Source organism: Ascaphus truei, chromosome 6 (genome assembly GCF_040206685.1).
Source record: "Ascaphus truei isolate aAscTru1 chromosome 6, aAscTru1.hap1, whole genome shotgun sequence".
Taxonomy (NCBI): Eukaryota; Metazoa; Chordata; class Amphibia; order Anura; family Ascaphidae; genus Ascaphus; species Ascaphus truei.
The window spans coordinates 106,175,389-106,387,888 of record NC_134488.1 but is presented as its reverse complement, the minus strand read 5'-3'; the positions used below and the strand labels follow the sequence as shown (position 1 = coordinate 106,387,888).

General features: G+C 45.2%; 7 protein-coding genes and 2 long non-coding RNA genes across 26 annotated transcripts in view; 6 read left to right on the top strand and 3 right to left on the bottom strand.

Moving 5' to 3' along the window:
• Positions 1-3,955: 3,955 nt before the first annotated feature.
• LOC142497590 (ferritin heavy chain A-like) lies at positions 3,956-42,907 on the top strand. 5 transcript variants are annotated; one of them, XM_075605607.1, is made up of 6 exons: positions 3,956-4,135; positions 33,226-33,333; positions 36,508-36,630; positions 38,769-38,915; positions 41,062-41,187; positions 42,550-42,907. In XM_075605607.1, the coding sequence occupies exons 3-6, from the start codon at positions 36,529-36,531 to the stop codon at positions 42,703-42,705; spliced, it is 531 nt and encodes a 176-aa protein (XP_075461722.1). In that variant the 5' UTR covers positions 3,956-4,135; positions 33,226-33,333; positions 36,508-36,528; the 3' UTR covers positions 42,706-42,907. The 5 variants fall into 5 exon arrangements, with proteins under 5 accessions (XP_075461722.1, XP_075461721.1, XP_075461718.1 ...); XM_075605606.1 differs by lacking the exon at positions 33,226-33,333; XM_075605603.1 differs by lacking the exons at positions 3,956-4,135; positions 33,226-33,333 and adding an exon at positions 20,394-20,492.
• Positions 20,701-28,573, bottom strand: LOC142497591 (ferritin, lower subunit-like). Of its 2 annotated transcripts, none has more exons than XM_075605609.1 (4): positions 28,390-28,568; positions 24,459-24,605; positions 21,678-21,803; positions 20,701-21,016 (listed from the first exon to the last, which is right to left on the bottom strand). In XM_075605609.1, exons 1-4 carry the CDS (start codon positions 28,489-28,491, stop codon positions 20,870-20,872), a joined length of 522 nt encoding a protein of 173 aa, XP_075461724.1. In that variant the 5' UTR covers positions 28,492-28,568; the 3' UTR covers positions 20,701-20,869. The 2 variants fall into 2 exon arrangements, with proteins under 2 accessions (XP_075461724.1, XP_075461725.1); XM_075605610.1 differs by lacking the exon at positions 20,701-21,016 and adding an exon at positions 21,017-21,102 and having other exon boundaries at positions 28,390-28,573.
• A 17,889-nt stretch (positions 42,908-60,796) lies between the features above and the next one.
• Positions 60,797-65,304, top strand: LOC142497589 (uncharacterized). Of its 2 annotated transcripts, none has more exons than XR_012802286.1 (3): positions 60,797-62,603; positions 63,227-63,317; positions 63,960-65,304. It is a non-coding gene; the product is annotated as an uncharacterized LOC142497589 (long non-coding RNA). The 2 variants fall into 2 exon arrangements; XR_012802287.1 differs by having other exon boundaries at positions 63,186-63,317.
• Positions 65,305-78,437: 13,133 nt separating this feature from the next.
• On the top strand, positions 78,438-84,579 carry PPP1R15A (protein phosphatase 1 regulatory subunit 15A). Of its 2 annotated transcripts, none has more exons than XM_075605596.1 (3): positions 78,438-78,724; positions 81,014-82,333; positions 83,937-84,579. In XM_075605596.1, exons 2-3 carry the CDS (start codon positions 81,032-81,034, stop codon positions 84,147-84,149), a joined length of 1,515 nt encoding a protein of 504 aa, XP_075461711.1. In that variant the 5' UTR covers positions 78,438-78,724; positions 81,014-81,031; the 3' UTR covers positions 84,150-84,579. The 2 variants fall into 2 exon arrangements, with proteins under 2 accessions (XP_075461711.1, XP_075461712.1); XM_075605597.1 differs by lacking the exon at positions 78,438-78,724 and adding an exon at positions 78,761-78,784.
• A 1,245-nt stretch (positions 84,580-85,824) lies between these two features.
• LOC142497588 (nucleobindin-1-like) lies at positions 85,825-135,920 on the bottom strand. 4 transcript variants are annotated; one of them, XM_075605598.1, is made up of 13 exons: positions 135,889-135,920; positions 112,504-112,612; positions 111,613-111,720; positions 108,099-108,231; positions 107,490-107,593; positions 105,985-106,170; positions 105,584-105,674; positions 103,489-103,547; positions 103,072-103,164; positions 102,692-102,781; positions 101,300-101,470; positions 96,593-96,704; positions 85,825-87,834 (listed from the first exon to the last, which is right to left on the bottom strand). In XM_075605598.1, exons 1-13 carry the CDS (start codon positions 135,903-135,905, stop codon positions 87,689-87,691), a joined length of 1,419 nt encoding a protein of 472 aa, XP_075461713.1. In that variant the 5' UTR covers positions 135,906-135,920; the 3' UTR covers positions 85,825-87,688. The 4 variants fall into 4 exon arrangements, with proteins under 4 accessions (XP_075461713.1, XP_075461715.1, XP_075461716.1 ...); XM_075605600.1 differs by lacking the exon at positions 135,889-135,920 and adding an exon at positions 114,891-115,021; XM_075605601.1 differs by lacking the exon at positions 135,889-135,920 and adding an exon at positions 114,882-115,010.
• LOC142497586 (tubby protein homolog) lies at positions 115,041-173,087 on the top strand. 5 transcript variants are annotated; one of them, XM_075605591.1, is made up of 15 exons: positions 117,166-117,470; positions 124,126-124,164; positions 129,258-129,309; positions 133,456-133,609; positions 135,048-135,182; positions 135,934-136,110; positions 137,611-137,736; positions 149,407-149,571; positions 150,671-150,798; positions 153,213-153,389; positions 159,603-159,715; positions 159,999-160,113; positions 162,856-162,954; positions 164,033-164,204; positions 172,776-173,087. In XM_075605591.1, the coding sequence occupies exons 1-15, from the start codon at positions 117,424-117,426 to the stop codon at positions 172,907-172,909; spliced, it is 1,833 nt and encodes a 610-aa protein (XP_075461706.1). In that variant the 5' UTR covers positions 117,166-117,423; the 3' UTR covers positions 172,910-173,087. The 5 variants fall into 5 exon arrangements, with proteins under 5 accessions (XP_075461709.1, XP_075461706.1, XP_075461708.1 ...); XM_075605593.1 differs by having other exon boundaries at positions 117,167-117,470; positions 136,000-136,110; XM_075605594.1 differs by lacking the exons at positions 117,166-117,470; positions 124,126-124,164 and adding an exon at positions 115,041-115,114.
• A 21,182-nt stretch (positions 173,088-194,269) lies between these two features.
• LOC142497583 (trans-1,2-dihydrobenzene-1,2-diol dehydrogenase-like) lies at positions 194,270-201,979 on the top strand. 3 transcript variants are annotated; one of them, XM_075605586.1, is made up of 7 exons: positions 194,270-194,452; positions 197,263-197,374; positions 198,903-199,066; positions 199,504-199,756; positions 200,682-200,806; positions 201,550-201,700; positions 201,785-201,979. In XM_075605586.1, exons 1-7 carry the CDS (start codon positions 194,363-194,365, stop codon positions 201,892-201,894), a joined length of 1,005 nt encoding a protein of 334 aa, XP_075461701.1. In that variant the 5' UTR covers positions 194,270-194,362; the 3' UTR covers positions 201,895-201,979. The 3 variants fall into 3 exon arrangements, with proteins under 3 accessions (XP_075461701.1, XP_075461703.1, XP_075461702.1); XM_075605587.1 differs by lacking the exon at positions 194,270-194,452 and adding an exon at positions 195,115-195,369; XM_075605588.1 differs by lacking the exon at positions 197,263-197,374 and having other exon boundaries at positions 194,273-194,452.
• On the bottom strand, positions 200,908-205,776 carry LOC142497585 (uncharacterized). The gene is made up of 4 exons (XR_012802285.1): positions 205,686-205,776; positions 203,250-203,341; positions 202,926-203,158; positions 200,908-201,396 (listed from the first exon to the last, which is right to left on the bottom strand). It is a non-coding gene; the product is annotated as an uncharacterized LOC142497585 (long non-coding RNA).
• LOC142497584 (trans-1,2-dihydrobenzene-1,2-diol dehydrogenase-like) overlaps positions 202,965-212,500 on the top strand; it is a 17,923-nt gene continuing 8,387 nt past the window's right edge. For both annotated transcript variants that reach the window (XR_012802284.1, XM_075605589.1), the window contains exons 1-5: positions 202,965-203,136; positions 204,086-204,197; positions 208,127-208,290; positions 211,319-211,571; positions 212,246-212,370. Coding sequence is in view for 1 of the 2 variants with exons in the window: in XM_075605589.1 (XP_075461704.1) it covers positions 203,047-203,136; positions 204,086-204,197; positions 208,127-208,290; positions 211,319-211,571; positions 212,246-212,370 (744 nt within the window). In the remaining variant the exon portion in view is untranslated. The remainder of the gene's footprint in view (positions 203,137-204,085; positions 204,198-208,126; positions 208,291-211,318; positions 211,572-212,245; positions 212,371-212,500) is intronic.

Below are 212,500 nucleotides of genomic sequence, written 5' to 3'. Positions count from 1 at the left end.
GCGTATTATATAATAACTAGCTTTTGTGCCCGGCTTCGCCCGGGGAATGTAATATTGAATACATGTCCCCGCCCCCACCCCCCCTGCTCCTGGCACATCTCCCCGCCCCCCCCTCCCCACCCCCGCTGCTGGATGTAGTGTGGGGTGAGATTTGTCTCTGTCTGTGTGTGTCTGTATATGTGTGTGTGGCTGTGTGTCTGTGTGTGTGTGTGTGTGTATCCCCCCCGCTGCCGGAACATGTCCCCGCGCTGCCGGCACATCTCCCCACCCCATCCCCCCGTTGGTACATCTCCCCGCCCCATCCCCCCCGTTGGTACATCTCCCCTCGCAGGCGGCACATTTTCCCGCCCCTCCCAGCAGGCGCTAGCTGGCATATCTCCCCCTCTCCCCCCCTGCTGGAACATCTCCCCCGCACATCTGACAACACACAGAGACACAGCTCCGATCCAGGCAAGGACACGCCCCCTCCCTTAGTAGCCACGCCCCGACCCCTGCTCCTGCTCTAACAGATTTGCTGGACAGTTGAGGGAAACTTAGAATGTCCATAATTTGGGATGTGAGTCACATTGGAAGCTCAAAATAGTTGTGTTGACCTACAAATCCGCAGCAGAATGTACAGTAAAGTTTTGTGGTGCTACATCGTGCCGTTTCTAAGATTTTGATGCTTTGGACATACAAACAAACAGACAGAATCCAACTCAGAATTATAGTATAGATATAGCTGCAAGCAGCTTCTGTGTGGTGATAATCTGCCTACCTATGTCCTGTGCTTTAATACACATTTGTTTCTGAATTGAGAATTGTATGCCTTCATTTTGGGGAAACCACATTCTCACTCACTGTCCTGTCAGGTGCACTCAGATCCCAATTTCTCTCCTTTATCAGTTCAAGGTTGAAAACCCACAATAACCAGAAAATGTTTCAACACCCCGTAAAGACGACTCACACTAAATGCATTTAGGGGAATCATTTATCTCCTGGATGTTAAAATGTTCTAAAGCTAAATTAAAACAGGACTGGACCAAATTTAAAAGAGAAAAATTCTATTGCTCACAGTAACGTACAATATTAGTTGCAAACTGCAACATTGTTGTCACATCTTTGCATTGTTGCTCACGGTCAACGGAGGATAATCCTCGGTTTGGGATCCAGAGTAGTAACGAAGATAGTTTGGGAAAATATGTATTTAACACGATATGCTCCATGTATATTTGCGCCAGTTGCAAAAAACCATAAGAAACACGGTACGGTATATGAGTTTCTTACATGTGCCGCTGATATCCTGAGCACAAACCTGTTGGATTTAAATGACGCAATGAGACAGAAACACTGCAAACCTTCAGATATCTCAGTATAACATGGTGTTGAGTATTTCCTCCACTCACTGTTAAATCACTTAACGGGGGCACAACTAGCACGAAAAATATCTATTTATATTATATATGTTTTATTTTTTTAGTCCCAACCAGGTAAAGTCTGCAGCGCTTTACAAAAAGGAGTCTCCGCCCCAAAGAGCTTACAATCTAATCAGCATGTGGGTAAAGAGTAGGGATAAATGTGAGTGCATTGGTTAGAGCAAGGGTGCGCAAACTGGGGGGCACCAGATTTTCCAGGGGGGTGCGGCGGTTGCAGAGGCCCGCGCTCTTCCCCAAGGCATTTAAATTAAAAGCCGGGGGAACGCTTGAGGCCTCTGTAACTTCACTTACCTTGTCTCCGGGGCCACGTACGGATTTTCAACCGGGGCTTGGTTCGACGGGCACCCCCCAGGGGGTTCTGCAGCAGCAAGGGGAGTGGGGGGAAGAAAGCTGGGACAATTGTCCCAGGCCGGGAGGCGCAGCATCACCCCACGCACCAGGGACCCGCAGGCTCCCTAGCTCAGCAGCTGCCCGGACACTGCTATCCTTCCTCTCCCTCCTCCTGTAAGCGCCAGAAGTCACGTTCAACTTCCGTCCGACTGGAGGAGGGAGCTGTGGATCAGCGCAGCACCGCAGGCTTGCTCGCCCCAAGGTAAGATAGGGGGGCTGTATGTAAGAGAGGGGGGGGAGTGTAAGGGGGGAAGAGAGGAAGGAGAGTGTAAGGGGAGAAGGCAGAGAGGGGGAGGAAGTATAAGGGGGGAAGAGAGAGCATAAGTGGGGAAGAGAGATGGAGGGTACGGGGGAGGAGAGTGTAAGAGGGGGTAAAGAGTGAGTTTAAGTGGGGGACAGGAAGTATAAGGCCGCGAGTATAGTGCCCGCGACAGATGACGTCACCCGTCGCCACCCGCGAAAATTGAATTTCGCGCTTACTATAAGCGTTTGCGATGGACGACAATGCATTTGTTTTGGAGCGACGTTGTGTCACCGTCGCAAGGCACTATAAGTGCAGCCTAAGGGAGAACAGAGAGAGGGGGGAGTATAAGAGGGTTGGGGTTCCTCAGAATTTCTCAATCTAAGGCTGCATCCCCGCTGGCGCTGACCGCGCTCATGCTTGAGAGCGGTGACGTCACCAACTCTCTAAGCATGAGCGCCGGGTGTCCTGCCTATTTCGCAAGCGCGCGCAGGGGGCATTGCGGGCAAGTTGAACGCGCTTGAAAGCTAATTTGTTTTTGTTTTACTCAAGCGCCAAGATTGAGTGAGCGTGCGTGCCAGTGCGCCGCGTGAGCAGGGACTTTACACATATAGATTTATATAAGTAAAAGCGGCAAGCACCGCACACTCAGCACGCTCAACGCCAGCGGGGACGCAGCCTAATGCTAGGGCTCCTTAACAACAACAACTACAACAACAACAAAAAAGTTGAAAACCACTGAGTGAGAGTGTGTATAATGAATAAAGTAATGATTTTGGGTGCAACATGAAACTGACACTTTTAGCATGAATTTAACATAATACTGTACCAGTTTGTGACCCATGATCCATTTCCCAAACGGAGCACACGAGAAATTACACACAGAATAGGGAACCTATAAAACATATTGTCATCAAACATTTTAATGAGATACTTGTTCAGCAGCATACGGGTGGCAGGGGGGGGGGGGGAACATGACTCAACAACAAATTCAGACATGACAAGTGAATGGAAATAAAAGCCCCATGTGCACAGCCAGCATGACTTGGCATTATTGGGGAAAACAATGCAGCTGGGGGAGGAGTGATGCAGACAGCACACCGGAAGCAGCCTCGGGGACTGGAGGAGGAGGTAGAGGATTGGCAGAAAAGTCCAGCCAGGGCCAGATCTGATGCAAGGTGAAGGGCCGCCATGTACATAGGGTGATATTGTTGGTTCCAGATAGAAAGATGTGTTTTTAAAAAAAAATCTTTTTTTTTTTTAGTGTTTTGAGTTTAGGGTGCAGTAACACTTAAGTTGCACAAATGACAGAGGTACATGTTTAATAGGTTTAATTAAACATAGTTTAATAGGTTCAGATAAGGTGAGTGAGACTTTTAAATAATAAATAAATATTATTATTTTACAATACTCTTTGCATGTCTGCAACTGTGGGGATCATTTCTTTTTTATTATTCCTTTGCAACATGGGCTCTGATTAGGGTGAGGCAACAATCAATCAAACAATGCTAAGGTCATTTGACTTATTCATGTATCATCACCAATTAAGTAGTGCAGACCCTAGAACAGGAGTGGCCAAATCTACTCCTCGAGGGCCACCAACAGGTCAGGTTTTAAGGATATCTCTGCTTCAGCACAGGTAAAGCCACTGATTGAGCCACCTGTGCAGGGATATCCTTAAAACCTGACCTGTTGGTGGCCCTTGAGGACTGGCGTTGGCAGCCTCTGCCCTAGAACATTTAGCAATTGAAAATAGGTGCACTGTAGTTGCTCTCTGTCTTCAAAACAAGTCAATGCTATGGGAGCTGTATACTTAGAGGGAGTTTAAGGTTCATACTCCAAAAGGGCATGTTTTGTAGTAAATAGGAAAACGCACTGCGTATATATATCTATCCCTGTGCCTAAGGGAAACCGCGGGCGACTAGGCGTGCTGCTGATACCTGTACGCTCACAGGAGGCCTGAGCCTCCGCTTCTGGGAGCGTGAGGTGAACTCCTAGTGCAGCGCCTCCACCTATGAGGGATCCCAGCGTTGGTGGGATGACTCGTCATAGGAACCAATACAGTCGGTAATAAGCAGTATCACACCAGGTAATGTATAACTTGTATTTACTGACACACATGTAACAATACTATAAGGCTTAAATGCAATACAACCACCATGTCAGAGGTGGCGGGCAAAATAAAGTTTTTTTTATTGCTGCGGCAGTGTAATTTTGGGGAATACGCTAAAAAAACACCCCTTTTCCTTTAGTACATCCCCCATATAGTTCAATTAGCCTTATCCCTGGCAAACCAGGCAGAAACCCCTTTAGAACAAGCTTTATAATGCGCACATGGTCATCTAGGAAGTTGCCCTGATTTTCAAGGACTTGTGCCCGATTTTCACTTTTTTAAATAGTCCCCTAAGAGGCCATTACACATATGCAGATTAGTATACACTCATAGCTTTCTCCCAACATGTTTTAATTTATTGGTATATATACACACACACACACACACACTGCTTGATAACCTGTACCATTTTCTCCTGCGCCCCCTGCTCGCGTCCCCCTCCTTACCCTGTCTTCGGCATCAAATTCACACCACGGGGTCACATGAACCCGCGGCGCCTTTTGATGCCGCGTTGACGAAGACAGGGTAAGGGACGTTGCAGAGGCCACACGCGATCCCCCGGCATTTAATTTAAATGCCTTGGGGAAGAGCGCGGGGCCTCTGCAACCACCGCGCCCCCCATTTTGCGCACCCTTGGCTTAGTGAATACTGGCGATTGTGTAGACGTGAGGTGCACAAAGGAGTTTAAACTGTTGCAGTTGGGATGTCTTGCTATAGTGTTGCTGACCCTGCCACTCATCAAAAAATGGCCAAGCAGCAAAGTTGCTTTGAATGTCAACAATGATCTCAGATCATATTATTGATGACGTGAATAAATGATGTGGGGAAAAAACACAAAATTGTACACCCAAAAAAATGCATTAGAAGCACACTTGAGTTTTTACTAAAATTTCCGCTAAACTCTAGAAACTTTCATAGGATTAAAGTGCTAAAAGAAGAAAGCAATGCGTATAAGAAACATTTACCAACAGTAAATGCCAGAAACATCATGGTCAGCTATGGGCAGCAGCTGACTATTAAGTCATAAGGCGATACTGACCCGCTGCATCACGCCATCTAGTTCTGCTTTTACATGTAGTACAGAAGTGAGCAAAAGGCGAGGGATAAGGGAGTGATCGACTAAACCATACTAATTGTGTAGAAAGTGTTAATAATAATAAATTCAATTGATAATGAAAAGTAGGTGCAACTGTGAACTGAAGTGAATCAGAAAAAGTAGGGGGTACAGTATTTCACTTAAATGCACAGAAATTTCACTTAAATGCACAGAAATTTCACTTAAATGCACACTACCTAAATTTAAAATGTAACCTTTAATATCAAGTACTTAAAACATATATTACCAAAGTGAAAATATGATAACGTTTAAAAATAAATTAAATAAAGTAACTCGTGCAACCAGGCAGTCTCTAATGTTTAAATGCTCCAGTATATCATTAAAACTGGAGAATAAGAGGCTGCTAGGGTGCACACAGCCGAAGTGAGCAAACAAGCCCAGCACTTCACTGATTAGCCTAGCGAAATAGTGAATATCGAACGCGTGTTGATGATGTCAGCCCCCTTCATGGGGCTATTTTAATACAGTACTTGTCAGCCGTTCACAAGATTAGCCAATATATAAAAATTAAGGTAGTGGCAAGGCAAGGATCCCTGGAGTAGGTCAAGACCTGATTAGGAGGTTATACTGCCAGTATAAAGTTATAACAAATGATATTAATAGCCACTACGATATTCACTATTTCACTAGGCTAATGAGTGACATCATCCTGTTGTAGCTGGGACAACGGGTGCCTGCCTTCTGGCTGTACTTAAGGGCAGGGCCGCCCTAAAGTTAGTAGTGTTTCTTTCCCTCTGAGGAAGGCAGTTCACACAACTGGGAGCCTGATATTGGGGCCTTCCCATGTGCTCTTCCCTCCGGGGAGAGCAAGTGTGGACCATGCCTGTTAGGGAGGTGGGAAGAGCTAGGACGGCTGCGGGTGCCCTTGGCCTGTAGTGACGGTCCAGGGACCCCATCTGGTGAATACTGAGAGACTGTATTGGGCAGATCCTGCCTTGTTCCTGTTGCTACTGAGTGTAGTAATAAACCTGTTCCTGTTTGCAATATACCTCCTGCCTGGTGCGTGACCTTACTGGGGGAGAGGTAATAAGTTCTACCATGGGAGATCACCTTCAGTTCCTGGAGCCTACGCCAGATGGAGGCGCTGCACTGCTAAGGCCTGGGACATAGTGCCTAAAACAGTGCGGAGACGCGCTGAGGCTCAGGGAAAGCGGTGCTTTCCCTGGCCTTACACAGCGTGCCGTCTGGGGGCGGGCCAGTGACGTCACGGAGCTGGTTCGACCTCATTTGGCGAACCACTCACGTGATCGGCCCTGTGCTCCGGCGAGTGCCAAATTTCAAAACTCCGTCAGACACACGCTTCCCCAAGCGTGCAGACGCGTGCGCGAGCCCCTGCAAATGCTGCTCTCATTGCGGCTGCAGGGGCTCAGTGCTGAACAGCAGCACGCCTCAGCAATGGGTCAGCGCATGAGCGCTGACCATGCCCGAGGCCTAAGGAGATATGTAGGGTATGAACCCCAGAAGCCTAGTCCTGTGTCCCCACTACCACCGGCGGACAACTCAGCCCTCCTGTTGCCAGCAGGTATATGCACCATACACCCTGTAATGGCCCCTATCTGCGATCGGGTGGGGGAAACACTGTTACATAAGTATATAATTTTTTGTGTAAAAATAAGTGCCATCTATATCCCCATTATTAAGCCAGTTAGATACAACTTTCCATTGAATGATGGGGATCAGCTGACTCACGTATTTAAGGGAAGTCAATGACATCACTTCCTGAAATTCTCATTCACTGCTCAGCTTTGAGGAATCATCCTGAAATACTCTTTCTTATACAGTAGATAGTTGGGCGGAGAGACTTTGGGAGGTCAGTTTATTGCACCCTGATTGACGGTTTCTGGGACATTTCACTCTGACCCTGTAAGTAATGGGAGTTCGTACTGTATTGCCCCAAATAAGGCAAATCATTTGGTTACTTAGGGGAAAGTAGCAGCCAGGATACCACTGCTGTATTAACAGAACTATTCACCAAACATTTGCCTTAATAAATGAACATGGCCCCAAATCACTTATTACGAAACCTATATGGTGTCTTCAGACAAGACACGTCTTAAAGTAAGGAATGGGAAGATAATATAGACAAACAAGGCTTGAACTGGTAACGCTTTAATTTTAAATATAGCAGACAATATGATAAAGGACGGAGGAAACTTCTCCGCAATAACATGTAACGTTATATTTAAGTAACTAATATCTGCTGGATTTCTATAGTTCTTTAGTAGAAGTCGGGTGGAATGTTTATATGGTGCAATCGCCACTTACATGATTACAGTTGGGCTTGGCCAACATGCACGCCTTAAGGTTACTTTATGTGATGTTTACCTAAGTTAATGCCTAGCGTTAAACTTAATATACCGGGGGGGGGGGGGGGGGTATCCTAGGTAATGCTGATATTGATGATGGAATGTCATTTTCATTGATGAGCATAAGCCCTTGCCCCTCAGTTTGATTCACCAGCAAGCTCTAAAACAAGGTGTGGATGCCCCATAGTGCCCATGCTTACACAGTCCTGTATTATGGTTTAGCTTCCTCGTATAAAAGTCATTAACGCTGTCAGCATTGTCGTGATCTAATATAAGCTCACCCCAACTGCAAATGTTTTTTTTTTTTTTTAATTTGATGGAAATCATGAAAAATGCTGTAATTCATTTGAATGAATACCAGTTTCTCAACATTTTGTCAGTAGCCTTCTGCGACAGTAACTTACAATGCTGCCAATGGTGCTAAATATAGTGTGTGTGTGTGTGTCAACATGTATCCTCTTGCCTACTACTATGCCATGCCAAACAGATAAGCCCTGGTACCAGTGCAGGCAGTGTTAGGGTTAATCTGGGTTCCACTGCAGTAAACAACTCCCTTGAGTGATGGGGGGTGGGCCTAAGGTATGTGTACTGCCCTATCAGGGGCTCAGACCTAATACTCTTCCCCTGGGTACAAAAGGGGTTGCAGATCCAAGAACCTGCCTAAATTTGAAAGTGTGGAGCCAGGGATCTGGCCACCTTCTTTCCCATCCCCGCAGGGGAGTGGGATACTACCCCTTATTCCACCAGGGAATAGGGGAGCAAGGGATAAACCGTTTGGGACCTCAAGCCCTGGGGGTTGAGTCCAGGGACCGGAGAGAGAAAAGAGTGTGCATGTATGCTGTGAAGAATAAAGACCCGTTGCTGCTTTTAGACTCCTGCCTGTGACTGCAGTTTATCAGGGGGAGTGAAAGAGGGTTTTCCGGCAGGAACTGCACCCAGCACTAATGGGGCCTGCGGAGAATGGAGGCGCTGCACTCGGAGAGCTCTATTTCCTGAAAGCCTATCCTGTCTTCCCCACTACCGTCGTTGGACACTCGGCAATCCTGTAAGCCTCACAGGTACAGCACAGGTTACAGTGACATCTCCCAGAGGGTGGGGGAACACGTGTGTATATATATATATATATATATATATATATATATATATATATATATACACACACACACACACACACACACACACACACACACACACACACACACACACACACACACACACACACCGCCCACGAAATAGTACCGTTTTAATAATAAATATATTAAAAATACATATGGTGTTACACTCATATGGTGTCCATAAATCAAAGCCTTCACACTTAAGAGGAAGTGTGGCACCCGCTTAGAGGGTCCTGTATAGCAGTGGTGCGCAAAAAGAGGGGGGAACGTAAGATTTTTCTGTGGGGGGGCGGGGCGCTTACAGAGGCCCCACACTCTTCCCCAAAGCATTTAAATTAAATGCCGGTCCCCTTCTGTAAGTAAGTCCCCTTCTTGTCTCCACCGGCTTCGGGCGACACGTCGCCATGGCAACGCAGCATCAAATTATGCCACATGACCCCGGGGCGTCGTGACGCCAGAAACAAGGTAAGGGGGGAGGCAGGGGGGGGGGGAGAGCAGGCAGGGGGGCTCAGAGGAAAAAGATTGCGCGCCCCTGCTGTAGAGTTCTATGGTATCCAGATTCTTCTGAAAAATACTGCAGAGATAGATTGTACAGCGGGTGATGTCACACCGGCAGACAGACACAAGGATCCGGATACCACAGGACTCGACAGGAGCCTCTGAGCGGGTGCCAGACTTCCCCTTAAGTGTGAAGACTTGTATTTATGGACACCATGTGAGTGTAAAACCAATTGTATTTTTTTTTTTATTATTAAAACTGTACTACTCTACTCTATGGGTGTTTTGTGTGGTTTCTCTTTTTCCTTCTTCACATGCACTAAAGGAGGAGCGGAAATCCTCCCACAGAGAGCAGCACACGCCTGAAACCCTGGTACTACTTTAAGCTTGGAACTATTTTGACCCTCCCCACTTTCCACCAGTACAGGTCTTTTCATGCAGCTGGTTGTGACAGATCCAATGCAGATCATTCTTCCTGTAATTATACAGGTAAATAAGAATTTTAATCAGTTTGTGTTAGGACCTGCGATATCTGGTCATGCCTTGAAGTGGCTCGCAGGCTTATAATGCTTTGGCCAAAGGGTTAAACTAAATGACCCTTTTTTCTAATATATCTATATCCATCTCAAGAATAAACAGCGCTAATAACAAAGTAAATGAAGCATATATAATAAATCAGTTGGTGCATAATTAATTAATTAAAAATAAACCTATAATTACAAGTCCAGTCCAGGAGAAATTATGTATATAATCAAGGGGGTTGGACCAAATATGATAATGATAACATGATAACACTACATCTGGCCAGCACCCGTATTTATATTCAATACCCATCTCCAACAGGAGTTAGAATATGTTTAATTCAATTTCCATCACTAGTGGTATTTGAAACTCTGACCAATTGGTCGTTTTTAATGGTTTGTTTTTATCTTGCAGTTCACACCTGGTGTCACATTATTTTTTGCTTTTGTAATATCTCTATAATTGTTCACATATATAACATCTATTAAATGTATTTCTGTCAAATTGGAGATAAGCGCGTCTATTTCTTTTTCTTTTTATACACATAAATATATGTATGTTAACCCAACTGGAACTGAATGACTGGTATACTAGTCGAGGAAAAACATGTCAGATAGTGGTATAGATAAAGTTACACAATATTGTTTACAGTATAGATAAAGTTACAGCGATACAAAGGATTTTTTTGTCTCTCTCTGGCTATCCTTCCCCCCCCCCTCTTGCTGTCATCTGTGACTCTCTGCCTCCCTGTGTCTCTCTCTTTCTGTGTCCCCCCTGGGCCTCTCTCTATACCAGGGGTGCACAAACTATTCGCGCTAAGACCCCCCCACCTGCCTGATCCCCTGGTGCTCGCGCCCCCCCCCCACACATGCTGCAGCGTGCGGAGGTCATGTGACGTCATGTCATGACCCCGCAACGGAATTTGACGCCGCGTTACCATGGCGACGGGCCATGTGACATCACATCACAGGGTCCCGTGGCGTTATTTGACGCCGCGTTGCCATGGCGATGCGTCACCACAGCCGGCTGAGTCGAGGTAAGTGGAGTGTTGCAGAGGCCTCACGCGATCCCCCGGCATTAAATGCCTTGGGGAAGAGCGCGGGGCCTCTGCAACCGCCCACGCACCCCCAGACAAATCTCCCACCGCCCTGGGGGTGCGCCCTCCAGTTTGCGCACCGCTGATCTATACCCTTCTGTGTTTCTCTCCATCATGGTGTGCATACTGTGGTGGATTTCCCATTAGGTCTGATAGGCCCGGGCATAAAGCATGTATTATACTAAGCGCAGATGCGCGGACAACGTTGCACGTGGCGCACGCATTTTGTGCCTATAGGCCAAACAATGATGCGTGTGGCTAGGAGGCGTGGCCATGACATCACAAAGGTAGGCCTCGCTGTGATTGGCTCACACTGTCACGTGGCACGGCAGCCGCTCGAAAATACACATTTCTTTGTATTTCCACCAAGCTGCTGCGCCAGCGCGGTGAATACACTGTCGTAGGAAGACAGGTATTTTTCATTACCGTGCACACGCTTGATATAATACATGCCTAAGGCTGCGTTTATAGTAAGGGCTACGGCGACGCGAACGCATGACGTCGCCGTTGTAATATCTATTCCTGCTTTATAGTGCAGGAGACGAGAGGGCGACCGGGAGGCATGGCCATCAGCAGTTCGGCCTCACTGGCTGAACCTTTCACGTGCCGCTGACATCACACGCTGATCACTGAAGTAAAAATCCTTTGACTTCCAGCGACCGCTTAATGTCAGCCGTCACCTTCGCGGCCACTATGGGCACCCGCGACGGTCTGCATGCACTTGCTACGGCGTTGCGCAATGTTGCTGTAGCTCTAATTATAAACGCTGCCTTAGGCTGATTCCATAGAGACTTGAGGCGCGCGGAGTTCCCTGGCCTTACTACGTGCGCCGTCCGGGGGCGTGTCTATGGGCAGGCCAGTGACGTCACGGACCTGGTTCGCCCTCATTGGGCGAACCGCTCACGTGACGGCCCTCCGCTCCCCTCAGCGCTGCTTAAGCGTGCGTGAGCCCCTGCTAAAGCTGATCTCATTGCGGCTGCAGGGGCTCACTGACAAGCGGGAGCGCGGCTAAGCGCTGACCATGCCCGTGGCCTTGGGCGTGTAATATAGTGCACGCACCTGCACTACCATGCGCACGCACGTCAATTATAATTGACTGTGCTAGCCAGACATTTCTATTCTAGGGACGCGTGAGCGGTGGCGCGGCAGACCAGGGAAAATACAATCAAATTGTATTTTTGCACTGCTGCCACGCCGTGAACCAATCACAGCACGGCCTAACGCTGTGACATCAGAGTCACGCCCCCTAAACGCGAGCGTCGTCGCTTGCACCCTAGCAACTAAATGTGCATGCCACGTGCACACGCAACGCCGGGCGCACGCGCAACAGCGAGGACTATAAAACAAGCCTTAGGCGGCATAATTTTGGGATCGCGTTTGCGACCAGCACTTGCTGGCTGCGCGATCGGCAAGAACAGATCACGCACGGCCGGTAACATGAAGTTACGCGTTGCCATGGCAACGGGGTGGCACCAGAAGAGGGTGGCACCCGGTAAGTGCCTAAGGGTAAACAATTGTGGTGACCTTTGGTCAATTGACCCCCTTGTGGAAATATCCGTTATCTCACGGACTAGCCGTCCACTTACCTTTTTCCATAGAGGGTGCTATATACAGGATCTTTTCAGGTTCCGCTTGGAACCTACCTTGTTAAAACGATAAGTGCCTAAGGGTGCCATTTTTTTATTAAATCCACCACTGAGTGCATAGCAAAAGTCCAACCCGCAGGGGTGAGCTCGGATTTTGCTCCCCCCGAATTTACCCATCTCCGCTATTGAGTAAATCTTCCAAATGCCCCGGTTTATCTGGGACATATCTGATTTTGTAAAGTTCTGTACAAAAGCACAGAGAGGTCAACAATAACTGTAGATGGCATAGTTTGTGAAATAACCAGAACTATATCCGTTGAAGTACTGTATCACAGATCCCATTTGTGGAGCAGCCCCTTCGTTAACATATTGCTGTCCTTAAAGTCTGTCCTGAAATGTAATATCCTTAATAGTAGGAATGGTTAACATATCTAGATATGCTTCTACTAAGTGCATACTGTGCTATAATTTCAGAATAGGTTTTTTAACTGTATACTCAAATAGGCAGGAACTGTATACTCCTAAGACCCACAAATTGGGTGTGTTGAGGTCAGAGTATCATAAACTCTGAAGATCTCAGTTTGAAGCTGATGCAATGACAAGTCTTAAGCAGCCCGTGCTCTTTCCAGTCCGACCGTTTCTGGTTTGTCCAGCCCTTGTTTCATTACTAAGCTACCACAGGGAATTTATCTGGCCTAAGGCAAAACATCGTAATGTAGTCTGTTTTCCAACCTGGACTAAGCGTGGGTTCAATATACTTATCCATACTGTGTATATTGAAAAAGATCTTAATTTTGAATAGAATAAACTTGGAAATGTTAAATATATTTACTATTGCTTTTATATTGCAGCATGTTAATTCCCAGAGGAAGCGTGGGATAAAAGCGGCAGGTGGTGATACATGCTAATAGAATAGGAGCCTAATAAACTCATACTCGGGCTTTGGAGGATAAATTATCTGTGTTATTAGGAAGCTCCTGCAGGCCTCCCAACGGCAGTGACACTTTTCGTCTTATTCTTAAGGGCAAATTTAGCATAAATCTATACAATACAAAAGCATTTCTGTGCTCTTGTTGATTAGTTAAATCCATGTACTCCTAAATAAACGCAAAGCTTTGGAGACAAAATTATTGGGGGGAAAATCCAAAAATTGACATATGAGGGGAAAAAACAGGCAGTCTGATACATTTTTTGAACCAACACACTTTAGAACCTCAGAGTTCTTCTGCGGGTAGGAAGAACCCAGTGAGGTTTAAAAGCTTTTATCTGCGGCTTTGAATGCTCTTGTATCTTGTAATTATAAACCATTGTTTAGGTAACTGTAACCATTGTCCTACAGGTAAGAAGAACCCTGAGAAGTTCAAAAGCTTGTACTGTATATAAAGCAGGGCTGCTCAATTCCAGTCCTCAAGATCCCACCCCACCCCCCAACAGGTCAGGTTTTCAGGATATCCCTGCTTCAGCACAGGTGGCTCAATCAGAAGCTCAGTCAAAGACTGAGCCTTTGATTGAACCACCATTGCTGAAGCAGAGACTGAGCCACCTGTGCTGAAGCAGGGATATCCTGAAAATCTGACATGCTTGGGGGGAGGGGGGTGTTTTTAGCACTGGATTGAGCACCTTGTTGTAAACCATTGTTGGTTCAATAAACGGTTTGGTTTCCCCTACTATTAAAGGAAATAAGCAACTAATATGGCTACAATTCGTATTTTTTTTTTTTTTTTTTTTTGACAGACAAAATTAGGTCAAATAATGTATTGATGAAAGATATTCAGAGACAAACACTTCTCACTTGCGTGTATGCACGTTATTACTGGAAATATTGTGTTGATTTCACGATTTAAAAATATTTGTGTCGTCATGCTTTGTAAATAATAATTTCATAGCTTTGAATAAATCATTGCATGAAAAAGGTTATTAAACATACATTGCAGATGCCTATATAATTCATTACATTTTTTTTGACTGCATGACTTGTTATCAGTAACTCCTCTTCTTGGTACAGATGGAGTTATTACCCAGATAGCATTGCTCCCTAGGGGTACGGGCGCTTGTGGAATACATGAGTTCCATTGTTAGCGGTGCCTGTCTTGAACGGAAATGAACCAGTTTCATGTCGCCACGCTGCTCTGTTCTCCCAAAGGAGCAATCCAAGCAATATCCTACGTGTGTTTTAAAATAAATCAGTTCTGTAGTATTAGAACAGGGGTGCGCAAACTGGGTGGCGCAAGATTATCTGCAGGGGGCGCAGGGTTTTACAGAGGCCCCGCGCGCTCCCCGAAGGCCCTTAAATTCAATGTTGGGGAAGCGGCGAAGGCCTCTGTAAACCTCACTTACCTTGGTTGAGCCAGTGTCTAGAGATGTGTCGCTATGGCAACGCAGTGTCAAATGACGCTGCGGGGTCATGTGACGTCGCATTGCTATTGCAACGTGACGTCGTGACACCGGGAACCAAGGCAAGGGGGGGGCGCGCGGAGAGGACAGCCGGCAGGGGGGGCACAGGGGAAAAAGATTGCGCTCCCCTGTAATAGATAATACATAATAATAGTTTTTGTTTTTAATGCCATTCTATAAAGCAGGTTTAGCACATCTCCCCAGCAGTGCAAGATCTTTGCAACACTTTCCTGGTGGATATTTTGTTGCCAATATACCCAGCAGTTTAATATAATAATATCCCTCTCTCTCAGCATCTGTGGCTCAGTCATTTTGACTGAAGAGTCCTAAAAGTACCATCACACTTCTATTTGTACGGTAATGTGTTTCTGCATCAGTTTTGTGGCAGATGTTGATGAATAACCCCAGTACTGTATCTGTTTCATGGATAAGTACGTCTACTTGATATGGCAACTTATATGTCCTTCGTGGCAGTGGACACACCTTTTTAAAAACCCTGTGACTGCAGGTGCAATGGGTTTAAATCGACTAACAAATCGTACGTGCAGGATTAATGACTATTAAAACTTGTGTTCAAAGGGCAGGGACTAGAGAGGGGGGAAAAAACAAGTTTGAGAGAGTTTGCCATATTATTCAGGTGCCAAACACTGATGGTGCCAGACTTGTCTTTGAGAAGCTTTATAACCTATATCACGCACGGGCTGTGTAACCCAAACCATTAACCTTTGCAATAGGCCGCACCTTCCTATGGCAGGTAATGGGTTAATATAACGAGAAGCACACAGTGAACGTGAACTTCTTGCCCCCAAAGGCATGACTTGTGTATATGCCACACAATAGACCCGTAGATGTTGCCGAAAAACCATTTTTATTGTTTGTCTTTTAATATTTACTTCTTTATTTTTAAGATCCATTTTGAAATCTGGAAAGGTTCTGGCTCACTGGTAATAATACTTCCATATCATTGTAACACTGTTTTAAATAATTTTGTGGAGCACTGTTGAAGATGAATACAATAATACAAGTGCACTGAGTCACTGCTCCCAAGAGCTTACGCTCTAATGTCCAGCGGCAGATTTGAAAATCCGCCGCCCCATGGCACTTACATGTGGCAGCCGCCTCCTTGCTGCCGCCTCCTTCTCCATTCGAATCCCAGCGTCAAATGACGCCGTGGACATCACCAATGTAATGGTGCATGGCTCCGCGTTGCCATGGCAACGAGACACAGTGTGACGTGACGTCCACAGTCTGTGACACAAAAACACAACCCCCCCCCAACAGGGGGGCAAAAATGTCTGCCCCATATACATTTGCCGCGCTCTCGGGCCTGATGGGAAGGCACTTACATGTGGTGGCCGCCTCCTTGCTGCCACCCTCCTTCTCCATTCGAATCCCAGCGTCAAATGACGGCGTCATTTGACGCTGGGATTCGAATGGAGAAGGAGGGTGGCAGCAAGGAGGCGGCCACCACATGTAAGTGCCTTCCCATCAGGCCCGAGAGCGCGGCAAATGTATATGGGGCAGACATTTTTGCCCCCCTGTTGGGGGGGGGTTGTGTTTTTGTGTCACAGACTGTACCTTTACAAATATTCACACACTACTTTTCTTTTGGTTTGTCCTTTAGAAACAATACATTCTGTTTTGAGAAGAAACCACATTTTATTTCTTTTTATTTTTGTGCGAGGCGGAAATAGCAGCTCAGGGGTAATGTCGCTGTCTGTAACCTGTGAGTACCAGTGTCAGCGCTTCCAGAGACCCAAACCGAGATTGTAAGCTCTTAGTCACTGTGCCTATAACATTATATGCACAGCACTGTGTATTCTGTCAGCGCTATGTAAGAAAAACAATGCCAACGGCGCGGCAAGCCGGTAAATATGAAAGGAGAAGAAGAGCAAGGACTCGTATGCTTGTATTTTGGGAATGAAACATTTACCTGAGGAGAGTAGGCACATAAATGGTAAAAGTAAGCAACGCTGCAGAAAGAAGTTTGTTAAAATGGAAACATCAATAGGAACTCGTTTCACGTGAATACTGCAGATTGCAGCTTTAATGCTGCACTCCCCTCCAGAAGCCAGGGCCGTCTTAACAGCATTAAAGGAATAAAAATGTCAATTATCGATAAAATAAACTTATAATTATTGGGACCTCCAACAAAATCAGTGTTTTGACATTAATCCTTGCTGTACAGCATGTTTTTTTTTTTTTAATCAATACAAACGTTTGGACACTAACATGAGCCTTGAACTTGAATCTCAACATAAAAATGGTACTTAGTTGGTAAATCATACTGACAGAGGCAGGTGATCAGAAAATTAGTGTTAAATTCTGGTCTATGCATAGATTAGCATGGGGCCCCTATGCCCAGCGTGCCCATGCGTTAAGATGGCACTGCCAGAAGCATACAGTATATAACCTTTACTCATATAATGCTAATCTCTTCTCCCTGAGCATTGACCATGGTCGCCCACTGGGCTCTTAAATTAAAAACAGGAGATCTTTTAGAGGAAATATAAAAAAAGACATGCCAAGAAATGGCGATGCTTTAAGCAGCTGTGTAGTGTTAAGAAACTACTGCCACCAGAAGGCTGAAACTAAAACCACAGAATATACAGTATATTAACCTCAACCCACATTTACCTATACAGGCATACCCCGCATTACCGTACGCAATGGGACCGGAGCATGCATGTAACACAGGCATACCCCGCATTAACGTACGCAATGGGACCGGAGCATGTATGTAACACAGGCATACCCCGCATTACCGTACGCAATGGGACCGGAGCATGTATGTAACACAGGCATACCCCGCATTACCGTACGCAATGGGACCGGAGCATGTATGTAACACAGGCATACCCCGCATTACCGTACGCAATGGGACCGGAGCATGTATGTAACACAGGCATACCCCGCATTACCGTACGCAATGGGACCGGAGCATGCATGTAACACAGGCATACCCCGCATTACCGTACGCAATGGGACCGGAGCATGTATGTAACAGGCATACCCCGCATTACCGTACGCAATGGGACCGGAGCATGCATGTAACACAGGCATATCCCGCATTACCGTACGCAATGGGACCGAAGCATGTATGTAAAGCGAAAATGTCCTTAAAGTGAAGCACTACCTTTTCCCCACTTATTGATGCATGTACTGTACTGCAATCGTCATATACGTGCATAACTGATGTAAATAACGCATTTGTAACAGGCTCTATAGTCTCCCCGCTTGCGCACAGCTTCGGTACAGGTAGAGAGCCGGTATAGCTGTTCAGGACGTGCTGACAGGCGCATGCGTGAGCTGCCGTTTTCCTATTGGGCGATATGTCCTTACTCGCGAGTGTACTTAAAGTGAGTGTCCTTAAACCGGGGTATGCCTGTTTATCCTTGTGTTCTCTTGCATACCTGAGAACCAGGGCTTCCGACAGGAGGAGGGGGGGGTGCTGGGACAAGTGTCCAACGTAAGACGGCTCTGGGCGACCCGGACAGTCAATGCTCGCGTTGGGCCCAGCTTCCATGTGTGGTCACCAGAACCGCCATGCGCAGCGGGCCTACCATCGGCAGACCTGCTGGTAACAATTTCACCGTAGCTCCCAGGTCTCTTTCTAAGGAGTTGGAGTCAGTGGTGCAGGTTGGCCGGCAGCATCCTACCTTTCAAGCTTTCTTTAAGCTTTTGACCGCTGGCAGTGGTCAATTGACTTACAATAGTTTCCCCTGGATATTTTCCATTACCAATAACGTAAAGTTGTCATGTTTTTTCTCCCGTTAATGTAATGCTCCTAACTATACCTGCCGTTACTGATAATTACATGCAAATGCTATGTAAATAAGGCATTGCCCTGGCGGCACATAGCCACAAAATTTGCGTTAAGGTTAACATGGGCACTTAACGTTGTGTTACACCTAAACGTGGCGTAAGTCACACGAGGTTTATGAAGTATGGGCTTTTAGAGCTTGGATGGGTGCAACACCATAGTTAGACCACATTTAACTAACACTGGGGAGCGCAAACTGGGGGGGGGGGTACAAGATTTTTCAGGGGGGGCACGGCAGTTGCAGAAGCCCCGCGCTCTTCCCCCAAGACATTAAAATTTTAAATGCCGGGGGATCGCGTTTGGCCCCTGCAACTATCCTTACCTTGTCTTTGGCGACACGTTGCCATGGCAACGCAGCGTCAAATGATGTCGCGGGGTCACGTTGCCGTACAACGTGACCCCGCAATGTCATTTGACGCTGGAGATGAGGTAAGGGAGGGGGGGGGGGGGCACGAACAGGGAGGGAAGCAGGCAGGTGGGGTGCAGCGGGAAAAGATTGCGCACCCCTGAACTCACCGCTATTTCCCAACCTGATTTACTTCACTTTCTCTCCACTTCAGCAAAAGCCCTATTTTAGGGTCTGGATGGAGTAAGACCAAGACTTGCACAATGCCACGTTATTGGAAGATAACAAAGTTATATTATAATAATGTGCCATTAAGCCTATGCCAATGCAATGCAGAACTGCCAGTGTTTACATAGAATGAACTTTGTGAATATGCGTTGACCTCGGGGAAAATACCACCCGGTCTCTTTCTAAGTAATGTGGAGGTAATGAGCCTGGGCTCAACGCAGCTTCGTGGACCTGCCCTAGGGCCGTGGATATAGTGGACGCGCACGTGACGCTGCGCGCGCCTCTAGGCAGAGGGATCTCTGATTCACAGCGACTGGGAGGTGTGGTGTCACGTGAGCGGTTCGCCCTCATTGGCTGAACCGCCCACGTGACCCGGCTGTCGCACAATATAAAAAAAAATTCTCGCAAAAAATCTGCAGTGCCGTTGCGCTTCATCGCGCGCGCTCTCTGGCCTGTCTCATTGAGCTGCGGCCTTTTGTTTGCGCCACACACGCGGTTGCATGCAGTATAGACGTGGCCTAAAGCAGCACACAGGTTTTCTTGTGTGAGCCAGTGCTGACAGCTTTTAAGCTATGCCCCCACTCTCATGGTAGTGATAATGACGCAGATATACTTGGCCACACCGCAGCGAATCAGTACAGCGACCTTTAAACCACAAAAAGAGGCCATTTTAAAATGTCCTCACAAAATGTTTTTTACAATCTTTCTCCCAAGTAAATCATTGCAATGAGGTATTTTGGAAAGGTGGTCAGTGGAACCCATATGTATGTGTTCTTTCCAATGGAGGGAATGAGAAATAATAACAGGATGCCTGGATATATGTAACAGTAGTTTGCATGCCTGTTCTTTTCTAAAAATACATTTTGGGGGGGTGAAATTGCACCTTAGCGCAACAAAATGTTTCTCCAAGCACAAATCCGGCTATGTATAAAGACACTGAAAAGAGCAACTTAATGCAACACACCAAAAACAAATCATTTTTGCCTGCGTCTGCACCAAATGTATGAAATTAGTTAAAACAGAAAGCCTTTTTACTTGTATATTTCTAGCACCGGGATCTGCGGTTTCTGTGATAGTTACCGGTTAAGTGTTTCAGGTCCAATCCAAGAAATTCAAAATGGCCACCCAATCCCACGAGCCAATAAACAGTCGCAATGTCTTTGGGGGGGATGATGCAGCTTCCTATTGGATAACCGACATTAACTGCTAATCAAGTCGATGGCAGAAAACACCAGATTGGACTGCGAAGTCCCAGCATCGGCACTTGGTAAATCCCGGATTGATCAATTTAGGGAAACAAAGGTTAGATGCGTCCTTTTACATATTGACCCCCAAAATGTTTTTTTTTGCTCCCTTTTCAAAAATATACATATCTATTTTTATTTGTTTTATCATTAATCATACACCTCTGAAATAACCGGATTCAATTTTGTTTTCACATGTAACCTCCTAACACATGTACTTTTTCACACCTCACAAAACCCAAATTTGAAAAACACATATGCAAAACTTTTGACTTGGTCCCACAGCAGATTTTTATTGTAAATTCAGTGTAACTTTGTGAACTATAGCTACACTTGAAGGTTCTTTACAAAACAAGGACGCCATTTTCGATCACCCCTGATTGGGTCTTCCAATACTTTGTTGAGTGGGATGAGGTAGCGACTCGCAGAAGACATTCAGCCAAGGGTGTGCTTGTTGAAGAGGTATTCTGCCATACCAGTGTGACTGGCGCCCAGTTTTTTCATGCTGGTGATGTAGTCCCCGAGCTTCTTTATGGTCTCTGTGCTCTCGGACAGAAACGGACATTCCAAGAAATTGCACATCTGCAAAGAGTTTGTGCTTATTTATATTCCACATACATTCATAACCAGCTTCTGGTATTATTGCAGTTTGTTTCCTTACTAGTGAACTGTAGTAAAAGAGATCTGATTACAAATATTCCTGTCTAACCTGAAGTGTATATTACTTTATTCTCAACTCATGTACACAATGTTGTCCTGAGCTTAGAATACTTAGCTTTTTACTTTATCAATGATTTACTTGATTGGTTTGATGTGCATTCATGAGTTCCTATTGCTGTAGATGTGTTTTTCAACAAGGGTTCCTAGTAACCCTTAGGTTCCCTGGGCATCCCTAAAGGGTTCCCTGCAATTTTCCGGTCATTTGAAAATTGTATCAAATACAGAAGAATTTACAATGCATCTGATCGCAGACGCGCTATTAGAGAGGGTTGGGGTTCCTTTACAACGCATCTGATCTCAGACACACTATTGGAGAGGGTTGGGGGTTCCTTACAATGCATCTGATTTCAGGCTCGCTATTGGAGAGGGTTGAGGTTCTGCAGAATATCACAATATAATAGTATCTTTAACCAAAATGTTTTTAAACACTGCTGCAGATGTTAAAATAAAGTATAGAATTCCCTTGACTATTGTGGGGTAACTTTTCACAACAGCAGTGTCAGTGAGGGCAAATTTTACTTACGTGGGGGTCATTCTTGTCACCGGCCACACTGTGTAGTTCTAGCAGAGCCTGGTTCACTGTCTTCTCCAGCTTCAGAGCAGTCTGCAGTGCTTCTAAGCCGCTACTCCAGTCATCTCGCTCTGGTTTCTAGAGAAGAGGAAAGCTCGGAGTTAGGATGACTGCGGTGAATGCGGGTTATGAATCAGAGCAGATGGGACGATTTCAAGCCTGAATAATGTATGTATAGCTTTATTTATATAGCGGCAATAATGTACATAGCGCTTCACAGCAGTAATACATGTGACAATCAAATAAATCAAACATAATACAAACATAATAGGAATAAGTGCTTCAGACATAAGTGACACTTAGGAAAAGGAGTCCCTGCCCCGAAGAGCACACAATCTATTTGGTAATTAGGAGGAACGTACAGAGACAGTAGGAAGGTGTTCTGGTACGTGCGTTTCCAAGGGGTCAAGGTCGATGTATTACGCTATATCATTGTCTATATACATATCTATTCAGCATGTAACTAGTTAAAATAAGGAATATAGTATTAAGTTAGAAATTATATTGGGGTAGTTAGAAACAGCTAGTAAAACAATAAAATAGACATCGGTATTAAAGATTAGGAACACAGTTACTCCTATACTTTAGTTACAGAAGAAGGGAGTTTTGTCAATCAAAGTACATTTTGCTAAATGAAACATTGTTCTAAGGACATTTCACAGACCGTGAGAAAAACAAGTAATTGCTATGTTAAGATGGTTAAAATAAGTGTATGAAGGATTGTAATTGGATGTATGGAATTCAGAATCATTTAACATCAGCCAAGCTGAAGATTCTCCGCTCTATAACCAAGTTCTATACTGTATGTACGGTTTGCCTGAGAACCTGATGTAACTGACTGAAATGATGCTGTAAAATGTGTTCTATTTGTCTCTGAATAAATTGAGAAAAGAACCGGACCGAGGACTATCTTTTTACTATATATTTCTGAAAGCGTCATATGTGTCCGTGTCTGTATGTGTCTCCCTGTGTCCCTCCCTGTGTCCCTAGCGGCAATCACATTGGACCTTGGGCCAGGCCAATGAGATTGCTCCCTTGGCCCGCCCGCCCCCGCACACCTCTCATTGGCCTGAGGCGGAGTGACGGGCCAAAGGAGAGACACGCGCGCGCACACACACACACACACACACACACCCTCTGTCCCCCCCCCCATCCCCCCCATCACGTGCGCCGCCCTGCACCGGCTCCCGGACGGAGGGGAAGCGCGGCCCTCCTGCCCCTGCCCCTGCCGCCAACTGCAGGTTCCTCCCCCCTCGCTCTCAACCGGCTCCCGGAAACACGGAGGGTAAGTGCGGCACGGCCCTCCTACCCCAGCCGCCAACGCTCCCTTACCTCCCCGGCGCTCCCTTAACTCCCCGGCGCTCCCTTAGCTCCCCGGCGCTCCCTTAACTCCCCGCCCGCTGGGGGGGCCAAGCAGCCTCCTCGGATCTCTGTGTGTGTGTGTGTGTGTGTGTGTGGACATTTTACTCCTGCCAACAATTTGTGCCTCACTTTCATGCCCTACCCCTGCCCCTGCCCTTCACCCCCCCTACCCCTGCCCTTCACTGAAGGGCAGGGGTAGCGTTTTTATCCAAAGCACAGGTATACGAGGAAAGACCTATTTATATTATAAGGATGGGCATGTCTTGAAAATCTTTACATTTGTAAATATGTAAAATAAATGTTGCAAGAATTTTCAAGCTTCTAGGACTATGGGTCACATCTTCCTTTACAATCAGTTTTGCCTTTATGCATCTCACATAAAGAGGGGGGGGGGGAAATCTTGTTAACTAGACAAAAAGCATTTCATGTTGTGTACAGATTAAGGCTGCGCACGGCGACGCAACGTCGCTCCAAAACAAATTAATTGACTGTCACAAGCGTGACGGAGCAATATCGCGTCTAAAAATTTGAAAGCCGGGTAAATGTTTTTTTTTAAGAGACAGTCCACGTGGCGACTGTCTCAAAACCAACCAAATTGCGTGGCTTGCCCCTTTTAGTGACGTCACTGGCCTTGTCGCCAGCGATGTCGCTAAAAGTAAAATTACAACTTTCGCCGGTGGCGATGGGTGATGTCATTGGCCGCTCCACCAGCACTATAAGCGTGGCCTAAGGCATATAGCATTCTTATTTTGTACCCAATGTGTACAAAAAAATAGCAAAATGCTTGGAATACTACATTGTATATACTAGAGGGAAAAAAAAGTTTATTTTACAATACATCGTCCATATAATCTGTATTTTCCCCATGTTTCATTTTGTTGCAGCTAAGGTAACTTTACATGTATGTGCATATTTATTACACTACGTTTCACCCCCCCCCCCCCCCTCCAATATATACAACAATGTTGGCACCTGAGGTTCTGCTTGTGTGAGATGCAGTGGTCTTACACAAATAGAGCCAAACGGTTTTGAAGAAATGCAATTTTAATTTAAAAAAAAAAAAGAGATTTGTCCTGAACAAAGATGGCCGCTAGACAACTTCCTGCCGATGAGCCCCATTCAGTAATGGCCACATCAGTGCTCCCAACTAGTGACCTGACCTACCAGTGATTTCTACCCATCCCTGGGACCTACCCCACAAGAACTAGCAGGATCCTTGGTGTAAGATTGTTGAGACTCTCCACTGGGACATGACCCAGCTCTGAAAATGTACCAAACAATGGCATGAAGCAAAGTGCATGGCTGCCTCAAGGTGAACTAAGAGTGGTAGGCCCCTCTGGCAGTAAAGCGGTTAAAGAGTAGGGTACGCACTTCAACGCTCTGCAGGAAGACCCGTCCTCCTCTCTCGTTCTGATACTTGATGAGTTTCTCTGCATGCTCTCTCTCCTCCTCAGATCGGTCCAGGAAAAACTTGGCGAAATTATCCAGTGCAACATCGTCGCGATCAAAATAGAAGGACTATACAAGGAGATAAATATGGTCATCCCTGCTCATTAGAAGAACGTGTGCAAATATACACCAAACAAATACATTTTTGTGACCTACAGTTACAAATTTTGCATTTTACAGATTTCCGAGTGTGATTATATAAACATATCGCACTGAGGCACAGGTGTTGGCGTTTTTAATATCCATATATTAATAATTTATATGAATAATCATTATATAGTTCATATCTATTCAAACTTTGCCCTTAAACCCCAGCTCCAAACACCATAGCTCCAAACACCATAGCTCCAAACACCATAAGAAATAGCTGCGACAGCTCCAGGAAAGATTTAGCTGCAGCTGCTGCATGGTAGCAAAGTTGCCAGGGACGTACGTGACAAACCCAACTGTACCCAACATATGAACAAAGTAATTGCTACATCTGTACAATATGTATTGTTTTTATTAAGCAGCTCTGGCAAAATATAGAATGAGCGAGAGTAACCAAACAAAAAAATGAATAAACTTAAGAGGCAATGTGAACTAATTCCAGTGACATGTTTAAATGGTCTTATGTGGGTAAATTAGGTTTTTATCCAAATTTGATACCTCTAAATATTTGTAATTTTAACAGTTAGCCTTGGGATGGGTTTGACTTCTTCTGGAGATTCCCTTTTGTGTGATGTCACTGCGTGTTCAGCAAGTGTATGTATGTATGTATGTCTGTCTTTATATAGAGCCATTAATGTACATAGCACTTCAAAGCAGTAATACACGTGACAATCATATAAATAACAAATAATACAAACAACACGTAATGGGAAGAAGCACTTCAGACATAAAAGTAACATTTAGGAAAAGGAGTCCCTGCTCCGAAGAGCTTACAATCTAATTGGTTGGTAGGAGGAACGTACAGAGACAGTAGGAGGGTGTGTTGTGGTAAGTGCGTCTGCAAAGGAACAAGCTTTATGTATGAGGTGTATAGTATCAGCCACGGAGCTACTCATATGCTTCTTTAAGCAAGTGTGTTTGAAGGTGGGTCTTAAAGGTGGATAGAGAGGGGGCTAGTCAGGTACTGAGGGGAAGGGCATTCCAGAGGTGTGGGGCAGTCAGTGAGAGGTTTAAGGCGGGAGAGGGCTTTAGATACAAAAGGGGTAGAGAGAAGACATCCTTGAGCAGAGTGCAAGAGCCGGGATGGTGCATAGCGAGAAATAAGGGCTACGGCCCCGCTCATACAGCACTCTATACGATGTGCACGCGCGCGTTTGTCACTGATGCCTGGCGGACAATGGTAGTGTTCAGTATTGAAACTACCATTGGCTGCAAAGTGCGGCGTCGCGGGAGTCTTTTCTATCTGTGATCTCCGGCTGCAGCAGCGTGACGTAAATTTCAGCAGCCAATCAATGTCCAGACGTTTACATTGATTGGCTGCTGAAATTGGCCAGACTCGGCAGTGAAATCGGAGGGATGGGGGATAGGGGACCCCCCCTCTCAGTATATGATCCCTGTGGGAACCCCCCTCTCAGTATATGATCCCTGCGGGAACCCCCCTCTCAGTATATGATCCCTGCGGGAACCCCCCTCTCAGTATATGATCCCTGCGGGACCCCTCCTCTCAGTATATGATCCCTGCGGGACCCCTCCTCTCAGTATATGATCCCTGCGGGACACACACACACACACACATTGGATTTGTGTTTTTATTTAATGTTTTCCTACGATGCATCGCAAAGCCACCCTGCGCCCGTGCCACAGCGCCCCCGCCCGCTCTCACACACTTCCTGGATGTGTCCCATCATTCCGTCTGCTGGGGATGATCACACATCGCCCAGCAGCCGGAGGCGCACACACGCAGCGTCGCGAAGCCCCCTGTGTGTACGCGGCCTAAGATGTAAGGAGCAGCAGAAGTGTTAGGCTGCGGCCAGGCAAGGAGAGAGCGCACTGGCGCTCATGTGCGATGACATCACGCGCTCCTACTCGGCCGGCCGATTTGTGGCCGGCTAGGTGCGCACACGAGGGGCGTGTCGGGGGCACGGCCAAGACGTCACAGAGCTGGTACGCCCTCATTGGGCGAACTGCTCATGTGACAAGCGAGTGGCAGATCCAAATTTGCTTGCTTGGCAAGCAGGTAAGCGCCGCGCATGCTCACGCTGGCCACACACATTGCCGCAATGTGTTTCATCGCGGCCAGCGTGAGCAAGCGCCTGCCCAGCGCCACCCTGGACAAGGCCTAAAGCTTTAAAAGTGAGGAGGAGAATAGAGCGCGAGATGCGAGATTTGATAGGAAGCCTACACGGGTACTGCTACTTTACGAGTAAGCGTCTCGCATCCTTGGCGTGTGCGGAGTATGATTATCATCGTCATTGATGCACCAAAATATAAATGACCTTCTCAAGTCAATGCCACTTTCATTTCTATTGAAATTGATCAAAAAACAAAAACAAAAAAACCAAGCAAACATTTGACAGGAAAAACAAAATATAGTTAGGTGTATTAACAGGAAAAGACAATGCACTGATAACAGCATACACGTGCTCAAACCAGTGTGCAATAACAAGAAAGATAAACCTCTGTTGATCCTATCGGTCATGGGGAAACTATTCACGCTGAATAGGAGACTGATGTCCTACGGGCATTTGCAATAAAAGTCATCAAACATCAGCAAACTTAAATAATTTAGTTGCAGCTGGGTTTGCAAATATCGTGGTGACGTTCACAAAATTTGCTGAACTGGAAAAAATGAATTAATGCTGCGAATGGTCGATTATGGTAAAGTAAATGCTAAAGTCTTTATAACGGCAAATATCAAAACAAATGAGACAAACCATTATTTACCGTCATTTTAATTTTTCATTGAATATTTGGAAACGAACTAGGACATTGTAGTGAAGTATTTTCAGAAACGCATAAGGACACTGGTCCCTGTGACTGTGCAGTGGTTTAATGCATAGATGTTATTCTATAGTGGCTAGAAGGCACACTGCCTCTATAGTGTATGCATTCAAACACTGAATACAGGTTAATACTGCTAGAATACAAAGATACAATAGAACACTGATATACAGCAGTAACGGTTCTGAAGAACGAACACTTTATTTCCGGGATCAAACAAAATGGAGCGTGATAACACAATAGTCTGTCTAGTTGTTAAATTGTGGTAAACATTGTTGGCGCTTCATAAATAAAAATATGAAAAGAGCTCTCTTTTTCTTTTCTCTGGATTGTGATGTCCGAGCCATCCTATTGAACAGCAGTATACCCTCAATCACAAGGAAAGTTCTTTGTGTTTTCTATTAATGTCTATTCACTTTACACAATACTGTCACTTTTACTAGTGGACTTTCAGTATCCTTATTTACAATACTCATTTCACCGCAGCTCACTTATAACATTGAGCGCACTTATTTTTGTCTACTGTAAATAAAAAATATACCTTCTGTAAAATGATCTTATTTTGCCTTAGACCTATTGCACCTATCCCCATTGTTTCTCATTTATTCACCTTCTATTGTAACATTGCAGCGCTTTACATACATTAATGGCGCTATATAAATACAATTATACATACAGTACAAGTAGTGAATACTTAGTACTTAGGGTAATGAACACAAGAGTAGCAGATGTATTCAGAAGAGACTAACAATGCCTTATTATTATTGTTAATAGTATTGTTGGCATTCTGTAATGCACAGTTATAAAGAGGTAACGCGTGGGACCCTTCTGTGGAAACCTGATATGCAGAACCATAGTGCAGGTCTCACAGAGATGGGGGAGAGAGGACGGGTCCTTGTGACCGTGGCACAGACAGGCTCACCAGGGACAGGTAGATGTAGGAGCTGTGAAACTTCAGGTTGATCATGCGGTTGAGCCCAGCCTCGCAGTCCTGGTGGAAGTTGTGCCTGACCTGGGACTCCATTATTATCTCGGCCCTGCAGCTCAGCTTCTCCTCTGCGATTCAATGAGAGAGGAGGGATGCCTCCCCCAACATGCAGGGCAGCAGGGATAAGAAGCCCCTCCTAGCCCCTATCTGTCCCATCCCACTCACTGTGTCTCTGATAAGACACACAGCTTAAAATCATTGTGACGTCACCTCCCCCCTTTGCTAACCTACTGAGTGTTGTAGTGACATGCAATGCACTGCAAAGCCCCTAGCCCTGAAGGGATTAAATGCAGGGTTGGGTCCCCTTTCTGGTGGTGGGTATTTCAATGCAACATGTATTATAATTATTCCTATTTTAGTTGTTGTTATCATTAACTCTTTCTCTGCCAGAGAGATGTGCAGTCTGTGCATGCGACTGCCCTGTGTTGCTGTGCAATTCTTTGCCTTCCTGGCCTGGTAGACTTATATGGAAACTCAACAGTTGAAATCACAGGAAGCTCTTTATAGAAACCTTCACACAATCTCCATAGGCTTCAATAATATGTTTCCGTTTATATACAACTCTGTTAGTTAAAAAAAAAAAAACTTTGAGGTCTTTAATAATTAATATACTTACAATCTCCCAAAAGTTATCGGTCCTTAAAGCAGCAATACAAGTTTCACTTTTGTACATTTTTAGTATTACAGGATTGAAACTGGGTCTTCGGAGATTAACTCCATTCATTCAGCTCCGGGTACCCCCTGCTTCCAGTGATACCTACCTCTGTAGGCGTGCCTGTATCTCTAGTCAGAGAAACTGTGTGCCTATCATAATGACGGCGTTTAAATATCAAGCGGGCCAATAGGAAGCTGTGACGTCATCCGGTGCGGCTTACTATTGGCATGCGTGCCCAGGACATTTAAACTGAAAAGAGATCCTGGCACCACTTAGGCCTCGGCCATGTTACTTGCTTGCTGGCGGAGGCGTGCTGAGGTGCGCTCCCGCTCAGCACTGAGCCGCAATTAGAGCGGCTTTAGTAGGGGCTCGCCTACGCTTCCGCATGCGCGCGGAAGCGTAGGTCTTAGGGAAATTTCAAATTACCCCGCTTGCCGGCGCGCAGGGCCAGTCACGTGAGCGGTTCGCCCAATGAGGGCGAACCAGCTCCGTGACGTCACTGGCCCGCCCCCGTCCCACCCCCCGACGGCACGCAGGGCATGCAACCACAAGGCCAGGGAAAGCACCCGCTTTCCCTGAGCCTCAGCGCACCAGCGAGGAGCCTGGCCGAGGCCTAACGGAGGTAAGTACAGTATCTCTGGAAGCAGGGGTCCCAGGAGCTGAAATGAATGCAGTTCAGCTCCGGAGAGTGAGACCCCCTGGTTCAATCCTGCAACAAAAAAATAAATGAAACCCATATTGCTGCTTTAATAGAACATATGTTTTAAAAAAAAAAGGTCCTATAAACAACTGAAACATTGGTTAATAAACCATCCTGAGTCTTTAATAAATAACCATTGCTGGATACATTTGTGGTACAGAGATCACTAGTCTCACTTTTGTCCTGGTTTACCCCATGTCATTCCAAATTGGTGTTGGTCAGACGAAAAGCAGTTAGGGCAGCAATAACTGTAGTCAGTATAAGAGGCTTGTTAAAATCATCCACGTTCTGTTGAATATCCAGTAAAGTACATTTTTAGATCAGTTCCCTGCTCTTTCTCTTTTTTGTTGCATCATGTAAACCTGTCCTAGTACAGTAACCTTAGCACTAAAGCTACCATACATACAATATAGAGGGCTCAACCAGGACGTGTTTCAGATCCAGCAAATCTGTATATTGGAGAAAGAGCCGGTGTTTGCTCTGAACATATATCCTGTGATAATTTAAGGTTTGCTCTGCAAAAAAAGGTTGTTAAAATCACCCCAACTATGAATGATTTAGCTGGTTTTAACAAATCTTTAAAGCTGTCTACATCTCTTCCTGGCCTATATTCATTTGCACAGAACTGGTAAAAGTCAGACATTTGGCAGCTTTACTAATTACTTTGAAAATGGGGAAAAAACAGTAACGAGTAAAATGCATGCTTAATAATTTGTGTAGCCCTTTTTCTGACACTCTAAAGAGACTACGGGTACTGCACACACCTGTGGCTCCAGGAGATCTGAGCCTCTGCTAGCTGGGAGCCCGGGGGAATACTTATTTAGCGCAGCGCCTCCACTTACCCAGGATCCCCATCGCGTAAGATTCCCCTGGGTAAGAACAATATTCACACACATATGATTGTAACTGACTTTACTAGAGCGAAATGCGACCTTCTCACTTATCATTGGCATAACACATAACACACCTTACTTAACTGACTAGTCATACGCAGCAATACAAAACACACGCCTAATAACCGGTAATGTCTTTATAATGTTAGTGGCTCAGCCACGCTCCTAGGAGTATTGTCTCTGTCCCGTCACCGCGCACCCCACACACCGTGTCCATGTACTATATAAAGAATGGTAGGCCCAGTCCTTTGGCCACTCCACTAGTGTCCCCAAAGAGTGTTCCCTAAGGCGGGATCAGCGCCTGTTGACAGGTGTTGGTGCACTTTTTTGTAAATACCTTCCGGTCACGGCGGTGACCGTTAACAGCTTCAAAAAGGGTCAGACGAATCAGCGGCCTGCCTCCTGTGTCGCAATGTCCAGCCGTCTGGTCCCAAACGACTCGCAACACCCTTGTTCCGCACGCTTGTCCCTAGCTGTTGTACAGTAAGGGGAATGTTTCTAACACTATAGGGCGTCCCTGCAGCACAGCAACCTACTGTGACTCAGGGGTTCTCCTAGGGGTCTGCGGGGAAGAGCAGTCCTATGCAGGCGGGTCACGGACCCCCTGCACTCACACTACTTCCTCCTTCACCTTCCGGATCCCCTCTCCTAGCGTGGTCTCTCCCCCACGCTTCCCTTTCCTACTCCCGTAATCCCAGCCTCCTAATTGGCTCCTGACATCAGATAGCGGTCCTAGAGCTCATGGGAGTTGTAGTCCACCAACGGAGCCTTTCCCTTATTGGTCCTTATTGGTCCGTCGTTCGCGCGCTTACATTGCGCATGCGCGACCTCTCAGTGCCCTCTATAAGGTTGCACAATAACATGGCGGCGCCCTATACTGTCGGGCCGCCGCGAAACCTGCACCACTCCCTCTGGGCACACAAATGCATCCGCATGAGGTATCTAACACACCCCTACATTTGTATCAATTATATCTTTTCTATTGTTACTGTAAAAGTCATCTGTATTATTCCGTATGACCTCTGATTGCTCACAATACCGTAACTGTTTATTTGGAGAGAATATATATATATTGACCTGACCTGAAGAAGAGAGGAGAACTCTCGAAAGCTTGTCCTATGACATAAATTGTTAGTCCAATAAAAAAGGTATCACCTAATACTGAAGAACTCATTTATTCTGCACTATATATATATATACGGAAACAATCTAATTTTCATGTGTGCTCTAGGTAACATTACAGAGACATTCATTACAGGTGTGAAGAGAAGGGGGTCATAAATCTTGTGAGGGTGATGCGCGCTCTGAGATAGATCAGTGGTAATGGGAAACGAGAAAACGTGCAATCCCTTCCATGCACAAATAGGATGACCAAACACCACATATACACACACACACACATCTGCTGACAAGCACAACTGCTCTCTTTCTAGGGAACTGACTTCAAGCATCTTTTTCATTTAGAAATCAACAAGAAATTCCACATGATTATGACATCATTAGGAATGAGGCTGGATTACTTACTGAGGGTGGATGAATAATTTACTTACCACATTTATTTATTTGAAGATTAGTTATATTGTAGTTTAGATATAAATCATTTTAATTCATTGCTTAATAAAAATAAAAAAAACATTTGTTTCTTATATAGTGCTGTATACAGAATTGGGGGCACGATTAGTCCCAGCCTGGTAGAGTTTACAGTTTAATTTGGAAGACTGAAGCACAAGGTGATTGAGGGATTTGTTCAAGGTCACGAGGAGAGCTAATACTGGGATTATGAACTAGGATTCACCTACTTCAAAGGCAGTGACGTTACCAATACACAGAACCATATGCAAAGGGCTGTATGGGACAGGGGGTGGCTGCATTATACTGGAGATGCACACTACTATTACTGGCTATATTTCACCAATACTCTGTGTGCTAGCTTTCCTGCTCTCTATATGATACATCATTGAGGAGTGTGTTGCACAATGATTCACTGATTCAAAGGCTGTGAACAATAGTTTCACTACGCTGTGAATCACCCTCTCTTCACTACCACAATATCAGCTGCACTATTATATTTACTAGATGGTAATATACTATTATCCCTAAGTGCTCTGTGGTCTATAGGTTAAAGCAGGACTCCTGAATTTTTATTATAAAATCACACATTGAGTAGGCCATATCTATATATACTCACTTGGTCACATAGGTGCCTCAGAGGGGTTTATACCCTGACTATTAGCGTCCTCTGTCTTGCAGTCTCAACTACATTTAGTTGTTTGAGACCATTCCAACGTATATTCATTGACACGGATGCGTGGTATTGTCAATTTAATTTATTTTTAATTCACCATACACGGCGTTTTGGTAACATATGTTTTATGTAAATTTATTAAAAGTTAAATTTTAAGGAATGTAGGAGTGCAGTATAGTGAATTCTTTTAGGAGACACATCCATTTTGTGTTCTCCTTCCCCCCCTTTTCTGATGCCAAGTACCACCCTAAGTTATAAACCTGTCTTGAATTTACAGCCGGAGAGTTGCTGAGACACACAGTACTGTACTGGAACCAAATGTCAAGGAAAGATAAGGAAATGTGCAAAGCCAGCCAATGTTGTCCCTGAGCAAGAAAGAAACGAGGTGATAAGTTGCAGGCACTTTACACGCCTGGGTAGAATGAGGGTTGGACTTTTGCTGTCAGCAATAACTGCAAAAGAAAGAACGTTACACACGAGTGTTTCACATTATGATTGTTGTAGTTTATTGAGGAGGGAGTTATATGGAAACTCTCCTTGCTCAGGTAAATAGTAATGAAAAAAATGAGTAATAGTTGTGTGCTTAACAAGCTTGATGCAGGGGTTAAGTGCACTTATAGCACGTTACAAGCGTCTTAAGGTGCTGACGTTTGCACCAGGCACTCGGTAATGTCCATGTTAATAATGCAATGATTACCACCAGTAATGGTTATGTACATTGGTGTAGGATTGTTACAAATATTTGTTCTTTAAGTTTTAAAAACAATTTTAAGAATGATTTGTCCTTGTGACAGTGCCCTAATTCTTTTATCTCAACAAGGAAAATATTCATGTTGCTTTATCAGTACTGTGAATGCCAACCTCCTTCTGCCAGTTTTTCAATAGTATAACATGTAGCCCTCCTTACCCGTTTCCAACGGATGCCACATCAGATTGACTATATACATAGGCAGTGCTCAGTCTCAGGCCTTTGCAGGGTGCTGGGTCAGTGGCATGGAGGCTTTAATACAGGGCCGGCTGGAACTTTTGCAGAGCTCGGTGCAGGAGCTTTTATGGAGCCTCTTACCTTGTCCAGCACGGCATCTTCTGCACAGACAACGCAGCGTCAAGACGTCGCAGCACCATGCAGCACTATGTTGTTATGTATATTATTCCGGACTTCATTCCCTGGTAGCTCTCACTCCTATGCTGGGTGGTGGGGGGGTACTTAGACTTGTTACCTGTGGTAAAGGACAGAGTGGCAGTTTCTTGCATAAAGTCAGTAATGCCCTGTGGCAGGACGGCCTGTAGCCGAGGTCAGGGAACAGTCCACACGTATGGTTTCAGGATAAATAAAAACGTTCAGTGGCTTTATTTCTCCACAGTAACATAACATGCGGGTACACTGTCCCTTTAACAAAATAAATCCTGCTCCACTTTGGGAGAAAAACTGACTAATAACACAGCAGACTTATCTAGCAGGCTGGCTGGCTAAACCAGAACCAAACCATAAGGGTACTTTAAGCAGTCAGTAAACAAATGAATAATCCTTACTTTAGTTGAAGTAGTCTTTGGTGAAATCCCTCTGGCTAAGGGCTCACGCAGCAGTGTGTCTCTCTCTCTTTCTCTCTCTATCTCTCTCTCTCTCTCTCTCTCTCTCTCTCTTTCTCTCTCTCTCTTTCTCTCTCTCTCTTTCTCTCTCTCTTTTGAACCTTATCTACCTTGCTGGCTCTCAGGTGTCAGCTAAAGAGTTCTGATTTCCTAACTTCCACCTGAGTTAACCCTTATGAGTGCTGGATGAAGCACTCAGACATATGTCTCCCAGGCGTAACTGATAGGAGTTGACTTCACTCTGTCACATGCCCCATATCAAATGGGCCTCTCCAGAATACATTTTGGGCTCCTGGATTAGTAACCCACTCCTATGTACCGCATACTTCTTCCATACCTATGTGATTGGGACTGCACTAGGTAACCTTCCGGTTGGGCTGGTCCAAGCATGCCCCAGAGTTACTAACACTGAGAACTCCTCACTAAAAGTGTGCTTCCTCCTTTTTTTCAATAGTGAGAAAAACCTTGGACCCTTACAACTGGCGCTTACTTATTGGGCACGTTACTAACTGAAAACAACAAATGGTGACAGGACACTTCTTAATACACAGGACTTTACACATCAATCTATTAACAGGACTCACAGTGAGCACCCCAGTCAGAACTCTGAAGAACCTGCTTCTAGAACATTGGGTGAAGATATATATATATATATATATATATATATATATATATATATATATATATATATACATACCCTATAGTGACATCACGGGTCACAAGACATACAAAGGAGTGGCTTCCCTTCTGCATAGTCATCTTACATGAGGAGTAACCTAAGAGCCCACACAGTAAACCCATTAAGACTGTTAACCCCTTTACTAAAATAGTAGTTACCAAATGGGGGCTACAAACATAAGCCAAAAGGTATCACCTAATGCTGAAGCACTCATTTACTCTGCACTAACGCACCTGGACTAACACGGCTATTTGTACTTAATTCAAATGTAAGCCACAAACCAAAACTCTTCTAATATCCTGGCTGTCTCACTATTTACATTGTACCCCTATGAAGCCCGTCATCTGCCATTGTGTAGACTCACTCTCACAGAATCGGTAAACATACAGTGTATAGTGTACCTGCTTCTGCTCAACACATACAGAACTAACCTTCCAGGCTTCTCCCCACAACTTTACCCTAATTTCATGTAGTAAAGTAATCTGGGCCCGGCCTTCATACAGCAGAAGCTGTTTGCTCTGCGTTTATCAGTTTATGGATGTGTCTGTCTGTGCATACATACTGTATATACACACATCAATATGTACCGGTATATGGATGTGTCCATATATGTATCTATAAGTGCATGCATGTATAAGTGTAGTAGTGAATGCATGTCTGACCCAGTGTATTTATGCATGAGTGCAAGCCCTATTTATTATAACCTTTTGTCAGCTATAGCAGTACATGGGACCCCTACAGTCCGATTCTCCCTGTGAGCCCTTGTTATCCCAGTCCCACACTGAAATGTGAATGTCATTTTAAATGTGGCTATCTAATAAAGACATTACAATTTATATACCGCCACTAACGCTTTCTATTGCATCAGTGTTACACGTTCATGTTGAAAATTACTATAATATAGTTATATTAAGAAAAAATGGGAGCTCAACAGCAATGGAAAACATACTCCCAGCCTTTTCCACTTATCTGCTAATAAAATGTGCCATTACAAGAGATGACATATTCATTGCCATGAGCATAGCATGACAATGCAGTAATTCTAGCCCGTGCTACAGCTGGTGCTGAGCTCCAGCACACAGGTGAGTCAGCAGCAAATACCACTTGTTGTGTTGATTGGTTCTGCTTCTCCTTGCAGCATGATGTGATTAGAGCCTGTTAGGTGTAGCAGAGTATAAAGGTCCTGGCAGTGAGTGAAACAGTTAGACAGAGTTCTTGCTTCAACAGTGATTGAACGGAACCTGCTCAAGCAGCTAGAATAAACTAAACTACATTGTATCTTATTTTAAGACCAACCAAGCAAATAGTAGAATGGAGTCTCAGCTGCGTCAGAACTACAGCCATGACTGTGAGGCCGCAATTAACCGAATGGTGAACCTGAAGATGTATGCATCATATACCTACCTGTCCATGGTAAGTTATGCACCCTCTGACATTGAACAGCTTGAAGGTGCAATCCATGCTACATACTCTCTTGTTGTGGTCAGAATGTAATGAAACACTTTGGGGGAGATGTATCAAAGTTAAAAAAAAAAGTGCAAATAAATGTGTTTTGATGCATTGCTCCATTTTCTGCTCGCATTTGCATTAAATGTATCGGCGTTTCTTACATTTGATGCAAATTGTTAGGCAGAGAAGATTACACCGCCTCTGACCTGGTGGATTGTTTGGACGCAAAAGCAATGTACAAAAGTGACACGGGGATGCAGAGTTTGCTACATCTCATTGTAATCTGTACACTGCACGTCCTATACCTCTTCCCACAATCCTCTAGTGTCACTCCCCAAACCGCATGGTGGTGCCAAACCTGGAGCAAAGGTACGTGGATGCAGGATGAAAATGATGCAATTTTGCTCCAAATTTGCTATGATACATCACCCCTTTGTTTATTTGGCTAACACAAGTGGTTTATTATATCAACCCAAGACTTCATGGATATTTTTATAAAGTGGGGAAGTTAAATGTAACATAACTGGTGAGATTTGCACAGCGATCCCTAATGCAAAGCCTATATTGCATTGATTCCCAACTCCAGGTAAGTACCACTAACAGGGCAGGTTTTAAGCACAATTGGCATAGGTTGCTCAATTGTTTTAACTGGGCCACCTGTGCTCAAGCAGGGATATCCTTAAAACCTGGACTGTTGGGTCTTTGAGGCCTGGAGTTGGGAAACACTGCTGTATTGTACTAATGCAAACAGCGGTATACCACGTACATAGCTTTTCACAGCAGTAATAGATGCAACAACAGACAATGACAAGTAATACAAACTGGGAATAAGGGCTTCAAACATAAGTTAACATTAGGAAAAGGAGTCCCTGTCCCGAAGAGCTTACAGTCTAAGTTTATATGTAGGGAGAACTTGGAGATAATAGGACAGTGTTAAGGTAAATATACATGCAAGTGGTGAGTACTTTGGAGCTACTCAAATGTTTCAGTAAATAGGTGAGTTTTGAGGGGCTTTGAAAGTGGCAAGAGAAGTTGGCGCTTGGCAGATCTGGAGAACGGCATTTTGAAGGTGCAGCAAGTGAGACAGGTCTAGGGCAGCAGTGCGCAAACTGCCTGCGGGGGCATGCGGTTTACAGAGGCCCCGCGCACTTCCCTAAGGCACTTAAATTAAGTGCTGGGGGAGCTGCAGGGCCTCTGTAAACCTTTTATTTACCTTGGTTCCACACGCGTCGCCATGGCAATGCAGCGTCAAATGACGCCGCAATGTCATGTGACGTCACGTTGATATGGTGATGTCATGACGCCGATGCCAGTGGGGGTGAGGGGTGGCGTGGGGGTGAGATGACTGCCGGCAGGGTGGCACAGGGAAAAAAGTTTGTGCCTCCCTGGTCTAGGGCATGGCATTGGATACAAAAGGGGTAGACGGAAGACAGGTGAGCATGGAGTCGACTGTGGCCCCTCGGCAATGTGCATGTGTTACGGGGTGTATAATAGTGCTATAGACCATAATGGAAAAAGAGGGCAATAGGACCAGGCTTGGCAGGACGTATGAGAAGCTCTGTCATTGACATGTTAAGTTCGTCAGCAGAGGACCATCCAGGATGATATTGCAGAGACATTCAGAGACTTTATTTATTTTTAATGTGGGGGGTTAAATATTATTGTATTTCTGTAGCAAATCTTGGTGTAATTTTAGACATTGGCTCCCAGCCAAAGCGTGATCACTCCCACCCACCCATTCATAACCAGAAAAGGATTTGGGAACATGTTTTAAGAAAAGTGTTTTCACTCTTTATTATGGTGTGTGGGTGTTTTATTTAAACGTAGCCACCATAAACGTATTGTGTGTGTGTGTCTTGCTTCCAGTGTCCGTTTCTAAATGCAGAACCAACAACTACGTATAAGCCAATGTAACTAAAAGGATGGAATAGCTCCCTTTGGAAAGGTTGGTGAGGTGACTCTGTGCTTGCCTCTAAAAACAGACTTGGAAATGTATTTTGACAGCGGTGTAGGATTTCTGATCGTTATCTACATTCCTAGTAATATGTATTCCGCAACAGTCATGGCATTTACCCTTCCCTTTTTCTTCCCTCCTCCTCCAGTCCTACTTCTTTGACCGTGATGACGTGGCCCTTGACCACGTGGCCAAGTTCTTTAAAGAGCAAAGCCACGAGGAGAGGGAGCACACTGAGAAGTTCCTGAAATATCAGAACAAGCGCGGAGGACAATTCATCCTGCAGAATGTCAAGGTGAGAGAAGTGGCACAAAATCATGTAGGGAACACGGGAATAGCTTTGGGAAAAATAAAACTACAACAATGATGGCTCCCCAACTGGTGCAGATGTAAGCCAAGTGCATGCAGATGCTGATTAGTCATCAGGACCTTGCCCACGGAAGCAGGTCTGTGAGATTAACCTGCTCACTGTAAGATTGACCTACATACTAGGCTTCACTAGCAGAGCATGCGTTGAAAAGCGATCGTGATTTAGGATTACTAGAACTAGATTGTGGCCCATCACAGAAGCTCCATACTCTAACAGCCATTCAAAATGTTGCAGCCGTTATCGATCTTTCCTCTAGGTCTGTCTTTCTCCTCCTGTAAACCCTCCAATGGCTCCCCATTAAACTCTGCATTACTTAACATCCTCATTCTCTCATACGGGGGCTCCTTCTACATTCTTATGCACCTTCTTACATCTTGGCTCTAATCTCCTGCTATGCCTCTTCTTATCCCTTACCCTTTGTTGAAACTTGTCTCCTCTCTGTTCCACCTGTCTCTACAGAAATCACATCTGAAACCTTTCTCACTTTTGTCTCTCTTCTTGTGGAACTTCATCTCCCACCCCCGGGTTCATCAATCCACATCCCTCCCCATCTTCAAGTCACACCTAAAATCTCTTCCTATTAACGGTGTCATAAGTGCATTTATCTCCCTGTACTGCCTAGCCAATTCTGTACAGCGCTGTGTACATTGGTAGTACTATATAAATAAATGCGTGCATACATACAGGTCAGTTTTCCTCTCCCCTCATCACTTTTAGGATTTGAGCGATACAGTATGAATATGTAAACTCTTTACCACCAGCCATATTAACCAAGCCTTTCCCAGTGGAATAGGTGAATAGCCATAAGATTTATTTACAGGTTTTGGAGACTATGAATGATGTCTCCCCTAAATTCTGGGCAAATTTGAATTCAAGGTCAAAGCTACGCCCAATGCATGCAGACACTGTTCTAGGGGCGAGGCACGTTACCTAGCTGAAAAATCCCCAACACGCCTCGATAGCGGGGATGGTGTTAAGCCAGGCAAGAATTATGTGAAGCTGCCCAGCAATCAAGGGGTTAATGCACGGTTTTGGTGAGATTTACCAGGGAATGTTATAGGTCCATGACATAAGGGGCAATAACCATTTAGGAAGGCCATGCTTACTTTAAACTGACACGTAACAGTTTACAGGTGTACCACAGATTATTATTGTATTTGCCAGGGTATGCTTGACAGGGCATCATAAATTCTTGCCCCTCCCAGAACAGCAGATCCAGAGGAGACAGAGAGAACACTATTCCATATCATTGCAGATTAATGTAATGTAAGATAATTCATGTCCGGTATAACCCATAATATCAGTTATAAATCTAACAAGGGCAAAAGTACACAATGGTAATAGTATAAAATGTGAGAAGATATCAATATTGCAAATAACAGAATTAATTTGCCACTCGTGTACCACTAGTACCATCACGAGGGGGTTTCTATGCGTGTGTCAGATTCATCTGAACCGAATAACGTGGGTACCATTAATCTGGTGGTTACCTGGAGAGAGTTATGGGGCATTTTATACTTTTTTTTTTTTTTTCCCTCTTAGATTAACTTGGAATGAAATCCCCCTTTTCTAAGGACCTAGCCATAAAAAAATATTTTTTTTTAAATGTAATAAGCAGTGTCTTTGGCGAGATTGATCACATTTTCAGGTTTTTAATACATTGTTTTTCAGTTTTAATTGCATATTTTCCTAGTATAAGGGGGGGATAGAGGACTCCTGAAGTGTAAGCCCTCAATCGTAATCGTGTTGGTGGCAGGGTAATTGGAACAGTTTGAGTGCTCATTTTTGGTGGGGAAGTGAGTGAGACGGGAGAGACGGTTGTTAACCCTCTTTCACTCGCACACGGGCATATACGCGACAGATGGCATCTTAAATGTACTGCTAACGTATGCTTCGTGTTGCAGTTTAGAGCAGATGGGTGGCAATTTAATAGCCACATCTTTTGATTACATGCTGCTCTCCTCTAGTAAACCTGTAACCTATTGTGCCCCAATGTAAAAGTTCAATGTCCCATTTGGTTAATGTGCCAGATGCTGCTATTCTTTATGCTGTGTTTTTGGTTCTGTTTCAGAAACCAGAGCGGGATGAATGGGGCAGCACCCTGGAAGCCATGCAGGCAGCTCTGCATCTGCAAAGAAATGTGAACCAGGCCTTACTGGATGTGCACAGTCTGTCAACTGTGAGAAAAGACAGCCATGTGAGTAACACAAATAACATGTCCTCTGTTGTAAAATCCGGGACGGATATTTATTATCAGTAACACTGGAAGTGGTGATTGCAGTTTCCCTTACAGATGTACCTGCATTGATCTTCTTAAGTGCTAAATACATTGGTATATAAAAACATACAAGTACATCATTAGACAAAACTAGAATGTATCATTCCTGTCAATGGCCTCTAAGGTGCCTTGGTAAACTGGGCCCTGTATGCTAATCCTTTTAGACTGCCCACTGGAAACTGTAGCACAAGATACAGGCATACCCCGGTTTAAGGACACTCACTTTAAGTACACTCGCGAGTAAGTACATATCGCTCAATAGGCAAACGGCAGCTCACACATGCGCCTGTCAGCACGTCCTGAACAGCAATACTGGCTACTTACCTGTACCGAAGCCGTGCGCAAGCGGGGAGACTATAGAGCCTGTTACACATGCGTTATTTACATTAGTTATGCATGTATATGATGATTGCAGTACAGTACATACATCGATAAGTGGAAAAAAGGTAGTGCTTCACTTTAAGTACATTTTCGCTTTACATACATGAACCGGGTCCCATTGCGTACGTTAATGCGGGGTATGCCTGTACTGCAGAGGATCAAACATACCTTCCTGTATCGTTTTGTATTTAGAATGAATTTGTGGCTATCCAATCCTGGGTCTGAAGGCCTGTGTAATGGTGCCGACACACAGTTGTACCTCACAAAATGTTTCGGTACCCCTTAACTTTGCTTCTGTGGAGGCTGCCCTGTGATGGTGTCCGTGGCTCCAATGGTCTCCGATGGGCGTTCCACTGGCGCCTGTTGTATGGTCGGCTGCACTCTCTCCAGCAAGCGTCTGCTAACACAGGCAGATCGTTGAGTGGCCCTCGGTCACTCCTGAGAATGCTCTAGTAGTTCTGCAACCCCTCTTAAAGCCTCGTCTCTACTTGGTCCCTCCTCTCACGGCCTTTGTTATTGGCTGCTGCCATGTCCATCATGAGTCACATGTTTAGTGCACACTGGAGAGGAATCTGGCAGGGTCCAATGTGCGTTGCATACACCTTACCAGGGGTTACAGATACATAATATTTACTTATTCAAAAAAGGATTATTTTACGCATAGTAGCATATTCTTGCACTTTTCAGGATTTTACTGCGGGGAAAAAAATTTGTTAATCTGGTCAATGGCAGGAATTGCGTGTTAATATATAAATTCCTTCAAATATATTCATGTTGGATATTTAAACGGAACAAAGTTCATTACATTTTCCACTTCAGTCCCAACACATCACATTAACTGTTCATTTATTTCTCAAATGCATGTCATTCAAATTGGCCTAATTCTTTTCTCCCTCACAGCTCTGTGACTTCCTGGAGACCGAGTACCTGGAGGAACAGGTGAAGTCCATGAAGAAGCTTGGCGACTTCATCACCAACCTGAAGCGCCTGGGGGTGCCCCAGAATGGAATGGGCGAGTACCTGTTCGACAAGCACACCCTGGGGGAGAGCAGCTAAACTCTCCTCTGGGAGGCTACAGCCAGCCTACTGTGCACCGGACAACCTCCAGCACAACTTCTTCTCCTCAATGATTTTCTCTCACTGATCCCATCTAAAGCACCAGTATGAATTGTCTACATGGGGGAAGTTGTGTATCCATTGTGTGTTATGCCGGTGTTCTGTCTATCAATATGTTTGCAATACATATTTTGCAGCATTATCTGAGTCTTTGGGTTTTCTTTGGCAGATAAGAAAAGGTTGTACAGTTTTATTTTGTTTCATGACAGCAGGAAGTACTATTTTCTGGGCTAATATAAAATGAGAGTGCATGGTACTAAACCATTGCAGTGCCAACAGAAGGCGTGGCTGTATTATGAACTGTGTTGGCCAAAACATTTATTATGAACACAAATTAGTCTCATAGGTTCAATGCCACAAGGCATTGACTTGACAATAAATGGGTTACAGTTCTAGATTTCTGCTTTAATTAATATTAAATCAATTCAGTTCTTCCATCTCCAGCAGTAGATTGATGCACAATACCTGCCAAGGGATCCTGACCAGGCAAAGTACCCATTTCAATATTCGCAGACCATATCAGGGCCAGCCTCTGTGGGACCCAAGGTGGCAAGCTGGCAGCGGGGGAACCCTGTAGAAGTAGGTAAAGGTACTTGCCTTCAGGGCCCGGGCGAATTCCTTGACGTGCGACCCTCCTCCTGCGGAGTCATGTTGTCATAGCAACGCAGTGTCATTTGATGTCGGGTCACCATGACACCACACCTCTGCGTCGACAGGATGGGGGGGGGGGGGGGGAATCTACAACTGACACTATTAATGGTTGTAGTAGTTTTTACTAAAGTCTCCCAACTGCAAAATTAGCGCAAAAACAAAACCACAGCATACATCTCAAAGAAACAGAATCTGGTGTGTATGGGTTGGACACAGATGTTTCTCAAACTAGAGCTCATTTAGTAGGACAGCAAGTAATTAGGGTAAATAGCATAGTGTTGCCTCAGTGTGATGAGAAGCACTGTGGTTTAGACCACCGGTGAGCAAAGTGGGGGGTGCGACCACCAGGGGGGGCGAGAGACTGACTGCGGGGTTTACATAGGCCCCGCGCGTTTCCCGAAGGCACTTACATTAAGTGCCGGGGGAGCTGCAGCGCCTCTGTAAACCTGACTTCCCTTGGCTGACAACACCCTAGCTGTCCTCTTTAGTGTCCTGGTGTGCTTACTGCTTCCAAGGCTGGTGTAGGAGCAACTGTGATATGTGACAGCCCTGGAGACCCCATGTGGTTGGGAATCCCACACAAAAGGGAACTGCCACGCACACACTCCTTCAGTATATTCTTATGGCCTTGCCATTAGCTAGTGAGTGTCCCTATCTACAGTATGTAGGGACACTTCCCTGACTAAAACAACAAAGTTGTTCTTACATCATTACACAGAGTTTCACACATGCTAGACTAGGACTACTGAGACCCCCTCCTCTTTCACCTGGAGTCCTCCTGGTGGTGTTGGGGGCACTCCTGTGGTCCTCCTAGGGTCCAAGGCCCAACCCCCTATATCTTTACCTTTATACCTCCTGGTGACCTCACAGGGCACCATAGTTATAGAGGCTTGGCTAGGCTCCTCATCATATCGCTCCACCCGTTACTGGGCAAGATCATGGGTGGACTCCTAGAATAGGGGTGGGGCTTACATGGCTTTGGCTGAGTTGCAACAATACCTTAAAGGTCATTGCCTATAGTGTGGTGCACCTGCTGGCTTACAGGACTCCTGAGTCTACCGCTTGATGGTATTAAGGGGAATGGCATCAGGACTGACTTGTGAGGTAATGTTGAGTCATACTCACTCATGGTACAGCGCCTCCATCTCTTCCAGACCCCCAGCATAGCAGGGAGGAGTCTCTGAAAGAGAACCTCTATGTGCACCTTCTTCCTTAGTGACTCCACATACAGGACAGAAGCGATATCTTTCTTTGGCATCCTTTATTAACAGCAGACATGGACAGCCGCCCATCATAGTGGCTTGGTTGTCTAGCCACTCATTCTCACGTTGCCAACCCAAAGGAAGTCCCTGACCTTACACTCCCAGGCAAGGGCCCCGAAAGCAGGTCTAACTCTTCCCCTACTCCCTAATGAAGTAAGAGGTATAGTCTTCCACACCACTCCCTAGAGGGAGGGCCACAACCACTGCCAGAGCCCTGACAGGTTGCTGGGTAGACTCACCTCACTCAAATGGTGAGGCACACACACTAAATTCAGGAAGTGCTGCATATTATATAGCTTCAGTAGGCACCACCCCTGTGTCACTGTTAGTGGACACAGAGCTTGATGTCACTTCCTTCACTAAATAATACACAGCATATGAAGTGAGGGCAAACCCCATGATTACTCCTACTTTATTATTATTATTACTACTACTTGAAAACGAGAGGTAACTCTCAATGTATTACTTCCTGGTAAAATATTTAATAAATTGTATTGTATTGTATGTCTTTATTTATATAGCGCCATTAGTGTACATAGCGCTTCACAGTAGCTCCTGGCAAACCTGCCCTTTTAACAGGGATTATTGCACAGGAGGAGAAAGGCATGTAACCCCAAAATTACACAGGGCTACATACCTTTAGTAAAACAAAGGTGGGTTACACTCTCTCTCCCCCCCCCCCCAGTAGAATAAATGTCCCCAACATTCTGGAACACCATTGAATATACAGGGTAACTGTCATGAGAGAGAGGATTTGGCCCGGGATTAAAGGGGTTACACCCCATTTGACCACCCTCTACTCTCACCTGGGAAGCAAGGGGTTAACTGGACTGGGGTCCAGTAATGTGTTTTTGCCTTGCTTCAGCCATCCAACTGTTTATTCCCCTGTATAAATGTATTGTTTCTGTGCCAGTGTCTGCACCACACACACACTGGGGCTTAATGGGTTAATGAGCTACAGTTTAGGAAAATACAAATATGTGTGGTGTCTTTTCAGAAATATCTGGGCTTCAAAAGGCTTGATTGAAGTTGGGTGTGAAAAGTACAGAGGGGGTTTGGTGTATGTTAACACATATTGCTGGTAAGAGACAGCTAGGCCCATGTCTGGAGCATTGGGTGTGAAATCTAGCACCTGTGACAAATGTTCTCTACACACGAATCCCTGCTTCAAAGGATTTATTGACCAGGGGTTATGGGGGCCAGTGGTGCGGTTACCCAAGGAGATATCAGAATGAGTGACCTTATTAAATATAAGAATATTATGAGATGTCCTCGGCTGAACGTGCTAAAAGCTACATATGTGTATTCGTGGGACTGATTCGCACATAAGGATTACAGACACATGATGTCTAGCAGGTACTAAGAGACAGATATTAATATCTCTTAATTTTAATATTACACAGTAATATTTAGTCTCATTGGGAGCGTCATGCGTGCCGGAATGTATTAATATGTCTCGCGTGCCAGTAAGTATGACTGAACTGAAGTTATGAAGTTATTTAGATAGGAAAAGCAGCTTTTTAAACGTCCCTGGGTGGGAGGAGTTTTACTCTGTGGAAAACTGTCAACCTCACCACTGATTTATGAGAGGGGCTGGGTTTAGGTTGTGTTCAATGGGAAATAATTGTATAAGAACCAGGCTCAGCCTATGGCTATTGTCTTTCGTGTCTTTGTGAGTTTCAAGATTGCTGCATGAACTGCTAATCAAGATGTTCTGATTATTTCATCATTCCAACTTTAAGTAAGTGCATATTTTGTTTGTTATTTGTATATCTCGTGTGTTCACCTTTTTCAAGGAATAAATTATATTTTATCATATCTAAGCCTCGTTCAGTTCAACCCAGTTATATTTTTGGTGTGTATTATTAATAGCCTGTCACAAAGTTACCGTCACAGTAACCTTAATAACCCTTAGTCTTACTAAAGACTACTATACTGTACATTACTCTAATTCATCTTAAACATATTAATCCTCATTATATGTACATATTATACACAATATGCCTGTTAACCTCTTAAATCTTAACTAGCTATGTACATATAAGTACAGGGTACAGTACTTTAACTGAGTTCACTATCAGGCAGGATTTGTGACATTAGTATAGCTCTACACATACTGAGCATTGTTAGAAATATATTTTACACATATAAATATATAACTCAGTTCCGCCTTTACATTTAGGCATTACATCACCAAGATAACCTAACCTTCGGGGCATAAACATAGTCAGGTCCCTGACATTCTCCTAATGAGCCCCATAACTATACACAATCTGTAACCATGCGACAATACTTTGAATAATTTACTGTCTATTGTTACTGACACTTGAGCCTTACAATGTATGGTGTTGGTGCAGCATTACCTATTGAACAGTGCTATAATTGCTCATGTTCTCATCTCTACCAACCTTACCATTAATCTCTTTGGGACCTTACTAGTCATCCCTGTGACTCTTAGGTCCATTCTCCACTACTATAGGCTCAGAACCACACTTATATTATGAAACAGATAGGATAGACAGCACTCAATGCATATAAAAAGATCATGCGCAGGGTGCCCACGGAACACAGGGGGACCCCAATTCCCACCAGAGACAATAGTAAGTACAAACTAAAGTTCCAGCACTCACTGACTATGGAACAAATTACATCACCACAGCGGGCCGTTATCTAGCAGGAGATCCTTTGGATTCAATCAGCAGCCACGCTTGGGAGCAGAGGGAGTGAGAGGGAGAGACAAGAGACTGTGAACCAGACGGTTTGAACATTCATCTTTATTACATTCTCCTCCTGCCATTTCTGGATTCTAGTTTTTGCGCTTATACTCTGGTTTTGAGACATTTGTGCTGTGATTGCTGGGTGCTGCTCTGGTGGTTGGGGAGACAGGGAAGTACCTTTTGGTCCTTATAGACCCAAGGGAACGGGCCTGAGGAAGGGTTTTTTCCCAGAAACGTTGCTCCCCTGATTACCCTTCCCCCCATTACTCTTGTTACCCCCCCCCCGCCCCCACTGTCCTTGTCTATTGTCTATCACACTCCCTGTCTCTGCGTTCCTTGTCCCTCACCACCTGTGTTGTAGGGTCCATTGTTTACCCGCTGGTGCCACATCACTCCAAGTTTAGCTGTATGGTCTTGTGCTGATATTAAATGATTTACTTTTTGGCATTTACTTTGTTTAATCCTTTGTTCCATAGTCAGTGAGTGCTGGAACTTTAGTTTGTATTCACACTTATATTATGGTAACCGCTGTTGTAAAACCACAACCTGAAATATAACCAGTTAGCATATACAGGTGTGAATTATACACAGTGATGCTCCCCCTAGTGTGCACATTAAATTGCAAAACACCTTTACTTAATCCGAGTGCAAAATACTCTCTCTGTGTGTACTACTATACTCACATATCACTACTTACCGGAATTACCCCTTTGTATACTGGGGGCAGAGCTTAATCTTTTTAAACATATGCTGCCTATCTACTTATGGCACTTCTATTCTTTAGCAAATTCTTACTATACAGTACTTAATATACTCACTGGCACTGGACAGAGCAGCCACACTATATGTGGGACCGCAACATTAACCTATGAATATCTACCATATAATTAAAGAGCCCCATGTACTGCTATGCAAGGCTTCACTGTCTTGCTCACACTTTACTAGTGGTACATGGTACACATAGTATTGAGCAATCCCTACATAACAGCTAACTGATTGCTAACGTGGGCCCTCTTATCTCCCACCACTGTTCAGCTAAACTGGGGCACATACCCATAGCACATAGGATGATACCGGTGGTGATAAGAGTCAATGTCTTACGCATGATGTGGTGACACTGGCTGGCAAACAGGACTGGTTTTAGGTCGTTGGTACCAAATGCCTTTTATACCAGATAGAGGTGGCGCTCCGCGCGGAAGAAGAGTCCCTCTCCATTGCAGCATCCTCAGTGGTGTAGGCTCAGCAGTAATACCAGTGTTGGAAAGCAGACCCTCTGAACACAGAGAGCCGGATGTAAGGTGCTCAGCATCCATGGCACCTCAGCCGACGGCACCACGTATTTCCCCATCCTGTGGGATAACATGTATACAGTGGTGGATTAACCCCCTCGGGGGCGGGGCAAGACTTTAGGGGCCCTTTCCCATAGTTTGTTTAAATGTTTTTTTTAAGCCCAAAAATGTCCTAGTAAATCTATATAAAGTGTTAAAAAGAAATAGATTTAGCTTTACAAGGAGCTAAGAGCTCGTCATTCCCAAACACTTTCCATGTCTGCGCTTCATCTTTTCTCACCTACCCTGCTCCCATCACCATAAAATCCCCCTCATCCTATCACTCACCTACACAGCTCCCAACCCCCTAATATCCCCCTCATCCCACTCACCTACACTGCTCCCAACCCTCTAATATCCCCCTCATCCCATCTCTCACCTACACTGCTCCCAACCCCCTAATATCCCCCTCATCCCACTCATTTACATGGCTCCCATCCCTCTAATATCCCCCTCATCCCATCTCTCACCTACACTGCTCCCAACCCCCTAATATCCCCCTCATCCCATCTCTCACCTACACGGCGCCCATCCCTCTAATATCCCCCTCATCCCATCTCTCACCTACCCTGCTCCCAACCCCCTAATATCCCCCTCATCCCATCTCTCACCTACACTGCTCCCAACCCCCTAATATCCCCCTCATCCCACTCATCTACATGGCTCCCATCCCTCTAATATCCCCCTCATCCCATCTCTCACCTACCCTGCTCCCAACCCCCTAATATCCCCCTCATCCCATCTCTCACCTACACGGCGCCCATCCCTCCAATATCCCCCTCATCCCATCTCTCACCTACACTGCTCCCAACCCCCTAATATCCCCCTCATCCCATCTCTCACCTACACGGCGCTCATCCCTCTAATATCCCCCTCATCCCATCTCTCACCTACCCTGCTCCCAACCCCCTAATATCCCCCTCATCCCATCTCTCACCTACACGGCTCCCATCCCTCTAATATCCCCCTCATCCCACTCACCTACACTGCTCCCAACCCCTTAATATCCCCCTCATCCCATCTCTCACCTAAACTGCTCCCATCTCCCTAACACCCTCCTCATCCCATCACTCACCTACCCTGATCCCAACTCCCTAATATCCCCCTCATCCCATCACTCACCTACACTGCTCCCATCCCCCTAATACCCTCCTCATCCCATCACTCACCAACACTGCTCCCATCCCCCTCATCCCATCACAGACCTACATTGCTAACATCCCCCTCATCCCATCACTCTCACCCGAGATACTCCCTCCATTTAAAAACACATTTAATTTATAAAATGTTAAAATGTATTTTTTAACATGTTATACATGAAATGTTTTTAAATGGAGAGAATATCTAAGGGTGAGTGCTGGGATGGGTGGACGACAGGGATGTAGGTGAGAAAAGGGGAAGCGCAGACATGGAAAGAGTTTGGGAATTAAGGGATTAACCGTTTTGTTACAGGAGGGATTTGCATCAAATCTCCCTGCAATGACCTGCTGCCTCTTTGGCAGTTAAAGGGTTAAGAAAAGGTTGGAGGAGAAAAAGGGGTTACGATGTAAAGGGCAGAGGAGTTAGGGAGAAAGATGAGGAACTTGGTGGATGGAGGAGGTCAATAGAGGCAGGGAGGGGATACATTCCACAGGGTCAGTGAGTGAAGGGGTTAAGAGTGAGAGAGGAGGGGTTGTGATGTGTATTCCTGCTCAGCATCGTGCTCTCACCTCTGCTGCCTTGTGCTATTTCACAGACAAGTGAGAAGCCTCCCACCCTTCCCTGCAGTGAGAAGCCCCGACTGCAGGGCGGCGGTAGTGAGAGCAGCATGTCAGCCAGCAGCTCCGATCTCTCACAGCCAGCGGCGGATTTCAAGATCCGCTGCCCCCAGGCACATACATGTGGCGGCCGCCCCCTTGCTGCCGCCCTCCTTCTCCTTCCGGAGTTGCGATGGTAACGGGACGTCATGATGTAATTTGATGCTGCGATTCGGAAGAAGGAGGGTGGCATCCAGGAGGCTGTCGCAACATGTAATTGCCTTTCCCATCCGGCCCAAGAGTGCAGCATCTGTATATGGGGGTGGACATTTTTGGTGCCCCCAAATGTTGCCACCCGAAGCCCGGGCCCATTGGACCTAATGGGAAATCCGCCACTGCTCACAGCACTGCAAATTCCTATTTCCTGCTCTCTCCCCCACAATCTATTACAGGGGAGCGCAAACTTTTGGAGCTGCGCCCCCCGGCCTGCTCCCCCTAGGTGCTCACGCCCCCCTTACGTTTTTTACTGGCGTCTTGTGACGTCACGTCGCCGTGTCTCCATGGCAACCGGTGTCATTTGATGCCACGTTGCCATGGCGACGCGTCACACCAAGCTTCTGAATCCCGGTAATTGACCTCACGCGACCCCCCGGCATTTCATTTAAATGCCTTGGGGAAGAGCGTGGGGCCTCTGCAACCACTGCATCCCCCCGAAAAAACTCCCGCCCCCCCCCCCCCCCAGTTTGCGCACCCCTAGTCTAATGACAGACAGTTGAGAGACGTTTGCTTCTCTGCAGATTTACTTCCATTTAGTCTTTTTCCTTACAGCCTTCCTGACCTCTGCGGTCTGTTAGCCTCATACTGAGCATTAACCCCTTGTGTGCAGGAATGCAACACACCAGTTCATACTCAATCTCTGTTATTGGGATTACAGAGTCCAACATATCCCCCCTTTAACCCCAATAGGGTCACAATAATTTTCTTCTTTGGTTCTCTTCACGGGCAGACTAATGAACCCTGAAACACAGCATTTATACCCATTCACACTGTGACGGTAACTTTGTGACAGGCTATTAATAATACACACCACCAAAAATATAACTGGGTTGAACTGAACGAGGCTTAGATATGATAAAATATAATTTATTCCTTGAAAAAGGTGAACACAACAAGATAGTACAAATAACAACAAAATATGCACTTACTTAAAGTGGGAATGATGAAATAGTCAGAAATCGTGACTAGCAGTTCATACAGCAATCTTGAAAATCACAAAAGACACTAAAGACAATAGCCATAGGCTGAGCCTGGTTCTTATACAATTATTTCCCATTGAACACAACCTAAACCCAGCCCCTCTCATAAATCAGTGGTGAGGTTGACAGTTTTCCCCAGAGTAAAACTCCTCCCACCCAAGGACGTTTAAAAACTGCTTACTGGCACGCGAGACATATTAATACATTCCGGCACGCATGACACTCCCAATAAGACTAAATATTACCGTGTAATATTAAAATTAAGAGAGATATTCATATCTGTCTCTTAGTACCTGCTAGACATCATGTGTCTGTAATCCTTATGTGCGAATCAGTCCCACGAATACACATATGTAGCTTTTAGCACGTTCAGCCGAGGACATCTCATAATATTCTTATATTTAATAAGGTCACTCATTCTGATATCTCCTTGGGTAACCGCACCCCTGGCCCCCATAACCCCTTGTCAATAAATCCTTTGAAGCAGGGACTCGTGTGTAGAGAACATTTGTCACAGGTGCTAGATTTTACACCCAATGCTCCAGACATGGGCCTAGCTTTCTCTACCAGCAATATACCCTTGGTCTGCCAATTAGGTATTAACATACTGTACACTACACCCCCTCTGTACTTTTCACACCCAACTTCAATCAAGCCTTTTGAAGCCCAGATATTTCTGAAAAGACACCACACATATTTGTATTTTCCTAAACTGTAGCCCATTAACCCCTTAAGCCCCAGTGTGTGTGTGGTGCAGACACTGGCACAGAAACAATACATTTATACAGGGGAATAAACAGTTGGATGGCTGAAGCAAGGCAAAAACACATTACTGGACCCCAGTCCAGTTAACCCCTTGCTTCCCAGGTGAGAGTAGGGGGTGGCCAAATGGGTTGTAACACCTTTTATCCCGGGCCAAACCCCCTCTATCATGACACACACAACTAAGTATATGATTAGTTAATATGTTTTATTCTTGATGCTAGGTTGCGTTTGCAGTTTATACTGCACTCTGCAAAGCTTGCAGCACGTGTTTCTAAGGTCTGTATTATAGTAAGTGCGCGCATGACGTTGCGCGTGCACGTGGCGCAAGAGTTTTGTGTATATAGGCCAAACAATGACGCGCGCGACTAGGAGGCGGGGCCATGACGTCACAAGGGTAGGTTTTTTTCCCTGCCTCACTATGATTGGCTCACAGTGTCATGTGGCACGGCAGCCGCTCGAAAAAGGCACATTTCTTTGTCTTTCCACGCAGCTGCCCCGCCAGCGCTCTCTGCCGTGCGCGCGCACGTCTGCACTGGATACACTGTCATAGGGTGACTGGTATTTCTCATTGACGCACGCGCTTATTATAATACGGGCCCTATGAAGAAAAACAAAGATTTGCGCAAGAGTGAAAAAGATAACAATGATGAGTAAAAGTTTAAAGAAACATTGCTAGCGCAAAGGACATGTTTCAATGATAATAAAAAATGTACGATATCAATAGGACATAGAAAGCACAAATAAGTACCAAATATAAAATTCACTTAGTACTATAGAGAATTGAACAATAGGGTTGAAAATTAGAACAATACAAGATTACCAGCGGCTCCTTATATGCTGCAAGTGTAACCGTTAGTTGCAGAGGCAACGCTGATAGGGAAAGTACCCGCTCTCAGCTCATCGGTGTAGGCAGCTCACGTTCCAGAGATGGGTGATTGTCAGCTCACGTGAGTAAGTACTGAGATCTCATTACTTACTATTCTGGCAAAAGAATCTAATTCTTCTATTCCCATCATTCAAAATATCACTAATCCGTTTAAGTGTTATGGGGCAGTAAACTTGCAGAGATCAGATGTTAGATTGGGGATGGGAATATAAATTAGGGACTGGTTAAAGAGTTTTGGAACATATCTTTCAGGAATTACAATGCCGAGGTACCAAGGCAGTAATAATAGTGCAACATGATTTGCAGAAAATCACCCAGGTCAGTAGTCAATTGAAGGAGGATGCAAAAGTGTCCTGGTGAGAGGCAATTTTCGGATACAGCTAGACAATGAATCATGTGATGAGTGTCATGCTTCGTCCTGTTATTGTTTTACTCATCATTAATTTAAAAATCTTCTATATTGAGTTATTTAGCAAGTCGTTGCCATTGATGCTCCTTTTGGTGCTATTTTTGCATTAACCACTTAGAGAACGAGGTGCAGTAATGCATACACTGTGTTTGCAGCTCCAGTGGGAGTTTCTGAACTTTTCACTGTGATATCACGTGACCGCTGAAAACAACAGACCGGGAGAGGGTGCATTCCCTAACCGGTACTTACCGGGAGCGGGTGCATTCCCTAACCAGTACTTACCGAGAGCGGGTGCATTCCCTAACCGGTACTTACTGGGAGCGGGTGCATTCCCTAACCGGTACTTACCGGGAGAGGGTGCATTCCCTAACCGGTACTTACTGGGAGCGGGTGCATTCCCTAACCGGTACTTACTGGGAGCGGGTGCATTCCCTAACCGGTACTTACTGGGAGCAGGTGCATTCCCTAACCGGTACTTACTGGGAGCGGGTGCATTCCCTAACCGGTACTTACTGGAAGCTGCTAACTGGGAGCGGGTGCTTTCCCTATCCAGAATCAAGTGGAACCAGACGTGGAGTGAATATGAGAAGTGCCTTCACTCAGTGTCACAGTAACTTATGACAAGATATAATAAACACCAAAAATATAACTGGGTTGAACTGAACGAGGCTTAGATATGATAAAATATAATTTATTCCTTGAAAAAGGTGAACACAACAAGATAGTACAAATAACAGACAAAATATGACACTTACTTAAAGGTTAGGACAAGAAAGCAGGATACAGGATGGGCCATTTCTTCCATAATTCAGGTTCAGATGTGGACATCACGACAATGCATGAAGAACATGAACACCATTGAGTAAGGAGGTGACTCTGACTTATATACCATTTTAACACTTGACTCTTAACCCTAGGCGCCGAGTTGGCTAGAAAAATCTCTTTGAAGTAGATTTTGGCTTCCCCTGTAAGTGTGAAGTACCACACTTAAAAACACTCAGCTCCTTTGTTCCTGCCCCTAGTATAAACAATCAGGGCAGTTAACTTTTGATCACTTTTGATCACAGGGCTATGCTAAGTCTTTCAGGATGCCCTTCCTGCCCTATTAGCATAGCAGATGGGGTCTGCATTTTCAGAGCAGATCCAAAATCCCATATACACTTTAATATTTTCTCTTATTAATAAGTTCCGTTCTGGTGGGTCCAGTGGGTCGAAATCTGCCAGTTATTAAAGCCTACAGTGACCCTACATATTGGCCAAATTTCAACTCTCTGTGACCTCCAGAACCAGAGATACAGAAATGCACTTTAATACATTTTTTAAAATACAGGATTCGTCCCTTTAAAAATGAATCTCTGCTTTTCACTCTTTCCCCATTGAAATCAACGGGGTCTGCCGCCATAGCGTTGAATGGCGGGCTCCATAGCCATAGGCTTTCAATGGAGAAACGCCGCCATTGAAGCTTATGGAAAAAACACAAATCTTTACATTCGTCCACACTCCGTCTGGTTGGTCAGAGGGGGCTGGGAAGGGTCATGCATTAAAGCCGGAACCTGGGCTACATGCCACCCAAATCCCATCCCCCTGGTCATTCCAGAACCGGAGATATGGACTTACATTTTTCAGCATTTCACACTTAGTCGTTTTTACGCCACGCGGCTTTTCCCCATTGGAATCAATGGCCGGCGCCGCCATAGTCAATGCATGGCGCACGTCTCCATTAGATTCAATGGGACCTCCGCTCCGCCATTGAAGTCAATGGCGCGACCCTCCTTCTCCGCTCGACCCCTTACGGGGGTCTCTCATTCCTGGACCTGGTGGGGATCGTGTGTGGAGGTTCCTAGGAGCTAGGGGCAAAAAGAACTTTATTCCCAGGGGCCATAGAACCTATGATTCCCACGCCAATTGTCTTTGAACTTGACCGAAGTGATTAAACTCTTTTCAAAGACATTGTATCCGCTTTTGCGGTCTGCGGTTTGGATGGCTGCCAACCTGTTCCTCGAGGCCGGCGTTGAGGAATCTTCATTGAAGTCAATGAGCCCATAAACTTACAATGGGAAACCGCTGCTCCTCCTCTCGGACGCCACCTGCTGGTCGTCGCTGGAAAACAGTTCCAAAACCGCTACTTCTGCCATTAGAACGCATGGAGGCTCAATGGCGACCTATGGACGGCTGCAAAATGGAGCCTGAAAAGGCGGGAAAAGGGAACAAAGGGCTATAATCACTAAATTAACATTAACCCCTTCCCTCCCGCATCAACCCTAGTGTATGTGTGAGTGCAAGCACCAGGGTAACACAATACAGTTATACAGGGGAATAAACATTTGGATACTGAAGCAAGGTAAAAAACACATTACTGGACCTCAGTCCAGTTAACCCCTTGCTTCCCAAGTGAGAGTAGGGGGTGGCCAAATGGGGTGTAAACCCTTTAATCGCGGGCCAAACCCCCTCTATCATGACACTCAGGAGGACGGTCCCATTACCCTTCATGTGTGTGTATAACTTACATTTTGTTTTTCCAACACATGAAAACACACTCTATCCTGTCTGAGGTAATAAACAGTGTTGGTAACTTGTTCTTTACCTTCCATGATACAACTTATATGGTTTACCCAGCATTGTTCATCAATAAGCTTGTATTGTGATGATCGACATAATATAGTACTGTATGCATATATTTGCCTGAAGTGCAAAGTGACAGTCCAACAATTTCCATTTCCCAGTGTCAGAATCATGCTCAACATGAGTACGGTGCAGTGTGGGATGGAGAGTAAATCCTTTCATAGCTATCCCTATGACTACATTTTTTAATATGGTCCTTTCCTCCCCTTCCTGTGGTATAAGAGAGTATACGATTGTCACATCACACGGTCCCAATAAATGTGTCCACCAGGACACATGTTACATGGCTAATTGTGAAATAGAACATTTCGGGGGCCATTTACCCGTAACTCCTAGAAGCTGATTTTTAGACTGGTTGACAGGTCACTCTGCGCTTGTGTGCATAAAAGTGCCTGTGAAATATCTTCTCCCAATTGGTAGACATTATCCAATAGCACTTAATTATTTTCATAATTTGTGGGAGTGCACTCACTGACACCATCATATGTTGCTGCTGAAGGTTACTCATTTCCTGGGCCAGGTCTTTAGTATACTCGAAAACCTTTTGGTATGTGTGGTGCAAATTCACTCAGCTCGTTCCTCAAAACCTCACTGTAAATGGTGTTAAGAACTCCCAGCCCAGTGCCTATCCCCCCTGTGATATCACCTATAATACGTCTATGTGCCAGGTGAGCCTGTGAAAATGATTTAGTGATCGATCTATCCAATACTTTAACCTTTTGGCAGTCCGGTTTAACCTGAATTGTTCCTCCTTCTTCAAATGGATGTTTATATAATGCCTATAGAGAAAGCGGGGTCTGAACCTGCTGTTTAACCGTGTCAGATTCATTTTTGGGAACTATTACTGTATTTGCATTATCCCCTTGTTCCCAACTATAAATTTCCAGCTTTCTCGCAGGGTGCAATTACTTGCCGATAAGAGAATTTCACACCTGGGAGCTTTTTTAAATGTGTTAATTCTCCAATCGCCTGTCCAGGTTGTGACGTTTATTGGTATTGTGGTATACTGACATTTCGGAAAAACATTTGATCGTTTCTCTGCAACTGTACACTTGGTAATTACCTTATCACAAGGGAATCCTTGTATAGACGGGTTAAGGGGCAGGTATTGCCTCATATTATCACCACTTACAGGTTAACGGTACATTTCGTAAAGTTTTCCAAACCTCTTTCATCAATCACCCGTAAAACAGAATCACGTGAATTGGAACAGTTCGTCACCAAAAGAAACTGCACAATTAAATTAGTTTCAACAATTGTGTCTTTCATGTCATTACCAGAACGGTGGCGATTGTCGGTAAGGAGGTGGCTGCAATTTGCACTACTCCCATAAGTGTTCATAGGACAGTCTTTCTCCTTCATAAGAGCAAAGGGGAGTCCAATACCAAGCATGGCTCCAATTGTTAAAGTAGAAAACTCTGACATCCACGGATCCAGATCTCACGGATTATGTGATCACAAATGCCATATCAATTCTTAGCGTTTAAGCTAGGCAGGTCCATTTTGCATTCATCTACATGTACGCATCTCTCTTTGCCCCATGTTTTGAAGAGTTTGCACATCTTGGGGGGCTCTACTGTTGCTTTAAGTACCTTCAGTGGTTTTCTTGTTACTTTTAGTTTAACCCCTTGCTCACTGTGTGTCTGCAGGACTGTGTAGGGTCCCTCAGAATTTGCCTCTCCAGGGGATGTATGTGCAAAATGTTTCCCCATAACCTTATCTCCCACATTGAGAGTAGGGAGGCTTTATAGTCTGTTTCTCGGGGGGAGCCGTATTGTGAGCTGCAAACTGCAGATATTTTGATGCTTGTTCTTGGAGCGGTTTCACGAATTGATCCTTAGCAACGGCTTCTTTCATGGGAATAGAGAGTTGTGGATCTGCTGAATGTCTGAGATTGATTTCTCTACCTGTCGTAAGCGGAAATGGGGGAGTCTTGTACTTTTACTGACACTTCCCCTAATAGCCATTAGGATAACTGGAAGGTGAAACAACCTGTTTTTACCACATTCAATTACCAGCCTCGTCAATGTTTCCTTAAGGATGCGATTCATACACGCCACCATCCGTGATGACAGTGGGTGGTAAGAGATATAAAAATGCTGCTGGATTCCCAGCAGGTTACACACTTCCCCGATCATTCTCAATTACTTTAGGGAACCCCCATCTGGAGAACACTTGCTCCCAAAGAGCCTTTGCTGTGCTCTTGGCATTATCCCTTTTTGTTGGTAAAGCCTCTCTACCCATTTAAAAAGATGCCCATAATCACCGTATCCTCCTGAAGTGATAGGGAGCGGTCATAAAAAATGAATTTGAAGGTTACACCATGGTACTTCAGCCACCGGAACTTTGACCTGTGCAGGCCTGTGCAGGCCTCTGTCCCTTTGGCCTAAGGTTCCCCTGAGAACAAATTAAACATTCCTGCACAAGTTCCTGTACTGAACCCACCAAATTCTCCCACCAATATTTTTCCTTGACTGTTTTAGTAGCGGTATCCTTCCCAGCATGCTCTGTGATTTTCTTTGAATAGGTCTTTTCTAACCCTTGCAGGTGGGAGGTATTTCAGTTTCCCACCCTCTATCCTAAATAACATCCCTTCTTCTAGGTTTAATCCTGGTTAGCTGTCTCAATGTTTAAGATTATTTGGAATTTTGAGCAGCTCTGTCCTTCTCTTGTTCTGTTTGTAGTGATCCCTGTGGTGTTACATTGAGAGAGCTAACCCCATATTGCTGTTCATATGTCAGATCAAATTCATGCATAGCCCAGGCTTGTTGGCCTTCATCATCATTATCATAGGGTATCCACCTTACACCGGCGATAGCTGCAATTGTTGCTAACTCTCCTTCCTTATTGTTGTATTCAGCATTAAGATTAACACTGTCTGTTTTTTATGCGCTTTTACTTTGATCAGGGTTACCCTTAGGGGGATTTCTTTCCACAAACTGAGTCGGTTGGAGCTAGGACCCCGGCCTCAGTTTCCAGTTTAAGCCTCATACGTTCTGTAGAGATAGATGCGTCAGAGTCTGGGATGAACAACGACTCCCGCTTTTGAAGTATATGTTCCCCAGACCTGAGTAAATGCTCCTCCCCACTTCTCCAGTGTCCCAAGCACCTCGCCCAGCCCACATGTGGATAGCAGGTCCAGATTCCTTTTTGTGCTGGCTGACTAAGTGAATTACCAGCCCATTGCAAAGCACACTGGTCAGCCATGTTGGCTGCAATAAGATGGTCTTTCAGCCTGTAACCTAGGCATCCATCTTGACAGGTAGGGTCAACTGCCGGGCTTAGCCTTTAATGCGCTGGCCAGGTTGACCCTACCATCACTTTCAGTGCTCCAGAAATAACCAGTCTGTACCCACTGTCCTTGTCTCTTTGCAGCAGAACTGCAGTAATTGCATCTACAGATGCATAGACCTGTATGCAAAGGGCAGATTTGGGTCTAGATTTTGAAGGGCTTGTTGTATTGCCAATTTAAAATGAGTGGATCCCTGTTCACAAGACTCGTCCCAAGGTAAGGGAACTTTCTCAGTGTCATTCTCTCCCCCCTTTAGAAGGTTATACAAAGGTCTATTTTTATTTGTTGTATTAACAAAGGTCTATTTTTATTTGTTGTATTAACAAAGGTCTATTTTTGTCCGCACAACCTTCTATAAAATCTCTGCAAATACCCAATAAGTACTAATAATAGACAGAGTGTGGTACTGTACGTGTTTGGTGGTCTAGGGAGACAATCTCTGAATTCGTTGTATTTTGTGGGGATGTTGCGTTCTAGCCCCAGCTTTAATGAGAACTCCCAAATATAAGACAGAGGCTCTTATAACAGTCATTTTGCACGATTCAATTTAAGACGTAAGAGTAATGCTGCTCTCTTGTGGCCATTTGTAAAAGTACATCATCCCCATACTGCACAATGCAGTATAGATGTGAGAATGGCGTTAGGATTGATAGAAAATGGGGAGAGAGAATCTCCCCTGAGTGTGCTCCAATACACTAAGGTAGAGGTTGTGAAATTGATTGGACAAGTTCAATGTTGTGGGACGGCAAAAAATTAGAGTCTTGTGGGTGGAAGTGGCCATGGTGTGGGTAAGTGAACATGAACAGTCACCAGCTGAAATCCAAAAATGTCCCCCAATAACAAATCATGAGAAAAGACCTCTCCGTGTCTGGAACAGCACGGTAATGATGAACTCTATGCCAGTCCTTTATACACAGTGTATAACGGAGGTATACTCAAGTGCGTAAGTCAAGTAAAGGGGGGGGGGGCACTTAGCTTGGGACCGATATCCGTATCTTCCGTTCTTCAGTGGATGGTGTATCAGGTCACACGCGGGGCATCGGTAGCGCTAACACCTCTTCTCCCGGCGAACTCACACGGAGTGAGGGCACCACTGTGACGTCATCCATCGGCGACTCGCTTCCGCCGGTATCCCGCTGACACACCACGATCACCGCGAGGGCTGCAGTCTACGATCCATCCTCACCATAACGCACTCCGTCGGCCAAAATCCACTGCTGCCTGGAAAGTATGGGCTGTAGCCTATATGCCGTCCCAGAGCGTGCTCCAAAATGCGATAGAAGAAGTATTTGTCGGGAAAAGATTGGGCACCGCAAATGTTGAAAAATGAGGCTGGTCGTTGACGATAAAATTGATTTTATTAGGGCATGACAGCCAAAAAGTTAAAACAGCACAAGCACCTATTCTAGCAGCTTCTTTCAGCTGCTAGAATACTGGGGGATAATAACACATATAAAAAACTGGACAAAGATCCTAGTCATGTGTTCAAACAGGAATTATATTCTCTATTAGAGGAGGGTAGAAGACAGGGAATCCCGGAAGAAAACAAGTTCAATTTCCTCAAAGTTGAGGATCCCAGCTTCCTTGTCTTCTACTTTCTACCCAAAATACATAAGGATAAAAAGAATCCCCCAGGTACACCTATAATATCTAGCATATGATCCATGACAGCAAATTTATCAAAATTCATAGATAGCTTCTTGCAGATTTATGTCAAACAACAAAGATCTTATTTAAAAGACACCAGTGATGTCCTTCGGATGTTAGATAAAATTAAATGGGAAAAGGGTTAATTCCTGGTTACTTCGGATGTAACCGTCTTATATATCTCAATTAATCACAATGACAGATGTGGAGCAGTGAAAAGGGTTCTGCAGGATAGTGGAGATCTGCCAGATCTACAGATAAGGTTTATATTAGAATGCATGGAATTTATATTAAAGAGGATTTTTTTCTGGTTCGATTAAGTATTCTACTTACAACTATGTGGCACAGCGATGGGTCCCAGATTCGACCCCAGTTACGCCAACCTCTTCATGAGCGCATGGGAGGAAGACCATATTTGGTCATGGGTGGGACTGGGGGAGAATCTGGTGTCCTGGAATAGATACATAGATGACATCATCTTCATATGGAAAGGCCCTAAAAAATGCTTGGATGACTTCCTCATATACATTAATACCAACACAGTCAATCTCAAATTTATCTACCATAAGTGAATTGGAAGTGAATTTCTTAGATTTGACAATATACATTGAAAATGACACAATTAAAACCAAAACGTATTTTAAGGAAGTAGACTAATAACTTCATCCTTCAGTCAAGCTGTCATCACGACAAGTGGATCAAAAATATTCCCTTCAGCCAATATAGAAGGATAAAAAGGAATTGTTCTGAGAACAGTGTATTTCTTGAACAAGCTGGAACTCTAACGAAAAAATTTAAGGAGAGGAACTATGATAGTACAAATATGAATCGAGCACTGGAGAAGACTATAGCAATAGAAAGAAAATCTATACTAGGTCCAAAGAAGACAGAACTTATCCCTAAAAAAATGGATACTCCCTTTATAACCCAATATAATAAAGATGCAGGTAAAATTCAGCAAATTTTTAACAAACCCTGGCACATACTAAAAAATGACCCGATCTTAACTGAACATATCCCTGATAGACCACAGTTCATCTTCAAAAAAGCATCCAATATCAAAAATAAGGTTGCACCTAGTACAATAAGAAAGAAGAAAACATCCACAAATTGGCTTGAATTACCTAAAGGCCATTTTGATTGTAAAAACTGCACAGGACGGGAAGGAACAGTGGAGATCGAGAAGAGGGCAGAGAGAACGCCCAGAGATCCTGACCGGTCACAGCTTCAGCTATTGTTTTTAAGGCTCTTTGATCATTGAAACCATGTGAGTGTATTTTCACTTTTGCGTGAGAGATACATTCTTTTAGCAGTACTGTATATACTATGTGGTGTTCATTCATTTAACCAGGGAAGGTAACCTGACCCCATAGGTGCATTGCATTCAGAGACAGAAGACACACAGACAGCTTTTTCACCAATATTTATTGGGACACGCTTTTAAAGATTTGGGAATCTGTGAGTACCCACTGCACAGAACTTGATATTCACATCATAAGTATTTGTGTTAACATATTGCACTATATTCTGTATGTGTTTTATTTTACATACATCTGCGCTCCCCAATACTTCTGGACTACGACTTGTGTGGGGTTGAGAGAATCCAATCCTTTAAGGGTTTAAGCAGCGAAGTATTACCTATTTTTTATTGATTTGTCACTGCAAAAATATTTTTGCAACATCTACACTGATCACGGGGTGTGTTCTATTTGAACTGTATTTGATGTAAGCGCTGGTTTGGTATACACATCTAGTTCACAATACAGCAACACACCCAGATAGATGCAATTCAGTTCATTACACTGAAATACACTTATATGATGCAAACACTTTGCAACATTTATTCCAGACAGAAATAGACAGCGCTTCCAACAGTCACCTTATTTACAGATTCCTATGACACCAAGATATTTAATACTATGATGTGAAGACAGAAGATGTGATGAGCTACATCAGGGGAACAGAAAAAAGGACCAGTATAGTAAGTTTGTGACCCAATGCTGACCCCTAGTTCTCTCAACCAGTCAATCTTTTAACCATTTTGCTAAGCAGCCCCTACCAGGCCCCTTTTTTTTTTTTTTTACAAAGAGAGGGAGAGGTAATCCGATGCCACAGCAAACAGCAAGTCTAACTCCAACTCCGGTAGTACAAAAAGCTTTATTGAACACACACTAAAAACAGCAGACTGCAACACAGCCTCCTCCTCTACGCGTTTCACGCTGGACTCCCAGACGAAGCGCTATCATAGCGTGAAACGCGTAGAGGAGGAGGCTGTGTTGCAGTCTGCTGTTTTTAGTGTGTGTTCAATAAAGCTTTTTGTACTACCGGAGTTGGAGTTAGACTTGCTGTTTGCTGTGGCACCGGATTACCTCTTCCTCTCTTCATATGCTTTCCTTGCCGGATGCACGCTGTGGGAACCGAAGCAAAGGAGCAATTAGACCCAAGATGGATGAGCTGACAGGGGTAAGCTTACTGCCCCTGAGCCCCGACCTTCATAGTGGTTTCCTCCATGCTCCGTTTTGTTTCCCTTACAGCCATTAACACCATCAAGTGTTTATTTATCCAGTAACACGCCTGAGCGCTTGACAGTGTTACACTTCTCTCCTTTTTTTTTTTTTTACAGTGTGGGAACCAGGTCTCCACCAGAGCTGAACGTATTGGTAAAGGTATAGCCAGTAATTCTTGGGTTTTTAAAACGGATGACGTTGCAGCTTCCCATTGGCCTGTGACACTGAAGATTTCAACCGCCATTGTGTTTCCAGAGGACTTGGCCCAGACACCACTAACTTCCCCAGTATGTATCTCAGGAACCAGGGGGTGGGAGAGAAAACACCAGAGCTGAAAATACCACGCACTCCTCGTACCAATGCTGTAAACAAAAAATGGAGGGTGGCAGAAAACAAACAAGCAATGGGAACTGTTGCTATAAAGCTGCAGTTCAAGCTGCTGTTTAAAAAATATATATATGTAGCCAGGACCCCTATGACCCCCAGACCTCCGTTTTCACTCCCCTTACCTCCGTGATGCAGGGGAGTTTGCAGAGGGAGTGTGACGGGTGACAGGCCCTCTCCAAAGAGCGCCGCCATTTTGTGTATGCGCGCGCACGCGCGGAGGCTTGCGCATGCGCAGAAGCATAGGCGGCCATTACACTTGGCGCATGCACAGTTAGAGCTAGCGGTGGCCATTACAAAGTCGCGCATGCGCATTAAAGATAGCGCACACGGCCCCAATAGTAAAGAAGTCCCGCGGGGATTACATTACCCACAAGCCTCTGGAGACTGCCCTATGATCCCTATCACATGCAGCCAGACAGCCAATAGGGCTTACAGATTCTCCTGCTGCAAGGAGATACATTTTGCGCGCTGAGAGACAGGAAGTCAGTCAGAGCTGGGAGTAGGTTAGGGGAGGTTGTATATGCAGGGAGCAGTAGCCCCTGCACTAGGCCAAGTTACCCCCCTAGGCCCCAGTTAGTCCCCAATCCTATAACCTAGATTGTGGTTGCTACAGGGACAGGCCCTTAGGAAGGGACCCTGCCCCTTTAGTTATTTGCTAATTTCAGGGACACAGTTCATCTGCTGCGCAGCCCTGATCATCGTGTCTGGGATCACACACCACTCAAGATAAGAGACAATCTTCATGGTGGGACAGTCCAGTGGGATACCACCCCACGCAGAGGCGGATCACGACTGGGGGATCATCCTTCTAGATCAAGGGATTCCAAGCAAAGCATCTGCGCGCCCGGGTGTAGACACACCCGGCAAGTACCTTCCTCACAACACGTGCACCAACCATCATCTTAAACTAGTGGGCAGCGCTGTCTCACAATGGGTGGGTTTGGGACACTTGGGTACACAGTGTTGGGGGATATGGTGTTGGGTTATGGCCCTGTGAGGCCCAGTGTTATAGGGTGACACTATTGTCATATGGTTATATTGTTAAATGGCTCTGTGTGCATATAGTAAACTGTTTTATCCATCATCTGGTGTAAGTGGTTACTGTATGTGGTTCCTGTGTCAAGAATTATTCTACACTCAAGAATCCTGCACAGGTGGAGGCGCTGTAAATATCGTTCCAGGATACACCCCAGGCTCCCAGCGGCAGAGGTTCAGGCCTCCTGTGAGCCTGACAGGTATTGCACCACACCTGGTAATACATGTAGATTTCCCCACATGGCCCCTATCTGCGATTAGGGGGGAGGTGGGCGAGCCGGGGGGGGGGGGGGGGTAGGGGGAGTAGGAGGTGTGGGGAACGGGGGGCGGGGGAGGAGGAGGTACGGGGGGGGAGGAGGTGGGGGGAACGGGGGTGGGGGAGAGAAAGTGTGTTACAAATACATATATTTTTTTCCCATTCAATATGTGTATCAATACAGTCTGCACATTGACAAGTGATTAGCTAAGCTGCAGATCGATCCGTTCTCCTGTAATCGACTGTAATATTATTATTATTATTATTATCAGATCACTTGCTCCGGGTTATTTAATTCTGTTCTTGCACAGCATTTTGGGCAATGTAGTTCCTAGAATATGAGTGACTGGGCAGTTACTACAGTAGATACAATTGGTTCACTGCTAGAGAGAGGGCGGGTCTCAAGCCAGAGCCTATCAGAAGGGGAAGGGGGCTGTCACTTTGGAAATGCTTCCTACATTAGGCCTAGTTCAGGGTGGCTGCTACGCGACGTGCGCGCGCACGTCGTCGCAAGTTCGGGTTTTTAGGTGGGAGTGTTCAAACTGAAATCTCCGCCGGCGGAAAAGTGCAGCGTTGACGCTGCTATACTTTGCCGCTACAATCCGAAATATTTTGGGCGGCAGTCACGTCACGTGAGCTGGTTCAGCGAACCAGCTCCGTGACACGTTCGCCCCGCCCCCAAACGCTGCGGCCCAACTCTTGCAGCCTGGGCACAGATCGCCGGGCTGCAGGAGCACCCGGGGGAGGCGCGCACGGACGCAAGCGTCTGTAGCATCTACCCTGAACTTGGCCTTAGAAACATTACAAATGTCTTTAAAATATTCTTTTTTTGTTTTTGTTTTTTTTAATGCTACAAGTATTTTCTCATAGTACAGAAATGATTTATTAAAAACACACATGTAGGATATTGCTTGGACTGCTGCTTTAATGTGAACCAAATGCCGAGACAATCACTTTATCAATATTTACATTTATAACGTTTTCTATCAAACTGTTTTGAAACAAAAATGATATACTCGTATTTATTTCTCATTTGATTTATATAGCACCATGTGCGAAGGGGTTTACAATATATAAATACAGGGGAAATAATGTACAAACAGTGGGTATATGAACAGCAAGTAAATAATACATATGTAACGGTTTTTGTGAACTGGCCTGACCCACCCAATCTCATATTGGCCCCTGTGGTCTAACCAGTCCCCATTACAGTGTGATTGTGTCTGGTGGTGCACCTGTTGGCTACAGGACTCCTGAGTCTCCCGCATGATGGTGTATGGGGATGACCCGTCCAGACAGGCAGCTGAGGTAGTGTGCTGAGTCCTACCTATATCCAGTGCTGCGCCTCCACCTCATCAGGATCCCTGCGTCCGCATGGGGGTGGTCCTGGTGAGGAACTCCTCTGAGGTGCCCCTCTCTGTGCAATAACTCCACACTTGCACACGAGAGTGTTGATAATCAGGAACATCTTTATTGTACGGTGGGCCATGCTGCCACAATGGGGTGTAATCAGCCTTCCATCGTTCACCGCACTTCCCTTTGAAAGGTAATGTCCTCCTAAATTAGGGATTCCCTATCCCCGCAGGGATATCTTATTCTGTGCCAGGTCCCTGGACACAGTCTCCTTATACAGCTACTATAACATAACACTTGAACTGCTCCTTCTCTTACTCCTCCTCCTACAGAACCTAACTTTTGACACAGTGCTGTGCCTTATGTATCCTTTGGGGGCTGGCACAACTCTGACATCACTAACCATGGAGTCAGAACCTGTGACCACTCCCATCCATACATAGGGCACCTCACCAGGGTGTGAGGGCAAACCTCCATGATTACTGCTGGCATGCCCATTACTTACCAGGCCTTACTGTCAGCAGGAGAGATGACTGCAACCATTTTATATTATGGTTACATTCTCCCCCTGGTGAATCCCACCGTCCCGGGCTGGGACCTAAATTTGAAGTACCTTTCTCCAGGAAGCACTGTAAAATGGGAACACACACATCATCAAAGAATACAACATTATTCAACATATCATTGCGCCAAACCCGCCCCGTCCAGCAGCCGCGAGCTCACACAACAATATATATATCCTGTACCTCCTAAAAGTAGTGACTAGGGTCAGGCTTTTTGACCTCCCGACCACCCATGTCTATAACGGTAACATGATAGTGGCGCGGCAATCCCCTCTCAGGTCTATAGGTCACCCTGTGTTTATGAATATTCCGCCCAATACTCCAAACCCTCATCAGGTGTTCTATCCGGTCCTCAGCCTTTTTCCCAGTTATTGCACCCCCTTTATTTATCATGTACATTTCTATCGTTTCTCTTAACCACCTGTCCCTATTCTCTTCAATCTCCTCCATGAGGGGTTCTGGGACATACGGGTACTCCAACCCGTGGGACGCCTTGTACTTGGCGACAATGGCCCTCTCAGCCCTGCTTATTCTGGTCAGCTCTGCATTCCCTGCTCGTCCAGGCAGCACCCATGATAGGGGTTCATCAGGGTCTACGGGGTCTGAGATGATATCAGGTCCCATTGGCTCTATTTCCCTGCGCTCTATCTTAAACCACCTCTCTTGTAGTTCCCTATCCCTTTGCACAGGTGTGAATTCCCCTACGGCCCACCAGTAATCCACCACGTCCTCCCTTCGGATAAGGAATCGCGTACGATCCATCCAAGCCACATATCCCTCAAATAAGGGAGCCCACCACCGTGTTTCTTTGAATCTGTTCGAGTCCACAGAGTCACCTTCCTCCGCATCCCCCCATGAAAATACCCCCGATGTCCTTTCAGACCGCGGCGTGGACCACCGAGATGACCCCGAGGCCTTCCCTTCTGATTTCTCGGGTGCGTGGGGCAACCACCGGCCCACCGCTGCTTTACCCAGTTGCCCTCCACCTCTGGAAATACCCTCCGAAGCGCAACTGCTTAGTCTCTCCCCAGTCCGTTCCTCATCCACCCCCAAAGACACCTCCACCAGCTCCAAACTAGGCGGGGACTCCCGGGGACAAGTGATCGGGGCAGGGGCTTTATCTAGGGCGTGGAGTTGGGCGTAGGGGCAAGCGATAGGCCGCCACGGGGTTACGACCCGTTCCCGGCTATCAGTCGACTGTTCAAGGGACGAGAGCTCACCCTCCGCAGTTTGCTGCTCAGCTGGCCAGCTCCTGGTTCTTTGTGGTGATCGGGAACATCCACCTGATCGCCGAAGCGTTGCTTCTCCCCTTCCGACCGCTTCGCTGTTTTTGCCGGACGTGACGTCCTCACCGGATCCGGATGTGCCGCCATCTTGGGTGGGACCCCCATGCGGGATCTCTTCCTCCACGATGACACCCGGAAGCTCTTCCGCCGCCTCTGCACGTGCTGTCCGGGCCTGGCACAGCCTCTCCTCCGTTACGCCTGCGACCGGAGCTAAGTACAAGGGCTGTTCTTACCACTCCGCAGGGGGTTAGGCGTGTCTCGCCCGTTGCCGCCGGATCCGCCGGTCCCTGGGACGGAAGGACTCCGCCTCTCGACCCGCCGATCTGCGGGTGACGCCCGACTCTCCCTACCGCTACTCACGGCGAGGGGTGTCGTTCTCCCTTTCTCCTTACCGGAGGCCGCCTTGATCTCCGATAGTTCGCGTAGGTCCTCGTCGGAGGAGTCTCCTTTCCCCGGCTTAGGGGTCACCGATCGGGGCGATCGTCTTCTACCTTCTCGGTCGGTGTACTGACCGACCGGTTCGTTCACGTTCACTCCAGACCCAGCCGATTAGATCGGCTCCGATCCCTTTTCTCCGGGACCTGCACTTTTAAGCAACAGTGCACCAGGGGACTCGGCGGACAGCCTAGCCGTATCCCCCGGGGGGTCATTAAATTGTATGGGCACGAACATAGGCATCGGCCAAAGGTATTGCGTCCCACATTGTGGACAGCGTGCTGCCGTGTTCACAGTACCTCCGGGCAGCCTGCATTGTAGGCAGAGCCCCACCACAGTCTCTGTGCTGGCCACCCTGACCACCAGTACCCCGCCGGGCACTGCGTAGGGCTGTGTGGACACCATGGTGGTCACAGTCGAGGAACAGGCCATGCTTTTAGTGGGAGCCACTCGTTGCACAGGTCTGTCCTGGAAACTGGTTCCTCGCGACTGACTAGTAGAAGTTGCAGGGCCAGCCACTCCCTGGTTCGGCTCCTCCTTGCTCTGACACAGTTGAAACCCGCCCCCAATGGTAGTAATTATGGGCGGGTCCCACAAGGGAATAGGATGCCCCTTAATTAAGGCCACGCCCTTCTCAGTCCTAGCGGGCGCGGTCAGAGTTTTCGCGCCCTTGTCCCCAACAGGGTGGGGTTCTTCTTTTGCCGCCAATTCCAGCCTTTTCCTTGCAGCTGCCTTGCGTGCAAAATATCCCTCCTTTTTGCACGCTACCTCCGCGGCCGGAACTACTTCAGGTAGTGGCGCCGTCCGTACATCAGTCCCTGGGCCCAATGGATGCATACCCACAGGCCATAGTTGAAAGCCACTCCCCCTGGTGGAAATCAGGGGAGGGTCCCACAGACTAATCGGTTGGCTCAGCACTGGGGCTGAGTGAGTCACTGTCCATGAAGGCGCGGCCACAGCTTTCGCGCCATACCCCCCATCAGGGCGGGGCTCTCCTGTTCGCGCTGCTCCCGGCCAACTCTCTGTAAGTCCTGAACTAGCAGAATTTCCTGCAACTGTCCCACGCGGTCTCCCAGGGAAGCGGGAGCCGCCATTTTGGGTAGCACTGTCAGTCCGATCTATGAATGAGGTAGCGTTCATCTGTTTGCTAGTCAACTGACATTCATTCTCACTGTGTTCTTCCCCGGTTACCACAATGTCCTCAGCACATTCCTCCAGGGGGGCGCCTCGGTGTCCTAGGCAGGACCAAAACGGGGCGGCCACAGCTTTCGCCCCACTCCAGAGCAGGCTTGTAAGGGACATTTCAGCAACAGTTTGCTCTTCAGTGGGGCACACGCCACGTGTGCTCTCCCCATCAGCCTCCGGTCGCCATTTTGGACTATCCGCACCACGCGGATCCTCCATTCTTGGGGTCGACATCCTCTCATAACAGTTATCGTACATGGGGCTCCGTTCTGCGGGGCAGCCACCACACCGGTACAATAAAGATTGCCCTGATGCACCACCACATGTGTACCTAATGTAGGCTGGACTCATGTTGCACTACCTCAGGCTAGGCTCACTCCCTCAGTGTCTGCTGTGACTCCTTCCTCCCAGTCTGTGCTCCCTACGGTAAGTGATCTGGAATGGGCTAGAGTACTCTGGCTCTTCCATGCAGTACTTGGGCGTCTACCTGTCTTGGTTAGCCTAGCGCAGACCCTCTCCAGGATTCCTGACCACGTTAACAGGCTATCCCTTCTGGCATCCTACCAACTAGCACTACCTCAAGGTGACTCGGTCAGCTATAGCCCGGCTCCAAACCCCTCACTCCTTTCCAGCCCCTAGGTCGTCCCTGCGAACTGACAAACACCATCAGCCCCCTGACTACTCCTAGGCACCGTCCCAACGCAGCACAAAGTGGCAGCAGACACTTCTCCCTGTTTCCAAGTGACCTAGCTAAAAGCCTGTCATGTTGACAGGTCTGGTCTCTCAGCAGCGCCTCCAAATGTAACGGTTTTTGTGAACTGGCCTGACCCACCCAATCTCATATTGGCCCCTGTAGTCTAAGCAGTCCCCATTACAGTGTGATTGTGTCTGGTGGTGCACCTGTTGGCTACAGGACTCCTGAGTCTCCCGCATGATGGTGTATGGGGATGACCCGTCCAGACAGGCACCTGAGGTAGTGTGCTGAGTCCTACCTATATCCAGTGCAGCGCCTCCACCTCATCAGGATCCCTGCGTCCGCATGGGGATGGTCCTGGTGAGGAACTCCTCTGTGGTGCCCCTCTCTGTGCAATAACTCCACACTTGCACACGAGAGTGTTGATAATCAGGAACATCTTTATTGTACGGTGGGCCATGCTGCCCTCCACAATGGGGTGTAATCAGCCTTCCATCGTTCACCGCACTTCCCTTTGAAAGGTAATGTCCTCCTAAATTAGGGATTCCCTATCCCCGCAGGGATATCTTATTCTGTGCCAGGTCCCTGGACACAGTCTCCTTATACAGCTACTATAACATAACACTTGAACTGCTCCTTCTCTTACTCCTCCTCCTACAGAACCTAACTTTTTACACAGTGCTGTGCCTTATGTATCCTTTGGGGGCTGGCACAACTCTGACATCACTAACCATGGAGTCAGAACCTGTGACCACTCCCATCCATACATAGGGCACCTCACCAGGGTGTGAGGGCAAGCCTCCATGATTACTGCTGGCATGCCCATTACTTACCAGGCCTTACTGTCAGCAGGAGAGATGACTGCAACCATTTTACATCATGGTTACACATAAAAGAGTTGACCCATCCCCAAAGAGCTTTTACACCAATGTAGGTTTGCTTTGTAAAAAGGAATAGCGAGAAATAAATCTCCAAAATATAAACTACACATTTCTGTTATTACTTATATAGCCATGCATAATAATGGTATATTACTTTCCTCTCTGTTGGCAGTAAGTCCTGGTAAGAACAGGTATGCCAGCAGTAGTTATGGAGGTTTTCCCTCATCCAATGGTGAGGTGCCCTATGTATGGAGGGGAGTGGCTATATGCTCCGAGTCCCTGGATAGTGACATCAGGGATGCGACTGCCTCCTGAAGTATATAAGGCACAACACAGTTAGTTACAGGGGTTCTACAGTGTGGAAGCTGTGTGTTCGACAGAGAGTTCTAGCAATGTTCTGGCAGCTGTGGAAAGCTGTTAGGAATTTATATGGCCTGCATAAGGGATTGTGGGAACACTTTGTGACCCTAGTGAAGTAACTAGCGGTCCAGGTTGACCAATCAGCCTGTCTAGCCACTCTGTGTCCAGGGACCTGGCACAGAGAGGGTCTCCCTAGGAGAAGAGGGAACCCCACTTCAATTCAGGAGGGCGTACCTGGTGAAGGGACAGCACGGAGGGATGTGCGGCTAAAGCCGGCAGCTGCATGTGGCAGTCTGCCACATCACCGTCAACAATAAAGATGCCTTGTTTAAAGATACCCCCACTGTGTGAGTGTGAAATTACTCGCAAGTGGGTGGCACCACCAAGAAGGAGTTCCTCACCAGGACCATCTCCCTGCGGAAGCATAGATCCTGATGAGGTGGAGGCGCTGCACATGATGTAAGTTGAACTCGCACCCACTACCTCAGCCACCTGTCTGTTGATAATCCCCTACTACCATCAAGCGGGAGACTCAGGAGTTCTGTTGCCTACAGGTGCACCATCACACACACGTAATGGGAGTTGGTTATCAAGAGTACCCGGGCCAATGTGAGATTGGGGGGGGGGGAGTTAAACCCGTTACAATTGGAGGCGCTGCTGAGATGATGTAAGTTGAACTCGCACCCACTACCTCAGCCACCTGTCTGTTGATAATCCCCTACTACCATCAAGCGGGAGACTCAGGAGTTCTGTTGCCTACAGATGCACCATCACACACACGTAATGGGAGTTGGTTATCAAAAGTACCCGGGCCAATGTGAGATTGGGGGGGGGGGGGATAAACCCGTTACAATTGGAGGCGCTGCTGAGAGATATATACACCTGTCAACAGGACAGGTTTTTGCTAGGCACGCTAGGAAACATGGAAAGTGTATACTGCCACTTTGTGCTGCGTTGGGAAAGAACCGCAGGGAGACCCTGGGAACCTGAGAGGAGTGAGTGGGTCTGGAGAGGGGCTATAGCTGTCCGAGTCACCTTGAGGGAGCGCTAGGGGTAGGACGCCTGAAGGGATAGACTGGTAACTTGGTCAGGAATCCTGGAGAGGGTCTGCACTAGGCTAGCCAACAGCAGGTAGACACCCAAGTACTGCATGAAGGAATAGAGTACTCTAGTCCATTCCAGATCACTTACCAAAGGGAGCACAGACTGGGAGGAAGGAGATACAGTAGACACTGAGAGAGTGAGCCTAGCCTGAGGTAGTGCAACACGAGTTAAACGTATGTTAGGTACACGAGGTGGTGCACTAGGCATGTTTATTGTACGGATGTGGTAGCTGCCCAGCAGAGCGGAGCTCCATGTACAGTAATCCAGTATACCGTGAACAAGAAGTGACCGTCGGAATGGAGGATCTGCAAGGAGCAGAAGGTCCAGGATGTCGGGAAGAGGAAGGAGAACAAGCTACAGGAGAGACTCTTGTGTGTTTGTTATGAAATGGCGTGAAAGCCGTGGCTGCGCCGTGTTTGTCATGCTTTTGTTCTCGGGATGATACCCCTGAGAATAGTGAGGACGACAGCCATGCGCGATGGGAGGAACGAAATGGACTTTGTTACACACCAATTAACAAACAGCCAGACGCTACCTCAAATACAAAAAAGGACAGTACTTACCAAAATGGCGGTTCCCGCGTTCCCGGGACACCGCGTGGGCCAGCTGCAGAAAGCCTTGCAACTCTGCAGTTTGCAAATTGTTGGCCAGGATTGGCGGCAACGAGGAAACTCCACCCAGTTGAGGAGTTTGGCGCGAAAGCTGGAGCCGCGCCCTCATGGACTATGACTCACTCAGCCCCTGTGCTGGGTCAGCCTACAAAGCGGAGAGACATCCCCCTAGTTTCAACCAGGGGGAGTGGTCTAAAGTTCCACCGGATGCTGATGGAGGAAGTGGGGGGAAGGACAGCTCACCCATCCCCTGCACTTCAGTTGCGAAGAGCCATCGATCACTACAGACCACTAGGAAGAGTGCTGCCGTTGGTGACCATGGCTGAGCAAGCGGAGAAAGTGGAACAGTGTCCCTTAATATCAACCCACCCCTACTCGGCTCCAGGAGGCTTCCTGATCATCCGAGCGGAAGGTGTGGAGACAGTGGTCTGTCTCTGCCTGCAGTGCAGACTGCCTGGTGGAGCCGTGGGCAGTGAGGCTCGATGCCCTCACTGTAGCCTACAGTACATGTGGCCCATGAAAACTTTTGTGCCAATACAAAGTGTAGGGATGAGACATTCTACCCCGACGTCGGCAACGGAGCTTCTGGGTGCCCTGTGGAGGGAGAGTGCAGATCCCATGGAGCCGGAACCCGACCGGGTTCTCAAGCAGGAGAAGCCCAGTCATTGCAGAGGTGACTGGAAAGGAGTCCATAGATGGTCCCCTACCGGAATACCCCGACCGAACTGCAAAATAGAGTCCTCGGACGAGGAGTGTGCCAGGCTGGCAGAGGCACAGGACTTGCAGGAGGAGTACCATGCTACTGGTATTCCGTGGCGAGATGCCATTCCCCGTGGTGTGGAGACACGAAGCCGTGTGTCTCCAGTGCCGCGACAACCCGATCGCCGGAGTCCCACTGCCGTGGCGACTAGCGGGTCGGAAGGAGGTCGATCTACCCCGACCCTGCGGAGCAGTAGGTTAACCCAGTGCTCACCGCAGATTCCGGAGGTGAAGGCGAGCGAAGAGCGGAACCAGGGTCAAGCTGGACCGCGCAGCAGAAGGGCGTTACCGGATATCCTCGTGGAAGAAGAGGTCTCGCTTGGGGACCCAACCCAAGATGGCGTCGCAGCACGTGCGGATCCCGAGACAGTTCCGGACGACCTGGGCGGTGTCGAGTGGGAGGCAGTGGCGCCTCTACAGTCGAACAGTGGGAGTCAATCCCCTACGAACAGCCGACGGAGTGGGCGCTCGAATCGGAGAACGAGAGGACCCACTACCGAAGGATTGAGCGAACATTGTGGTGTACGTGAGTCTGGTGTTGCGGAGGAGCAGGCCGTGACCCTGCCGGCACCTACCGTCCATTCCCGTCCCCCAACCCCGTCCCTGTCCCTTTGGGTCGACATCTAGTCTGGGTATGTCAGGGGATTCCCGGGGTCCTATCACCGAACGGACTGGAAGCCTGGACTGGGGAACATCTGATGATGGATCGGAGGATGGAGGGAGAATTTCATCCTGAGGTTCAATTGTTAGCGCGCTGAGTCGTGAGGGCGGACACTGGTCGCAGCGCAAGGAAAGGGTTGCGCGATCTGAGGGTACTTCAGGGGTATCCTCGGGCGGGCCTGATGATGAAGAGGAGCAACTAGAGCCTAACTCCGAGGAAGAAAGGGAGACTAGGTGGTGGGCACCGTTATACGAGGGGTATGTCGCCTGGCTCGACCGCACCCATTTTCTGCTAGAAAGGGAGGGGGTGGTTGATCACTGGTGGGCTCCCGGAGATTTTGATGATGAGGCATACCTTAGGGCCCTAAGGGTAAGATGGGATCGCATCCAAGGAGGCCTTATTACCCCAAAGGGATCAGAAGGGTTGGATGACCCGATAGAATCAGATGAGCCCCTGTCATGGGTGTTGCCAGGAGCGGCTGGGCAAAGTAGATTGACCAGGACTTGCCGAGCTGAACGGGCGATCGCAGTCAAGTATAAAAGATCACATGGGCTCGAATACCCGTATGTACCCAAACCTCTAATGAGAGAAATCAAAGAGAACCGCGAGAGGTGGCTCAGGAATGATATAGACTATATTGTTACCAAGGGAGGGGGCATTAAGGGGGTTCAGGCGGAGCAAAGGGTTTCCCAACTCATGCGGGTCTGGAAGATAGGACGCAGTGTGTATATGCACAAGGTGGTATACTGTAACGAGCGGGGGTTACCATGAGAGTACAGTGTAACTGTTCATGATGCAGCGGGGCGGGAGGTGAAGAAACCAGACCCTCATCACTATTATTAGGTCCGCAACGAGTGGTCTGTCTTTATTCTTTGCTGCTTACTGCTGGTCGGTGAGCGGATGTTGTCATTATTATGAAAAGTGATGATGTTAATACTAAGTTTGTGTGTTCTTTTTCAGTGTTTCCTGGAGCAAGGTACACAAAATTTAGGACCCAGCCGGGACGGTGGGGATTCACCAGGGGGAGTATATAGCCATGCATAATAATGGTATATTACTTTCATCTCTGTTGGCAGTAAGTCCTGGTAAGAACAGGTATGCCAGCAGTAGTTATGGAGGTTTTCCCTCATCCAATGGTGAGGTGCCCTATGTATGGAGGGGAGTGGCTGTATGCTTTGAGTCCCTGGATAGTGACATCAGGGATGCGACTGCCTCCTGAAGTATATAAGGCACAACACAGTTAGTTACAGGGGTTCTACAGTGTGGAAGCTGTGTGTTCGACAGAGAGTTCTAGCAATGTTCTGGCAGCTGTACAAAGCTGTTAGGAAATTGTACGGCCTGCATAAGGGATTGTGGGAACACTTTGTGACCCTAGTGAAGTAACTAGCGGTCCAGGTTGACCAATCAGCCTGTCTAGCCACTCTGTGTCCAGGGACCTGGCACAGAGAGGGTCTCCCTAGGAGAAGAGGGAACCCCACTTCAATTCAGGAGGGCGTACCTGCCGAAGGGACAGCACGGAGGGATGTGCGGCTAAAGCCGGCAGCTGCATGTGGCAGTCTGCCACATCACCGTCAACAATAAAGATGCCTTGTTTAAAGATACCCCCACTGTGTGAGTGTGATATTACTCGCAAGTGGGTGGCACCACCGAGAAGGAGTTCCTCACCAGGACCATCTCCCTGCGGAAGCATAGATCCTGATGAGGTGGAGGCGCTGCACATGATGTAAGTTGAACTCGCACCCACTACCTCAGCCACCTGTCTGTTGATAATCCCCTACTACCATCAAGCGGGAGACTCAGGAGTTCTGTTGCCTACAGGTGCACCATCACACACACGTAATGGGAGTTGGTTATCAAGAGTACCCGGGCCAATGTGAGATTGGGGGGGGGGGAGGGGATAAACCCGTTACACTTAATTGTCATGTTGTGGGTGGGAGCTTTGGCCCATTAAACACCAAATAAACCAGGAACACACTGGCACTCAAGAGGTTAACATAATCATAATCTTGAAACAGTGCAACATCTTTCATTAACAATCCCACGGGAAACCAATCAATACACAGAGGCACCTTTGGGTAACACGACACCCGGATGAGGTACAAAATCATATCAGTCTATTTTAATACTGTTAGGAAAAAAAATGTAGCCAACATGGGACTTTCCAATTAATACAAAAATGAATTTGTATTTCTTTTCGACAGCGTGGGCATTTCTCTGTTGTATTTTAGCTTCCCGTAGAAACAGTGTGTAAATTCCAGCTCTGAGGGGGAGGGCAGACGTGTTTGTGACGTTAGAGTAGGAGGGCAGAGGTGGTCTAAACAGAGGGGCCTTCACCAGTCCTCAACCCCCTGCCCAACAGGTCAGGTTTACAGGATATCCCTGCGTCAGCACAGGTGGCTCAATCACCACCTGTGCTGAAGCAGGGACTGACTGAGTCATCTGTACTGAAGCAGGGACTGACTGAGCCACCTGTGCTAAAGCAGGGACTGACTGAGCCACCTGTGCTGAAGCAGGGATATCCTGAAAACCTGACCAGTTGGGCGGGGAGGTGAACACTGGAGTTGAGCCTCCCTGGTCTAAGGGGTAAAGTAATGAAGCAGGGGTTATTCAGACAGGGTTTAGAGCTGAAGAGTGAAGGGTGCAGACAGAGGCGGAAGCACCCCCGCTCCTATATATTCCCCTGCTGCCTTATCGCTTCCTGTACAAACCAGTGTGTATAGTCCAGCTCTGTCAGGTGACTTCACCTCAGTTCCCAGCCTCGTGACGCACCACACGCTCCCTTCCCATCGGAACTTTGTTTTCAAAATAGCATGTGACGTTACGGCACGCCCTTCGGTCACCCATGACAACAGTTTCTTCTGTCATTTTACGTCACGGCAACAGGAGAAAGCACACGTACTTTCCTGGAGATTCTGAAGACCACACCTCCTGCTCTCTGGTTGGTATGTCCGTTTAGTTGCCAGGGCAACTGGTTTCGTGATATCACTCCCGAGCGAGCCTATATAAAGGGAGGCCCGGTGACTGGGAGGCATTCTACTACTTTAATACAACCAGACAACATCAGATATTTTTTTTATTGAGGGTCCAAATGACAAGGCATGGCGTGGGTCTGTAAGAGCTTAATCGGAGGTAAAGACAAAATGCTGTGTGCGCTGAACAAGAGAGCAGACAGAAGAGTGGAGCAGAGTGCTGCTGTGTCTTTCCGTGGGTGTGACAGCAATTGCGAGGTCACCTCGGCGCAGGACAGCACCACTAACTTCTGCTGGAGTGCCTTCCTCACCGGCTGAGCCCCGCACCCCTGCACCCATCTGGTAAGGGCACAGCTGCCTATAGGGTGCTCTCCCGTGCCTTCCAGCAATGGAGGCAATTCTGTATGTTTGTTTTTTTTTTTTTTTTTATTCCCTTAATATATCGGCACTGTTTTGTTGTTGAGTATCGAATGTTTAATATTTTTAAATAAATATTATAGAAAGAAAAGGATGTTTTCCCAAAAGTGGCACGAAGCCATGTGTATCTTTAGGGTGAGCATCATCAATGTAGGTTTAATTGAAATTGGATATATTGTGTATTCTAGCATCCAAAACTAGTCGTGTAAATAAACTACACATTAAAAATAAAATACATTACAAAATGTGTGTACACCAGTTTGGTTTGACTACCATTATGATTAGATGGCTCTAGATTAGTGACAGTCGCAGACTTATTGTGTGTGTGTGTGTGTGTGTGTGTGTGTGTGTGTATACAGTATATATATATATATATATAGTACAGCTTTTTCCCCTATAGGATGAAGTGCTTCACACTTGTAGTATGCATATCACATTTTAGCAGCACAGTTCTTGCTCTGAGCATCTTACAATCTGATGATGCCTGAGGCACAGGGAGGTGAATGACCTTGCTTATGGTCACTAAGATTTGACTCTGGGATTTAACCCTTCGGGGGGCAGGGGGGCGCATCAGGTTCCGGAGTACCATGCCTCCTCTGGCACCGTGCGGTCACTGGACCGCGGCGGCTATGTCCCAGGAAATGGAAGGAGTGCGCCTCCGTTTCATCGCGGCAGATTGCGCCATAGGAACGCAGGACGTGATTTTAGCAGGAAAACAAAATTCCCTGGGCATAACGTAGCCACTACGTCATGGGGCACTTAACAGGTTAAACTAGTCTCCCCGCTTCAATGTTGCCTACTGGTTTCAGTTTGGTCCATTTATAACAGAGCCACCCATTCATCCCTCAGTTATTTCCCTGTACAGTTTGTGCAGCTTGTTTCCTGCATGGACATGGTAAGGAATGTCCCAGCACATCATGGCTTCCTGCTGATCGCAGGCTGTGCTGCATTCCTTCTTCATGACCAGTATGATCAGTCACAGCAATGTGTATGTTGTTGGCAATAGATCTATCCGGTGCTTCTGTTCTGCCGGATTCCCTGACCAACCCAGTAATTAGCAGCCTGTTTAATCCGTTTGTTCAGAAGCTAAATCAGTAAAGCACCATTAACAAATGAATCATTGCATAATGGCGTTTTGTCACATTGCTTTTAAGGGCCAGCCCTCTCCTAGGATAAGTAAACTAAAGGCAGTTTCATGGGTTAAATGTATGGATTTTGCCATTTCAAAAATCTGTTTTAGTATATAGTATTTAATCGGGGGTCTCCGGAGCTGAAACTCGTTCATTTCAACTCTATATGCGTCCCTGCTTCCCAATATATTTGCCTCCTTTAAGGTGCTACCGGTTCCTTATGCAGAAATGATGGTGGGGATTTCTATTGGCTTCAGTGCCACAGGAGATTTAAACCTCCATATTGTTCACCCAGCCTGGGAATCTACCGGCAGCACCTACCAGGGTAAGTACTGTACCTTGGAAAGCAGGGGATCCCCAGAACTGAAATGAATCCAGTTGGGATCTTGAGATCCTCATCGTAATACTTGGAGAGGGGACCACACATTTAAATTGTACTAATTTAAAAGTGGTGCTCATTTTTTTAAAGTTAAGTAGCAACGGTCAGTGCGTGGAGCAAATCACGTGCCTCCTGTTTACATCTTGTACACAAGTGTGTGTGACATTCTTTATACCATGGATGCCATCTGTGAATGATCTAGCATACTGACGTTCGTCTTGTTTACATGACACAGCAGGCTATTGCAGTTCAAGGAATATGAATTAGGCAAGTGTGTGATGCCATATCATGTAATAGTTTTTTTTTTTTTTTCATTGGGTATTGAAACCATTAGCAATGCTGCAGAAAATTTAAATGTTAGGGGGCTTTCAATGTATTACTAAACATTGCTGAATGTTTCCTAATTGGTGCACTCTAAATACAGTAGGAAGATCCAGAAACAAAACAAAATGGATAATTCTGAATTATAATCCATATGGTAATTCTCAGTTCTGTTGATTAACTCCAGCTTTGATATTGTGGTGTGAGGCACTGAAATCAAACCATGGCATTATTAATTCAATAAAGATGCCTAGAAGCTATTCTATTAATATTCAACAGATGGTGTTTTTTTTTTTTAAACTTGGGATAGATTCAATTAGAAATGTATTGCTGTAATTTAAAGTGAAATAGACCCAGAATTGACTTTTTTTTTTTTTTTTTTAGGGGAATACAAAGGCCATTATGGGTTTCTATCTACATTACCTCAATCTTGGCTCAAATCGAAGGAACGTCACCTCTCATATGACCTATTGGCATAGAGGAACAGCCTTACAGTTGGACACCGTAAAAGTCCACCCTTATCCTGAGATACAGTTCATTCATACTCAACTGGGTGAAGACATGGTCATTCTCACTATGGCTGCCAGAATCATGCAGTCCCTGGCTTCCTTAGCCAAAAATATCATGTTCAAAAGAATCTGGTATTGGAAGCTGCTTCCAGCCGAGTGGATGAACAAAGTTCTCAGTGTAGCGCTGTGGAGTTGTTTGGTAGCTATGGACATATTATTCACGTGGGAGATTAAGCCAGAGCTTCTTAACAAGAAGAAATCAAAAACTCCAAATCTTATTGACATTACAATGGGCTCAATTTCTACAAAACACCATTGGAAGTATCCGACAGAACCATCCAAAGAAAACACTAGTCTAGAAGCCAAGGAAATTGAAAGCCATGAAAATATGATGGAGCAGCTTCAAAACATTGAGGACATGGCTATGGAAAAACATTCGAAAGCTCTGTACAACAACTTGGACAGGATGTTTAGCAAAGAGGCAAATTTGCCATCATGTACAAATCAAATGATTCTATCCATGGTCTGCCTACCATTGGAGGATGATGATGTGCTTTCTGACTGGTCAAGTACAGCTGAAGAAGAGTCAGAGTTGAACAGTGGATCAGAATTTGAAGGTTCTATTTCATGCTGGGAGAAGACAGATTCTGCTCATTCCATTGAAGATGTATCCTCTGACAGGGGCATGCAAAAGTCCTGGATTCCAGAGTCCAAAAAGGAAGCTAAAGATTGTGAGGAGAGTGACTGGTCTGACGATGACTCCTGGGACTCCGATAGCAATCCAGACTACAGCAAAGAGAATGAAGACTTATGGGATGCTTTCTGCCAAAGCGAAGATCCATACAACCCCCTTTATTTTGCTATGTCCACAAAGAGTCCTAAGAGACAGCATGAAGATGTGGGAAAGGCTATCGTGGAGATGCAAGAGGTGCCCATTGCTAATCCCAAAATATATCAGGATTCTGATCAGGAGAGTGGCATGTTTTTTATTCCCTTCGAGAAGCAAGCACCTGAAAATACAAATTATGCCAAACACAATTACAGAGGCAGACCTGCTCAGTTTAGAAGCCTGATCCCCTTGACATCTGTTAAACCATCTTCACACAAGTGCTTACTTCGGTGCAGAACAAATGTAGAAACCAAAAACATTAACGTTGAAGATGCACAAGTAAAAGATAATGGCTCTATTAAGAGAGTAAGTATGACCTTTTAAAAAAAATAGGTATTCGTGTCAGAGGAGTAAAGACAATGTTCTATACAAGCAAACAAATTGACAAACTTTTAGGGCTAATTGGAGACCTAATCATGCACTGCAATTCACAATCCATGATCAGCCAGGGTCCAGATTCCAATGCTATAGCAAGTGGCACAGAGATGACCTACTTAAATTAACCTTTATGGGGGGTTTGTATTGAGGCTCGTTTCCTGACTTTTTAGTAGAAGGGGATTGACCATTGTGGGATATAAATAGCATTTAGTGTGTGTGTGTAGATGGGGGAAAAAAGGATATTTATTATATCAATCATTTTATGGGTTTTGTGAATGTTTCTGGTTACTTGGAGATTAAAGACTGGCTTTATTTTTATTTAAAAAACAAAAACAAAAAAAAGACTTTCATATTGTTGCATTAGTTGCTCATCTGGGACCTGACGCCACCTCGTGAAATGAGGCAGCAATACATCATATCCCTGAGGTAGAAGGGGACCAGGAAGAGTGAGTCAGTTAAATCCCACATATAGCGACGGTTTGCATGACTCCTTTTGTAACACCGGGATTGGTATACGTCTGTCTATTACATCATGTTTGGGAGTAGCTGATATGAGGTACTCGTGCAGTTACTAAAGTGGGCAGCACCATTCCAGAATATATTTTTAAATAATTTTTTTTTTTTTTGTTTGTTTTTTTTGGTGCGAATTGGGATTTGGTATGGAAGAATATTTATTTTAGCATTTATGATGGCACCAAGCATGTGCAGTGCATTACAAAATTGGTATGCAAACAAAACATACATTGAAGGCTTTTTACAAAGCCGCAAAACCCACCGGATTTGAACGTTCACGTGTAGCCAAAAGGGGTAAAAGCTGTTTTGGTCCTTTTGACAATCAAAAAATAAAAGTATGCTTTAATGCATTGGAACCTTAAAGATGAAAAAGTTAATTGACCTCAGCACATGACAAGCAAAGACATTGAGATGAGCTAAATGGAAGGGCAGAGGCGTGGAAAACCTTAACAAAGGAGATAAGCAAAGAGTGAGTTATGAAGGTGTGCAATTAAGTTTTGCAAGACTCGAAAATGGAAAATCCCATTATCTGTACAGAGAAGAAAACTTGTCAGCAATTAATTGCTGATATCACTGCCTGTGCTGGGTAACTGTTATTTCCACTTCCCTTTTTAAAGTAGTTTTACTATCGAAGTTCTGAGAAGTGAGATGTGCAAACTAGCACTGAGTCATACAGTATATTAAAATGGTACATACTGTAGCTACCACATCTGGGCGGGATTCTAGAGTATGTAAACTTAGGGGAAATGGGCAGGAAAGTCCAGCATTTTGTCTTCATTTTAATAGGACACTACTCATGGGGAAAAACCCTGAGCATTTCAGTCTTTTTTATATTTTTTAGAAGCTGCTCTGCATACAAATGTATACTTATAACAGATCTTGCTAGTTCGCCTGCAGTAAAGTTCAGATGACCCCACTGTTAGCATCTCAAGCAGAAAGCATTGTTGTTTATGAATAAGAATTATGGGGCTGGGTTATTGAAAGGAAAGTGTTGATTACATGATAATCTCTCTTCCAGGTGTGTTTCTCTCCCATTGTCACTGTTCACCGCATGGTTGCTTGGAGCTATGCACACAGAGTGGCTCGGAAGGGCCCATGGGAAGAGCACGCACGAGATCGCTGTCGCTTCCAGAGACGCATCACTGACACGGAGGTTGCGATTGGCTCCTGCTTGGAACCTTACCACAGAGATAATGTCTGGGCTCGTCTCCAAGCAAAGGAGGATGAATAGGAGTCGTTCTGCAGAAAATGCTGAATTCAGAGACTTTGGCTCATGCATATATAAACTTGTATTATGTGGGGGGAAAAGACTGGGGAATGCATACAAACCTGCCAAATTTCTTACTATTTATTCCAAAATTGCACTTCTCAAAAAAAAGGATTCTTATTTATAGCTATGTAGCTCACTTGCACTAGACTGTGTGCATGTATATTGTAGCAGTTTATTTATAAAAAAAAAATGCCTATCCTGCTGGCAGATTCAGGTAAATTTTTTAAGCAGTTTAGAAATGTATTTATTTTTTTGATATCGGTTGTTTCTTACTGTGCCATTAACAAGCTCTTGCCTGGAAATCTTGTTAGGGCAAATCTGATCTGTTTTAAAGCTGCAGACCAAGCAATATCCTGTGTGTTTTTAAAATAAATCAGTTCTGTTACTTTTACCTTGCCTATAATTTTTTTTTTTAAACTACACCTTTATCCCTCCACTTCAAGTGTTGGTTTATAATTAATCCACATGGGGCATCTGTGCAAATATGATGCAACGGCAGCTGGTCTCCAGCATTGTCTTTACCTCTGGTTAATAGTGGGGGATGAAGTGATATTACTAGGACAAAGTTGAAGCCATTTTACAGTAGTCCCCTACACAAAGTATTTGCAGCAGTCTCTTACTGATGAATAATCGAATAAGGAGTTGAATATGAAGGGGTTTAAGGGCGGGATGTTCTTGTTCTCTTCTTGGCCCCCAGAGCCAAGCATAGATGCGACTGTTCCACTCAACGTCCAGGCCCCAGACCCCAAAATGTCTTTTTTTTTTTTTTTTAATGAACATTTAAAATCTGTTTTGTATATAATAAGTGAAAGAACTGAAGCTCTGACACAGGACGGCCCTGCTTCCCAACGAAGCAAATGCTGGCCTGAGATGGGTGGCACAGCATGGATGTTGGGTGGTTCTTACTGTGGATTATGATCCAGATGTCAAAAATTAAATTAAAAAATAAATAAAGTGGCACTGTAGGCTTTTAGGCCTCGTCCCCACTGCTCTCGCATGTAATGGCATGCGCGACGCAAACAAAATATGGCCCTCTATAGGGCCGACCCCCGTCACTACCTGCATGCGCCTGCAGAAAGCGCGATGCGCAACCGGATTTTGAGAAGACAAGAATTTTCTATTTTCATGCGGCGATGGCAACGTCACATGGTTTCCTGCTAACCAATGAGAGTGAAGAGGTTTTAAAGCCAGAGTGAAGTAAATTACAACCAATGAGAGGATGTGACGTCATAGTTGTGCCCCCTGGTCGCACGTCCCATCGCAGAACTGAGTGAGGGCTGCGCCGTGCGCGCAACAGTTATAGTTGGCTGTGGTTATTCAGCCTTCCTATAATAGGACCGCGCGCGGCAGTGAGCGCGCAACCGGCCAACGGGAGAAGGTGGGCAAAATACACATCTGAAAATACCGCCACTGAAATGTATGTATGTGTGTACAATGTTAATAAATATTTTATTCTTACCACCATGTCTTTTTTTAATAATAAATCACGCACACGCGTTCGCCCAGGCATGTACACGCAGGGCCGCAGCCTTACTCACTTCAGTGACTTTTCCCTTCAAGACTGAAAGCTTTTTTTTTTTTATCAAGAAAAAGAAACAGTAATTGAACTTAACCTTAAAAGTAGACCAACACAAAATTAGCATCAAGAGGCTTTTAATAGGTAGTCACAGGAGGATGGGATGACTGTGGGTACAAAACAGCACGGCCACAACTAGGGACAGGCTGTATAAAGAAACAGGTTTAAAAGCTCGCTACAAAGTCATTGTGCGAAGCAGATCTGTTGCAGAATAGGGCCTGGTGCAGCAAAAGCTACACATACAACACATTTTGCATCTCAGCGGTACTGGAGACTAAGACAATGAAGTGATCTTAAAACTCTTTAAATGTTAAATAAGCTCCACTTGTGAAATGTGAAAGAACCAGTCCTCCTTGAACACTTGTTACACAGATAAGTTAAGTTGCACTACACAAATCACTAGCTAGTTGCTTAAAACTAGAGCTATTTTAAACAACCAAAAATTCTTTGACGTAATTGATTGCAATGAGTGGGCTAATTACCTACAACCATCTTTTAGAAGGGTTTAAAAAAACAAAACAAACAAAAAACAGTTAACTATTTGGCAGTATAGTTCTTTGAATAAAGAACGCTGTGTTGCAAGCTCCGGGTTCCAGCTGCAGAGATACATAAAGCTTATGAGGAATTGTGAAAAAATAATTAAAAACAACATTTTTACATTATCATTAAATTATGACTTTACTCACTAGAAACCAACCTTGAATGTATGCACCATTTCCTCTAGCACTATTGTTAACTGTAGCAAACCACATCTGGCAATAGCACTACTGGCCATTTCTGTCATGAACAGGTCAAATTATATCTCCCCCTCTCCCCAGGTAATTTTGAAAGATATAAAATGAAATGTGCATCTCTGTTCTGTCATTAACCACCAGAATTGTTTCTCAGTGTTTGCCTTTCAGCTTGACAGATTTACTATATAAAAAAAAAACAAAAAAAACTGGAATCGGAAATTTAAATCAGGAAAGTAGACTTAAGAATAAGCAAAAGGAGACATTTTACAAGCACAGTTCCATGATGATGCCCATAGGGGGGTCAGCTAATCAATACATGTGCCAAAGGTGTTAAGTATTTGCCTCTGTTACAGGACTTGAGGGCTACCTATTGCTTTTGCCTACGACCACCAATGTATTGAAGATTTAGAGAGGAAGAGGTGGCTCGGTTGCTCCCTTTTTTACTTGAGGGGTCTGCAACATCCTTTTAAACATGTTACTCTGAAGCCTGGTTCATACCAGACCCAATTAAATCAATATTGTGAGATAAATTTCAAAAGATGTTACGATAGGTTAGGGTTGCAATTTGCAAGCCCATCTCTGGAGTCTATGTACACAGGCAGACATACACTGACCTGTTCCAAACTTGATTAAGTTATCTCACCAACAAGGAAGAGAATAAATCTTGACTAAAAAAAAAAAAACCAATGACAGATCCTGGGACCTCAAACTTGTTTGTTGCTAAAGTTGCCGGAAAGATTTGTATACAATCAGAACTTTGCCAGAGGAGACGCTGCATTACTCCTGCACCCCTGACTTTAACAGCCATACAGTCATGCATGAGGTCTGGTCCCATTAACTACCCCACAGCTAAAAGGAAACCCACCTCATTCATTTATCTTATGGCAGCTCAATAAAAAGCCACGATGGCAATAAAAAGTGCTTCTCAGGGGGTAAAGGAACCTCTCTTCCCTCGTTTTCTTTTAGTTTTTGAAATTTTTCATTTTAAGGTTTGTTTTTTGAAAACAAGAAGCCCGATTCCCAATGTGAGAGATTTACCCAGAGGTTGATTGCACATCCCTTAACTTTGAAATTCACGAGGCAGAGGGAGGAGATGCAGAAGGCTGTTCAGGAACACACCAATATATACCCAAAGCCTTGCCTGCTACTTGCCCCTGTGCAGTCTCCCCCCCCCTACGTTTTGCATCCACTTATTGGTCTGAATGGGCAGGTTTATCCGGCTGTGCATGCTGGTTCTGAGGCGGCTCAGGGTGTTTCTGTTCAGGTGGGTGCTGCGGTGCATCACCTGGGGCTCCAGGGTGAACTTGTGAGCCATGCTGCGGTGCTGCTGCGTTAGCTGCAGAGAGAGAGAGAGAGAGAGAGAGAGAGAGAATATTTCAGTGAAGTCTGTTAGAAATCCATTTATTATATTAAAATGTATGAATGGGAACTTATATCAAGATAATTGCATTGAGAATATGTTGTAGGATTTTGAGTTATTATGCAACAAAGGGAACTGAATCCCAAGTCTGAAGCATAGCACATGTTGGGGGTTGGCTTAGTAAAGGCCTGGTATAATCAGAGCCTTAAGTAGGTTAGAAGTTTTGTTTAAAGCCACCACGAGGAGAAAGGGGACAGAGTTAGTGATCTATAACTATGAGTTGTTCTCAGAAAGTCTTTCCTCTTTGCCTGGACCCTCCTCAAGGGCACACCCTGCATGTACCATCTGGCCAGGTCCCCGGTTGTGAGGGCGGCGCACGCCACGCACTAGTCGCTAACCTCTGCAGTGGCAGGCCCCGGTGTCTCCTGTTTCGGCTCACGGGGCGCGTCAACCAGCAGGGGATACAACAAGATTGTGTTCCTGCGCTGCGACGCGGTCACATGGTGCGCTGAGAGCCAAAGAGGCGAGATAGACTGAGCTAATGGGAGTGCTGCTTCACCATAGCATAGGCTCTCTCAATTGCAGACTCCTGATCGCCGTTATATTCCTTCAAGGTGAGAAACTAAACGGAGACACAGCTCAGTGTCACAAAGTCTTAATATCCTTTCAGAAATCAGCAAAGCATTTTTCTTGTCTCTAGTTTAATCAGAAGAGCGGCCCCCATCTCTTCTCACTTAGCCGGATTGGCGAAATTAATGTAGGCAAATGCAGGCACTATTTCTGCAATGCGAATACTGTACTTTTGTACAGTTAGGAGTCTGGTTTACACCAAGAAAACCATTGGTTGGTAAGAGAGGATAGCTGTAGCCATGCAAACTTGTCATGGCCACACCCACCCACCCTGTTTAGGCCACATCCCCGATCGCGGTTTTCAGCTGTGCACGCGCCGCCAGAACGCCAGGCGCGCGTGCAGCAGCCTCCAGCGGGACCTTAGCCAAAGCTGCATGTGAGTGAACAAGGAGAAGTCCTTTGCTCTATGAGTTAACATCAGAAGCACATGTTTGCCATCATTGATTAAACTTTCATTTGTAAGTAACATTGTAAGAATACATTGACTGCTGGAAAACCATCTTCTAAAGTATTGAATCTTTCTGAACAAGAAATAATAATATGTGGAATATTATTATTAAACAAAGTTCGAACATCTTAGCTGCTAAAGTAACACTGCATGTTTGTCACGTTACTCTACATACTGCAAGGAGGACATGCAACACATTGCAGACTCCTCTGCCAAAGAAGGGGCTCCACTTGTTTTTAATGACCACTTCAAAGAATGCTGTTCCTTTACAAGCCCTTACAGCCAATCACCACCTTCGCTGTCACAGGTGCCAGCAACACACTCTGTTTGAGAGGAACAGTCTGAAGCTAACGGGGTTAAATCCCAAGATCTGTGTCTGCCATCTTCCATCCAATAAAACAGTCAAGCGGGTGCACAGCTAAAATTGAGAGAGCCTAAAACTGGGATGTAGGAAGACACTTACAGTAAGCTGGGGAAGTAGACCATTGGTGGGCAACAGCCGACCCTCTGGGCTTCACCTGCGGGCCCCAAACAGCTGGCCGCCCAAGCAGACCACTCTCAGTGCAGCGAGAGAGGAGGATGTTACGGCTTCTTCCATTCCCTCAGCTGCGTAATGATTGCGCGCTGATAAATACTGCTAGCTCATCTCTTGTGCTAATCACCAGTTCCCAGTATAAGAGGAGAAGTGGGACAGGATTCATCAGTGCGCCAGCATTATGCTGCTGGCTGGAGTGAATAAGCTCCTACTTACTGCTGCAACATCCCTTCTGACTGTGCACTATCTATATGGGCATATCCCTTTTAAAGGGATCAAAATCCACAGACGCAGACCTTTAAAAAAGTAGGTCATGTTACCCACCACTGAAGTAGACTGCATGAAAGCACTTTGGTCTGAAGTACAGCACCGTTCTTATAGAGAACTTCATAAATTAAACAAATAACCAAGAACGGCACTCAGCCATTGTCATTGGAGAGTCAAATAGCCAAAGAGTACTTTTTTTTTTTTTTAATTAAATGTATTATTGCACCGTTTTACACACTTCAATCATATGTTCCACACAAATCCAAAGCAGGGGCCATTGTTTCAGCTGGTGCAATATGGCGTGATACTGTATGTTTATGATATTCACTAGCACTGAATCCTACGGAGACTGTGATAATTGTAATAATGGGATATGTTGAGTTATCATTAGTAACAATGAAGCTGACTCCATTTAAATTGAAGTGCATCATGTCACCCGAGTCAATGGTTTAGCATCAGACAAATGAATCCCTGAATGCCAGAGAAATTAGACAGGCAGCAACTCCTCCTGGCTACAGCCCAAGACGGACATTTCGGAGACTGCTATCTCTGTCTTGCTGTTGCTCTTCTGCCGGAGATTTCCCCCTTTTTTCCTACTCTATTTATGCTGGTAGTGAAACGCTGGTTACACTAGTAAGCTACACTTGGAGGGAAGTACCACGGTTACGTAGAACCTGTGGGAATGGGCCAGAAGATGGGGTTTACCTCGAAATATTGTCCCCTTGTTTCCATCTTTGTGAATATTAGCCCCCTTTTTTTCGTGTTGCAGTTTCTATTTTGGTGGCCTTTTTTCTCTACCTTTGTCTTGGAGCTTAAGATAAGCATCATCCTTCTAGATTTTCTCCCTTCTGCAATGTAGCTTTTTGCCTATATTACTGAGTTTCTTTATGGCTTGTTTTGGTGTTTATGGTCTTGTATTGTGTGCAACTTTTTGACTGGTACTCGGCCCAGTTTGTATGGCGTACGGGCTCCCACCATTTTTTTGGGTGCCAGAGAAATTAATTTTGCCTTGGATACAGCTCAACCCCATTGTAACGCGATCCGTTACAGCGCGAATCCGCTTATAACGTGATGCAAGCGTGGCTCCCAATTTTCGTATTTATGAATACTTTACAACACGATTATTGGTATCTTAAATACTTTATTGTACAATGCATACAATTGCACATTATTTCTAACGCGATCCGCTTAGAACGCGATGTGATTCTGTGGAACCCAAGCACAGCGTTATAAGGGGGTTGAGCTGTATTAAGAAATGTGCCCTATTATTATTTTTTTTTTTTTTTTTAAATCTATGGAAGATATATATTGGTGTAAGTCTTGCACACTTACAAATAAACAGCCCATGGTTCCATTTTGGTAGTGGTGCTGGGTACTGTTTATCAGAAGCTGCTGCAAGCTGCTCATATAACTATGACAAACCCCACCGACATTGCAAATGCATTCAATGATTACTTTGTGGGGTGTGCCACTAACTTATTAGCAAAACGCAACCCAAACCACAAACCTGAATCTCATCCTGGGAGTACCCTTATAGCCCCACCCCCTCCCAACATTGCCCACAATTTTCAATTTGGCCCAGTATCCGAAGAGGAGATTACACAAGCGCTTCTCAAATGAAAACTAAGCAGCCAATGTGGACCTGATTTACTACAATCTAGGTTCCTAAGACTTGGTGCCCCAGCCATTGCCAAACCAATTGCTTCCATAGTCAACTCTATCCTGTCTGCAGGCCATATCGCTAAGACCTGGAAAGCTGCCAGAGTTGTCCCAATCTTCAAAAGTGGGGACAAAAATAGTCTCAAACTACAGACCAATCTCCCTTCTCCCAATCTTATCCAAAGTCATGGAAAAATGTGTCCACTCCCAATTAAGCGATTACTATAACAAGACAAATTTCCCTAGCCAATTCCAATCTGGCTTTCGCCCCAAACACTCTACCGTAACTACCCTGCTAAAAGTTTGCAATGAAATCCAGTGTGGCATGGAACGGGGTCATAAAAACAAAAAACCGGCGCCTCCAAAAATGAATATAAATAAAGTCTGACCAAATATAAAGTCCAATATGACTGGGGAGAAATCCAGGGAGGGATCTTCAATGAAGTCTCATGGGAGGACAAACAAATAAGACAAAAACAAGAAAGGAGAAAAAGATCATAGTGCAACTAAAAACAACAATAAACAAATGATCACTGATAAGATTGACAAGGGAATAATTACAAATTTAATGCAAGTGAATAAAAATAAATAAATAAAACAACAAACACTTGAATGTTGGGCTAGAGACACTAATAAAGCGATGACATCCGGTAGGGATAAAATTGAAACCCTACTTACAGCAAGGCTGATTGTTATAAGCCCGTAGCAGAATTGTCCTTTACTTCAAACCAAAGCCTGTGTGGTGGATGGTATAACACAGCCTCCAGAGATCCACGATGCCGGGACTGCCACTGCTAACACACTCACATATGTCCTGTTGTGTGGGGTGTGCCGCAGGAGAAAGCCTGGACCCGATGCTGCCGAGGGGATCACCGAAGCAATACACGCAGACCGAAAGGTCTCGCGATGACTCGGTGACATCACCACGCAGCGCGAAGGCAGGGGAAGCACCCGGACAAGAAACAGGGAACTCAGAGAGCTCAGGCTCCGGGAAGATGTGCTCCCTTTCCTTGCGCCACTCCTTTCACTTGCAGAGGATCGCAGCGAAGCAGGTTGCCAGCGGAGGAGAGCAGAAACCCTGTGTTCCTGCTCTCCTCCGCTGGCAATCTGCTTCGCTGCGATCCTCTGCAAGTGAAAGGAGTGGCGCAAGGAAAGGGAGCACATCTTCCCGGAGCCTGAGCTCTCAGAGTTCCCTGTTTCTTGTCCGGGTGCTTCCCCTGCCTTCGCGCTGCGTGGTGACGTCACCGAGTCATCGCGAGACCTTTCGGTCTGCGTGTATTGCTTCGGTGATCCCCTCGGCAGCATCGGGTCCAGGCTTTCTCCTGCGGCACCCCCCACACAACAGGACATCTGTGAGTGTGTTAGCAGTGGCAGTCCCGGCATTGTGGATCTCTGGAGGCTGTGTTATACCATCCACCACACAGGTTTTGGTTTGAAGTAAAGGACAATTCTGCTACGGGCTTATAACAATCAGCCTTGCTGTAAGTAGGGTTTCAATTTTATCCCTACCGGATGTCATCGCTTTATTAGTATCTCTAGCCCAACATTCAAGTGTTTGTTGTTTTATTTATTTTTATTCACTTGCATTACATTTGTAATTATTCCCTTGTCAATCTTATCAGTGATCATTTGTTTATTGTTGTTTTTAGTTGCACTATGATCTTTTTCTCTTTTCTTTTTTGTTTTTGTCTTATTTGTTTGTTTGTCCTCCCATGAGACTTCATTGAAGATCCCTCCCTGGATTTCTCCCCAGTCATATTGGACTTTATATTTGGTCAGACTTTATTTATATTCATTTTTGGAGGCGCCGTTTTTTTGTTTTTATTATCTGTATTGGTTTGTGTGAATCTTTTGCCTTGGCAGCCCCCACTTTAACTTTTAAAGTGCGTTTATTATATGTTAGTCACCTATGTGTCACTATTTTTATTTGTAGCATTAGCGCTATTCTCACTGCTCTTCCCTTTTATCTGTATGGAACGGGGTCAACTCACTGGTGCAGTATTCCTAGATTTTGCAAAGGCTTTTGATACTGTTGATCATGCTATCCTGCTCAACAAACTCCAGAGCTCTGGAACAGGGAAACATGCTTTAAACTGGTTTCAGTCCTACCTATCAGGAAGATCCCAACATGTGTCCATCTCTGGCTCTAACTCTAACCCCCTGGCTATCACCTGTGGCGTCCCGCAAGGCTCTGTTCTGGGGCCCCTACTCTTAGTGTTCATCAATGATCTTCCCACAGCTTATAAGGAAGCCTCAATACACATGTATGCAGACGACACAATCCTATATGCACACAGCTATAGCCTCTCTGACCTTCAACACATACTTCAGTCTGACTTTTTGAAACTCGAAAACTGGATTTCCCAAAACAAACTGTTTTTAAACACTGACAAGACTGTAACAATGGTATTTGGGACCAAGACTAAATTTTTAAAGCTTTCAGCGACTGAGCTCCAGATTACAACCAACCCTAACTCCTGTTACTAGTTTTAAATACCTGGGCATATGGTTTGACTCCCACTTAACATTCGGGATGCACATTAATACTCTGACAACCAAGACCTATGCCAAACTAGGGGTACTTTACAGGAACAAATCCTCCTTAAGTCTCCTGGTCAGAAAATGTATCGCACAGCAGATGCTAATGCCAATTATTGACTATGGAGACATAGTATATGGCTCGGCACCTCAAACCCACCTTAGCAAACTTAACACCCTCTACAATTCAATTTGTCGTTTTGTTCTCCAATGCAACTATAACACACATCACTGCGAAATGCTCAAAGAACTAGATTGGTCATCACTCGAGTCTAGGCGCAAAGTTCACCTTTCCTGTCTTGCCTTCAAATTCTTTATGGGCAAGCTACCCAGCTACCTGAACAAGCTCTTCACCCCTACCACATGCAGCACCTATCACCTGAGATCAGACTCCAAAAGACTGTTCATGGTCCCAAGGCTCAACAAAGTATCCGGCCGCTCCTCCTCTTACCGTGCACCCCAAAACTGGAACAACCTACCAGAGACTCTTACATCCACCACCAGTCTAAGTTCTTTCAAATCTAAGGCTGTCACACATTTTAATGTGGTCTGTAACTGTTTCATACGCACATAATACAAATTATCTTTAACTGTGCATGCAATGTCTTGTATATAATGTATACCCTGCTCATTATGTAACTGTATTTGTAAACATGTATTATTTGTCTTAACTCTGTCCCCAGGACATACTTGAAAACGAGAGGTAACTCTCAATGTATTACTTCCTGGTAAAATATTTTATAAATAAATAAATAAAATAATCATAAAACCTTGAAGATAAAAAATAAAATTAAAAAATAGTTTTATTAAAGGAGGAAGAAGTCCTGTCAGAAAGCAGTCTCCCAGGTGGGGACAGGACAGGAAAGGCCCCAATTGCATGAACTCATACACCTCAGTGAGGACACTGTAGGTAGATAGACTGATTGAAGGATAGAGCCTGCAGGGTTACCTCATACACTGTAATGTTGCATAGGACACAGTGTGTCAGCACATAAATAGGCAAGACCATAAATGGATAGCCCTGGTGGGCTAGAGAGAGCAACTAAACCCCTTCAGTACTGAGTGAAGGAGTATATAGGGTTAATATAGGGTTAAAAAGCAAGATTTAATAACGCACGATAAAAAAAAAAAGTGGGGACATGATTGATCAAAAAACAAAAAGGGACCTGTGACTGGTCAACCGCGAGGTCGGGGGTCGTAAATGCCTGCCCGACCCTGCTAATTGATGCCCATTTGATGCTGCCAAGGAAGGGGCAGAATACGGCTATAAATCACTTGGTGATAGTGCTTCAGTAGTATTGGATAGTTTTTGCCGTGCCCTGGCGCAATGTTAATAACGCTCCCTATGCGTAGCGCCTGCTCAGGGATACCGTTAAGGGGAGCAATCAACAAAAATAAAGATCTCCTTTGGCACAGGCTCATGGGTGCGCTCCCACATGGGAATAAAGGAGGGGAGGGAATGGCTAGCTGCAGTATATACGCTCGGGTGATCCGCTGGCGTGTGAACCACTAAGGTGGTTAAGTTCCCTATTGGTTAAATATGGAGAGTCCCCAGTTAGTGAGTGACAGCACTATATACAGTGTTTGCCAGGGTTAATATTCCATGGGAGTAGTGTACACAACCTGTTCGGCTGATCCGCGGGGCGTGCACACCACTGGTTAGCTATATTCCCTGTAGGTTTGTTATGGAGGGTCCTCGACATATAAATAGCACGGAGTGTAGTTGTAGTGTAACGGTACACGGGAGTCAGTGTCCCACCGTTAAAAGCATGGATCTCACCCTACAATACCAGGGAAGGTAGGGGGGAGTGGAAAGGGAGGGTGCCAACAGCTGAGCTAGCCCTAGGTCCAGACCTGACACCGTTGCCTCTGCTCTGAAAACTGACTGCTTGCGGATGTACGGCGCACTCGAGAGGACTTAGCAGCAGCTGGTTAGAAATCTCGGCGGTATAGTATCAGTCGCATAACGCGTGATGTCAGACGTTTCACCATCGCTTCTTCAGAAAGGTATGTAACCTTCCCTGCTGGTTTTATTAAAGTTAGAGTTTCGGTGCCATCACCACACCTCCGTCAGGACATAAACTGTATCATACACAGTCATTTATAGAGAGACCAACTACAGCACCTGCCCAAAGAACTGCCCAAATACCCGCACCGCCCCCATCTCATGGCTAGCAAGAAAAATGTGAAAGGAATAAAGAGACACCCATCTGTAATAACTGCAAGAAAAGGGCAAAGAAAACACATTGTAACAGAGAAAAGGCAAAAGAAAAATATATGCTTGTATTTTGGCAGGTAGTTGGTCTTTATATAAATGCCTGTATATGATACAGGTTATGTCCTGATTGAAGGTGTGGTTATAGGACCAAAAACGTTGACTAAAAAACTTTTTTTTTTTTTTAAATCAACAGTTCACACAAGTACATACTATGTAAAAAGCACATTCTGTACATTGGTGAAGGCACTTGAAGCCATTTCATGGAGGACCCTGTATTTTGCATCAGGAAATGAAGTGTAAAGACTTCACAAATCAATGCTCAATAGGCAGAATAGAAACAGAACACCTAATAGAGCGCCCTCTTCATAACAGCTTTTCCTGTCTCAGGTCTTGTGCTGCTCTAACCAGAGACTTACTCTCACCCTGCCTTGGCTCTTACCTGCAGCGGCTGCTTCATGAGGTGCCTGAGCTTGAAACTTTAGCTCGCCATCAGGACCGGCGGGAGCAGCTCCAGGCTGTTGGGACTTCTTCTGTTCCATGTGCATGACAGCCTGAGGGAACAGAAAAAGAACTCAGTGTTTGCATTCTCTGCTGTAGTCTGAGACGCATTGTCATCCAATGCACACAGGCCCAAAGCACTTCTTTAAAGGCTGGTAACTGGCATCCCTCCCTCCCCCAAATAAAATATGAGATCTTGGTTGCAACACATGGACATAGAAGCCAGTTGAATTTTTACCCAATTACAGCTCAGAGCAATCTGAATAATCTGCAAACCTCATTTGTGCTAAGGAGAGGATTGACACCCAGCAACAGTTGGTGGGACAAGGCAGGCCTCCTGAAGCTATCACAGTGTTAAAACACTTACCCACCGCTGCAGCAAGGTCAGTGTGCAATCACTTGGTCAGGAGTGCGTCATGTGCATTCTCCTGATGGAGAAGTCTTATACGTTTGTAAATGTATGTAAAATTACATAAGCTTGAGGCCCTTCTGCTCAGAGAACTGGCTGAAGAGCCCTGCTTTATACCTCTAGGAGCTGTCCTCACTTGCATCCTGTAATAGCCAGTCTTAACCATCTTGCCAACATTGGCTTTTAAGAGAAACATGCCTTTTTGTGCCCTCGAAACAAAGCAGAGTTTGTCAGTCTTCCTAAACTGCCAGTCGTTTTGAGATACGATTTTTAAAGGCGAACCAAATCCAATTCGTTAAGGTTTATCCTCCTTTGCATTAGAGCAGGAGTGGCCAACTCCAGTCCTCAAGGGCCACCAACAGGTCAGGTTTTCAGAATACCCCTGCTTTAGCACAGGCAGTGCAGTCATTATGATCGAGCCACATGTACTAAAGCAGGGATATTCTGAAAACCTGACCTGTTGGTGGCCCTTGAAGACTGGAGTTGGCAACCCTTGCATTAGATGGATTTGAACATAAAGACGGTAAAGGTATTTGATTTAAAATCAAAGAAAGTTCTCTTTTTGAAAGATCCTGCAATTCACTAATTCTTTAGAGGTTCATATGACACATTTAAGACAAAGAACCAATGGCAGGTCCCATTTAGGTACATGTGTCAATATATTTGGTCTCATTTGTTCTACCAATTAAAAGAAAAATGGATGTCTGACTTACGGTACAGCCCTGACCGCCCCTATGGCAGTCATTTGTACATTCAGAGGTTACGGGCAAGGCCCTTAACAAAGCCCTGCTGTGGAAACTAACATGCAGGGCTGTAATGGATCTAAATCACTTTCCCTGCACTGGAGCACAAAGCACAATCTTTTTTGATTATTTTAATTATTATTGGAATCTTCTATTTTCAGAATAGATGCATAGCCATGATTAATATCAGGTGCCAAAAGGGCTTATCCATTTTGCCCTCTTCTGAAGAGGATTCCAGATTTTGTTTAAAAATAATCTTCTGAGGATACTAACTCAATATCTTCATATATTAGGGAAGGCTCAGCAATGCCATTGCTCAACTACAGCTGTGCTTTTATCTTCCTTTACATACAAGTTCCATCCATTTCTTTAAAACTTAGTTCTCTACTGCAATTCCTTGCACAAACCATACAATATTTATTTTTAGACTTTTCTGACGTAGGTTGTTTACAAGCTACACATACTAAAGCACAGGCTGATGATTTTCTAAGCTTAACAGAGGCACTGTCAATCTCTCCTCCTTGCTTAGTGTCCTGGGAACTGACTTACTGAAGACCTAGTATTACAAAACAAACCACAACTGAAGTCTTCTGAAAAGGAATACTCTGAGAAACTAGATAAGGTGCACACAACGGGACAGACCTTACTGGGCTATGATCGGGGCTTAGGCAGCAGAGACCTTTGCACCATACAGTAGCTCAATGGAGGCAAGGCAGAGACGGGAGGAAATACATACTCTTGGTACTTACTTCTGCCAGGACCTGATTTGGGCGCAAATGTTCACAGCTCATGCTCGCTAACCCAGAAACAAGAGGCCGAAGCCTACCTCCCAGCACAGCCCAAGCCATCACGCAGGGATGGTTAACAAATCATTAGCCATAGTCGTTGCTTAAGAAACCCTCATTCGACTGTTTAGAAGTGTAAAAGTTTGATTTGACTTAAAGTACGTTTTCCGACTAGTTGCACCACAAAAGCCCTTTTATGTTCTAAATATAATGTACATAATATATAATACTCTTTAATGAAACAATGTCATATCATTATGACAGCTATTATGTAAATCTGCTGTAAGCGTATAATGTCCTTTTCCTGATCCCATTTCAATGCATAATTATAACCTCTCCTCCCTTTATCTTTTCTCTACCCTGACCCTCTATTTTTGCACAAAAAACCCCCAAAAAACCCCAAAATGATCTTTAGGGAAATCCCTGCCCCGAAGAGCTTACAATCTAAGAGGTATGATGGGAGATTTACAGAGACAGCAGGTGAGGGAATAAGTGCTGTAGATGGCTGTGCTTGTTCACAATGGGTGGTAACAGTGATTATTTTTCATGGCAAATTACATCAGTGCTCAATTTAACAAATCTAAAAAGGGTGGCGTGATGCTGATAATAATTGGGATATGTCTGATCTGTGTGATTGTGAGATATAATCCCATTATTCAGGAATTTAGGATTTATAACAGATTGTAGCATGTGGTCTAACAGAGGAATTGATTAATAGTTCTGCTGACCCAGATAAGGATGCTATATCCAACTTTCCAGGAGGGCCGCTAACTACATAGGATTTATGTACTAGATAGACGATATTACAGTTATGTTGTCCAATTGTATCGATAAATATTCCCCGAGTGGGGAATAGAGATACCAGTGGCTTTGCAAGCAGCTCTCAGCTCTATAATGTGTAGGCGAGATTCACGCTCTGACCATACGCCTTTCATTGCTTTCTCTTAACAGCCACCCTGACCCTCCCCAGGATGCAACAGATGTATCTGTTGTGATTGCCAAGTCAGGTTTCTATAACTGGCCTTGTAGAAAGAACGGGCATATGAACACAGTTCTGAAATTCTGTTCCAATCGCCTTGCTGAGGGAAATGAATAGTTAATTAACAGTCTCCAATGCATGTCTCAAGATAAATGAGAACTGAGGAGAAACAGATCTCCCGCAGTGTAACGGGATGAACAGAAACCTTGGAGCGAACACAATACGTTTCCTTACGATCCTTGTTGGGCATCAGGAGTCTTCCTGAACCAAAGAGTATGAGAAAATCAGTTTTTGAAATGAACATGAGGAATTCCGAGTGTTGACCCCGAGATCCAGGAGCGTTATTTCTTGGGTGGGTGTTAATACATATTTTTTTCCCATGTTATATTGAAACCTAGATCAAGTAATAGGGGTAGGGTGTATTCACTCTCTCTTATTATGTTTGTCTCTTGTCTATCAGTAACATATCATGCAGATAAATGAGGCAGGTTATACCTCTGAGCCTTTAATGGGCTACCACAGATGTCATGATTCTGGTGAATGTGTATGGTGCTAATATGGGATCTTAGGATTAGTTTGTCCTCTTTAGTTGGAAGAGATGAAAAGGCCAGTTTTGCAAAATTGTACACCATGTGGGTCCAGCACGTGGTATTCAATTTAGTTGGGGGTACCTTCCCTGACAGACTCTTTCCATCTGGATATTGCTTATTTTACCCCTTGGTAGAGGCGAAAGAGACTGCAACCTCCTCCGAACCCCCAATCTACATGGGACTGTTAAAAGGACGAGGACATACACTCCACAGGTTCTTCCTCAGACATTTGGGAGACTAGGCCTCTTTAAGCAGACCACCCAAGTCGCAGAAACGAGTCTCTGGAGAATGAGGTTTTTTTTTTATTTTCTTGTATTACTCCAAAGTCCACCTTGACAGGGACCATCAAATGAGGTTGATATTTTTTAAATGTGTTTTTTACCATGTCTTTTTCCTATCAGAGAGAGCATCTTCCACCTTGCCAACCCAATGAAAAATCTAACTGCTGCCGGCCGCATGAACGCACAGCAGCACCACAGGGCAGTGTTTAAACACAGCTTTATAGCGTCCGGAGGCCTATTCCCACCAGTTGTTGCTGCATGTTGAGCCTCACAGAAGTACAAACTGTGCTGCAACCACCAGTTTTGTTTTTTGTGTTTTATTTTACAAATCCGTAAACAGAACGAACAAATGAAGTGGATCTCTTCTTTATGGTGAAATAAAGAGCTCTTGAATTAAATATTGGTGAAATGAGACAAATTAAATTAAATATTGCAAAGAAAACGTCTGGAAAATGTGTTCATTCTATCAACTAGCCAATACGATACCTCAAATTTTCATCTTGGAGGTACATACATCTCACAAAGTATACCCTACAAAGTATACCCTACAAAGTATACCCTACAAAGTATACCCTACAAAGTATACCCTACAAAGTATACCCTACAAAGTATACCCTACAAAGAGTTCCGCGATTTTAATGCAGTGTTCTGCATCTAACCAATGGGTTGCAGGGGTTAAGGCAACACAGGTATAAAGTATAGATAAAATCAAAACACAAAATGATAAGAGTGTGCGGAGAACGAAAGGCCCAAGATACAGCTACCGGATAGTGTTAGAGTAGAGACTCCACACTTATGCAAGTCAAAAGGATATAGACCGTAAACGGTAGAGATCCCTAGAGGAGTCGGAGGTCACTATACCTGCTGATACTCCTTCTTCTGAGCATCAAGTTCCAATTGCCGTTGCTCCAAGTCTTCATGCTCGCGACGCAGGCCCTCCGCTCGCTGGTTCAAGGCCACCTCCTGGGCAGCCAGGTCCTGCTCAAACTTGCGTAATTCCTCTTCAGAATAAGGTTGTGTCTCGTCCACCGTCTGAGAGAGAAATGGAAGAACCGGTCACAAAAGCCTTTGCTTCATGTGTACTGTTCTCCATGTGAAAACAAAGCAAAACAAAAAGCAACATGTCAACATGTGAGCACCATCAGCACAGCTCACAGGACCAAAGTATCTTCAGTCCTCCACTAGATTTCAGTAGAACAATTGTAGATGATGGGCAGCACTGCCAAACGAATCCAGCTCCCAGCTTGACCGGAAGACAGGAAAAAAGCGCACACTCCAAAATAGCAATAAGGTCTGGTTTATTGCAGGCTAGGCAAACAGTAACAGGACTACACGAACGCACCTACGCGTTTCGTGAACAGACCTTGATAAAGTGCTCTGTGCACGAAACGCGTAGGTGCGTTCGTGTAGTCCAGTTAGTGTTTGCCTAGCCTGCAATAAACCAGACCTTATTGCTATTTTGGAGTGTGCGCTTTATTCCTGTCTTCCGGTCAAGCTGGGAGCTGGATTCGTTTGGCAGTGCTGCCCATCATCTACAATTGTTCTACTGCACTTACCTTCTGGATGGACTGCACGCCCCTGATGTCTGGAACATCCTTAGAAGCACACAGGTAAAGGGCCGCAGTGCCCTGTCATATATACATATGGATACCTGTGGAACCTTATTTTCTGATTTGTTTATGCTTGGTTGGGTGTTTATTACTGTGTTTAATCTGTGGTGGTCAAGTGGACTCCACTAGACACATATCCCTTCCTACTGTATACCGTTTCAATCTTCCTGGACATTCCATTGCCATCTGGATTATCATTACATGTTATGGATGGAATTCTCTCTAATTTTTGAAGCATCACACTTCTTTCTACACTCCACTAGATTTCCTCATCGTTTGGAGTATCACATATCTACCTAGTGTAGACTTCCTTTAGTTTGTAATATCCCTGGGCAGGGACCGCTTAAATCATATGTGATAATATGTTAGATTTGTTTTCCAGATTTACATCTTTATGTTGCAGTCTTCACTCTCCTGTTGAACGTGTCTGCAGAATAGGTTCGTACATTACACAAACATGATAATTTAGCAAACCCCGACAGCTCGATTCTTGTGCCGTTTCTCACAAAAGTTCCACATTTGACGAACGTTACAAAGCAAATCATGAGTGACAGGAAAGTCATGAATTCAGGCATAATTAGAGGGGTAGAAGGAGGAACCCACTTTATCTGGGTCTTTGTTTTAGAGAATCTCAAAACCTTACCTCCCAGCCATCAGCCTCATTAAAATCCTTCCTCTCTGTGGATTTTAGGAACTCATTCAGTGTCACCAAACGATCATGGTCTGTGTCCACCTGCAAGACAAGGATCAGTGTCAACATGTTTCCTGTGTGGTCCCTTTGCCCCCTGCACTTTTTTGGTCACACTTAGACTAAGCCTATTCTAATATTTGTATCGTTCTTTAAATGTATTCAAGGTGCTACATAGAAAATATTTCAGACACTGAGAAGTTCACTCAATAGAAATCTGTGATTTGCCCAGGGCTACAGAACAGAAATTAGGACAAAAGGTGGTGCCTCCCACATTTAAGCACTGGGCCTTTTCAGTAGGCATGTCCTTCATGTGAAAAGAAAAAGGTTCATACATTTTTCATGACGTGCTCTCTCATGCGCAGCCTCTCCTCTTCCATCTCCACCATGTCATCCTCTTCATTCTTTGGGTCATAAACTTTCTCCAGCTAACACACAAACAGGCAGGGAGTGAGTTACACGGTGTTCCCACTACTGTCCAAAATACAAGACGTGCAGAATAAGGGCTCAAGACTTTCTTCAGCACTTAAAATGAAGGGAGAATTAGTTGTATTGTTTGTTTGTTTTCTTACAGGGGGACATAGATGTGATTAGATTATTCTTGGTTGAAGGGGGACCAAGTGACATTCTTTTTCTCAGCTCCATTTTATTCCAAGGACTAAATTAATAATACACAAATTCCATAAGTCTAAGTAACAAACATGCTAGGTCACTAGTCGCAGGTAATAGGGTTTCAAAGGAATTCACCTTACCTCCTTTGTAAAGAGGGCCTCCAACTCCTGCTCATCCAGGACCCCATCACCATTGGTGTCTAGAAGGATGAAACATTCAGAAGTAGTATTACAGATATGCAGTTAGAAGATTGTCCTATAGGAAATGTAACCGCCCCCTTGTGCAGGAAGTGCCTGTAATGTCTGCAGCGAGCTTTCACATAGGGAATATTGTAGTGTTTTCCAATGTTATTACTGTTACCAAACGGGATTGGCAATGGGATTATGTAGAAATTAACCTTGGCCATCAAGCGGACTTCACCAATTGTGCTTTTAAAATGAGTTTGGAACTGCATCAGGAGTGTTGTGCATTCTAATACCTGTGCTCCTTAATGCTTGATAAAGAAATGATAGATCGGAGCACATATACACAACATACAGCGACGACAAAATGTTTGTGAACCCCAATGATAATTACCAAAATGTCAGTTTTCCATGATAACCTTCTGGAACCAAAACCAGTCTTTTCTTAAATATCCAATAGGGTTTATATTAATCAATATGAATTAAGTAATAAGTGAGTAATTAAGAGTCAAGGTATATGCAAAAGAAAGTGAAACCCTGGTTTTATTAGCTAAATTCAAAGGGGATCATTAGAATCAGGTGTTTAAATAATTAGGTAGATCTTCAGGTGTGAATTTGGGAGGCTCCATCCTATATAGAGATCAGAAACTTTGTGAGTTTGGTCTTCACCATACAGGTGTGTGAAAACACATACCACGATCAAAATAAATCTGAGGACCTCAGAAAAGCCGTTATTGATGCTCATCAGTCTACAAAACAATTTTTAAGGATTGTGTGTCCACCAATCCACTGTCAGACAGATTGTCTACAACTGGAGAAAGTTCAAGACCACAGCTACTGTACCCAGGAACAGCTGTCCTACCAAAATCTCTCCAAGGACAAACCGGCAAACAATAGAGGAAGTCACAAAGAACCTCAGAACATCATCCAAGGATCTGCAGGCCACTCTCGACTTGGCTAATGTTTTTGTTCATGACAACAAATTAGAAAAATACTTAACAAGAATGGTGTTCATGAAAGGATAGCCAGGAGGAAACCACTGCTTTCTAAAAAGAAAATTGCTGCAATTCTAAAGTTCGCCAAAGAGCACATAGATGATCCACAAGACTTCTGGAACAATGTTCTGTGGGCAGACTAGTCAAAGGTAGAACTTTTTGGTCTCAATGAGAAACGTTATGTTTGGCAGAAACCATACACTGCGTTCAAACAGAAGAACATCATCCCAACCGTCAAGCATGGTGGTGGGAGTGTGAAGGTTTGGGTCTGCTTTGCTGCCTCAGCACCTGGATGGCTTGCTATCATTGATACAGCCATGAATTCTGCATTGTATCAGAAGATTCCAGAGGAGAATGTCAGGCCAGCCGTCCTCGTCCTTGAGCTGAAGCTGAACCGAAAGTAGGACATGAGTTGAAGCAGTTCTGTAAGGAGGAATGGGCCAAAATTCCTCAAAACCCATGTGAGAGACTGACCAGCAGTTGCAGGAAACGCTTAATGGAAGTCATGTCTGCTCGAGGGGGTTCCACCAGGTACTGAATCTAAAGGTTCACATACTTTTTCACGTTTGAATAATTTGTGGATAAATGTTGAAAAAGTATCATGTTTTTCTGTAATTTGTTTGATCAGGTTATCGTGATCTATTATTAGGACTTCGATTAAGATCTAATAATTTTTAGGTTTGAAATATGTGAATATACGAAGGGGTTCACAAACTTGTTCTCACCACTGTATATTATATTGTGTGCCCAGCATGTACTGGATTGGAATATATTCACAGTGTGGACTAAGAAGCCGATTAGGATGTGACCAAACCAGACCACTAATCTAAAGCAAACTAATAAAGTTAAAACCTTTGATTTCTGATTTACAGGCTCACATACATTTGAGGTGGGCGAGTATGTGCACATTGATATATGTGCACATAGGATTCAACCGTATATCCCAAGCCCAGATATAGATTGATCTAAAACAATTTTCAGACCCCTCAAGACTTCAAGTGCTCTAAACTCCCACTGAAACACTCATGCAAGTCTCTTTCATGGGACTTGCTCCTTACCGTGCAAATTAAAGAAGGTTTTAGGGTTGAACTCATTAGGATCCAGGCCATCAGTTTCTTCCCAGACTTCTTTCAACTGATCCATGCTTCCCTATGAAAGGAAGTTAACAAGGTTTGTCAATGGAAGTAGCCAGCCTCAGGGACCTTAATGTAAATAAAATGCAAGTATATCAGTTGTTTTTGAACAGTGTTACACATGGGGAGAGGAGGATGGGCTAAAACAAATTTGGAGAGTGAAATGCCTTGCTCTACGTGCTTTAGTCCTTCCTCCCAAGAGCACTGGCCTGGTTCAGAAATGTTAAGAGATATTCCGCCATTTTGTCTAGTTCCAAAACGTCACTTTCCTGCTGGGCCTCATTTAATGATGATATCCCTCCTGCAAGGTCAGTGGGAGAACTTACTGGGACATTGACTTTAGGGTGCTCCTTGTGCTTCTTTTTCATCTCCTCGTAGCGGGTCTCTTCCTGTCTCCGCTTCTCCTCATCCAGGGACTTCAGATACTCACGCCGCTCATGCTCCTTCAACATCTCATAGCGCTTGAATTCGTCATGGCGAGCAGCGTCATAGTCCTCCAGATCCTTGGTGGCCTGAGGGAAATCGCTCAGCTCTTTAAAGCGCTACTTATTTTGTACAGGACAATGCTGTCGTTGGGTTCATATCTCACCTACGCAAAGGGCAGCTATCTCCAAGTAACCCCATACCTGCAAACTTTATGACCCACATAGTAATAATAATATTAACAAGCCCTAAACAATAAAAGCCCTAAAGTCATAAAAAGGACACATTAAGGGCCACATTTACTAATCAGTGCTCTTTCAGAAGACCCTTTCCGGAGCTGGATGCTACGTGGCCACACGGGGGTTTCGAGCAATGGAAGGTGTCTTTTTAGAATAGCACCATGTAGGCTGTGGCGAATTCTTAATCTAGTGAACTTTCAAACTACAAAATGTCCTTACAGAAGAAATCCAAATCGCTTCCCTCCCCCCACCCCTTTGCACACAGAATTGAAACAGTGGGTCTATGGCGTTGAACCCCCCATTAATTTCAGCTCCAAGGACCCCTGCTTCCAGAGATATTTCTCTTCTAAGGGGGTTCCGGTAGCCGCTCCGGCTCGGAAGCAGGGCAGAGTAGGTGTGAGATGGACGCCTGACGTCAATTTCTCCATTATTTTTATTTATATAGTGCCACCAATATACCCAGCGCTTTACAGAATTTGCCATACAGTGAGGTAATATATAAAGTCACAAGTGCATTAAAGCGGAAGTTAACAATTGGGAATGAGGGAGTCCCTGCCGTGCAGATCAAATAAATACCATTCAACCAGCCGTCTTAAAATGATTAGAGCAATGATTACCCCTGAGTAATGAAGAAAGAGTCTGCAGTGCATCTGTGATAATCCCTTACTCCCTTAGGCCGAGTCCACGGTCCCTGCTGGCGTGCTGAGGCGCGCTGAGGCGCAGGGAAAGCGGGTGCTTTCCCTGGCCTTGCGGTTGCTTACCGCAAGCGCTCTCAGCAGCCGTCAGGGGGCGGTCCGGGGGCGGGCGCGTCACTGGCCGGGGGCGGGCCAGTGACGTCACGGAGCTGGTTCGCCCTCATTGGGCGAACCGCTCACGTGACCGGCCTGTCTCGCCGGCAAGCGGGGGAATTTTAAATTCCCCCAAGACCTGCGCTTCCGCAAGCGCAGGTGAGCCCCTACTAAAGCCGCTCTAATTGCGGCTGTAGGGGCTCAGTGCTGAGCGGGAGCGCGCCTCAGCGCGCTTCCGCCAGCAAGCACGTAACATGGCCGAGGCCTTAGCAGTGCATGTCCAACACATTATTCCATCAAGTTGTGAAGATACCATTGTAGTCGATTGATTGTATGTTCCCATGCTTATTCCCAGACCACCACAAATAGAATCTCACTTACTGCCTGAATGAGCAGCTCCAGATCCCGGGCCTCAAAAGTATGCTGATTCTGGGGGTCCAGGTGCTCAAATTGTTTCAGCAAAGACAGGTGGTCGACCTGGACATCTAAGACATGGGGACAGGTTAGACTGCTACACCAGTGTTTTGTAGATAATCATGGTTTGCACCTTTGCTAAATTATCTCAGTTAAAAATGAGATGTCTCAGACAGAACTGCAGGCCGTGTTTGCAGTGGAGAGCGCAGCGATTCCAGAGACATCTAACATTCTGCGTCATATGAGCAGAAAGTGCCTGGAATACAGAGCAGCTGTTGGCACAGTGACGTGGGTAGAGTGGTTTGTTCTTTGTAATATCCTTAAATCTAAATGAAGGTTGTTGTGACCCCTGAAATTTCAATGTATGAAGTGCAGAATGATTTCTAATTATTCGGTGGAGCAAAGCCTTTCTGAAGATGTGCTATTAACCACTGTTGGGATGCATGATATGGATTTGGTTCCTGTTGCCGGTGATTCTACTTCAGAATGTTACTTGATAACTTGTTTTGCCTAATGGGCCAGTGACAAGCTCCCTAGAGCGGTCAGTGTCTGCCTTTCACTCAGCACTGCGCTCACTTTCTTCCATGTTTGCGTCCATTTTGGCCTTGATCAGCATGCGGAGCCTGGACACCTCCTGCCGCTTCAGCTCATCCAGCTTGGTCCGGACATGGTGACTAACGAAATCCAGCTCCTTGCTGAGTTTGCCGCTCTGAGGCAGAGGAGAGGGGTGCAAATGGATCAGGTAAATGCAACAGACTGTGAGTGAACAAAAGCATTCAACACTGCAGCACCATAAGTGTCGTGAAAACATTGCAGATAAATAAGGTGCATCATTATTATATGCATTTTCAAAATATCCCAATTTGTTTCTAAAGACTTGAAGGCAGTGCATATCTACGAAAATTTGAAAATAACATCATGCACATTAAAGACAGCTTCCCCGAGGATAAGAGTAAGAGAGGCCTAGTGTTTGATTATGTAAAGAGATCGCCCGGAGTTATTGCTTCTACAAGAGACGAATCTAGTTGGGCCGAAAGCTATTGCTCTGAAGAAGGCGCGGGTTGGCAAGTTACACCATGTACCATCCTGTAACTATGCAAGGGGGGCCAAGAAGATTTGGTAATACATCTCAAAATTGTAGTGTCCATTCAATAAACACTGATATTAAAAGGTAGATATATACATAAATTGTTCAGTAAATGGGGAAAATTTACTAACAGAGAAAAAAGGAGAATGGCACATCTTTATGAAAAGATTAAAAACGTATTACAAAGTCAACATTTTGGTGTCCACTTATACACCTTCATCAGGACAATGTACCATCAACATGTATATTCTTCTTTCGAGATTAAAGCTACTACACAAGTTGCTGTTGATAACTTTTAAAACCCCTGATCTACCAAGAAAAATGGGAGATTGCAAAAATTAACCGCAACAATCCCCCCCCCCCCAATTTTTATTTGGAAGGGGCATTTTTATGATCTTTGGTCTAAGTCCACATTGTGAATATATTCCATTCCAGTATATGCTGGGCACACAATATAATAATATATGTTGGGCACACAATATAATATATAATATATGTTATCTATATGTGCTCCGATCTATGATTTCTTAAGCAAGCATTAAGGGGCACTGGTATTAGAACTGGCCACTACTGCTGGACCCCACTCCTGATGCAGTTACAAACAGTGTCCATATGGGGTGAATTTACTTTTAGTATTTATTTTTTGTGTTTCATTAACATGTCAATGTTTTTTAAGTGTATTCTCACAACCCAGGGGGAGCATAAAAGGAGAGAAATCAACAAACCACAACAATCTAAGTGCAGACAATATTGACGAGTGAAATAGCTCAATTGCAATCTTGGCTCCTAAGTGCAGCCTACTCACAGGATTTCAGTGTTAATCAGGCAACACTTCTGACGAAGCCGCATACTCTACTGGCGAAACGCGTAGAATAGGACCCCCCAGAGGAGGAGAGATGAGGTGCCGAGTGACTGCCCACCCCAGAAGCATAACCGGAAGTGAAGCAACGCCCTGGAGACCGCGACGGTACCGAGCCCCAGAGAGTGATCGGGGGGCAGACAGCCGAACGCGGAAGTATCCCCAGAATACACCAGATGCCAAACGGAGGCGGGGGGTGAGCCAAGGCACGAGTCAATCTCCTAATATCACATTGGTGATTCATGCTGTTTTAACTATATTTTATTGTAAGTGTGCATTTTTGAAATTTGATATAAATTTACCTTTTATACGATTGATCTGCACTATGGGTATATTTTCCATTTTACATCCCACCATCTCGCTGGAAATGGAGTATAACACCACTTCAAACTCAGAAGATTACCTTTGACCCAAGTTTATTGATGTTGTCTGATTAACACAGAAATCCTGTGAGTAGGCTGCACATAGGAGCCAAGATTGCAATTGAGCCATTTCACTCTTCAATATTGTCTGCACTTAAATTTTGTGTTTTGTTATTCTCTCTCCTTTTATGCTCCCCCTGAGTTGTGAGAATACATTTCTACCATTTGGGGACCAGTGAAGACAGGCCCTGCCAGAAGGGTTGGAGCAGGGAGTCACAAACTTTATTTATCACGTTATTTGCACATGAATTGTTCACCGTCAACTATTTTTGGTTGGTTTAATTAATAATCACTTTATCATTAGTGATCACTTTTAGTGTTTAGCGCCTGTTTATCACTATATCACAATGTTTTTTAAGTAACAGGATTTTGACCTTGGTTCATTAATAGTACATTTTTATCAGTCAACAGGTAATGAGTCTATAGAATATGGGGATATATTTTCCCTGCGTGCAATTGTGTTTAATTCAACTTTTCCCGTCGTTCACCTACTCGAGTGCATCAGGTGGAGTAAGTGCATTTCAGTTAGTGAGACTGCAACAATATTTTAGAAGGTGAATTACAGTAGATCGCATGAATATAAAGTAGTCATTGCCTACAGGAGTCATACCACAAACATGCTCTGTGGCTGGTAGAGGTGTGCCGTGCCAAGCAGCCATCTATGAAAGCTTTTTCATGTTTCTCTGCTACCCATCGTTTTTTTGTCCATGTCCAGAATTTATCTGGCCAATTGTATTTTGAGACCGGTGCCTGCTAGAAATTTACAAAGAGGTATATCTGATCTTTCCCCATTGCCCACATCTATCCATAGAGAACAAGGTGTGTATGATCAGGTTTGGAGGTTGAATGCACAATGGCTTAATATTCCTGTGAGTCAAGGAAAATGTGTTGAGGAAACGCAGTCTTTTTTTTTTTATAATAATAATCATGAATCCACTTTCCCCTGAATTGTATGGGATGCATATAAAGGCATACGATAGAGGAGTGTGCGTATTACAAACACAAGAAATATGTGAGGGCTAAAAAGAATAGAACTTTAAAAATGCAAAGATATCCTAACTCCCTAAATCCTGGAAACTATGCTGAGAGGGGAAAGCAAAAAAAAAAAAAAAAAAAAAAACTGCCTTTCAACTGTTAGAAAAAACGGGGGGGGGGGGGAAACACGGCTTCAAAAACTAAATATTTGTGAACATTAATTCTGTTAATCAGTCCTCATCAAATCAGAAACTGACATACATGCACAGAGGTTGTACTGTTTGTGGATATTTTTAACACAACTACAAAATCCTTAAACAAATTTAATTGCCTGCTAATAATTACAGAAGGCCTTGGTACAGATATATTTAGATTATTACTAGTAGCCTCTGGTCATAGGTGAAATGCCGCTCTATCCAGGAACGTGTACTTTGCATAACTTTTATATTTATATTATTTTCACTCCTTTCCTTAATAAATATTCCTTGGTATTTATAATTATGTATCCTTATGTATATACCAAATTTTCCTTCTCTGTTTATAATTGAAAAAACCTACATTAAAAAAACCTGTTAAAAATATTCTCTGTCTCAGAAAACAAACCAAACCAAAAATGGCCCCTCGTTCTCCCATCCAGCTAAATTCAACAAGCTGCAGTGTAAATAACACTTTGTACACCAAGATAAGCTGTGTGTGTAGAGAGGAGAGAGCACTAAACCATTGGCTTCTTTACACAACCCGCCTCACCTTGATGTCATCAGCATTAGCTGCCTGAAGCTTCTCCCGGAAATGGCCATCTGTCTCCAGGACATCAATAACCTCCCGCAGGTAGCGGTCATAGTACAGACCTGTATCCTGTGAAAGCAAACTGGGTTAGAAGACAGCAGGTGGGAGAAAAATATGCATAACAAGGCAGATGGCAAGATCAGATGCAACCGATTTGCTGGAAGGAATATGCATTTGTTACTCTCTCAAGTTGGAACCAGACATCTTTTGCAGATCATAAAAACTAGAAAAATACAAATGCCTTTCGGTCTTATTTTTTTTTTTATATATATATATCTCATGTCCAGATGGAGAATAAGAGAAACCCACAACCTGGTTCAAGGATATCATTTAATTGCTGTTAGGACCATTTCTCTAGTGCTCTCTCAAAAGCTCGTCCAGTGCCATCAACTTTTTGGATAGATGTTCCATCACTGATCAAAGAGGGGTTGAAATATATTAGTAATTTCCTACATAGGTCACAGTAAAAAGGATACAGAATAGTGTGGCAGAATACGGTAGTTAATGTTTCCATCCGTATTTGGAAGAGAGGCATTTTTGGTTTAGACTAGTACGTTTTCTCTTGTATGTGCTTCCCACAAGTCTTTATTCATACTCTGCTGATATGATAAAGAACAGAGATGAATAACTTTCTAGGTAATTAATAATTAATCTGGGTAATTTCCTGGAAGACTGCACCTATTTGTTACCAGGTGTCTTTCATTCCATGACACTGAGCAGCATCACAAAATATACATTAGATATTAACGTACTCTGCAAGGTTTAAGAATCCTTCTGTTGCAAGACAGGTGATTTAATGAAAATGTAAACCATACAGATATGAAATGGTGTTGTCCAGAAAGAGACACTTACAGCGGGTTCTGGAGGGGGCTCAGCTTCCTGCTTTGGACCGGGTCGGTCTATGGGCACTGCTAGTCCTAAACCCAGGAAGCAAAACAGCAGGAGTAACTGGATCTTCATTCTGTTGGGGAAGATTAAGGCAGGTATTGTGGGTGAGGCTCAGAATTGTGACTCCTAACGTTTATGTCAAAGTCTTTAGCTGCAGTCGAATGACTTTAGCTCTTTTTTCTTTCAGTGCACAAAATGCGATTATGAGCCTTACAGAGCAAGAATTCATTGGAACTACAATAATAAAAGGAATAATTCCTGCTGCTGCATTTGTTTTGCAGGAATGATACATTACAGATAAAGTTAATCTCAAGGAAGCTTCTGTCAGTCCAATTAGTACACCACTAAAACTCAGTCAAGCCCAGTAAGCTCCACCGTGCTCTGAAATGTGATGCAGGCTTCTGTGACACTGATATGGTTAAATAAATGCACGTTCCTATGACATCTGAAGAAACGATTTCTTGCTTCATTATTATTATAATGGCATCGGAAAGTGTTGCTTATTTGGTGATTAATAAGAAAAGTTACATACAGAGAGGAAGTAGTACACTCCCACACTAGCAAATTCAGAAAGCTCAATCAGCTCACTAATGACGTTCTCAAATAATGATGTAAGCACAGCTGTGTAATTAACCTAAAGCATTTGATAAGGAAGCAGCCACAAGATTACATCACAGTGCAAATAATCAATTTTATAGCAAAATTACACCTTACTCCACAGAAAGTCAGTGCAGTCTTACAAACACAACTACTTTAAGATAATCTTACACAAGATAAAATGAACTGTAAGGCAATAAGGTTGTTAATTGCACTTTGTGGGGTAATCGTTTAACTCAAAAATATGCACAAATTCATATGGTCACTGAAGGCAGCTAAGTTTTGATGGTCACTATACAGTAATATGAACTAAAGTTCCACATTTACCATAACAAATTATACAGAGTTACACCCGTGTCGCCACATATTTGTTGTACCGGACACATCACACAATTCAACAACACAATTCTGCTACAGTTTATATGAGGCACACAGGACACATTTTGAGAATTCTTATTTTTACATAGATCTGATGCTGTAGTGTACACAGATCCTTTCATATAACTGAATACACAATGCAGGAACCAGAGATAATACTGTAGCAAACAAAGGAATATTGACTAACCATGCAAGTCTAACAATCAACAGCTATTCGCTTGAATGGCTGTTAACAATCGCTGTCACCATTTTGTGAATAAATTGTAGACAGAATATAAATAACATGGCAGATGTAACAGTATAGCAGTGTCATACACAAACTAGAGGCAACAAGCAGCCAGGTGTGTAAGGCTCCAATACAGTACTGCCATCCTAGCTTCAGGTTATCATGACATATCAACCCCGCACTTGTTTCCAAAGTCTCATCCCAGTGCTCCATTTCTGAACCTTTTGATTTGAAGAATAAGGTCTGAGCACCAATCTCATGACACGGAGTGAGACTGACAACCTCCCTTAAACTGGCCTGAGCTTTTCATAACTCGTTCCCTGAAGGAAGCTTTAACTCGCCCTCACAGGAGGTGTAACCATTTATCACAATTTATCCTTGTAGGTCCACTGTCTTAAAATCAGGATACATTAAATACAGCAGCTGGCTCTATTCACAAAGAACATAATTCTCCACGTGAGGATGAAAGGGGGAAACAATCAAATACATCTCACTAAAGTATATCTAAGTTTGATCTGTGGTGAAAACCAGAGCTGAAAGATTCAGCGACAGTGCTCTATAATGTGTTTTTGACCCTTTCGGCACTGAAAGTTATTGGTTTTACACCTGGCTACATGCAGAACAGACTTCGGAGACCTGGCATCAACCTGTCTGGAGCTCTCCTCCATATATAATGGGAAGTGTGAACCATCTCCAGTGTGTGTGTGATGAGGAGGTGACCCTCACATGAAACCCTGCACGGTGGGCTTAGCACAGACATGTCAACCTCCACATGGGGGAGGAGGGTTTTTGAATGGCATTTAAATGTACATGGGCTGACTTCTAAAAGTGAGACCCCACCAGATACTGCAATGAATGAGACTGGCTCCAGATGACAGTGACACTCACAGTGAGTCAGTGTCATTATGTGTGTGATGGAGTAGCGAGGGCTGCCCTTGTCCAACCCATCACCAGCTCTCCTGGCTGTCCTCTGCCACCCCTCCCCAGTAGCCGGCCACCTCGCCCCGGTACACGGGTTCCCCGGTAGCCGGCCACCTCGCACCGATACACTGGTTCCCCGGTAGCCGGCCACCTCGCGCCGGTACACGGGTTCCCCGGTAGCCGGCCACCTCGCGCCGGTACACGGGTACTCCCCTCCGACCTCTCTCACTTGTGTCTTCGATGAAACGCAGCTCAGTTCTCCGCAGGCTTGACCACGACACCCAAACACCCTTCCGGCTCGTGACGTCACTACGGCGCGACGCCTCCACCTCCCCAACAGAGGATCGCAGGGCTGTGACGCGTCAGAGACCTGGCGTATCCATAGCAACGGGCTGTGACTCACCAGCACCGAGTTTAGATCAGACTGTGCAATGGCTGCAGTGTTGTGGAGAGGTGTAAATATAAAGACTCTGGTTAATTCATGATAAGCTATTTACAAATGTATTTAGTGGGTTTTGTTTGCAATAATGTTTTTCTATTATATTGGGATAATTTGAAGTACAACACATACAGTCAAACTCTTTTACGACAAGTTACAGGTAGTCCTCGCTATCCAACGTTTCACTTTACAACGAATGGCATATCCAACGCTTTACAATGCAACCCTATGGGCCGTTATCCGACACCTGAATGCGTTATCCCAGCGGTGCGCAAAGTGCAGGGGGGGTGGGAGAATTTCCAGGGGGGCGCGGCTCTCCCCCAAGGCACTTAAATTAAGTGCCGGAGGGACCGTGTGAGGCCTCTGCAGCTTCACTTACCTGATCTTCGGCGATGCGTCGCCATGGTAACCGGCATCAAATGATGTTGCGGGGTCACGTGACATCACATGACCCCTATGACGTGATTTGACGCTGGAGGAGAGGGCGCGAGGCAGAAGGTAAGGAGGGCGCAAGTTAAAAACTTTGTGCACCCCTGCGTTATCCAACGCTCACCGCTACTGATTAACATGGGACTCACTTTACAACGGTTTCACTATCCAGCGCTACTTCCAGAACGGATTCCGTTGGATAACCGAGAACTGCCTGAACAGTATTTGTTGTGGCTACACATAGATGTAGGCAAATATAGTGATTGATTTACCTCAGGTCATACTTTTATGGCTATGGATCTTAAAGCAGCAAAACGTGATCTATCGTATATGGGGATATTTATTAAAAAAATCAGTTGTGTAGTATTAGATAATATGGTCTGTATTTTTTAAACTTCTAATACCATTTTAATGATTTTTTTTAATGTAGTGATTATCCTTTGGTTGCTACAACAACCATTTAGTCACGTGCTTTACATATAAAAAAAAAAGTAAGGAAGAAAAGTGGGGAATGTAGTATTGCTGCTTTAATTCCTGCAGGCTGGGGTTTTTCCTGCTTGAGCTGCTGAGATTTGTCAGGGTCCACTTACCGCAGTGTTGAGGATCAAGTGTTATCTTCACACTTCGTGCATTCCTTCCTAAGCAGAAACTCAGGAGTGCAACTAAAACTCGTCTGCTGGCTGTGTAACAATCTATGCAACCATGCAGCAATCTATACATGTAGTGCATTGGCCAATGCGCTAGAAACCCAATCTATATGAACATAGGACTGATTAGAGGGAATGGCAGTTGCCCTGTTACAGACTGGAAAGGAACCTGAGCATTCCAGCTGGACAATGTTACTATGCCAACTACCTTTTTGTGATGTCATGTCTGGAGCTCTGCTCTGTGCTTTGTACAATAACGCAGGGAAGCGCAAACTTTTTTTTGTTTGCGCTCTCCCCCCTCGCTCCCTCTTACCCAAGGTGGGAATTGTTTGATGCTGCTGGTATACATCTGTAAAAATCCTGAAATGGCCGTCTTCTAACTTTGTGCTGCAGTCTGTGAAATGCTGCAGTTGATATGTAACATTATATTACTACAGTAAGTGTAACACATTATTGTCAGAGTAATAGACCGTCTACTGTTTGGAATACAGCAACATATCTGTTTGTGATACTTTGTTGCCGAAAGAGCTGAAAAAAGGTGCGTGTCAGAGCCTGTTTCAAAAAAGGAAGTGGATGACTTTCTAAATGGTTGCTGTCGCCAAAGGATGATCAGTATTTTTCACGTTTGGCTGCTTTAATACTTTTTATGGTCTATTAGATTCCATTAACTCCTTCCTTGACGAAACTGTCTTCTGGCCATCGCTGGGCATTGCGTTTGCCAACCTACCAAGAAAACAGCACCCGGTTTATCAATGAATAAAATGCATTAGTTAACCCCATTGCTGCCAGAGGAGGGAGGGGGGGTCTCATGCACATCACTCACTATTATGACGTGACTTTTAGCAGTGTCATAGAAATTGTGCCCAGGCTCATATTAAGCCATACTAGAAAAGCTGATTAAGAGGAGATGCAATTCACTGCTGTCAGTGTCCTTGCATGGAAAGATTAGCTATACCCTATGCCCCTCCTTTTGTGCGATATCCTGCCAAACTCAGTGAAGGCTAATTCAAAGCATTCCACTGCTGCCAAGGTCGCTGACTTCTCACTGCCTTCGTGTACTGTATCTGACTATAATAGAAGCCACTAAATCTAACTCAAATAAATTAGTAGTGGAAGACAACTGAAACAGTCTTCACGAATCCCTGTATACTTTTTCATGATGGAGAAAATACCAGAGCCTGAAATTAGCAGGTTCGCTATTATTGCGCCAGTATAACATAGTGCAGGAAATCTTCTCGTTGCTGCTGATGACTCTGGCTACTCAAGGTCCCCACACAGTGTGGAGGAAGGAGCTGTAAGTATCCTTAGATCCTTCTCTTTTCTTGTTTTCCAATGGGTGGCAATTTAAGTTAATGGGGTTGGGTTTGAAGTAAAAGAAAGATAGGAACTATTAGCTATACTGTAGATAGGGGCTATTTACTAAGACCATTTTGGAGAAACATTTATTATTAGTTCCAATAGTGTTATTTCCACTGTGTGCCTCTACGTGTCAATGTACCAAGCACTTTTCTCCAATTTTGTCCCCGTGTGACAGCTTGGGATTTGGGGAGTGGTCAAAAGACAGCATTACGTGACACACATATTGTAATGAGATATATCAAATTCTGGGTCTATAAATGTGTGTTTATAAATGTAATTCTCTTCCATCAGCGTAAAAAAAATATGGCAACTTTTATGTGATGTCATTTGACGCAAAGGTTCTCCAAAAATTGGTGCTGTGTGTCAAAACATACTTTCTTCGCTCTAACTTTGCCCTACTACTTAATGTTCTATGTACATAGGAGTACTGGTTGTCGAAGTGTTTGTGTGTGTGGTTTCTGTTGTTGATCAGTTGCCATTCAGTGAGGCTGGAGGAACTCTGCAACGAAAGGCCCGACCAGCCAACCAGGGAAGTCGAAACGCGACTCCCCAGGCCTTCCAACCTAAGGCTTCGCTTATAGTGCCGGCGACAGCAACGTGACGTTGCATCAAAACAAATGCATTGCCACCGTGGCGTGCGCTTATAGTAAGCGTGACGCGACGGAGCGACAGCTTGGTCGAGATCGCTGGAAGTCATCTCAATTTGATTTTTCCAGCAACCGTAGCCTGATGTCGTCGTCGCCGGCACTATAAGTGTAGCCTAAGTCAGCGGTGCACAAACTCCCTGAGCTGTGGCCCCCCCTTACCTTCTCTCCTCAGTCCCGCACCCCCACATCACCACTAATGTTGTGTCAAATGACGTCACGTGACCCGTGGCGTCAAATGACGTCACGTCTCTGTGGTAATGGGCGTCATTTGATGCCGCGTTGTCATAGAGACGCATGCCTGGAGCCGGGTAAGTAAGTTTACAGAGGCCTCGCGCTCTCAGCGCGGGGCCTCTGTAAACGCCGCGCACCCCCAGAAAAGTCTTGTGACTAAACCACCATCCTCCGACGGGCCAGGGATGACTGTTCCGGACCTCCCCTCTGGCGGTGGACATGGTCATGTTATACATTGATGGAAAGCTACTTTGCATGAAAATTGACAGATTTGCTAATTTCTCTATCATATTCTCCACTCTCCTATCACCGGGATGTGTTTGTTATATCGCCCCCCATCCCCCCGGCAGCTTATTTAAAAATTTGCCATCCCTTGGCACTTGCCTGTGTGGCCGCCTCCTTTCTGCCGTCCTCCAGCTTCTTTGGAATCCCAACGTGACGTACGGCGGTGCGTTGCCATGGAAACGCGACGCCCCGTTGCCATGGCAATGAGACACCGTGTGACATCAGGTTGGGGACGTCCGGGATGCCAAAGGAGCAGGAGTGCGTCAGAAAGGAGGCGGCCGACACAGCCATTAGCTCCGAGAGACCCGAGATCGCAGTAAAATGATATGGAGGCGGAATGTTTGCCGCCCCCACACATTTTGCCGCCTTCATCCCGGGCCTAATGGGAAATCAGACACTGCACCCCCCACCTTCTAAATGCTGATGTTGTGGCCATTACCTCTCTAATCTCAACAAAGTAGCATTGCATTTTTGGGGCACTACCTCTAGTCTGAAAACATACATGATGTAATATAAAGCATGACCATAAAGAAAGTAAAGCAATGCGTAGTGGCAGGGAAGCATACATTATATAGTGGTTTTCAATCTTTTTTTGGTTAAGGAACCATATAATTATATTACAAACTCCGGTTGAAAAACACTGCATTATACATTCTAACATTTGCTATGCTGCACTGTGCCAGGGGACCTGTGTGGATTATACTGCACCAGGTTCTCCACGTGTTATGGCAATACGTGGCAGACTTTAGAAGATGCTGCCTGCTAAGTCTGTTCAGGGACAGCTGTCACAGGCTAAGCTATAATCAGATTTGTACTACATTTTAATCTTAAATGTTTGTGCATGTGTTTTACACTAAATATTGAAGTCCTAGTATTCATGTTAAATCAACAGTCATTTTATAAATCATAAATCAGATGATGCCATTGAATAAACAATTCTTCTGTTAAAACAAATGTGTTAACATTGATTTGTAATCCAAATGATTTATTACATTCCCACATTGATTAGTTATATGAATTATTTAGGACATTAACACATTTCTTCTCTTCTAAGAATTGATAAAACATATATGTTAATTGCCTAAATAATTCATATGACGAATCAATGTAATAAATCATTCAGATTGTAAATCAATGTTTGAATATATAATATATAATACATCATTTAGACTATAGCTTATTTATGTCATTTGAGAAATAATGTCAATTAAATACCAATGTGGGAATCTTTCTGATTACAAAACAATATTTTGAGCTCATCATTATCATCCTGTCAATTTAGCATGTAACCCTCCTACCTGACTCTAAAATAGTTTACATCGAATTGACTACAGTACAGTATATACATGGCAGTGCTCAGTCTCAGTGCTCAGTCTCATCCCTATTCAGGGTGCTGGGTAAGTGCTGGCTGGACGTGGGTATGCAGATAGAATAAGGATGGATGCAAGGAACTTTTATAGTACAAACAAGAGCTTTATTCCACATCCGTTTATAATGCTCGCCATACAAGCACATATTTCACACTAGACATGTTAACTGGAGGCAAATCATAAAGTTACTGTAATCATAAGTTACATAAAGGTACTTGTGCTTGTTTCCCTTGTTATTGGTTCGATTGGCAAACTCTTGCATAGTGTCAATAATGCCCCACCTCAAGTGGGCCCCCGTTGGGAATACACTCTGCTCTCTGGGATCAGTATCCCATTACTGTGTACTGCATACCTTGTCCATGTATATTGGACTATGGACCTTCCGGTGAGGCCGATCCGATTATGCTCCAGAGTTACAGTACTACTCTGAGAATTTCTACTAAGGACATGCTTCCTCCTTTTCCAGCATGAGAACAATCTTGGGCCATTACTATAGGAGCTAACTATATAGGGTACGTTCTTTCACTGAAAATAATAAACAGAGACAGGACACTCTTAATACACATAACTATACACTTAAACATGGTCACTGGTCACAAACCATGCAAGGGGGTGGCAATCCATTCTGCACAGTCATCCTACATCACATGATGGGCAGGGGCAATACCAGAGGGATCCCACCTGGTTAACCCATTGTAACCCTCCCTGCCAAGCTCTTAGGGAATTTAAATCTGGGTCTGTAATACTGGCTACTCAGGATGCGTTACCTTGTTCGGGGTGCAGGCTTCGTGCAGTTTGGGCATTGATAAGCAATGATGGGTGCCAGGAACTTTATTCATTCAAACAACAGCTTTAGTATCTCCTATACACAGTCTCACAGTTATTATACATAGTACATCTTGTATATTGTGTCTTTGGGCTGCAGTTTGTATGGCTTCCCTAGCTGCCCCATCTCGGCCTGCCTGTAATGTGCTCAGGCTTTATAATTATTATGTTACCTATAGGGTCCCACTGTTCCATAGCGCTGGTAACGCGCCATATCCCAAGGGCCCATGACAGGCTTGGTAATATTCCTTCAGTAATCAGCCTCCCCATCTTGGGGCCGCCTGCCGCCTTCGAGATAAAAGCCAGCTATGAACCCTCCGATGGGGCTGGTCCAACTATGTCTAGGGGCTGTGGCTTGTGATGCCCCCTTTAGGCATAGGCTGCCTCTCTGTAAAACTGTGCAGTATTATGGGACCATTTCTGTGGGACACTATCTACACAGGGCACTCTCCCTTATTGAAAAACAATAAAGGGGATACTTATCCTATCCTAAATTTAGGAACTTACATAAATATTCACAGTGAGATTCCTCTTCTTCAACTCCTTGTGGGATCTGAGTTCTAGATTCTTCCCCTTTTTAGTATTTATAGCCCAGTCAGATGGCACTGTCTCCAGACGGAAGGGGCGGGGGCTTAACTTCTGCTGAGTCATCCCAACATCATGTGATGGGTAAGGGGCGTTACTTTGTGTGGGCCCACAGAGTTAATCTCTTAAATCCTAGTAATCCCACAGTGGGGTTACACCATTAATACCGTTAACCCCATCCCAGTGGCGGGTTTTGCTTTTTGCCGCTGGTGGGCGGTGCTCCTCCGTATATGACATCATGACAGCGTGTTCTCATGACAATGTGGCGACACAATGTCATGTGAGGCTGCGTTGTCATGGCAACGGGTGTCACACAGCATGTGACTGTGTTGTCATGATGATGCAACGCTATAGGAGAGGGCCTGCTACGGAAAAGGCAAGGCACAGACACCACACGCACACACACTCAAACAAATTGGCTCCCCAAAAAATTGCTGCTAAAGCCTACTCAGCCTAATGGGAAATCCGCCGCAGCCCCTTACATTAGTTAGTAGTCCCCAGAGGGGAATATAAACATCAGTTATTTTTAACCTGAGTGTTGAAACACTCTGGTGTGTCACAATATATGGCCAAGCGTATCTAAACATTTAGCAAGATAAAACATTTAAAAAAAGAAGAATCATGCAGACTATTTTAAATAGGGTGACCACCCGTCCCCCTTTTGCCAGGACAGTCCCGTTTTTTCGAGGAGCTGTCCCGGTTTCCTGTGTGTCCCGGAAATGTCCCAGTTTTTCCTCAATGTGTTCCCGTTTTATTTTTATTGTCGCCTGCGGTGCGCGAGTCTGCGGCGGCGCGGAGGAGGAGACTGCAGCAGCCCGGCTGGTAAGTATTTTTTTTTTAATGCCAGGGGTTGGGCTTGTGTAGAAACTGGGTCTTGCTGATTGGAGGATGCGGCCCGGCATTGTACAAAGTCCCGCCCCCCCGGCATTTTCCTACCTTGGCCAATCCCCTGCGTCCCGGCATTAAGCCCCGCCCCCGGCAGCGGAGGCAGTGAGGAGGAGAACCCGAGGACCCGAGGATGCGGCAGCCAGGCTGGTGAGTACTTTCAGATGCCAGGGGGTTGGGTTTCTTACTTGAATATGTCGGACCGCTGGGGATTGGTGGAGGATGCATGGGGCGGGGCTTTGGCTCTTCCCTGCTTTCCCCCCCACCTGGCCCCCCCCTTCCTCCCCCCGAGCCCGCTCACAGCCGCTCGCGGCACTTCCTGTGCCTGCTGCTAGTGAGCGTGTGACACAGACTCTTCCCGCTCCTCTACTGGTGGCTGTGCAGTGTCCCCCCTTCTGCCCCGGGTCCCCGTGGCTGCCCGCCCGCCCGGGGTGATAGTAGGTAGGTGCGGGGGTGCGTCCGCCAGGAGGGGAGGGGGTTGCCTCCTGTCCTGGTTCTCCCTTCCCCCATCCCCTTGGTGTGGGAGATGAGCGCGGGGGCGGGTAGTGGTGATGCACTGCTGGCTGGTCGGATCGCTGGCCTTTCCCCCCCCCCTCCCGCCCCCAGTCACTTACATCCGGCGCTGCATTTCTTGCTCCACTTTGTGTGTCTGTGTGTGTGTGTGTGTGTGTATGTATGTATGTGTGTATCAGTGTGTGTGTATATATCTGTGTCTGAGTGTGTGTGTGTCTGTGTGGGTGTGTGTGTGTATCTGTGTGTGTGTCTGTCTGTGTCAGTGAGTGTGTGTGTCTGTGTCAGTGAGTGTGCGTGTGTGTCTGTGTCAGTGAGTGTGTGTGTCTGTGTCAGTGTGTGTGTCTGAGAGTGTGTCTGAGAGTGTGTGTGTCTGAGAGTGTGTGTGTCTGAGAGTGTGTCTGTCAGTGTGTGTCTGTCAGTGTGTGTCTGTCAGTGTGTGTCTGTCTGAGTGTGTGTGTGGTCAGTGTGTGTATTGGTCTGTCTATGAGTGTCTGTAGATCAGTGGCTATGTGCAGGTCAGAGAGAGAATGGGGGGGAGAGAATGGGGGTGGGGAGGGAAGGGAGAGAGAGAATGGGGGGAGGGTGAGAAAAAATGGGGGGGAAGTAGAGAGATAATGGGGGACACGGCTGGCAACGGGGGTCTGTCGGGTTTGGCGTCCCGGGCCCGGTGAGTCAGGGGGCCCACCCACGTGTCAGTCAACCACCCTCTCTGTCTCTCTCTCCCCCTGTCTCTCTCCCTCTTCCCCTGTCTCTCTCCCCCTGTCTCCCTGTCTCTCTCCCCCTGTCTCTCTCCCCCTGTCTCTCTCCCCCTGTCTCTCTCCCCCTGTCTCTCTCCCTCTCCCCGTCTCTCCCTCTCTCTCCCTCCCTCTCTCCCCGTCTCTCCCTCTCCCCGTCTCTCCCTCTCCCCCTGTCTCTCCCTCTCCCCCTGTATCTCCCTCTCTCTCTCCCCCCCTGTCTCTCCCCCTCTCTCTCTCCCTCTCTCTCCCCCTGTCTCTCCCTCTCTCTCTCACCCTGTCTCTCCCTCTCTCTCCCCCCCTGTCTCTTCCTCGCTCTCTCTCCCCCTGTCTCTCCCTCCCTCTCCCCCTGTCTCTTCCTCCCTCTCCCCCTGTCTCTCCCTCTCCCCGTCTCTCCCTCCCCCTGTCTCTCCCCCCCCCTCCCTCCCCCCTCTCTCTCTCTCCCCCTCTCCCTCTCTGTCCCATCTTAACTGCCGTATACCTACACCGAAGTAACCTACCCTTCTTTCTTCCAGATCCGACTCAAGTTTCACGCGGGAGACATCGGAAGACAGGTAGGGAACACCTCCCCTCCAGTATAGTACATTGAGGGATTGCGGATCAGGTAAGATCCCAGCCGGGATTGCTGCTTTAGAAATTGTAAAGAGGGGGCGTCCTGACACTGGGGTACAGAAGTCATTCACATCTGGCTTTTTTTTTGTTCGATTAGTGAGGCCATCCAACACACACCACACCGTAACTAGGACTAATGGTAGTGAAGTATAAGTGTAATACAATAAATAAACTGTTAATGTAAAAAAAAAAAATTGTGTCCCGGTTTTTCATTTTCAAAATCTGGTCACCCTAATTTTAAATAAACTGAAATGATAATATAAAGTGTGTTATGAACATCGGTGCTCAACAGAGTGAGTAAGTGGGAAAGTTTGGAGACACATGGGTCTATTTATCAAAGTCTCACATCTGCAAAACTAGGGCAAGACAACTGCACCAGAATAATCAAAGAAAGGCAATTGAAAGCAATGGGCTTCATTGCAACAGTTTTGCAGCCTGGAGACTGTGATACATACATTCCAGGATGTGTAGTATTTTCCACGATAAAGTATTGGATTGTTTACTTGAAAAGGTGAAGTTTTCCTCTGAGCTTGAAGAAATTCCAGAGACAGGAGGCAGTACTGTATGTGTGATAGAGGTCAGGTATGAACGAGTGGTAGACAGAAACAAGGAGCAGAAAGGGGATAACTCAATGCAACAGCTCAGCAGAGTGATAGTGCTAGATTCATGCTGATATCCTTTGGTGATTGTGGCTGCATTTAATAGGACACATGGTACTATATTGTATATGTAAGCATTTCTTTCACATGTGTAACATTACAGAGCAATAGTGAAGATGATGGGGGTGATGTATGTTTTTTTTTCAGTGGTAAACTGGTGTAATATTTATTGCCCCAGATTTATTAAATAAAATTCTGTTGTTTTCAATAGGACGTTTTTGCTGATAGATCTAGTACAAGTTATCACCCTACAGTTACATCATATTTGCAATGCATTAAATCAGTGGTTCTCAACCATTTCTCAGTACGGGCACCCCTAGAGGATTTTTAAAATCTCGAGGCACCCCTGCTCATCAGACCTCACTCACCCCTTCTTGCTCACACTCACCACACTCACCCTCCTTTTCACGCACACAAATCCCCAACCCCACACTTTTAACACACTCCACATTCACCCGCCCTTGTCACACTTTGGCTCAGATGCACAAAGTTCCCCTTGCCTATTTAACGTCACATTACATTAATCCTAACGCCTATGCACCAAAGAGAATAACGGTACGATAACCTAGAGGTTATTTATTTATTTATAAAATGTTTTACCAGGAAGTAATACAGAGAGTTACCTCTCATTTTCAAGTATGTCCTGGGCACAGAGTTATGATGACAGATACATGGTTACAAATACATAGTTACATTAAGGGAGCAGGGTTATACATTATATACTGTACAAGACATTGCATGCACAGTAAGAGATAACATATGTTATAGGCGTATGTAACAGTTACAGACCAGATTAAAATGTTATCCTCTGAAATAACGTATTGATACATTTCTACTGTCGTTAGAGTAATGCATATGCAAATAAGATGCTAATGACCCGTTAGCCTAACATCGCAGATCCGCTAAACGTCGTTCAGGTTAGCGCAGGGAAATAACGTTCCGATAAATAGGTCACTGCTAAACTTGCTGTTAATGACAGCCAAACCACGATTATCCTAATGTTATTTCTGTCAATAGGCTATAATGACAAAGGGATGTAAAAAGCAGTACCCTAATATATTATTTTGGTATTGTACTTAGCCCTTTCCATTCAAATAGGTATGTGTCAGACCAATATATAGATTAACAATGATATACCATTCAGCAACACATCAAGAGGGGCATCTGATAAAGTATAATTTAGGTTATGTAATTTAAAGTTCATGTAAGATATGTTTCTAACAGTTACCATGTTATATATTGTGTCGTTTTAAATTATAGGTGTACAATGACATTACAACTATTTATTGGAATAATTACAGACAGAAATACTTGAATAGACATTTATTCACACACAGAGCACTTTGGCTTAAAAATAAAGTAATCAAACAAAATGTAACATAAATAATGTAAATTGACAAGGAACACAAACATTTTTCTTTTTATGCTTAGGTAACGCACGTGCATTATGCGGCTGGACCACGTGTGTTAATTGGAACGCACTTTAGATTTTTCCCAGTGTGCATTGTATTGCTTAATGCGTCTCTACACTATTAACGTACCTGCCGATGCATTTAGCGCTATGATACTGCTTTTGGTGATGGGTGCTATTTTTTTATATTATTAGCTTAGCACAGGGGGTGGCCAACTCCAGTCCTCAAGGGCCACCAACTGGTCAGGTTTTAAGGATATCCCTGCATCAGTACAGGCAGCTCAGTCATAATGACCAAGCCACTGATTGAACCACCTGTGCTGAAGCAGTGATATCCTTGAAACCGGACCTGTTGGAGGACTGGAGTTGGCCTCCCCCGGGTTAGTGGATAACTTAAATTCAGGCAAAATAACGTCTGTTACATATTTAGGTAACGTCATGTTATTTACCCTCATTTAAGGGAGCTTTGTGCATCTCGCCTTTTATACTCACCCTTATTCTCAACACAGCACATTTTTCTGAAACAGGCCCCCTTATTCATATCACACTCATCACCTTTCTTCATCACATACAGCACATTCTCTCCTTTGTGTCGGGCGAAGACGTAGGGTTGCCAGGTGTCCAGTATTGAAATGGACTGTCCAGTATTTGGACACTTTGTCCAGTAAAAAGTTAGAGGTAATACGGGACATGTGTATCTGTCTGGTATTACCTCTCTGGACATATTGACCTGACCAGCTATGGGGGCCACAGGATTGTCTTGAACAGGGTTGCTGCTAGGCGGCTGGGCACCTTCCTCCAACCTGATTGGCTGCATTACCCAGCAGCCAGTTTACATCCAGGGTGTGAAGGGAGCGATAATTCAGGAACACCCCAAAACAGAAAAGAACAAATGATGGTGCAGTAAAATCACGTATGATTGATAGAACAAAACTTGGCTCGTGCAGAATGCCTACTTACAAACAGTAAGTGAAGAATCGGCATGTAGCGGGGAACAAGGTGTGTAGGAACTCGGGAGGGCTCTCACTCAGGATGACACTCATGAGGAAACACAGCGGAGAGAAACCATAGTGCAGACCAGCAAAACTTTATCAGAATAAAAAAGCTAACGAAATGTACTCACAATATGTACAAATATAATAGGCACATAAAGATTTGGTAGAGCAGTGAAGCTCACACCAGGGAGGTGGTGTCCAGGCCGTCTTCCTTCGGTACTCCCGCACCTGGATGGTGTCTGACGTCACATCCGTCGAAGGCTTGACAGCTTCCGGTTTACGCGGGAGAGGAAGCAGGTACACGGCAAAGCGGTCCCCTCTCTTCTGAAGCGGAGCTCACTGCGCAAGATGTGGAAGCTGTACGCGTTTCGCTGAACTAGCGTCAGCTTCATCAGGAGAAACATGACACCCATGTTTCATATTCAAGGAAAGAACCTTATCTTCCCCAGGCAGGATAACACATTAAGTTTCTCTTCAACACCTCCTGCCAGGTAAGAAACAAACAGAGATTTGCGTGGCAAAGGAAATGGGGAATTTCGGTTGAAAAGTATCGGGATCGGCCGCTTCGGCTGATATACAAAAATCCCCTAGATGTCATATGCACCGTATTTAATTACCATGCTGGCCAACTCAACCTTTGTATCAGGAATATCGTCCTGATTTTAGATGAAACTGTATAAATGTGCTGTCTCCCTGAAACAAAATCCCTTAAACCAATAACATGAAAGTAAGGATTAGGAGATCTTCCCTTTTTTCTTCCCAAGTTGCCCTTGTAGGAGTTTCCAGACGTCGGTCAGTATGTTAATTACATGTACGTCTGCTGCAAGGCTGTGGCCTTTCTGAAGCATTATCTACATTGACTTGTATTGAACTCCATAATTAGTTTGAGGTTGATCTCTTTTTTTCTTTCCTTCTTCTGCCCACTCATCACCAGCTTTCTTTGTATATTGCAGGGGGGCTCAACTCCAGTCCTCAAGCCCCACCTCCACAGGTCAGGTTTTCAGGATATCTCTGCTTCTGCACAGGTGGCTCAATCAGTCCCTGCTTCTGCACAGGTGGCTCAATCAGAGGCTCAGTCTTCAACTGAGCATCTGATTGAGCCACCTGTGCTGAAGCTGGGACATCCTGAAACCCTGACCTGTTGGGCGGCTTGAGGCCTGTAGTTGAGCACCCTTGGTATAATGTATTAGGCCAGTTGATATAAAAACAGTATAGTGGATATAATCAATCTAAATGACCACATGATAATACAATATTTCTGTTCTTCAGTTTCATATTTACATTTAATATATGGCATTGGATACATAATTGGATAACTATTTTGGTATTTATCTTAGTTCACCGTTGTTTAGTAAGTTCACAGTAATGTAGGAAATTCACTGTTTATTACCAACAAATAAGCATGAGAGCTTCCTGTTTCCATACAGCAAGTCATTGACAGGTATTGTGGTATATATTAGTTGTTGATGTATATATAATTACTAATTGACTATACTGCTTGTTTCACATTTCTTTACTGATCGTCTAAACTACAAAAACATATATTTGCCATGTGAATCCCACATTAATGCTGAGAGAAAAGAGCTGGAACCGCTCAGAATAGACAAAATGTCACCGTTGTTACATGTCAAACAACATAACTGTGTCTCTGGAAATCAGATCATAAAGTAACATTCTCAATAAAGTGCAGCACAATAATTGCCAGGTTCTGAAACATGGGCTATTTGGTTGCTGTACAACAAACTATTTCATGTGAACTGGTTGTTTCTAGGTTCTTATTATTTGGGTGCTGGGAATGAGGGAAATTGCATTTAACCCCTTCACTTTCAGAGGAGCCAACAACGCAATGCATTGCTAGGCCCTCTGGAAGCCTAAAAGATACTCCAAATAAGCAGGCCTGACTTCAACAGCTTTTGTATGCCAACATTGTCCGTATGTTCTAACCTGTTCTTTACCTATTTCTGCCTCAGTGGGATGGAAGAGGACTTTCTCAATGTGCGCCAACAGAAACTTGATCTCCAGGTAACATATTTGGCCTTAATGTCAGTAGGAAATATGTAGGAAACAGACACCACTACACCTCCCCAGATACATACACCACGACACCTCCCCAGATACAGACACCACTACACCTCCCCAGATACAGACACCACTACACCTCCCCAGATACAGACACCACTACACCTCCCCAGATACAGACACCACTACACCTCCCCAGATACAGACACCACTACACCTCCCCAGATACAGACACCACTACACCTCCCCAGATACAGACACCACTACACCTCCCCAGATACAGACACAACTACACCTCCCCAGATACATACACAACTACACCTCCCCAGATACATACACCACTACACCTCCCCAGATACAGACACCACTACACCTCCCCAGATACATACACCACTACACCTCCCCAGATACAGACACCACTACACCTCCCCAGATACATACACCACTACACCTCCCCAGATACAGACACCACTACACCTCCCCAGATACAGACACCACTACACCTCCCCAGATACAGACACCACTACACCTCCCCAGATACAGACACCACTACACCTCCCCAGATACAGACACCACTACACCTCCCCAGATACAGACATCACTACACCTCCCCAGATACAGACACCACTACACCTCCCCAGATACAGACACCACTACACCTCCCCAGATACAGACACCACTACACCTCCCCAGATACAGACACCACTACACCTCCCCAGATACAGACACCACTACACCTCCAAAGATACAGACACCACTACACCTCCCCAGATACAGACACCACTACACCTCCCCAGATACAGACACCACTACACCTTCCCAGATACAGACACCACTACACCTTCCCAGATACAGACACCACTACACCTTCACAGATACAGACACCACTACACCTCCCCAGATACAGACACCACTACACCTCCCCAGATACATACAACACTACCCCCCCCCCAGATACAGACACCACTACACCCCCTGATACAGACACCTCTACACCTTCCCAGATACAGACACCACTACACCTCCCCAGATACAGACACCACTACACCTCCCCAGATACAGACACCACTACACCTCCCCAGATACAGACACCACTACACCTCCCCAGATACAGACACCACTACACATGCCCAGATACAAAAACCACTACACCTCCCCAGATACAGACACCACTACACCTCCCCAGATACAGACACCACTACACCTCCCCAGATACAGACACCACTACACCTCCCCAGATACAGACACCACTACACCTTCCCAGATACAGACACCACTACACCTTCCCAGATACAGACACCACTACACCTCCCCAGATACATATACCACTACCCCCCCCCCCCAGATACAGACACCACTACACCTCCCCAGATACAGACACCACTACACCTCCCCAGATAGACACCACTACACCTCCCCAGATAGACACCACTACACCCCCCCAGATACAGACACCACTACACCCCCCCCCCCCGATACAGACACCACTACACCCTCCCCCAGATACAGACACCACTACACCTCCCCAGATACAGACACCACTACACCTCCCCAGATACAGACACCACTACACCTCCCCAGATACAGACACCACTACACCTCCCCAGATACAGACACCACTACACCTCCCCAGATACAGACACCACTACACCTCCCCAGATACAGACACCACTACACCTTCCCAGATACAGACACCACTACACCTTCCCAGATACAGACACCACTACACCTCCCCAGATACATATACCACTACCACCCCCCCCCAGATACAGACACCACTACACCTCCCCAGATACAGACACCACTACACCTCCCCAGATAGACACCACTACACCCCCCCAGATACAGACACCACTACACCTCCCCAGATACAGACACCACTACACCTCCCCAGATACAGACACCACTACACCTTCCCAGATACAGACACCACTACACCTTCCCAGATACAGACACCACTACACCTTCCCAGATACAGACACCACTACACCTTCCCAGATACAGACACCACTACACCTCCCCAGATACAGACACCACTACACCTTCCCAGATACATACACCACTACACCTTCACAGATACAGACAGCACTACACCTTCACAGATACAGACACCACTACACCTCCCCAGATACAGACACCACTACACCTCCCCAGATACAGACACCACTACACCTCCCCAGATACATACAACACTACCTCCCCCCCAGATACAGACACCACTACACCCCCTGATACAGACACCACTACACCTTCCCAGATACATACACCACTACACCTTCCCAGATACATACACCACTACACCTTCACAGATACAGACACCACTACACCTCCCCAGATACAGACACCACTACACCTCCCCAGATACAGACACCACTACACCTCCCCAGATACAGACACCACTACACCTCCCCAGATACATACAACACTACCTCCCCCCCAGATACAGACACCACTACACCCCCTGATACAGACACCACTACACCTTCCCAGATACAGACACCACTACACCTTCCCAGATACAGACACCACTACACCTCCCCAGATACAGACACCACTACACCTCCCCAGATACAGACACCACTACACCTTCCCAGATACAGACACCACTACACCTTCCCAGATACAGACACCACTACACCTCCCCAGATACATATACCACTACCCCCCCCCCAGATACAGACACCACTACACCTTCCCAGATACAGACACCACTACACCTTCCCAGATACAGACACCACTACACCTCCCCAGATACAGACACCACTACACCTCCCCAGATACAGACACCACTACACCTTCCCAGATACAGACACCACTACACCTTCCCAGATACAGACACCACTACACCTTCCCAGATACAGACACCACTACACCTTCCCAGATACATACACCACTACACCTTCCCAGATACATACACCACTACCCCTTCCCAGATACAGACACCACTACACCGCCCCAGATACAGACACCACTACCCCCCCCCCCCAGATACAGACACCACTACCCCCCCCCCAGATACATACACCACTACCCCCCCCCCCAGATACAGACACCACTACACCTTCACAGATACAGACACCACTACACCTCCCCAGATACAGACACCACTACACCTCCCCAGATACAGACACCACTACACCTCCCCAGATACAGACACCACTACACCTTCCCAGATACAGACTCCACTACACCTTCCCAGATACAGACACCACTACACCTTCCCAGATACAGACACCACTACACCTTCCCAGATACAGACACCACTACACCTTCCCAGATACAGACACCACTACACCTTCCCAGATACAGACACCACTACACCTCCCCAGATACAGACACAACATTTACCACCGCCCACCCCCCAAATACACTTACCACCCCCCTCACCTCCCACAAATACACTTACCACCCCCATCTCTCAAATACATGTACCACCCCCTCTACCCCCCATAAATAAACTTACCACCCCCCACAAATACACATGCCACTTACCTCTGGTTGCCGCTGCCGGGCTCGGCTCTCCTCAGCTGCTGCATCGTCCCGCGCCATCCTTTCTCCAAACTGTGCATGCCGGAAGCTGGGTGCACCCGGTAGCCAGGCTCAGCCTCCAGCGCACACCAGTTGGAGAGAGAAAGGCCCAGCGTGGGATGAGGCAGCAGCTTGGGAGAGCTGATGGGGGAGCCTGGCAGCGGTAACCAGAGGCCCGGCCTGGAACCCCGCAGCCCCAGGGCTCGGGACACTTGTCCCGGCTTTCCCCCCCTGTCGGCGGGCCTACTCATAATGACTCAGGGTCCTGTCACAATCAGAATAACCCTACTAGTCCAGATTGTCACCAGCATTTGACACTCATTTTAGAGGTTAATTATCTATCATAGTCACCTTTTGACATTAAGATGATAAACAGTCTCCAGTTAAACTGACACTCGACACATACTCACCTGTGTCTTCTGGAATAGGGCACATCTCATTATTTGGACTGTGACCCCTGTTTGTGTGTTTGCACTAAGATCTTTTCATCCAATAGGGTAATTTTAACTTTCCTTTGACCAACGGAAATTATTGTTTTGTGCTAAAACAATTCTCGTTGACTGGGCCAAATTTGTAAGTGGTGTAACACTCAATTTCCCATCCATATCTACAACTCTCTAGCGCAACCTCTTTGAAAAGAAACAGAGAAGAAAGAGACAAGAGCCGTTGATGGTCCAACCAAACCCCGATGCCATGCTGAAGCTCCACCGCTTCCGGAAGCCTGAAGACCAGGCCCTGCTGTTAGATACCTCCAGTGATTCCAGCATTTACTTGGGTATACAAAGAATGGTTAGCCCAGAGCAGAATCTGAATGGGCTTCTTACCGGCATACTCGTACCTCTTACAATGTTGGGTCTGCGACTCTTCTCTGACCCTCTCTTGATCTTGCTGCTTAGGGTTCGTCTTCCCCTCCTCTTCAAGTGGTGCATTTATCCTCCACGCTGCTTTCTCTTTACACGCCTCCGTAACTCCTTTCATTAAAACAGTAGCTCTGTCTCCTCCATTTTTGATTATAAGCAGAGATCACTCTAAAGCTTGTTCTGTGTAGTAAAATGAGACCCCAGAAATATTGAAGCATCTGAACCTCTATAACTGCAGCTGCTAATCCCCACTGCCCAACACTGATTCCCACTAATGTCCTCTAAGCACAAACAGAGCAACTCCCTGTTGGGGAGAAGTTACTGCAGTGGGTTAGAACAACATGGCAGCTCTGCAAAATGTTGTTTTAAAAGTTACTTTAACATCTTCACTGCCAGAGGGGCCTGCAACACATTGCAAAGCACCAAAGAGGTTTAGTTAAACTTTTTTAAAAGGAAGACTTTTGTAAGCAATAAGGGGGATATTCATTAAGATGTAATAGTGTAGATTGGGGCATTATCGCATGAAAGTGGAACCATCCATGAAAGTTAATGGGAGTTTCCATGTGGTAATGTCCTGATTGCACTAGTGCACTTTAATGAATAACCCCTTAAGTGTGCAGAGATATTCTGCAGAACACATGACAGGGTGCTCAATTAGCCACCTGAACATGAGATGCTGCTTTTACCCATTCAATGCAGTATATATGTGTATGTACAGTATGTCTGTTTTTTTTACATAGAGCCAACTATAACTGAAGGTATTAAAGCTGCAGTTCAGTCTTTTCTTTTTTTTTTTATTTTTTTTTTTTTTTAATTCAATAGTTTCATGTGGGCAATCTCTAATTACCTAAAGAACTGTATAGCTGCCAGTCAATTCGTTCTCCATGTATTGATCGGCAAAATTTAGCGACATCTTTAGATATGGCATATGTTTTTCATCTGCTTCTGTCAGTCATTGGAAGCTCATGAATATTCATGAGCACTCCTGCACTGACATGTGCAAGAGGGAGGGCAGGGCTGACAAAGGGGTGTGCCAGGGCTTGTGACAGAACATGAAGGGGCAGTGCCTTAGCAAATGGCAGTTAAAATAGAATACAAGAAAATTGGTCTTTCAAAGTTGTTTTTTTAAAAACAGAAAATGCTAAAAGTATTTTTTCTTACTACAGAACTGATTTATTAAAAAAAACACACATGAAGGATATTGACTGAACTGCAGCTTTAAGGCTCCACATATTTTACATATATATCTATCCACCTTTCTGTCTATATTCTTTTCCACTTCAATAAGTTTTATAGGTGTTTTATAAAGTTACCTTGTCCCTTCTTTTCTTTGCTTCTTACAAACTATACAAGGTTCCTGTAATACTACCAAGTCAGAGGGACCCCTGCTCACCCCCAGCCTCACTTCCAATGCCTGGTCAGACAGCTTCAGAAGGAACACCAAGGCTGACATTGAACAGGCGAAGAGAGGGACAGAGAGCCCGGGAGGTACAGTATAGCATGTGACACACAGACAGTAGGAATACAAGGCAGTCTCTTGCATTATTAATATACAGTATGTTAACTCCCCCAAAAATTAATGTTCATTTTGTTATCCTATGTGGCTTGATGGTGAGATCAGGGATTTAATAATACAAATAATAATGATAATATAATTGCCAGAGTCTGATTTGAAACCAGAAGTAGATTGATAGATAAATTAACAGATAGATGGATCAATTTGGGAATTATATTAGCAATCCAAACCAGGATAGCTTTACACATCTTTATTGCTCATGTTGGTGAAAACTTTGAAAATATACATCACTTTTCTGACCTGAAAGGAAAGATATGAGCTGTTCCCGTCTTTATATCAGTCCTGATTAACATTAGTGGTTTGGAGTTTGACTTTACGCCCTACATTTGAAAAGTTATTGAAGATATATTGAATGATAATTTATAAAAACAAACATTAACCACTTCAGCACCAGTAGTGCCCTGTAATGCATTTGCGGCAGCACTGAAAGATATTCTATTACTGATAGAAATGTGTTATTGCAATTGCAGTATATATTGGAAGGTGGGATTAATTCCCAATATTTATTCTTAGGTGGAAGAGCACATTTAATATCAGATCATCAGTAACTTCACAGCTGGTTCAACCTCTACAAGACCATTAGGGAAACAGAATCTGGAAAGTGGATTCAGTTGTTACCTTAGTCTCTTTTGCATCTTCCTGTGTCTTTGCAATTTCTGACAGGTCAGGGAGTATTGACCTTTGTTGCTCTTTCCCTCTTACATCATCTTATTCCATACCATTGGTCAGAGCTCTCGGATGATGAGTTGGAAGAAGTCACCCTTGAGGACACCCAACCCCTCACCAAGAAGAAAGAACTGGTCACAGCCAGACCAAGGCAGAAGATCAAGACCAAGACAGGTGTGTGTGAACTTGAGTAACTCTATAACTAGACACACATTAAGAGCCAGCCTAATGCATCACAGAACTGTTCATTAACAAGTGCATCTGTTAGTGTTACAGCAGTGATACACTGAACAAGTTTGGTTGCCTTCCAGAAATTGTCCCTCCATGGGAAAAATGGTCCTTAAAGTGTGGAATATTGCAGGGTAACCAACCACCTTAAGTGTCTTATTAAAGTGCTAAAGTATTCTTTAAAATATTCAGCCATTTAACCCCAGGTGGGACTTTAAAGAAAACATTAAGATTAACATTACTTTGTGTTCATGTGCATTACGACCATGTAAATGCACAGTTTTCATAACAGGGTGAATGAAAATGGAGCCACAAATTATGTATTAAGAGTGAAAGGTTTAATCGGTGTATCTCAGTGGTGCTCAACTCCAGTCCTGAAGACCCCCAACAGGTCAGTTTTTATGGATATCCCAGCTTCAGAACAGGTGGCTCAATCAGTGGCTGACCTGTTGGGGGGTCTTGAGACAGGAGTTGAGCACCACTGGTCTATCTCTCAGTGCAGTTGTCCATAGATCCTTGATTTGTAATCTCTGACCAAGGTCAAAAAAAGGTATTCGCCTGGTTAGGGTTTCTAGATCTGTATCCACTGTAAATAATGGACCCCGGGTGATATCTTTATGGATAATCTCAATGATTTGGTCAATTATTCATGAACCAAGTTGAACAATCTGTAAAGTGCTGTGTAAAACAATAATCCATGTCTATCTAACCAGTGACTGTCAAATTTCAGGCATGAAATCCAAGTCACGAGTCATTTGAGTCACATACAGCAGCACTTCAATGATCACACTGATAAATGCTCTAAACCATTTGATTCACGTCGGCAGATCTAAGAACTGTAGGGAGCAATACCACTGCTTTCATACAAATCACATCTTCAAAAACATAAATACATAGGGGCCTATTGTCATAGCTCCAAAATGTGACACACCGATTCTAAAGTGCCCTTTAGAAGCAAATTGGCATGCGTTGCTATTCTGTAAGCCTTTTTCGCATGTCCAAACTGTGTCTAAAAGGCTTTTTTAGAAGCGGTTTCACTCTGACTGCCAATCCAATCCATTTGTCAAAAAAAGATACCAACTTGGGATAGAGTTCACACCATTTCAAGTCATTCTGCTTCCAAAGCAAGTACAATCTGGGCGTTCTGGCTGTTAAACCGTGCTGTTTATCACTTTTTTTAGAAGCAGTTTAGAAGAAGTGGTTTGCAATAGAGAGTAGGGTTTTTTCTCACATTTTATTCCGCTACTTCTGTACATGCCAAACCGTGCGATTTGGCAATGACAACTTCGGAGCTACATACTAGAATAGGCCCCATGGATTCTGTGTAAGCAAATAATCGATATGGGACTAGCATTAGTCTGTGAACTGTGCCCGGCACTTTTGACATATGGCTTTCTGTGCTGCTTTGATCTGCTTTCTCATTCACCTTCTCTTCTTAATGGACAGGCAAATCTGATCTAAAAGACACAAAGACAAAGACACTGCCCATATCTCACAAAGTGCAAAAGAACTCCAAATTATCTGCATCCACTGCACAAAATGCAGAGAAGGAGAATACACAACAAGAGAAAGGTAATTTCACTTGTCTGCTTAGTGGTGGACAATTATGTTTGTCTAACTGTTGAGTAGACTATTCCAAGCCTTTGTACCGAAATTCTGATGCAATTGTTTGAGAGACTGGTATCTGTATAGAGCAGGATTTGATCAGTGAGGCCTGTGCAGTCTTTTGAAAGGGGTGAACTGAAGAGCAGGGCGAAAGTTAAGCATGTCCCAAGGTCAAGAGTCAAAAGCAGAAAGGCAGGGCATTTGTGAATTGAAAAAAAGTGTCTTTATTGACACATTCCTCCGTAGGACCTCGTAACCTCAATAAAGATACATTTGTAGTTGATTCACGAGTGCCCGCTCACTGCCTTTTTTTTAACTTTTGAACTGTTCCAACATGGGATCTATTACAGGATTAGATTCCTGACAACATTTGGTGTACCACCAAAATCCGTTCCAGTACAGTGACTACTAGGAGTGCAAGCTCTTACAAATCTTCCTCCAAGGTCAAGAGTAACATCCCCAGCCAACAAACCAGTAATGGGAACATTGAGTAAATGAATGTTTGCAGACTGCCTGTTATGAGTCAAAGTACTGGCTTTTTTTTTTTTAAATAGTTTTTATTTGTTCTTTGAATATAATAAAGGTAGGAGATGGATACAGAAAAAAAATGGGAAGGGTGGGGAAGACAACAAAACCACCATAATTAAATCAACAATACACTTCAAAAATAATAATAACTTTAACAATACTAATAAAATACAAAAAAAAACAAATCTATAGGAGAGGGATGGGGGAGGCAAGAGACACGAGTGGTAATAACCTTAATAATTTTCCTGATTCTTTGGTGTAGTATGGTTTGTAACTCTTGAACAAATTTTCCCATTATAGAAACATATTTTTTAAATTTTTAATATCTTCAAATTTGTTTAATTGTGTATATCTTGATTTGACACTATCTTCTGGAAAGGTACTCAACCAGGGATTCCAGATTTTTTCGAATTTCTCCATGGTGTTGTTCATAAATGCCGTAAGTTTTTTTCCATTTCTAGAACATGTCGCATTTTTTCCTGAAAGACTTGATAGGTTGATACATTTATTTGCGTGGGTCTATCCAAGTTGGTAAATTACTTAATTGTGCTGCAGCATAGTATCTGTTTATTGACGGCAAAGCGAACCCACCCACTTCTTTTTATTCTCATTTTTTTGTTTCCCGAGATAAATGTATACATTTTGCTTTGCATATAATTTATCATTGTGGTTGAAATATTAATTGGAAGGCTATCAAATAGATAAAGCAATTTAGGGGGGGGGGGGGATTCATCTTTACTGATATCATTTTGCCAATCCATGAAACACAATATTTATTCCACTCTTCCAAATTTCTCTTTATTGACAAACAGTTCTGGATAGTTAGCTTTATAGAGCTCCGCATATCTAGTGGTCAAGTACACCCCCAGATAATTGATACTATCTTTTTCCCATTTAAAATTACAATTTAATTTCAATCGTTTTTGTATCCCTGTCTTTACTCCTAATGCCAGTGCTTCTGATTTTATGTTGTTTAATTTATAATTTGAAAAAAAGTTGAATGTTCAAATCTCCTCATATAGATTAGGCAGAGATGTCAGCAATCTGGTGAGTGTTAGTTAAATATTGTCTGCATAGAGAGCTATTTTATACTCTTTAGTCTGTTTTATCAAACCTTTGATATTTTTATTGATCCAAATTTTGTTCGCTAAAGGCTCTAGACTCAGCGCAAATAGTAAAGGTGACTGTGGGCACCCTTGTCTGGTCCCATTATGATCCCAGCCATCTTTAGCATGGCTCCTGGTTGAGGAGAGAGCCTTCATTCCATTTTGTATATTTCCCTTGATCCCAAATTTCTCTAAGGTTATAAACATATACTGTATAACCAGTCTACACGGTCGAACGCTTTTTCAGCGTCAAGTGAGATTAGCAGTGTGGGTGTTTTTGTTGCATTTGCTAGATAGATGAGATTTATCACTGTTCTAATATTATCAGTTGCTTGTCTAAATTTTAATATCAGTGTTGATAAGTGATATGGGTCTATAATTATTACAATAGTTATGATCTCTGTCTGGTTTTGGGATCACAGAAATTTGTGTTCTCAACATTGAGGGGAAAATTTCCTTACCTTTCCTAAAATAGTTAAAAAGTTTTTTTTAGAGATAGTACTAAATGTGCTTTAAATGTTTTATAATAACTATTTGAGAATCCATAAGGGCCAGGAGTTTTGTATTTTTAAGTCCTTTCATCACTGTCAGTATCTCCTCTTGTGACATTGCTGAATTTAGTAGGACTCTATCTTCATCTTCCAGAGATGGTAACTGAGAGGAATCTAGATACATGTCTAATTGTTGTTTGAATATATCTGGGTTTTGTTTATGTTTATTTTGTAAATTGTATAGAGAGGAATAGTATCAGTCCCAGTTTAATTAGTGCCTTTTCTCCTTCCTCCGGATTCTTCACCACTATTGTTTGATGGTTTCTCAGAATCTAAAGGACTGGTTGCAATTCTTTTTTTTTTGGCAGGGTGGAGGGAGCCAGATCACTGTATATTTGAATCTGGTGTCCCTCGAATCCTACCTAAGGTTGCGCCCTGGAGACTTGCCTGATGGCTTCTTTCTCAGAATAGTAATGAGCCTGCAATATAACGTCTCTCATCTTGTTAGGGTCAGATTTTTTAGGGCCTAAAGCCCTGTGCACCATGTCTAGTAACGGTTTCTCTTCCGTAATGTCGAGGAGAATGCTCTGGAACAATCTTGTCACAAATTCCATTGGCGCCTCTGGCAGCACAGTCTCCGGGATATTCCGTTATCTCAGATTATTTCATCTGGCATGGTTCTCTGTGTCTTCCAGGGCTTCCGTCAGGGTGTTTACATGTGCTTTTAAAGCTACCAGTTCATGTTCAGTGACATCTTGGGCTGATATCAGATAGTCTGCTACCCTTTCTAGGCAGACAGTTCTTTCTCCCAGTCCATGCAAATCTCTTCTTAATTCAGACACTACTTTGGTCATTTCTATTTGTATTTTCTGTACCATAATTTTTAATAGGTTGTCAAGATCACCTTTGGTAGTAGATCTAGCATTGTCATTAATACCTCCTGTTGCTCCTGCTTCAGCATCAGCTTCTGCTTCTCCCTCTGATTCTTAAGGGGGTCTCGTGCCGCCACCATCTTGAGCTCCCGGGTGTTTCCGCAGCATTCTTTTGCCGAAGAATTTTGAAGCTGCTTGAATAGCCTGCTTTTTCTCTGTGCGTGTCTTCATCTCTCCGGGTGGTCCGCAGCTGATGTCGGCGGTTTGCGCTCTGCCAAGATGCGTGATGTGTTTTTTTTTAATTCGACTTGCCCGGGATGGGAGGAGCCCCATGCTCAAGCGGCCATCATGCCGGCCCGCCGTGCTTGCGCTCCAAAGTACTGTTTTTTTATGGCGCCATATCCTACTGCTGAGAGACACCAAGGAACCCTTTTATGGAGCCAGCTCCTACTGCTGAGAGATACCAAGGAATCCTGTACATACAGGGCATCTATCATATTGCTGTCCTTGCAGCATCATTTATCAGGTCGTATATTTCCTGTTCTACTGCAGGTTTTGTATACCTTATACACCTGCTTACATGTCTATACTTGTTCACTAATAAACATCTGGTGTATACTGAATGTACCATATACCTTATTCACTGTATCTACTTTAAATCACGATAATAGTGTTTATTTAGGTTGTGACATAGTAATTGTAGAGGGAGAGGGGGTTGGCCCGGTATTAAAGGGGTTGCACCCCATATGGCCACCCCCTGACCTCACCAGGGAGGCAAGGGTTTAACTGGACTGCGGTCCAGGAATGTGGTTTACACCTTGTCATGTCATGAAAATGTATGTTCCCCTGTTCCCATGTTTCATTATAATCCTGTATTTTAAAGATGTTTTAAAGTGCATTTCTGTATCTCCAGTTCTGGAGGTCGCAGAGAGTTGATATTTGGCCAATATGTGGAGTCACTGTAGGCATTAAGAACTGGCAAATTTCGACCCACTGAGCCCACCAGAATGGAACTTATTAATATGTGTAGATATTAAAGTGTATATGTATGGTATTTTGGATCTGCCCTGAAAATGCAGACTCCATCTGCTATGCTAATAGGTCATGAAGGGCAGCCGGCTGATTGAGCCTAAGCACTGTGATCAAAAGTTAACTGCCTGATTGTTTACACTAAGTACTAATCAACAGATCAAGTACTAATCAACAGACTCTGCCACTCTAATTGTTACCTGAGGGTGGAGAATCATCAAACTGGAGTGGTTTGTAAGTGTTATGTCTACACCTACAAACAATGCAGATACTTCATTTGATAGACTGGTCATCGCCCCTGATTTAATTATGGGGCTACCCATAGAGTCCCAGTACACATGGGCTAATTAGCTGGGGAGCATGTGTTAATTTGTGTCTCCACGTTAGGGATTGTATACAGATAGTTGTTCACCAATAGTCTGTATTCAATGTTAAGAATAGGGTTACACAGGTATATAAACTGTGTCAACCCTACAGTTTTTAGTTGTGCTTCTGATTCCACCTGGAATGTCACCGGATTGCTGGAGAATTGCTAGCTGATACCTCTCCATCCCCCAACCCTAAGTAAGTGTTACCTTCTTGTCTGTTAATTGTACTATATTGCTGTGTTCACCTTTTTTAAGGAATAAATATATTTTATTATATCTAAGCCTCGTTCAGTTCAATCCAGATATTTGGTGTTCATTATATCTTGTCATAAGCTACCGTGACAAGCTCTATAAATAACTGGTGGCAGCGGTGGGATTGAACTGAACCTATATTACAGTGTTCTGCGCGACTCTGTCATATAGTGGGAACTCGAGAGTAATTGCGAGTTCCTGGGACTAAAGATATTGAACACACAGTAGTGCAACAGTTAACACAAGTTGTAACACCACCTCACTGCTGCGACCGTGAACCATGAGCGAGGCTGAAGGCTCATCCAACATGAGGACCCGAGCTCAGCTGAAGGACAAGTGCCGTGAATATGGACTGCCCTATGAGAACCAGGAGGTCGCAGACATGGTTGACGCAATCGGTGACTATGAAGCCCGGCTTGCAGAGCCTCAGGATACGGCTCAGCTTGCCTTTATACAGCCACCCGGAGATCAGGGAAGGAACCCAGTGCCGGGGCGGCGGAATCTCGGGGAGGGAACGAGTGCACCTCCCGGGAGCAGTGCAACAGAAGGGGTATTGGTTGCTGCGGCTACCAGTCCGTTCACCCCTGAAATGTTGGCACTGATTACTATGTGGGGTGACAGAGGGACACCAGAGGAGCGGCTGCAGTTTATCACTATGGCAGTGAACAGACCCGCTTATTGTACCCCTCTCCAACCCAACACAGATGAACTCAAACTTAATCAGCACAGTCTCACCAAGTTCGTGGAAGGTACTGGTCAGATAGACCGTTTTCTAAAGAACTTTGAGACACAGTGTCGGCGGTACAAAGTGCTTCCCCAGCATAGGGTTGCACGTTTGGACCCCTTACTGTTCGGCTTGGCTAAGCAACGATGATGGCGCTTCCAGATGAGTATGCTGATGACTATGACCACCTGAAAGAACTGTTATTGTTTCAGTACGGTTTTACTCCTGAAGCCTACCGGGGTAAATTCCGTCAGGAAGAGAGGCAGTCCCAGGAGTCCTATGTTACCTACGTGACCCGCATGGCTTTGTACGGGATACGCTGGGTGGAGGGCTATGAGGCGCGGACTTACCAATGCCTGCTGGAGCTCATCTTTCAGGAGCAGCTCATGCAGCAGTGCCCTCCGGCGGTGAGGGCTTGGGTGTACGACAAGAAGCCCAAGACTTACCAGGAGGCAGCAAGGCTTGCAGACGACTATGTGGAAAGCCGAGCCCTGATGACCACCAAAGCAGTAGCCAAGGCGGCGGTGGTGGCGGCACTGGCCAGAAAGTCTGCCAATACCCCCCAATGGCCTCAGAGGCCGCCTGCGGGCAGCAGTCCACCGAAGGAGAGGGAGCTCCGGCATGAGCGCCGGTGCTACAACTGCAACCGCCCTGGTCACATCAGACCAGATTGCCCGGAACCCCTGCGTTCCGGCGGACCCCATCAGGGGCAACGCACCCCAGCACCAAGCTGTGAAGGCACCCCTGAAACCCCTACCGATAATAGGGGAACCCTTCCAGAAAGTAGTGATGGATCTTGTAGGACCCCTTATGATTCCTAGCAGGTCAGGGAAGCGCTACATCCTAACGGTGGTGGATTTTGCCACCCAGTACCCTGAGGCGGTAGCGCTTGGCACCATAGATGCCAAGACAGTGGCAGCAGCTTTGCTGAACATTTTTTCTAGGGTAGGTTTTCCTAGTGAGGTCCTAACCGATCAGGGGTCGCAGTTCATGAGTGAACTGTTACATTGTCTCTGGGATGCATGCGGTGTACAGCACCGGCGCACTACCCCTTACCATCCCCAGACAAACGGATTATGTGAGAGGTTTAACGGTACCCTGAAGCAGATGCTCCGGATTTTTATAGAGGTGGAGGGGAAAGACTGGGAGATTCATTTACAGCACTTGCTGTTTGCCTACCGAGAGGTACCGCAGGAATCTACAGGCTTCTCCCCCTTCGAGCTACTATATGGCCGCAGGGTACATGGACCTCTGGACCTATTCCGTGAGGGATGGGAAGGGGAGGCTACTGCTACTGATGCTTCCGTGATCCAGTATGTAGTAGATCTCCGAGACCGGTTAGAGATGCTCATGGGGGTGGCCCAGGACCACCTCAGGGCCGCTCAGACCAAGCAAAAGCAGTGGTATGACCGGAATGCCCGTAGCAGAGAATTCATCCCAGGACAGCAGGTGCTTGTTCTCAAACCCACTCGGGAGAACAAGATGATGGCTGCCTGGTCGGGACCGTACCCGGTCATCCGAAAGGTGAATGAGTACAACTACGTTGTACAGGTAGAGCCTGAGAGGCATAAGACATATCACGTTAATATGCTGAAAGAATACAGAGCACCGAGTATGGGAGCAGTAATGGCCATTTGTAGCCCACTGCTGGAGGATCCGGCGAGCAATGCTCTGCCTGATCTCCTAGGGGAGGCTAGGCAGGGAAACACTGTGGAGCAGGTAGAGATAGGGGCACAGTTGAGTGCTAGGCAGCAGGTAGAAGCCAGGGACATGCTAGCTAAGTATAGGGCCCTCTTCACTGACATGCCAGGGACCACACATCTCACAAAACACCCAGTGCACACAAGGGATCTGCAGCCTCTGCATAAGCACGCTTATAGAGTGTCAGCAGAGGTCAAGACCAGTATGGAAAGGGAGATAGAGGAGATGCTGACCCTAGGGGTAATTACTCCGTCCCAGAGTCCTTGGGCAAGCCCGGTAGTTCTAGTCCCTAAGAAGGACAAGACCACCCGGTTTTGTGTGGACTACCGCTTGCTCAACTGATGCCTACCCCATGCCCCGCATGGATGAGTTACTGGATGAACTCGCGGGGGCAAGGTATCTGACCACTATGGATTTGAGCAAAGTCTATTGGCAAATCCCACTGACCCTGGAGGCTAGGGAGAAGTCAGCATTCATCACTCCAAGTGGCCTCTATGAGTTTTTGGTGATGCCAGTTGGGATGAAGAATGCCCCGGCTACTTTCCAACGCCTGGTCAATAGGTTACTGGAAGGGATGCAGAGCTATGCCAGGGCTTACTTAGATGACATTGCTGTCTTTTTAGTAATTCCTGGGACTCCCATTTAGGACATGTAGCTGCGGTGCTGGATAGGATCAGGGAGGCTGGGCTTACCTTGAAACCCACTAAGTGTATGGTAGGGATGGCAGAGGTCCTGTACTTAGGGCACAGGGTGGGTGGAGGGCACCTCAAACCAGAGCCAGCCAAGGTAGAAGCCATAGTTCAGTGGCCTGTTCCAAAAACCAAGAAACAGGTCATGGCATTTTTGGGCACCGCAGGGTACTATAGGAAGTTTGTCCCACAGTACAGTGCCGTGGCCAAACCCCTGACTGATTTGACTAAGAAGCAACTGCCTGTGCTTATCACCTGGACTCCTGCCTGTGAGACTGCTTTCCAGGCACTGAAAACTGCGCTTGCTGGGGCCCCCATACTGGCTGCCCCGGACTATACCAAACATTTCCTCATACAGACCGATGCCTCGGACTATGGCATTGGGGCTGTGTTGAGCCAAGTGGGGGACGACAGCAGAGAGCACCCTGTGGTGTACCTCAGCCGAAAACTACCACCCAGAGAGGTGGCCTATGCTACCATTGAGAAAGAGTGCTTGGCCATTGTGTGGGCACTCAAAAAACTCCAGCCCTATGTTTCACGGTCCTCACAGACCACAACCCCCTGAGTTGGCTGCAGAGGGCATCAGGGGAGAATGCCAAGTTGCTAAGGTGGAGCTTGGCCTTGCAAGAGTTTGAATTTACCATTCAGCACAAAAAGGGTAGTGAAAACAGCAATGCTGATGGACTTTCACGTCAGGACTATCCCTCTGAGACTGAGTTCGTTAAGGGTGCCAGCAGTGCCCCACTCCCCGTTAGGGCCAGTGGGCCACAGGTCACCCATTAAGAAGGGGAGGTGTAGAGGGAGAGGGGGTTGCCCGGTATTAAAGGGGTTGCACCCCATATGGCCACCCCCTGACCTCACCAGGGAAGCAAGGGGTTAACTGGACTGCGGTCCAGGAATGTGGTTTACACCTTGTCATGTCATGAAAATGTATGTTCCCCTGTTCCCATGTTTCATTATAATCCTGTATTTTAAAGATGTTTTAAAGTGCATTTCTGTATCTCCAGTTCTGGAGGTCGCAGAGAGTTGATATTTGGCCAATATGTGGAGTCACTGTAGGCATTAAGAACTGGCAAATTTCGACCCACTGAGCCCACCAGAATGGAACTTAATAATATGTGTAGATATTAAAGTGTATATGTATGGTATTTTGGATCTGCCCTGAAAATGCAGACTCCATCTGCTATGCTAATAGGTCACGAAGGGCAGCCGGCTGATTGAGCCTAAGCACTGTGATCAAAAGTTAACTGCCTGATTGTTTACACTAAGTACTAATCAACAGATCAAGTACTAATCAACAGACTCTGCCACTCTAATTGTTACCTGAGGGTGGAGAATCATCAAACTGGAGTGGTTTGTAAGTGTTATGTCTACACCTACAAACAATGCAGATACTTCATTTGATAGACTGTTCGTCGCCCCTGATTTAATTATGGGGTTACCCATAGAGTCCCAGTACACATGGGCTAATTAGCTGGGGGGCATGGGTTAATATGTGTCTCCACGTTAGGGATTGGATACAGATAATTGTTCACCAATAGTCTGTATTCAATGTTAAGAATAGGGTTACACAGGTATATAAACTGTGTCAACCCTACAGTTTTTAGTTGTGCTTCCGATTCCACCTGGAATGTCACCGGATTGCTGGAGAATTGCTAGCTGATACTTCTCCATCCCCCAACCCTAAGTAAGTGTTACCTTCTTGTCTGTTAATTGTACTATATTGCTGTGTTCACCTTTTTTAAGGAATAAATATATTTTATTATATCTAAGCCTCGTTCAGTTCAACCCAGATATTTGGTGTTCATTATATCTTGTCATAAGCTACCGTGACAGTAATGTCTCCTTTTGGTATACTGTGTCTCTAGCACTATGGGATTTCCCCTTGTTTAGATGCTGCTATTTTGCATGGGGTTATGGTGAGGCTATTTAGCCGTGTTAATATATTTTGGACCCTACCTCCATATATATACTCTATGGGGTTATCATTATAGGTTCATATTAACCCTTCTATTCGCCATATTTCTCCTGTCTCGCTCACTAGGGGATCTTTTTAGTTTTTGTAATTTAGTTGTTATTTTATTAATTTCGTCAGATTTTATTGTGTAATAAAACTTTATATTTTTGTTTGTCATGTTATAGTTTAGTTAATGTGGATAATTCCCAGTTGGTCTGTGTATATATTTTCATACTATTGGTACTAGTTATCTAACTGGTACTTTATGTACATTGTATTATATTATCTAATGAGTGCAACTTTTAGGGACTCTTAGTGACCTCCTTTGGTCATTTATCTGTGTTTTGCATATTACTCTCCCTCTGCACCGTTCAAATATTCCTCTTATGTATGGTGAGCAAGGTGGTTCTGTATGTTTTTCAAAGTGAAAAGAGACACAGGATTTTCAAGGAGCCAAATGGTGATAGCCCTTGTCACATACGGCACCCTTGCGAGCACGTGACCTGCATACGGGAAAAGGGTTAATACTCATGCTCGCAAGCACTCCCACGTTTCACCTCCGCAGAGGTCCCTCAGACGGACAATATCTCCCATAAAGGACAATAATTATTACACAGCTCGCAAGCTGTCCCACTCGTCACCTTCGCAGAAGTCCCTCAAATGAGTTATATCTCCCCTAAATCCGTTCCAATATACAACCATCACGAACAGCACACAAGTGAGTACGTGACTTAGATATGCAACCAGAATTAATACACACGGCTACTCTAGCTAACTCTGTGTATTATAGGAAAAACTATGCACTTTAACACAAGGGTGCGCAAACAGGGGGGCGCGTCCGAGACTCTTTTTTGGGGGGGGGGCACGGCTTACTTACCCGGCTTCAGTCCATACGTCTCCATGGCAACACATGATGTGACCCCGCTGCATCATTTGAAGCCGCATTAGAGGTAAGGAGGGGGGGGGGTGCGACACAGGGGGAGAGCAGGCAGGGGGGCGCAGCGCAGGAAGTTTGTGCACCCCTGGCTTAACACACAAAAATCAGTTGTAGCAAAATGTGTCCGGAAAAGGAAATACTCTCCCCAGAGCGTGCAACAGTTCATTCAGAGCCCAAAGCATCACTTATTAAATGTTTTGATATTTATAAAAATACAGTGCTCACAGAAAAAAAGTATTACAAGAACATACAGTTACAATAGAATGCAGACCAGCTTCTTAAAATAAAAGGATAGAAATCCCTATACAGTACATTACCCAAATGTTATAGGTTTTCTCCCAGATAGGTCACTGGTACAGAAGATGAGGTCTCATGTATTTGGTCCCAAATACACCTCTGATGAGATCAGATTTTTCATAATATTTTCCCAGACTTTAAGTCGAATTTTCCCCATTCCCACAAGATAAACTCACCCGTCATAAATCGGCTGTGAGATCGACAGTTTTATGTCAGAGACAAAAACTTCACATTTTCTTTGAAGCTGGCAGAACCCAGTCTGCTTATTGTTTACGACCTTCTAAACAACAATGTCACCTTGAGTGGGCTATCCTGGATACCCCCCACCCAATTAAGTCCCTTTGAAGCTCAGCACCGAACCATGAAGGCTCCTAGCCTGTTGCAAACCCGATTATAGTGTATTTTTAAATTCAGACTGTATCTCATTAACCCCTGAAGCACCAAAATGATTAAAATACCTAATATCTCATGATATTATCATGACAGCCCTCTATTCTTGTAGTAAATGTTGGTGAACAGCCCTGATCTCAACTAAAGACTTGTGCTTCTACCAGTTCATTGCTACTTTCTAAATGCTTCCTGCCAATCAATGCCTCTGTCCCAGATTCCAGTAGATTATGAAGAGGTTGCAGAAAGTGCATCTGTGATAACGCTATCTACTCACCTGTGTATGTATTTTCCTGCAGGCTTTGATGGACCAGTAGCCTTTCAGGATGAGGTACAAGAAATCAAAAAGGAAGACATCCTTACGATTGAACATTCAAGCGAAGAGGATTCTCTGTCTGTAGATGATCGAATAGTGCCCCCAGCCCCAATAAAGAAACGTAATAAAAAGAAGCCACCAAAGAAAGGTATGTGGGTGTCAAACACAAACATGGAGGAGCTTCCTACAGTACAGACTGAGACCAGTTGAGAAAATCCACTACTGGCTCAATAATACATTCTAGGGGAAATCTATACTAAGGCTGCGCTTATACAGACGGCGACGGCAACGCGACCGATGACGTCATCCGTCGCCATTGCGAAAGTTGTATTTCAGATTCTGGAGACGTCGCTGGCTGCAAGGCCAGTGACGTCAGCAAAGGGGAAGGCAGACGGGCGGAGAAGCTCCCTGATTGGCTTATAGCCTGTCACATGTGGAGACGTCTCTCCAAAAATCAAATTCCACTGACTACCAGAATTTTGGTAGCGCTGTCGCTCCATTGCGCCATCCCCGTCACGTCCACTATAAGCGCCGGCAACGATGCATTTGTTTTGACGCGCCGTTGCATCGCTGTCGCCGGCACTATAAGCGCAGCCTAAGTTGTAGTGGAAAATGTGCTAGTGGACTAGCATATAAGAAAATTAAACCACATTTTTTTTTTATCTGACCGTCAAAACATATACAGTACATTACATCGGAACATCTTACCGAATAATTGTTTAAAGATTTTCCAAGACTGCCCAACAAATGTTTTAGATGAGACCGAACCAAACCAGCGGTCTGTAGCACACAGCCTTGAAAGTGTCAATTGTACAAAGTTTCTATATTTGTACCTGGACAAACATGGTTCTCCAATAGTTAAGGATGGCAGTTGCCTGGGATCAAGTAATCTTTATGAACAGATCCTCTCCACCCCCCCCCCCAGCCCCACCCCAACATTTTGTGGGTATAAAATAAGTGCTACTGGTATTCCTCTGCTCGTGCTAGACGCTGGTATTTCCAAGAAATCCCCGTGGAAGTCCCATAACCTATGCAGCTTCCCACACACACAAAAACTTTCTGTGTAATAGGTACAGCTGTTCTCACAGGAGCCAAAAACATGTAGTATACAAGATAAATAGGTGCAGCGGCAGGGTATGTAGTAATGTCCTGCAACACAATTATGGCATTTTAATTATACATGTGCTTTCTATGTACTCCATTAGGGCAATATTCTCCTTTTTCTTTATTGATTTTTCCTGATGTAGTCAAATCCAAAATGAGTCTCAGCAATGAGGAAGAGGACGCAGATGACACTGACGAGGTTGACTTTGATGGAGATTCAGATATTTTGAGTAGTGTGATGTACACAAGACCACTCTCTGCCTCCAGCAAGGTGAGTTATGAAGATTATCTGATTTGCACATGAAAAGTGGGAAGTTTTAGGCCCGGTACATACATGAAAGATATATTTATGGAGACTCCAAGATGCCATTGTGTAAATCCCATCGTGCCCATCGTGCCCATCGTGCCCATCGTGCCCATCGTGCATTTGCTTGGTGGTGGACATTGCAGATGACACATTGTGCAGATATGGTAGATAGGATAAACAATTGATTGTGATGGTTTATAATGAAATGGAATCTTGAACAATGAGTCTTGTTGCTCCTGAAAACAAATCATATTTTCACGTAGTAAATGAACCTTTCCCCTATTTGTCCCTGGCACTCTATCCTGCATTCTTGCCTGCTGCTTGCTCTAGGGGGACCATTGGCAAGTATATTATCGTTTTCCAAAGCAATGAAAAATAGGAATACCCATAATATCCTGTCCTGTCCCTTATACAGAACCCCCCTTCATGGGTCAAGAGGAAGGTGCAAATACAAAATGAAGGATTATCTGGACTTCCTTCCTCACAGCTCTCTACTTTACAATTTATACACAATTCTATAATTATAGCACTTTTTCAAAGACTTGTCGCTGCCTCTCCTCCTGAAATCCCCGGGCTTCCACCTACAAATGCATCCTCCTCTCCTTCAAGGCCCTTGCCTCCTCTACCCCTTTTTATATCTGCTCTCATCTCTTGCTATGTACCTGCTCTCTTCCTCTGATATTCTCAATAATGTCTTCAATAATGTCTTCTCTCTGTCCCACACACTCTACTGCTCTGTCCTGTCTGAAATATTTCTCTCATACTGCCCCCTGCCTCTTGAACTCTCTTCCCCTCACTATTTTTAAAGGAGCAATTCATGCATTTTTTTTTTTTAATTATTATTTTTTTAACATAGGTGTGTAGCAGGGGGACTCCGGAGCTGAAAGCCATGAATCTCAGCTCTGGGCACCCCCTGCTTACCGAAAGACCTCTGAAGGGGGTGCCGATATCTCGGCAAAGTTTAAAGCTCCCGCATCATGTGCATCAATAGGAAGCCGAACCTGATGACGTCATGGCTTTCTATTGGCCCACAGGGCGCGGAAGCTTTGAAACTCCACTATCACGTCATTGCTGCTAACTGAGCGGAGCGACTACCGGCACCCTCTATGGAGGTAAGTATCTCTGGAAGCGGGGGGTCCCCGGAGCTGGGATGAATGGGATTGAGCTCCGAAGAACCCCTGCTTCAGTCCTAAAGTTACCTTTACAAGGAAGCACTTCCATAGTGGTGTAAAGTGATCACATGACCCACTGCATACAGTATGCACGACATTAACCTCTCCCTTTATAATCTGCACTACCATGAACTCTCTTTACCCCCCACCTGACTGTAACATCTTTGTGGGACTTTTCCACAATGTCATATTTTGTGTATTATGCTCTTAATCCTAATATTGTACTATTCTTCTCCGTATTAGGTCTTATATTTCTGTAAAGCGATGCATACACTGACCGGTCCCATACATATACACATATAATATACCCTTTAAGAGGGCATAACATAAACTATTTATTTAAAAAAAGTTCTGGCCATTTAATTTCCTTATTAGGGGCCATATTTACTAAGCAGTGCAATGCCATATGTCACCTCACTGCTGATTCACTTATGGGAAAGCACTGTTAGTAAATATCGACCTAAATCCATAAAAAAGAGGGATTATCAAGCACTGGGTCACATTGTTACAAAATGTGGGCCTAATGCTAAAACTAGCTGACACCCAATCACTGCTCTGAGGACCAGCAGCTGGCCCTAGAAGACCCCTTGCAGTTTCTTACCAGGACACAGGAGTTGGGATATAATTCAATAACACAGATAACAGTACCAGCCTGTAGCCTTCATTTTGTTAGCATTTAATCCGTAAAACTGCTTCATTGGGTTGCTTCATCACCCCTTTTGAAGCACTTTGTCGGCGCAAAACAAATCACTTCCTGAACGCCTGTATTTATCCATGCCAATGCGATATTGTATGGATTTGTGCAATAACGTTTTTTTTTTTCCTTTTATTAGAAAGACTTGGCGCTGTGCTGTTTTTTCTAAATATTGTCTTGTAGTTTCCCAAAGAGGAGGCTGTACATTTATATTCTGGGTTTGATTTTTGGGGTACGGGACCGAGCACAGAGGTATGGATTCTGTGGGTTTCCTGTATAATAGAAGGCTAGGAAAAGTATAGGTCAATAATGTTCCTTGTGCTACTGCATTATCCTCACTTATTATTCTAGTGTGCTTTTTATCTTAAGATGTTAGACATTATTATTCTCAGGGTAGGAGTAGTCTCCCTTCTACCTGCCTCTGACAGATTAAAGAATACGCTGATTCGAACCTGTGAATAACATACATATTTCAGGCCAGCGCTGCCTCATCTCGTTTCTTCTAAACCTAGGATGGCGCTTCCGAGGTCGCGACACCCCTTGAAACTGATGATCTAGAAGGCTTTGCTTTACGCCCAGCTCCCCACAACATTACCCTTCAGTGCCGTATCACCAGGGACAAGAAAGGAGTGGACAAAGGCATCTACCCCACCTATTACCTGCACCTAGAGAGACAAGATGGGAAGAGGGTAACTAGAGAAATGAATCTATTATGTGTTCCTTAGCGGTGCATTCTGACTTAGCAGCAATTTTTAAGTCTAGCTATTTGTCTCATCTTTTAAGAAGTCTAGTTGCAAGGAGAATCAGAGGTTTGTTGCATGTCGTCATACTGAACTAACATGAGAGTTCTTCATACGTAGATGGTGTTGAACGTGTACTTCCAAGGCCTCACAAGTTTCTTCATTATCTGTATACACTCTATAAAGAAGAGACTTGTCACTTGAGGTCTCAACAACTTGTGTACAAAGACACACCAAATGTTATGCAAATATTTCAATATTATTGAAAACAGCTGCAGGTCTAAAATATAGGTGAAAAAAGGTGGTGGGAGCACTGCCTATGAAAATAAAGGGCTGGATGCTGGTAGAAATAAAATTAAAAATGATTTATTCTAAGGCATAAGTAGAAATGGCTACAAAAACCGGGTCCTCTAACGCGTTTCACGCCGTTGTGGCGCTTTGTCAAAGAGTGACCTGTTTTCTAAAACAATGCTCTATATATGGAGATTTGAATGAGGAAGTGAATTCGCGCCAAGACTCTCCACCCGATCACGTGATCGGGTAGTAAACTACGGGTTCCTCAGAGCGAAACCACATCCCCAGTCAAAATGATCCATACAAGGTGAGAACAACACACAAAACAATAAACAGATGAACTTACTGAGTGCCTGCCTTGTCAGGAGACAATTTCGCCACCGAGGGACTCACCCGATCCCAAGATGGCCGATCGGGACATAAATACGGAAGCCCAAAGGGGAAAAAAAAGGCTCACTGAACAAACCAGGAAATACAGAAAGCACAAATCTATAACTAAGTGACAACTTCATTGAGAAATACAATACTAACAATGAAAGACATAATCTTTATATTCTTATTAGGTTTTACAATTCGAATATAAAGATTATGTCTTTCATTAATTGCAATACCAGCTACACGGTTTACATACTTCATTGTGGCTGTGGTAAACACTACATTGGCCGAACTATTAGGTCCTTGAAATTTAGGATTATGGAGACGTAAGGGCTATCAAAAAAAGTAATACCACTCATCCAGTCTCAAGACATTTTGCCTGTTGTCCACAGGGAGGTATCCAGAACTTCTCTTTTTCGGCTGTTGAGCATGTTCCTATACCGCCCCGGGGTGGGGATAGGTTGAACATGCTCAACTGACGTGAGATGTTCTGGATTTTTAGTATGGTCACATTACACCCATTTGGAATTAACCAGGATTGGGAATTGATTCATTTTCTAGAATTTTTTTGATTTATAGGACTTAACATTAATTCTTTTGATTTCATCCATATTCTTGTTGTTTTTTCATGTATTATCTGTTAAGTTAAGTTAATATATTGTTATATTGTTATATATATATTTTTATCTATCAGGATATTATATATTATATATTATGTTATGCTATGCATGATCATTTGTTACTATGCTATGGTCATTCTTTAATAGTGGAAAGTGTTAATTCTATTTAGTATTCCTTTATGTGATTTGGTTCATACAATTTAAAAACATATATATACACATTTATTTATTTAATGCTCATTTATTATTATTATACATGTTGTTTAACATGGTATTAATTAGTATTGCTGTATACATGCTATCATTTTTTTCTTTATATATATATTTTTTATATATTATTAGAATATCACTTAGTTAATAATATCATATACACATTTTTGTTATATGTTTTTTCACTTTAGAAGTGTTAAATGTGTTCTTGTTTTAATGTACACTTTTATATTAATATAGCTCATTATTTATTATTTTTTTGTTTAGATATACAGGTACATTCATGTATTGGAAGGTTTTTTTCTTTTTAGTATATATTTTTTAATTTCACTATTTTGTTAGTATTGTATTTCTCAATGAAGTTGTCACTTAGTTATAGATTTGTGCTTTCTGTATTTCCTGGTTTGTTCAGTGAGCCTTTTTTTCCCCCTTTGGGCTTCCGTATTTACGTCTCGATCGGCCATCTTGGGATCGGGTGAGTCACTCGGTGGCGAAATTGTCTCCTGACAAGGCAGGCACTCAGTAAGTTCACCTGTTTATTGTTTTGTGTGTTGTTCTCACCTTGTATAGATCATTTTGACTGGGGATGTGGTTTCGCTCTGAGGAACCCGTAGTTTACTACCTGATCACGTGATCGGGTGGAGAGTCTTGGCGCAAATTCACTTCCTCATTCAAATCTCCATATATAGAGCATTGTTTTAGAACACAGGTCAATCTTTGACAAAGCACCACGACGGAGTGAAACGCGTTAGAGGACCCGTTTTTTGTAGCCATGTCTACTTATGCCTTAGAATAAAGCATATTTAATTTTATTTCTACCAGCCTCCAGCCCTTTATTTTCATAGGCAGTGCTCCACCACCTTTTTTCACTTGGATTTACTATGACAGGATGGAGGCACGCCATGCTTACCAGGATATTTTACAAATCGTGAGTGATAATTATTTCAATGTACATGCAGTCTTTGCAGTGAGGCTATTCTATTTGCTCTAGCCTAGGGATATAGGTGCATTGCTCCCATTAGTGGGTGTGGGGTGGGTTCTCTTTGTTGAGAATTCATTACACACATTCACTGTGGGGGCTTTTTATCCTGATATTGGAGTCCCATATCATGGCTATATTGTGAGCTTTATGCCTACTCACTGCACGCACTATATTATAGAGGATATACTACTTCCTGGACTCTCAGCTATATTGCTACTGTTATCCTGGATATTGGAAGCACCTATTGGGGATTCATTTCCCATCTTTACCAGGTCTAAAATATGTTATTAGGATGCAAAATGAAAACTAAAGGCAATTTGTATTAAAAGATATTTTTGCCCAATATGAGACCCCGCCTACCAGGGTGGGCTGGGCACCCCCCTTCCCTCCCTCCCCCCCTGTTACTCCCCTCCCTTTCCTCTCTGAAGGCTCCCTCTCACTACGACATTTTAGGTTGTCTATTCTTTTCCCCCCCAAAAAAATATAAAACTGTTCACGAATTAGGCTATGTTGATTGTATGTTGACAAATGTTGTATCAATAAGAAAAAAATTTCAGTAGCGCCACTCGTGAAACAAAGTGACAAATTAACCGTGCAAATATTGTGTATAATAATGATGAAAATTAAATATAATTAACAATCTAACAATATGAAAAAACCATGAATGTGAAAAAAAGTGTTAAAAATGTGAAAAAATGAAAAAAAACGTGCCAATAAATAATGTTAACATATATCAAACAGGGAAAAAAAGGGGAACAAAAAATGGAAGAAAGTCCAACCCTTAGTACAAGTCCAATAGAAGTTCAGGAAAATTAGAAATGATGATCAGGGATCCACGGCTGCTCTCAGAAGGAATAACCAATTCCAGCAGGAAAACTATAGAAAGAGAAGAACAGAGAGCGCACGTCCCATAGTGTAAAACAGTACATTTAATCAATAAAAAGAAAGGACAAGGGGATTAAGGACACTCACAAAAGTGCAAAATATAAAAGCAATTTGTGATATAATCACCACCAACAAGGCCACACCGTCCTGGAACACATCAGCTGTTGGATAGTCCCTCCGGTTCACCTCCAGCAATTGTCGGATGATCGGAAACAGTGTCTCTTTGCCTCAATGCTATTAGGAGTTTTTTCAGCCTCAGATCAGCTCCATGCTCTCTCCGGCCGTAAAGCGCACACTGCGTGATGACGTAGTGTCGTGGTAGCGTGCCCTGACGCGTTTCGTCATGACAGTGACTTTATCAAAGGGAATATCAACTAGGGGGAGGGCTCGGTATTTATAGGCTCAACTATACAAAGAGGAGTGGCGCCGGAGCAACCAGAGGCCAATCGTCAGTGCCCATGCATGAAACCACGGCACTGGCAATCAGCCAATGAAAACAGCAAAGCCAAACCTGTCAGCAACAATAGTTATTTATAATAATATATACGCTGACAAAACAAAACTGCAAAAAAATGTGTAAATGCATAATTCCTCTAAATAGAACCACATAGCAATGAAGGTGGATGGCAGTAAATAATATACTGTATATATTCACAAAAAGAATATGTAAATAGTAAACCATACAAAAATAATTAATAATTAGAACTCACAGCATTAAGAAATTTCATGTATACATATATATGTGCTACTATCAGCACATGGACATAAGTATTACATGTCACATATACATATAGAGCACAAACAAAGAAAGACCCTCCTTAATAATACATTATACATTAACAAATAATAAAATTAAGATATATATCATTTAAAAACAGTATTAAATACACATCTATATGTATATGATAATATACATATCCCAAGTCTCATCATTACCATGTGAATGTTTTTATTAATGGAGTTTATTTGTGAATGTTTTTGTTTTTATCTGTATGGTAATGATGAGAGACTTGGGATATGTATATTATCATATACATATAGATGTGTATTTAATACTGTTTTTAAATGATATACATATTAATTTTATTATTTGTTAATGTATAATGTATTATTAATGAGGGTCTTTCTTTGTTTGTGCTCTATATGTATATGTCCATGTGCTGATAGTAGCACATATATATGTATATATGAAATTTCTTAATGCTGTGAGTTCTAATTATTAATTATTTTTATATGGTTTACTATTTACATATTCTTTTTGTGAATATATACAGTATATTATTTACTGCCATCCACCTTCATTGCTATGTGGTTCTATTTAGAGGAATTATGCATTTACACATTTTTTTGCAGTTTTGTTTTGTCAGCGTATATATTATTATAAATAACTATTGTTGCTGACAGGTTTGGCATGGCTGTTTTCATTGGCTGATTGCCAGTGCCGTGGTTTCATGCATGGGCACTGACGATTGGCCTCTGGTTGCTCCGGCGCCACTTCTCTTTGTATAGTTGAGCCTATAAATACCGAGCCCTCCCCCTAGTTGATATTCCCTTTGATAAAGTCACTGTCGTGACGAAACGCGTCAGGGCACGCTACCACGACACTACGTCATCACGCAGTGTGCGCTTTACGGCCGGAGAGCGCATGGAGCTGAACTGAGGCTGAAAAAACTCCTAATAGCATTGAGGCAAAGAGACACTGTTTCCGATCATCCGGCAATTGCTGGAGGTGAACCGGAGGGACTATCCAACAGCTGATGTGTTCCAGGACGGTGTGGCCTTGTTGCTGCTGATTATATCACAAATTGCCTTTTTATCTTGCACTTTTGTGAGTGTTCTTAATCCCCTTGTCCTTTCTTTTTGTTGATTAAATGTACTGTTTTACACTATGGGACGTGCACTCTCTGTTCTTCTCTTTCTAAATGTTGTATCAATGCCTAATAAAACTATTTGAAAAAAAAAAAAAAGATATTTTTGCAATTAATCGGGAACTTTGTCCTAGCAACCCGATGCGAGATCGCAGCAGTATGGAAACTTAACGTGATTCTTTCCATCCCCAAGATTCAGAACAAGATTTGGTTTATCTGCCAGATGGAAAAGTTAACGAGTCTAGTTAACGACACTGGCATCAATTATCTAAAGATCTGGTTACCCTGGTTGGCCCAGACAGACATACCCGGGATGGAACGGGCCACAATTTGGCATTGATAGCACTAGATGCATTCTCCTTTGGCAGGTCCAGCCTATATTTCATTTTGATAATAAAATCATCAGTGAATCGGCAAACAGATCATAGAAGTTCCTTGACAACAGGTTTGCGTACACGGGCTCAAACAAGTAGGTCTTAGTGATCCTAGCTGAAAAAGCACCCTCCGAGAGCCGCTTTCACCTCAACGAGAAGACATGCCTCCCCCAACCCTATACCCTCCCTCCCTTATATCACTCCCTACACACCCCCTTCATCTAGTGGTGAGTTATATATGTCCTGATAATACGGTAGAGGTCAAGACACCGAAAGATGGATGCTGTCTAAGTTAGTCTCGTCTTGTGTTGTCCTGTCGTCATCCCACCTACAATGTATTCATTTGAAAGATTATGTCATATGTACTTTCCTTGATTGTGTTTATGCCACATTATAATTTGTACCTGTACCTTACTTCAATAAAAATTACAAGTTAAAAAAAAAAAAGATATTTTTGCACTGTGTGAGTGGGACTGCGCATTTAGCCCATTTGAAGACCTACAGAGAGAGTTAGAATACATAACAGAGTAACATTGTCATTGTGCTGTTAACAGCTTTTCCTCATGGCCGGGAGGAAGAGGAAGAAAAGCAAGACCTCCAATTATCTCATCTCTGTGGATCCCACAGATCTCTCCCGAGATGGAGACAGCTTCATTGGAAAAGTCAGGTAATTGTCCACTGTGCCCATTACATGTGCATGTCATGTTTGAGACCCTGCTTGAATATGAACATGCTGGTATGGAAAGCAATGATGAGGATGACTACATGTGTTCAACCTTCTACAGGTTTAATCATCCTGCACCTTTCTTAGTCCAAATTTATGCTACATTTGTATCCTATTGATCCATTCACCTGGGTCATTAACCGCACAACCTTCTACGTATCATTTTCACTCACAAGGAAGCCTCGTGTAGGTAGAATGGCACCGTGACTTTGTTATTTGATTTCAGGTCAAACATGCTGGGTACCAAGTTCATAGTATATGACAACGGGGTGAATCCTGAGACTAAGCCCTTTGTGCAGGAGAAGGAATTTCTCAGACAGGAGCTGGTGGCCATAAACTATGTAAGTTACAAAGCAGGAGACTGCATTAGGTTTCTATCCATCTATTGTGAACTTATTGCTTAAAGGTGCAATATTTTCAAGATAATCAGTGACTCAGTAGCAGTGACATGCTTCAAGGGGTTAAATGTTCAAGATGGCTTTTACAAAAATCCAACACCTATACATTTGTGTAAACAATTTGGTTTAATGATTGCTTGCACATGCTTAGCTGAAACATTTTAGCCATTGCCTTCTGTGTGACTTCCCTGCATGTTTAGCAGGACATTTTACAGATAAACTGCCCTCCCCTCCTGGTTGGTCCTCTGACATGTGCATTAGGTGTAGAGAAAGAACCCCCCCACGCTTCAGATTATCGCTGATTTACATTTGCTTTAGGAAACCAATTACATAGTCAAGCTGTGTCTAAAATACCTTGTGAGCGCCAAGTAGGAGTGTCCCTCTAAAGAAGTACTTCCACTTACTATTTTATGGTAACACACAGCACTTTGCTGTGAAATAGTGCAGTGGCGATCTTTTTTGGAGACATATTGATGTAAAAGGATTGTCACAAACGGTACACCTGAGAGCACGTGACCTGTATATGTGACAAGGTTTACTATACACAGCTATCCTGTTGACACATTTATCACCTATGGAAAGTCCCTCAAATGAATAACATCTACCCTCAATCTGTCACTATATCTATCATTACTCGCTGCTGCTGCTGCCACCACCACCAAATATTAATGTCAAGTTGTACTGTACTTGCAGGGTTTTTGGTCCCTGTTTAAAAGAAATGTGCACTTAACACCGTCGCGTCCCCTCTCACCTCTAATGTTGCGTCAAATGACGCTGCCGGGTGATGTCACGTGACGTGACCCATGGCATCATTTGACGTCACGTCTCCAGGGCAACGGGCGTCATTTAATGCCGCGTTGTCATAGAGACGCGTGGCTGGAGCCGGGCAAGCAAGTTTACAGAGGCCTCACGCTCTCAGTGCGGGACCTCGCCCCCCCCAGAAAAGTCTCACGCCCCCCAGTTTGCGCACCGCTGACTTATCACACAAAAATCTATTGTAGCAAAATGTGTTAGAAAATGTAATCACTCTCTTCAAAACATGCAAAGTTCAATCAGAGCCCAAAGATATACTTATTCAGTTTTAGATTTAATATATAAAAATAGTACAGTACTTAGATTACAGAAAAAGATTACAAAAACATACAGTACAAGAAATGCAAACTGTTTCTTCAAATAAAAAAGAGTAATATAGATTTATCTAATTACGTTACTGCATAACCATCAGATTAATTCAGAGAAACTTGAAGTTGAGAATATGGAAATCCATGTGGGCAATAGACAAACACATCTCTCTATATTGAATTTCTGATGTCATATCTCAATTGCATGAGTTATATCTTAAACTTCCTGCATTGGAACTAGCATAGGCCCCCTCTGGGCGTATCCGAAACCGCCCTCTCATCAATCTGCAGCCAGTGACATTTTTTTTGGCTTAAGGAAAAAAAAAGAACTTTCTTTTGAATAAAAAGCTGGCTTAGCAGAACACCATCTTCACTGTTGCGTCTGTATTATCAAAATACATGTGTAGAGATGGAACTTTATACTTTTAGTGCTAAATTTGAGTGACAAATGGATATCTGTCCCTTACATCCTCATAAGCATGAAGTGTTTAGCATTGTTTCATAAGTATGATCGCAAATGATCGTATGATTACAAAGATCTAGTTATTACTCTTGCGAATCACTGGCAGACCCAGGATTTTTCACATTTAGTAAATTTACAAACTTTTGGACGGTCTTCCTAGCCGCACCATCTGATATTCTGCAGAACACCAAACAATTCCATTTTGAAATACATTACAAGGTTTCCGTTTATTTCTACTCTCAGAGACAAATTGTGACATCATATTGAATCTCCCACTTACAAAACCAGGCGTTGAACTGGGAACCTCATTCCTAAACCAACACAGAAACAGGAAGGGTCAGTGGCCTGACCTGCCATAAAACAATACATATATTTTTAAGGCAATTTACACCTAAAATTAACCTCTTGTGTACCAGGTTTCTTAAAATACTGAATGTTCTCTGGCATTTTCATTGCAATGATTTTTGGAGGACTCCTCAAAATGGCCGCCTTTGTGAATTGTTTGAAAATGTCTTTATAACAAAACCCTGATTAATGCAACATTAAATTCAAGCTACACCGATTCCTTCATTAGCTGTAAGCTCCTTAGTAGCACACAATGCAGTGACTGCATAATGTGGATTTATTGGGATTTCAGGAGTTATGACTTGTGATCTACAATACCCATCACATGCTTTATTATAAAGCAGCAATTAAATATAGTGTTACAGATTCGGGATATGTTTTTGTTATTGCAATATTCAATATATCTTTACTAGTGGGACTGCATATTTAAATAATATGTGGTACCACAATGCTTCTTCTACCTTTAACACAGCTGGAAGGGTACTTGTGGTACATATGTCATATCTGGCAGGGAGCATGAGGGAGGGGAGATGCTGCTATTCCCTGTGCCCACTTCTACACTAAAGCTGCAGTATTAACTTGTTTGTTAAAACCATTGTCAGCATTGTTAAATCAACCCAGACATGCCCTTTAATCTGTGCACAGCAAGCTGGTAAAATATTACACACGAAGAACCTTAATAGCTATTTTTGGTGCAGTGCCAATGCTTGCTTTTGCCCTAATTTTTCTCTTAACATTTTCTTTGCCCTCCAACAGGAAACGAATGTTCTGGGGTTTGGAGGTCCCCGGAAAATGACCATCATTATTCCTGGGATGAACATAGAGAGTGAGCGAGTGATTATCCGGCCACAAAATGTGAGTGAGCAGATAGTGAGCAGATAGTGAGCAGATAGTGAGCAGATAGTGAGCAGATAGTGAGCAGATAGTGAGGAAATAGCGGGGAGATAGTGGGGAGATGTAGCTTTGAGCCAGAACTCATTGCTGGGACTTGAGATTTTCTAAGCATTTCTGAAACTGTGTCTAAGTCCTGGACCATATTTTAATTGGGGTGAAAATGGACATTAGAGTAATCTACATATTTTATTGCCTTCGACAGTTACTTATGGGGTTATTTATTAAACTCACAGGTTACAAATCTAGTAGAAAAGGAAAGAATCAGATATACTGTATCACAGTAAAAATATGAAAGGAGTAGATTTTTATATAATGCTGTACAGGCATACCCCGCATTAACGTACTGTACGCAATGGGACCGGAGCATGTATGTAAAGCGAAAATGTAGTTAAAGTGAAGCACTACCTTTTTTCCACTTATCGATGCATGTACTGTACTGCAATCGTCATATACGTGCATAACTGATGTAAATAACGCATTTGTAACAGGCTTTATAGTCTCCCCGCTTGTGCACAGCTTCGAACAGATAGGGAGCCGGTATTGCTGTTCAGGACGTGCTGACAGGCGCATGCATGAGCTGCCGTTTGCCTATTGGGCAATATGTCCTTACTCGCGAGTGTACTTAAAGTGGGTGTCCTTAAACCGGGGTATGCCTGTATTGCACTAGTGTTTCACCCAGGAAACTCTTCAAGGACATTGATTGTGGGAGGGGACACAAGCACCACTTCCTGTACCTACAAATGCACCTCTAAATGCTTTCTTCCCCAGCCCTTTGTTGCTTAAATCCACATCCCACACCTCCTCCTTCTCCAGTACTTCCCTGGACGGGCTTTTTTTAGGCCCTAATTTAACTTGAAGAAGCAACCTTAATGAATCTGTATTTCAGCTTTTACCTCTGTTGGCCTTTATGTTCCATTTGTGCCTTTTCGGGCCCTCACATAATGCTAAATATCCGCTATAGTATATTGGTTGGAGGTCTCTATTCTTATTTACGGTGCTGTAAAGAAGCAAATCCTTATTTTCGCCTTGCTTTCCGAAGGAACATGAGACACTTCAGACTCGATATCAGAATGGGAACATGGAGAACATCATTGTCTTTCATAACAAGGCACCAACGTGGAGCGAGGAGACCCAGACTTATGTATTGAACTTCCATGGACGCGTCACACAGGCCTCCGTGAAGAACTTCCAGATCATACATGCTAATAACTGTGAGTGTCTGTCGAGAGGGGGGGTGCAGAGATAACAAGTAAGGGAGAGGACGGCAAAAAGCACAGTGGGGAACATCAGAGATTAAATCGGTCAAAAGACTAAGGGGTCCCTGTATCGTAGAGAAGAGTGTGTTTCAATGCACTGCTCTATTTTTATTTTGAAAAAATTTAGACTTGCACCACCTCAGATATGGAAGAATTGTGGGTGGAAATAAAATGAAAAAAGAATGGTGCAGAGAGACGCAGACTGTGATAGTTCTCATTATAATATGTGCACCATGCAACTCCTCCCCTGCTCCTCCTACTGACACTCCCCAAGTTGCAAGCTAGGGCACGCAGTGCAACATTGGAGTAAAATGCTTTGACACATATGGGGTCTATTTAATAAAGTGTTCCAGCTGAAAACTGGTGCAAAACTAGTGCAAAAACAGCACCAGATGTGTGTGTATGTATATGTGTGTGTGTGTGTATATATATATATATATATATATATATATATATATATATATATATATATATATATATATATATATATATATATATATAAACAGAAAAAGAGAGAGAGCGCACGCCCCATAGCATAACACTGTATGTTTATTTTAAAATAGGGGAAGGGAAGGAGGGGGGGGGGGGAAATCACACTCACAAGATAAAAATGTTTAAAAGGCAGTTTGTGAATTATATCACCACCATCCGGTTCTGCTGGGCGAAATCACTTCCAGATCGCTGATCAAGATTGCCGCCGACGGGATACCAGGGACGCCGTTTCTCCGTCTCTTTACTGTCCAAATTCTGCTCTCCACTCCGAATGGCCGCTGTAATCTTCCCGCGCTTGGTATGGCCTCGTGCGCGTGCGCAGCGTCTTCGTGACGTAATCGCGCTCTCAGTTTCCCTGACGCGTTTCGTCACCACTCGGCGACTTTCTCAAAGGGCTGATGATTCATGGGTAAAAGTCCTGCCCTTTTATACAGCCAGTCCATTGCTTAATGATCAATGGCAAGGTAATTATTAACCCATAATAAGCTCTTAAGGTGCCGCTCATATATGTAAATGCTTAAGATGACTGACTGCATGAAGGGCAGATTCAAGACAATGATATAAGGAAATAAACACTTAGTGTGGGAGGATCTAAAAGACATAGTATATATTAAAAACACATATGGCATGTATAATCAAAACTAATTCACACTCTAATAAAATTTTCTAATTAAGAAATGAATACAATTTATATGTTGGGATAAGGGGACTAACAAATAAAAAATAATAAAATACATCTGGCACCAATAAAAATAACCCTTATTAGTCTATCAATTACTACATATGATAACCAAATGAAATAACAAAATATTCCCTATAGAAGACACATAGGAATAAAAGTGGCAATGAATTTATACTAGTAAATAAACACAGTGGCACTAATGATAAATGATGTAATAATATCCACACTCACCCCCCCTCCCCCCTTTTTCCCCACCCCACTGCCCTTGTCCACCAATGACAAAATTGAGTATACAGTAATTCATAAAATTCTTTTATTTATTCCATATTGGGATTTATATACATATATTGTAATTAACAAGAATCACATATATATACATGTATAAAAATATTCCTTTATATCATTATTTCATTTTTAGTAATGTTATATATATATATATATCTTATCTTATACTATATTAGTGAAAGCACTGTGCCTGCCTGCCTGCCTGCCTGCCTGGATGTCCGGTGTCCCTAGGGGAAATCTCATTGGTCCCTTGGCCCGCCCCCGCACACCTCTCATTGGCCTGAGGCGGAGTGACGGGCCAAAGGACACACATGGACACACACACACACACGGACGGACACACACAGACACACGGATGGACGGACACACACGGACGGACACACACACACACACACTCACACACTCTCTCTCTCTCCCCTCCCGGTGCCCCTCACTCTCCCCCGTCAGCTGGACCGCACCTCAACTTCCACACACCCCTGTGCCCGAACTTACCAGGAGTCCCGTGCACACACACACACATTCCCACCCCCCCCAAGCTCACACACACCTCACCCCCCCCCCCAAGCTCACACACACCTCACCCCCCCCCCCCCAAGCTCACCCCCCCCCCCAAGCTCACACCCCGGCGCCGCTACAGTCAGCTGGGGAGCGGAGCGAGCGCCAGGGACACACGCGGGGGAGCGGCCACAACACGCGGCCTCCCGCCTCACATCCACGTGGGAGCGGCCGGATGAGTGAGGCAGCGGCAGGATGGGTGAGGCAGCATACCCACGGGCCTCACCGCACGCTCCTCGGCACCGGCTCACCTCTCCCACCCCCCCTCACAGCAAAGAGCAGCCTACCCGGCGCCGCCTGCAACGCTCCTCGGCACCGCCGCCTCACCTCGAGCCGGAGGGCAGCGGGGGAGCTCCCGCCCTGCAGGAGGCCTCACCTCGAGCTGGAGGGCAGCGGGGGGGCTCCCGCCCTGCAGGAGGCCTCACCTCGAGCCGGAGGGCAGCGGGGGGGCTCCCGCCCTGCAGGAGGCCTCACCTCGAGCCGGAGGCCAGCGGGGGGGCTCCCGCCCTGCAGGAGGCCTCACCTCGAGCCGGAGGCCAGCGGGGGGGCTCCCGCCCTGCAGGAGGGACCCCACACATGCCCCGTGCTGCTCTCCCCCCTCCACATGTGCTCTCCCCCCTCCACATGCTAAGCGCTATGTACATTAATGGCGCTATATAAATAAAGACATACAATACAATACATGCTACGTGCTGCTCTCCCCCCTCCACATGCTACGTGCTGCTCTCCCCCCTCCACATGCTACGTGCTGCTCTCCCCCCTCCACATGCTACGTGCTGCTCTCCCCCCCTCCACATGCCCCGTACTGCAGCTTCCCCCACCCCCACCCACATGCCCTCTGTCCGGCTCCGGTCTGATCCCCGCCCCTCCGTACCAGGCCTGCACGAGGAAGATGCTGCCGACTGCAAGGTAAGCAGCTCCCCCCCCACACACACATTCCTTCAGCGCCAGCCTCATCCCTCCATACACACACACACACTATATATATATATATATATATATATATATATATATACATACACATACACAGAGACACACACATAGACCACACACATGTACACACACACATGTACACACATACATGTACACACACACACACACACACACACATGTAGGCACACACACACACACAGATGTAGACACACACACACATGTAGGCACACACACACACACACGTAGGCACACACACACACATGTAGGCACACACACACACATGTAGGCACACACACACGTCCACAGACACACACACGTCCACAGACACACACATGTAGACACACACACACATGTAGACACACACATGTAGACAGACACACACACACGTACACAGACACACACACACACACGTAGACACACACACACCTATAAAGACACACGTATACACACAGACACACACGTATACACACACACACGTATACACACACACACGTATACACACACACGTATACACACACACGTATACACACAGACACACGTATACACACAGACACACGTAGACACACAGACACACGTAGACACACAGACACACGTAGACACACAGACACACGTAGACACACAGACACACGTATACACACAGACACACGTAGACACACAGACACACGTATACACACAGACACACCTATACACACAGACAAACGTATACACACAGACACACGTTTACACACACACGTATACACACGTATACACACAGACACACGTATATACACACACGTATACACACGTACACACACGCAGACACACACAGACACACGTAGACACGCAGACACACGTAGACACGCAGACACACGTAGACACGCAGACACACGTAGACACACGTAGACACACGCAGACACACATAGACACGCAGACACACGTAGACACGCAGACACACGTAGACACGCAGACACACGTAGACACGCAGACACACGTAGACACGCAGACACACACGTAGACACACACGTACACACACACGTACACGTAGACACGTACACACACACATGTACACGTATACTCACACACATGTACACGTACACACACACATGTAGACATACACACACACACACATGTAGACATACACACACACGTATACACACACACACGTATACATACACATAATGTATACACACACACGTATACACACACGTATACACACACTCACACGTGTATATACACACACATGTATACACACACACATGTATACACACGCATGTGTATACACATGTGTATACACACACACAAACATGTATACACACACATGTATACACACACAAATGTACACACACACATACACATACACATGTATACACACACACACATACTATGTATACACACAAACATGTATACACACGTGTATACACACATGTATACACACGTGTATACACACACACACACACAATATATACATACACACAATGTCTACACACACATGTGTATACACACATGTGTATACACGTGTATACACACACATGTACACACACACACGTACACAATGTATACACACAAACATGTATACACACACACACAAACATGTATACACACACACACGTGTGTATACACACACACGTGTGTATACACACACACGTATTCACACACACACACACACGTATTCACACACACACACACACACACACACACACTATCCCCAGCACCACCACATCAGCACACCGCTATCCCATGCCCCCCCAGCACACTGGCATTCTCGGCTCCCCGCCATTCCCAGCCCCCATCAACACCATCAGCACCCACACATCGGCACCTTTGCACGTCCCCCATCGGCACACCCACATCCGCACCCCCACATCAGCACCAAACCCTCCCAAATCAGCACACCGATACAATCACCATCAGTACAGCCACAGCAGCACTACCACCGCACATGGGCCGCGTTGACCACTCCTCACCCAAATGCCACACCCACACCACAAACATCCCGGGCAACGCCGGGGCTCTCAGCTAGTATATATATATATATATATATATATATATATATATATATATCTGTTGATTATCCCACACACAATTCCTTGTAACTCTTTCTCTCTCCCATTTATATCCCTTGGACCTCTAGTCCTTTAATATATTATTACATCATTTATCATTAGTGCCACTGTGTTTATTTACTAGTATAAATTCATTGCCACATTTATTCCTATGTGTCTTCTATAGGGAATATTTTGTTATTTCATTTGGTTATCATATGTAGTAATTGATAGACTAATAAGGGTTATTTTTATTGGTGCCAGATGTATTTTATTATTTTTTATTTGTTAGTCCCCTTATCCCAACATATAAATTGTATTCATTTCTTAATTAGAAAATTTTATTAGAGTGTGAATTAGTTTTAATTATACATTCCATATGTGTTTTTAATATATACTATGTCTTTTAGATCCTCCCACACTAAGTGTTTATTTCCTTATATCATTGTCTTGAATCTGCCCTTCATGCAGACAGTCATCTTAAGCATTTACATATATGAGCGGCACCTTAAGAGCTTATTATGGGTTAATAATTACCTTGCCATTGATCGTTAAGCAATGGACTGGCTGTATAAAAGGGCAGGACTTTTACCCATGAATCATCAGCCCTTTGAGAAAGTCGCCGAGTGGTGACGAAACGCGTCAGGGAAACTGAGAGCGCGATTACGTCACGAAGACGCTGCGCACGCGCACGAGGCCATACCAAGCGCGGGAAGATTACAGCGGCCATTCGGAGTGGAGAGCAGAATTTGGACAGTAAAGAGACGGAGAAACGGCGTCCCTGGTATCCGGTCGGCGGCAATCTTGATCAGCGATCTGGAAGTGATTTCGCCCAGCAGAACCGGATGGTGGTGATATAATTCACAAACTGCCTTTTAAACATTTTTATCTTGTGAGTGTGATTTCCCCCCCCCCCCCCCCCCCCTCCTTCCCTTCCCCTATTTTAAAATAAACATACAGTGTTACGCTATGGGGCGTGCGCTCTCTCTCTTTTTCTGTTTGTAGATATCCGTGGAGGTGGTTAATCCCATGTGAGAGCAGCCGAAGACCCCTTTGTATACATCCTATACCTCCTATTATGGACTGACTATTGAAGGACTGGTTGGATTTTATTTTTTCATATTTTCTATTTTTAAGCACTTTTTGCACTTTTTTGTGAAATTTTCTACTACTTGTATTATATATTCTCATGGTGTCGTGTTATGTAGAAATTCCTGTATCACGTTAAGGTTATATAATATTTAATATTGCACATTTTATGTTGTAGACACACTTAAAGAATTATATACACTTTTTTATATACATTTATAATCACTACAGTTGATTCACTTACTATTTATCATAGTACTACTTTGGCGCCACATTTTTTGTTCATATATATATATATATATACCCTGTGGAGGGTTTTTGTCACTTTTTTTACTCACCATAACTTAACTCAGTATTATGGTATAGCCTATCCCATAGCCTCTCATGCATACCCAGTTAAAATCAACCCCACACTGATGAGACCCATCAAGGTCGAAACAGCTGTCTGTGGGTGGTTTTCTGGGTATGCACCTTAACCCTGGCTGTGCTCAAAGCTGTGACCATGCAGCAAGCTTAAGCCTATAGGGAACCATGTTAAAAATGGTTTTTGAGGCAAAAAGTGACACTGTGTGCTCATTTGCATGTCATTTCCCAGAATCCCTTGCTGCAGTGGAAGTGCTGTATGCTGGGTGATGATGGGGAAAGGCGGGGTTGCAGACCTGCCTAAGACATGCAGATGAGCATACAGTTGTATTTGCATATATATATATATCTCACACATAAAGGAATCCTATTGAAAGCAATTGGATTTTTTTCCTTTGCTAAAACTGGTGCAATTCTTCTGCACAGGTTTTGCCCTAGTTCTGCATGAAAGAGACTTTTGTAAATAACCCCCCATAACGGCAGAATAAAAATGTCCCGGTTTTGCGCCAAAGTTACCTTCATGCATAGACCCCAAAGATGGGAATAGGAAATTCAAAGATAAAAGAGATTGTGATAACTGCAGCTTGGTGGTAACCCTACTTACTACTATACAGTAGGCACACGTGCTGTAGTATTCCAATAATAGGCCCACATATGTTTCCAGGAGTAGGTACACATACATTTTTTTTATGGGGACTTCAACTATACCTATTGTTATACACATTGTTTACATTGTCCAGGTGATTCACTACCTTTATTTTAGCAAAGTGCTTTTGCATAACTGTTCTCTATCTTGGCATCATCTTTAAAATAATTGATAATAATTTTCAGCCCACTTGCCATTACTATATTTTAGAAACAGTTTTCGCAGAGCATAAACTCCATACAGTATGTAGAAGGCGCAAAAAAGGTAATCTGGAGATAAAACACGTGGCTACCTTATGGGAGTCCTTATATCTAATATTTGCCAAGCTGGGTGATACGTATATATTAGCACCCCCCATGTCTGCCAATTCCACATTTTATATTTCCTATTGAGAACGAGAACATAGACAGCAAGATTCGGACAGGCAACATCAAGAGGCACAACAACAGACACTGATACCAACACTGTAAGAAAATAGTGAGACAGCAACAGAGAAACACCCACAAAAATGCATACAACATAATAAAGAAAACAAAAGATCCTAGTTTGTGTATACAGAACTTGGTGTAAGCAGGGCCGGATTAAGACTTTGTGGGGTCCTTTGATAAAGATAGAATAAAGTTCTACAGGGGCATTCCCAATGCCAGATGAAGTATAGAAAGTAAATATTGGTGCAAACTAGCCCATCCTTCCCCCTATGTTCCAAATAGAGGGATATAATGGTATGAAGAAAAATTAAGGATGGAGGCACACAAGTACCGATGCAGCAAGTTGCTGAGTTTTTCTGCATATTGTGAGCAGAGATACAGGAGATACAGTGTTGTGTCTCGGGGTCACAGCACTTGCATCAGTATTTGCGTGCCTCCACCCTAATTTTTTTGTTCAAGTTATGATAAAGATGAGGCCCCTACAAGAAACATTTAAAAAAGTATTGTGGGCAGGGTATCTACCGTAAACTGTTTGGACTGCTCCCTACAATTGAAAGGGGGTGTGAGACTGCATTCCTAGAACTTAAACAAAACAGGGACTGTGGATATGAAGTCAAAGGAAAGACCTAACTAAACCATTATGTTCTTCCGCAAAATGTTGTTGAGCCGTTGCTGCCCATCTTTTCTTTACATGACATAGGTTGCTTTTGTACATTCAACTTTTGTTACTAAAGATTCAAACCACTATGGATTTTATTCTAATTTATTTTTAGCGTGAATAGACCTTTTGGATTTATGGGGCTCCTAAAATATATTATAGGTATTTGAAGAATAAACAGTCTTGGTATTTGGAGACCTCTCAAATTGCGACGCCCTAAGCGGTAGCTTATTTAGCTACCGTGTAAATCCACCATTGAGTGTAATCACTGAGAATGTGGAGAAGTGTGTTTAGCATATTATATCTCTTTAGAACTCTACTGCTATGGTTGGGATGTACCTAATAATAATTGACTCCTCTGTTTCTCCCTGTAGCCGAGTTCGTTGTCATGCAGTTCGGACGTGTAGCTGAAGATGTTTTTACCATGGATTTCAGTTACCCAATGTGTGCTCTGCAGGCTTTCTCTGTCTGTCTGTCCAGCTTTGACAGCAAACTGGCCTGCGATTAAACTTGAGATGGGATGTAACTGGACAGAGACTGGTACATGTGGGAATTCACTGCCAGTGTTATCTTGGAACAGACGAAAAGTACCATTATTTATCAGCACCAATGTACTTGCTGAAGTCAATATTCCAGTCTGCCAAGAATAGGGATGTTTCCTAAATACATGAATCAGTGTTATCTGAGCATTGTGGAGTATTTATTTTTTACTTCCTTAGGTTAAGAAGGCTGACTGTGCGCACAAATCTGCTTGCTTCATTAATGAACCTATGCAAAGGAGCATTGTAAGAAGAGTCTAACCAAGCGTTTTCAACAGGGGTTCCTAGAAAAATGTGGGTTCCATGCAATTTTCAAGTCATTTGAAAATTGGACCAATTACGGGAAGAATTTATAGTGCATCTAATCTCAGACGCGCTATTAGAGATGGTTGGGGTTCCTTACAATGCATCTGATCTCAGACACGCTATTAGAGAGGTTTGGGGTTCTTTACAATGCATCTGATCTCATATGCGCTATTAGAGAGGGTTGGGGTTCCTTACATTGTATCTGATCTCAGATGCGCTATTAGAGATGGTTGGGGTTCCTTACAATGTATCTGATCTCAGACAGGCTATTATAGAGGGTTGAGGGTCCTTACAATGCATCAGATCTCAGATACGCTATTAGGGAGGGTTAGGGTGTGACGGTGAAGGGGTAATCAGGCCATAAATAAAGGTATGCCCAGTTGGGTGCCCCTGAGCTACATTGGGGATATGTGAGTGTCAGCTCTTCAACCCAATTGTGGTATATAACTGCTTGTATAATAAAGATGTATGTGGTTTTACTGTTCCAGGAGTGCCAACCAGCAGGATGCGCCAGGCATGAGCGTCAGGGATAATTTTACGGGAAAATGTTGTCAGGGTGTGTTTGGGTAGAAGGGGTCCATGTTGCGGGTTACCCGAAACATGCACTCAGGAATCCCCCCAGATTCCTGAGGACATGAGGAACACAGACCTCCGGATAAAATCCCCCCTAGAACGCAGTTTGCAGCTCACCGCTAAATTCCCCTGCTTCAGCACAAACCAGAGCAGTACGACGGGCAGGGAACTGGGTTACATTCCAGGTCCCGGGATATGCCCGAATCCCAGGACCCAGTGAGGGGTTCCGTAACTCTCTCACCAGGGATATGGTGGAGAGTTGTAGGGGTTAAAATGTTAAGTTAAAGCGTAGAGTGAAGGTGTATAAACTGTCTATATGCGCCTTGCTAGGAATAAGAGGGCCATATCACCGTATTAAGGGTTAATGAATACCCACAACCTACACGGGGCATAAGGGGTTAATGTATATCCACATACTCTACACAGGGTCCCCAGGATAAAGAGACCCAGCCCAAGTAATACCTAGGTACCCTGAATCCAGTATAGGTGTTCAGGGGGAAATCATATCATCTGTTAACTGTATGAATTATGATAACAATGTTTTCTGAATAAGGGGGAAAAGAAAATGGGTAAGTCAGGTTAGAATAAAACTATGTAAGTTAGGTTTTTGAAGTAATGTCATAGGAAGTCATTTAGTATGGATAAACAATCCATTTGCATAGGAAGCAGGGTGGGCTTCAAAGGGGCAGCAGACACATTTGGGATTCACAAGTACAGTGAGTCATAACTTAAGTCCAGGACTTCTAAGGCATCACGTGGAGATGACTCCGGCATGTCTTGGGAGACCCGGATTTAACAAAAGAACCTAGCATTGTAAGGTGTTACTTGGGAAGGAAGTAGAGGTGTTGAACCTTTTGTAGAGCCTGGCAAAACCTTGCCGTAGGTGGGAGGTTTAGTTTCCACGCAGTGATTCACTGCAGACTTAAACCATAGGACATGTGAAAGTTTTAAAACTTTGTGCAGCCAGTGAGGAGTTAGTTCCATCATGTAACAGATTCAGTTCCATCTTGTAAGAAGTTCCATCTGATTCATCTAAGCTACAGCGGGGGTACAGAGACTATTTCATCGCAACTAAAGATTTTTATCCAGCTTCCAGTATTCGTAAGGACTAAGGATTTGCTAACTAATCCTGCATTGGAGGAACGAAAATATTACCGTCGCGGAGTAAGAGTGGTTGCAGGCAGCGCCACTAGCCAAGGACAGTTACACGGCTCTTTTTGCGCATCACCCCGCATTTGGGAATTGATGCCTAGAGACTTGATTTCTGTGGATTTCATTCCGAGGACATTTTATTTCGTTTTGCCCATCCCAGTAAGTGGTTATTTGTGATAATTTTGTAATTCAAGCTGTGTGTGTTCTTTATGTGAATAAATACAATTAATTTTATTTCATGCTTTATTCAATCAAAGGATCCAGATGGTAAAGTGTTAATAAGCTTGGTCTACCGTGACATGGGGTTCCTTACAATGCATCTGATCTCAGTCACGCTATTAGAGAGGGTTGGGGTTTCTTACAATGCATCTGATCTCAGATGCACTATTAGAGAAGGTTGGGGTTCCTTACAATGTATCTGATCTCAGACGCACTATTAGAGAAGGTTGGAGTTCCTTACAATGTATCTGATCTCAGACGCGCTATTGGAGAGGGTTGAGGTTCCTTACAATGCATCTGATCTCAGACGCACTATTAGAGAAGGTTGGAGTTCCTTACAATGTATCTGATCTCAGACGCGCTATTGGAGAGGGTTGAGGTTCCTTACAAAGCATCTGATCTCAGACGCACTATTAGAGAGGTTTGGAGTTCTGCAGAATTTTATAATATACAGGGTTTCTTAACCAAAAATAAAAGGTTGAAAACCACTGGTCTAACTCTTGAAAGTTTTCATGTCACAGATAAGTTGATGATGGCATTGGCTACATTGCAACAGTTTCAGTAGCGCAACCAGAGGGGGTAAAGGGTGCTGTAAGAGATGTGTGCAGAGGTATGCTGATGGAGACCGTTTCGGGTGAAATTAACATATGGCTTTATTGGGCCTGTCCCTTTAAACAGCACAGCAAACAAAATATACAAAATCAACTAACCTCTATCCCTTTTTAAGGGCTATCTTACTTCCCCAGTCCCTATCTGCAGGGCTGGAGGGATATCCCATTACCAGCGTATCACCCCAAAGTCTCAAGAGGTACCTTAAAGTAGGTGGCCCTTCATGTCAGTCTCTGGCAGGTTCCTTGGTCCTCTGTGTCCAGGAAATATAGGTCTTTGGATGTCTGGGAGTCTTGATCTCAGAACACAGCCTTCCTGTGCCCTCAAGACTCTCCTCTCCTTCTGCCAGCCTAGTTGTAACTGTGCTAAGGAAATCTCCCTAGGCCTGTTTCAGCAGGAGGTTTAAACCTGTCCTAATTAGGCAGGTGGAGTCTGGTCTATTGCCTGGCTGCACTTAACCAGCTCCCTGCTGGATTTAGAGGTAGTTTATTCAACAGGGATAAGTCCATGTTACATACCTCCCCTGTTTGTGGGAAGCTCGGGATTACCACGACGGAAGCCCATCCCTCCACTTTCACTTGAGATATCTCTGCGGCTCGAATGAGAGTGGATGGAGTACGAGAGCCCTCAATACCGCTGGGATTGGAGACCTTTCTTCAGGTCAGTAATGTCTCTTCAAGAAGGTGCTTGTATACAACAAAAGACAGGGGTGCCCAATGCTATTATTATTATTGAAGTATTTCAACTTTATACTTATTACCATATATGTTTTGTCAATTGGATGTAGCATTGGGCACCCCTGTCTTTTGTTGTATACATTTGCCACGCTCAGTAGCACTCTTTTTTGACATAAATATATATTCATGATGTGGTGGATGTAGGAGATTGAGCTAGCTGGGAAAGTGTGTTAATCAATTTCTGACTGGCAACAGTTGTATGGAGGTAGGTGGCACCTCCCCCCCAGAGCTCACTCCTCCTCACCTTTTTAACTGGGAGGTCTTTCACTCTGCTGCAAGAACAGGACCTACTATGGTTCTTTATCCTCATACAGAGGTAAAAGGAAGGGTTCACAGTGTAATGTAGGACCTGCATTTTTGGTTATACCTTAACGTTTGGTATGCAGGCTTACAACGCTTTGGCCAAAGGGTTAAACTAAATAACCAAGTAATTATTATTATTATTGAAGTATTTAAACTTTATACTTATTACCATATATATTTTGTCAATTGGATGTAGCATTGGGCACCCCTGTCTTTTGTTGTATGCTTCCTAACATTGGCAGAAGGAAAAAACGAATGGCGCACAGCCAGGGAGCCAGGTGTAGAGTAAAACTGCTTCTTTATTTGTGCATGCAGAGAGACAACAGGAGATCCCCTTGATGGGACAAGGACAGGAACCTCCTACGCGTTTCGGACCTGGGGGTCCTTTATCAAGGAGTGTGGGGTGTGCTGGGATAAGGCACCTTAAATACCTGAGCAATAATGGGTGAATTGAGAAAATCTGTGCGAAATTGGCCCTCCGTCCAGTGCGCATGCGCGTGACGTCACTCGTGGCGCCGCGCCGACCACCCAAAGGCTTGTGGGTAAGGACCGCCCACGGTGAGTGTCCGCGCATGCTCAGACTGGAACGTGAGGCTAACAAAGCTCATCCATTCTGTATCGCTACTCCTGCCCTCAGTGACGTCACCGCGGGTCTCCGATAGGCCGGTACATGCCGCTGCATCACCAATGATGGTGCTGAACAGCCGTCATTGCACCAATCATACCAGGTCCCCTGCGCTCACACTAAAGGCTATTGCAATGTACACAGACTGGGGCTGACTAAAATAAACACTCACTAATGCCCCACAACAAGAGTAAATCCATATAAACAAATCTTAAGATATACTTGTTGTGAGTTGGTGTTCTCATCCCTGCTGATCCCACATATAAAAAGACATACAGTGTAACATATATGACACCCTACTAAAATAACCACAACAATATCCTCATTATGCACTGTGCATTTTGAGATATTGTTCAAAACATATCTATACAAATTATTAAATTAAAAACAAAATATACATTAAGCAAGACTTTTTTTTGTATGCCTTCTCTTCCAAGTCCCCAAGGCTGAGGAAGAACAAATGTATGTTACTTTTATACAAGCAATTATCACTCTGCTTTGCTAATAAGCCATCAACATGATTAATATTACACAAACAGGTTGTATTTCCAACTGTAGGCGACTTCAGGTATTTGGTTTAAAGTTACAATTTTATAACTATAATTTTGACCACTATCAATTTTTTGAAATTTTCAAAGGGTTCCCAATTTCAAAAAATTTCAGAAAATCTCAAAAAATTGATAGTGGTCAAAATTATAGTTATAAAATTGTAACTTTAAACCAAATACCTGAAGTCGCCTACAGTTGGAAATACAACCTGTTTGTGTAATATTAATCATGTTGATGGCTTATTAGCAAAGCAGAGTGATAATTGCTTGTATAAAAGTAACATACATTTGTTCTTCCTCAGCCTTGGGGACTTGGAAGAGAAGGCATACAAAAAAAAGTCTTGCTTAATGTATATTTTGTTTTTAATTTAATCCTTTGTATAGATATGTTTTGAACAATATCTCAAAATGCACAGTGCATAATGAGGATATTGTTGTGGTTATTTTAGTAGGGTGTCATATATGTTACACTGTATGTCTTTTTATATGTGGGATCAGCAGGGATGAGAACACCAACTCACAACAAGTATATCTTAAGATTTGTTTATATGGATTTACTCTTGTTGTGGGGCATTAGTGAGTGTTTATTTTAGTCAGCCCCAGTCTGTGTACATTGCAATAGCCTTTAGTGTGAGCGCAGGGGACCTGGTATGATTGGTGCAATGACGGCTGTTCAGCACCATCATTGGTGATGCAGCGGCATGTACCGGCCTATCGGAGACCCGCGGTGACGTCACTGAGGGCAGGAGTAGCGATACAGAATGGATGAGCTTTGTTAGCCTCACGTTCCAGTCTGAGCATGCGCGGACACTCACCGTGGGCGGTCCTTACCCACAAGCCTTTGGGTGGTCGGCGCGGCGCCACGAGTGACGTCACGCGCATGCGCACTGGACGGAGGGCCAATTTCGCACAGATTTTCTCAATTCACCCATTATTGCTCAGGTATTTAAGGTGCCTTATCCCAGCACACCCCACACTCCTTGATAAAGGACCCCCAGGTCCGAAACGCGTAGGAGGTTCCTGTCCTTGTCCCATCAAGGGGATCTCCTGTTGTCTCTCTGCATGCACAAATAAAGAAGCAGTTTTACTCTACACCTGGCTCCCTGGCTGTGCGCCATTCGTTTTTTCCTTCTGCCTATCACTGGACTTCGGATCCCTCATGGCTGGCACGCCCTTCCATCACCCCTGGAGATGACGTGAGTGGGTTCTTCATGGTGTTTAGACTCTTATGGTTAAGTTTAACAGCTGTTATTAAGGACTTACAAGTCTATATATTCACCACCCACTCCCACTGGTATCTCCAGGGTTAAATGTTTATCACTCACTGAACTGAACAGAGTCGTCCTGGGTTTGAGCACCCTATATTTTCTTTATTATCTGCTTCCTAACATTGGACTGGAGTAAGATGACACATTGCTTCAAATGTTCATAATTCTCTCTTTGTCATTGCATTCGCCCTATGTATTGGAGATGGCAGAATGCTTTATTCTGGCTATTTAGCTGATGAGTTTCCATTCCTCTGTAGGCAGCCTGTATGGTGAGCGCTGCAGAGCGTTTGCGCAAATACCTTCTTTCCAACCTCGCTTGGACAAGAGCTTTGTATTATTTCTGAATTACTCTGCTGCTTTTCTCCTTTTTAAACAAGTTTTAGCTCTTGTTTTAGTTTCTGGACCTGCTGTGCTCCCTCTAATACTGAGTCACCTGGCCTCTAAGCGATGCTTTGGTGATGCTCAGGGTAGCTTTCAGTTCCTCATGCTGTTCTGCAAGGACACACTGGATACTCAGATGTTCCTGTAGCACTTGTACTTCATTAGCAGCCTACAGATTTTCTTCCTGCAGAGATCGCTGCTTCTCCTCGGCATTCGGTAGGTGTGTACGCAGACCTTGCAACTGGTTCTGCAGTATGTGCTCTGCTTGTGTGCGTTGCTACAATGCATCTAATTTTTCATGTTCTAATAGTTTCATATTTTTTTCTAGCTTGTGCAGCTTTTCATTCCTATCACTGACGTGGTCAGTCAAATCAGAATTTTCTTCTTTCAGGCTTGTGTTTTCTCTTTTTACAGTCTCTATAATATTGAGGGCTTCATCATACACCTCCTTCCATTTACGCACTTCTTTGTTGAGACTCACGGACTCTTGGCGTGAGACTTCCATCTCTAGGTTGAGTGTGTGAAGTGCTTTCTGAGAGACTTCAAGATCCATACTAAGCCTGTGGACATCTTTTTGAGAGACGTCCAGCTCCTCGGCGAGACTGTGAAGGGCCTTTTTAGAGACTTCCAGTTCTGTAGGTTGACTGCTGATCTCTTGGTGTGAAGCATCCAGCTCTATGCGGAGAGTATGAACCTCGTTCTGTGATATGTCCACCTCTGTCCGGATACTGTTGACCTCCTGGCGAGAAACATCCAGCTCTATCTTGAGTGTATGGATGGTATGCTGCACTTAACCAGCTCCCTGCTGGATTTAGAGGTAATTTCTTCAACAGGGATAAGTCCCTGTTACAGGTGCATTTGCACCGCCTAAGAATTGCTACCGCGCTTACAGAGGCCCTGTGCCCTTCCCCACAGCATTCAAGCATTATTGCCGTGGGAGAGAGCAGGGCCTCTGTAAGAGAGCATCCCTCCTCCATCCATATCGTGGTGTCATGTGACGCTGCGTCATTATGGCAATGCAAAGTCACATGGCAACACGTTTCCTTTACAACGTGCCATAACGTAACACAGCGACATCACATGGCGATGCATGCCACGTGACGTAGTTACGTTATGGCGCTGCGACTGCACCCCCAATCAGATTTTCCGATTACACCCCATAACAGTTTTACCAGTTATAAACACCAGTGCAAATAAGCTTCATCGTTGAGCAAGACACATACTAAGGAAGTTCCACATGAACAGAACACGTTGGGAATCTTGCCAGCAGAACAACCAGCCATACAAGATATTTCTTCCTCCAGCTCGTGCTCATTTTTCGGAAGTGAGCGCACACGTGCGCTCTGGTGGAGAGGCAGGACAGGAGGTGGACAGTGCAAACTCCAGGACGGCTTCTACAGCATTCTTTTCTCTTCCATTGCATGAGGAAAATAACCTGCTTAAAGGAATATCTCAAGATTTTTGCTGTTTGGCTGCAGAGAGGTTTATCCTCTGAATTGAGCATTTTAATTGGACACCACGTGCGTTGGGGTTAATATAAATCCATTCCTAAATTGCTAATTGTTATACAATGTTGCACTTCCCCCCCCTCCTTTTTTCCCAGAGGATATTTGCGCTCCGTTATGTGCTTTTGCTTGTAATCAAGACCCCTGGAGTCTTTCTTTCAGAGCTGCACTATCACTCATAGTTGTATTTACACTGATGTTTTTGTTGCAGTGCACATTTTTCCCTCAAAATGTTATTTGCGCTTGAATTTTTTCATGCTTGCACACACTAAGGTTTTAAAGAATATGTTTAGGCTACAGCTTGTCTTTTTGCAGCCTTGTCGTCTCACAGTTTAACTGTTATATTTTATTTTGTGTAGGATCTTTGTATGAAACCTCTTTGTTTTATTAAGACAAACAAATACATTTTGGACCTGCATTGTCCTAAAATTAACGGTGTCTAAAGTAAAAATATATTTCAGCTGCATAATTGATGATCTCTCCGACATCTCTGTCTTTCTTTCCTTTATGGATTGGATCAGTATTTTTTCTGCGAATGTCTCTTACTCCTGGAGATTTATGATATTGTCCTGGTTAGTTTTTGTGAATGTTCATGCAAAAATGCAGTGTTTTGGAATTCCCTCAGAATTTGATTCGTTACATTACACATTAAAAAAGTTATGGTGACTAAAAAAGTTACAAAAACCCTCCCCCGGACCTGACAAAATGTGGGAGTTATTGTCCGATTTCCTTAATCAATTCAGATATCGTTAGGATAATAGGGGGCCCCTGCTGCAGCCACACTAATAAGATAGGGTGATGAACGGTGCTTAGGGTGTACATACAGTAGTGAGCAGATAGAGAGAGAACCCTGTATAGCACTCAGGTTCACGCTCTGATGATAGATGAGTGATTTAAAACATAAACTTTATTAATAGCATATATTAAAATAGTGGATGTTGGAGCAACGTGCTGGAGGTAGGTTGATCCTGAATAGTAGTAGCCGTGTTGGCTCCGGATCAGATAATATCTTATATACCAGATATAACTCTATTGGAACACTGGTAACAGAACAACACAGAGATCCTGATGTGGACCTTTGTGATAGGTGTGGGTTCCTGGGTGTGCTAATAAAGGTACTGAAGTAACATATCACACGCTGGCATAGTCTGCGTAATTCCTTTAATAAGGTGGTAGGTATGATATATATATATATGCTTGTAGAAGCTGGGAACGAATATAGTATGATTCTCAGCAGTCGTGAGTGCAGTCAGCTAATTTACCACTCTGTGTATATGGGTGTCTCCAGCCAAGTGTCAAACTGACCTAAGGTAACCTTCTATTGTATATACTGCAGGGTAGGTGCCCTGCACTAACCTCTAGGGCTGTGTGTAGACTGTAGGCAGGATGAGGTTATAGAGACTTATGTGAGGGAGGCACTGTGGCTGGATAGTATGTGATCATAATCCCATAGCAGAGGGTGAGCTGAGGGTAGGCACCAATAGTGACCCTTAAAGTGCTGCTGTCTAGAATATCCCTGACAGCAGCGCAGCTATGGTGTTGCTGGGGGTCACTACGTCAGTACTTCAAAGCATATTAGCACTCTCCAAAAAGAACACCACATAGAGGAGACTTGCAATGACCATCGGGGCACTGCTAGTCTGTATATCCTGCACGAGCAGGCTGCCTCATGAACTCGCGGTTAGAATTTCATGATGCGGATGCAGTCACTAGCCTGCGCGTGCACGTGGCTCCCTTCTCCCACGTGCCCAAGCATATATATATATATCATACCTACCACCTTATTAAAGGAATTACGCAGACTATGCCAGCGTGTGATATGTTACTTCAGTACCTTTATTAGCACACCCAGGAACCCACACCTATCACAAAGGTCCACATCAGGATCTCTGTGTTGTTCTGTTACCAGTGTTCCAATAGAGTTATATCTGGTATATAAGATATTATCTGATCCGGAGCCAACACGGCTACTACTATTCAGGATCAACCTACCTCCAGCACGTTGCTCCAACATCCACTATTTTAATATATGCTATTAATAAAGTTTATGTTTTAAATCACTCATCTATCATCAGAGCGTGAACCTGAGTGCTATACAGGGTTCTCTCTCTATCTGCTCTCAATTCAGATATCAAAATATTTTCCAAGTTATTTATCAAAGGCTAATAAAAGTTTTCCCTGGTATATGTTGACCAGGTTGGCTTCATCCCTGGAAGACAAGCTGCTGACATCAGAAGGATTATTGATCTGACTGCCCTGGCAAAAAGGGATGGCACACCCTCTATGCTACTTGGCCTCGATGCAGAGAAAGCTTTTGATCGCATAGACTGGGTTTATATGAGAGAAACACTAAAGGCTTTTGGCTTTAATAGCATCTTGCTTAAAGCAATATTATTCCTCTACACTAATCCTGCAGCTAAAGTGGTAAACCAAGACGTTCCATCAGGCCGAATCAAATTAAAAGTGAAACAAGACAGGGCTGCCCACTCTCCCCTCTCATATTCGCTCCATCCATGGAGCCCCTAGCAGCACATATTTGACAAAATGTACACATAACAGGTATGAAGGCCAGAGACCAAACATACAAATTGGCCCTCTTTGCCGAAAATGTAATCTTGACACTCTCTAATCTCTTAACCTCCCTCCCTATTCTGTTTACTGACCTTTCACTTTTTAATAAACAGTCAGGATTAAAGATCAATAACAGTAAGTCCGAGCCATTACACATCAACCTATGAAAGGAAACAATCAAACTAATAGAGCTCGATTTTGATTTCAAGTGGCAGCAATCTACCATTAAATATCTGGGAATATATCTAACCAGAGATTAGGACTCATAGAGCTAACTACCCCAGAATTTTAAAGATCCTACGGGCAGACCTATAGATGTGGTCCAAATGTAATATCTTTTGAATAGAGGGAATCCAACTGGTTAAGATGAATCTGCGGCCCAGACTGGTATCCCTTTTTTTAAACACTCCCAATTTCAATAGTTAACACATATATTCTTTAACTCCTGTCCCTGATCACAAAATGTATTTGGAACAGGCAAGAAACCCAGAATAAGTAGACAGGTACTGACACGCCCCACAAGAGCAGGAGGGCTGGCTCTCCCATGCCTACCTTTGTACTACAAGGCAGCTCAAGTGAGCCAATGGGTGGCTTGGCATGCAAGCCCCTCAATCAGAAGATGGATATCTCTCGATGCCTCACAGATACACCCAACTGCCCTTGACAGAATATTACGGTTGCCATTGCGAGGCAGAACAACAATATTACCCACTTTACTGGCCATCTCGTACTCTCTCAGGCTCTGGGACAAACTTAAATTCAAGTACAAACTCAAGATTCTCTGATGACCACCCTTTTTGACAAACCAGAGTTTCAGCCAGGTCTATCCAGACAGGCATTAACAAACTGGCATAGAGGTAGTATGTATAGGCTCCTAGATATAAGAAGACTTCAACATAATACAGTTTATTCAGTTGGTAAAGAACAAAGATCTTCCAACCAGGGAGATATTCTGCTTTCTCCAAATTAGAGCTTTATATGCCAAAATCAACCCCACTAAACCAGAATCAGAGTTTGAGAGAATGTGCCTAGAAGCTGACACACAACAGAAACGAACCTCTGAATTGTATAAGTATGGGCAGAAGTTCAATTTGTGCAACAATTAAAGGAAATGCATACAAAGTAATGACACATTGGTAAAACAAAAAAACAAGAGGCTAATTGTGTACCAGGATACTACTCACTATCTCCTAAAGGCTGTGGTGCTATAACATCCTTCCTACACATGTGGTGGACCTGCCTCCAGCTATATGACTTAAGGAGACAGATACAAACCTGGCTCCAACAAATCTTAAACACCAATGTTCCCATGGGCCCATGGCTTTTTCTCCTGAATAGGCCACTTCAGAACCTATCATGAGCTGAAAATAAACTAATCACACACATAGCAACAGTGACTAGATGTATATTAGCGGGTCTATGGAAACAAAATAAGTTACCAACACTACCCAACATTAGGAATGCATGGTTCATCTGTCAGATGGAAACAATGACCAGCTTCCTGAATGACACTTGCCACAAATTTAAAAAAAAAGTCTGTGGCTTTTCCTAAGTGGGTAGCCCCTACGTACACCTGCGGTCACTATTCCTGTAAGGCCTTGAATCTATACTTCCCTCCCAGGCTCAGATCTTAGGTAAGCAGAAGAGAAAGTGATAAAGCACCATACAATGAGATTCAATGATATTTCATGTGAAAAACATTGCAGATAATGAAACCTATGTATTTTACCCCTGTGATGTAAAGGCGCCCCCCATTATTATTTTTATACGCCCTCACTCCCACCCATTATATAAATGTTCTTTCTTTTGAAAAAACAAATAAAAACTACGTTAAAAAAAACCCTCCCCCGTACAGTATAGAGCAAGTAAAAATACCACTTGTGAACACATTCCCATGTCTCAGACCGGTCTGCAAACTTGCTTTTCACCATTATCTCCTACCACTGCAGCAAGGGTTTCTGGGTAATCACCTTTTACTTCATGTCCATTTTAACATGGATCCCTATAAGCTTATGCCTGCCATATAAGGCTAGGTCCCGCTGCTGACGGCGACGCGCGAGGTGGCGTGCGCACCTCTCACCAGTCCCTCTCCTCCTTTCTACCTGGCCCTGTTGTCTCCTTGTTTGTTGTCCCACGTCACACTGTGGCGCGTCAGCCAGCAGGGGAAGCAACAAGATTGTGTTCCCGTGCGGCAACGCATCACATCCGTTGTGAGCCGAAGAGGGGAGATCGCCGGCAGCCTGGCATGAACAGGGGAGGGGGGTGGATATATATACACACGCACACGCTATGTACACTCTCCTTTTTCAGCATCTCCTCGAACCAATGGCAGCCTATCAAGTTCATGGCCGCGCCCACCCGCCCCGTTTAGGCCACGCCCATCCCGCGCCTCAGATCGCGGCAGAAAGCTGCCTACAGACCTCAGATCGCGGTTTAGCGCTGTGCACGCGCTGCCAGGCGCGCGTGCAGGCGCATGCAGCGGGAACTTAGCCTTATACAGTGTTTCAGCACAGCCAGGGGTAAAGAACAACCAGTAAAACCTACTCACAGACAGCTGCCATTCCATTATAATATGTGCATAGGATAACTCCTCTCTGACTCCTCCAAGTGACACTCCTCGAATTGCAGACTGGTGCATATGAGACACAACTGGAACAAAATATGGGTTTTGTTGAAAGATACAAAGTGGTCACAGTTGTCTTGCGACAGACAGAGGCAAATTTCCAACTAGGCTGACTGGGCTATAGTTAGGGTGACCATTCGTACCAGTTTTACCGGTACAGTCCCGGTTTTTTGAGGCCTGTCCCGGTTTAAGTCTGTCCCGGTTTTTGTCCTTGGTCCCGGTATTGCGGGGCAGCGGCGGTGAGGAGAATGCGGCGGCCGGTAAGAATTTTTCTATGTGTGTGTGAATGCTGCCGGGGGGACTGAATGCAGGAGAATGCCGGGGGCGGGACTTAGAATGCCGGCCGGCCCGTAGGGGATTGGATGAATGATGCTGCCGGGGGCGGGACTTAGAATGCCGGCCGGCCCGTAGGGGATTGGATGAATGATGCTGCCGGGGGCGGGACTTAGAATGCCGGCCGGCCCGCAGGGGATTGGTCGCAGCATGTCAGAGGAAGTCGGGGGTGGGGCATGTGACTGACTGCCTTCCCGCTCCCGGCTCCTCTGCTCTGTGCGCGGTGAGTGTCCCCCTTCTGTCCCGGGTCCCAGCCCAGCAATAGGAGATGGTAGCAGGGGTGCGCCTGCTCTTGCCCCCGCGTGCGCCTGCCCTTGCCCACGGGCGCGCGCGCCTGCCCTTGCCCCCAGCGCGCGCGCCTGCCTTTGCCCCCAGGCGCGCGCGCCTGCCCTTGCCCCCCAGCGCGCGCGCCTGCCTTTGCCCCCCGGCGCGCGCCTGCCTTTGCGCTCACTTCCCCCCGTCCACTTGGTGTGGGAGATAGGCTCGGGGACGGGCAGTGGTGGCTGCGCGTTGTGAGGGCGGTGCAGGGGCTGGCGGGGTGTATGTGGGTGTGTGTGTGTATCAGTGGGTGTGTGTGTGTGTGTGTGTGTGTATCAGTGGGTGTGTGTGTGTGTGTATCAGTGGGTGTGTGGGTGTGTGTGTGTGTGTGTGTGTGTGTGTGTGTGTGTGTGTGTGTGTGTGTGTGTATCAGTGGGTGTGTGTGTATCAGTGGGTGTGTGTGTGTGTGTATCAGTGGTGTGTGTGTATCAGTGTGTGTGTATCAGTGGGTGGGTGTGTATCAGTGGGTGTGTGTATATCAGTTGGTGTGTGTGTGTATCTGTGGGTGTGTGTGTATCAGTGGGTGTGTGTGTGTATCAGTGTGTGTGTGTGTGTGTATCAGTGGGTGTGTGTATCAGTGGGTGTGTGTGTGTATCGTGGGTGTGTGTATCGTGGGTGTGTATATCAGTGGGTGTGTGTGTGTGTGTATCAGTGGGTGGGTGTGTGTGTGTGTGTATCAGTGGGTGTGTGTGTATCAGTGGGTGTGTGTGTATCAGTGGGTGTGTGTGTATCAGTGGGTGGGTGTGTATCAGTGGGTGGGTGTGTATCAGTGGGTGGGTTTGTATCAATGGGTGTGTGTGTATCAGTGGGTGTGTGTGTATCAGTGGGTGTGTGTGTATCAGTGGGTGTGTGTGTATCAGTGTGTATCGGTGGGTGTGGGTATCAGTGGGTGGGGGTGTGTGTGTATCAGTGGGTGGGTGTGTATCAGTGGGTGGGTGTGTATCAGTGGGTGGGTTTGTATCAATGGGTGTGTGTGTATCAGTGGGTGTGTGTGTATCAGTGGGTGTGTGTGTATCAGTGGGTGTGTGTGTATCAGTGGGTGTGTGTGTATCAGTGTGTATCGGTGGGTGTGGGTATCAGTGGGTGGGGGTGTGTGTGTATCAGTGGGTGTCAGTGGGTGGGTGTGAGTATGAGTGGGTGGGTGTGGGTATCAGTGGTTGTGGCTATCAGTGGGTGGGGGGGTGTGTGTATCAGTGGGCTGGGTGGGTGTGTCAGTGTGTGTGTGTATGTGTGTATCAGTGGGTGTGTGTCTCCCTCACCCTCCCTGTCTCTCTCCTCCCTTTCTCTCCCCCTCCCTGTCTCTCCCTTTCTCTCCCCCTCCCTCCCTGTCTCTCCCTCTCCCTCCCTGTCTCTCCCTCCCTCCCTCCCTGTCTCTCCCTCCCTCCCTGTCTCTCCCTCTCCCTCCCTCCCTCCCTGTCTCTCCCTCTCCCTCCCTCCCTGTCTCTCCCTCCCTCCCTGTCTCTCCCTCCCTCCCTCCCTGTCCCTCCCTCCCTCCCTCCCTGTCCCTCCCTGTCCCTCCCTGTCCCTCCCTCCCTCCCTGTCTCTCCCTCCCTCTCCCTCCCTCCCTCCCTCTCCCTCCCTCCCTGTCTCTCTCCCCCCGTCTCTCCCTCTCTCTCTCCCCCGTCTCTCCCTCTCTCTCTCCCCCCGTCTCTCCCTTTCTCTCTCCCCCGTCTCTCCCTCTCTCTCCCCCGTCTCTCCCTCTCTCTTTCCCCCGTTTCTCCCTCTCTCTCTCCCCCCGTCTCTCCTCTCTCTCTCCCCTGTCTCTCCCTCTCTCCCCCCGTCTCTCCCTCTCTCCCCCGTCTCTCCCTCTCTCCCCCCGTCTCTCCCTCTCTCTCTCCCCCGTCTCTCCCTCCCCCCGTCTCTCCCTCCCCCCGTCTCTCCCTCTCTCTCCCCCCGTCTCTCCCTCTCTCTCTCCCCCCGTCTCTCCATCTCTCTCTCCCCCCGTCCCTCTCTCTCCCCCTGTCTCTCCCTCTCTCTCTCTCCCCCTGTCTCTCCCTCTCTCTCGCTCCCCCTGTCTCTCCCTCTCTCTCTCTCCCCCTGTCTCTCTCTCTCCCCGTCTCTCCCTCTCTCTCTCCCCCTGTCTCTCCCCGTCTCTCTCCCCCTGTCTCTCCCCGTCTCTCACCCTCCATCTCTCTCCCTGTGTCTCTCCCTCTCTCCCCCTGTGTCTCCCTCTCTCTCTCCCCCTGTCTCTCTCTCTCTCCCCGTCTCTCCCTCTCTCTCCCCGTCTCTCCCCATCTCTCTCTCTCTCCCCCTGTCTCTTTCTCTCTCCCCCTGTCTCTCTCTCTCTCCCTGTCTCTCTCTCTCTCTCCCCGTCTCTCCCTCTCTCTCTCCCCCTGTCTCTCCCTCTCTCTCTCCCCCTGTCTCTCCCTCTCTCTCTCCCCGTCTCTCCCTCTCTCTCTCCCCCTGTCTCTCCCTCTCCCTGTCTCTCCCTCTCTCTCTCCCCCCGTCTCTCCCTCTCCCTCTCCCCCGTCTCTCCCTCTCTCTCTCCCCCGTCTCTCCCTCTCTCTCTCCCCCCGTCTTTCCCTCTCTCTCCCCCCGTCTCTCCCTCTCTCTCTCCCCCGTCTCTCCCTCTCTCTCTCCCCCCGTCTCTCCCTCTCTCTTTCCCCCCGTCTCTCCCTCTCTCTCTCCCCCCGTCTCTCCCTCTCTCTCTCCCCCTGTCTCTCCCTCTCCCTGTCTCTCCCTCTCTCTCTCCCCCCGTCTCTCCCTCTCCCTCTCCCCCGTCTCTCCCTCTCTCTCTCCCCCGTCTCTCCCTCTCTCTCTCCCCCCGTCTCTCCCTCTCTCTCCCCCCGTCTCTCCCTCTCTCTCTCCCCCGTCTCTCCCTCTCTCTCTCCCCCCGTCTCTCCCTCTCTCTTTCCCCCCGTCTCTCCCTCTCTCTCTCCCCCCGTCTCTCCCTCTCTCTCTCCCCCTGTCTCTCCCTCTCTCTCTCCCCCTGTCTCTCCCTCTCTCTCTCCCCCTGTCTTTCCCTCTCTCTCTCCCCCTCTCCCCGGTCTCCCCCTCTCCCCCGGTCTCCCTCTCTCCCCCTGTCTCTCTCTCCCCCTGTCTCTCTCTCCCCCTGTCTCTCTCTCTCCCCCTGTCTCTCTCTCTCCCTCCCTGTCTCTCTCTCTCTCCCTCCCTGTCTCTCTCTCTCCCCCTCCGTCTCTCTCTCTCCCTCCCTGTCTCTCTCTCCCTCCCTGTCTCTCTCTCTCTCCCTCCATGTCTCTCTCTCTCTCCCTCCCTGTCTCTCTCTCTCTCTCTCCCTCCCTGTCTCTCTCTCTCTCCCTCCCTGTCTCTCTCTCTCCCTCCGTCTCTCTCTCTCTCTCCCTCCCCGTCTCTCTCTCTCTCCCTCCCTGTCTCTCTCTCCGTCTCTCTCTCTCCCTGTCTCTCTCTCTCTCCCCGTCTCTCCCTCTCTCTCTCCCCCTGTCTCTCCCTCCCTGTCTCCAGACTCTCCGTCTCTCCCCCTGTCTCTCTCCCTCTCTCTCCCCCTGTCTCTCCCCGTCTCTCCCCCTCCATCTCTCTCCCTCTGTCTCTCCCTCTCTCCCTCTCTCTCCCTCTCTCTCTCTCCCCGTCTCTCTCCCCGTCTCTCTCTCTCTCCCCCTGTCTCTCCCTCTCTCTCTCCCCGTCTCTCCCTCTCTCTCTCCCCGTCTCTCCCTCTCTCTCTCCCCCTGTCTCTCTCCCCGTCTCTCTCCCCGTCCATCTCTCTCCCTCTGTCTCTCCCCCGTCTCTCTCTCTCTCCCCCTGTCTCTCTCCCTCTCTCCCCCTCCATCTCTCTCCCTCTGTCTCTCCCTCTCTCCCCGTGTCTCCCTCTCTCTCTCCCCCTGTCTCTCTCTCTCTCCATCTCTCCCTCTCTCCCCCTGTCTCTCCCTCTCTCCTCCTGTGTCTCCCTCTCTCTCTCCCCCCCCTGTCTCTCCCTCTCTCCCCGTGTCTCCCTCTCTCCCCGTGTCTCCCTCTCTCCCCCTGTCTCTCTCCCTCTCCATCTCTCCCTCTCTCCCCGTCTCTCCCTCTCCCCGTCTCTCCCTCTCTCTCTCTCCCCCTGTCTCTCTCTCCCCGTCTCTCTCCCTGTCTCTCTCTCCCCCCCTGTCTCTCTCCCCGTCTCTCCCTCCCTCTCTCTCTCCCCGTCTCTCCCTCTCTCTCTCCCCGTCTCTCCCTCCCTCCCTCTCTCTCCCACCCTCCCTCTCTCTCCCACCCTCTCTCTCCCTCTCCCACTTTCTGTCTCATCTTAACTGCCGTATACCTACACTGAAGTAACCCGCCCTGCTTTCTTCCAGATCTGACTCAAGTTTCACACGGGAGACATCGGAAGACAGGTAGGGAACACCTCCCCTCCAGTATAGTACCTTGAGGGACTGCGGATCAGGTAAGATCCCATCCGGGATTGCTGCTTTAGAAATTGTGAAGAGGGGGCGTCCTGACAATGGTTTAGGGGTGCAGAAGTCATTCACATCTGGCTTTTTTTTTGTTCGATTAGTGAGGCCATCCGAGACACACACACACACCACACACCCACACCACACACACGTAACTAGGACTAATGGTAGTAAAGTATAAGTGTAATACAATATATAAACTGTTAATGTAAAAAAAAAAAAATTGTGTCCCGGTTTTTCATTTTCAAAATCTGGTCACCCTAGCTATAGCAGCAATTTTTTGGGGTGGTAATTTGTGTGTGTCTGTGTGTGTGTTAAAGCTGCAGTTCAGTCAATATCCTGCATGTTTGTTTTTTTAATAAATCAGTTCTGTAGTAAGAAAAAATACTTTTAGCATTTTCTGTTTTTAAAAAAACAACTTTGAAAGACCAATTTTCTTGTATTCTATTTTAACAGCCATTTGCTAAGGCAGGGGTGAGCAAACTTTTTATGCCGAGCCCCCCTTTTCATCCATGAAATTTCTCGGGCCCCCCCCTGCCTGATGTAATCAAAATCACATGATGTCAGCGCACGTGAGCTGGTTCAGCCATTGAGGGCAAACCAGCTTTGTAACGCCCCCCGCCACGCGTCTACAAAAAAAGTATTTATAGCACAAATTACATAACTTAAAAATAAATATTATAATATTTGTCTAATAGCGTTCCCATTTCTGCTGTATTATTAATCTCTCTCTTCCCGCCACATTAGAACACCTCAGGACCTCTCTAACCTCTTCCAGTCTCTCCCTGTATTTCTCACTCCCCCTCCAGTCCCTCTCTATTCCTCCCCTCAGTGTCTCCCCCTCCCCCCCCACTCTCTTTCCCTCCCCCCAGTGTGTGTCTCTTTCTCCCTCCCCCCATTGTCTCTCACTCTCTCCCCTCTTCCAGTCTCACACTCCTCTTCCAGTCTCTCCAACTCCCTGTATTTCTCACTCCCCCTCCAGTCCCTCTCTATCCCTCCCCTCAGTGTCTCCCCCCACTCTCTTTCCCTCCCCCTGTGTGTCTCTCTCTCTTTCTCCCTCCCCCTAGTGTCTCCCTCCCTCCATTGTCTCTCACTCTCCTTCCAGCCATTGCCTCTCCCTCCCCCCAGTGTCTCTCTTGCACTCTCCAACCAGCTATTGTTTCTCCCTCCACCCGGTGTCTCTCTCACACTCTCCCTCCAGCCATTGTGTGTCTCTCTCCCTCCTGCCAGTGTCTCCCTCCCTCCCACCAATGTCTCTCTCATCCCCATCCCCATGTAGCTCTTTCACCCCCCCCTCCCCATGTCACACTCACTCTCACCCCCCTCCCCATCTCACACTCTCACCCCCCCTCATGTCACTCACACCCTCCCCATGCCTCAGTCTCACACTCACTCCCCCATGTCCCAGTCTCACACTCACTCCCCCATGTCCCAGTCTCACTCTCCCACCCCCCGATGTCCCAGTCTCACTCCCCACCATGTCCCAGTCTCACTCCCCCATGTCCCAGTCTCACTCCCCCATGTCCCAGTCTCACTCCCCCATGTCCCAGTCTCACTCCCCCCCATGTCCCAGTCTCACTCCCCCATGTCCCAGTCTCACTCCCCCATGTCCCAGTCTCACTCCCCCATGTCCCAGTCTCACTCCCCCCATGTGCCAGTCTCACTCCCCCATGTCCCAGTCTCACTCACCCCATGTCCCAGTCTCACTCCCCCCATGTGCCAGTCTCACTCACCCCCTCTCCCCATGTCGCTGATGCAGGAAGCAACGAGATGCTGCTGTGTACTGTAGCACAGCGCAGCACAGCGCCACCTAATGGCCAAAAGAAAAATTGCAGTTCCAGACGGCTTTTTTCCCTCTGCTCCTGGCAAAATCGCCGCTGCTTCCTGCGCCCCCCCCTAAACAATCTTGCGCCCCCCAGTTTGCGCACCGCTGTGCTAAGGCACTGCCCCTTCATGTCCTGTCACAAGCCCTGGCACACCCCTTTGTCAGCCTTGCCCTCCCTCTAGCACTTGTCTGTGCAGGATTGCTCATGAATATTCATGAGCTTCCACTGCCAGTCAAGCAGATTATAAACAAATGCCAGCTTTTAATGTCACCAAATTTCGACCTATCAATACACGGAGAACGAATTGAGCTGCAGCTATACAGTTCTTTAGGTAATTAGAGATTGCACACATGAAACTATTGAAGTAAAAAAATAAATGTAAAAAAAAAAAAAAAAAAAAAAAAAGACTGAACTGCAGCTTTTTAAGCGGCCCCCGTCCTGCACTGTCATGACAACATGGCATCACATGCCACTGTGACATCATGACGCCAGCTACACTTCGGAGAGCCGCCCCACAAAAAGGTAAATCCGCCCCTGGCTACAGATGCCCTTTTACTTAATTTACAGTACATTACAGCAGGGGTGCGCAAACTTTTTTTGCTGCGCCCCCCCTGCCTGCTCTCCTCCGTTGTTGCGTCCCCCTCCCCCTTACCCCGTGCCGCGTCGTTCGGTTCGTGTGGTGTCACGTGACCCGCGGCATCCTTTGACGTCACGTTACCATGGCAACCATGACATCACAAGACCCCGCGGCGTCTTTTGACGCTGCATTGCCATAGTCACGTGTCCTGACGCCGACTGAACCTCGTTAAGTAGAGGTTGCAGAGGCCTCGCACGATCCCCCCGGCATTTAAATTAAAGGCCTTAAGGAAGAGCGCGGGACCTCTGCAACCGCCCGCCCCCCCCCAAAAAAAATCTCGGGGGTGCGCCCCCCCAGTTTGCACATAGCTGCATTACAGGGCTTGTGTTATTAAAGACTCCTCTAGTGGCAGCTTAGGGTAATAGTAACTGCAACAGAACAGAGGTGATTATTTGTGAGACTTGGCTTGTCAGCAGTATTTCACCTTTCAGTCTCTCTGGACCCTCCCCCCTCTTACTGTCATATAAAGCAAAGGCTGTAGGACACACACACACACACACAGAGACACTCTCTCTGTCAGTCAGGAACCTTTACTTTCTCCTGCAATGGCAACCAGATGGGGCATTTGTTCCGCAGGGAAAATCAGCCACGACTTCCTGGTGGCCCTGGAGACTCTGCCAGCTCAGGATCATCAGGTGGGTGCAGCAGATACAGTAGCTGAAGGACAAATTTCAAACAGGGCCTTTCAGCTGTGAACGAAGTGTAGGGTGTTCTGTAGGGGAGGAGCACTGAGTACAAGTTTACGTTACCTTGATATTCTGTTATATGACCAAGGAGGCGCGAGCTTCCCCCCCCCCCCCCCCTCTCCTATTACCCCTCTACATAAAACATACAAATAACGAGAGGACACATTTATGGAGGTAAAAGGCAGCGGCTTATTTATTAAACACAAATGGGGATAGCGTACCACCTGTCCGCGCCACAATGCTCAGAGCTGGGCAACGCAAAGGGGGCACCCGGAAGTACGTCCCGGTGACCTACCCTCTCGCTTCTAACCCCCCGGTTAGCAGCCCCGAGCCACTTCTGGCGGGACGAGCACCTACCCCCCCCCCCCCAACTGCCGCCGTGACAAAGCAATTGGTCCACTGACCCCTCCATCATAATCTTTTCTTCCTTGTTTCAAATATTCTCTTACTTATCTGCAAAAGAAATGTTAACACTGAAAACAAATTTCTTTTGCTCCAATGCCACGGAACAAGTGACAGTTGCTTGTTCCTTGGCTCTAATTTGAAACCCAACCGCCCCAACTGACTCCCTGATCACGCTCGCGACCACCAGACCAGATGGGGGGGGGGGGGCGCACCCCCCGGTCAATTGCTGTTGCCACCCATAGGGGCTAGGCCAGCTCTACAGTCGCTGCACTGCCAACTAATGCACCCTACTGTACATAGCTCTGACACCGCAACCCTGGCACATATCCTATGGCACTTTATTCCAGTACTCTACATACACATATGCTGGATAATTCATTACAAATGCAATCAAATCCTGAGCTATCACCCTTACCTGTGGTCAAATGATTGGGAGGGGAAAGCCGTGCTTCTGTCTGACGGTATGTAACTGTACGTTTATTTACTATCGAGGCTATTCTGACCATATTTCAGAAAAGAGGTACAGTATACAATATGTATGTGTAGAAAGCAGAAAGGGCGAGGGGTATCCCAAAACAATCCAATTTGCTTTAAAGAGGCAATCCAAGCCGGTATTTTTATTTATTTTTATACAGGATTGAAGCAGGGGGGTCTCCGGAGCTGAATCCCATTAATTTGAGCTCCGAGGACCCCCTCCTTCCCGAAGGTACTTACCTCTGTAGTGGGTGTTGGTAGCCACTCTAGGGTTTACTATATGGCCATTTTCAAAGCCCCCGGGCCCTGCGGGCCAATAAGAAGCCGTGACGTCATCGGGGTCTGCTTCTTATCCGCCCACGTGGGAGCTTACAACTGCAGATCGATACCGGCACCCCCCTCAGAGGTAAGTAACTCGGGAATCAGGGGGCCCCCTGAGCTGAAATTAACGGGGGCTCCGCTCCGGGGACCCCCTGCTTCAATCCTGTATTAATAAAATGAAGATGAAAACAAGAACGGTTTGGATTGCTCCTTTAACCATTTGAGTGCCGGATAACCACGGTTGCAGCAATAGAACCACGTGATCACTTGGTGTAGCGGTCACGTTATTGTGAGCAGGCCCCCCTGGAGGGGAATGGACGTGGACAATACTCCACGTCCATTCCCATCGCACAGTGGAGATGTGAAAGTGATCTCCCCATAGAAAAAGAGAATTTATTGCATGACGTACTCTGTATACCATAGGGCCCCTAGAGAGTTTTTATGTTTTAACGGTAAGAGGTCTCTTCTTAACCTTTCCAGTGGAACTTTTATGTTTAAAATCTGGTGTTCCGTTCAGGAGATATACCTGCTTTAAATATTAAATGTTCAGGAGATTAATAAGGAAGCTCTCCCCAGAGCCCTAGGCAGTCTAAATCACTATTTTTAACACTAAAAATATCATTTCAAAATAAAAAACGCAGAACATGATCGGTGGGCGTTGTTAAGTTAAACTTACGTAGACTTCTAGAGGGGATGGCAGCTTTAAATAGAAAGTGATATTACGGTATTTGTCAATAAAAAAGTAATGGTGATCTGGGACTGTAAGCTAAAAAGTAGTGGTACTCTTTACCACCTCGTACCATGACACTTTAACCACTGGCTGGATGTCACTCAGCTTTGTGATGCTGTCCTTTAAACGTTGGAATGAAAGATTCTGACTCCTACACAGCGTTGCCACCTCTCCGGGTTTGACCCTGAGACTCCGGGTTTCGGGCACCTACCTCCAGGCTACGGGTTTAGCCTGTCAACCTCTGGGTGGCGGTTGGGCGGCGGAGATTGACACGTGGCAACGTGATGCCACGCAGCGGCATGACGTCATGTAGTGTCCCGTTGTCATGGAAACGCAGCGCCATTTCACACCGCGCAGCCATGTTCACTGCAGTTGGAGGGGGAATTGGAGGAGAAAAACAGAGAATGCCGGAGATTCTGCTGCACCACACCGCACCCCGCCGTCACCCAGAGATTGACGGGCTAAAACCCGTAGCCCGGAGATAAGTGCCCGAAACCCGGAGACTCCAGGTTAAACAGGGAGAGGTGGCAACCCTGTGTAGGAGTCAGAATCTTTCATTCCAACGTTCAAAGGACAATGGACCTGCACAGATCTGTAGTTCATTTACTGACTTGATGCCATGTTGTAATATCTATTATCGCTACAATTAGAACCCAGCAAAATGTGATGGCTTCAACCTTTCACTTTTACAGGTGTATTAACCCCTTCACACGTGCAGCGTCTCCGTCACTGAAGGGTCCATGCACGCTGGCATGTTTCTCTTGCTGTTTCCGTAGTGTAGGTTGATCATATAATTCTGCCAACGTTAACAATTGTGCCATCTCCACAGGCAGTGGCACTGGCAGCCAGAGAGCTGAAGCGTGCTAAAGACTTTGCCCAAAGCCATAACATACCAAAAGCGTATGGTTCGTATGAGGAGCTTGCCAAGGACCCCAACATTGGTGAGAATCAGCTTTGACTTTGGGGGAGCAAAAAAAAAATCTGTGTTGCTTTGTTCTGGACCAAGCAAACCTTGCGAGATGCGTAGGGACAGGCAGGTTAACTCAATCCCATAGATCAAGCAAGGGAACCTTCTTACTTGCTGAAGTGCTTATTTGGGGCAACAACATACAAATAAAAATGGGGGAAAGTACTGAGAGAACACTGGGATATGAGAGCAATGAAGGGGAGGGGGAGCTATGAGGGAAGTGGGCTAAATGCAAGATATAGGGATAGGTAAAAACCAGTAACTTTACAAGGATAGGAGAGATGACTGCTCAAGATGGCTGCTGGTACTAAAGGACAGCATGCTGGTCTGGGCTGATGGGAAATTAACTGGCACAATACCACCTGGCAAGGGCAGGGGGAGCAGTCCAACCTGGTAAAAAGGCAGGGGGGTCGCCAAGGCAACTGGCTGAAGCCAAGAAACCCACAAGGGGTCGCAACATTGTTGCAACAGCTAGGCTGAGGAGTGCTGGCAGCCTGAAGACAGAGAAATAACACAACCCTGTTCCAGGACATGCTTCAATATTGAGGATTGAGTTGCGAAAGAGCCACGAAGATCAGTGTAGGAAACCAGCACTGTAATTAGGTTATATTATTTCTTGTAGATGCATTAGAGCGCATATCAGCGGTGCTCAACTCCAGGTTCTACACAACCTGAAGTCCTTCCCTTATTAGAAAAGCCTCAAAGTGTTACCCGCTTCACAAACCAGCAACAGTAAAAAGCAGAAATGTTGCTCCCTTTGTCCCTTTTTTTATAATATTTTTGTTTCCGCTTTTTACCTTCACCCTTTTCCCCGCTTTTGTGGTGATTTTATTCCTTAATATCAGTGTGTCCCCCTTTTTTTTTTGCTTCCTTACGTGTTCTGCTCCTGTATACCAGCTTTAAATGTTGTTCTACATTCAGTACTGTGGAGTACACATACAGTGCATCTTCTGATTTATTTCAGTCAGCTTTGTCTCAAAGTGTGAGATTCCAAAGGTTATTGTATTGTCGGTGTCTTATTATCTTTATCTCACTTTGTGTTTATGTATACACCATGAGCTAATATACCTTTTTTTTTTTTTTTGCTTTATTCCATCTTGGCTCTTGTGTAGTTATTCGCTATATGAGTGCGGGCTACCGATTTTTATGATTGCTTTTTGTTGTGTTCCATATTTGGGGGGTTGAGGCGTTACTTGCCATGCCGGCCTTATTTGCATGTTTTCAAGTACCTTTCCCATTATTTTCATAGTATGGATAAACCTACCAGCACAAGTGCCACTCTACATCTTCCTGAACACCCGTTGCCACCTTCCCTCCACTTTGTGGCAGTGAGATAAGAATTTGTGGTGTATATATATCTTACAGTTAAAGGGTTAATTATGCAATTATTTTAACCATTTTCGAAAATGTGCCTATTTTGCTCCCTCGATGTGGCATCTTGGAAAATAACTTGGCACTGTTCTTCCTACGGCTGATACGGAGTATGTGTTCCTGCTTTGCAGATATTATCTATGTTGGCGTCCTGCACACATTGCATCGGGATGCGGTGCTGATGTTCCTGCAGAATAAGAAGAATGTGTTGTGTGAAAAGCCGCTGGCCATGAACTCCACAGAGGTCGGGGAGCTCACCTCAGCAGCCAGAAAAAATAATGTCTTTTTGATGGAGGCACGTTCCCTTCTTGAAGTTTTACATTTTATTCCTTATACTTAGTGGAGAACAGGGCTCAGTCTGATACTTCTCAGTTTAGGTCGAGAATTAAGTGGTGCAAGAAATCAACTCCTGTGCTATTTCTATATGATCCACACAAGATACCAGTAATGTTGAAAAAAATACAGAGATGACGAAGTGACACACTGAGTTGTTGTCCAAAGAAAACAAGGAACCACTTGGACAGAGAAAATATTTTTCATGCCTACATCTCCTTTCTATAGGTGACAGTTTAAAAGCTTGCATGTAACAAGATAAATGATACAGTATTGGAATTATATTCACCCAATCATTCTTGATTTTTATCCTTAAAGTATAATGTACTCAGGCTATAACTTGGTCCATTGTGAACATTCATAATCCATAAATCTCCTTGTTTTTCTGTTGGCTTACAGGCTGTTTGGAGCCGCTTCTTCCCTGTTTATGAGAAAATCCGCACTCTCTTATCCCAGAAGGCCATTGGGGACGTGAAGGTAGTGCGAGCGGAATTTGGTTCCAACCAGTATGATGTTCCGCGGTCCGTGCAGAAGGAGCTCGGGGGAGGAGCACTTCTGGACATTGGTTGCTACTGTATCCAGTTTGCGTTAATGGTATTTAATGGAGAGAGACCGGAGTCTGTCACAGCCAAAGGTTTTCTTTATGAGACTGGTAAGCTTGCCTATGGAGAGGAGAACAATGAACATGTGGCAATCAGTCCAATTCAGTCCAAACTGGTAACATGAGACAAACTCCATGAACTTGCTCAGCCAACCAGATGAAAGGGCCTGTGACATGTAGTTTGCAATGCTCTGAAGGACCTTTAAAAAGCAGAGTGCTAGTATATTGAAGACACACTAACAATCTTAGGAGCCAGAGTGTGTGGGAGAGGGGGGACACGGCACTCCTCCCCCTCCCCCCCACCACCTTTAGCGCCAACTCTGTGTGTCAGAGTGTGTGTGTGTCAGAATGTGTCACACACACTGACACATTCACACTGTGACACACTCACAGTGACCCACAGTCACACTGACAGACACACAAACTCCTACCCCCCCCCCCGCACCACAAGTTAGCTGCACTGTAAAACAATGAGAGCAGAGGTGGGCATTGTCACGGAGAATCCACCGCCCTTCACTCTCCTCCCCCGCCTCACTACTTGCTCCCCCCCTGCTGTGCACTCATTTCCCCACCTTGCCAGACAAAACGTTGCAGCGCTGTTTGACCTGTCAGTCACCGCAGTGTCCGGCAGTATAACAGCGTATCCTCGTCCTAGCAAAGCAGGATAGGTTGTGCTGTGTTGCTGGTCACAACGGTGACTACAGGTCAGACAGTGCTGCGCCGCAACATAGATACCAGGAATACATTTTTAGGCGCTGAGGCAAGCGGAATGTGTGTGTGTGTGTGTATAAATGTGTATGTATGTGTGTGTATATGTATTATTTGAAATATACATGAACGCATAACATTTACAGATAGCTAAAAATATTTCTGGTTTCAAAATGTGAACATCAACATTGTTAAAATGCAAAATCTATCCCTGGCTTCCTTCGGCTTTGGAGCATATTGTCATTGAACCGTTACGTCCTATTCACAGGAGTGGATGAAACTGTGACAATTATTCTCCAGTACCCTGGGAAACGCCAGGCCATCCTCACCTGCACCATCATGGTTGCAATGCCCAACCAAGCTGCCATTTGTGGCTCCAAAGGAATGATTCAGGTATGCAAATGCCAAGTATGTTAAAACAAGGGTAAGGCATTCAACATCGACAATTATAAAATTGTACAAAGGCAAAAATGTAGGATCATCAATATGCGTTGTGACTTAAGATTTATGTTAAGGTTACAGTATATGTACTTATCTGGAGGCGGAATAAAAACGACGACAGTTTGTGTATAGTTATGTACATGACGGCATAAGAGGCAGCAGTTTTACGCTGAAAAACATGTAGGCTAAACACAAAACTTCAGCTCTGTGGCCTTCGTTTCTGGACGATCACCTCTGGTTTTATCTTTCCAATGAAGAATTGAGCCTCTTAGAAGGATAGAGCTATAGACTCATATTTATTTATAAAATGTTTTACCAGCAAGTAATACATTGAGCGTCACCTCTCGTTTTCAAGTAGGTGACTTTAGTGAGAGTCCCTCCTGCTGCTCCAAATCCTCCCGCGATCATCAGGGCAATGCATGCCATAGGTTTTCCCCAGAGAGGTCACTGGTGCAGAATTGAGACTCCCGTGTTTGGTCCCAACACACCTCTGTTGAAATCAGTCTGATTCTGTAACCCTCGTATAGTAGAGGGAAGTTTGGCTATAAGAAAAATACTGTAATTAAAGCAGAGTGAATTAAAGCTTGCAACTGATCACTTGTCATGTGATGCATAACATTAACTCAAGTGACATTTTACAAGGATACTGCATCCTGTATTACTACTTATTCTAATCTAATGTTGTTCCCCTCCAGGTTCCTTCATACATGTGGTGCCCAACTTCAATCATTTTTAATGGGAAAGAAACTAAATTCTCTTTGCCTCCTTCTACAAAGTCCATGAATTTTACTAACAGCACAGGACTGAGTTATGAAGCAGAGCACGTGCGCCAGTGTCTGCTGAAAGGTAACGGAACTTCAAGTGATCTCATCACATCTTACAGGTCTCCTACATCTCCAGCTGTAATTTTGAGATCTATTTGTGTTTTAGGGTTGAAGGAAAGTCCAATAATGAGCTTGAAAGACAGCGAGCTGTTGGCAAACATCATGGAAGAAGTTCGCAAGCAACTTGGTGTCAAATACTCTCAAGACACAGCCTGATTAACTGGACCATGGAATGGGTTAAAAATATGTTGTTGCAATGTAGTAAAATTTAATTGGAATAAAAAAACAAGGTCAATATTGATTATTGTAGAGAAAAGTTTGCTTTGACCCATTGCACCAAGAGTTGCAAACTTGAGCATTGCTCTTAAACCAGGGGCAAATTGTGTCATTTTTACTCTGTGCTGTATGAGATCAAAATGTACACCTCTGACTGGTACATTTTTCCTTTCTCTTTGTGTCAAATAAAACCGGCAGTTTTAGCCGACGTTAACAGCCAATTGCATGATCTTGATACATATTACCCAGAAATTTATTCATTCCATTATAGGAGAACTCCTCACTAATTTCTCCAAGTGACACTCTTCAACTGGCAAACTAGTGCACACGGGACTAAACTGGAGCAAAATACCTACATTGTAGCAAGATAAAAAAAAATGCCTCCATTTTGCTCCACAATTGCCATGACACAGACGTCTTTGTATACCACAGTCCAGCTATCAGGCTGGTATGAAAACCTGGTCAAGGTATCAGATCATATATTTCAATGGAGCCGCTCTAACTATCAGACACCTTTTAGCAGCCCATTCCACTGTAAGTTTTTTCCGGCAAGTATAATGTACCCTTACTCCTTTGTAACGTACTGTATATTAATCAGTCAGTCACCCAGCCAGCCAGTCAGACACTCACACACACAATTCTTATTAGGAATTTATTCCATTTTTTAAAAGTGGGGCGGGGCTAGGTGGCGAGTAGATTTTTTGGTTCGGCGAGTAAATTTTTGGGTGATTTGTCAAGCACTGCATATATGTGTGTATATGTAGCCCCCAGGCCCATATTTAACCCCCTCCAGGCCTATATTTAACCCTCCCCCAGGTACATATTTAACCCCCCCCAGGCCTATATTTAACCCCCCCCCCCCCCCCCAGACCCATACTGATACCTCCCAAGCCCATATTTAAAAACAAAATGCAAGTTAACATTTTTGGAACAACCTCTACACAGCCAGTGATTTGTCAGCAGTGTTTCACCTTCCTGTCTCTTGCACAAACTAGACACTCCCCCTCTTATTCTTATACAAGGCTGTCTCACACACAGAGACGCTTTCTGCCTCCTTCTTTAGTCAGTCAGGAACCTTTACTTTCTCCTGCAATGGCAACCAGATGGGGCATTTGTTCCGCAGGGAAAATCAGCCACGACTTTCTGGTGGCCCTGGAGACTCTGCCAGCTCAGGATCATCAGGTGGGTGCAGCAGATACAGTAGCTGAAGGACAAGTTCAAACAGGGTCTTTCAGCTGTGAACAAAGTGTAGGGTGTTCTGTAGGGGAGGAGCACTGAGTACAAGTTTACCCTACCTTGATATTTCCTTACATAGTCTCTGCACTGCCTTTGTTAGGTCCGACTAATGTATCATACTGTACATTGCTCTGACACCACACACCTGGAACTAAAAAGCAAGATAACCTGACTGCCACAGATCAAAAAAAGACAAACATATTCCTTATACATATCCTTATTGCAGTTCCATACCTGATGTTTCATTACTGGGGCAAGATCATTACAAAAGCACATCACTTGCTATTATCAGGAGTTTAGAAAAGGTGGTGGAACGGTGTCTGACAAAATAACTACATTTATGCACCATCGAGGAAAGGCTATTCTGACCATATTTTAGAAAACATGTATTATAAAGTATTTATGTTTCGGAAACACAAAGGGAGAGAGGCATCCTAAAATAACTTTTTCTTTCATTAGAAATTGATATTATTTGTCGATAAAAAAGTAACGGTGATCTGGCACTGTAAGCTAAAAAGTAGTGGTACTCTTTACCACCTCGTACTGTACCATGACACTTTAACCACTGGCTATTACATGGATGTCACTCAGCTTTGAGATGCTGTAGGAGTCAGAATCTTTCACTCCAACGTTTAAAGGACAATGGACCTGCACAGATCTGTAGTTCATTTACTGACTTGATGCCATGTTGTAATATCTATTATCGCTACAATTGGAACCCAGCAAAATGTGATGGCTTCAACCTTTCACTTTTACAGGTGTATTAACCCCTTCACACGTGCAGCGTCTCCGTCACTGAAGGGTCCATGCACGCTGGCATGTTTCTCTTGCTGTTTCCGTAGTGTAGGTGGCTCATATAATTCTGCCAACGTTAACAATTGTGCCATCTCCACAGGCAGTGGCAGTGGCAGCCAGAGAGCTGAAGCGTGCTAAAGACTTTGCCCAAAGCCATAACATACCAAAAGCGTATGGTTCGTATGAGGAGCTTGCCAAGGACCCCAACATTGGTGAGAAGCAGCTTTGACTTTGGGGGAGCCAAAAAAAAAATCTGTGTTGCTTCAAAATTGAGGATTGAGTTGCAATAGAGTGTAGGGAACCAGCACTGTACTTAGGCTATATTCTTTCTTGTGGATACTGTACATACATTAGAAAGATCACACACAAACACAATGTACTGCCGTCATCAATATCCTAACTGGAATAAGGGGAATTACGATGACTGATTTACGATAATGCTATTTCTCCTAGTTCTTCCATGCCAGTACAAACAAATGGGTATTAAGCCCCGTCTTGTTGAGGGGACTCCATCAGCCCCTACATAACTCTCCGGTCTCCTCCGCAGTTATCCACCAAGCTCAGCAACAGAAAAAAGAGGAGACGGCACAATAACGGACAAACAACAAAAACTTTTCTCGTGGGAGGGAACCTTCTACCGGAATGTAGGGACTTAGAGAAATGGAATTATCGAAAATCATTAAGCATAATGCCAATTTTCTCCCACGTCCCTCCCATACCAGTACAAACAAATGGGGATATACCCCAGCAATCCCCTTCTCAGGGTGGGAGACAAAAGATCACCAATCAAGAAACATAAATCCAATATGAATGTCAATACCAGTAGAGTGAACAGGCTCTGTGAGGGTTCAAGCACCTGCTGAAAGAGAGTAGCAGAGCGTTCAGGCATCTGTGCAAAAAAAGGTGGCGGAGCGCTTGCTGTCCTTGTCAAAAAGGTGTCCGGGCGTTACAGAAACTTGTAGAAAATGTGGCTGAGCGTTCCAGCTCCTTGCCAAAAAAGCTTTCCTGTTTGCGCCCCTTCCTCCCCCCTTACCAGTTCTCAGGCTGCGGCGTCATATGATGTCATGTGACGTCGCGTTGCCATTTGAACCTGCGTTGTCATGGTTATGCGTCGCTGAAGAGCCAGCTGAGACCAAGTAAGAGGGAGTTACAGGGGCTTCATGCCTACCCCGGCATTTAATTTAAATGTTGTGGGGAAGAGCGTGGGTACTCGTAAACGCCGTGCCCCCACCATGAAAATCCCGCCATGCCACCACCCAGAAAATAACCCCCCTCCCCGAGGGAGTTTGCGCACCCCTGTCCTTGTGCACTTGGAGGAGGCCCAATAATGACTTATAGATAATTCCCAATTAGCCTGATCAAGATTCTCATGCAACAATCCGGCCACAACCAAGGACTGAAACAAAACACTTACAGTACTTGCTTCAGAGGTACCCATATTGTCAAACAGGAATCATACACATCCTGCTTACATCTAGTAGCATGAGGACTCTCCATAGAAGATCTGACAGATCACATCGATCATATAAGGCTTATCATGCGTTTTGGAATCATATGCGGCAGCAGAGCGGCCTGATTCCATACCAGTGGCCCTCAGAATGCCGTAAGATCCTCTTCAGATAAGCAGGAGGGTATCGTTACTGCGGAATAGCACAATGCAGAGGGCATACTTTAAGCACAATGGCTAGGACTATACATACTTATTTTCCCCTTGCCGAACGAGCGTCTCGTTGCGTTTGGGGACTTCGGGCAAATCTTCTCCTTTGCTCAGGAAAAAAGGAAGCCGAAGGGCTCCTTGTATCCAGATGTATCCACAAAACAGGAATAGAGTTATGACCAGCCCGGGCCCAAAAATACATATAAAAAAGCACCCCCACATACATATAAAAAAAAACACCCACCCCTAAATACATATAAAAAACACCCCCATCCCCCAAATACATATTTTAAAAAACACCCTCCAAATACATATAACCCCGCACCCCCAAATACCTATTAAAAAAACACCACACAAATACATATATATATTTTTTTTAAACCACCACCCAAAATACATATAAACCCACCCCCAAATACATATAAACCCTCCAAACACACATAAAAACATCCCCACCCCCACATACATATATAAAAAAGCTCCACCCCACAAATACATCTTTTTAAAAAACCCGAATACATATAAGCCCCCCACCCCCAAATACATGTAGCCAGGTAACCCCCTGGGCTACTAACTCTCTGCCTAACATGTGAGTCCTGGTACCAGCACAGGCAGCGTTAGGGTTAAATCTACGCCCTGCTGCAGTCAGCAGCTCCCTTGAGTGCAGGGTGGGGTGGCTTAAGGCCTGGATACTGCCCATACGGGGCTGAGACCTGGGGCCCGTCCCCTGGTGACAAAAAGGGTGCTGCAGCCAAATTTACGTTGTTGATACCCTCCTTCAGAGGAGTGGGATAAGTTCTACCCCTCCTTCAGAGGAGTGGGAGCAGCTTCCCCATACTCTACCATGGAGTGTGGGAGTTTGGGATAGACCTTTGGAGCCTCAAGCCCTGGGGGTTGAGTCCAGGGACCAAAGAGAGAAGAGTGTGCTGTGAAGTATGCTGTACCAAGAATACACATATTTTAAAAAAACAACCCTCAAATACATATAAATTACAGATAAAGCCTGGGTCCCCCTGGTCCCCTTACCTTTCCATAGGAGTATAGCAGCAAGGGAGCTGCAAGTTCCAACAGCCTCAGGGGCTGCAGTCCACATGTTGCCAGGCAACCAATAGGTCTGAGAGATTAGGACAGTTAAGGGGACTGTTAGTTGGAGCCAGGGCAGACACGGGGAAGGGAGAGTCTGAGTGTCAGTGGCACTCAGACTAGGCTAGAAACTCCCCTTATGTCCCAGATAGGTCCCAATCACGTGAAGCGGGTGACTGCTTCAGGGAAGGCCCCTTAGATAGGGACGCTTACCCATTTTACTATAGTGTCAGGGACACAAGGAAGACGCCATCTGGTGATCACGGTCTGTGGTCAGGGACCAGACCACCGCGGTGTTAACAAAGACTCTTAAAGGTGAGATCCTCCTACCGGAGTCCACCCAACGCAGAAACGGACACCATCACTGAGGGCCACATCGCTGGATCAGACGGTTCCTCATTTCTAATTCGGCCGCACAGAGTACTGTAGTACTCGGCAGGTACCTCAACATTGGTGCCTAGCACCCAAAGTACATTTGGGACACTCACTAGTGGTACTGGGTGGGGTGCTCATTATACTGTGATGTGGTGTTATGTTATGTTGCATAGTTGTTGTTATAAGTTACTGTTCAGTAAATACTGTTACATATAGCCTTGTGTGCAATTACTGACTTTATTGTCTTGGGAGGGGCTATCCCACTGCGTGAGGATCCTTCCCAGGTGGAGGCGCTGTTAGTATATTCATTACACACACCCCAGGCTCTCAGTGGCAGAGGATCAGGCCTCCTGTGTGCCACTCAGGTAATAGCATCACACGTGTTCACCCTAGACAAAGGGGGAAAGGGGGCTACACAGACTTACTTTTGGGATGGTCTCGGGCCTCTGGCTCTCCCCGAGCTTTGGAACTCCCTCATTCACTGTCTCACGCCAAGCTTCTGATGCTGGTGCGTGCCGGAAGCATGCTGGGCTCAGCTTCTGGCGTGCACTGGCACGAGGGAGGCCGGGCACGCGCCAGCGTCAGAAGCTCAGCGTGGGACAGTGAGGGAGGCCCGAAGCTAGGGGAGATCCGGGCCCAGCAGCGACGAGAGGACCGGCAGCCGGGCCCCCCACAGCCGACGGGCCCCCCACAGCCACGGGCCCCGGTACACTTGCCTCGACTCTCCCCCCCCCCTGTCGGCGGTCCTGGGTGAAGGGATGGGGGCAGCGCCCGACCAACCCCACAGACAACACTCTGGCAGCCCAAATAAACCCTCCTCCCCATCCATCCCAAAAAGACAAGAAAAAAACTATCTTCAGGAAGAGGAATGATACAACCCCAAAACTGTTACTTTTTGTCCTATCCCTATAAGGAGTTAAGCCATTAGTTGCTGCTGCCATTTGGGACACAGAGGGAATTTACCAATACGTCAGATATCACTGTTCTTCCTATGGCTGATACGGAGTATGTGTTCCTGCCTTGCAGATATTATCTATGTTGGCGTCCTGCACACATTGCATCGGGACGTGGTGCTGATGTTCCTGCAGAATAAGAAGAATGTGTTGTGTGAAAAGCCGCTGGCCATGAACACCACAGAGGTCGGGGAGCTCACCTCAGCAGCCAGAAAATATAATGTATTTTTGATGGAGGCACGTTCCCTTCTTGAAGTTTTACACTTTATTCCTTATAGTTAGTGGAGAACAGGGCTCAGTCTGATACTTCTCAGTTTAGGGCGAGAATCACAAAATCAACTCCTGTGCTTTTTCTATATGCTCCACTGAAAATTTATTTATAAAATATTTTACCAGGAAGTAATACATTGAGAGTTACCTCTCGTTTTCAAGTATGTCCTGGGCACAGAGTAAAACAAATAGTACATGGTTACAAGTACAGTTAAATAAATGAACAGGGTATACATTATATACAAGACATTGCGTGCACAGTTAAAGATAATATATATTATGGGCGTATGTAACAGTTACAGACCAGATTAAAATGTGAGACAGCCTTAGATTTGAAAGAACTTAAACTGGTGGTGGATGTGAGAGTCTCCGGTAGGTTGTTCCAGTTTTGGGGTGCACGGTAAGAGAAGGAGGAGCGGCCGGATTCTTTGTTGAGCTTTGGGACCATGAACAGTCTTTTATTGAAAAAAAAAGCTGTGTGTGCTGTGCACGCGCATAGTAAGTGAAACTTCTTTGACTTTTGTCACAGAAATTGTATTTGTATTGGTGATGTTTTAATTAAAAATCAAAATACAATTTCATTGACAAAACGCAAATAAATTTGACTTAGAACATGCGTACACATCCCTTGTATTTGCACTAAGCGTGAATTCCTCGTGTGTGCGTGACTGTGTGTGTGTGCGTGACTGTGTGTGTGTGCGTGTGACTGTGTGTGTGCGTGTGACTGTGTGACTGTGCGACTGTGCGTGTGACTGTGCGACTGACTGTGCGTGTTACTGTGTGACTGTGTGTGACTGTGCGCGTGACAGTGCGTGTACGCGTGACAGTGCACGTGACAGTGCGTGTGCACGCGACTGACTGTGCGCGCGACTGACTGTGCGTGTGACTGTGTGTGTGTGCGTGTGACTGTGTGTGTGTGCGTGACCATGTGCGTGTGTGTGTGACCGTGTGCGTGCGTGTGACCGTGTGACGTATGCGCAGCCCCCCTGCACCTCACACATCCCCCTAACCTATTCACAGTCAGTGTGTGTATGTCAGTCAGTGTGTGTGTATGTCAGTCAGTGTGTGTGTATGTGTCAGTGTGTGTGCATGTGTGTCAGTCAGTGTGTGTGTATGTGTCAGTGTGTGTGCATGTGTGTCAGTCAGTGTGTGTGTATGTGTGTCAGTCAGTGTGTGTGTGTGTGTATGTGTGTCAGTCAGTGTGTGTGTCTGTGTGTGTGTATATATGTATGTGTGTCTCTCTTTCTGTGTCCTGCCCCCTCTCTCCTGACTCCTCCCCCCCCCTCACAGACAGGCAGAGCTGCGGACTCGCGGCGGCTCTGCCTGAGACTCTCCTCCCTCCCCCCCCCCCCCCCTCACAGACAGGCAGAGCTGCGGACCCGCGGCGGCTCTGCCTGAGACTCTCCTCCCTCCCCCCCCCCCCCTCACAGACAGGCAGAGCTGCGGACCCGCGGCGGCTCTGCCTGAGACTCTCCTCCCCCCCCCCCCCTCACAGACAGGCAGAGCTGCGGACCCGCGGCGGCTCTGCCTGAGACTCCTACTCCCCTCACAGACAGGCAGAGCTGCGGACCCGCGGCGGCTCTGCCTGAGTCTCTCCTCGCCCCCCCCCCACCCCCCGGCGAGACGCGGCCGCACCGGGCACCGGGCAGATACCTAATAAAGCCCCCCCCCCTCCGGAAGTGCTGCGTGGGCAGAGGCAGTGTCGGCGGGGAAGGGGGGCAGCGTGTCATCGTCAGCGGGAGCTGGCTTGGTGCTGTGGGGAACGTAGCTCACTCTACCCCCCCCCCCCCCGTTCCATGCCTCGGCCGAGGGAGGTCAGCAGGAGTGGCGCAATTAAATTTTGAGGGCTGCCGCCGCCGCATGTCAGCGGGTGGGGGGAGCAGAGCTCGTTATGAGCTGCGGCGGCGGATACCCTCCATGATCCCTGGGCTCCTCTCCTCGACCCCGGCGGCGCTGAGTCAGCGGGACGCAGGAAAGCGGAGGTAGGGAGGAGAGAGGCTGCGCAGCATGTCAGCGGCCGTTAGGCCATGGTGTCATGGTGTGTGGGGGGTGTGGGGCTGTGTGGGGGGTGATTAGGAGCGGCGCCGGCGGCTATCGCCGCCGCCGCATCTGATTTGTGGAGCGGGTGTGATGTCAGTGTTGGGGTCGGGCTGAGCCAGAACACAGCCCGGCCTCAACTGCCAGCACTGACGTCACATCCGTTTCATTTCTGTCTCCACAATTCTTTTTTGCCCCATCACGAATGAGGCGCCACTAAGGAAGTTTCACTTCAAAAAGTGTACGTCATTGTCTAGTCTTTATTGTTTCAGCATTACTGCTATTTTCAGTGGAGCATATAGAAATAGCACAGGAGTTGATATTGTGATTATCGCCCTAAACTGGGAAGTATCAGACTTCATCAGAGCCCTGATTATAATATATATATATAAAAACTATTTGGGCAGAGAGAATATCATTAATACCTAAATATAATTTCAATAGGTACCAGTTTTAAATTGAAAGCTTACATGTAGATTAATTATCCTGTAACAGCATTATATTCCCTCATCATTTATAGTTATATCTTGACCTTATCCCCTAAGGCTGCGTCCATAGAGGGGAGAGCAGTGCTGAGCCGCGCTGACGCTGAGGCTCGCCTGCTGAAGCCTGAGCGATTTCATGGACAAGCAGGCGAGCCAGCGTGCGCGATCGGGAGGCGGGGCAGTGATGTCGCTGGGCCAATAGCCCACGACGCACCGACCTCACGGCACCGTGACGTTGACGCTGCTTTGCTGTGATTGGAGGTTTTCAGCCGACAGCGCGCTGAAAAACAGCTTTGGCTGTCGGCTGAAAAATCCAACACCTCAGCACGCCTGCGGACGCTCGCGTGAGCCCCCTCTCGACATCCTCATTGAGGATGCCGGGGCTCAGCACTGCCTGTCCTTCCATGGACGCAGCCTAAGATTCCATTGTGAGCATTCTTAATAAATCTCCTTGTTTTGCTGTTGGCCTACAGGCCGTTTGGAGCCGCTTCTTCCCTGTTTATGCGCAAATCCGCACTCTCCTATCGCAGAAGGCCATTGGGGACGTGAAGGTAGTGCGAGCGGAACTTGGCTCAAACCAGCACCATATTCCACGGGTCCTGGAGAAGGAGCTCGGGGGAGGAGTACTCCTGATTATTGGCTGCTACTGTATCCAGTTTGCTTTAATGGCATTTAATGGAGAGAGACCGGAGTCTGTGACAGCCAAAGGTTTTCTTTCTGAGGCGGGTAAGCTTAACAATGAACATGTGGCAATCAGACAATCAGTCCACAATTGCTCAACCAAACTTTTAAAGATGATCAGCCCTTAATATGTTGTTTGCAATTAAAGGCCCTTGTAAAATCAAGGGGGTCAATACTGAGAATATTGATGAAGCACTAACAGTGCTTTGCGCTACACATTATAGGTTGATCTATATTTGGGGTAAACAACACATTTGCAGACAGTGAGGGGGTTCTCTGGAAAGCAAAAATGATTTCTGGTTTCAAAATGAAAGCATTAATATAAATACAAAACAATTATGGCTTTTAAGTATATTGTTATTGGAACATTAGTTCAAGGTTCAACAAAGTATCGGCCTGCTCCTCCGCTCACTCACCCCACAACTGGAACAATCTACCGGTGACTCTCACAGCCGCCACAAGTCTAAGCTCTTTCAAAACTAAAGCTGTATCACATTTTAATCTGGTCTGTAACGGTTACATGCGCCTATAATATATATTATCTCTTACTGTGCATACAATGCCTTGTATATATTGTATACCGTTCACTTAATGTAACTATGTATTTGTCATCATAACTATGCCCAGGACATATTTGAAAACGAGAGGTAACTCAATGTATTACTTCCTGGTACAACATTTTATAAATACGTAAAATAGTAAGCATGTCCTATTAACAGGAGTGGATGAAACGTTGACAATTATCCTCCAGTACCCTGGGAAACGCCAGGCCATCCTCACCTGCACCATCATGGTTGCGATGCCCAACCAAGCTGCCATTTGTGGCTCCAAAGGAATGATACAGGTATGCAAATTTATGAGCAACAAAAGGTAAGACATTCATAATGGACACGTATAATTCTACAAAGGAAAATGATTGGGTCATCACTATACACTGGATTCAAGTTCTATGCACTTAGCGGGAATAAAAATGA

Bases quoted from the DNA above. Each gene is read 5' to 3' on its own strand.
- LOC142497590 (XM_075605603.1), top strand. From the start codon at position 20,409: ATGGCAGAAAACACCAGATTGGACTGCGAAGTCCCAGCATCGGCACTT. The intron at 36,631-38,768 runs GTAAGTTATGCA...CTCCTCCTCCAG, and splicing joins CATATACCTACCTGTCCATG to TCCTACTTCTTTGACCGTGA. The intron at 38,916-41,061 runs GTGAGAGAAGTG...GTTCTGTTTCAG, and splicing joins TCATCCTGCAGAATGTCAAG to AAACCAGAGCGGGATGAATG.
- LOC142497591 (XM_075605609.1), bottom strand. From the start codon at position 28,491: ATGGAGTCCCAGGTCAGGCACAACTTCCACCAGGACTGCGAGGCTGGG. The intron at 21,804-24,458 runs GTGCGTACCCTA...CCTCTTCTCTAG, and splicing joins TCTTCCTGCAGAGCGTTGAA to AAACCAGAGCGAGATGACTG. The intron at 21,017-21,677 runs GTAAGTAAAATT...AACTCTTTGCAG, and splicing joins GTGACAAGAATGACCCCCAC to ATGTGCAATTTCTTGGAATG.
- PPP1R15A (XM_075605596.1), top strand. From the start codon at position 81,032: ATGGGTTTCTATCTACATTACCTCAATCTTGGCTCAAATCGAAGGAAC. The intron at 82,334-83,936 runs GTAAGTATGACC...TCTCTCTTCCAG, and splicing joins ATAATGGCTCTATTAAGAGA to GTGTGTTTCTCTCCCATTGT.
- LOC142497586 (XM_075605591.1), top strand. From the start codon at position 117,424: ATGACTCTGGCTACTCAAGGTCCCCACACAGTGTGGAGGAAGGAGCT. The intron at 117,471-124,125 runs GTAAGTATCCTT...TCTTTCTTCCAG, and splicing joins ACAGTGTGGAGGAAGGAGCT to ATCCGACTCAAGTTTCACGC. The intron at 124,165-129,257 runs GTAGGGAACACC...TTTCTGCCTCAG, and splicing joins CGGGAGACATCGGAAGACAG to TGGGATGGAAGAGGACTTTC.
- LOC142497588 (XM_075605598.1), bottom strand. The intron at 103,548-105,583 runs GTAAGGAGCAAG...TCATCCTTCTAG, and splicing joins AACCTTCTTTAATTTGCACG to ACACCAATGGTGATGGGGTC. The intron at 101,471-102,691 runs GTAAGGTTTTGA...TTTCTCTCTCAG, and splicing joins ATGAGGCTGATGGCTGGGAG to ACGGTGGACGAGACACAACC.
- LOC142497583 (XM_075605586.1), top strand. From the start codon at position 194,363: ATGGCAACCAGATGGGGCATTTGTTCCGCAGGGAAAATCAGCCACGAC. The intron at 194,453-197,262 runs GTGGGTGCAGCA...CCATCTCCACAG, and splicing joins TGCCAGCTCAGGATCATCAG to GCAGTGGCACTGGCAGCCAG. The intron at 199,757-200,681 runs GTAAGCTTGCCT...TCCTATTCACAG, and splicing joins AGGTTTTCTTTATGAGACTG to GAGTGGATGAAACTGTGACA.